Source organism: Desmodus rotundus, chromosome 8 (genome assembly GCF_022682495.2).
Source record: "Desmodus rotundus isolate HL8 chromosome 8, HLdesRot8A.1, whole genome shotgun sequence".
Classification (NCBI taxonomy): Eukaryota; Metazoa; Chordata; class Mammalia; order Chiroptera; family Phyllostomidae; genus Desmodus; species Desmodus rotundus.
The window spans coordinates 6,440,657-6,729,014 of NC_071394.1; the positions used below are offsets into that span (position 1 = coordinate 6,440,657).

At 46.1% G+C, this 288,358-nt stretch overlaps 1 protein-coding gene across 2 annotated transcripts; it reads left to right on the forward strand.

The window, feature by feature from the left end:
* Positions 1-41,796: 41,796 nt before the first annotated feature.
* Positions 41,797-201,401, forward strand: ADCY8 (adenylate cyclase 8). Of its 2 annotated transcripts, XM_024572213.3 has the most exons (18): positions 41,797-44,779; positions 70,627-70,776; positions 96,202-96,332; positions 102,583-102,694; positions 109,643-109,770; positions 121,700-121,858; positions 125,895-126,165; positions 142,446-142,643; positions 154,478-154,578; positions 163,537-163,738; positions 165,761-165,850; positions 170,309-170,481; positions 177,699-177,777; positions 183,234-183,392; positions 191,413-191,559; positions 196,245-196,337; positions 198,033-198,147; positions 200,824-201,401. In XM_024572213.3, the coding sequence occupies exons 1-18, from the start codon at positions 43,811-43,813 to the stop codon at positions 201,309-201,311; spliced, it is 3,765 nt and encodes a 1,254-aa protein (XP_024427981.2). In that variant the 5' UTR covers positions 41,797-43,810; the 3' UTR covers positions 201,312-201,401. The 2 variants fall into 2 exon arrangements, with proteins under 2 accessions (XP_024427981.2, XP_045037715.2); XM_045181780.2 differs by lacking the exon at positions 165,761-165,850 and having other exon boundaries at positions 43,263-44,779.
* The last annotated feature ends 86,957 nt before the right edge of the window (positions 201,402-288,358 follow it).

Below are 288,358 nucleotides of genomic sequence, written 5' to 3' on the forward strand. Positions count from 1 at the left end.
TGTCCAGGAGGAGGTCAGAGGCCCTCTCTCGAACTTGGAGAGCTGCCACGCAGCCCCTTTTTCTCCACAGGATTTCTGTAGTCCGTGTGTATTTGCATATTGCGGCCACAACAGCAGATCAATGCAAACTAATCAAAATCCCACATGTGTACCGAGATCCAGAGCTTTCGGTCAAAGTCATCTCCCTGGTCAACAAATCCTCCATCTCAACACCTTTAATTTTGCCCTCAAATATCATTTTTTATCTGTGGTTTAGGAATATCTGTTTTCACTAGAATGGCAGAATTTTTGTAGTAACACCCCACCCGGTTCTATTAAGGAGCACATGAGATATGGACTCAGGATTGGAGAGAGAGAGAAAAATGTCAGCTTCATTACTGATAAAAGTTATATTTATTGCCATGGTTTCTGTGCATGGCCAGTGGGCTTGCTAATACTCTGTGAATTAGACTTCCTCCCAAATCACTGTTCCTCTCCTTTGACGTATGAAGCCTGCCCTGTTCAAATCAGTGCATAATAGAGACAGTGGGCCAGATGCTTCCTCTTTACAGGCGGAAATATGACCAGAATAGAGCCAAGATGGACTGGGCAATCCACCAATCAATTACGTTGCTTTTTTTCCCCTGTGGCCGGAGATAGAGAGAGAGGCCAGGATGCCACTGTAATGGAGCACATTCTGCATGGAAACATGAAGCTGAGAAGGAAGATTTCATTCCCAAACAGGGTTAGCTTAATTTAGACAGTTTCTAAAGAAACTAAGTAATTCTATAGATAGAGATTTATTAATTATTGAATGTCTGATTTTCAAGTTTAGAATTATAAGGAACTAACAAACTATCTGTCTATACATTCAAGAAAGAAAGAAAAAAAAGAAAGAAAGAAAGAAAGAAAGAAAGAAAGAAAGAAAGAAAGAAAGAAAGAAAAGAAAGAAAGAATTGAATGCCAATAATGTAGAAGCCATTGTGCAGTCCTCTGTCTTTCAAAGAAAGAAATTCAAAGACTAGAGAAATAAAGCAGTGTGACCAGTGCCACACACCACATCGGGGATAAACCTTAGACTAAAATCCATCCTTCCATGCACCACAAAATGAGCAGACTAAGATGTGTGCTACTGAGAAAGTCACATCTGAAACGCGGTGCTCAGTGCTAGCTACCTCCAAGAAGTTATGGACCACAACGGTGGCCCAGAAGAAAGAAGCCAGAGTAGTGAGAGAAAGTGTGGAAAATAGGTGCTGTGAGAAGTGGAAGGGAGAAAGTGATGGTGGAAAGAGTTCTTCCACTGGTGTCAGATCACCTGCATTCAAGACATGGACTCAATCACGTTGAGTTGCTATGTCCTTGGGCAGGTCCCCTGATCCTCCTGAGCTTCTAGTCTCTCCTCCATAGAATGGAGATGATGAGAACACCACTGCCCTCTCACAGAATTGCAGAGAGAACTTTCTGTGGTCATGGGCCAGAACGATTCATGCAAAATGGGTACAATGTTTGGCATTTGTTGTTACTATTGTTATTATTTTTTAATTAAAGATAATGGAGTTAAGAATGTTTAGCAAAGAAATAGAGTTGGGCTCTGGGATATTTGAGGTTCTGTGTCTTCTGACAAAAAAAAAAAAAGGAAAAAGAAAACTAAAACTTGTTAGACACCTATCCATTCGTCATTTTCCTAAGTTCTCATTGCAAATTCACAGCTAAGTAATGCTGTGATTACTGTGGTCCCCACTATGCAGATTAGGAAAATGAGCCTTCAGAGAGGTTGAGAAATCTGCCGAAAGTGGCATGATAAGTGGAGGAGTCCCACCTGGAATGAAGTGAGAATCCATCCTGTTTCCCCTGCTCCTCAGCCTTAGTCAGTACCCTCCGGATCACGCAGCATGGAGATTGGAAAAAGGGGGTTAATAGATCATAAGCTGGGATCAAACTTGAGTCTGTCTGCCTGGATCAAAGTGCAGCTGATTTCCCCCATTATGGCCAAGAGCAAAGTGGTTGGAGGTGTGGGCTTTCCAGTGGAGCTCCTTGAGTTTGCCTCTGGGCTCTGCCACTTAGCAGCTGTTTGGACTTAGTCAAGAGAGTGTCTCTCTGTGTCTCGTTTTCCGCATTTGCAAAATGAGAGTGATAATCGGCCTCCGTCTGCCAATTTCTCTTGTGAAAACACATGAGATAGGGTGCTTGCCACTGCATGGCATAAATACAACTATTACTGCTCATGCGTTTGTCAGAGGGAGCAGACGGCACAGACATTGTTCTCAGGGGCGAAGTTGGCAGCGGGATGGGCCAGGTGACATTCAGGTTCCCTTCCAGTCCCCAGATTCTAAGGGCACTTTTCTTCCCCCCTTCTGTAGGGATCACCAGGCGGGCACCCCCAGGAGCATCCTGGAGCTCAGCCAGCTACTGTGCTCCACAGTGATTTTGAAAATGGCAAAAGGAATTTGGAAAATAACATCAAAGTGCTAGGGACAGAAACAGATTTTTAAAAATAGGCACACTAAAGCTGGTTCGAAAAATTTGCTGGCATAGTTCCTATATTTAGGGATTATTTGACCTCTTCTTTTAAACTGATCAAACATTTATTGCACTATCCAAACAAGCCTGGATTTTCAGGAAGCCCATGTTGAGGAAGAAATAAAAAGAAAAGGTTTTACCTGGACAGCATGCTGTCACATCTCGAGGGTGGAGATCACACCTCACTCAAAAGATGCGTGTTGACAGGCAGTTTTAACCATAGAATAAACACAGGCGAGGTGGCATTCTTCTCCAAGTTCATGGAGATCAGGTGAAGTGATGGGAAAAGTCACAGTGTTTCTCCTAAGCCCCACACTACTCAATGACAGCATAGCTTTAAGATGGTAATTATTTTTGGCTGGTTTTTAAAGGCAATAACCGCAGCAATAGAGGAAGGTAGGGCGGCCACTTGTACAGACTATTGATGAGGAAGTAAGGTGCATCTTTTTGGAAGGTAGTACGGTAATGCACATGACCCTCCCTCAAAATGTATTTTGACCCCCAAATCCTATTTCTAAGGAAATCCTTAAGGATATGTCAGATGACCTGTCTTCTGCTTTTAAAGTTCAGAACTATAAGAAATTTGGTATATGAACACAGAAATCCATAAAGCATTGTAAGTGACAGCCAGAGAACAATGGGAAAATAAATGTTCGAAAACGCAAGACCAGTGAAATAAACCACAGTAGATGAGTAAGAGAGAATGTCAGGTTGCTATTACACTGATGATTTAGGGAAAAGTAATGATACAGGAAATCATTATGAGCAAGTATTAAGCGAAATGAGCAGGTTAATTAAAGAGTCTCAGCTGTGATTGTGTGCATTCATTTACATGGGAAAAATGGAAGCCTCGAAGAATGAGTTTGCATGAGGTGAACACAGTGGTTATTGGGCTGATGGGATGCACATCGTCATGTCCTTATGCACGCTTTCATGTGCTCTCCAAATTATTTCCAGTAGGTTTCACAGTAAGTACCCCTTCACAATAAAAAAAAATCAGTAAACAATTTTTGTAAAGGATGACCTACTGATACTTTTATAGGCAAAGAGGAAACTGTCACCTTGCCGAAGATACATTTGGGTTGTCCCAGTAGTCTGCAAGGAGTTAAGGGAATCATCCGCATCCTTTAACTGCACCCCTACCCCTCCTATAGTAGAAGGAGACAGGGTTCGGAAGTTGGAGATGATAAAGGCAAGAAGCCTCCAATCAGCTGTGTCACTTACTGACCATGGGGCCTTACTCTCACAAAGTGTTCATTTCCTTACTTGTAAAATGAAGACCCATAGTTCCAATGTTTGCTGTGAGGGCTCCTCGAGAAACTAAATGTGAAAGCAATTGAACAGGGCCTGCTCAGAGCGGGGCCTCAATCAGTGTCAGGTGTTTTGCTTCACTCACCCACGTGGGTGAGTGACATGAAATAAGGTCTGAAATGCAACTGCGTGCTGGGGGACACAGAAAGTGAGCACCCGCTGAAGGTCGGTTCTCTTCCTCTCCTCTTTGGCTACACCTGAACTTCTCCCGGCTCAAGCCTCTGCTCCCCGCTTGTCCTTTTAGAACATAAGGCAGAGTCACCAAACAGCCTTCCAGGAGGGCTGCTACCTCTGCAGGAGGCAAAGAGGAGGGGTGGGGAGGCAGCAGCGATGCAGCCCCTGGACTCCAGAAAGATACACCCTGTCTAGGCTCCAGGCTGACACCACACCTGCTCACTCCACACAGGCCATTTCTGCACTCGAAAAAACCGGAGGCCTTACCATCGTAGGGAAACATCTTCTAATTGCATATACTTCTAATAGAGCTCTACTTACATTTTAATCTTGCAGACTATTTTTGTTAATAGAACAAACACCGATAACATGGCAAATTTCATTACTAAAGCACAAGAATTATTTTGCTGAAATAAAGTCAAGAAAAATAAGTTTTATGGAATAAACATATACCCACTTATGAATTCTGCCTCCAAACAGTGGTCATCCATCAACGGAATACCCAGACATGAGCAATAATAATTACATTTAGTTGCTGACTGATATTTTGCTGACTTCCTCTTTTTGTTCTACTTAGATTCCTTGGGGTCATTGAAAAGATGCCTAATCTTTATTTTACCTGACAGGACCTTCAATATTTGAAGAAAGTTATTGTGAATCCTTGAATCTTCTCTTTCCCAGGTCTAATTCAGGCTCAGCATATACCTTCCATCCATTGTCCACTCAGCCACTTCCTGTTCGGTAGAGTGAGAAGCCTTTGGAGAGCACCTACTATGTGTTGGACACTGTGCTAAGCACTCAGCATACAGAAATGCAAACAGGCTGACCCTGCTATAAAGACTCACATTCCAGCAAGGAAAATCTTGGGCAATCTATTTGATTTTTTGACAGCTATTTCTTTTGAATGCAGTGCCACGATTCAACAGCATCTCCTGGCATAAGAATACCCTTAGATATTACCCTTTTATTTATTCTATTTTAAGAAGCCTTTAGCAACAACAAAATATTGTCTGCTCACAGTGTCTGAGGGGACCGGGGATTCTAAGATGGACAAAACAGAGTCTCTGGTCATATTAGCTCATCTTTCAGAACGTGTCTAGAATGCCAGCTTCTGTTCTCTCCCAGTCTCTTCTGCCGCTGCCGGGTGGGGCTGGGAAAATTGCAAAGTTTCCTCAGAGAGGTAGACACTAACCCCTGCCCTCATCCACTCCACTCTCCAAAGAGTGGGCGTCATCTACTTCGAATCCCTTTCTCTGAGGTAATTCTTAAATGCCTGTCATTTCTTCTCCGGTCTTTCCAAATTATCCTCATTCAGTCACCTGATCTAATTGGCTTAGAAAGCAGGTAAAGTGTTATTAACCACGGTGCTGTACACCTGAAACTCATATAAAAAAATATTGACTGTTACTGTAGAAAAGAGAGATGTCTGTTTCCACATCAATTATTGGAATAAATTTAAATATATTTTAAAAAAATAAAGGAGTTAAAGTGGCATTTTCTTTGTTTATCTTTAAAAGCTGCAATTTTTCTTATAAATAAAAGGCAGAATTCCACATGTATAAGTTTATAATGACTCATAAAAATTTAGGCCCTTTACTACCAGCCCTCAAAGAAGTCAGCGATTGAAGTCTAGTGTCCTATAATATCAACATCAGATATTTAAAGATCAAGTTTAAATCATCTCAAATAAGAAAAAAATAAAACCCAGAAAGGATTTTTAAAAAATTTCCCCAAGGTCAGGCACTTTGTGGAATCAGAACTAATTTTGCCCCAAAACTAATGTTGAGGTTTCCTGTCTCCCAATTCGTTGTTCTTTCCACCACACCTTGCTGCTTCTCTAGCTCATGGAAACACAGGAACAAAACAATAAATAAATCCACTTCAAATCATGTGTAGATTAATTAACAAAATGCTTGTCACATTGTACCTCCTTAATCAGAGTTGTAGGAATACAAGTAGAAATGACGCATAATGGCTGTGACTGCAAGAAAAAAGACTTCTGATATTTCAACGGAACTCTTCAAATAACTAACATATTTGGGACCCACCCAACATCCCTGCAGGGAATGCCTTCTGACCATTGACTGGCCCTTTCTTGTTAAAAATACTCTTGGAGGAAGTGAGCAGTGGCCAATGTCCTGGGGGTTAGAATCACCTATTCTTTATTCCTCATCTCTCTGTATGGGTAGACGAAGACAGAGAAAGGGATGAAAAGGCACAAGAGGAAAGGTACCCGGTTTTCATGGATGGGCAGTAACAGAGGTGTTGCAAGAGACATTCGGTTACTGAGGGAAGCTTGGACTCCATCAACTGCAGAGAAACCAATGGGAAAATGCAGCTAAAGGTCATTTTGCCCACGGGATTTTGAGCTAGATTTTTTTAACGTTTTAAAAGTAGAGCTTCATTAAAAATGCAAAAGGATGCAAGACTGAGCAGAGATTAAAGTGATTTATTGTACGGTAGCAGCCCCAGAAGGTGTTTCTTTACAGACAATTACATACATGTCCAACAGGGACAGTAATAGCCTGTAAGAAAACATGGCCCACGGAGTTTCTCGGGTCTCATTAGTTCCTGTGTGTTCTCCAGAGGAATGCTCTCTCCTCGGCAAAGCCTGTTGGCACAAGTGGCAGGTGGGTCACTGAGGTTTCCAGGAGATTCCCTGACCCATGCTTCCTCCCCGCCCCGTAGCCTCTCTGACCCCTTGGGCTACTGCCAGCGCCCTGGAACCTCGGAAAGAGTTGTCTTACAGAGGTATGGCAATGTTTGACCCCTTTGCACCCAGGGGGTATGAACACAAGTCAGAACTCTGGGATGTGCAGCTGAAGAGATATCAGGCAGCAATTCCAATAATAGCTCGCTAGCGTGTACTGACCACTCATGTGGCAAACACTGTGTGCCTTTGGGGGATTCTAATATTTTTACTACCACAGGTCTTGGGCACCCCTTCTCCAGCCTGGACCACTAGATCTACCTTGTCTCACTGCTCTGTGTTCGCACCTCCTCCCTCTGACATCCACCTCCAAACAGCCATGACTAGGTTTTCACAGCATCAATCCCATTGTACGGCAACTTTGCTGAAAATTCTCAATGGCTTCTGAATGTACCTGGAATGACAACGACAAAACATCCTACTACTCACCTGATATCTTTTTTTTTACCTGCCACACCCATCCCCCATTTAGAACAGCTGTTACTGTGTCCTCTGAATGGAGGATGCTGCCCCTGGACCTTTCCATGGGGCATCTCCTTATCATTAAGTGTTTAGTTCAAATGCCACCCCTTGAAGAGGTCGCCCCTGAAGGCTAATGGAGCTGCCCCTCTCTCACCACTGCTTCTCCTCTCTTATTTCTCTGTATGTTGTTTCTTCACAGAGTTTGTAACTTTGTGTAATTCTCTTACTCATCTGCTTGTTTTCTTGTGCCTTGTCGCTCCACCCACCATGAGAATATAAGTTCCACGAAAGCCAGATCTCATCTGAGCCTCCAGAGGCCTAGAACCCTGCTCACAGCCCAAGTTAGTAGGTCACAGGGCCCGCACTGGGACCAGGCCTTCTGTTGCTCTGCTTTTGCTGTGGTCAGCTTCTCTCCACTGTCTTCTGTCCATAGAATCATTCTGAATCCCACCTCAGAGAGTCATCTCAATGGAGGCCCATTTCTGGGGAAGACAAGAGACTGCTCCGCCAGCCTAGCCAGGGGCTGTGTCTCTGGCAGTTGTTAGATCAAGTGAAGGAACAGTACTCCCTTGTGGAGACCCAGAGCTGGAGTTAGTCGCCCATTTCCTCTTTTTCCCTGCCCTGTGTTACCACTGAACATAACTATACACTGAACCACGGCAATAAAAGTGATCCAGGTCACTGAGGTCACCTGGAAAAGCTGAGAGGGGTAACTTAAAACTAATACTCATATGGCCAATGAGCATGATCCAACAAAGTGAGAAATAAAGAGAGAAGACACATTGGCCTGGGACACAGACTGCCTGCTCTGCGTCATCTAAAGTCTCTTTCCTAAAAGGTGCCAATTCTTACCGTCTGAGGATCTCTGAGGCTTGCAGGCTAGACCCCACATGCACCCTTGCCCCCAGCCCCAAACCAGCCGCTGAAATGTAATAAATGGTTTCCCGGTCTCATCTTCTAGGGAATCATCTGGACTATGGAACCTCATGCCTCCCAGGGGCTCCTCTGAGCTAGAATTCCTCTTTACAGACACTTCGCTCAGGAGGAGCAGATGAAGGACTCATGTCAGGGATCCGCACCTCGGACAGCTTCTTAAAGACACGGCTCTAGATGAGAAGGGTCCACATTTTTTAAATAATCCATGTCAACATCCTAAGCTCAGCTGTAAAAAGGTAGTAAAAATCCCCCAAATATTGGTTAGTAACCAAGAGCATTTCCTTAGGGTTCACCAGATAGGCCACTGCTGCTCTTGAAGTAGATCAATAAAATTTCCAATTTCCAAAATTTCAGAGTTGAAAAGAGCATTGGAAATTATCTCCACCCAGCATTGTCCACTGGGTGTTGGACTAAACACAGGGACTACAAGCTATTATTTGGTGGGAGGGGGGGGGGGGTTGGAAGATAAAATGCAGAGAACATTACATCGACAGAGTTTAACAGGCTTCTGTATGGAAGGATTCCCAGAGCCCCTAAGGTACTTTGGGACTTGTAAAGTAGAAAAATACTGCATCACATCTTCTCATCTTATTATCCAGGGGGACTTTTTCATGGAGCCTCTTGCTGATGGTGTGGGATAGCAATTGGGGGACATGCTGGTCTGCTCTTACTTTTCACAAAGGAGACACTTGGACTGGGGAATAGTTACAGGTGTCTGGTGTGCAAAACTTCCTGGCGATTCATTTAATTGAAATTTTGTGGAAAGCTAAATTAGAAGAGATGAGTAGCTGAAGACATGCTAGTTTAGTGGAATGCACATGGATTGGAATCCTGGCAAATGCTGCCCTTAGAGGTGTGGTGTAGGAGAGCTGCGATGCACTTTTGAGGAGGCTCAAGTGAGCCCCATGCAAAAGCACAGGCAAGCAGGACCTCCTGCTGGTGGGGATCCAGGGCCTGGAAGCACCCAGTGCACAGCGCTGCAGCTCACAGAGGAGCAGGTCTGGAGCTGGGGTTGTCTGCTGCCCTCTGCCTGCGACTTTTCCGGGTGTTTGGTTCTCTTAGCCCAAGTTTATCACCACTTGACTGTTTTTTTTTTTTTTTTCTGGAAAAGCCCATGTTCATCTTCATGTCAAATAGACTGCAACTGTGGGCCCTGATTCATTCCACAGCATTTGTTTCCTGCTAAATGTAAGCACTGAGCTAAAAACTGGCAACAGAAATATGAACAGACCAGACAGATGTTAGAGCCACCGTTCTGGGCTTTGGATGCTTTCAGCTAACACAGAATCTCGCCCTGATGCGTGCCCACATCCTCAGTCTTTCCTTCCACTGCCTTCGTAGGAAAAGAAAGTACCTGTCTGCATACCCCTCAGTCAGGACTTGACTCTCTGCCAGTGTGTTCATCCAGGCACTGGTACATCCATGCATGGGGCCAGGTGTTCTCAAAGGAACTGAGAGCACACAGGTGAACAAACAGGACACAGGCCCTGCCTTCCAAGAGCTCATCACTGAATAAACAGGTTTGGCTAACTTCCAGGCGGATAACAGATCGCGCCTCCGGATGTTGCAAAAAAAAAGAGAGAAAGAAACAGAGGCATCAACTTTAAACTGAGTTAGAACCCCACTCTGCCACTTAACAGCTGGGGAACTCTAGAAAAGTCCACCAGCACCTCAATACACAGCTGCCTGTTCAGGAGTGAGCGACTCAATCTTTCTTCCCAGGCTTTAATTAAACACTGAACATTTATTTAACATTTAACAGTATGTAAGTGTTTTTAACATCTATTGTTTAATCTTCACAATCACTTGGTGATATAAGTGTTTATGACTAGTATTACTATCATCAGTAGTAGTTGTTATTAGTATTAGCATTAGTACTGGAAGTGATAGAAGGATTACCATTAGCAAGTATTACCATTCATGCTAATACTACCATTAAATCATATATCTGACAGGCCCAAAGCAGAGTCAGTGTGTGCTTGTACCTCATACGATTATTAGAAGTACTCACTTCCAAACTCAAAACTATCTAGGTTTGGATGACACATTTTACAGTCACTCTATCATTAGCCCTAATTCAAAGAAGGCTCAGAGAAGCCACGTGGGACATCCAAGGTCACACAGCTAACAAGTGGGCCAGCTCCAACAGAAGGCCATCTCTTTCTAAACAACATGTCCTTTCAACCAACACCAGCAGGACCAGTCGCTTTGTGAGAGTGAGTGGAGTCCAGGGACAGGAAGGTGCTTTATAAACTGTGAGATGACGTGCGTTGTGTGGGCAACCTGCTGTTATGAAGACTCCACCTTACAGTCAGCCCTTGTCAAGACCTGGCGTCGGAAGGGGAAAGTCACAGAGCAGGCAGCCTGGGAGAGGCTGAGAAGCCACAACAATGGAACCAGGAAGGAAGAAACTCATCTCACACGTAGGCAAGAAAAATCCCTTCAACAAAGAAGGCTGTGGCACTCGGGGGCTGGAGGGCACAGCGTCTGCCCTGAGAAGAAAATCAGCACTTTTCCCGGTGAGGAGCACAATGCCTCTGTTCATGGGATGCGGTGGAATGTGGCATCCGGCGTAACCAGGAGGAAACATGGCGTCCGTCCAAAGAGAGATGAACCCACTCCAAGAACAACGACTGTCTCTCCAGATGGAAAGTGCCACCGTAGGGGCGTGGATAATCTCCCAGACTGAACAGAGTCCTGTCATGGCCAGGGCTCAGAGCAAAGGTGGCTGGCGGTCATTCCTTTGGCGTTCCTCACAAACATTCTGCAGCTTTTCACTTTTCTTTCCGGGTTTACTGAAAAGTCATTGACATACATCACTGTCAGTGTGGGAGGTGTATAGCATGATGCTTTGACCTGCCTATGTTGTGAAAGGATTTTCACAATAGGCTTAGTTAACATCCATCATCTCACAGAGGTACCATGAAAACAGAATTCCTAGGGCCTCCTCTCTGAACAACTTTTCTACCCATCATTCAGCAGTGTTAACTGTAGTCCTCAGGTGGTACATTGCATCCTAGAACTCACTTATTTACCACTGGATGTACCTTTTCATTGGCAATCGAGGCAGAAGAGCGAAAATTAATTACAACTGAGCACTTGCTTTATGCCAGGAGCCCCCACTCTGTTTCTGGACTCGGATTTAGGCATGTCAGCCTGCAAGACAGATAAAGACGCCTGTCCTAAGAGGAGCTTCCATTATGCGAAGGGAAATACAGGAGGTAACATCAAACACAATAAATCAGTACATGTCCTGGCTTGTTAGAAAGTGGCAGGTGTTCCCTAAAAAGAACAAAGAAAGCAGGGTGGGGAGGAGGCAGAGTCCTGGAGAGGGGATCGTAGTGTTAAATTCATGTTAGATTTCATTGAGAAGTTGACAGCTGAGCAAAGACTTGAAAAGATGGAAAATTAGCATGAAACGACATGGAAAAGAGGGTGCCAGGCAGAGGAAAGAGGCCCCACGGAGGCAGTATGTCTGGGATACTCGGGGGAGAGGGAGGAGGCCAGCACCACTGGATCCGAGGGGGCGGGGACAAGGAGGCAGTAGGGAGGTGAGGTCAGAGAGGAAGTGAGGGGCCATTCACACAAGGCCTTGTAGGTCATTGTAAAGGTTTTGGGTTTTACTGTGAGTGAAATGGAGAGCTGCTGTAAGGTTTTGAGAGGTGTCATGACCTGCTTATGATTTTAAAGGAACACATTGTCTTCTCTGTCGAGAACCCATTGTACGAGGGCACGCACGTTCTAACTGAGGGGACTTGTGTGGAGGTGGTGGCAGTAACTCAGGCAGAGAGTGTGGTGGCTTGGGCCCTTGTGGTAGCAGAGGAAGAAAGTAGTCGAAAGTAGATACAGCAAGGTTTCGTCATGCACCTAAGGTGGCGTGTGAAGGAGAGGAGTCAAAGGTGACTCCACTGTTTTGGCCTGAGTCAACTAAAAGGATAAGTCATCAACTGATTTAGGTAAGGGTGGGTGTGGAGCAGCTCAGGGGAGGAGATCTGAAGTCCAGTTCTAAACCTGTTTTGAGATTAATCTTGGATATTCAGGTAGTCAGGTGTTTCTGTGAGCTGGGAGATTGAGGGAAGGTTCTAGGGTGGAAATACAAATTTGCTTTGCTCATTGGTTTCATTCATTCCTCCTCAAAACCCCTCAAAGTAGCAAGCATTCCCTCTGGTTTGTTCCAAAGTGGTTGTGACTTACCCACAATCACATTCTTAAGAAGGGACTAAATGGAATTTTGATTCATGTCTGCCCTCCCAAAGCCCATGTTCTCTGAAGGGTAATCAATCCTTTGTGTGTTCATTTGTTTTTAGATTTTATTCCTGTAACCCAGTTTGCATTAAGCTCAATACAGAATCATTGAGGGAAAAACCCAGAAAGAACTGTACAAATCTCACCTCCCTTCTGACAACTTGGTTAGGATTGAAGACAATCAGGAGACACCTGAGGTGTTGAACCCAAAATGGGACTTAGAAAAAATGGGCTAGAGGCAATGAGAGAAGGGAACTCAAAGAAAAAGTGGGAGAGTTGACAAAGTAGGGTGCTGACAGTCTTGAGACCATCAGGGGACACAAAATGTATCAACAGAGTACCTCTCAGCCCCCTCAGACCCACCGTTTCTTATAAGAGAATTCAATGACGTGTATCCCAACGGTGCATCGTGAGGTCTGTGGACATGTTCTGTCTCCTGTGAGACTCTGAGCATCTTAGGACCCTCCTTCTGTGTCTTACTGACCTTTGCAACTGCAGCATCCTCTCTAATGCCTGGCTTGGAGTTCGTGGAAAATGGACACATGGATGAATACATCATTTAAATGCTAGATATGCAAGAATCTGGACCTAGAGTTTTCTGAGGAAACATTGTGGAAAGAAGAAAAATAATTTGAGTGAAAATTAAGCATCTTGTTATTCTACTTCAGCATGAAGGGTAGCAGATTTCTGTGGACATATATTTGCATATCTTTTTCTTAAATAGGCAGGCCAATTTACATACATTTTATGTTCCATTCAAAGAAACTTGCTGTCAGTATGTAAATTTCTCAGCACCCTGAGTTTTGCTTTTCCTCTTTAGATTTTTCTCATTCTTACTGTTTCCTTTTCACACTTAAATATCTATAGTTTATGTAAATTATCTCCATATTCCAATAGTGCCTTTCAATGGCCTATATTATTTTTAATGAAATTATATAATTATATATGCATTGTGTGTATGCATATGTATAATACATATTCAGAACTTGTATTATCAAAGAAGGCACAGCTTTATAATGCAGTATAAAAAAATTCTGACCTAGAAAAGTTTCCTAACCTTGTTACACATTATTTTCATTACTATTACTGCTACAATTGCTGCTTGTTTGAATGTAGAAGAGGTTGCAGGTGCAGGAACCAGACCCCCTGGGTTCCAATCCCAATTCTGCCACACGGTGACCTGAAACACCCATTTAGCCCATCTGAACACCCCCATTTCAAAGTGGGGACAGTAACAGAACCTGCCTCTTAAGGTTGCTGTGAGGATGAAATGAATCAATCTATGTTAAATCCTTAAAACAACTTCTGGAACATTCATTTTAAGAATTATTCAGAGTCAGGAAATGCGTGGATCCAAAAACTATGGTACATTTACACCATGGAATTCTACGCAGCAGAGAGAAAGAAGGAGCTTATACCCTTTGCAACAGCATGGAAGGAACTGGAGAGCATTATGCTAAGTGAAATAAGCTAGGCGGTGAGGGACAAATACCATATGATCTCACCTTTAACTGGAACATAATCAACAAAAGAAAAAAGCAAACAAAATATAACCAGAGACATTGAAGTTAAGAACAATCTAACAATAGCCAGAGGGGAGTGGGGAGGGGACAGTGGGGAGAGTGGTTTACAGGAACCACTATAAAGGACACATGAACAAAATCAAGGGGGAGGGTAGAGGTGGGGGAAGGAGGTGGGCTCGCTTGGGGTGGGGTGGGGTGGGGTGGAGGGATGGGGAGAAAATGCAGACAACCGTAATTGAATAACAATTAAAAAATAAAATAAAGAATTATTCAGAGTCAGAAAAATGAGCATTTCGTGACCTCAGACAGGTCACATAACATCTCCAATCTCCACCATTATCATCTACAAAATAGAGATATTTGAATCTACTTTGCAAGTTGTAGTAAGAATCAGTGTGAAAATATACATTAGTGTCAGGTCCTCACTAAGTTGTAACTTCCCTCCTAGTTTTAAAATTTAGTGTATTTATCTATAAAAAATTTTATCTACATTGAACCACAGAAATACTCTCTGACATCTTTTCAATAAGTTATTTTAATGGAATATGCAAATAATATCTCTAGCCTCTGATTTCCAACTAACCTTTGATTCTTGTTCTCTCTTTTTCTTTTGTATCTTCTCAAGCTGAAAAAATCAATCTGATTTTACTTACTTCCAGCCAAAGTTTGTGGGACTCAGAGAGGATGGTGGCATTTCCATCCTCATCTGATTTAAGGGGCACCATTAGATGCAAATGAGGCTTTTATGGTTTCTAGCCATTTATCTTTTCACAGAAGCATCCCTGGGAGCTCTGTCCTCCAGGGCAGACATTGAAGGGCAACGGATTGGAGCCCTGGCCCAGCTGTGCTTTTTCACCCTTATGTGATGTGCTGCTTATACTCTGTGCTGCAGTGGTCTTCTTACCTGTAAGTGGGGATGCTAACGGCTACCTCAGAGCATATAATGAGGATTAAACGTGATAATGCACTAACAGTGTTTAGCGTAGTGCTGGGCAAAATAATGTTTGGAATTCTTTTGATGATGATGATGATGATGATGATGATGATGATGGATTTTGCCTTGGGTTCATTACTATCAAATGTTTCTTTTACCTTTAAGATTATCTTCACAAACCCTTTCTATAATTCTGCCATTTTTTAAAATTCTGCCATTTTTAACATACACCTGCATGTTGGGGTGTAAAGTCTGACTCTTATGGAAAGTGAGAAAATTCCTCATGGTGAGTTTCACAAGCTAAAGTTAAAAATAACGTTGCCAGTCAGGTGTAGAAAAGGCTCCACAGAGAATCCACATCCTCTTGCCCCCCAAAGGCGCTTTATCTGGAGGACTGGGCTGACCCACATCAGCAGTCAGTGGGGTGCACAGTGGCTGTATTAATTTCCTAGGGCAGGCACAATGCAGCACCTCAAGTGAGGCTGCTTAAGATGACAGGCATTTAATTCCTCACAGTCCTGGAGGCCAAGTCCAAAACCGAGCTGTCCACAGGGCCGCACTCCCACTGAAGTCTCTAGGCAAGAGTCCTTCCTAGTTTCCGGTGGCTGCCAGCAATCCTTGGCATTCTCTGACTTGTCGAAGCATCACTCCAATATCCGCCTCCCTCTGTCTCTGGCCTTCTCCCCCTGCATAGGTCAGTGTCTCTGTTCTTCTTCTTATAAGGACCACAAGCCTCAGGGCTTAGAGCCCACCCTAATCCAGTATGATCTCATCTTAATCAACTACATCTGCAAAGAGCCTATTTCCAAATAAGGTCATATTCTGAGGTTCCAGGATTTTTTTAAATTTTATTTTATTGTGATAAGAACATTTAATACATGAGATCTACTTGCTTAATAAATTTTTAAGGGTTCAATATATGCTTGTTGACTTTGGGTACACTGTTGTACACATCTATCAGAGTTTATTCATCTTGTGTCACTGAAATTTTATGCCCATTGATTGGTAACCCCATTTTCCTCTCCCCAGCCCCTGAAAACCTTTTCATTCTGCTCTTTAATTCTGTGAATTTGACTATTTTAGGCACCTCTTATAAGTGAAATCATGTAGCATTTTTTTCTATGGCTGACTTATTTCACTTATTGTCCTCAAGGTTCACCCATGTTGTCGGTTATTGCAGAATTTTCTCCTATTTTAAAACTGAAATGTAGTCTGTTGTATGGATATACCACATTTTCTTTATCCCTCTTGGACATTTTGGTTGTTAGAATTTGGAGGGGATACTATTTAACCCAGTAGTGGCTCAGAATCTAGGGTCCAGTGTCAGACAGAGAGAGTCCTATACTAGCTTCATCACCTATCAGCCTCATAAACTTAGGCTCAGCTTCTGTAGGGGGAAACTGAGGACAGCGATGGTGCCCACTGACCTGTGGTGAGGATTAAATGAAATCAATCACATTGGCTGAGGACTCACCCTGTCGGGTTATCCTAAGCCCTTTACTTGCATTCACTCATTATACTCACAGCAGCTCTGTGAAGCTGTAGAATTATTATCCACATTTTTGAGATGGGGAAGCTGATATCTGGAAAAGTTAAATGATTTTCACAAAATCTCATGGCTGAGTTTAAAGTCAGAAGTCTTGCTTTTATGAAAAAGTTATTATTAGAGCCCCCATACCTCCAGGAACTGTCCAATAAGTGTGAGGCCCTGGAATTAGTAGCCAGAGTGCAGCCCACATCCTTCATAGCTCAGAGGTCAAATAAAATGGCCCCTTCTGTTCCCAGGATGCAATGCTTGAGCATTCCAACTATCCCACCTCCATCCCACAACCAGTAATCTAGCAAGTACAACACAAAAATAAATCAAGTGTTGAAGGGAGTTGTTCCCAGTAGCAATCTCAGAGTAGATGCATAGAAACCAAGAGACATTCCAGACTCACTTGGAAAGCTGGGGTACAGGGGTATCAACAGCTACATGAGGAGTTCTCTCAGTTGTGAAGCAGAGCCTCCCTCAACGTTGGATCCAAACATAGTAACCAGACTAAGCCCTCTACCCAGGCTACTACCCTAGGTCCTGGGCTCACCCACATCCCAGACTCCAAGCCAGACCTGAGACGTCTCATCAGGTTAGTGCAGGCTCCAAAATCATTATCCTCCTACCCTTCCTCAAACATTCCCCATCCTAGTTTGACAGCTTTCCTCAGGCCCTGGACATACAAAGAGTTTGGTAACAACTTCTTTCCTAATATATGCTGCCACTAGCCCCATACCTTCAGTAAGTTAAGCAACTCCTCCTTATGAGTCCCTGAAAATTTTACCCCTCCCCCCGCCACCAAGGGCAACACTACCATGGGCTGCAGGTGGTTTCCTGTCACCTTCCTTCCTGTGTCCCAGCAAATTTAACACTATTGGGTGCGCCATGCACATCATTAAACACATAGAGATTGTCTCAGACCCTCCCACACTCACTCTTAGGGTTCTGTTTACAACTCTTGTATCTGCCACCCCTCTTTCCTTGTGCACAATGGCCTCATTCATTCTTTCATGCATTCGGATATTTCCATCACACCAAGCATTTTCTGTTCATCCAATTGTTCGTAGGGTCCTGTGTCTGTCGCTTTCATATATTTACATGTTCATTATGCTGCTCAGAATCCATGAACTTACTACACCTGTTAAATCAGTGGGTATTAGGAAGAATAAGACGCCATCCTGACACAAAATCCTGACCACAAGATCTCACAGTCTGGTAGAGATGAGCACTGGGTGAAAGTAGACACCACAGTTCACCTGGGCACATGTTATATTGGAGGTAAGAACCAAATGATGTAGGAACACAATGAAGGTGGTGAATAATTCTACCATCCTCTTTCTGCATGTCCCACTCTTTTGCAGATCCTGGATCAGACCTTCTCTCAGCTAACTGTCACACTCAGGAGGTATGACGTAGACTGTGCTGCAATAACAAAATCTCAGTGGCTGAACATAAAAAAGATTATTGCTCCCACAGATGTTCCCCAGAGAATCTTGCTAATAGAGTGGCTAGAAACCCAGACTGATGAAGACTTTATCATCTCAAAAGGAATGATAGTTATTATTCATGGAAGAAAAAGAGAGAGAGATGGAGCATCACTCACACACTCTTCAGTCCGGAAGTGACTCTTGGAGTGGTCAAAAGGAGCCATATGTTTTATGTGTAAGAACGTGCAAAATGTGTGTGCAAATGTCAACATTCAGCAAGCAGCAGCAATGTTTCTGTTACAAAAATATTGTCTACTTTATAATTAGAATTTTAAAATTATCTGATCCTACCATTTAATTTGAATATAGGGCCAAAAGGAAAGGTTCTCCTCCCCCAAAACACTTCATTCCCAATTAATATCTTCTCTGTGTTCAATTTCTTCTATTATCCACAAAGATGTTAAGGAGAATTTACGAGATAAATATCAAATTTGGAAGGTACTATAGGATTAAAGTAGCAGACTACAGTAATAAGTTAATGTGGTAGGTATAGACCCAATTATATCAATAACTGCAATAAATATAAATTAACCAAATTCACCCATTAATAGACAAAGAATGACAGATTAGTTTTAAACAATGCAGATAAATGCTATTTATAAAAATACAGAAATACACAAAATAAAATGCATGTAAAATTTAAAGTGATGAAAGCTTATATATTTTATTCAGCCCCAGTGTTTCTTAACTTTTGCACTGTTGACATTTGAGACCAGATAATTCTTTATTACAGATGGCTGTACATTATAGGACTCTTAGCGACATCCACAAGTGCTGCCCAGGAGACGCCCATAGCATTTCCTGCCCCTGTTATGAAAACCAAAACCATTCTCAGATATTAACGAATGCCCCTGAACAGGGGACAAAATTGTTTGCAGTTGAGAACCAAGTTATTTAACTTCTCATTAAAACAAGTTATTTAATTTCATCATTAGTAAGAGGGTAGTAATGATAGTATCTTTCCTCCAAGATTGTGAGAGTTTTATGAATTCATACATTAGAAGTTTCTAGAAAAATCCCTGGATGAAAATAAACATTAAATATATTTAAGCAATTGATATGATATTTGTCATAATGATGACAGTGATGCTAATAGGAGTAGTATGATAGTAGGGGGGTCTTCTAGGTACTTACATTTTCAATTTAGATCCAAGGCAGCAAATTGCCTTGTCCATAAAGGAGGAAATGTATTATTTCAATCAATACATATGCATGAATTTTCACTCTGTGCCAAAGACTAAGCTAGACTCTAGGGATAAAATATTTGTAACAAGATCATAAAAAGTGGGAAAATGAAGCCAACAGAGGGAAATAATTCAAGCAGGAAAGATTGGGGAGAGACAGAGAATAATAGAAAGGCAATGAAATACAGAAAGATAGAGAGGTAGTAGGGAGATCAACAGACAGGAGAAAATAGAGACAAAAAAAAAAACCCCAAGAAAAAGGCACAACTACAAACATGCATGAAGTGGGCAGGTGTTCCTGTGCAGAGCACATCACAGGAGTCTTCAGCTTCCAATAACACAGGACATGGATTATCTACACTACTTCATTTCAAAATGCCTAAAAATGCTAGAGAAAATAACATAAATCTTCCTTTAAATGTATAGCTGAGCTTTCATTAAAGGAAAGGCATGGGATTGCTCAACTAGTAAACCCTTGACACGGATTTAACATCCATTCTTAGACAGATTCTAGGGTTTAAGGTGCAAAAGGCAGTAAGTCAAAACTGAGACCCCTGCAAAACAGAAGCCTTTGAAAGACTATACCCTAAATAAAAGTGTAGACTTGTAAAAACCACCTATTAGCCTAGGTAGCCATACACAGCATAGTACAACACACACACACACACACACACACACACAGCTAATTGTCCTGGAAGCCAGATGAATTTTTCATGGGGTGTTGGTTTGCAGGGTAGGTCATAATATGGTAGGGAAACCTTTTCCTTGGTTCCCTGTTTCTATGTAGAGGGGCTTCCTTTAGTGTAACCTGATTGTCCTCTCCTCATCCTTTGTCTTTCTGCGAAAGGCACAGCATCTTATCTAACTGGGAGTTTGGGCAATGAATTGGGCATGTTTTACTTCAGCATTTCCCATTTTTCCCTACCTTTTGGGGTCTGCCAAGCCACGGAAAGCATGTATCTCCCTTGGTTTGCCCATAGTCTAAATGTTGTAGAGGGCTTCTGTGTTTATGACTGGATGGTAAGCCTTTCTAATATATTTACTATTTTTATTAACTTACTATTTATTTGACCTCCTGAAACCCACATATGAGTCTGCTAATCCTAAGGTCTGGGCATTCAGTTTGCTCTGCCCCATGGATCAGCAACACGAAGCCCCGTACATTAAAATATGCCAAAGGGACGGGAAAGGGGGGAGTGGTGGAAAGAAGGGTAAGAGTTACATGTATGAATGACCTATGGACATGGACAATGGAGTGGGGATTGATTGTGGGAGTGAGGGGTGGGCTGGGTGGAGGAGGGCAAATGGGGAAAATTGGGGCAACTATGATAGAATAAATGAGAATAAAAAGAAAGAAAAAATAAAACAAAATAAAATAAAATATGACAAATTCCAACAGAAGATCTTTCTCAGCCTGAGAAAAATTAATAGAAAATGACCATGTACAGAAGGTCTACCACCCCAGGACTCACAGGATTGAGAAACATAAAGTCCTTCTGAAGATAAGTTCACACACCAAATAGATGATGATGATGATAATGATGATGATGTGATGCTGATGTGATGATAATGATGATGATGATGATGACGAGATGATTATAACAGAACATTATGAGCAATTTTTATGTGCCAGGTTCTTTCTGATTATTTTAAATATAAAATTACTACACAGTATCTCAATAAGATAAGTTCTATTAATATGCTCATTATATATTTGAGGAGAGTCAAGCATAAAGAATTTGTATAACTAGTTCAAGTTCATTCAGCTAACAAATAGCCACATTGAGAGTCAAACCCATGCACTCTGGCCCCAGAGTGCATTCTTAACCCTTTGCTGAACTTGTTCGTTCACATGACAGGCACACAAACCATGAGCAATGTCATAAGACAAAACAAATTGGTTTAGAACACCAAGCATTTCAAATAATAGAAACACAAAAGAGAGACTGTAAAATAAATGCGTTGAATGATCACAGACATAAAAGAAAAAATTGGAAACATAAGAAAAGAATGCTGTGAAAGAACAGACACATAGAACTTCTATAAATGAATAAAAGAGTCCTAAAATTGAACTCAGTGGACAAGTTGATCAGCAAATTAAAACACAACTGATTCTTTAGCAATTACTGGGTAATGAAAAGTAGATCTGAGGAAAATACCCATAATGCAGCAGAGAGAACAAAATGGATGAGAACTGGATAGATTGTAATGTTCTGGCATGTGACTAAGTTATTTCACAAGGAAGGAGCTTAGGGAGAGAAAAGATGTGATGATGTAGAAACTTTCCAGAATTGTAGAAATGCATAAATTTTTGCATTAAAAATACCAGTGAGTTATGTATAGGATAAATAAGAGTAAATGCAAATCTAGACATCTTAATGAAAAAATGCAAAGATAAAGGGAAAAGAAGAGATGAAGAGGTCTTGCAAGCAATCAGGGAGATAAAGATTAGCTAAGAAAAATATACATATCAAACTAGCAGTAAGTAGCTTCCCTAACAGAAATATCAGTAACAAATAAAATACAAAATTATGTCATCAACTGTTTTTTAAATTTTTTATTGAATTTATTGAGGCAATATTGGTTAATAAAATTACATAGGTTTCAAGTGTACACTTCTATAATGCAGCATCTGTATATCGCATTGTGTGGTCACTATCCAAAGTCAAGTCTCTTTCTGTCATCATTTGTCTCCCACTTTACCTTTTTCTACCTTCCCTCTACCACCCTTTTCCTCTTGCAATCACCATAGTGTTGTCCATGTTTATGAGTTTTTTGGTTTTTGTTTTTTTTGCGGAGAAATCATTGTCAGCCTGGACAAAAATGAAAGTGTACTAAAGAAGTTATAAGACAAGATGTGAGAGAGGTGACTCCTAAGAGACTCCTCCACTGAGAAAAACCACCAAAGGACACACTTCGGAAACAAGGAAACTAAGCCAGGGAGGATGATAGAAGCTGCAAAGGAGAACGGTGAGCATAAAAAGGGATAAACTTGTGGGTAGACTAAAACAATATAAATTCATTAGAAAACACGATTGTGGTCATTTTAGGGGTATAAACACAAGAGGAAGCTAAAACTCAAAAGAAACGTGTAAGATTAAAGATAACTTGTTGGAACAGTTAAAGAATTCTAGTGTATCCTTGTATAACCCCAAGGAGGGGATGAAAGCCACTGATGGCCATCACTGTGCTGGACTATCTTTGAAAAAAATAGAAACAGTATATTGGAAAAAAAAAATGAACCATGAAGACTTCACTTAAAATAAACTTTGTGTTTTTGCAGATTCAAAGTAATTTCCATTCAGGAACATGGCATGTTAACAAAGAAAGCCGTATCTTAAAAAGGACAAACAGGGGTCAAAGTATGTCTCACATCACTGGACGTCAAGGAGTGGTGGCTGAGAGTTGGACTATCCAGCCTCCAGGACAGTGTCTAGATCGTGCTGCTGTGAGAAAAACTCTAAAGTCTCAGAGACTTTACACAACAAAAGTTTACTTGTTACTCTAGCAATAAAGTAATTTTCACTTTGAGAACGAAAAGTGTGTTTGATCACTGGTATCAGAGTGATCCAGTGTTGGGAACCTCCCTGCCTGGTTTCAGAAGCTGTAAACCCCCCATGGCTAAGGCTGAGTCAGAGACCTTGCAACCATAAGCCACTAAGGAGACAAAGCTTATCTCCCTGGCAGGGGTGCTGCCCCTGCCCACTTTACCCTGCTTGGCCCTGAGCCTGACCAGTTAGCCAATGACAGGTAAGATTCCTCAAGGGAGGGATGATCTAAGACAGGCATGGTCACAAAGAGGCCCTCAGGGAAGGACTTGGGGGTTTATAGAAAAAGGTGGTGATGAACCCTCACCCCCTCGGCTTTGACATAGCCTGAGTCCTCATTCTGTCTGCAAGAAGTCTCCTAATCTCTTGGCTGCCTTACTTCCCCTGCCTGACTTAAGCCCAAAACAATGACAGAGGGCGGTGCAGTCCAGTGCTGGAAAGGGCAGGTTCCCTGGGGAGGTCAGGCCTAAGAAAGAATGCATAAAACCCTGTGAAACCTGCTTTGCTAATACCCTCAATTTAAATGATAAGGGTCCAAGCCTGAAATGAGTTTGTTTCCCAAAGTTTTATAACCCTTTAGCTAACTGACCCTGACTCAGAATAAGCCCTCAGAGTTCTTTGTTTGTTATCTATTGTTTGATCCTTACTGCCTGACAATGATTGATGAGCTTTACCTGTATTCCCGTGCAAAATGAACCCAATAAAAGCCCATTGAGGAAAAGGCTCTTGGTCCTTCTCCTTTGAGAGATCAGCCACCTTTCCTCCCCAAGCAGATCATGTCTTGATAGACTTATTCTCATCTGTGGCAGCCGGTGGGGGGGAGGGGGCTGTGGGCAGAGCCCCCCCCACATTTGAGCTGTCACACGTGGCTATGGGGACACCAGGAACCAGGTTGATCCATGAACGTGATACAGTGAAGGGTCCACTCTATTGGGAGCTTTCTAAGTTTGCACTGTCCCCAGTCTCACGAAGCAGACACTCTACCTCCAGCCCCTTGGCAAACAGCACGTGGTGGGTTCACTTGGCAAACCACACAAGGTCCATTGTGTGCTATCAGGCTTGAGCAGATAAAATCATTTTGATTTTGAACTTCGAGCCATCTGTGTGCTCAGGCAGGGCCCCGCTGGGGCCACTTCGAGCACAGAATAAAACCTGGAAGGTGAACAGAGGTGGTGGGCCATGTTTTATCTTTGAGAAGCATGATCTTAGATGCCAGCCTGAAATGGATTTTTTATGACCTTAAAATTAGAGTTTAAAAGGGTCAGAATTAAAAATATATATACAAAGAACAAAATACCCTTTTAAACTTGTGTTTCTGCCTGTAGTGTTCTGTGTATGATTTCTGGGGCAGGCCTCTTACTTCTGCTACGGTTTTTGGAGCTTCTGGTCAGATGTGATGCCCTAGTTCACTTTGCCTTCCTGGAGGTGCCAGATCACCACAGGACATCTGCAGAGAACAGGCAGGCCCAAGACTGAGCTTAGAATCTCAGTCAGGCTGCCCTGAGACTCCTGTTTTCTCCTTCATCCCCACCCCTGGGGTCATCCTAAAAGTTGTATAAGTGCCAGCATTTCTCTATCTTTCTCAGGGTAGTGTGACCTGGGCAAGTCACTCTTTTTTCACTTCTGGGAATGGCGGTGGATGTGCTCCAAACTGACTTTTCTCTGCCTCCATTCAACCATTATCTGGCATTTGCCTTCCCATCACGTAGGTCTATATTTTGTTTTTTACCAAGCAGCAATATTCTCTCTTGCCAGTAGCTGGAGGAACAGGACATGAATGGACATGAACAAGTAATTCCATGCCCTGTGCCTTGCATCTTCACCTGTAAAGTGAGTGGTGAGTTTCTCGGGATGACTTCCAGGAACCCCGCAGGCATCACCGCTGTGTGCTTCCAGATCTTTCAGAAACTCCCCATGCAATCAAGACTTGTTTTCCCAGCCCTTATTTCTGGAGGTCGGTTCCCACTTCCTCATTCCTTTCCCTGCTCCCTTACTAGATTGAAGAACCCCAAATAATAACAATAATTACCATCCATTTAGCACCTTCTCTGTGCTTTGAATTATATAAAACATATTAATATGCTAACTCCAAACTTTATAGCAACCCCACCATTTGTTCATATTACTAACTCAGCTCTACAGATGAGGAAACTAGGATTGGAGAGGTTCGGGGACACTCCCAAAGCCGCCCTGCTACTAAGTGGTGGAATCACAATTCAAACCCAGGTCCAGGGGCTCCTGGGCCCGCACCTGGTCAACTCTAACGACAGACTCATTTCAAAGACAAACTGTGGCCTCATGCATGTTGGCTTCTCCTGTTCCTAGCAGAGCTCCTGGGACAGAGTGTTGGTCAAATACATAATTCATTAATGAATGAAAATCAGAGTGACGTCATCCCAGGAATTACAGGAGGGAACGAATCCCTATGCTTTCTCCCCACTGAGCATTCCCCACCTTCACTCCTCTGTCTTTGGGAGTTCAGCTTCAGCCTGCAGCTTTCCAGGCTGAGACCAAGGCCACCTCCACCAAAAACCACTTCCCTGATGCCGCTCGTGTGTCTTTCTCCAGCCTCCAAAATCATTCAGTACGTGCTCCCCATACACTGTGCATTTACCATACAAGGGGACAAAAAGTAGGTTTACGGTTGTTTGCATGGAAATAATACAATAATTAATCAATAATAATGCAGGAATAAATTCTGTGTTTTGGGTACTTGCAACTGTAAACCTACTTTTGCCCACCCCTATATTTGGCATATGGGGAGTTAATCCCAGTACCCCGGAAAGACCACCTACAGAGAAGTGTGAAGTCCAACACAAGTGCAGGTTCTGTACCTTCCTGGCAGTGTGGACTAGGATATCCATTAGACTGTCAGTCTGGGTTCTTCCTCTCCAGAACACGAATTACTACACCCTGTCTGCCTCGCTAGTCTGATGGAGGACAAAATCAGATTGAAGTCAATGATATCCAACATTCTGCCAAAGGTGCCTGACATAGAGTCTGCTCTGAGAAAATACTGGTTTGGTGTCACACCTGTTCTTTTAAAGCACGGTGCCAATTTAAAGTACTGTTAATGGGATGGCCGTCACGTTTTGTGCCCCCATGAAATCCCCAGCAAGCCCTGAGAAAGCAGAGACTCTGGCTTCTTTTTTCACCACAGCCCATGTGCTGGCATTCATCTTTCACCTAGATTTCCAAAAGAGCTGCATAACCACTTTTTCCTTTTTGACTTCTTTTCTCAAATTTATCCTCCACAATCAACCAAATGTATCTATATCCATTTCCTGAAAAAAGTCATTAGGCTTCCAGATCGCAGGAGGAAGGAAAGACAAACTCTTTGGCATGTCTTATAAGATCCTCCCTGACCTTGAACTTACCTCCCAGCCTGATTTCCTGCCACTACCAACCTTCACATCCTATGGTCTGTCCACCTTAAGGTTCACCTTATATGATGCCCCTCGAACATGGAATTCTGGACTAACTGTAGACTGGCCTTGTCTTCCATAGCTCAGTATACCACCTTCTGCCTCTACCCCAGGAGACATAGGTGCCATCTATTCTGACAAAGCCAAATTTGCCTGCCAATCCCCAAGCACACAGAATGGCCTGGAGTGTTCTTCCCCTTCAACTTCTTCATTGTAAAAAGTGCGACCTCATCTTCCAGACCCTGTTCAAATACCACTTTCTCGGGAGTGTATTTCCAGACTCTCCCTGGCAGAATCAATTGAGCGCTGAGTGTTCCATCAATATTTGGAGCTCACTTTGACTAGAACACTTGTCACATTATATCGTGAATGTTTGATGCATGTTTTTACCACCCTGCATCTGTACTTTGAGCCCCTAGAAGGCACAAACTTCTCGTTCATCTTTACCAGCTCCTGTCACATAGAAAACATTACAAAAAAATTATGAAGTTCAGAGGCAAAGAAAGCAGACATCTTTAATCACAGAGCTCTCCCAACAACTGCAGTGTAAAATTATTTTGTTTAAAAGTATTGGGCGCTACCATTAAAAATCACCAGAAAGGTAAATAAACTTGGTGAGAAGAAATAAGGCTGGAAAAAAATTGAAATAATATGGGAATGATAAAAACAGTGGTGACTATGCATAGGAACTTTTAATGAAATGAGTAATCAGTATAAACTAGGAATTATTCCTAAGAAATGTGAGAGCAATTTGGCAAAGAGTTGAATAGGAGTTTACTTGGAAAGTAGATCCTGTCCGCTTTCATATTTAAGAACGATGGCTCTTAGAATATGAATGAAGACCTAAGAGGTCATGGCCTCGGAGCACAGGTCAGCATGGTGGACACTCAGTCCATGGTTGTTGACTGATAGAGAGAAGGCCACTCAAAACATATGGCATACGGATTTTTTTTTAGCTTGTGTTATTTTTGTGTGTGTTAACTGCTTTGCCCCCATCAACAACAAATATTCCAAGAATCACTCTGAAAATATTCATTCCTTAAATACTTTATAAAGTGGATTATCAGCCATTCATTTTTGTCTCCATGATCATATTAGTCAATATTGTTTAGACCTCAGGGAACTGAGTTAAAATCTGGCAGACGTGGGATGCAATCCTATCTCTGCTACCAGCTCATTTTCCTCCAGGGTCTCACTTTACTCTCTTGAACTAGATGAGATAAAAGTTAAAGTATATTAAGTGCTTATTATGCTCTGGGCACTCATCTGAGCACTTTGTGTATTAACTTATGCAACCTTCATAATAATGCGATGAGGTAGTGACTGCTGTGGCTGCGTTTTTCAGGTGAGGAGGCAGGGGCATTGAGTGATTAATCAAGTTGCTGAAAATTGCACAAACTAGGAAAGGAGGAAGCAGGATTTTAACTCCAGAATTCATGTGCATATTTCTAGTGGCACCCAGGGCGGGACGGTGGGGGATGGCTATAATGAAGTGCACTGCCTTAAAATTTTTAACTAATAATAAGCCTAGCTAGGCATCGCTCTGCTTTTATCATCACCATCCACTTGCAAAGTCAGGGGGAAAATACACATTCCCCCCAGATTACTGGTTGTTCCAAGTTCACAACAACAGCTGTTACTACTGTTGAGTTCTACGAATGTTTGTGTAAGTGTCCAATTGGCGCATTTATTGCCCATTAATGAAATGGAAGTGGGTCCGAAGGACTCCCCTGACACAGGCTGACCCAGCAACACACCCTGAGTTTGGAAGTAAGTTTGTAAGGATTGGGAAGCATTTGCGCTCAGCAAATGCTGGTGTAGTCTGTATCTGCAGCCCCTGTGGTGGTACATAGTCCTGTGTTTAACCAACAGGTGAAAAATAAACAGCCGCGGCCAGGGACAGTGGAGATGGGGAGTTGCGTTGGCTCAATTCTGTCATTCCCTGTGACCCCTCGGAGTGCTTACTTTTGCTTAAAAGTTTAAACACTGAAACGGAGTTTGAAATGCAAGGTGTGATATATTTATTTGACAACTGCAAGTTTTAGCTCATAAATAAAATATATTCATCCCATATCATTGTTATTACTAAAAATAGTTCTGCCCTATAATGCAGGAAGTACCAAAACCAGAGCTGCTTCAGCTGTCAATCAACCATCCTAGCTCTGCCACTTCCCTCCCAGGGTTTCTAAGGACAAGCAGCCTCTCTAATTGTTCCACCTCATCTAAAAAGGCCATGATTTATGATTCTATCCACTCTCATTCTTCATATTTATGAACTTAGGCAGCTCAAAGTGCCTGAAATCCTTGTACCAAATGAAGCAGGGAATAAGTAAACAGTCAGTTTACGCCAGGTCCCTCAGTGACCACCTTCATTTTATGCTGATGCTTCCTTCTCCACTGTGTTTCTCGGAAATGCTGTTGCCAGGCCACAATGCAAAGTTAGGGTTTCTTTGTTGCTTTGACCCCGCATCCTCCCCAGCTTCACTTCATCTCAGTGAACTCTTGTGGCTTTCCTTCACCGCGCATGTGCCTGCACCTCCCTCCGCCTGGAGCGACTTCTCCTACCTTCCTTTCTCTCTGATGCCCTTCGTTTGCTGGAAAAATCCCTCTCTTCCTGACGTGCATGGTTGTTTTCTTATTGAACACTTACTACAACCACCTGAAAGCCGGTTCACATGTCAGCCTTCCCTTCTCTGAGCTTAAAAGTGACCTCTGAAGCTCAGGAATAACTTTCTCAGTGTTTTTGTGCCTGTGAGACCCAAAACAAACCTGTCTCACTAATAAATGCGGCATTGAGGTCTCGTATTTTCTGATTGCTTTGATTCATGGCCCTAAAAAAGCATATGATATTTAAAATAATAGGGGAAATTATCTAAGCTGGGCTTCCTAGAAAAGAGTCTGAGGCCAATCTTGACTGCTCACATCTACTGGGGCTGTAATGCCAGGCACAAGCGAGAGGAACAAAAGGAAGAGAGAGAGGGAAGCAGGGAAAACCAGTACAAGGTGGGTGTTACTAAACTTGTCAAGATTCAGATGAACATAAAGGGAGAGGGTTGACTGGTTACAAAGACGTCCCTGGAAAAGCCCAACGGGTTCACTCCTCCTGCCTCCTGACTCCCACTGGTCCAAGTTTGCCCCGAGGCCATCAACTCCACCCTAGTGCTTGACTGTGTTGCCTGGCCCTTCCCACCAGCCACTTGGGAAGCCAGAGCCTCTTGGTCCGGGCAGGGTCAGACCTAGGCTCTGTTGTTGCCATACTCCTCCCCTCTGTGGACTCCTTGAGGCCATGCTGAAGCCGGACTCTGTCCCCAGAGGAGGCAGCAGTGGGACATAGTGATGGAATCAGTCTTTGCTGCTGCAGAAACGGGAGGTCAGGAAAGGGGCAAATGAATGAGAACACCAAGTGTATAGATAGGATCCACTAAGAAATTAAGGATAAATAGCAGCCGGAATGTACTAAGCATTTACGCTGCCTCAATACTGGGCTCTCAAGCCACAGGAATAAGCCAAAAAAGGAAAAAGAAAAAGACAGAGTCCTTCTTCAAGTGGCCTGGCAAGAAAAACAGACCTTAAGCAGATAACTGCCAAATAAATAAACAATATAAAAAACACAACCAAGAAAAAAGTGATGGCATCTTCTCGGAGCCTGTGATAGGAGTCGTTGACTGACTCAGGGCCTCGGAGAAAGCTTCCCTTGCATAGAATAATGAAGTAGAGGTGTTAAGGATGAACAGGAGTGATGGAGGTGATAAGAGAGAGGAGAAGGAAAACAGAGGCAGAGGCGCAGGGACCCAGGGGCAGTGAGGAGCAGGTGAGGAGATGACAGATGGCAGTTGGAGCCACGTGAAGAAGGAGGGACAGGCAGGCTCTGGGTCAAGTGTGGCCCTGGCACTAGTACTGGGGATTTTTCTCTTAACCATTAAGACCAATAGGCAGCTTCCTGCAGGGGTTAGCAGATTTGTTGTGTGTTACATTGTTGACCGGATTAGTATTGCCAAAAAAATCACACTGACAGTGGAGAAGAGGATAAACAAAAGAGAGAAGAGATACAGGGACACCAACTTAAAAGCTATTAACTTGGACTGAGGAAGTGATAGTGGAGTTTAAAGAAAAAGTAGAAAAAATGGAGAGAGTAGCGCCTATGATAAGACACCTTACAATAACAGAAGAGGCTGGAGAATTGTAGCTGTGTGTTACAATAACCCTGGTTTTCCACCTTCTCACATGTGTCTTGAAAACTGTGGGTCTCATATGGCTTGAATTATGTTTGTTCTGAGTGCATCACTTCACACTATCCCAGGTGATGTACATTTTCTTACCCTCTTCAGAGACCTGGTGAGGCTCTCTTTTCTACCAGTCGGGTATTCCACCACTCAAGAGCAAGACATCATCTACAAGTGGAAGGATTATTCTTCCATTTCTTCTCTTAATGTTTAGTAACCTATTAACACGAATGCCTTGAACAGACACTTTTCTCAAGAAGACCTACAAATGGCGGACAGATACATGAAAAGATGCTCGACTTCACTAGCTGTAAGGCAAATGCAAATCAAAAGCACAACGTGATGCCATCTCATACCTGTTAGAATGGCTATTATCAAAAAGTGAAGAAATAACAAGTGTTGGAGAGGATGTGGAGAAATGGAATCCTCATTCACTGCTGGTAGGGATACAAATTGTACAGCCACTATGGAAAACAGTATGTACCTCTGTGTTCATTGCACAATAGCTGAGACATGGAAACAATCTGTCTTCAGTGGATGATTGGATAAAGAAGATGTGGTACATGTATAAATGGAATGCTGCTCAGATATAAGAAAGAATGAAATACTGCCATTTGCTACAATGTGGATGGATCTTGAGAGTATCATGCCAAGCACAGTAAGTCAGATGGAAAAAGAGAAGAATCATATGATTTCACTCATAGGTGAGTTATAAAACAGAAAGCAGCAAATGAACAAACAAACAAACTCACAGACACAGACAACAGTATGGTGGTCACGAGAAGGAAAGGGGATGGGAAAGGTGAAGAGATTAGAAGGGGTAAATTTACGGTGACAGAGGGAGACTACGCATTGGATGGTGAGCACACAGTGCAATATACAGATGATGTACAATAGAATTAGACACTTGAAATTTATCTAATGGTATTAATCCATGTCACCCCAATAAATTTAATTTTTAAAATGAAAATAAAAATGGTAAGCATGTAAATAATTACCAACGCCATCATCAATAATATCATTTAATTTTCTAGTTTGGACAGCGTCATCTCTCTTCTTGAGGAACTTTGCCCTCCCTCTCCATGTGCAAAGCACAGGACAGGAGCAAGAGCGATGGACCACCCACAGTCTGCAGGAAGGAAGGCAGAACTCTTCACCTCACTGTCTCCCAGTCTCATCTCCACAAAGACAGAACACGCTCCACCTATTCACCGTGTCATTGTGTGAGCCAGTGAGAGTTTTCTCTTCAAATAATCTGTACGTCATGTGTAACAAGCAACCATTATTATTACTCAAATAGGAAATTGCAAAAGGACTACTGAGGGCAGGGCAATGCAGTGTAGTGTGGGATTTTTTTCTTTTACTGTAATAGGAAATATGATACTTAAATGCTGGTAGTAGAGAAAAATTCAGTAGTGCTGGTTGTAGAGAAAAGTTCATTAAATTTTCTTATAAAATATAATTATGACGAGAAAAGATAAAGTAGAAAGTATTGTGAAAGATATTAAATATTCAACTTGTATGACACATCCAAATAAAATCCCATCAAATTTCTAATAGGCAACTTGAATTTGCTTCTTAATAACATTTATTTTATAGTGGTTTTCATGCTTGAGTTGGCCACACACAATTTCTGATTGATACTTTTTAATGAGTCTTTTCAAAGTTTTAATAGTCACCACAACTAAAACCTGTCTTTGTATGAGGTGATAATAAAATGTAAAACCACTTTACAACCATTCAAAATTGGTAATAGCTGAAATTAAATTCACAGAATTGCAAGATCTTTCTCTTCTTTCATTGACAAAAATATTGAAGACGTTTCTTGCAACAAATGAATGGATTTCACATGCAATCAAACGTCTTCAAACACAGCGTTGCAGAACAATGCAGTTCTCATTTGACAACACGCATGAATTGTAAAGGTGAGTGTCCTTGCCACTCAGTGTGGACTAAAAGACTACAAGAGAACCATCATTAAAGAGCATGTCAACAGCAAATAGAACAGACTCACCCAATATTTGTGGAAACAGAGACTCATGCTGGCTCCTGCAGCTGTGGCTTGCAGACCTTGCAGAAGCCACCTCCTAACCGCAGCCACCCCCTAGGCTGTAGGCTGTGCTTCTAGAGCCCCTGGAATGAGCTTCTTCCTCAAATCCAGAGTTGTCTGTCCACAAAAGGCAGAAAAGTGCTCTGATGCTCAGTTTCCCCGGGTCCTGTTTCACATCCCACAGCAGAACAGGAAGAAACAAGTGTTGCTAATTCCCATCACCACCTGCACTGGCCCCACTTGGCCTCAGTCATCAGCCCGCACTCTGTGCTCAAAAGCTCCCATGAGTCCGTGAAAGCCAATGGTCACAGGATCCTGGCACCCACAGAAATCAGTATGACAAAGGACCCCAGTAATCCATTCCATTCAAACCACATTCTGGAAAATTCTAGCTAAAGAACCTCTTCCGTCCGCAGTAAGAAGGCAAGAATATATGTATATGAGGAACTCACAAACCCAGTGTTAGCACATGAGGTGTGCTGGCATTCCCCTATGAATAGGAAGGGTTCAGACAAACGAGCCCAAGTCATGGTGCTTCCACTGGTGTCTCCTCTGTTACACAGTGGAATAGAGCTCTAGCTTCGGAGCCCGTCTATGCAATATGGTCATTTTAACTAGCGAGGACAAAATTGACCTTTTAAATCTAAAGGTGAATACAAGTCAACAGAGCATTATACATGTAGGTTGAAAAGAATGGCCAAAGACACAGTTGTATCCCAGTACCACCCTAGAAACAGATTAGCAAACATAAAGCTCATTCACATGCCACAGCTCTCACTGGGCAGTAAAGAGTTCAACATAATTCATCCGGTGGCTTTCGTGCGGTTGAACAACCTAATTGAGTGGACATCATGAGTCATTACAAATCCGATTTGTAATGTCCTTTAAAAGTGGTAAAATATTTCTTTGAAGGAAAGAAATCTGCTCTATTTCCTTATTTTAAAATTTTTCTGCTCCAGGAAAAAACTTAAAAATATGAATCAGGAGAACTCAGTTTCTCAATGATCTTTCACGTGGCCTTAGACGTGTCACATAAAATCTCTGATTCAGTCATCCATCGATAAACCAAAGACTTGTGCAATAAGTATATATGTGGCCCCGTAACTCTAAAATTCTAGGATTTTATCTTTATTTCTTTATACTGCTCATTTGATTAGCACTGTTTTGCTCAAGAACTGTGTGTTTTCCCAGATATAAAATGTCATCATTGACAGTTAAGAAAATAAAATAATGGCATAAAAAGATGCAAGCTTTAGGTAACGTGGGCAGGGACATGCTGTGTTTATCTCTGCATCCCAGGGATGTCTGGCGTAGACAGATCCAGTGCTCAGCAGATAGCTGACAAATTCAAAGGACCTTGGCTAAACGCATAATCTTGCTTGATTGTTTTGGGACATTTTTTTCTTATGTTTATTTGTCTTGTTCTTGTCTTTGTAAAAGGACTTCTTTCCTTGAAGTTCTCAGTACTAATGCTGTGTGACATACAAGAATCAAGGGGGTTCCAAATGGGGGAAATCAGCAGAAAATTTTTTTCTCGATTCATGGTGGCTTCACCCCAAACCTTCAGTGTAGTGCACAGGGTGGTCTCCCCAGGCTATGCCCTTCAAACTGTCACTCACTGGATATTCCTTTTTTTTTTTTTCAGGAACATTGTTAGGCCTCTACCATGAGTCAAGTGCAAAGGATAGATTGCTAAATAAGACTGACAACAGCCCAGTGTTCATGAAGCTTATATTCTGAAGGAGAAAGAGAGAAAAAAAAATATATATATATGTAAAATTTTCAGATAGTAGTGCGTGCTATGAAGAAAAAATAGAACATAATTGGAAGGAAAAGGGATGAGGAAAATTGGGGTGAGGAGGCACTTCAGACAGGGTGGCTCTCGAGAGACAACATTTTGGGGGAGATAAATGGCAAAATAAAGACAGTCAATGGGAGACCTGGGTGACCAGAGACCAGCAGAAGGCAGGGAGGGCACAAAAGCCCCAACAACGGAGAGACCTGGGAGAGCTGAAGGAGAAATGTGGGTCGTTTTGGCCAATGGGTCCTGGGTGAGGGGGAAAGTGAAATGAGGAGCTGGAGAGGCCGGAGAACAGTATTCAAGTCTCAACTGGTTGCTCGCTAGCTGTGTGGAGTCAAAGCACCTCATTCAGTCTTTTTGACCCCTATACGTTAGGGGTGCTAACCCTTGCCTCACAGGATTGCTGTAGAGAACGATGTCCACACCATTGGGTAGATTTCAGTACCATCACATGGTAAGCCAGGAAACTCAAACTTCCTAACACAGCATCCCAGCTGGTCTCGACCTGGGCTCTAGCTTCCTCTCTAGCATCACTCTAGCAGGGTTTTTAGTGACTCAGTACATCAAGCACTTGCTGAACAAATGCAGTGGACTCTAATGAACACAGCTCTGATGGTGTGTGGCATTACAGTTTTAATTTGCAGCTTGCCTCATTCACCTCTGTCACCCTTTTCCTCTGGCGTGTCTGGAAGGATTTGGCTAGGAGATTCTCACATGTCCATTTACTGATTTCCCATAAAGTGCTCAGTTTCCAAATTGGCTAGAATTTCTTTAAATACATTTCAAGAGGTGACTGGGATGGAGAAAAATAAAAAAGACCTGCACGTGTACTCACACATATGCACGTGGGTGTGTGCACACAACATTGGACAACTGTTTTGAAATGTAGAGTCCTGTAGTCACCAGTGCTAACCACTGCATGTTTGGGGTGGTGATTGGCTGTCTGTGCTTCTATATTGCCTTAAAGTTAGGGTTTGGGGCCATTGCTATGTATGAGCTTCATCACCTCCACCTAAAACAAAATCCTACTAGTTCCACCAGTAGATAGTTAGTGATCTTAGTCAAGTCACTTAATTTTCCTGAACTTCAGGTTTGCAACTATGCTAATCAATAGCCTCAGGGCCATAGTAACAATACCAGCAACAGCCCCTTGACTCCAGGGCCAACTGCTTGCTCAGCGTTGCAGGGATGTTGACCAAGCTTCCCTTCATCAAGTCTTCGTCTTCAACCCCTCTTCCGCAGAGGAAATCAGCTAGTTACCCCAGCCAGACCAGATTTAACTTGACGTTATTACACAGATCCACCTGACCCTCTCGAACTCCCTATTCCAGAATAGGTACGAGTTTGCTTTCTTTTGCAGACAAAAAGAGAGAGAAGGGAAGGATTGGTTTTGTGCTTACCTGTGACAGAGACATCACAGTGTCCATTATACTTCTTGGATATCCTTTGGAATAGGTATTACTAGATTATTATTATTCCCAATTTGCAAATGAGGACATTGAAGGGGAAGGAAGTTGAGTTACATGGCCAAGGCACAGAACTTCCAGGAGGAAGTCGGGATTTGAAGCCAGATTCGTCTTCAGAACTGTGTGCATCCCATTACCAGTCCTGTGATGACAAGATGTGGGTCCTGGTCCCCGCAGGAAACCTCTCTGCCCCTCACACCTGTTAAATATCAGGTGGGAGTCTCTAACCCCTGCCTACTGTAAGTCCGTGGTTTAATCATCACCACAACACACTGTATTTGTTAGACTGTCAGACACCGTCGTTGCAGGACACTGCCTTATTTAATGCGTTACTACGAAAGGAAACAAATGCTACTAACTGAACTGCAAAGAATGTTTTTTTATCACTCAGAATTTTAATTATATGTTTATTGAAAGATCATTTTAAACACAGTTAAGTGTAGATTTTAACAGAATCACACTTAGAAATACATAAAAAGAAAATATAAGAACATAAGTTGGGGCATATTATTCCTGAAACTTCCAAAGTGGTACTCATCTGAGTAACTTTTCAACTCAGAGTTATCAGTGTCCGTATTTTCCAGAAAATACTGTCTTCTGCGCCATGAAGAGCGTTGGAGAGGTGCATCGTTTCATTTCTTCAACGTGTTCACTATTTCCTCCTGGGTGTTCTTCCAAGCCGCCCACTCTCATTCTTCAAGCTTTAATTCAGGCACTTTCTAGATCTTACCAGATAAAGTGAACAGAAGGTTTTGTAGATAATTTCATGCAGATACAATGTCAAAGGGTAGATTTGTGGTCCTTTGTCAATTGGGGGACCAGAGACGAATGGGCCTCCTATGTTGGGACCCCTACCCCAGGGCATCTCAGATAAATTTGGGTGGGGTCTTAGGCTCTGGGCACATGGAGAACTCACCACTGAATCCTGCCTTGAGGCCATCTGACCACCCAGGAACAGAAGCCAAAGAACAAAGCTTGATTTGTGACAACCTCCTTCCGGGTTCCATAGCTGCAACAGCTAGACACTATTTATGGGCACTCCCTCTGGGGGTTGTAGGGAGTACACTCACGTCTAATTAATCAACCTGACTAATAGTGTGCACAGTGGTTAGAGAGGAACCAGAGCTTTAATGAAGACAAAAGGGCACCAGATGGCCCCTTTGGGCATAACTGGGCTACTTGGTCTCGCCCTCCCTGATCTTCCCGTCTGAACTGACTCCTCCCAGTTTCCACTCATTTGCCATCATACCTCTGGGTGTCTTTTCTTCTGTGATTCAGTGGCAAGCACATGATCTTTAAGACTCTGCTGACACCGTGCTCCATTTTTGAATCACTCAGAAGAATTGCTGTGTGAACTTGATGAGGTCTCAGTTTCCTCATCTGTACTATGGGGGTAATGACGTCCACCTTGCTGGGCTGTGGATTCAATACAATAAAGTATGTGAACATGCCAGGTTCACACTGAATCTGTGCAGGTTACCCTTCTTCCTTCTCTTCCTCTTGCCTTTGGCAATCCTCCTTCTATTCTTCCTTCCTCTTCTCCTTCTGTGTTTTGTTCTTTTCGAAACCTTTGTCACTGTCTCTCCCTCTCCCTCTGTCCCTCCTTTTCCCCTCTTACAATTGCCTTTTTCCTTTCTCCTTCCTTTATTTCTTCCTTTCTTCTCCTCTTTCCCCTCATGCTTAAAAAAGAGAGTGACTTGATCATATTTTTAAATTCAGAATGATCTCAGCAGCTGGAGAAAGCAGGCAGACGACAAGTAGAGAGACATGTTCCATCTATCAAAAGCATCTGGGTGAGAGGAAGGAGCCAGAAATAGGAAACAGCAGCAAAGGCGGTAGGGGGGTGGGGAGGAGTAGAAGAAAGTTGTGATCTCTCTTGTCAGTAGTTCACAGGCCTTGTTTTGGGAGTGGATGGGGCATTTCTGTGCCCTCCCCAGGGCTTTATATGAATTATCTTCAGTCTTCACAAAGACCAACTGCTCAGTGGTGACCTGGAATGGTGGCCCTGGAGTGGAACCATTTGCCAATGGCTAGTCAAAGGCCAAAGGTCATGCATGGGCATGAATGTATGCTCCCCCCTCATACCTGGGCACCACATGACTATGGCATCTTTCTGGGATTAGAGGATACAGGTGAAAGAGTCAGGAAGGATTTGAGTTAAATGTCTCACCAACTGGGTGAAAACAAATACACTGATTTTTGAAAGATGAAGACTTATGTTTATGTCACACTCAATGAACTGAAATCCATATGTAACTATATAAATTTATATACATACATTTATATTACAATGTTACCTATGTAGTTTTATCCTAAATAGATTCAAAAAATTTCCTGGGGGGACAGTAATAGAGTGACATTTTTTTTTAAAACAATAAGAAGTTTTGTGTATTGAAATAGCAATAGGGTAGTTGTTTTTTTTTTTTTTTTAAGAGAATAAAGAGAAATGATCTGCTTTGTTTCCCACTTAGGGTGATCTTTTTTTCCCCCAAGACTTCATATGTGTGTCAAATTTCTAAAAACAGGTCTTAAACCATGGCCGAAAGATTTGGAGAGAGGGGGAACTAGCCGGCAACCCCGTTCTTTCTCCTTTCCTTACCTCTCATAGCTAGCTTCTCGATGGCTTCTGTAATGGGCTGTGTGTGTGTGTGTGTGTGCGCTCGTAGGGTTTCAGTAAGTGAGGTTTCATAGGTGATGTCAGAGTACGCTCATATTCTAGTTAGACCAGAGACAAGGGAGTCATCTTTGAAGAAGAAGAAAAATGCTTGCCTGTCTCTCTTGGAGATTTCTCCCTCTGACCTGTCTGACTGATGAATTCTGTGTATAAATACACCATCTCAGAATTGTTTTTCCCCTGATGAGACTGTTCTCCTTCCAGGCACTGGAATCTAATTTAAACTCGTTCCTGTGAAGATCCAAAATCTGTACAAAGTTTTTCTTTTTCCTCTTGCACTATACAAGGCAAAGAAAATACAAGATAGGAGTAAAACAGCCATATTTTTCCCCCTGGCATACATGGTACTGCATTTCAGATGGAACGTGAATCCGAAGTTCTGGATTCATAGGCCGTTTTCATGGATGAGCTCTGCTAACTTTAGACATCGACTTTTCCTGGATCTGTCAAAGCAATTAAGGCCCTTGATTTTTCCTGAAAGCAGTGCTCCAAACAAGACAGAAACGTCCTTCCCCCAGGTTTATTGAAACATAAGAGAAATTAAAATTGTATGTATTTAAAGTGCACGGGTTAGGTGCAACTTGATATTTGGGTAAACTTATGCAGGGTGAGTTAATTGCTGCAATCAAGCGAATTAACATACCCATCACCTCACAGAGCTATAATTTTCCTTGTGGTTTTTTTTTCCTCCTGTGCGCCTGTATGGCGAGAATATTTAAGATCTACCCTCTAAGCAAATTTCACCTGCTTTTCCTTTAAGGATTTCCAGCTTTGGACGCTGTCAGAAACACCCTCCTTCCCTTTGGAAACAGGATCTCTCCGGTTTCAGGTCCTCTTCCTGAACCGAGTCCACCTTTTCTTTGACATGTGAATATTTTATGTCTTCAGTGAGTGGCAGGGTTTCTACGGGTGTTTTTGCAAAAGGCACAGCTCTTACAAAATTTGAATTTGTATATTAATATTGTTGACCTAGAAAGTCAAAGATGGAGCTGACGGAAAACAAATTTCCTTTTTGTAAACATATGTGCCATGAATGCGGCCGATGGTATTCAGTAACATCATAAAACAAGTAAGTTATTTTCCAATGAAGCAGGAGGATGTTTCTCCAATAACCGCCACCCAAAGGAAGTAAAGTAGAACAAATCATTATTTTGGTTAAATCCAATATGTGAGAACCTGCTTTTCCCCAAACTATAGAAATAGTGCCTATGGCTTGAAGTGAGCAAAAATAGACTCTCTGTGCGAAGAATCAGCTCTGCTACCTCTCTCTGCCCTACAGAGCCACCCTGCCAGACTTCTCAAAGCCTGAGTACCTCACAGGTCTCTTGTTTAATTTGCGTTTGGAAACTCAAAATATATCTGACATTTTCCTTTCTATCAGCTCTATTTAAATTAGGTCAACATTTGCTGACTGCTTGTGATGGCATTTTCATTAAGCTTGTGGATGCCAGATTTATACGATCCGAATTTAGTCGATGGAATTATACTGTCTGTTAACCAGGTAATCTTGGGCAAGTTACTTAGACATTAGGGGCCTCGGTATCCTAGCCGGCACAATGGGAATGCTAAACAGTAGAGAAGGATCTAACTCAGAGAATTGCTGGGATGAATAAAGGAGATATTTGTAAAGATCTCAAAGGACAGGTGTTCAATGAAGTGTTGCTGATTTTATTATCTTCATGTTCACTCTAGTTGCTAGGAACTGGGAGATATGAGCTCAAGGAAAATCAGGCCTCTTCTTCAAAGAGAGATTCAAGGGGAGGGGTGAGACACAAATGGTTAAGTAAATGAGGTACAGACAGTCCCCATACTAAGGGCCATTCAAGAAGTACCCAGAACAGACTATTGACAATAGAAAAGGAAGTCGTTCTCACTGGGGATATCAGGAAAAGCCTCCTGCGGAGACTACATTGGTCAGGCTTTGAAGGATGAAGTGAGTAGTATTCTGAGGGAGGAAAATGAAGAAGGGGGTGGGGGTGAATGGAGGGAAATTCCAAGAGGAAGGGACCAGGCACAAAAAGGCGCTGAGATAGCAAAATACTGTCCGTGGAGCAGAGTGGCGTCCAGCCACAATAAATGCAGGAATAGGGAGCATGGTGAGAAGTCTCTTGTGGCCTCAAAGCAGTGTACTGGCATCTCTTGGAGCAGGTGATCATGAGGTAGTAGTTTGCGTATTCCAAAAAGCTCCTCAATATTTGTGCTGAGCCCATGATGTCATTCAAAACCAGAGAGCTTTGGGGGCTGAAAGGCACTGTGTCGTCCCAACAAGGAGAACATTTGAATCTAACGTGTGTCATCCATTGTAAAACAGCTTGTCCGGACACCCCGACAGCACAGGGAAGTTCAGAGACCTCGGCTGACCAGATGCAATGTTTTCTCCCTGAGACACTGGTTTCAGCCTCTGAGTTCATGAAATTCTTTGAGTTCCTTTCTGGAGCATGCTATGCTCATTCACCAGCCTGACTCATTTTATGTGATTGGGTCCAACCGCCCCCTCCTGGGCTCGCCTCCTTTTGCTGCTGAATAAATAAATCATCCTGGAATATGTCCAGAAGGAAGATTTTCATAGGAAAGTTCCATTTGCATTCAACCCCTCATTTATTCAGGCTGAGTTCTCAGGCTCCCAAGGAGAAACAATTGAGAAAATAAAGAGATGTTTTCCACTGCCAAGTTTACTAACATGGCCATCAGCACAGATGACTTGAGGCTGTGCCCACAGAGGGAACGCAGCTCCACACATGTCTTGTCTTAGGGTCTGTAGGAACTCCTCCCCGCCCCCACCCAGCCCTCTGCCCTATTTGGTCTCCCTCCTCAAGTCAAGATATTTCTTACCCATCTGAGAGTTTCAGGACAGCCTGTGAGGCTGATGAACCCAAGGAATTCAGGAAGGAAGGAAGCGAACAGCATTTCATTCTCGGGGATATAATTCCTGGGATTATTTCATTAAGATCTAGATAACTGAGAAATTAAGGGGGTTCTGGTGAGAGTTTTGACCCTACCTTCCAGTCTCACGGGACAGGCCGGCTACTCTGGGAGATTTTTACAGTTAAATTACTGCGTGTACAAAGTGGGTTAAAAATAGAATCAACCTTCTTTCTATTTAAAATTGAGCGTTTAATCTTGTTCTTTTTCTTGAGGGATGGCAGAATACAACTCGAAAGGACTGGGGGTAAAGGAGCCATTCCCAGGATGGTCAGACCCTGGAAATCTACTGTTCAGGGATCTGGAAAATGTTAAGAGGGTTCTTCCCTCTTCTGGGATTCTCTGTGCAAGGCCAGTTCTAGGGGTGAACCCAAACCGTGTGCGTGGAAAAGGACGAACTAGGAGAGCATTAAATCCCGTGTTTCCGGGACTCGGCGGACACCACTAACCCTGGAGACAGCCCAGGTGGTTCCGAAGGGCGGCCGGCCATCAGAGCTCCTCTTGCTCCGGGCAGGCAGAGGGAGCGCAGTTTCTCCTTGCCCGAGCCAGAGAAATCGCTCGCTCCACAGGGGCAGAGGGGCGGCGAGGAGGTCATTTAGGCTTTCCTGGGACGCCACCGGGAGCTGCGAAAGCGCCCAGGGCCTGACGTCATTGGCCATCAGCTGACTGTGCTCAGGGCCCTGGCTCCACCGGCGGCAGCAGCAGTCGCGGTGGCGGCGGAGGTGGCGGCCACCGCGGCCCACTACCTGCAGCCGGCCTCAGGAGTGTGGCGGCCGCCCTCGGGGACCCTGCTCTACCCCGCGTGGATGCGGACACCACGTGTCCACCGCGCTGAGCCCCGGTCTGTTCCGAGCGTCCCAGGGGCTTTGTCCTCATCCAAGCGCCGGGCCTCGGTGGGCGGGACAGCGAGGCTCCAGTAAGGGGCTGGAAATGCCTTCCCCAAGTCTTCCTCCTCGACCCCTCTTGTGAGCGGAGAGAAAGTTAGTGTGATAGGTGCTCGGGGGCGCGCCCTCCAGCCCTCATAATTAGTGTAGTAAGGACTCCGCAGGAAGCTGCCTGCCTCTAAATTTGGGCTTCTTGGAGTATTTTGGCTTTTTCGCCCGAAAGTTGGCTTTACCAAAGGCCCCCGTGGGAAGGGCGGAAAGGAGACCCTCAGTTCCGTGCGCTGGGCTCTCGGAGTCCGTGGGCGAAGCGGCCTACGAGTCCTGGCTGCGCACCTGCGGAGGACCAGAGCCAGTGCCTAAAAAAGATCAGCGGAGGAACCCGCCCGCACCGCCAGCTGGAGCTCGGGTTCCGCGAGCGGGCACAAGTCTGGGGGCGCCGCCGCCCGCCCCAGCCCGCAGCTGTCCTCTCCCCCGCCTCCCTGCTCTGGCTGCAGCCTTCAGGACCTGCGGTGTCCAGGCCAGATCTGGGCTCCAGGTCCTTGCCAACCACCCCCCAACCACCCGGCGCTCCGGGGGCGTGGCTTGGCGCAAGGGCGGGTTTAAGTCCCCGTGTCTGACCGATCTGACAGGTCTCCAAATTCCTCCTTGTCGCCTGGTGCCTGCAGCGCGCTTCAGAGCGCCAGGGTGGCACGCAGCGCTTCCCTGGATCCGGAGGCGTCTCGGTTGACTTCCCCGCGGCCTCGGGCCTCCCTTCTCGCTTTAACCTTACACCCTTCGCACCCAGTTTCGGTTCTTGTCTTGGATCCGCGCGGATGGCTTCTCTTCGTTCTCAAAGCTGTTGGCTTTGGAGCCCTCCCCACTTTTTTCTGCCCCCGCCTCCCGCGCTTCCCAGCTCCGGGCCAAATCGACTCCAAAGACTGAAGTGAAGGAAATGGGAACTGTGAGCTGCGACTCAGAAGCACAGCTGGAATGGTTGACCTCGTCTCCTTGCAGCGGCTGGGACCCTGAGGCCCTCCCCCGGCCCCGAGGGATGCGCCGAGTCGGAGCCAAAGCTGCGCTGTCAGTTCTGGCTCAGGAAGTGGGGACAGGCAGAAGTGATGAGCCCAGAAGGGAGCCTCAACACACCCCCTCTTCCAAATTAACTGTTTGATGACTTGTTAGCTCTAAGGCGACCACCTCCCCAACCCGCCCGCAGTGCACCCCACTCCTCCCCCTTCGCTGCCCCCGCCCCCAGCTCCGCCCCGCCTCCCTATCCCGGCGCAATGGAGTTCTCCGAAGGGCTCTGTTCCAGGCACAGCTGCTAACTTCGCGCCCAACGCCGCCGCCGGTCACCCTAGGCCAGCCCCCCTCAGCCGCCGAGTCGTGGGCGTCCCGAGCCAAGTGCCGCAGCCAGGACCCGCCCGGCGCGCAGCAGAAGCGCGGCGCCCAGGAGCCTCTTGGAGAGCAAAGGCTGCGCCAAGACGCTGAGCGGAGAACCAGCCAAGAAGCCTGAGCCCGGGAAGGGTGCTGCGTGGCTCAGAGCGCTGCAGTTTCTGCGGACAAATAGCCGCTGCTGCCGCGAACCCAAGCTTCGAGGGTTGGCTGGAGGGCGGTGCGCAAGGACGCAGGGGTCTGCGGTGATCTTCTAGGCGCCCTTTGCCCTGGGGCGCACTATGACCTGACTGCAGGGGGCCTCCTACCCTGGGCTCCTGCGACGCGGCGGCGGGGGACCGAAGGGCTCACTGCCAAGCTCCTACCAAAACGCCTTTGGGTCTTTAGGAGCCCCCTCCCCCAGCCGCCTCCCTCGGGTTCTGCGCCTCCTCCCTGCGGCCCGGCACCATGGAGCTCTCGGATGTGCGCTGCCTTAGCGGCAGCGAGGAACTCTACACCATCCACCCGACGCCCCCGGCCGGCGACGGCGGGAGCGGCTCTCGGCCACAGCGGCTGCTGTGGCAGACGGCGGTGCGGCACATTACCGAGCAGCGCTTCATTCACGGGCACCGGGGCAGCGGCGGCGGCGGCAGCGGAGGGAGTGGAGGCTCCGGCAAAGGCTCGGACCCTGCGGGCGGCGGCCCCAACCACCACGCGTCGCAGCTGTCCGGCGACTCGGCGCTGCCCCTCTACTCACTGGGGCCGGGGGAGAGAGCTCACGGTTCTGGGGGCACCAAAGTCTTCCCGGAACGCAGCGGGAGCGGCAGCGCCAGCGGCAGCGGGGGAGGGGGCGACCTGGGATTCCTGCACCTCGACTGCGCCCCGAGCAACTCGGATTTCTTCCTCAGTGGGGGCTATAGCTACCGAGGGGTCATTTTCCCCACCCTGCGCAACTCGTTCAAGTCCCGGGATCTGGAGCGCCTCTACCAGCGCTATTTCCTGGGCCAGAGGCGCAAATCCGAGGTGGTGATGAATGTGCTGGACGTGCTGACCAAACTCACCCTGTTGGTTCTCCACTTGAGCCTGGCCTCGGCCCCCATGGACCCGCTCAAGGGTATTCTGCTGGGCTTCTTCACCGGCATCGAGGTGGTGATCTGCGCCCTGGTGGTGGTCCGGAAGGACACCACCTCTCACACGTACCTGCAGTACAGCGGCGTGGTCACCTGGGTGGCCATGAGCACCCAGATCTTGGCCGCAGGCCTTGGCTATGGGCTCCTGGGAGACGGCATCGGCTACGTGCTCTTCACACTCTTCGCCACCTACAGCATGCTGCCTCTGCCCCTCACCTGGGCCATCCTGGCCGGCTTGGGCACCTCGCTGCTGCAGGTGATCCTCCAAGTGGTGATCCCCCGGCTGGCGGTCATTTCCATCAACCAGGTAACTCCTGCCTTCCTTGCTCTCCCCCGTCTCCGTCCCCCACTCCCCTCGGTGGTTTAGAAAGAGCTTTCTGAGAGGCAGGTCGCCTACTTGGCCGAGTCCCCTGCCCCAGCTCAGTACAGTGCCTTGCACCTAGGAGGTGCTGGATGTTAGTGGGTGGTATTTCTCTCTTCTTAGAGAAATTGGAACTAAAAGAGGTCTAAAGTTCCTACCAGCTCTGCCCTTATATTCTGCTTCTGTGAGTAATTCTTCTCTGACATCAGCTGAGAAGCCGTCTTGTTTCTGCTCCCCCAGGGTCTGTGGCCCCAGGAGCAGCAGACAGAAGGGGAGAAGAAGCACCCAATTTAGAAGGTGACCCATTTCTCAACAGCTTTACTCTTGGGAGCCACAGCAGGGAGTTGTGAGAGACTCTGGAATTCAGAGCTGGGTTTCTGAGTATCTTTGTGCCACAAACCCTCCGCTCTTGTAGGAACAGACCTTTGCTAAACATGTACTGATTGCAGGTGTCGGAACCCCACTTATGTTAGCTCACCCACTACCTCAGACAGTCCTGTGACATACTTTTATGTGGGAACTCTATTGCCTTGGGGACCTAAGATGACATCTTCTTTTCAGAAGCCAACCCCAATGCTTTGAGTAAGTCAACCTCGGGAATTGGGGTGGGGGGTTATCATTGACAAAGAAAGCAAGTTTTGCTCAATTGAAAAGGGGCATTTAGATGTAGATAGTTTGAAATATTTAGGTGGAACCTGACTCTTTAGGTCTCTTTCTCCTTTCTCCTCCTTTCTTCCTATCGTTCCCCATTAAATATGGATGTGTTTAGGTGAGCAAAGTTCCCATTGTCTGTGAATGAGAAGGTGGACAGTGCCTCTATTGTTTAAATTCATTAACATCAATTGATAATGAATGGTCTGGCGCTTTCTTTGCCAAATATCTGGTAGGTATTAGGAGATTAAATGTGGGTGCTTCTTGACAAGGCGGAGGGGGTCATGTCAGCTGAAGTGTTTTCCCATAGAAGGCTGCTGACAGGGAATGCAGGCTGGCTGTTCTGTGTGGTCTTGCTGAATGCAGCCTCAGGCTCTGGGCCGCTTTTGCTGTATCAGAAGCTTACGAAGCCTCCTGCTTGTGGTCAGCTTTGAATGGAAGGTTCTTAGAATGAACTGGTACAACACCTCTGAAAACTGCTCCTGAGTTTTGAGTGCTGGCACCGTGTGTGTTTGGGGGGGTGTTCACCACCGTGGGGGTCCTGGTCAACTTGGGAGGCTCCCTTCTCTGATGGCTCCGTCTGCACTCACTCAGGTGGACCCTTGCTGGTTGGCTGCTTTTCCAGTGCTTTTGGAACTCTCCTTGCGTAGAGCAAAGAGCATGCAAAGTACATGGCTGTGGTCATCAGGCGTGAGATGGGCAATGAAGCCTCAGTTAGTAGGGGGCTGACCAGCTGAACTTTTCCTAATTAAAGACAATAATGAATGTTTTTTATCAAAATTACCAGGAACTTTGAATACCCACATACGATAAAGATTGAACCTGGGATTGTATACGATTCTATTTTAACTGTGTTTCTCAGTTCTGTTTGTACATGGATCTGAACTGAGTCTTGTCTGGGCCTCTCACTTTCTTCCAAGCTCTCTCATGCCTCTTAGTGTTTTCGTTACTATTTGCCTGGACATTAGCAGGTCTCTCCTCCCTCCCTTGCTCCTCTTCCCTTTTCCCCTGACCATCCTCTTCTTTTTCCATCCCTTTCCCCGCCTCTGTTTTTCACTATGAGTTGTTTTCACAATACAGCATAGCTATCTGATTATTTGCAGAAAATTTCGTTTATTATAACCTACTGCTTTTCATACACTAGCCTTCCTTAGGACACATTACTCAAAGATTTCACCAAGTCAGTTTGCGGTAGTATTCGGAATAACACATCCTAAGTGGCAAAAGATGAATATTTTCTAAATTCTAAGTATAGAGACACTTTTCTTGCCAAACGAATCCAGAAAGTAAATTTTGGTTCCATATTTGTTTTATACTCTACTCAAATACTACCAGATGGCAGAAGATTAAAAATAACCCCAAAATGTCTTCCCACGCCCACCTCATCATAAACAATCCTTCGCTGTGAAAACCAAGGTCCTGGTACATGCACACCAAGCTCATTCAACTTGCTGTTTCATGAGGAATTGTAGATGAACTACAGTTTCTTAAGTTGAGTCACCTGTTTACCTGACTCCAAAGAACAGTCAGAGCGCTATCCTTCCCTTTAGGTGCTGAAAGAACCCTGCGGCTTTGGCTACAAAACGTTTTCCTTTGGCGCCCTCTACAGGTTCAAGCTTCTATCCTAGGTCCTGCAGAGAGAGGGATGATGACTGATGAAGAGAAATCGCTTAAAAAAAAAAAAAAATCTGTGATTTTTGAGTAGCTACTGTTTAGTTTTCCCTGTTTGGTAATATACAGAGTGGGGCAAAAGTAGGTTTACAGTTGCGAGTATGTGAAACACAGAGTTTATTCTTGTGTTATTATGTATTATTGTGTTGTTTTCCATACGAACAACTATAAACCTACTTTTGCCCCGCCCTATACAAGGTACACTTGAAACCTGCTAACGACCTCGCACAGCAGCTAAAATAAAATTCTAACTCCTTACCATGGCCTCCTCAAGCCTCTACAAACTGGTTGCTGCTTCTCTCTCTCTGATTATCTTTCTTGCTCTTCTTCTCCTCCGGCTCCAAATCCACTGCCCACTTTCTTTCAGAGATCCCAAGCTCTTTCCACTCCTTAGCCTTTGTGCCTGCCACCTAAAAATATTTTCCCCAGGTCTTCCCATGACTGACACATTCTCTTTATTTCAGACTCACTCCCCGGTGCGTGTCATGTCTTGTTTTCTCCGCAGCACATCCGCTGTCGGAAATTATCACATTTGTTTATCTTTACGGCGTTTCTCTCCCCCAAGCCCCACACCCTCAGAAGGTAAACACCACGTACGGGCAAAGACTTCTTTACTACATTACCCTCGGCACACGATGGACACCCAACAGTCACTGAGCCAACCAAACTGTTCATTGCAGAGACGATATTATAAAACGCCCAAGGCCCCTGACGTGTGGGTGACAGCTTTGTACACACACATGCAAGTCGTATCTGTGTGAGGCAGTCTTTTACACCTAAATACCTTTGGAGAAATCAAAGCACAATACTAATCCTTTACTTTTATACAAAATATAACATGGAGCTAAGTGCCTTTATGTACATAAGCACATCTAATGATGACAAAGAGGTGGGATCATCCTTCATTTTCACTTCGGAGAAGAAATGTCTGATTCTTAGAAAGGGAGGCCCCAGAGATGGCGAGCCGGACAAGTGCTGAGAGCAGAACCGAAATCCGAGCTCCAGCGCTGGTGTTTCTCCGAGACCTTCTAGGGGCTGTCCTGCGAGACACACGAGTACTTAAAATGGCTCGAGTGAGGAGCGTGGGTCTCGCTCCTCAAGAGAGTCCCGCCCCACACAGCCCATGAGTTAACACCTAATGGGAAAAAGGCAAAGCGCGATTATGAGAAAATGACTGAACTGCCGTGCAAAGGCTCTTTGTGGCAAGCTCATCATCAGAGCTCTCTCTCGGCTGGACGCAGACTTGCCAACTGAAGGCCATAAACACTGCAGTATCATCTTCCTCTGCATTGATGTTGATTCCCATCAGTAGGATGGCTCACGTGTCACTGGGCCTCTTCGGGAAGCAGGACAGGAGAACGAGTACACAGTCAGAATACCTGAGCAGCGGTTTCACGGCACTGAAAACGCCATTTCCAGCAGTAACCAATGAGCCGATGATGGCCGGCTTCCTTAATCCAAGCTATGAGAACCCATTCCCCCACTTCCCCTCCTGCGGGGGCTTGAGTCCGTGGCCAGCCAGGGTAACAGCCAAGCTGTGAACCTCTGCAGACAGCCTCTGCGGAGGAGACAGAGTTCTGTGTTTTCTTACACCGTCACGCGCTTTCCACCATGGGGCCACCCAGGAGATTCCTTGTCATCAGCAAAGGGATTGTTTATGTCTTCTCCACTCACCCAAGTCATGGACGTCCCAAACAAACACCGGGATTTTGTCCAGGGCAGATGCGATGGCCCATGTGAGTGTATTTACTAAGTCCCAAGTGGCATTGGAAATACTGAGGAAACATCAGGAGGTTCAAAGCTCCTTTAAAGGGCTTCTGTTGTGTTCACCATGTGCCCCCGCCCCCAACAAGGCTCACCACGACGACTGAAGGCTCATGCATTTCAAGTTAAATCAGCTCTGCGTATGTGACTGAAACCAAGGACACTAGTGAGTAGAGTGTCCCTTGAGGCACAGATTTTTCCCACCTCTTGGATAAGTTGTTCATCCTGCTCACTCAATGTGTCAATCTGAAAAGTCATTACAAAATGACATTATATGTACAACTAAAACATTAATGATGAGGTATTAGGTAGATGTTTTCATGGGGTAGATAAGTTCTAAGCACTGTTGCTATGAGCATTTTCCTCTATTTTAATTGCTGGTGACAATATTATGAGCTACCTAACATTTAAAATTCACTTCGTCCTCATTCTTCAGCTCATTAGTGATAAGATGGTGAAGATCATTTAGTTATTGGAAAACAGAGGCAGCAAGAAGAACCAGAAAGAGTGCTGCTTTATGCTTTCCTCTGGGGCACTCTGAATGTTCAAGCTTGCGGCTAATTAGTCTTCTGTAACCTCTTGGCGAGGTAGATGAGCAGAAGAGGCAGAGTGGGGGGGTTTCTCCAAGATAACTCTGGAAGCGAAGGCAGCCAGGCAGGCAAGTCCAAGTTTGTTAGTGCTCAAGGTCATGCTGTCAGGTTTTAGCTTCCCGTGCATCATTTTCTTTTCTGGCTTAAACCTATCCCATCAAACCGTGGGAACTAGAGCCAGAAAAGTGTTAATTAAATCGCGGTCATGACAGTTGACTAATAGCAAGAGACTTTTAGCTTATCATTTAGCCTTTTAAAAATCCTTTGGGGGGAAAAATGCATTTTTTTGTACTGGGTAAGATAGTAGTTTATGGTGTGAGCAGATGAGAGTCAGGAGAAGAGCAGGATTTATGTGTGCTTTTAAATTCATTTCTGATCATTATCTTTACTTCCCAGTAAAGATAAAGTAAGTATAATGGAATTCCTGACGTCTCCTCCCCATCTGTAAAATTTAACATAAGCGTATATTGTATGTTCTTTGTCTACGTCTGCGAACTCAGACTGATAAAGGGAATTGTATGGCAACTTAACATACAACAAATGACATAATTTCCATCATCCCAATTTGGTAATTGCTATCAAGGTAGAAACTCACTTCAAAACACACAAATATCCATTAAATAAGTGCACCTCACTAGTTACGGTGTGCACTTTTTAAAACCCCAACAGAGGTTCCTTTACATTTTCCTTTAGCCAATCATATAGGCCTTAAAAAACAAATAATTGCCTTATCCCAGCATGTCTGAGAAAATGACTCTCAAACACAGATTTGAGTGTCAACCTCCCAAGAGATTCCTCTGAATGCCAAGAAAGGGAAATATTCTCTCTTACTTCTGAAAAATACCCAGACACTGTCCTTTTTGGTTCTACCTTTCCCTTCCTTTCCTTTCCCCGCTCTGAGTTGGGAGTGGATAGAGAGGAGGCTTTCCCCAGGACAGTTCTAATAACTTTTCAAATGACCAGTTAAGTCCAGCCATCCTAGTCTGTAGGCACCTTTGCCCTGAAGTTGCAAAGAGAACTGACGGCTGACGCAGAGAGAGTTGTAAAATGATTGTAGGGTGCGTGCTTTGCAAGATTGAATTATGAATGTGCTTTCCCTCCTATCCGGTAACGGCATCTGACTGGTATCAGTGGGTCAGCGCATAATTGGATGAGAACTGGGAAGACTGGGAGGACTCTACTTCAGGAGCAGCTGCTGCGATGTCATGCAAAATCGTATTTATACCTTGATGATTGATGGCATTTTAGGAGCTCATCAAAAATAGGTGAAACCAAGCCAAAATGGGAAAGATTTTTAAGTTTATCCCCAATTCCATGCTGCTGGCAACATGTAATCAAAGGACACTGCAACAATCATGCTGATGTGACATTTCACTGTTGTCTAAATATTTCTTAGGATGCTAATTTATTCATTTCACAAGTGTGCCTATTCCGTTGGCCCTACATGTGCTTATTTTCAGAACATAAGAGACACGGCATTCATCTCAAACCTTTTCTCTCACCAACAAATAGACACAATATTGATTCCCTGAGGGTCCAGCAGGCCCAGAATAGGCAGCTGGACAGTGTATCAGTCCACTTGACATATCGACTTGGAAGCATGTTCTTTGCTTTCTCTGGGCTGGAATTCAAGGTAACAGAAACTGAAGGTTGGTGAATGTCTGTGATCTATCTGTTTGCACCTCAGTTAGCAAGAGGATGGGTTCTGAAAGTAATTTCTCCCCCGGCATTTTCTTGGGGTTTGAGTCTAGGAACAATGCTGCTTGACCCGGCCGGCCACAACAGAGCAGTGGATGCTGGAAGAATCTGCCCTATGCTTCCCCAGACAACGTAATTGGATTTACACACTCACATTATATCATGTGAGTTTTGTTTATGAAGGACTATTTTAAGAAGTCAGCTCACTTTAGCAGCACTTCAGAAGCCAGCTTTTCTCACTGCAAGATTTTTTCACAGTCGGCCCTGCAGGGTAGAGGAAGAATGCAGAGTGGATTGATTAACCATTGAGGTGCCAGACATTCCAAGGGAGGCCTGGCCACATCCTGGTAGGAATAAAAACCATTCTACCAGTAAATGCAACTGTGTGACTACCTTCTCAACCAATGAACTGGGATTATAACTCAGTGTGATATCAGATAAACCTGCAATGCATTATTCTGTTGATAGCTCTGTCTGGACTCTGATTGGGCATGTCTGTGACTTGACATTTGGATTTCATTTACCTAGATCATGTATGTAATATGTGCAATACCTTGCACATTCATTAGTGGGGGTTTCTATCCCTCCTGCCCCACTGCCCGAGTTTTTTGCCTAAACTCTTTGTTCCTACCCCCAAATGCTCCTAAGTCAGGAAACAATAAAATTATTCGTGGTGAAGACATGAGCTCGATGTGAATTTAAGTCATTTTAATATTTTGGGTTTCAGAAAAAATGACAATATCATTCCAACTACTGTCTCTGTATAAAGTGCTGACCAGCATATAATTTTCACGTGAACCAAGAACTATTTTTTGAACCAAGTTGTAAACAACACATCCTTGTCCTGTGTCAGCTGGTTTTCCAGTTGACTGGAGTAAACCATTTCAGAGTATTTCCCTCTGTGTGTGTGTGTGTGTGGATTGCATGCTGAATACACATGATTGCTTATAAACTAGAGATGACTAAGGATTAGGGAATGCATAAGCAAAATACATGTATTTGTTTAACTCAGAACGTGGGAAAAGAAATACAGCATAAGAAATTGAACGGAACAGGACCGACAAAAGGGAAGAACGCTGAGAGGCCTGGGGATAGAAGGGATGTTGGAAGAGACAGGGCATGTGTCCTCAAATCTATGGGGGTGCTGCCGTGAGGAAGACAGGCCAGTTGTTTTATGTGTGTCCCCTGGAACAGAATAAAAACCAATGGGTAGGAGCTACAGCACCAGAGATTTGGGTTCATCGAAAGCTGAGGCTTTGTAACAAACAGACCTGCCCGAGGGGTTGCTTCCTGAAAGGATGAGCTCCCTGACAAGGGTTCTTCAAGGAGACGCTGTAGCAGGGGTGTCCAACCTTTGGTGTCTTGGGCTATACATTAAATACATTGTGACGCATAATCACCAAAAAAAATCTCATAATGCTTTAGTAAATTCACAGTTTTGTGTTGGGCCGCATTCATAGCCATCCTGAGACACATGTGGTCAGAGGACTACAGGTTGGACACCCCTGCCAGCCATCCACGGGGACGGCCTAAAGGACATTTCATATAGGGAGGTCTTTTCCTCAAGTCCAGTTGAAAGCCACTGGCCGCATCTCCAAGCCTCCATGGCCACTTTGCAGGGAGGCAAATGCAGAGGGCAAAGAACAAGAGGCCAAGATGGCCAAAAGGCTTTGACAACTGGGTCAGCTGCCCTATTAGAGGCTTCCCCAGAATTCCTGTTCAACAATGCAGCTTATATTTTGGGAACCAGACTGCTGACACCAGGCCACTCCATCAGCAAGAGAGGATGGCAAAAATAGGTTGGATCTCACTGCCCACAAGAACTCAGGATGGCATTGGGAAGAAGGCGAGAACGAGACTGAGAAGGTCTATTCGTCAACAGATATTTGTTGGATGCTAGGTTCTGTGTACTGCACAGTCAAGGGCTGTTGCGGTAATGAGGCTGATACTTGATGGGCTGAAGGAGGGAGTTTGTGACTCTGGTGCAGAGGGGGCAGGTTTGTACCTGGCTCTTTGAATGCATCTGGAACACAGCATTCAGAAAATATTTTATGTCAAGGCAAGTCTTGGGCTGCTTTTAGCACACATCTCTAAAGCATGAAAACTCAAAGCTGCAGTAGATTTTTTTTTTTTTTTAAGAAAGATCAGACTCCAAAAGATACTGTAGACGGGTATGGACTTTCCTTTCCAGTGAAGAATGTAAAAGTACCCCAGAGAAGACCTAAGGTGTCAGTTATTTACCCATCACCTCATCACAAACTGAATGCACCCAAATCCTGATAAGTAGATCACATGGTATGCAGGGGCGCCTGCCTCGTGTTGAAGAAGGGCAGGCTGGTCTGCAGTTCCGGGCACTCCCCATCGCTCTGCATTCACAGGGGCCCCAGCTAAAAACTGAGTAGCTTGACTTGGAGCTCAGGCAACCCATCCCACACAAGGTGCCATGGTGCTTGGACAAGGCTCCAGTCCCTCTCTGTGACACACTGCTACCTGCATGCTGTGTCCTCCCCTATTCAGAGAAATGCCGTACGCTCCCACGTGTCCAGCAGGCTAAGAGCCCCTTGAGGTCAAGGATTTTGCTTTGCTCATCTCGTGTCCCTAGTGCCTGGTATAGCACCTGGCCCATGGGGAGCTCTGAACACCATACTTCTAAATGAGTGAATATCCCATGACCATCTCCTTCCCCCTTGAGATCCCCCAGTGCAGACAGTCACACAGTCATCAACAGGAAAGGAAACACAAGTGAGAGGACAGAAATCAGTTTCTCTGGTCAATACGGGCAGAAGCACACTGAAAGCTATCCCACGGAGAGCTTCGGGCTGAAAGCCACAAGCTGAGTTTTTGCTGCATGCATGTTAAAGAAGTTATAATGGATAATATGAAGAAAAAGTCAAGTGATTATTCGGATTGTTTAAGTCAAAAAAATTAGAAGACGAAACTAAAAAATAAAGGGAAAAAATATGGACCTAAATTATTCATAGGTATCTGTCTATTGCTGAAAATTTGAAATAGATCCAGCCCATCCATCCAAAATAGAGTCCAAGTACTAAGGCAGGGCTCACCCTCTCATTGGCTTCCCTTTTTGGTTCTTCAGCTCTCTGGCTTTGAATCCCAGCAACCCCTCACTCTGTCGTACTTCTTTGCTTTGTGGTATACCCAAAATTGCTTCTTTGACCTGGCCTCTCCATGGCGCCCCCTTCTGGTTGCCAGTGGATGTTCACTTTCTGGCTTCACACACGTACAGCTGTGGGCAAGAGTTGCCCCCACCTTCCTACTTAACTCCTGGCACTCCACAGTAGCCCTGCTGGTCTGCCTCACTCCTGAGAGGAAGACACTGAGCAAAATGCGCTGCCTTTGCTGAGCACATAACTGGATGATCGCTCAGTCCACCATTTCCCACAGCTTAAAACCAATCACAGAAAGGCCAGTTGGTATCCTAACAGGACCAGTCTGTCTGTAGACTGCCTAAAAGCAAAAGAAAGCCTGGTTTTCAATATGAGGACCTGATGCATTTAACTAAAGCAGACTCCATGAAGTCCAAAAAGATGTTATAAGTCTTCTGTTTTCAGTTTTGTGAATCATTATTCCACTTCGTTCATTTTTCTACCATCGGTTCAAGAAACAGAATCAAAATCAATAAGAACAAACTGTTTTCTTCTAAATTCAAAGTCAAACTCCCCCTATACCTGGGTGAGCCTTCCTAGTCTATTGGTGGTGGGCAGCTCACTTAAGAATAAGTTCATGGCCCAAGACAGTCGACATCAAATGAATATAGAGTCCCCCCTCCTCTCTTCATGAGAAACAGACAAATCGAATTAAGCGCTTTCGAGCCAAGTGACACAGAACCCTGAACTCCTACTGCCATGAGATGAAGTGCTTCCTGAAGCTGCACCCCTAGTTTGCCTCACCCTAGCCCTGGCTCTTGTTTACGTTGCGAAGGAAGTAGCTGGCTTGAACTCAGATGAGGATATATGTATTTCTTCATGAAGACCTGAGGGAGGAAGGGGGTTGTCAGGCAGGATTGGAATTAGGATTTCTTTACTTGTTTCTGTTACTAACCCATGTGCTCTTTGAGGACAGGCACTGTCCTCTCTGTGTGTCCCTGAAATGGACTCGGGCACATCACAGGGGACACTCGCAGAAGAGGCTTCTTGAGGAAATGCCTGCACAGTCATCTCAGCATCCATACTTCTGCTTCCCTTTTTAGAGTGAGGACACTGAGCTCAGAGTAGTTACATCATTTCCCTTTGGTCATACGGCTAATAAAGGATTCTAAGCCACATCTGTTTCATTTCAAAGCTGCCCCTCAATTTGATGGTCCTTGAAGGCCACTTTATGTCAATTAACTCGGCTAGTTTCAGAGGCAATGCGTTAAAAGTAATGAAGAAGGAGAAAAATGAAATTAGTATTCTGAACAGTAGCAATGCTTATGATTAAGTTATTGCTGCATGGAACCGGGGGCAGCACATTCTGCTGAAAACAGCACCTCATCATCACCGAAAGACCGACCTCGGGTTTTATATCCAGTACCATGCAACTCTGTGCAGTCCACTCAACCTGCGGTGGCTGCGAGCTGAATTCCTCACCGCCCGAAAATTCTATCACTGTGAAATCACTTTTGAGGTTCCTCAGGCTCTGAGACATTTACTCCCTTGAGTTATAATGAATGCGAACATGGGGATGTGTGTGTTTTCCTGGTTGATTTGTTTCCTTGCATTGGCTAATGACAAATCTCACAGCAAACATGGAGCTTGCTGAGGTCTGTGACCTCTGAAAAGGAAGAGAAATAGAAGTAATGATGTAGCGAATGCTGAGAGAATTCCGTATTCGATTGTATTTAATATTTAATTTCTCCTAGTGGTTTAATTACCTCGGACACCACGAGTTGTAAAATTGTGTGCCATTTCACTCAGCTGATTCGTTTGCAAGGAAATAGCGACTGAGATATTTAATTGACAGACAGTCTCTTTCTTTTGAATATTTAATTATGACTTTGTGGTGCTTGTCAGAGTTGCCTATTTGGCTTTTTCCTAATGTGCGTGTCAGCTGTGATCCACGAGCCACTTTCTGTCAGTATTACCCAGAAGTGCTTGAGCGGGGCACTGGTGCGGCCTGAGTGTCCCCGACTGGGAGGCTGGCTTTTGTGGTCTCCTCTGCGCTGTCTGCAGACCCCAGGACACAGACACTGGCCTTCAGGAACTCCCTTAGGCCTGCTGTACATTAGTCATTCTGTCTGTAACAAGATGCCGTCAGAACTTCACCATTTATAAATATTAAAGGAGTCGATGAATGTAAACGAGTTCTGAACCGATACTGGTAGCCAAGCCCTGGGCAGCAGTAGTGTTGCTTCTGAAACTCGTGTGGGTCTGATGTGGCCACACGGCAGGAGGCTGCCTTGCTCTGCCATTGGGGTGGAAGCCTGCCAGAGGCAGGTGGGCCGTCCACGGGCTGATCACCTGAGCGGTAGGTGGAATGGGAGGGGCCCCACCACTTCTGGGAGTAACAGCCATTGCACACTGCAAGCAGAGACTGTGCCTCAGGAGGAAAGGATGCCCCCCAACTTTCAGGCTACCCATTACTTCAGTGATCCTTTCATGCACAAAACGTCGGTCCTTAGGAATCACCCCTTAGTCATGCATCTAGAACACTCTCCTAAGGAAGAGAAACCATTTTGCACTTAATGCTGATACGCCCCCTACAGCTGGCCACAGCAGAGTCTTTCCTTAAGCAAAGTTCTTCCCGATTTGTGGACCGTAGGGACAAATTTTCATTTGCTGTCCTGAAAAAACAGACCTTGGTTCAAGGTACTTTGGATGTTAAAAACAAAAAGTTGAAAAGATCATTTTGAAAGCTAGTTAACAAGCTTCATTTTTTTCAGGCTGATTCATCGGGGAGGTCTGCCTTTTTTCACCCACCCGACCCCACTTAGCTTTCTTCCTGTCGGGTGAGCAGAGGCAAGGGCACCTGCACCAGCTGTCTGGGCCAGGGGCGGGCCTTGGGGGTGGAAGCCACACAGCGGGATGGTGAACCACAAAGAAATAAGAATCCTGGGACACTGATAATACGGTGAATTAGCCCTGGACTGCTCGATAATTTTTATGTGACATAAAATAGACTCCGAGTGTGTTTAGTCCACTGTTATTTCAGTTCTCCATTACCAACTTCCAAATGCAACTTCTGATCCATACTGGCTGCAAAATGTATTCGTGCTGCATTGCCCAATAAATTAACATTGACTGCTCCTTGAGATAACATTGCAACTCTTGTCTCGTACTTAATGATCTAATCATCTGAGGCAAACAAAGCCATTTTCATTTTGTGGTTTATTTATTTATTTGTCTTTGCTCTGTACTTGAGATTCGGGGACCAGGAAGACCCAGATCAGATGTTGCTTCGTCTGATGTATAATTTATAGCGCTAGAACAAATGCCAGGCAGCCGTTACGGCTGGAGAAGGTTTGTGGGACTCCTTCCCAAAGGAAGCGACAGACACCTTCCTATTTATAACTCTTTGAAATTGTACCACGCCCTATGGGACTAAAAAGTCATTCCTGGAGGTGCTCAGCAGAAGCCAGATGCTCTCATCAGGGATTTGGGGCAAAGGGGAAGGGGTTGAACTTAATGACTTTTAAAATTCCTTCTGATCTGAAGCTTACAGCTCTGTGCCTCTTGACGTTATGAATGATTGTTTACATGTAGAATAACTAAGTTCCAAAAAGGAGAGAAGTTCGAGAAACCTCCTAAATCTCAGAAAGGAGTGCTGGACGTGGTCCCCCTCGCCTTGTCCTCCTCCTTGATCTTGATCTCAGCAAACCCAGAAAGCGCTATTCCATCCTCGCCATTGCCCAAGCCAGAGAGCCCGGCAGCATGCCTGTCGCTTCTCCTTCTCTCAGTCCTCCTAGCCAATCGATTGCAAGTTCCCGACAAATTTGCCTCCTGAACATCCTCATAACTCTCATCTTTTGTCTCTGCTCCTTCCTCTTTGGTGCAGGAGACAAAAACTGTTCCTCGTCTGATCACAGTAGCCTTCCTGCGTCCCTTTTGCCCCTTTCCAGTCTGCTGTTCACAGTGTCGCCAGGGTGGTGTTTTTCTTACGATGAGGAATTAGAACCCACCAGTAAACATAGCTAACACTGCTCTTAAGACCAAGATGGAACTCCCTCCTGGGACCCACCTTTTGAATGATCTGACCTCTGTGGTGCCATTCTTCCTCTCTCTCTCTCTCAGTCCTAAAGTCACAGTGACCCACATTCAGATCCTTGAAAGACCCATGCCTTTTTCTGCCTCTGAGCTGTCTGACTTTCCCTCCCTCCTCTGCCTCAGGGGCTCTTCCCTCATTCTCAGCTCAAGGAAACCTTCTCGGGGAATCTTTCTCTGCCCTTTCTTTGGTCCTAACTTATTCACATTCTTAAATCTCCCCTACTTTTCATAGAAAATATATACCATTATGTGTGTCTGTATTACCTCCATGTTTTTCCTACCTGATAAGTGCAATAAAAATAGGGATTGGGTCTGATTTGCTTGCTCACCAGGATATTCTCAGCATCCCATATTTGATAAATATGTATTCACGATTGAGACACAGAAGGAAGGAAGGGGAAAGGATGGAGGGAAGGGGAGAGGGAGGGAGGGAGGGAATACCCAGGGCTCGTACTCAGGGCCAGTTGGTAGTTGTGGCTTCTTTAGAGGATGTATGACAGACAATAGACATTTGATGTCCAAGAAGGTGAGATAAACTTGGGTTGGACCAGGGTTCAGTTTACTGCTTCTACCAGACTCCTGGCCTGTTTCTCTCTGGCTCAAATCCTGGGTAAGGCTAAAAATTGCAGTGCCAGCTGCCGAACAGGAATTGTACCAACAGAAGACAACCTAATGGACCTGCCAATTTGTAACCCCAGTGATCCTACATGAAATCATTATGCCAGTGTGATGCTTGCCTTTTGTTCTGGTAAAAAAAAAATACTCATTCCACAGTATTTAATAAATGGTATCATTAAAGAGGAGAACACCAATTTTATTAAACATAGTTACTCTTACTGCTTCTTAGAATGGCTCTTGATAAGGCTGAGTTATCAAATAAACATATAGAATCTGTTGACCTCATAAAGAGGAAGTTGACACAAATATTGAATTAGATAGATAGATAGATAGATAGATAGATAGATAGATAGATATGCCATTGTCAGGGATTTGGCGCAAAGGGGAAGGGGTTGAACTTAATGACTTTTAAAATTCCTTCTGATCTGAAGCTTACAGCTCTGTGACTCTTGACGTTATGAATGATTGTAGAATAACTAACATAACTGACGTTATGTTAGATGTAGAATAACTGAATTGCAAAAAGGAGAGAAGTTCGAGAAACCTAAGTCTCAGAAAAGAGTGCTGGATGTGGTCCCCATAGATACATATTAATGAGTAGGATTTCAAGTCCTACCGTCATTCATTCGTCCACTCAGTGTTGGGACCGGTTCTGGGAGGAATAGTGAACAACTCAAAAAAGTAGGATATATTCAACAAATGAATAGGCTTAATCTACACATTCCCTATCAAATTTTAACCCTAATTTTGTTTGAATATCTCCATGTCAGGGAGCTCACTCCAGCCCAAGCAGTTCTTTGCCTTTTATGTGACAACTCTGCTTGTAGAAAGTGTGCTGTTGGCATGAGAGGCAGCTGCCATGTTTGCGGGTACAAAAGGCCACTACTGCCTAAGGTGCCCAGATCACCATTTTCGTTAATGTCAACATCACCATGATTTTCATCACCACCATCATCTCCTTTCTCCTCCCTCTGCAGCTTCCCCGCAAGACTTCCCAGCATTTCTGTAGTTTAGGGAGGTAGGAGGAAGATGTCATTAATTCTGACTGGAGACACTGAGGAAGACTTCACCGTGGAGGTGGCGGGCAAACTGGGAATTCCAGGTTGAGATTTAGAGATACCAATAGCAGGGCATGATTGTAAGGTTAGACCTCCACTGCTAGAAGATGAGATGCCCACATGCATGCCCTTCACTCTAACCTTCAGCAAACACACACTCTTACATTTCCTCTCCAAGAGAAGAAGGTGCTTTGGCAAAATGAATGAGGGTGGGTGCTCCGGAGCCAGAGTGTCTGGGTTTGGACCCAGATAGTGCCCCTCGTTAGCTTATGACCTGACAAGTTCCTTAACCTCTGTGAGCCTCAGGTCCCTCCTCTATAAAATGGGGACAGTTACAGGCCCCATGTATAAGCGGGGGATGAGCATTAACAGAGATGATTCACGTAAAGTCTTGGAACAGTGTTTAGCTCATAAGTGTTACCTATTATTATGCAGCTTGTAGCGGAAACTTCAAGGAGGCAGAGACCCCCATTCTCTCATTTTACTGCTGTCTCTCCAGCCCCTAGACTGGAGCCTGGCACATAAATAGTGCTCCTTGAATAATTACTGAGTGAATGAGCAGAGCTACAGGGGAGAGGAGCTTGGCCAAAGTGAAAAAGTTGGCAGCAGGCTCAAGCCAAGGCAGTGGCAAATAGCCTGATTAATGAAAATGCATGCCTTCAGTGTTTCCAAATCATCTGATGGAAAGCTAAAAGAACGTGTTTAATATAAACGTCATTTCTCCAAGGTGGTGTATTTTACCAAAAGAAAAGAAAAAGAACAACTTCTCTTTCTGTGAGTGTTCTCTTTGACCTTTAAAAGAAATAACAGCTAATGGAGACAATATTGGAACTCCATTGAGTCATTATTTTGATTAAGTGTTGGAGGAGAACATGTATTTCAAAGCCCACTTCTTTCCCTTGAACCAACACTTACCCTAAATGACCCACTCAGAAAGCACTCATACAAAAGAAAAAAATGCTTGGCGTTTGTAATGCAATTTATGTTTTTAGTTTTTTGGTATTTAATGTACCAAATAGTATCATTACCTGATTTTAGAGTGCAAATCACTAGCCGTGATGCCTGTCCAACTAGGAAGCATGGCCCTGAAAGGCCCCTTGCCCTCCACATACAGGGTAAGCTGTGATCCTGAGCTGTGCGTGTCCTAGTGGGATTCCTTTTCCTCTTACTTGGCAAACTTCTCTGTCACCATTTCTAAAACTCTGATGAGCAAAGGAGATTAACTATTATCAGGCCAAGACTGCTAATCGGCTCCTCCCCCTGCTCCTGGTGGAGAGTGGAAACAGACCCCCTGTTGGTGGTTTCCAGTAAGAACAGCGCCCCCTGGTGGCTGCCCCCCCCACAGTCCCCAGGAGAGGGGCCAGCTCTTCCAGCATACCCAGCACGGGCTCCCGGGCTTTCCAGCATTTCTTTTCCCAGATCATAAATGGAGTTATGCAAACAATATTTTCTGTATGTAAGTTCAGAAGCCGACATAACTGTCCACGGAAAAACTCCGCGTGGGAGCAAGGAATCCCCATCTGAGTGCCTCCTATCCTCTCACTTCACTTTATAGAATCACGACGAACATTCCAAGTTCTAAGGGATGCTCAAAGCCACCAAAGGCCCCTGTCTCCAGTGTCCTGGATGGGGGCAGGAGAGTGACTCTTAAGGCTAAAGAACTTTGAAGGAATCAGGAAGTAGCCTACATGCCATTTTGTGTCCTGCCAGTTCTGGCAGACAGGCCAATGACTTTTGGGAGGACAACTTCTGAGCTGAATATAAATCAGCAAGTCAGCCCCTCCTCTGCTCCAAACCTAGGATGACTCCCCTTTTCGTCAAGCTGGTGTCCCTCCCGTGGTCCACAAGCTCCACCTCTGGCCTCTGCCTTCCTCGGCCCTGGCTCCCGCTACTCTCTCCACCACTCATTCGGCTCCAGCACACTCTCTCCCAGAGATCCTCTGAGCATCCACTCCTGGCCTTAGCCCGAGCTGTTGCCTCCCTCCCCCTGGGATGCCCTTTACCCAGAGACCCACATTCTTCACCCTCTGAGCTGGCTGCCACCTTCTCCATGAAGCATCTACCCTGAAGCTCTGATTTCAATTTGTAGCCTCTCTCCCACATGGCATCACCCCTCACTCCTCCTCCCTTGACCTTGCTCTACTTTTTAAAAAATCACTTTTACCTCCTACCATCCCAAATAGCTAAGAACCTATAGCTAAGGTGCTTAGCTATACTGCCAGTGAGGCGGGCCCGCAGATAGAAAACTTGTGTCTGTTTTTCACCAGTGTATCCCCGGAATGGAGGGCAGGGCCTGGCATGTCATAGGTCCTCAGGAAAGAGTTGTGACTGATGACGGAAGGAAGGAATTTCCATCAGTAATTGGGTTGTGATGTTTATTCTCCTTCTCAGACGGACACAGGTTTTTTACCTAGGTATTGGGGTTAAAAGCAGAGGCTTCAGGAAGGAGGCCTCCCATTTGGAATTGGCTGACTCGGAGGAGGGTTTGGGGCCCAGGCCCCACCACCTGGCCATGTGTGGACACAAGTCTTCTCTCCTCTCGAGTCTCACGTTTCTCACCTGAAAGTGCGTGTCATCGCCCCATACTGACTGGTTACTATAAGGAATGAAATATTCTTTATAAAGCACCAGGAACCCAGGAGGAGATTAACTAATCTAACTATTTTCTCTGTAATGGCAATAGCTGGACAAAGCTATATGTTGTGAATTGTTTAAAGACCAAATAGCCAGCAGTATAGAAAGACACTACTCGTACCTGAAGTGAGTTTTTAAAGTCCCTGTAAAGTTGATTAGCTCATATCTTATCCATCGTCCGTTCGATTTTTACCTTTTCCCTCAACAGGCAATTGCCGTGAATGTTCCCTGATAATGGAGTATATACTTTCCCTTGTTTCTTCGGATATCTGCATGGCTTGCTCACCGTTCTGGGGCCTCTGCTCAAACAGAACCGTATCAGAGATGCCTTCCCCAGCTGCCTCTGAAGGAAGAGCCCCCCATCTCCTCTCATTGCTTTCTTCTCTTAACCAGCTAAATTTTCTCCGTAACACTTCAGCAATGCACAGGAGATGCTATAATGCTTTTACCTCTTTGTTTATGGTCTGTGTCTCCATAGGGCAGTGGAGGGGTTTAGTCTATTTGTCAGCTGGCATGTACTCAGAGCCTAGAGCTGTGCGCTCACTGATATGCAGCGACTGCTCTTTATTAAGCAGTTGCCCGGGAACGTAGTTTGAAGGCTTACACACACGGCCTGTGTCTCGCCCAGCAGTACGCGCTGCGGTAGGATGCCCATACGTCACGGTGTGTCCAGGACACCCCAGATGTATGCTGTCTCCTTTCACTCTCAAAAGTGGCCCACTTTTCAAAGTAATGGCATTCTCACAACAGCTGTGGAGTCCAAAAGAGTTAAGTACGACACAAAATTCCTCATTAAAGGACTATATCGTCTACATGAGAAAGGGAAAGAAATTGCTATTGATAGTAACAGCTAACATGTATTGGATGCTCGTCATATGCCAAGGGCTCCATGTAATTACCTCTCTCATGCACAGCCACCTAGGAAGTAGGTCCAGCTATTATCCCCACTTAACACAGGAGGAGTGTGAGACTTACAGAGGTGAAGTCAATGTCTCCCCTTCCCACAACTAGTTGCAGGCAGAGCTTTCTAAGTTTTTAAAATTATTTTAATCCTGCACATCTTCCTGAGAATAACATTTCCTTAAACATACTGTGGAATAAAATTAATCGTGATGAGTTGAAAAAAAGAATCCCAGAAGCAGACCTTTGCGCTTCTCGGTTAGAGTACCGGGGTGGGACTTTTCTGTTTGTGAACGTGTTTTGTCTTATGGCCACCCTGGAAGGTTAATTGTGCCGCTGTTTAAAACTGGTGAAGTAGACCGAGCTGTGCTCAGTGGTGGAATTAGGATATAAATCTAAAATAAGCAAATTTATGAAAAAAAAATTGTGCACAGGATGGTTTTAGGCATGAGTCACCATGGGCTAGAGACATTTTATGTTCCTGGCTTCTGTTATATTTTTATACCTAATGTGTCACGAAGTGTATATAGCTCAGCATTGCAGACCAAAACACACTGCGCTTACTCAGAACCACCATGTACTTACATTTTAGAAGAACACTTTATTTGATTCAAACATTAAATTAATACACTTGGAAAAGAAAGAATAAACTAAGCCCTTGCTAACAAATTAGCTCATGTTTATTCCCTACTACAACCAGGTGTAGGCCAACATTTGTTTCCTGGTGAATTGTCATTTTAAACCACTCTATTCTCTGTCCTCATCAGAGGAAAGAATGCTGGAGACAACTTTGTCCTCCAAACCTGAAAACAGTACAGTTGAGAAACTTCATAAAGTTATTCCATGTAAAGCTGACTTTATATCTTTACACGGACTGTTTGAATTGGACTACTCAATTCGGACCTAAGGAACTCTTTGTTTTTTTAAATCTTTCTTAGGTCCACATGCTATTCCTTTGTAACAATAAACACCTTTTTTTTTTTTTTTGTAAAGTGAAACGGAAGATAACATGGGCTTCCTTGGGAAAGTCAGGACTAAGAGTTCAGTGACTTGGGAAAACACTCGAATTTTACTGTACTTAGCCAACCCTGAACAGCTGCTTTCTAACAGAAAACAAGCTCTTAGGACGGTGCTATTTTCAGCTCCTAACTAATGATGAATCAAAATGTTTCTTCAAACCCAAAGACCCAATAAAATTCGCCATAGTAACCATGGCATTAAAGGACACCTCCTTCATGCTCCCACCAAAAACCTCCTTAGGAGCTGCCACCACCACCTCCCTGACACAGCCATCTGCTGTGTAGCAAGAAGGAGGAGATGGTGGGGGATGCCGGTGTGGAGAAGGTAATTCTGATTTGTGCAAATCACTGGGAGTATGGAGTCTCGGGGCAGAGATCTATGGGTAGAAAATCATTTCCTGTGGTTTTCACCATAATCTAGCAGTGGTTCAACCCAAGAGCACCAGGGTGGAGCAAGATTAGAGCTTTAACAAGGAGCCCTCTCCTGTTGCCCGCACTGTAGGGTCACCCTCCCTGGAAGAACTGTAGCCTGCCTCTTTTCTTGGCCAACTACTCTCCTTTCTTCAGGTTTCATTTAACTATTTCATACCCAGAGAGGTTTCCCTTGAACTACTTGATCTAAATTAAGGTCCCCACTGGCTGCCCCATCAATAAGGAAGGGGAGTGGGTTGTCCTATTTGCAACTGGAATCTAAATCAGTGCATAGGTCCTATTTGGAGCTCAGTAAGTATTTACAAAATGAATGAAGAAAGGATGAAACTACCTATGAGACAGTTATCATCGTCATCCATCTAAGGGTCTGGATGGTACAAACCAAATTCATTAATTAAAGCATTCGTTCAACAGATATTGGAGGCTGACTACATTAGTAAGGTTCGATTCTCTGAGAGTCTGAGAGGGAGACTGGTGTGCAGGAAGTCTGTTAGGAAATACTGTTGGGATCAGCGCCCATGGAAAGGGGAAAAAAGTGGACATAAACAAAGGGACAAGTTGAGCTGTGATGCAACTTCAACAGAGAGCTGTGAGTGCCGTGGGGAGTTCTGCAGCTGGGATGAACTTTCTGCAGTATCGGAGCTGGAGTCACGAGCATTTACGCTTCCACGTAGAATAGATCGTGACCTTCCATGACCTTCGGTGAGAAGGCTGTCTTCAGCTCCTCAGAGGCTGCTGAGAGCTGAGGGCTGTGTGTCAGCAGCACTCCTAGGAGAATATTCTGCATACATGTTTCCCAAAGAAAGATGTGGTGGCTCAGCCCAGGATCCAGCACAGTCCTCCCCTCGTGCCACTGGGACCTACTTCGCCCAGGTTCTAAGAGCGGTTCTACGCTCCAGGGGGCCTGTCTTCATTGTGGGCACTTAAAAGGGATAAATTAAAGTCCCCACTGCTGCAGCTGGTCCTACATCCCCAGCTGGTATGCACTGCCTTCCTTCTCTTTCTTCCAGATTCCCCTCACCCTCAGCCAGCATCTCTGCTGATCTTGGCGGTTTACCTGATGGCACGACCCAGAGTCTCACCTTTCTGGGGTCTCCACCTCTGGCTACCATGCCTTTCTCAGGCCAGGGTAGAACCCTACCTGGAGGGGAACCCTTCCTGTCTACTAGCTTTTTGGCATGAGGAGCCCAACATGCCATATTTTGTAGTAACCAGGACTCTCGCTCTGTTGCCTGGCCCAGGTATCCGGCCTGGGGAAAGCTGGAAGTCTAAAGCTGCAGGGCCCAGGGTTTCTGGCTCTGTAACCACAGGCTTTCCAAACAGCTCTTCAGGAGCAGACACCCCTGTGGCCTTGTTTCCCAGATTCCTGCACTCCACCTACCAGGGATACAAAGGCATAGGGAGGCCTTTGATTTAAAGTGCGCACTGAATTTTGGACGGCGGGCCCCCCATTCTTGGACAGCACCAGGGTGCTCCCTCATTCTGGGAGTGGGGTATGCGATACAGCCATGGAGCCTGCTGTCTCAGGCCCATCCCCACACCCCCTCCAACACAAAGGATCCCCCTGGGCCTGACACAGCACGGCGGGAGATGCCCACAGTATTCTCCCTAAGCCAGACCCTCCTACACACACCTTTCCCCCAAAGTAGAACAAAACTACCCTGGGCTCAGACCGTCACCTCCATTTTTAGACTTCTAAAGCTCAGCCTAGGAGCAGAAGCACCCTGAAAGGCAGCTAACCCAGAGCCCCAGCTCTTCTTTGCCCTCTGTGGCGGGGATGAGAACGTGGCTACAGGTGGCAGTTCCATCGGCGCCCTGCCTGTGACCCGACCAGCGGGCCCCTCCAGCAGGGGAGCCAGGCACTAGAGTCCCAGAGGCCCCGAAGACTTGCGGCCTCCTTCTTGCCACATCCATAACTTTAGATGCAGTGCCCGACAGGCCTGAGATAAAGAGGGAGGAGAATCGAATCAGTGTCCACTTTGGTCTCCAAAACATATCTGATTTGCCTGCCTGTGAATATTGATGACTTCATTCCCAGCACAGTGCTGCAAAACGCCCGATACTCTTTCCTGACTGCCGGCAAAGTATGAGACATTAATTCATTTTTTCATTCAACAAACATTTATCATGCACTTGCCATTGCTAACTGCATGACTCGGGGTGGGGGGGTTGTGTCATTAAGACTGTGGCTTTTCCAACGTCTACCTCTTTTGTTCACATCTGCGTTTTCTGTTACATGTGTCATAACAGGACACGTTGCTGCTTGGGTAAAACCTACACTAGGTTGGAATCACAGCTTACACTGGGGTTAGCCTTTAAAGCTAACAACTGAGTCCCAAACAATGCTCAAAAAAAAAAAGTTAGTGAATGGATGTATCATATCTCAGTAATCCAACAGGGCCAGATTTTCCCACAGTGTGGTCGAGCTGCAGATGAAGTAGCTGGCTTGTGTTTAGGGACCAGGACGTGTGAAGAGGATGAAACTTCAGTCCTGGCAGCACACCCAGGCCAGGGGGTGGGCTCACTACTGGAGGCCACACACCTGAAGCAGACTGCTCCTCATCTTGCGGTCGAGGCCAGCAGCGCTCCCTTGCAGATAGCATGGCTCAGAGAGCTTAAACTGCTTTATCTCCTCCTGCCTCCCCTTCATCTCCTCCTCCTCCTTTGCCCCTACCTCCTCCCCCCCATCCTCCCCCCCTTCCTTTCTTCCCCACCCAAACTTGTAATTAATTAAAATACACAATTAACTGAGTATAAGCATGAGAAAACTCTTCCTGGTTTTCCTGGCACCATCCAAGTTTTAAAATGAATTTCTGTGTCCTAGGCAAACCAGAGCGGTCAGCCACCTTAATACCACATGCTAGCTTGGTGATCTTGGGTGACTGCTTAACCTCTGGGAGCCTCGCTTTTCTTTTTTTGTGAAATGGAGCTAACAAGACCAAGCAGAGTCGCTACTGGGTTGTCCACAAAATAGCCCATGCAAAGGCTGGTCCACCGCATCTGGTGTGCAGTTGGGGTGGGTGAACTAGTCCAGTCCACTAGCAAGGAGCTTGGCAGATTCTAAGCCACTACTTCCTACTAGCAAGATTCCAAGCAGTAGTTGCCTCAGGCTGGAAACACTCTTGGAACAATTTTGGCTGCTGTGTTGTCCATCTCTGAACATAGTGGAATAAAAATAAATGTTTCCTGTCCTCAACTACTTGGCATTAACATCATTTATCTTTAAAGTTGGTGCCACCACCTGTTCTATTTCTCATATTTAAAAAAAGTTTTAACTTCATCATTTGTTGCCTTGCCTATTTTAAAAAGGTTTAATTACTTTATTTTTTCCTCATCTCCAGTCCTTCCCATTTTTAGCCTTTAACATTTTGGCTTCCTCCTTAATGCCTGAGGTTTTTTTCAGTCTGTTTTTATCTTATATCCCTGTACACTTGTTCTTTTAATTCTATTTTTCAGAATTCTCTTTTCTTGTTACCTTCTGAAAAGACTGCCTTTTCTTCTTGTTTACTTTGTCATTTTTCACGATATGATTGATTGAACATGGGGTTTTTGTGTAGGTTTTTCATCATTTAGTTTTACTTGTCACGGGGTGCCAGCTGAGTTCCACATGCCCGTGTCCTTTGCTCTTTACCTCTTTCTTAGATTTTCATTTAAGTATACTACTTTGCTTTATTGCCCTGCTATTTTCTAAACTTCCTTGTGAACTATTTATAATTCCTTTTTCTAATTCAGCATGTACTATTTATAAAGGGCAGGCAGGAAGCGCAGTCACAGGGCCGACAGCTGTGGGGAGAGCCCACAGCCCTGGCGAGGATGGCGGCGGACGGTTTGCTCCTCTGTCGGGCTGGACCGCTCCTGTGACCACGCTATCACTCTCCTCCCATTCTTCCCTGAGCCCTCCAAGGGCAAGTCTCCCAGGTCTTCACTGTTCCTGCTGCCACATCACAAAAAGGCTCCTCAAAACTTGCACCTGACAGTGTTGGGGACCTGCTCAGATGATCAGTGGGTCACTACTGAGATGTGAAAGACACCAAAAGCAGTAATAATGCCCATAACCACTACACAGCTGACACATAGTGAGCAATGATTGTGTGATGGGGCCTTTTGACAATTGCTTTCACTGATTATCCAACAACATTTTTGGAAAATACGTCTGTTTTGCAGGGGAAAAAATTTAAGGGCCAGAAAAATTGACTGGGCCAAATTCACATGGCAAGTAAATGGCCTTAATGGGGACCAAGCTCTTCAAGCATCAGGCTGGACTGCAAAGCGCTGTGTGTATCAGCAAACTGAGCTATTTGGTACCCGCGTTCAGTGAGGGAGAAGGTGTGCCTGGTTCCCCTGGGGCTAAACATTAGAGAGGGGATTCGAGGCCCACTTCTGTCGGATTCCAGAGTTGGCTCCCTCATGCCCCCTTCACTGTCTTCCCTGCTAGTGAATAATGAACATAAACGCTCTCTATAAAATAGCATACATACAAAAGATTTTAATACTTCATGGCCCTCTAGAATATTCCTTGACCTGGAGGAAGAAAACCTGTAATGCATCACTTATGAAATAAATAAAAGATGCATATTATGCCATAGACTATTAGCATTTGGAAATAAATGGCCTTACCTTGAAATGTGTATCAATTATTGGATATCTGTTACATGCTAGGCACATCCATATATATTCACGTGTGTACTGTATAAACATATAGATACACGTGCACATACATTACTTCTGTGAGCCTAAGGCTGATTCCCCTACAGGTTACAGAGAATATCACAGCCTCCCTCTATTTTCCCCATTCTCCAATGTTCAGGCTCCCCTCCTTTCACAGCCCCTCTCTCCTCCCAGTGTGCAGCCACTGAAGCTCAAGTGTGAGCCCCATGAAGACAGACTTGAGTCCAAAAGCCTAAGACAGGCCTAAGCACAGGCCCAGGACTCCAGTTGTAAGGGTGACTTTTGAAAACACACCAAAGCTTGCCAAGAGCATGGGCTTGGGGGTTAAGCGTCCAGCCAGGAGGTTTTGGTGTTTAGGAGCTGGGTGGCAGCAGTGGAGGTGAAAAGCAGTAGATGAATGCAATGTCTTTTCTTAAGTTGGAACAGTAGGACTTGGATGCTACTTAGGAGGACCTGAGAGTGCCAAGGTCAAACACAACAGTGCCATTCAACCGATACCTTTCCTCTTTCTTACTAGTGCTTTCCCCTTCTTCTCACCTGATTCCCGGCCTTTTAAGAGGCCCAAACCTTCAGCTGGTGAGGAGGAGAAAGGAGGTTGAGTGAGGAAGAGAGAAGAAGCCCCTTTGTCACATTTCCAAACCAAGTGCAAATCCAAACTTGGGGATGGAGAAGTTTTAAATTAGATGGAGTGGTCAAGGGAGGCCTCCCAGAGAGGATGGCATCGGGCCCAAGACCTCAAGAAAGAACATGGTTCTATTAACCTGCCCCTAAGCATTTGGATTATTACCTTAAGATTTACCTTGGAAATGTTTGTTTATTTTTTTTCTCTTTGCCTGCAAACAGCTCTTCTTTTAACCACCTGACCAGGCTGTGCTTACGATTCTGTTCCAGGTTGTGGCCCAGGCTGTGTTATTCATGTGCATGAACACAGCTGGGATCTTCATCAGTTACCTGTCAGACCGGGCCCAGCGCCAGGCCTTCCTGGAGACGCGGAGGTGTGTGGAGGCCAGGCTGCGGCTGGAGACGGAAAACCAAAGACAGGTAATGGCGGCAAATGCCCTGCGTCCTGGTTGTCTCCTAGCCAGTTTCTGAGCAACGCGCAGCTGTTATTCTCTCCAAACACAGCCTGACTTGCAAGTGTTCTCTCAAAGTTTGCGTCACGGGGTTCCAGAGTCTGAAATAGTTCCGTTAGATATACAAAGAGGGTCGGTCTTATTCTCCACACTCCAACAGCTGTTGCCCACAAGAAATAACATGATTCTAGGCACAAAAGTGATTTTCTGATGCTTTGGACTGAGATCTATGTTTGTGAATAAGGCTATGGTTCCTAAAAAAACATTAAAAAAATCTCATCTTTGACCCTCCTTTTTTTGAAACTGTAAATTTTCATTTCAAATAAATTTTTTCTAGTGTGTCTCCTAATACCTCATCCTGATTTTCAGAAGAGATGGTTGAACATAATAAATGTTATGGAACATGATAGGAATCCCAGAGTAGGGGGGACACAGTAGGGAAAGCTGGGTAGGTCAGGGTAGGAGCCCGAGCTCACGTTTGAAGAGATTAAAATAAAGGAGTTTCTTGGGTGGCTGTTAAAAGAATTATAAAAATAGCTCTAGTCTCTAATTATATGTTTCACCAAAATAAAATTAGCTTTCAAAGAATAAACATGTGCCCCTATTGCAATTGCTCATCTATTAAAAATGCATGCATGTTTTCACCTCTGTAAGCAGTTTTCAAAGAGGAATAACAAGAACGTGTTGAAAATTGTTTATAGAATCAACATATTTTACGTTCAACATGTTTATGTACTCTTGGGAATTCTATGCTCAATGGCTAGGAAACTATACCCAACATACTGGCCTCTTTTTTTTTTTAAGTAGTCTATGAATACACACTTGTTATTTTTAGCCTTGTGCAATAATGGTTTGAGAAATTATAAAGAAAGTAGCTGCAAAAAAATGCAGCATTTTCTTCACCTTAATTTGATCAAATCGTCAGTAAAACGTGGCTCTCTGGGATGAAGGAAGCCAGGTCTGTGTGAAAGTCGGTGAGGCAGACAGGCCAGGTGCAACTGGCCAGGACTCAGCTCCCAGCGCCATGTGTTATTGCCAGAGGCACTGAGCAAATGATGGAATAGCCAGATCCTACCTGGACTTTTCAGGATTTGGAATTAGGAAGCTTCTAAGTTAATGTCTAAAACAATTATGGAACCTCATAACAGGTTTATTGTGGTTGCCCTGAATAACCTATAAAATAATTTAGAAAAATAACTCCAAGAAAGAAATCACCTTGTACACCAAACATGAGTATCTCCAGCGACTATATATTGTGTTCCTCTGCAAAATGGAATAGTTGCCAGACGGACACGTCACTCTTTCCATGGGATCTATGCCAATTCAGAGAATGCGGCCGTATTAATAATTTATTCAACTCCTCTTGGTGCTCTGTCGCAACCCAGACTGCACCTGTGGGTGAGTTGTCTGGGCAGCTCAGCCTCTTACTTACTGTCTGTGAAATACTGGAGACAATGAAAACGATTGCCTTACTATACCCATAAGACTTCTTTTCCTGTCCTTCAAGTGGAGTGTCTTGAAGTTACTGTGGTTAGAAATCTAACATGGTAAAATTCTCGATTCTCTCTAATCTTTATTTTGTTTAAGTTGGTGAAAAGAAGAAGAAAACAGTAATATACAGAAGTAAGACCAAGTGTCAATGAGAATGCAGTGAAACGTTCACTAGAGTTCATGCCACAGCTATGTCACCTCCTAGATAGGCCACCTAAGCCACCGAACTTTCAGCCCTAGGTCCCTCACCCATAAATGGGGCAACGTCTCCATCTCCAACATTGGGTTTACCTCAAATGAGATCATGTGTATAAAGCAATACAAAAGTTTAAGGCAGCCCTATTATAAGAAAAGATTATCTTTTGGTGGAAGACTCCTTGTTCTGAGGATTAAGTAAAATGTGCTGTCCATTTGTTATAGTCCTGTGTTCACAATCATGCTAAAGTGTTTCTGGTATACTGACCACCTTTCTTCCCTTGGCAGTAGTATCTGAGAGAGTTGACTCGGTATCGTTCAATGCTGAAGTTACTTTCCGTTGACACTTGATCTCTGCTTCAGGTTCCCATTATCCCTCAGAACTTCCTCAGTGGAGATGGGCAGAGAAGTTGTTCAAATGCGAACTGCCCAGGATTTGAGTTCTTTGCTTAGTTGCTTACCATCTTAGTGAGCTTGAGCAAGGTCTGAGTCTTAGCTTCTCCATCTGTAACATGGGGATGATAATACCCTTCCTTAAGAGGTTCCTTATAGTTAGAAATATTGTGTGCAGGGCCCTTTCAAGTCAGTGAAAGGTTTCTATTAGTGTGATTATGCATCACGATTTTTATGAATCAACAGCATAGCATAGTCCCGGGAGGACTCATTTGAGAGCACATGGATTGATTGGCTTGTCTCAGCTGAAACCCCAACTGACAGTTACTCACATGAAGGGAAATCAGGATGTGGTCCTCAGATATACAGCGGTCAGAACTCAGTATTAGGCTCCCTATCTTTAAAAGTATAATGTGTCAGTAACAAATCCATCCCCACTAGCCTCTTACCAAAGCTAATTATAATGACATAACTGTTAAAAATTCTATACTGGGTGAAGGAGACACTGTCCCGAGGGCTTAAGTGACATCAGATCCTTTTTCCTTGCAAAATTATTCCAAAGGAGACTAAATGGCATTTTTAAAACACTTCTAAAAGCAGAATCAAAGGCCTTATTCCACAGAAATGTTCAAGTTTTGTGCGATTTTTCAAGCACTGGCTTTATCTCATGATGGAATACAAAGGAAATATTTAAATGACTTAATATGTTCAACCATGAATTAATTTATTTATTGAGAGTCTATTATGTGCCATGAGCTTTTCTGGACATTGGGAATGCAATGGTCACTAGCAACTGGTTTCCGGTCTGACAGAGTTTACCAGATATAGAAAGAGATGGATGACTATGCAGATACATGTGGGAATGATGGACGGGTCAAACCTAAACTAGAGGCAGAAAGAAGCTTACCTTAAAAAAATGATGCCTGAGTTGATATGTGAATAGGATTTAGCTCACTGAGAAGTGATGAAGAGTACTGCAGGAAGGTCAAACAATGCATACAAACATCCTGAAGGAAGGGAGAACATACAGTACTTTGTCGGGACAAATAACTCACTCCTGTGATTCATTTATCTATCCATCCACCCATCCACCCATCCACCCATCCATCCATCCATCCATCCATCCATCCACCCACCCATCCATCCATGTTGGAGTCATGACAGAGACAAGTAAGACTCCATCTTTACTCTGGATTGGGCCTGGAGGATGAGTAGAACTTTAATTATTAGAAGAAAAGAAAGAATTAGCAAAGGTATTGATGTTAAGAGATATGTGATGTGATGAAGCACAACATTGGGGATACCCTCTAGCAAACTTGTATATTTTATTCAATGGCATACCACCTCACTTTTCCATTCAATGAAAAATACATGTTTACGGAGGGTTAACTACTAGGCATTGTTCAATGTACTGTGTATCCTTTGGGTATATACAGAACATCTATTACAGATCTCTGTTACAGCATGCCATGCTGGATCTCAACCACTGCATGCCTTTTTGTTAGGGTAAGCTGTGAGCTCCCTAGAGCAACTCATAATCATTCTTGTGTACAGCCCACTCAGCAGTGCCTGGAAACCAGCATGGAATATATGGTTTTGAAAAGACAGTATTGTCAGTATTTAATAGTGGTTACTAATAATTTTACCAAAGAAACATCTCTCAGCCATAGCCAGAGGATACATGGCCCATGAGCCACGTTGCCTCTTGCTTGGCAGGTCCCATAGCATGATGAGATGCTTGAGGTCCTTCTGAATAGGCTTTTTTGGGGGGTAACTTGAGGTTGCATGCATGGTTCTTAAGGTCAAGAGCAAGCAAGCAGGGGAAACCAGCCTACGTTAAAACTTTTTGCTCCATGTCTCTGTTAGTAGGGTTTTAACAAAGCTCCTTGAAGATGGCTCTCCATTACATCTTCCCCTCCCATAGTAGTTGACACAATGCTGGGCAGAAACTACTGGAGGGTCCCAAAGGTTGTCATTTTTAATTTAGGTGATTGGCTTCAAGAAGTTGAGCACATATTGGCCCTTCACACAGATAAGGGCTTTGTTCTTTAAAAAACAACAACAACAATTTTATCACCCATTATAACCAGCACAGAGCACATTAAACATCTCTTGTCTGGTCTCTCAGCCCCCAGCTTCTCCTCCAATGTGTTCTCCAACCCAAAAGCCTGGTCTGGTTCAGAACCAGTATGTTGTATGGGGTTAAAAGCAACATCTTCAATGTCTAGAAGTCTTGGATTCCCATTGCACTTCTGTGCTTCCTGGCTGTGGGAACTTAGGCAAACTCTTCCCTCTAGACACCTTGCTTTTATAGGTGTGATATGAGCATAATGCTATTCCTTTCTCCAAGCGGTGAGAATTAAGGATTAAGGATGAACAGTTCTTAGCCCAAGGCAGAGGACGAGCTCACGGCATAGAAAGGATGCTGTGATAACCGTGACAATGACATCTCCTCTCAGCAGGAAAACCGTTCAATGGCCACATTCCCTCCAAGACAAAGTCCAAACCCCCATGCATGTCCCAACAGGCCCTCCAGGATCTAGCCTCTGCCCTCTGTCCTGGATTCTTATGTGCTACCTTGCTGCTCACACCAAACGACCTTCAGTTCTCCAGACTGCTGTTTCACTGGCCTGCGCTGGGAGTTCACTCAGCCTGAAAAGCCCACCTCCTTCCTCATGTCTCTACTCTGAACATTCTGCTTGCTTCTCCCAAAGTTGAGGATAAATTTTCTTGTGCTTCCAGAATGCCTTATAGTTTATTATAGAACCATTTCGGACACTGACTAGTCTGCATTTCTCTCTTTCCTTGGCCAATCAGACCTACATAAAGGCAGATCCTTCTATGCAATTTATCTGATTCCCTGGTATTTATTCAGCACAATGCCTGGAATATAAGATCTTCTGGTTAATATTTATTTAACTGAGTTTTACTGAATTAAAACTTTGTTTTGTGGTTCACTTCTGCCTACATGAGGGTCATGTTGAAATAATTCTCCTGTGCACAAAAGTATAGAGATTTGTGCCCATGGTGACCACCGTGAGAAACCTGATGGAGGAAGGACTCTTACCCAGTTCAGCAGAGAATGGGACAGGCTGAGCTCACGTCTGACGCAGACCTGCTAGGGGAATTTTCCATCTGCATGCCACATCTTGGAACATCTCTCTTTGGGGAGTTAGATTCTAATTATTGCAGTTCTTGTAATTCCACTGTTCCTCCCAAATGATCCAAACGGCCCATATTTATTTTAAATATTAAAATGAATTAATTGTTTTTCTTTTAGCTTTGAGAATTGCCAAAACCTACTTACGGTAATCATGGCATTTCAAAGTGTCTCAGAAGCTCTGGGGGTGCTGGAATAACGTTTCTGGTGATGCCATATGTTACAGCAGTAGGGAGATTTATTATTAAATGCAGCAGATGTTTTAGCTGTGTTAAAGCAATTCTGTTTAACATCTTTGTCAGACAACAATGACGTAAGCTAGAGTTTTGGACAATAGATTGGATGAGAAAGTTGGGTTTCCTACTAAGTTCTGCGCTGGTTGGTTTGATTCATGTTAGTGCCCTATAGCATCTAGGAAATTGTTTTTAAAGATACAGATAACTGTTAACTACTAGTAAGGCAGAGCCTTGTCATTCATTCATTCCTTTTTTCAAGGATCAATTCAACGTTGACTTACGAGTGGCAGAATCTCAGGAATTTTCTTTTTTTTCCTCTTTAAAGATTTTATTTATTTATTTATTTATTTACTTATTTATTTTTAGAGGGAGGGAAAAGGAGGGAGAAAGAGGGAGGGAAACATCAATGTGTGGTTGCCTCTCGAGTGCCCCCTACTGGGGACCTGGCCCACAACCCAGGCATGTGCCCTGACTAGGAATTGAACCAGTGACCCTTTGGCTCACAGGCCAATGTTCAATCCACTGAGCCACACAAGCCAGGGCTGAAAATTTCTATTTTCTGTTCCAGGTCAGTGGGTATTCTCATATTCCAAAATCTCTTAAGCTGCATTCCATCAAGCCATTTTTCTCCATCTCTTACATTCAAGACTACCCATGTACCATCAGTCATGTTCATCCTCATCTGTTATAAATATATTTTATGTAACTATTCTGTAGTTTCTACTGGCATTTCCTAAACATCCTTATCACTAGTACACACACGCCTTTGCTTAGGCTTGTCTCCTTACCTGGTATAACACGCCTTTCATTCCCTAAACCTTATCCACTCTTCAAAGCTCAGCTCAAATGTCACCTCCTCTGCAAAGACCCTCACTGTTTCCCCCAGCTGTGACCTCCATGAGCGTTTCATTCGTATGTTGCTTTAAGCAATTATCTCTTTCTCCATTTGGTGTGCTTTTTATTTTTTCTTCTCACTATAAACTCTTTGAAGATTGGATGTGTTTCATTTACATTCTTCACAATAGCTGTGAGTCCAGAAGGGGAGAAACCCAAGCTGGGAAGAAAAGCAGAGACAATGAATATACAATGAGTGCTATAATTGTGTTTTCCAAATAGTCTTTGGAATGAACAGATTTGGGAAATACTCTCCTCTCTGGGTATGCCTTCTGGGGTCTTTGTCCTCCTAAACCAGAAGTCTAATCTCTTCTTGTTGGTTAACAACCATATTGAACTTCCTCCATCTCCCAGTCCAACTTCACTTTTTATTGTTCCTTTACATGAGTGACCTTCAGTAGGTGGAGTTCTGCCTAAGCAAGTTATTTTTTAAAAATAATTTTCATCTAGAAGCATCGTCCCAATCAGCACATTGTAAACTTCTCTGTCTCTAGGCTTTATTTCTTTCACAGTTTCATTTCATTTCTTTCCATAGTTTTGCTTTCATTTCTTTCAGGTATTTGGGGAATGGAAGTCAAATGTTACTGCAGCCACCATCGTCCCCCAATACACAATGCTCTGCAACTGTGCCGTCCAGCAGAATTGCTGTGATGATGGAAATGTTCTATATTCGCATTATCCAAAACCCACTAACCACATGTGACTATTGAGCAGCACACGAACTGTGGTTAGTGTGATTGAGGAATTGACTTTTAATTTCAATTAATTTAAATTTAAATGGCCCTTAACCATCTTTTATCTCTTGTTGCTCTCTTGGTGATTTATCGTGACTCATCCTTTGCTTCTGGATTGTTCCCATGTCAATATTCTAACATCGTGTTCACTTCTGAGCTCCATGTGCCCATCACCAATCTCCTGCCACACAGCTACATCGGCATGTCCCACTGGCATCACTGGTTCAGCCTCTTGACGATCCTCTCGTCCCCCTAAAAATGCATTTCCCTCAACAGGACACATCCTTGTACCTGATCCACCCATTCCTACTGATGCTGTCTCCACTGTTTATGCACTGACCACCTCTACCTTCCTTTTTCTAATACTGCTTCAAGCTCTCCCACAAAATAGCTTTCTGCCTGGTGCTAACAGCTTTCTGCCTGGTGCTAACCAGTTTCTAACCAGTATAAACTGCTCGAACCACCTGGAGTCACTGAACGCTACAATTCTTCTTGAGAAAAGAAGCTGTATTTTGCTTTTTCCTGTTTTCTCTATGAAATAGGAGACTTTAAAGACATATCGAACCTCATGAGAACGTATGGAGCATGAGCCACTGTTTTGTCTCCGCCTGTCCTTGTCTCTTTTCCTGTGTAACGCAGTCATTGTCCCCGTAGCATTTTGTGGGTAAGAATGCGGATCCTTTCCTCCTGCAGGGAGCCCACTGATGCAGTGAGCCCCGCAGTGGCCCAGCTGTGCTCTCTCTAGCTGGAGAGCTGTAGCCAGAACAAAAAGAAGGCTAGGAAGCCCATGTTCACTCATTTTGCAGCCATAGTCCCCTGCCCTTTGCCTGCCGTGAAGTGGCTGGCCTTGAATCTCATCCGCCTCCTATGTCTCTTTCTCAGTTCACATCCCAAAACCCCAGCATGGAGTATAACACTGTTGGGACCATCTCTTTAGTGTCCAGTTCTGATTATATAAGACCTCACACTAAAGTTTTCCACGGATTGCTACTGACCATAGAATGCAAGCCAACTTCATTACCCTGCATTACAGCCCTCCCACTGCCTGGCTCCGGCCCCACTTTTCAGTCACAACACAGGCTCCCTCCATCCTGGCTGCTCCAACACACCACCCACACCAGCAAACATGACCTACTCTTCTGTGCCTTTGATTTTTTGCCGGTTGTTCCCTGCTTGCCCTCCAGATCCAGTCTTGATTCTTCTCTGCCTTTCTATGTGCCCCAGGAGACTAATTTCTGTGGATACATCAACAGGCCATTATCCTCTAGCTTCTGGTTGGATTTGGCCAAGGGCAGCACTGGATGGAAAGGCAAAGAGGTAAAATGGATCCATTTCCCCATTTCCTAGCCTGCCAGGCTGTGGGACACCAGTGGTTGCTTGTTCATAGCAAAGGCCATAGCCTCTATCAGGTAGCCCTCACCTGCAGCTCCAGGATTGCCAGGTGCCAGGAGTGTTTGTAGATCCACTCATCCTAGCATTTGGGTGCTTAACCATCCATCGTTGTGTTCCTTAACTCCTCATTAAACTCTTCCATTATCCCTTTTGAGGTACCTATTTTGTTCTGCTAGGACCCTGAATTACATGCTCCTATTGTCCCATTTGTATGAGAGGCCCTACTCCTAACTGTCTACATTGGGTTTGTGAGGCAGCTTGGTAAAGCAGAAACACTGGGAATCAGAAGAACTCCGCTTCGCTCAGTACAGCAGCCGTTAGCCGTGTGTGCATAGGCAGCACCGGAAATGTGCCTGGTCTCAGCGAGTTGTACTCTGAGCATAAAATTCACATCAGATTTTGAAGACAATACAATAAAAAAAGGAATACAAAATATCTTTTTACATATATTGGCTACATGTTGATTACTCATTGAGATGGCAATATTTGGGGTGTATTTGGCTAAACAAAATGTACTATGAACTTTAAAGGTTTCTTTTCAGCTTTTTTAAATGTGTGCACTAGGAAATTTCCGTCTCATGGGTGACTCACATCCCATCTCTGCTGGACAGTGAGGCTCTAGGGGCTCGCCCCATTTCACTCTGCAACTTGCTGGTGTGACTCTCAGCAAGTAGTTGAACCACTTTGGGCATGAGTTTCCTCATCTCTCAATTAGAAGTGATGATTCTTGTCCTAATCCATGGGGATGTTCTGAGAGACAAATAACATAATGCCTGAAAAATGTGTTATCTCAACTTTAAGGAACTCTACAAATGTTAGGGCTATTCCTGTGAAAATCTCACCAACGCCCCGATCTGATGTTCAGATGTCCCTCCTCCAGGAAGCCTCCTCTGCTGTTTCCAGTCAAGAGCTATTTCTTTCTCCTTGGCACTTAGGAATTTTTAGTTAATGCAGGTTTTTCACACTCTGTCTAGTATTGTGGTTGGCACTGTTATTCCCTCTACTTACTGATAAAATGTAGGGCAGTGGGCAGAAGCCCAGTGTTAATGGCTTGCGACCCTCCTGTAGCAGCTGACTTCACCCAAAGTATTGTGTTTACCCCGTGTGAGTGGACTGCCCACTCTTGCCTTCCATCTGGCTGCCTGGTTCTTTGCAATGTTTCCTGCCCACTGTGTATTTGCCTTTTCTGGCATGGTGGAAGGAGTGAAAGCTTGGAAGAGAACAAAGCTGGATTGAATTGTTAACTGCTAACGCTACACCTGGGTGACCTTGGGTATGTCACTTAAACTCTCTGCACTTTGGATCTTTCATTAAAATGATGACCCCCTGTAATCTCAAAGTTGCTCTGGGGAAATCAAGCAATACAGATGAGCATTCGGGATCACAGTTGGTCCTTGAACTTTTGAACCACCTTGGCCATATCTTGAGAACACATTCTGTTTCTAACAACTACAGGTTTTCTTCTTGATATTTGCTATTTTTGAAATTTGGCATCCTGAGTAGTACTAATTACACCCTGATTCAAAGAGAGGTCAGCACCCTGTGCTCATCTGCATACAATTAACATTTCCAGAGACAGTTTAGATAGAAGAAATCAATCACCATCACTGCCCTCAACACCTCTGCTCAAGCCTGGAGAAGCTGAGGAGCAACCAGAGTCACATGGGGACCTTTTAATCTCATAAATCTGCCCAAGGAATTTTGACCAAAGAAATTGGAATTGGAAACTAAACACAGCCCAAGTGCAAAATACTAAAGGCAAGGCATGCTCTGTTGCTCTGATGTAGCTGAAGGCACATTTCAAAAGTAGTAGTACATAGAGCAGGGGGAAAATAAATTATGTATTTTTAAAAAAGTGATCCATGACTAAAATAGTTTATTTCAGCTGGATTTGAGCACAGGTCCATTGACAGGAATTCCGTGTTCTCTATTTTGCATAAACCACACTCAAAATTTAAAAGGTACAAATAATTAAAAAAGACTTAAAACAATCTGAATAAGAACTATTCTAGAATTATCTGCTGTTTGTTTCTAATTTTTTGCAAATGTCTTGCCGACATGTAATTTGAAAACAACTATTTTAGAAGGAAACTGGGTATTTACAAAGTAATTTTAATTTTTCATAGAAATGAAAGCTTGCTTTCTTTTTACACTCACATTTTGTTGTTTATACCATACTCAATTAAATTTTGTTATAGTAGTAGCAAACACAACTAATATAAGCAGCTTTGGAAACAAACATTACTGCCTCCTGGTAAAGATAGAACCTAACTGGTGGAGCAGACATGAACAGAGAGGGGCCAGCTAACCATGAGTTTTTAGCATGCTGGAGTCTCCATCGGGAGGACAAGCTATTGAACCAGTTAAGTGGAGGTCTACTGTGATGCAATGCCATTCAAAAAATATTTATGCAAAATCAACAGAATCCAAAGTAATCTTTTAAAACACTGAAACTACTCTTGATTAGCAGTCAGAGTCTACAAACTTGAGACAGGCTGAGAACTCTGCTCTCAAGGCAAGAAGAAACACAGAGACACACACAGAGCAAACACCGTGGGGAGAAAGAGGCAGAGATTGGAATTGAGAGATCTACAACTCCAGCTAGAGTTGAGATTGGAGAGATCTACAAGCCAAGGACCACCAATGACTGCTGGCAGCCACCGGAGGCCAGGAGAGCTGGGCTGGGCCAAGGGTAGAGTAGGGTTTCCAGGAAGTTCCCATTGCTTTCTCACAGGGGCCGTTTGTGTCTTCCTGGCTCCTCCCAACTCTTCTAAAAAGACTCCAGCATTGTGCCTACCTGTCCACCATGCACAAGAAACTAATAACAACTCTAAAAGATCATTTTCCAAGGTGTCTACTCCTCCTCCCGAACCAGGTTTAGACTTGCTGAGTTCCATTCCAAACTGGCAATCCAGGACACTCATTTGATGTGTCTTCATTATTTAGGACTGAGCTGAGGCTTCAAAATCCAATAAAAATTCCACATTAACCAACTTTTTCTCTGAGCCTACTTCAGAGTTTTAATGGTGACAAATGTATTATCACTGTTCAGTCAGGTGATTTCTACATTCTGTAATGTAGACCAAGCCCTGAGTTAGGTGCCAGATATAAAAATAAGATCAGATTTTTCATAATAAACTGGAGTTTGGCAAGCTACAGTGATATGTGCCATGTCTTATATCTCTCTACTGGATTGCAAGTTTCTTGATCAATAGAGAACTCAACGTTTTTCTCCCATAATACCTAGCATGGTATGGGACATTCAGCAACATGTTATCAAATGAATAAAATAATGATTGAATGAAGGAGTCTTTCCCACAAGGCCCCTTCCCCAAATATGAGAGTATTATTGATAAGTATTGAAGAATAATTTCCCTTCCCTCCTTAGTCTGTGGGATGCTGGATTTTGTAGAGGTTTTTCTTTACAGCGAGGGTGTTTCTGTTGAACTCTGTACTCCATCTGTTACCGGTAGATGAAGGTTGGAGGTTCGAGTACTGAGGGGCATGGCATGCAGCTGGACAAAGAATGCCTCCACGAACCACCACAGGTCATGGTGAGGACACTGAGTTTTGCAGCTCAGCTTCAGTCTGCCCCACTCCACTCCTGGCCAAGATGGCAGTAGGGGGAGGTTCTCACACTGGACATGCATGCACAAGGCTAGCAAGATGCCTGGATAGAGGAAAAAGCCCTCCTACACCTTTCTGGTACCAGATTGGGGGTGGGACCAGGGGAAAGCAGGCATGTATGGAATCAAATCAAAATGGCTCAGGAGAAGTGATGCTTCTGGACCACAGAGGCCTGTCAGTCTAGCCTAGGGAAAGAAGAGATTGGTTGGGAGGTAGACCCACACAAAGTGCACAAAGTTTGGGGAGTTTGATCATTCTGAGAAAGTACCTGGCCCATCCCACTCCCAAAATGAATATAATCTCAGAGGAACAAAGAAACGTACTCTCTTGCTCGTGGCTTGCTGCTCGGGACCTGCACTCAGGGCACTGGCCTGTTCTGTCCGTGGTCCATGTGGCCTCAGCAGTCATGTGGCCCATGGCCTCCAGAAGGGATTCTATCTCTCTGTCTCTTGCCCACTTGGGTCATGTGACACTGTGGCCCTAGCAGCAGTATGGCCCATGGCTGCACAGGCCCCACATACAGATTCCAGGAGGGATCCTGAAGTGGACCACAGCCAGGAATAAGCTAAATATAGGGATGTCCACTTAGCAGCCACCTGAAGACTCCAAAGGACTGTATTTTATTTTATTATTTTTTATTATTTTTATTTTTTTATTCAGTTACAATTGTCTGCATTTTCTCCCCATCCCTCCACCCCACCCCAGCCAGTCCCACCTCCCTCCCCCACCTCTACCCTCCCCCTTGATTTTGTCCTTGTGTCCTTTATAGTAGCTCCTATAGACCCCTCTCTCCACTATCCCCTCCCCACTCCCCTCTGGCTATTGTTACATTGTTCTTAATTTCAATATCTCTGGTTATATTTTATTTGCTTTTTTCTTTTGTTGATTATGTTCCAGTTAAAGGTGAGATCATATGGTTTTTGTCCCTCACCGCCTGGCTTATTTCACTTAGCATAACGCTCTCCAGTTCCATCCATGCCATTGCAAAGGGTATAAGCTCCTTCTTTCTCTCTGCTGTGTAGAATTCCATTTTGTAAATGTACCATAGTTTTTGGATCCACTCATTTGCTGATGGGCACTTAGGTTGCTTCCAGTACTTGGCTATTGTAAATTGTGCTATGAACATTGGGGTGCATAGGTTCTTTTGGATTGGTGTTTCAGGGTTCTTATGGTATAATCCCAGCAGCAGAATTGCTGGGTCAAAGGGCAGTTCCATTTTTAGTTTTCTGAGGAAATTCCATACTGTTTTCCACAGTGGCTGCACCAGTCTGCATTCCCACCAACAATGTACTAGGGTTCCCTTTTCTCCGCATCCTCTCCAACATTTGTTTGTTGATTTATGTTGGACACTCTGACTGGTGTGAGATGGTACCTCATTGGGGTTTTAATTTGCATCTCTCTAATGGCTAGTGATGCTGAGCATCTTTTCATATGTCTCTGGGCCCTCTGCATATCTTCCTTGGAGAAGTGTCTGTTCAATTCCTTTGCCCATTTTTTAATTGGGTTGTTTGTCTTCCTGGAGTGGAGTCGTGTGAGTTCTTTATATATTTTGGAGATCAGGCCCTTGTCTAAGGTATCCTTGGCAAATATGTTTTCCCATACTGTTGGTTCTGTATTTTAAATGGGAACAGGATTCTGGGTGCTGCCTTTTGTTTTGGTCTTGCCGAGGATGGCAGGACTTCATCTAGGTTTTGCAGAAGAGATGGGCTTTGAGACAAGTGTCTGCCATTCTCCAAGATCATACCACATCTAAATAAAACCTCTTTCGTTTTGCATCAGCACTGGCCTCACAAGTTTGGCTTTTGTGGCAGCAGAGGGATAAACCCCCTTTTTTGTTCAATAACAATTTTCTTTCTCTCCTCGGTCAGTGGGATGCTGGATTTTGTGGATGTTTTCATTTACAACAGAGGGTGTTCCTCTTGCGCTCACTGCTCCATCAACCCCTCTTTCTTCATTCTCATTGTCCAGAAGAGTTTGCAGTTAGCTCTACAGGAGCCTCCTCTTTTATATGTGAATCACCAAGATGTAAATATTTCATCTTTACACCTCCTCACTCTCCAACAGTTCAAAGCATTTTATGTCTGACATCCATTGTCCTGGTGTCTCTTTGGAACATGCAAGAGACAGGTGGTGCCCTGAGCTGACGTCTATCATAATGCCGTTAATATTTTATCGCGGTCATTTTTCAGTGTCTCAGCCCACTAGACTGCATGCACGGTGAAGGCAGAAGTGAAGCTTGTCCTCTTTTCTGCCCAGGGCAGAGCACGATGCCTGCCACTCACTTATTCCTCAGTACATGTTTCTTTGCTAAAGAGCAGTTTACCCAATGGATGAATGGGTAGTGGATGATAATCCACCGTAGGTAACACAGACGTGGAAAGGACTGTGAAATGAGAGTCTTCCCATGTGATCCACTGCACCCACGGAAAGGATGAACCCCCAAATCAGCCTCCCCAACACGGAGGCTGGGGCACAGAACTCACTCACTAATGGATCCAGTTGTCTGGGTTCACGTCCAAGAGCCGCCTAACCCTGCTGTGCCTCAGTTTCCACATCTGTGAATTATCAGTAATGGACACATCTATCTCATGGACTGTTGTGAGAACTAAGTGAGAAGATTCATATACAGAGTTTGGCACATAGTAAGTGCCCGGTAAGAACTGTTGTTGGTAGGAGGGTTGTCAATGAAATTGCTACTCTTACTCAGACATTTGTTTTGATCATGAACTAATACTTTCCACAGGGAAAGTCATCTCCAGCCTCCCAGAAACTGAGTTGATTTTAAATACATACAGGGAGTCTGAAGTATGAAAAGATGGGACAATAAAAAGCAGTGAATTACAACTTATGATGTGGGGGGTGGATGGTATTTGTCAGTTGAAATAATAAAGAAAGAGCTAATGAATTAGTGACTATGACATGTATTTTCCTGCGAAGCAATACTTATTATGTGATTTTCTGCTTTTCAAATGTAAATGAGAAGTGTTTGATGATTGTTCTTCTCATAGGCAGAAAATTGGCATAATTAAACACTGGTGTGAAAAGTGATGATTCAACTCCATAGGCATTGTTTTGGTAGGCTGGGAGGAGGGGGCTGCAGACACCACGTGCCCACCCCGGACCTGTGTGACTTCTCCAGGCAGTTTGTGCAGGTGTAGCAGCAAAGGGACCATTGGCCATGCCACCTCTGCCATGTCCTCCAGCCTCTGACCGAGTTCCCATTTGGGAGCTCTGGCCTGGACAGTCATGCTTCTTGAGGTGCCGCAGAAGCAGGATATGTGGCTTGGTGTCCTGAGATAATACATAAGGTGGCCTTGAGAAAATTCTCTGAGACTCAGAATCTTCTCCTGTGAAATCACTGTACTAATTCCTACCTCCCAGGATTCTTCTGACCATTAAGTGGACTAGGACACATTAAGGTAATTTTTAACAGTACATACACTACAAATGTAAGTTATTACTTTTATTATTTTTATATGTTTTATTTGAAGAGGATACCCATCTCCCAATAATATTGCAAGCAAGGGAATTATTTGAATTTAAATCAATCTTTCCACCTCCCAATCAGAGCTGTTCTAATTGCTATTCCAATATCATGTTCTTGAACACATATGAGAAGCCCTGGTCCATAGCAAGATAAAATATAAATTCAGTGTTTTAAAATTTTCAATGGATGAGTGTTGTATGAAAGGAGAGAAGGTTAAAATTTTCAATGGATGAGTGTAAAAAGCATGTATAAATTAATTTTTAAAAGAGATACCAGAATAGCATTCTAAAACATGTGTTGAGGCATAATTATAATCAGGTTTCTATGGAAACAACTGCATGTTAGTACTTGAAGCAGGCGGTAATTTGTTTTCTCTGCCCACAGGCAGCCACAGGTCATGTGGTCCGCCAAGGTGTTGATCCAACATTTACAGTAATGAAGAGAGCCTGCCTGCTCCAAAGCAGACTAACTGTGAAGCTGGTGGAGGGTAAGCCTCAGGCCCGTCCCTCCAAGGCCTTCCAAGGGGCCCTAGCAACTATGTACTTACGATTTGCAATGTTTTTCTTAGAGGATCCCTCCAACTTCTTTGTGTCTCAGAACCACAAAACCTTATCAGGCCCTTACCCATGCCCCCTCGGAACAGACAGAATGTTCTCTCCCCACCCAATCTTCAGGGCCAAAGCCCTCACCTTGTAAATACCCAACTGGTCACCTGTTTTCAGGTCTGGATGACAGTTTGAAAGTGTATGTGTTCTGACACATCTGTCTAAATATTCTTGGGGAAAAAAACAAAAACACAAAAAAATTACAAAAACACACAGAAAAAGTGTAGAGGTCTTTTCCACACCAGGATTTGTAATTGTGCAAAATATGTGTGCTTTTTTTTCTTAGCACACCAAAGCGATACTTGGTAACTTTTATAACTTTGCTCCTGCCCCTCATCAGCAGTGACAATATTACTATAACAGATTTTGAAGTTACCATGGTATAAAGAGAATTTATCCGAATTGAGGGGAACGCAGCTGAGAACTGTGCCGACGCAAGTCTATCTGGGACTGCAGATTGTTCACTGTTAGAATTTCACTGGGAAATGTGTCTCTGAGGAAATCCCTACTGGGCTTACAGGCAGCTTCTCTGCTATGTTGGCAGTGAAGTCAGACAGACCTGGTTCTGAATCCCAGCTTTGCACATCACAGCTGCGTGAACTCAGCGAAGGGTGTAACTTGATAGGGTGTAACTTGATATGCCTCGTTTTTCTCGTCTGTTAAATCGGAATAATTCAGACTACCTGGTTGAGTCATTGTGAAACCTCTTTGAAGTTAACGCTGTGGTGTGACTGAGAGACAGGCCCCACTTCCCCACCCTCCCCTACATACCTCCTGGTGTCCCCAGAGTGCCAGGGTCTTGCCTCTATGACGGAGCTTATCGAATGGAACCATTGGGATGCCCCTGCATCCGCATTCCCCACAAGCTGGGTGTTCTTTGGGGCTGGAGTCTTAATCAGCACCAGGAACACCCTCAGAGCCTGGCACGCACTAGACACGCTTAGTGTTTACTGAAGGAAATTGAACTGAACAGCACCCAGTATGCATGCTGTATCGGTGTGTAATGGAAGAGCAGACAGAGGTGGGCTGTGACATTTGCAAATACGTAGTCAGAGGGACAGGCAGGGTGCATCGATTTCTGTGGGCCTAATGAATTTTAGGAAGGATATTTGAGTGTGGATGAAGTTATAAAATGCGTTCCTGGTCCCCTCACCCCTGCCACCAAGAGGACTTGTCTTGTCCATTGGCTTTGGAAGTGGATTAAATCCTCTCTTGGGACGTCAGTGTTCCTCTTATAGATGCTATGGGCCCACTCCAGCTGTGTCTTAGCACTGTCTAGTCCCTCTGGCCAGAGCCTTTGGCTTTGAGTAATTCTGGTTCTTCAGAATCCAGGACCCCATGAGGTGCATCCCAGGAGCAGGGCGTTTGTCCCTCCTCTGAGACAGTGGCCACCACTTCTGACTGTAAAGCATTGGTTGCGGGGCGGAGGAGCGCCCACCGAGGACAGAGAGCCGGATAAATGCACAGCACTCTGACGGACAGGGCACTGGCTTTACCTGCAGGCAGAGGGAGAGCTTTGGGAGTATTTGGAATACTTGTGTCTTCAAGAGTTTTCAAAGGGGCACTGGCTTTTGTGCCAGATCTACCGAGTTTCCAAGTTTAATTCTGCCACTGACAGTTGTTGGTCTCTTGGGCAAACTTTTCCACTTCTGAGCCAATATACTCGTCTGTAACAGAGGCTAATGACCAAATTCCTTGTCATTAGCCTTCAAGGGCCATTCCAAACGGTTTTCCATGGAATTCTCAAGTCCGACCAATCCCCCCCTTCACAGAGAACCTTCCACCATGGGGAACTCACCCACAGACTCGCCACCTGCTCGCTGTCCATCCTCTGCATGTTGGCCTGTTGCCTGAGGGTTCTGCCCTGGCTCTGTCTGCAAATTCCCGACTTTGTTAGGGCACCACAATATCCAGCTAGATTATCTCATCCCCAGCAGGGTGTGAAGTAGGCAGGATGACATTCAATGCCTAGCCTTGTACATGTCAGAAAACCCAGATTCAGAGATATAAAGTAACTTGCCCAAGATCACTTAGTAAGCACATACAAAAAAAACCCCCAAAAACCAAAAACAAAAAACCCTCTTAAATTCAGTTCTCTCAATTGTGATTTCTGACCTGTATATCAGTCTCTTCACGAAAACGGCACAACACTCAGTAGCGTTTTCCGTGTCTGAGAAAAGCAGGGAAGTTTGTGTGGATGGCCCTTTGAGCACTCTAAAACAGGCTTTCAAATCCTCAAGCCATAAGAAGTGTCTCAAGAAGGATTTTTCAAGAGGGCCCGCCTAGCAGCCGACTCGCTGCCTCACACCTTCTGGGCTCAGGAAAAGTGTTCTTCACTCCTCACATTTGACTAAATTCCTTTCAGGAGAGCTTAGCATTTCACCCAAGTGTCATACTGCCTTTGATTTATCATTTTATTACCAAAGGAAGGATGGGGACTTTCTTTTTATCTCTTCCTGCTAGCGTTGTTGATTTATCAGACGAGCCACTCAACTGACGGCACCGTGAGTGGGCTGAGCCTTCGTCAGCCTGAGACTGATGGCCCACGTGTGCGTTGCCGTGTCATGGATCCTTCCACATTCGAAGAGCCAGTAATGGCGGAGGGGGCGGACTCTATGCCAGGGTCTCTACTCAGCGATTTCTTAGGGAGTAGAGAAGAGTATTTATCACTGACATTGTTTAAAACTACCAGTGAACAGTGATAATCAAAGGCAGGACAAGTGTTTAGTCCTCATTATTATTTTAAGTTCTCCACAGGCAGGGGAACCCCTCGTTGCCTGCACCTGGGACAGACCACTCCCTACTTCTTCCCCGCACATCCACACTATGCCGCTGACACCGTGCGTGTGGACAGGACATACCTCAGTGGGTCCTGACCATAATCCATAAGGGAGCCCCCGTTACCCTTTCGCAAATGAGGAGACTGAGGTTTGGAGGCTGAGTAACTTGCCTACGGTCACATAGCTAAGTGACAGCGTGGAGCTGTGGTCTGGGAAAGAGCTGTGGCCTTGGTTCCCTTGTGCACTGGGGTCTCCTGGCCCACAGCAGGCATTAAGCAATGGCTGAGCAAACAAAAGAATGAGGAAACAGCTTTGTCTCAAGACTTCAAATTTGACATATCTGGGGGCTTACTAAGTGAAGAGACCTGAGAAAAATCTTTACTCCTTAAAAAGATAAAAAGAAATAAAAGTACTTGAAACCTGACTTGTGAGCCTCATCCTTGAAATTACACTCCATGTGATGGACTATAGATGCTAGAGTCACACAGGCCATGGCCTATGAGTTAATCCCTGGGATGAATTAAAGCATATCTGATGATGACTGCTATTTAATGAGCACCTACTGTGTGCCAGGATCTATAAATGCAGCTTTGTCTTTTACTGGGAAAAACAGTCCTGGGAGGCAGGTTTTATTATTCCCATTTTGTAGATGAGGAAGCTGAGGCCCAAGGGAGTCATATATCTTGGTCACAGAACAAATCAGCTGTGGAGCTCAGGCGGGATTCAATCCAGCTCAACCTGACTCCAAAACCTTTTAATCTTTGCATTTCTGAGAAGAACCAAATTCCTGGCATCTCAGACCACCAAGGAGACATGGATGTCAATCCAAACTTGCAACCTTCTTGCTGAATCAGCCTGAAAAGAACATGCCTTTAGGAGCCAATTAAACCACATCTTCTGCTTGGCTGTGCTCACATTTTGCTTTCAGAAACAATAACAGCCCTGGGTTAAAAAAAACCCATAAAAGCCTTTAAGATACAAACTCAAAATGCCAGGGTCAAGATTTTGATAATAAATTTTAAAATACTTAATTATTAAAAGGGTGCCTGGAAGTGTTACCCCGTATAGCTCAATTGCCTTTTTTACATCTTCTGTCTGCTCATCTTCCCCATAGATCCTGTGTAACATCCCTAGTCTAACAGATTGATGCCTCGGCACCAACATACAATTAGAGCTCTATAACAATGCTTAAAATAGAGCATGTTTGCCAGGGCATTTAACAAACACTTGGGCTGTGGTTCCGGTGCCCTAGACACTGTCTTCTTTTACATATATTAACTCATTAAACCCTACACCAGCCCTATGAAATGGATGCTATTATCATTATCTCCAGTTTACTGATGCAGAAATTGTGGTACAGAGAGGCTAAGTCACAGAGTCAGAAAGCATCCTTCTGAGAAACCTGATTTTTCTTCAGCTATGTTGAGTTGGATATACAACAGGTCGTCACCAGAGGAACCTGCATAACGTGGCCAGCCCTTCCTTACTGAGCCTATGTTGGGTTCTCGAGGTGGAGAAAGCCTGGTCTGGCTCTCAGGTGCTTCATGATCTAGGGAACATGACAGACACCCAAGTAAGAATTGTTACATTCCTTCAGCTGAAGCGATCGGGCTGGGTTGCTGCTTGATTAATTGGAAAACTAGGTTAAAAAGGGGAATTATGAAAAATTATACTTGAACATTTTATTTGTAACTTAAACATAAAAAAGTCAATTCATTATCTGCTCTTTTAAAATGAAGCCTAAGCATTTTTTTTAAAGGGTAGATAAATTGTTTCTTATAGGGACTATAGCCGATAGTGTATCAGCCAAGATTTCTAGTTTCTAAAAATGGAGCAAAAATTCAAAAGTACTTGCAAAAGAGTACTTACCAGAGTGACTTCTGGATTTTTCTTACTTATCCCACAAATTTTTATAGCTGTCCTGCTCACATCTAATTTGGTGGCAATGTTTTAGTTATTCAGTATTACTAAGTCTTCCCAAAGCATTCTATTCTATTTTCACGCAAGTAGTATCTCCCATTCCTATTTACTCACCACTTTTACTTAATATCTAATGAAATTGAGTGAGTGCACTAACAGGTAAGATTGACATGACTGGCTTTGGAACAAGCTCAGTGACCCCTGATGAGCAAAGGCCTGCAGATGGAATGGAAGTGTCAGCATTTAGAGAGCTCTCCGCCAGCTGGGGACCTTCAGCCCTGCAGTGGCCTGCTCAGCAGACCAGTGGGAGAGAGTCCTGGGAAAAGTGTATCCAGGGCCAGGCAGTCCAGAGTTGGTTATGTGGAGGTCAGCCAAGAGAGCTTCTATGGCACTCAAGTGGTACAGGTGCTGGTCCAGAGGTTGTGCAGACTCCAATCAGGGCAAAGGAAGCAGGTCTATATGGCATAGGAGGATTCAAGGGGGGTTCATGGAGGTGGAGTCACTTCAGCAGACCAGGTAAGAAGGCAGCCCAGGTGCAGGCTCAGCACAATCAAAGGAACGTATGGCTCATTGGAATAGCTGCCTGGTCGAACATCGGGTGGGAGCCCTTGCACTAGTGATGAGCATGTGCCTTATTTCTGAGACTAAATGCCCACTGTTTAGTCTCTACAGATGCAAGTTGAACCTCAATCTCTGTCTTGCTCTGAGTCTTGATGATAAAACATGCAGAGCCCGGCTTCTCCTTTCTCCTGCTGGTTCTAGCAAGGTGCCCACGACCTCATCTGCTCTGAGACAACAGCCCTCCCTACGTCACTGGGTTGCCTGCCCATATTTCTCGTGAGGGCTTGCTCTTGACTTGCTGTCACATGCTTGTCAAGCTCCTGCTACCACCTTCACTGGACCTCTCTGATACCCTGTCTATCCAGGACCACATCTGCCTTGTTCACCCCTATATCCATAGCATCTAACATTCTTATCCACACTAGCATCTCAGTAAAACTGTTGAATGAATGAATGAATGAATTCGATCACAGACAGTATACCATAGTCTCAATACTTGCTGTACCCCTTTTCTTAGCTCTCCACAGGACTGGTCACTTCTGCCATTCAGGTCCCAGCTTAAAAGTCACCTTGAGAAGTCCTTCACTGACCGTCCAGCTAAAGCAGCCCCAGGCCCCCTTCATCTCCACCATGGTCTGTGTATTACCTCTAGAACATTAGCTCTACAAAGGCAAGCACCATGTCGGTGTTCGTTTTCTGCTGCTCCTCCGTGCCCAGCACTGCACCTGTCACGTAGCGCCTACTCCTTGATGTGGTAAATAAATGCATGAATTATGATCCAAGTTCCAGAGGAAAGAAGAACATGGACTCAAGTCTCCACCGTGCACTAAGTGCCTGATTTCACCTGAACTCTTTAAATCTTAGTATCTCCCCATGCAAAATGGGATGAGAAGAGTAACTTCCCATCTCCTACGATGAAAATGAGGTTTGGTTTGATTAGATACTGGATGCAAAGCACTTGGCGTGCTACACAGCAAGTGATCAATTAAAAGAAGCTATTGCCTGTAACCCCAAACTGAGTCTCTCACCCGTACCTGGATCTTCTCTGCAGAGAGAGGTTAACCAGAGGCCTCTCAGTTTGCAAGAGCCTGAGAGGGGCCAGTTCTCCCGGAAGCCATTCGGAGGTCCTGCTGTGTGCAAGCCCAGAAGCAGCGCCGGCTGCATGGGGACTGCCCCATCCCTTTTGGCACAAAATGCAAATCCTGAATCTCTCCATGTTTTCGCCTTGCCTCCCCCGGGTTGTACAGTAGCAACTGGTGCCTGTGAAGCCATCCTGAACATGAACACAGCACATCACGTGAGATGAGGGGGAAATCCAGATGGGAGCCCCTGATGCATCAGCCAGGGTCCCTTTTCATGCAAACGGAAAAAACCCAGGGAGCAAAAGATGTGCGGAATGGAGCTGCCTGACCAAAGGCCACCCTGGGTCCCCATCTGGCTCCAGGAGAGATTCTGATACCTCAGATCTCCAAAGCTGGGAAACCATTTATTGTGCCTCAGAGGGAGTGAGGAATTGTATTAAAAGGCAAACGTTCCCATTTCCTTTTAAATTGTGTTTTCAGGGGATTTGAATGATGTTTCTCAAGCAGTCAACAAGTCTGAAGGAAACGAGTGTTGAAAGTGGCCTTTTATAAGCAGACTCCAGGCAAACTCCTGTGTCCTGCAGAAAACGCTGTGCAAAGGGAGGGACTGGGGCAGTTGCCAGGTAGTAGCGGGAGTAGCTGGAGGCTGGCAAGCCTGGAGCTGGAGAGTTTTGCTATTATAACTTTATTTAAAAAGTCCCCCTTAAAAGCATCCATGTCCTGCTGGAGGATCCAATGCGTACTGCCACGTAAAGAATGGATTTAACAAATAATTATCCCGCCCCAGGGATTCTGCTGGTGCCTGCAAGGGATGCACCCATGAGCTGGGAACAGTCTCTGAAGTCGATGTGTCCATGTGTTTGTCCAGGAAATATTTAGTTAGCACCCACTGTTTCCAGGCGCAGAGGCCCCTCAAAGCTGCAGTGATTGCGTGAACAGTCGACCGATCGCACTAATGAGCACAGAATGAACTTGAAACATGATGCTGGGCACTTGAAAGAAGTGTGGCTCTCGGTCTCAGGATGAAACAGCTTCCAAGGGAGGGAAAAGCTCATCACGGGAAGCGCAGTGGGCACTTCATTGGTGAAGCCCTTTGCATGAGAGCAGGGTTAGGTAGAGCAGAGAGAAGGAGGGGAATTAACGCCAGGCCCCTTACATTACAGGGGTGGGCAAAAGTAGGTTTACAGTTGTGAGTACATGAAACAATGTAGTCTGGTATTACTATTTATTATTTATTTGTGTTACAACTGTAAACCCACTTTTGCCCACCCCTGTATTGTATTTCATTGAATGCTCACAGCAGCCCCGTGAAGTGGATGATATCATGGCCATTTGCCAAATTAGGAACCAAAGGCACAGAGGTGACGTGGCCCACCGAATGCCACACTGCTGTTTAGTGTTGGAGGCAGAATCTAAACTCCCACCAGACTCAGAACCCAGGCTTTTCCTAACTCACCAGGAATCCCATCAAGCAGTAACAGGCAAAGAACTGCATCCTGGGGCCGCCATTTGGTAACTGTTCAGGGTGTACATGGAATTTAACCTCTCCCAGACCCAGTCCGTCCATTAAATGAAGAATATTTCTGCCTGCTTACTTCCCAGGTTTTGCGAGGAACAGACAAAGAATGAATGCTGAAAATGCTTCAAATCCATAAGTAACATGAAGACAGGGGAAACTGTGATGACTACAATGCACCTGCCTTAAACTCAGTTCCACACTACAGCATCTAATATGGCAAATAAGCCGGACTCTTGCCTAGTGTCCATAACACAAAGTCTTTTAAGGATTCAGTTCGTGTTGCTAGTGAAGCAGTTATTTTGTTGTTTTTATCAACCATGTTGATCACAGTGAAGAATATTATCCTGTCAAGTGTTAGGTCCCTACTTTCAGGCTGTGTAGGTCTCATTTCCTCTCCTCTAATAAAGAGTTGGTGCCTCCTAAGCCTGGTTTCTCTCTTAGGTTCCTGGTATCAATAAATGTAGCGCCCTCTCTCCATCAACCACACTCAAAAAAACCCCAGCCATCACCATGGTAATGCCCTCTTTCTCTCCTGCCATCTTGGTTGGTTTCCAACCTTATAGACAATCTCCCACATCACCTGTTACCTGGGCTACTGCAGGGTCTACCCCAATGGGCCTCTCAGCCTCAACTCTTGGCTCCCTCCCCACAATTCATTCTCTAAACCACAGCCAGGACGGTCTTTTAAAATGTAAAATTTTTGGTCACTCCTCTGCTGAGTACCACTTAGTGGCTTCCGGTTGTAGTTGGAATGAAATGCTTTCCATCTTACGGAGGCCTGCAAGATGTATCTCCACCTCCAACCTCCAACCACATCGCTTGTCACCACACCTTCTACCACCACCCTCCAGCCACACCATCCCTTTGTGCTTTTGGTATCAGAACATTTGCACACGCTGGTTCCTCTTCCTGGAGCTCTCTTTTCCTCGCACTGCACCTGACTGGCTCATGCTAAACTTATAGGTACCTATTGTCATCAACCATCATACTCTGTGATCGTGACCTCTTCTTGCATGGCACTTGTCACATTTTGTAAATGTGCTAAATTTAACATCTGTACCCTCATTAGAATGTAAGCTCCACAATGGTAGGGAGTCCATCCATTTAGTTCACCACTGTACACCCGACACCCAGCACAGTGCCAGGCAAGTAACAGGTAGTCAATAGATATTTGTCATGTTCACAGACATGGGAAGAAATTAACAATACCTCTGGAAATGCAGCCGACAGCCTCATGGCTTCCACACTGTCCACCCACCCCTCTGAGACTCAGTAATCAGTCTAACAAGACTGTCCCGTTTCATTGCTTTGTCCCAGGAACGGCTTGTGCTGTCCGTGCTCCCCCGATTTGTCGTCCTGGAAATGATCAACGACATGACCAACGTGGAAGACGAGCACCTGCAGCACCAGTTCCACCGGATCTACATCCATCGCTACGAGAATGTCAGGTGAGAAAGGCCTCGCCTGGCCCCGTTCTCCGTGTGACGCCTGCGCGCCTGGCTACTCTCATCTCATTGCCGGCACTTCTGGCTGCCTGGGTGTCAGGGACGTTTCTCATTGGTTGACTAATTCATTAACTAGTCATTATTCATGACATGGTTCTGCATTTCCAAATTGAGGCTCGAGAAGATTGGCAGAGAAAGGCAGTTATATTTACTTGTTGACTTTCTGCCTGACTCCCCTTCAGTAGGCTTTCCCACCTTTCCGTTTTTGCGTGGGAAAGCCAAAAGCCTCTCAATATGATTGGAAAACTAACCCCAGAATTCGAGGTGGAATCCTCAAGGGTGATCACATACGTTGCCTCATACCCCTCATAAATATGTGTGAAACAATACAAAAAAGGACTATAGCTATTTTTGCTCTTCACAAACATATTTTTGGCCAACCACCCATCCATTCATCCATCCACTTGTTCACCCATCTATCTAGCTGTCCATCCACCCTGTCATCCACCCATCCATCTACCTATCCATCCCCTTCTACATGTCTAACCATCCATCCATCCAGTCATCATCTGTCCACTCATCCATCCACTCATCCATCCACTCATCCATCCATTCATTAACTTATCCATCCATCCACCCACCCAGCCATCCATCCATTCACCCATCAGTGCCCTCTCTGTGCCCAGTACTGACTGCCCTAGACAGCATGCTGAGAGCTGAAAATAAGAGAGTGGGCTCTTCAGTGAGGCAGAGCAGCTTTAGAATCCCAATTCTACCTCTCCCTTGTGTGCCACCTTGGGAAATTTACATACCTGAATCTCAGGATCTTTTCTGTAAAACGGGTGTTTTTATAGCCACCTGCACTGAGCAAACATATATACAAAGCATAGTATGGGGTAAGCATGTAGTAGAGCATTAGGTATATTGTAGGTGTCTCAAACGTGGTTTCTTGAGGCTAGTGAAAAAGAAGCCAACCCTGGCTGATTTAAGAGAAATGTCCTGAAAGGCTATGTGATGGCTATAGAATCACTGGGGAAGGAGAGAGAGGTAGTCTCAGGAAACAAGCCGGAATAAAGCCAGAAGCACAGCCAAAATCGCAGCAGAGCACTAGGCCAGTGAGGACCCAGCTGCCACTGTTTCTGAAGAACTCATCGCTTGTGCTGCCAACCCTGTCCCCACACAGCTGTCACCTCTGCTGTCCCTCCAGGAGCCCAGGATCTGGATCCAGCTGCCTTTTCCCTGCCCCCACTCTCTGCTCCCCCTGCCTCTTTGCATCTCAAGTTAAAGCCTGGGGCTGCTGTGGCCCACTGGCTGAGCCGTCACTGGCAGGAAGTGACTGAAAAGCAAATATCTGACCTTTTCAGCTTGTACAGAACTATATCTCCCTCCCACCAAATATCAATTGTGGAATTTCCCCGATATGAGAGGGATGAAAGTCCATATGTTGAATAGCTCTTAAAAAGCCAATGTACCTTCTTAGTTCCTAGGCCCCCAACTGTCTAGGAAAGGAGGGACAATTTCCCACCTACCAGTATCTCTGACCATGCTGTGCCAGGCAGGCAGGGACACTCATTGGGAAGCAAGTCCAGAAAGGGAGGAACATTCTCACCTAGCCCTTTAGCAGGACAGTCAGCCTCGGTGGTCTCTGGGTCTCATTCAAGAGTTGGGCTGCACGGCTCTGGATACTGGGGTGCGCAAAGAGCCCTCAGTCAAATAGCCACTCTGGTGAAAGGCACACCCCAGATCTAGGAACTGGTCCTACAGATCACTGGACCTTATCAATACCAATTTTAGAACAACAGGTTCCAGGCAGCACCTATAATTATATCCAGGGCGGGATTCTATTAAAGTAAGCAACAGGTGCCAAGAGATCATGCAAAGAGAAAGACCTGTGGGGTGTGGAGGACAGTGAGTGGGGGTGCAGGTAAATAGAGAAACCTTTCGAAAGAGATGCTTCTTACTTGCATTTTTCAACATTGAGTCAGACAAGAGGAAAAGATAGCAGGAGACCTGGACAGAGTGACAAGCACAAGTGAAGGTAGGACAGTGGTCTATATATCTACAGCTAGATATAAAGTATCTGTATTATATATTAACGTAAAACATAAATATAAGTATGCAACAGCTTATAAGAGTGCCTGTTACCATGGAGAAAGAGGTGGGGCAGAAACTACCCTTAATTAAGACAAAATGGAGAAAATACACAAGCCAGCTCTCCCACGCCCACATACTTGGGACCCTTAAGATTAAGAAACAGCACGTGTGACTTTCTTTCTGCATGAATCAATTATTGGTGCTTCCTTTAGTCCAAAACAACTAAAGTTACTTCTTCTCCCTCGCCCTGCCCATTTATTTTACACCAATAAACTGAGTTCTGATGCTCAGAGACCCTTTCCTGGAAGTCCACAGCACACTAAGGTAGAATTGAGTTTGGTGCCTTTCCATCTTTCAATGGCCTCAGCTCACAGCAAAGGAGCCCTTTCTAAGGGCAAAAGAACCAACAGAGACACCCGCTGAGGCCTGGGCCTCTCCCTAGGTCTTCCTGCTGGTATTGGGAAGATGAACTCAGCTGGGGCGGAGGCCTCCGCAGCCCACTGCAAGGCTGCTGGGTGCTAAAATAAGACCAGAGATGAAAACAGCAGCAGAGGATGGTCCTTGGCCAGTGTCTGAGAACAAAGTCAGGCTGGCTGCTACACCCTGTTCCCCCGCCCCCAGAGCACGCCTGCTGTGGAGTAGGGAGCTTTTCTGAAGCTGTTTCGATCCTGCAGCCCTCTTCCTGGCTGGCGATGCACTGGGTTCATTCTTTCTTCTCTGTTGCTCTTCTGGTGTTCTGTTGTTTTGTGACCTTTCCCAAAAAACAGTCTGTTGTCAACATCTAACTCTTCATGCTATTTCATACAGTGCATCACCCCCTGTCAGTGTAGGGCATACAGGAGCCACCACACTTGGGGACATCAGTGTGCCCAGTGGACGGGGAGCCTGCGGACCAGGGTTCTCATCCAGAACACTTTCTAGGAGCCACAGCCTCTACAAGATGCTGGCTGCATCATTTCTTCTTTCTGGGTTTCAGTTTCCTAATCCAAAAACCAAGATGTCTGAAGTGGTCAACACATTGGGACTCCAGTAGATTTCATCCATATATGGCTGAGGTGTCTGTCACTAGATCCCGGGCCACTGGGCTTTATACTGGAAGCCTTTGAGGCTTCCTATCTCATCTGCCCAATTCTATTTCTCTTTCCTATCCCTTCCCCCATATATTTAAAACACTCCTTGTATTACTTAGGGTCGTGCTGTCTGCTCTAACAAATAACCTCCCAGTTTCAATAATTTAAACCCAATACACTCTAGTCACATAGCTGTTCACTGCTAATATTCCTGGTAGGTGGGTGATTCAGGGACAAAGGCCCCTGCATTTGATAGCTGTACCATCCCCCAGGCCTCAAAATTCTTGTCATTCAGCTCTTGGAGGGGAAAGAGTAGAAAATGCCCACCCGCTTCTTTACCACCTTGGCCCAGAAATGACGTGGATCACTTCTCCTCAGATGCCATTGATGAGATCTGATCGCCCAGCAACAAGAGGGAGCACAGAGTCCCTGGCTCAGTGGTCTTTGCTAGTGCCAGAGAGGCATGGATTTGGTGGACAGTCAGCTTCTCTAGCAGACCTCGCTCCCATCTTTCCTCCTGCCCCAACCCAGGCTGTGTGAATTTGCACGTTCTCGGTCCACCTACTTTGAACTGGCGGCTCATTTCCAACCAGCCCTGCCAACACGTGCACTCCCCACGTTCGCCCTGCAGACTAGAGTTTCAAGTGCAAGCAAGTGAAACTGAATAAGCCTAGAAAACCTGGTGCCTTTAGAGGCCTGTCTGTGTGGCAATCTATTAAACACTCTCTGATTCGCAAAACTTTCCACAAGGAGTTATATATCTTCTACTTACTGAGGACCGCGGTTTTTTATGTTACTGTCTTACAGTAACCCTGCAGAGCAGCATCTTTGCTTTATTATCAAGAAAATGGAAGCTTAGAGAGATTAAACAACTTTCCCAAGAACACACAGTTAGGAAGAAGAATCTACACAGAGCCCGTGTTCCTAATGATTCTAGTGGAGTCTCCTAAAGCCTCCTAGAAGACTCTATTTGCACAGTGACAGTTAGGTAACAACACTTATTTTTAGCCAAATAAACAGCTTATATAACAAAATTAGAGTTGGAAATGATCATGGTCTCTTCGGTATACTCTAAGATAAATATCTTGGAAAAGTTACAAGATTATACTTAGAATCAAAAGACCCGACCTTGAGCCCAGCACCCAGGGGCAACAGAATGCGCAGTGCAGTGAGAGCCAGGGCCCTGGTTTCTGGTTCTGATCTTTCATTCAACAGACTCCTATTGCATGAGTATGACTTAAACCAGTGCTTCTCTCACTTGAATGTGCACAAGAATCACCTGAGGCTCTCACTCAGATTCTGATCCAGTGGGGCTGGCACAGGGCTTGAGATTCTGCCCTTCTCATCAGCTTCTAGGAAATGCCAGTGGAGGCCATGACCACATGCTGAGGAAAGAGGACTTGATTCTGATCATTTCTGTTGATTCAACTCAGGAAACATGTCATGAGTCTTAACATATGATAGAATCTTGAAGGACAAGCAGGATTTTAACAGGTTGCAGCAGAAAATAGAAAGCTATGCCAGGGAGCAGATACATCATACAGAGGCCGGTGCATAAAGTATGATGGCTTCAGAACACCCGCGAGAGACTCGATGATATTGGGACACTGAGCACATGTGAAACTTTTATGGCCTTTGTTCTCAGGGAATCCATTTCTTCTTTCCATAGGCTGTCTGTTCCATAACAGTTGTGATGGCACTTCTTGCTCACCACTGTATCCCCAGTGCCTGGCACATAGTAGTCATCTGATTAATTAACTGATGAAAGAATGAATGAATGAATGAGCAGCTTTTGCAATGGACAGATGAATATGAATAGCTTTGGATGAATGGATCTATACAGTGAGTGGGTTGGGCCAGATGATCTACAGGCCCTTGCACTTTCCACCTTCAAAGATATCATAGTGATAAAGAACATAGATTCCAGAGCCAGGCTGCCTGGTTCACATCCTAGCTTTTCATGGTCATGGGCAAGTACTTGGGCTTTAGTTTCCCTAACTGTAAAATGGAGATGATCATAATAATAGGCCCTGTCCCATAGATTCTTATGCAGAATGAACGAGTGAATAGAGTAGAACTCTTAGATCAGATTCAAGTCCACAGTAAATACCCTCAGTGTTGCTGCTACTACTGTTTCAGGCTTGTGTTCACAGTTAGGGAATGCTTTTAGCTGCAAATAAATAACCCAGTTAATGGTTATATTCTTCTCCACCTCTCTGTTACCTGTCTCTCCTCTCCTCTCTTCTCTTCTCTCTACCATTCCATTACAGTGGACAATCCTAACTCTGCCACATGCTGCCAGTGGAATGTTGGACAAGTCTCCTGGCTCTCTGAGCCTCATTTGCTCATCTTCACAAAGGAGACAGGAATGCCTTCCCCACTGGATCACTGGGTGAATTAACAAAGACAGTGCTCATGCAGTGCCTTGCTTTTGGAAGGCTTTCCAGAATGACCCCTTCCCTTCCCTCCATTTTCCCTTATGCCAGACCATATGCATAGAATAAAACCTCACCTCACCAAAATCCTTAGTAAGTTGAAAAGTTTTAGGTAATTAATTATTCTGCCTGAGGTTACCCAGGTTTGCTACCTAGTCCCATTATTTGGGGGAAAAAAAATGCCTACCCCCATTTGCCTACAATCTGAAGTAGAATACATGTCATTAAGCTGGAGATAATGAGGTCTTGTGACTTTTTCCCCATGTCAATTTTGCTGTGTTCATGGCCTCTGTGTTGCTGTCCATTGTGAATATATAGAAATAATTCATAAAGCCTCATTTTGCTTTGCATAACAAATCGATCTGCTCCTAGTGACAAATTTCCTGTCTGGATTTGTTTGTCTTGCGCACACTGCACAGCTCTGCACAGGAGGAAGGACTTTCCGTTGCCCCCTTGTCCTTCCTGAACTCCCGGGTGCACTCTCTCTGCTGAGATGCCTGTTGAATATTGACACATTCCTTCTGACTCCCATGGCAGGGAGAGCAACCATCTCAGGCCACGGTTAATTTCTTTGGATGGTGTTGATGTGTGTCCTAGGATGGTTTAAAATATTAATTTCCTTTTCCCCCACCCCACCCCTTCCCTGTTGTCTAGTATTCTTTTTGCAGATGTTAAAGGATTTACCAACCTCTCCACCACCTTGTCTGCTCAGGAGCTGGTCAGGATGCTCAACGAGCTCTTTGCCAGATTTGATCGACTGGCCCATGTGAGTTGAATTTAATTCCTGACTCGTTTTTGGTAGGAGTGAGGGACTGCATGTAGAATTAGTGGAAAGGACTCAGCCTTATTTACCAATGTCATTACCGTTCTGCATCCTGTCCCCGGGCATGGACCTCTGATCCTCACACATTCTGAGGATCAATGTTAGTTATTTACAGGCCTTGGATGGGAGGTTTGACAGATTAATTTTCCCAGTAGAGAGACAGCTGGTTGAGTTACAATTAAACCAAAGTCCTTTGGATCTGCTTCCACTCTCGCATTGCTATTTCCCCCTGACATGGCCAGGTGCCATCCAGCTGCAGACTCCACTGTGGTTCATGCAGTGGTGATGGCTGCCTGCAGTGGCCCAGCCAACCCTGGCCATCTGGAATGAATTAGCCTGTTCTCAAGAACCAGTCATCTACTGGACCATCATTTTGTTTGACCTAACTTAAGAGCTTTGGCCAACATGACACCACTTTTATTTTCAGTTGGCTTGATCAGAGCTAAAATAGAAAACAGGTTAAAAGAGATGAACATTTATTATCAAAACACAGATTCCTAGTCCTCAAGCCACTCAAGTTATGAAGGAATATCATTGCCACACTGTACTTTAGAGTGGGTGTTGGGTTCAAAAAGGCCGCCTTAATTCCTGCTTTGTAAAGGGCATATATCACTCCCAACCCCACAGGCTGTTGTGAGAGTTCAATGAGCCCACATCAAGTGGGAGTTTATTTTTAGCATATCGAAATGTTGTTTTTAAGTCTGCCTCACTCCAACAGAGACCCGTTCGTACTTGAATCTGAGCACCTCTGGGTTTGTGCCTGGTGCTGTGGGTTGGGAGTGTGGGAATGACTAAAGCACGCGTCCCCCCTTCCTGGAGTCAAGCCTAGTCGGGGATACATAAGAAGTAGTCAGTGCAGACCATGACGTGTGCGCAGGTAAGTCTGCGTGTCATGGGAATGCAAAGACAACACGGACCCTCGAATCAGAGCAGACTTCCAGGAGAAAGTGACTCAGGCCGAGTCTTAAAAAGGAACTAACAAACATAGTAGAATACTACTCAGCAATAAAAAGGAGTAAGTCTCTGATACATACCACAATATCACTGCATCTCAAATGCAATATACCAAGTGAAAGAAGCCAGATGCAAAAGGCTAGGCATGTTATGATTCCTCATATAAGCCATTCTAGAAAAGGTAGAATTATAGGGACAGAAAAGAGATAAGTGGTTGCCAGGTGGAGGGAGTGGGTCAGTTGCACTGAAGCATGGGGCTGGGCTGATTTGGGAGTAATGTGGATGCTTTCAATGTGAGTGTGACTTCACACTTATCTAAAAGGTAAATTTTGTTGTATATAAATTATGCATCGATTAGCAAGGTAAAGAAGACAGGGAAGGTCATTTTAGGCAGACAGGGGAACAAAAGTAAAGATGGCAGCTACTCTTATCTGTACGGAGAAGCCAGAAGAGATTTGGCATTGCCGGAGGGGAAAGTGCAAGGTAGGGAGTGGTGGAGATGTGCTAGACAGATGGGCAAGGACCTGACAAAGAACCTGCTGAGTAACCTGTAGCTACCGGACAACTATTAAATGGGACACTGACAGGGGCAGAAGAGGAGGTGGAGACTGATGTTCTCCTAACACAAGAGCTGGGTTTACCTAGCGGGCTGGGAATCTGGAGGTGGGGAAGGTGTTCACCACTTTTTTTGAGGGTTGCATCAATGGTGGTCGGTGCCAGTTACATGTAGTTATTGCACTTCATATGGTTTTGAACACTTCTTCTCAAGGATGCTAAGATGAACAAAAATGGCCCTCCATTGAGAACTGACAAATGTGACCAAAGTTAATTTTTAGTGTCACAATAAACCGTACTGACTCAGGGAAAGGGTTGCTAAGTAAAATTTAATGCGCACTGTTCAACCAACATTTGTGGACTACGTAACACATGCTAGGTAACGTGCAAGACTCTGGGAAGGGAGAACCAGAGCCTGCCCTCAGGAAGCTCCGAGTCCAGTAAGGGAGAAAGACAAGCCCATAATAACAGCAGGACAGTGTGGTGCGAGCAATAATAGGCACAAGGGTCTTGGTGGATGGAAGAAAGAACAGCCAGATGCTTGGAGGAGTCAGGGAAGTGGTGGTTGTGTTCTGGCAGCATCCAGAGAAGAGGTCGCCTGCAACTGGGTGTTGGGAAAGGGCAGGAACTTTCCTGGCATCATATTAGACAAGGAAGTGCCTTCTAGGCTGAGCCATGGGGCAAAGGCAGGGAAGTATGAAAATTCAAAATCACGCTACTGGTTTGGGGAGCTATAAGAAGTTCAAGGTTGTTAGAGCGTGAAGGGCATGGGAGATTGCAGTGAGAAATGAACTTGCAGAGGAAGGCAGAAACAAATCATGGAGAGCATGGTGTGGCATTTTAAGGAATGTGGACTTTGTCCTGGAGCCTGGACTTCCCACCCTGGTTATCATCCACACGATGGTGGACGGGGAGTGAACAGGGGTATATAGCCCATTGATGCCCAGTAGGTACAAGATTTTGTAGTCCACCTTCTGGGGTAAGAGTCTTATTGAAAGACTTTAAAGAAAAAGTGAATATTAAATTAAGCAGAGATAGATAGACCATGGAGGCTATTAAATATTCATAAACTGCCTGGCATATGTTACGCGCTGTGATGAGTGTTTTCCCTGGCTTACCTAATTTAGTTCTCACAACAAACCTACGGGGCAGGTTCTTTACTGTTGTCATTTTACAGAGTGAGTGACTGAAATGAGGCTCAAAGAGATAAAATAATCTGCCCAGAAGCACTGGTAGGTGGTGCATCTATGGTCCAGGCCGAGGCCAGGTGCTCGGCCTTGACCTCTAGGCAATGCAGCAGGCATTTTAGGGGATAGAAGTGCTGCTGCCCCTGCAGGATGGCTTGAAGGGTTACACTGAGGGGCCTTCGAGCATGGGCCAGACTTGAATACACCTTGTGCAGATCCCTCTCTGCCCCTCAGTTTCCTACCAAAAGTGTAATGGAGGACAAGGGAAACAATACCTGTGAGGTGTTCCTCCACGCACAGGCTGGCTCCGGATCAGTACTCAGTACCATTAGTGCCCAGCAGTTCCCTAGTTCACCCCACCCTGGGTGCATCAGTGTTTGCTGCCCTAGGAGACCCTGGTAGAAAAGTTGAATAAACTCTGCCAGGGAAAACAATTCTACTCACCTTCAAAGGAGAAAACCCACTTTAAATGTTTTTGCCCCCAACAGTCACTTCACAAAGTCACACATTTTGCCTCTGTCTAAAAGGGAGTTGGACTTTCCCCTTTTAGCATCTTTCAGCACCAAAATTCCGTGCCTTTATAATGAGCTCCATCTCCTTGCCATGAGCCTTTGCTTTAGATGTTCATTATGTTGCACATCAGAGGGAACCCACCTCCCATGTAAATGTCACACACTGTACCCGTTTTCTCACTGCATTATTAAAATTCAGGGGCAACTTCAAAGCCTTCTGGTAAAGATCCTCCTAGTGTGATTGAGTTCCTCGTGCCCTGGTGGTTAGGGCTGCTCGGAATAGAGCGTTCTAACCCTTGTTAGTACCTTTGGCTAACTTCAGTAACTTCTGGTCTTTGATCTTTTTAAAAATAAAGTAGTTCCTACCTGCCCCTCCTCATCCACATTAGGAGTAAAGAACATGTACATTATTACAAAGGTTTTAAAATTGTAAAATGAAGAACAAATTTATTGTTAAACAGTTGACCTCATTACAGCTTAAACCTTCTTTAAAATTACCAACAAAACTAGAAGAACCTAAATTGTTGCTGTAAAGAAAAATCCAACGCAATGGAGAGCCAACCAACAGATTGAAAACAATGAGAAAGCTGTTTCTGTACTGACATAGAAAGAATTTCAAGATTGTTGTTGCAAGAAAAAAAGTATTCCTCAGGTCTGTAAACATGGTATGATAAATTTATGGCCAAAGAGCATGAAAATTAGTCATATATGACCATACAAATGATGTGTGACAGCACAGCAGCCTCAGGAGGGAAAGTAGCCCAGGTTCCCAGGTGTTGTGTGCCTGGGGGGATGGGGGAGAGCTGCTCAAGGGGACTTACCCCAGCTCCGTTTTTACGAGGACAATATAGTCATGTGTTATTTCTGCAATTACAATTAGATAAAAGCCCATAAAATTGTCATGTTTTCTAATACAACTATTCTTAGTGCATTAATGGTACTAATGCTTTTATTCCAAGAGTCTTCCCTCTTCTTATTTTTTATAGTTTTTCTTCATGATTACAAAAACAATGCTTGTTCATTATGTCAAAATCAAACATCAAAGATACAGACACTACAGAAAGTATAATCCCTGGACTCCTACCCCTACCCAATGTTATAACTATCCTTGAAAATTTGGTGCCTGCGTCTCCTCAGTTTTATCTACACAAATGGTTTCATAAATTCTCTGGACTTCCCAAGATTTTTTTCATCTTATCAAAACCATCAAGTGGGACGAAAAAGATTATATTAAGACTAACTCAATAAAATTTGCAAGAAGACCCTCACCCTACTTTATTTTTCCTCTTCAATATCTTTTTTTCAAAGCCACCTGGCTCCCCTAATCGGAATTTTACAAAGGAATTTCTGGTAAAAATAAGTTGGTTGGCTATTTCTATCAAAGTCATGTGACAGCTCACAGGAATTAACCAGAAAAATGCGTCTGCAAATCGACAGATAAGAAGTCAGGTCTTTAACGTATTATGTACATAACAGAATGCAAATGTGGAAGACTGACTGCTTTTATAAGGTACTTGAGCATTTTGGCCCTGGGTGGGGTCCTGGAACCAATCCCCTACAGTTACCGAGGGAAGACTGTAGCTAGTTAAGTTTCAGGGGGAGTCAAAGGTTATACATGGAGTTTCGACTGTGTGGGGGGTCATTGCTCCTAACCCCCATACATGTACACACACAGATATAAATACAGCGATACAGTGAAGGTTTTATACTGTTAATTTCATTTAGTGCAAAGAATTTTCCTTTATTCTAGGAATACATCGTTTTAGTTTTTTGGTGTTGAAAAGGCCTTTTCTTTTATAAAGTGAGGAGGGTAGTTAATGGTGGTTGGGTTGTTATTTGGTTTGTTGATGGACTTTTTATACTTCCTTGGAAAAATACAAAACTGAGCCCTACAGCTGGCCCTCTGGCCCTCTGGATTTTTAATAACTATGCCATGGACTCCACAAATCTGGAAACTGCCAGGACCAGTGGGCCAAGTGCTCCGTTCTGGCCCTAACACTGCAGGGGTCTAGAGGAAGTAGTTCAAGGTCTTGCTCATCCCTTCTTGACCAGACCCCTTGGGCAGCTCTCTTGCAAAATTGGCAGCATTGGAGCAGCCAATAGACAGGAACCACATGCTCCTAAAAATAACCCTGGGAAGGCTGTGCATGTCCTCAGAGTTCTGAAGATCGCTTCTGTGCCCATTGGGGAAGGTTGGCCAGACCCTGGAGATCTGACCCAGGCGGGAAGCCCCAGAGCCGGTCTGATTCTCTGGTCCTCGTCCGATGCTTGTTTTGTACTGGGAGAGTGGCCGCATTCATTCGTTAGCCAAATATAAATGAATGGCACAACTCCTGATGAAGCCCGCACAGTGCTTCACAGCTTGGCATCTCAGTGGGCCCTTTCTGTCTGCAACTCCCCTCCTCCTGCCCTTGGGCTCTGTTCTCCCAGGGAGGGATTCTCACACACAAAGCCGTAGACCCACAGACTCTTAGGGCTTCAGGTCTAGAACACACCTCAGAGGTCATTTAGTCCCACCCATCTATCCAAGGAAACCAAAACGGAGGGTCCTCTGCCAGTGATCACAGAGATGAAGGGCGAGAACAGGAGTCCAAGTCATCCTCACAGAGACAGACAATTTTAATTTAGTGTCCCGTGTGCTGGTCTCTGCCCTAAGTCTTCCCATGCATCATCTTAGTTAATCCTCACAGGCACAAGGAGACAGGTCCTATTCTCATCCCCATTTTACAGATGAGGCAACAGACGCTCAGAGATTAAGTAATTTAACTGAATACACACAGGAAAGATGTAGGGTGTCTCGGAGTTGATCCTATGCAGGGTGACTCCTCAGCCAGAGCTCTTAACCCTTAGGCTACAACTGCCTTAAGTTCTCTTGCTTCTAAACCCTGCAACATTCAGACTCTTCCCATTCAGTACTCAAGTGTGCACCTTTTCACTGGTGCTTGTGAACCCACCAAAAAACTGTGTCTTATTTTTCAAATGTGCAGGGAGGATAAAATCTGTACCTACCTATAAGGTGGGTGTAAGGGTTTACTCCATTTAATATATGGGGCACCGTATTGGTTGTTAATAATCATCTTCATATCAGGGACAATGCTTGCCTTATTGTAGATGCCCAATTGATGTTTCTTTTCAGTGAACACACATATCAATTAATTAATGAATAAAAGGAGGTGTAAGACATAGTTAGCCTCTCCTGAAGGTGCCAATAGCCTGCATGCGAAGGGACTTAACATAGAGTTGAAATAATATAGCGATCCCTAAATGATTTATGCTTTTAAGTTGAGCTGGAGACTGCTTAAAACCCTGAACTCAGAGGCATGTCCTGAGAAGAAAGACAGTGCTGGGGACAGGATTCCTAGGGGACACTGAGCATGCCGGTTGAATGCCCTCTCTTCACCACGTCTGTCCACATGCTGAGTATCAGCCAGAAAGCGAGTATGTGGCAGAGATGAGATATAGTCCCGTATCTATCATATCCAGTGTTTTTTCATGACTCTGCTCCACCTCTGAGCCCTTCAAACCCCTATTTAGGATGCCCTCTAATTCCCTTGGTAGAAAACAGGTGCTCCTGGCCCCAAGGTGCAGACCCCCTGACCTTGCTTCCCTCTTTCCCAAGCCTCGATGAAGCATGGACCCATCTGCTGACTCAGTCTTTTCCTTCCCCATCCTATGCCTTCCAGGAGCATCACTGTCTCCGCATCAAAATCCTAGGGGACTGCTACTACTGTGTTTCCGGACTTCCAGAGCCCCGCCAGGACCACGCCCACTGCTGCGTAGAAATGGGCCTCAGCATGATCAAAACCATCAGGTAATTTGGGATCTCCTTCATAATCCCAGGCCTCCGATGTGCATGACAGGGAAGACAAACCACCCCATCTGTCCTTGGTGGTAAATCACATGCACGTTGAAAGGTGAAGCCCTCTGACTTATTACATGAACACTGCATACCCATTAGTTCTCCCAGATGAACCTAATAGCTTCATTATGTTCTAGTTGTACCTCACTTTCAATAATCTGTGCAACAAATTTGTATTGCCAATGTCCTTGTGGGGATCCATCAAGGAACGGGGTGAGCATAACGCATGCCTTCAGGGAGGTTATGGTGCAGTGGGAGAGATGAATGGATAGGCAATTTCAAGATGGTACAATAAGCCCTGTGATGAGTCAAATCCAGGACACTTGTGGGGAATAAAGAAGGAACAGCTAATTCATGCCATGGTGCTGGAGAAGGCTTTCCAGAGCAGAGATGTCTAAGCTGTTTCCTAAAAAGTGAGTAGATAATAGCCAGGTCCTGGAGGTGGTTGAGAGCTTGGAAGACAGGATACATGTGTGCAGGAATCGGGACATGGAACCTGGGGAGGTGGTGACAGATGGGCTGCAGGCTGGGAGCAGCCAGGGCCTGCAGGACTTTCTCAGCCACTAAGGGGTTGCACCTTATCCTAAGGCCAATAGAAATCACGAAAGGGCCACCCCCAAGGTTGGCTTCATGAGTGTGCAACAGGTGCTATCTTGGGCTTTGGTCAGTGTATTTGATCAAGAGGGAGGGAGTTCCTGAAGCCAAGGACTAGGAACGAGACTGCTTATGGCTGTGGGACAGATGCTCAGTGTTGTCAGAGCTCCCCTTCAGGTGCCGAAATGCAAGCATCACATCCTCCCACAACCACAGCAAAGACAGTGGCTGGTGCCGTTATCTCACAGAGGAAGAGGAGTCTTACTAGAAACAGACAAGAAGATTCTCCCTGCTAGAAAATCTAAGGAATTGGAACCTCGCTTTCAAGGGCTTGGTGGTGGCCCAAACCCTGTTCCTGATCTTCTGCTTGCTGACAGATCCCTGACTTCATTCAGGGTTCAGGCACAGGTCTCTTGACAACGAGGAAGGTGATGTAGCCCCTAATCAAGAAGAGGACACCAAAGCCCTTTCCCTAAATATGATCCTGCTCCATTGATGTGACAGTGGTCATTTCAAGACTGAGCCTAAAACCACACTCCTGGTGGGCAGGCCCCCAGGGTCCCACCTTTGGAACCAACCCATGACCAGGGCCCAATCAAGGCAGTGTGGTGCTTGGCTAAGAGGTGTTTGATGAAAATCCAACTTTTCACCATCCCTAAGACCAAGCTGGCAGGTGGAGAAAGAGACAAGAAATCCCCACTCTCCTGCTGCCCCCTTCTACAGAAATGCAGAAATTCCCTCCTCCAGGGACTGTGAAGAGAGGAGCCCATAATCTCCAGCCCACGGTTCCCTTTGATCAGCCTTCGGTAGATGGAACACGCTGCAGATGCTTCTTCACTGTTAATTCGGACACTTGAGAGTTTTGCCCTGAAAATTCAATGACCTTTGCCAACATTTTGACTGGTTTCAAGGGAAACAATGTTCCCAGAGGACCCAATATTTTGTACCAGCTCTAAAACTAATTAGGTTTGCGAACCTTATTCTGTCAATCAATGAGTAGATCAACCAACAAATAATTTGTTGTCTCTACCACGTGCTGGGCACTGTGCTAAGCCCAGGAAATACAGTGAGGAACCATTACTCCGGGGGGACCATTAGGTGACCATGGATGTTCATTAGGGCGATCACTTGCATTTGCCGTCTGTGAAATGAGGAAACTGGCCAGACCAGCTCTGAAGTTTCTGACAGTTCTGAAAACTGATGATTTACCGACCATGTAAAAATCAGGCTTAAGCAGCAAAACTTTCCAGAGTTTCTTTTTAATTTTAGTTTTATTTGTTATCAGGTATAACTGACAAATAAAATTATGCATATTCAAAATGCACAATGTGATGGTTTGATATATGCATACATTGTGAAATGATTACCATAATGAACTTAATATATCCATGACTTCACAAAGTTATTTCTTCTTTTTCTTTTTTTGATGAAAATGCTAAGATCTACTCACCTACTCTCTTAGCAAATCTCAAGAATGCACTACAGTGTTATTAAATATAGTCACCATGCAGTACATTCGATCCCCAGAACTTAATTTGTATCTTATAACTAAAAGTTTGTACCTTTGACCAACCTCTCCCCAATTCCCTCATCACCCTGCCCCAGCAACCCCCCTCCTACTATCTGTTTCTATGAGTGCAACACTTTTTCTTAGATTCACATATGCAGTATCTACCTTTCCATCTCTGGCTTATTTCCCTTAGTATAATGCCTTCCAGGTTCATCCATATTGACCCAGATTACAGGATTCTCTTCTTTTTTAAGGCTGAGTCGTATTTCATCACGTGTATATATATTTTTATGACCTTCTTTATCTATTTATCCCCATCTTCTTTGTCTAGTCGGGCAGAAACTTTCCAGAGAGGTTTGTAGGCTAAGCCTAAACAAAAGCTATGCTGCAGAGATGGCGCTGTGGGAGAAACGAATGGTCATTACTGGAACGCTTTACGGTAATTAGAGTGGCATCGTTTATCTTTCTGGGGGGGAACCTGTCCCTCCTGGCCATTTTGTCTAATCTACGGTCTCCTTTCTGAGGTTCTGGAGTGGGACAGTGAGAATCAAGATTTCAATAGGTTGAAATGACTCAAGGCTTTCTCTTATTAGTTCACTAAGAGTTGCTTTTACTCCTTTAGAATAAGACAGTTCAGTAGGAAATTTTTTTAACTACGTGAGTCAGAGTCTATTAATACTCAAACATCTCCTTGATTATACTGTATGTGACTTGAGGTCCAGCATTAATTCTCCCAGTTAACAACACAGCGCGGTGCAGAGGAATAAATGAGAACTCTGGGTTTAGGCAAACCTTGGTTGCAAATGGCTCAGACTTCCAGAGCTGCCACTCTTCCTGTCAAGTCCTGTGCCCTCAGGAATGCCTGGCAGACGACATTTGCGCCTGGACGTGTGGGGAAGACAATTCCAGTTATATCACTCCATCCAAAAAGACTTAACGATCTTAACCAACTACCACTTACAGGGACAAAATTTTTTATTCAGCCCTAAAGGCACTTATTTCAGCCAGAAAACCCCACAGAAGCCATGAAGTCTGGAAGTATGCATTGCAGTATGCCGCAGGTGTTGTCATGGAATGCCAGGGTCAGTAAACCATTTACTGACTGGTTTCCCCAGACTAGATGGCCACCCTGTATATTTGTCATCACAGATGGATCCCTGTGGAGGTACAGTCCTCACCCTGTCAGGGTCTGTCCTTGTCCCTCTTTCTGGCATTTCCACAGAGTTACAGAGGCTGTAAGAGGCTGGTGCTTCGATTGTGAGACAGCATCGAAACCTTGGCTCTCTAGATCCCGGCAGCTCCAATACTTCCCTTGTTCGGGTGACAAAATTCTTGCACAAAAGGCAAAGCAACACTCAAAGGGACGCTGGTCCCCTATTCACAGATCAGTCCTAATATGTGATAGAGTTCCCTGTTGGTCACAGACACGGGGGGACAGGGAGCCCGCATCAGGAAAGGCTGGATTAGCTGCTGCGAGTTGGACCATCACAAGTCTCAGGAGTGAGTGAGAGTCCGGACAAGGGGACACACGGCGTGAGGAAAACCGTTTCTGTGTCCCTGTATTTTCCCAAGGTATAGCCACTATGGTCCTTTTGACGGAGAGCCATTCATTGCTTCTGATGCCTGAAATCTGACATCGGTACCCAAAGGTTGAGTGGACAGCTTAGGTCTCACATGCATCCCTGATAAATGAGCAGAACCAATACTGAGAGGGGAGAAAAATCAGTAAACCTCTGAGAATAAGAAGATAATAAGCCTTAGTCAAGCCTCAGATTAAATTTATTCCATAAAAAATACTTGATTTTAGAAACATGATATTAGCTAAATGAATGACCAAAAGTAATGGAATGTAACTTTACTTCTAATGAAGCATTTAATACCATCTCATGCATGCCTGTTCATAAAATTAAATTAATTAATATAGGCTTAGGTAATAGTTCCAGTAAGCAGGTTGAAAGTGGCTCCAGGTGGCTCCTCTTCACATGCCCTGGGCCTATTTTGGGGACACTTGATGGCTGAGAAGACACCAAATTTATGGTGGGCTCCATTAGAGGCGATATCTTTATTAAGGACCTATAAAAGTCTTCCTTGATGAATCTTAATGAAAATCGCAGGGCCTGGTCTTTTCAGTGCAGTTGCTAAAAAGTCATAGGATGACACCAGAATGCCAAGCAGGAGCTGGATTGTCCCCAAGTGGTTAATTGGAGCAAAGGTCTTAATCCTTGTGGCAGGGTGGCCGTGCCAGGCAATGTGGCAGGACAAGGGATGAAAGCCAGGAGTTACCGGCTTCCCTCGCTTGAGGCAGGAATGCCCAGGCTCTCTGCATGCCTCTTGGTGCCCTTCCTTTTCTTTGTCCTTCTCTGACTTACTACTTTTCCTCCCTTTCCACTTCTTCCTTCTCTCCATTGCTCCCTCCCTCCCCTCCATCGTTCGCTTCTTCTCCTCTCTCTTTCTTGTTCTGAAATGTCATTAAGTACAGCATTCCTAAGGCCACATTCCTCTAAAAAATGCAGCAGTTACAGTGGATGATGATTCATTTTTTTTTGCAAAATCATTTGTAATGGTGAAGATTGAATATATCTAGTAATCATAATTTATAAAGCTAATGTTGATTGAATGTTCACCTTGTACCAGGCAGACACTATACAAAATGATCTTCCTGATGCACCTCATCTAATTCTGACAATAACCCTGTGAGGAAACTACTATTACTTCCCCCAATTTTCAGAGGAGGCATCTGAGGCTCTGAGAGGATAAATGCCTTCTTAGGCAGATCTTGTAAGTGGCAGAACAAGACCCTGAGCCACATTCATCCGACTCCACAAACGTTCAGAGGAAGGCTTAGATAAATTTTGGCATATTACAAGATAGGAGAAGAGGTGGCCGCTAAGCATCGTGGCTTACGTAATATTTAACAGCATAATAAAATGCTTGTGAGCTTAAAGAAATATACGCATTATAGAGTGCACACACCCAGGTCATTCAGGGAAACCTCAGTTTTTAAAAATCTGTCTTTATGGAAAGAGAGAAGATCCTAAAGCTCTGCGGTGGAAAACGGGTGGCTGGATCTTCTCTCTCACGTTGCCTCACTAGGTCCACACTGTGTTTGAACAGGAATCTACATGTCTTCCTATTAGGTGTCCACTCCCCAAACAGGGGTGCAATGCTGAAGGGGGTATAACCAGCAAAGTGTCAGCTTGCAGTATGGCCTCATGAGGGCCGACTGGGGTCCACTTCTTCCTGACCTTGAGTGAGTGATATAACCTTTCTCTGTCCAGCTTCCTTAGCTGTAAAATGGGGATAATCCATCCTCATGTGTGCTCCATGAATACAGGAACTGGTTTTCTGATTTGTCTATTTGATTCACTGCTTATATCAGCAGGTGTCTTCAAGAGATGTTTGTGAATGAATGAATGAATAAATGAATGAACTGTATCTATAGTGTAGGGCGGTTATGAGGAAGAAATGAGATCATGAAGATAAACGACCCAGCACAGAAGAGGCAGCAGATGTAGCCCAATTCTCTTTGAGCCTCAGTTCACTCATCTGTAATTGGGACATTAATAATGCTTATAGCTATCTACCTGCAGAATTGCCATATGCATCAAAACGAAGCACTCTGGGAAACTTGAACTTCCATGCTGGGATACAACATGGTGGCTTTCAGACTCCCTGAGAAGGAGTGGGCCCCATGTTTTCGGAGGCAGACCGGCACTGACATCCAGTAGAGGCTGTTGCATGGATCACAGTTGAAGGTGACGTTGGGGCCCAAGGCCACCGTGCTGGCAGCCCCCTAGGCGACAGTGAGAGACCCGTGAGGTACCCTTTAGTGTGAACTCTGGATCTGTGGGAGGGAGCTCGCTACATTCTGCTGATTTGTGGAATTAACTGGTAGAGACTGTGTCGTCCACCTTTTGGGCTGAGCCAGCTCAAACTCCATTGGTCTATACACCCTTCTTTGGAAGCAGAACACATGCAGGAGAGCTGAAGTGGACAGCTGGGTTTAGGCTCACACAGCTCGGGAGAAACTCCAGCGACTCCACCTGTAGCTGTGCGCGCCCTAAAGACAGATACTTCTGGGAACTCAGTTTCCTCATCCTTCAAATGGCGCTGGGAATCATGCACAGAGTGTTGTGACAGTAAGGTTGATGCCGGCACAGGACCCCCTGCACGGTGACCACAGCCCCGTCCATCACTCACTCCCTCGCTTTTCCTGCTCCCGGCATGTTCACGGGCACTGTTGCTTCCAGGGCGCTGAGGACCAATCGCCCAGTTCTTACTACATTGCTTACTAGCTCATCCTTTTGAACCAATTTAAGTCTAGGAACTGCCCAGTTGGTGTATGAAGTGGGCTGGCTGAAGCTATTTCGATGTAACTGGAGCAAATACGAGCACTGTTTGAGCAAGAAGGGTAGAGTGACCAATTCATAATTTTAGAGTGATCGATTTACAATTTTTGGTCTGATTCAACCTGTGTAATTATTGTGTAATTACAAGTTGGTATTGCTAACAAAAGTAAGTAGTAGTCATTATTTTTGTGTGTTCAAATTGCACCAGGTAAAGCACTTTATATACATGATTTTTATAAACCATCCTGACAGCTCTGCAAAGGATTAGTGCTTTCTGCTGTCACACCTGAGAAAACTGGGACTTGGGCACTAATACTGCAATTAGCCCAGTGCCCACAGCTAGCACGTGGAGAAACCCAGCTTCATGCCAGGCCTGCTTTAACACAGACTATGCTCCTGGGATATGGTGAGAGTGATTTGCATTGAGAAGCTCTGTCCTGTGCTCCAGCTCCCACAACCAGCAAGTGGTGGGTCCCGCACTGGCACCCTGGTCTCTGCCCCCAGAGCTGGGGAGCTGGACATCCTTCATGCCACAGTGCTGAATGTCACGCTGCTGTAGCCTGTCCCCTGTTCGCCCATGTATTTCCCAGCAGAGAGTGTCTAGTTTACAGATCAATGAAGGCTACTAGGTTATTCCCCTTGGCATTCCTCCAGCCCCTTCTGTAGATGGATTAATTGGCCAAAAAGAACCATTTGAAGCACTTAAATTGAAAGAAAAATTCTAAGGTTCTTCATCTGCTCCCATATACCAAGCATTTGTACTTAATAGTTCAATTAAAAGCCATAACATCTTTGATCTTTGGCTGGTTCATCTTTGCAGGATTGGTTCCCCGCTTGATACAGAGGTGCAAAAAGGAACTATTACTAAGTGAATTCTTCATTTAAAAGAAATCTAGAAGCCCCCAATGGAAAACAGTAGAGCAAAGCTGCTTTATTTGAAGGGGACCATGCAGAGGGTCACCTCCATACCCCACTGGCAGGTCCAGAGGCACCTCTGTGGTTCCCCTGGGCCCTTAGAAGCATCTTGGGGCAACACAGGGTTATGAGCCAAGAAAGCCTTTGAGCTTCACCCATTAGTTCAGTGCCTACCTAGAGCTCTGACCATAGCTCTGTGCCAAGCGCAGCGCTAAGTGCCGGGCACGTGGAAACAAAAGGGCGTGGCCCTGCCCTCTGGAAGGTCAGAGGTCGTGGAGAAGAAAGGGAGGGGCAGATGCTTAAAGTGTGGCTGGTCTATAGTCATTTTTTCTTCACTTGTGGCTGAGGAGGCACAGATAACATCCCTGGGCTCTTTTTTGGGAGAATTGAACCCAATTTGTAACTCGGCAGAACTCCCTCTGCACTTGCACTTGAAGATGTTCCAAGTCCTCCCCTCGAGAGCTGATCTTGAAAGGTGCCGTGTGTGTCTGTGGCTGCGTGACCACCAGGGGGGCTTTCCAAAGAGGGTTGGTGTCTGTAAATTATTCATTGTTTTACGAGTTTCATTTCTGTCTTTTATTTAAGTCAAATCCCAGACATAACAAAAAGGAAGAAAAGAGCGCCATAAAGAAATTTTGTCTTCTTTTTAAAATTTTTCTTTTGTTGAAGAAAAAAACCCTAAGCATCTTTTCATTAAGATGTTCCAGTGCGTTCCCTGTGTGATGTTAATCACCTAATGGCATTAGCACGGTGTGCTGTGTGATCGTCCCTGACAATTAGTTAGCAAAGCACTTTAACATGCATTATCTCCTCTGGGGCTCACAAAAGCTCTGTAAGTGAAGCAATCAGCTAGACCTTTGTATTACAACTGTTGAAACTCAAGGTCATATTCGCTAAGGATCACACACCCCGTTGTAGTTGTAAAGGGCGTAAGGTTTAAAACCTCAGCAGCCCCAGGTTAGTCCTAGAATCCTGTTTACAAGCTATATGACCACAATAAAATCCTTTACTTTCCTGGGCTGCAGTTCTTTAATATATATAAAGCAACCAAGTAGTACTTAGGGTATAGACCAAGCATTATTCTCAACCACCCATGTATGTTTGTTTACTCACCTAATATGACAATGCTATTATTATTCCCATTTTATACACAGAAGTTAAGTAACTCCCCTGAGGTCATACAGCTAGTAAATGGCAGAGCAAGAGACACACTCAGGTAGTCTGGCACTAGAGTCCATATTAACCTCTAACGACAGTGACTCACATGTAATGAGAAGAATGTGGATTGAAACTGGTGATTGTGACAGTCAGGATAATCCTGGTTATACTGAAGTAACAAGCATCCCTCCAAATCTCAGTGCTTTAAAACAGCAAAGATTTATTTTCATTCTCATTTCCTGTCCACTATGGGAGGGTTGAGGGAGTGGCAGGGCACCAGCATCCATTGTCCTCCTTCAATGACCCTGGTTAAGAAGCCTTCATCATGAAGGTCATCAACTAATGGTGGACACAGAAGGACAAAGAAAAAAGGAGTGTGGTTGATTGCACTTTTAAAGTTTCTTCTCAGAAGTAACCCATATCACTGCTGCTCACATTTTGTTGGCCAAAAATAGCATGAAATATACAGGAAAGTGCAAACCTACCACATGCTTGGATACTGTAGCACAGGACACAGCTAGTGGATCTCTCCCCGTGACCTGCCTCACCAAACCTGAAATGCCTCCTGCAGTGCTGGACACTATTTCTCCTCTTGCTTTGTTAATTTTTTTTCAAATGCCCTTTAATCTTTTCGTCATCAGTGAATGAAGGGAACTATATGGATTTTAACTCAGAAGTTAAAATTAATACCAAGGCCTGGAAACTAGAATCTTCACCAAGGACAAGAATTGTCTCACCCTTTAGCTACAAGCATTCTTTCTAATCTCTGTGGCTGCCTTCCTAACGTCTAATTTATTTCGATATTTTGATGTTCTCAACTGACTTCAACTCTTTTGTTTAAGTAACTTTGTATGATCTTACAATGTATTAGCAACAGAAAAAACAGAGATCCAGTTTCGTACACGGAATCATTCATTCATGTATTCTTTCAAAAAAAGGGGAGTCATGTTTCTAAGCCCGGCTATATGTGAGGCATGATCCTTCAGGATGTGACAGACACAAGGATTACTCAGAAAACTGCCTTCTAGGAGCTTATTCTCTTTATCAAAGAACTTGGATAGGTGGGAACATGACACCATCCACTCACCCATCCATCCTTATTGAGCGTTGGCCAAGTACCAGATACAGTCTGTTGTTAAGAGGGATGCTCGACACGCAGCCACACCAAGCCTCCATCTTCAATTAGTTTCGAGTGCAGTGGTGGGGGGGTGGGTGGGCAGACGGTTACTATACTGCACCACAGGTACTGTTCACACGGGATGCAGTGGGAACACTGGGACAGGCCTGCAGTCCAGGCTTCAGGTAACAAGGAATGGACGTTTCAGGCCGAGGCAGCATCACTCAGGGAGAAGAAACACGGGGATCAGGCTTGTGTTTGGAAGGGGGGATTCTAAGAGACACAAGAGAAATGAGAAACAATTGGGGCCCAGGACAGATCAGGAAGGGCTTTGTGTTCCAGCCCAGGAATTTTCCACTCTGTCCTATTGGCCAGTGCTTTCTAAACATTTTGACCCTCCCTCTTTATCAAAAATGATTATAATTATTATTACAATTTATAAACTGTATTTATTTTCAATTCTATTATGGTCACACATTTTGAAACATACTACACAATGTGGGTTTTAAAGGGTAATGATGAACTAATTTAAATGTTTTAATTCAATTACTGTACTAAAATCTTTCTGCTCTCACTCTGGTTTAGTGAGAGCAATGGGTGTGAACACGATTGATTCTTTTTTAAAGAATCTTGACAGTTTGTGATACAGCGACTCAAAGGTCAGGTTCCAAATTCAGTTGACTTGTACACCTGTCTCTAATGGCTATCAGCTCTACATACGTATTTTATGAAGATGGGCAGGTCCCGGGGGAGCCCTGGGCCCCTTGCCTGCATCAGTTATGCACAAGTTCTGTGTGAATCTTGTCATGTCTTCCCCCTCTGGCATCTCTGAGTTTTTCTTACAAGCTCACTGGAAGGCAATGGCTTTCTAATATTTTTAACAAATGGGTACAAACCCCATCCAAGCGCTCCGTTTGGCAGATCCAAAAACAAACGAGTAAACATGCAGCTCTGAGAACTCTGACAGATGACAGAACCCATGTTCGACAAGCCAGTTCCTACAGATGGAAACACTTCCGAACTTCCATTTTCAAAACTCTCTCTTCGAACAGGGATTTATTATGAAAGGCAATTACTTTTGCCACCTAAAACGGTCATTTTCAAACAAAGGAAGCAAGTTTTGGGTTGTTTATTTTTAAAAATACTTGCTAGACAGAATATTATGGCAACCTACCTATCATCACGCAAAAGGCAGCAAGTATGGAATCCTTGTGCTTGTTTCTTTTTTTTTTTTTGTCAAAGAAAAATGGATAAATCATCTTTAATTTTGACAACTCTTTTAAGCATTCTGAAGTAAAATAACAAGCGAATTTCTATGTGGCATTGAAGACTTTTCTAGTTATATGTCAAAGTATTACATCCTGCCCGTTGAACTGACCTACACAACTGAGGTCATTAACTCATACACCACGACTGTTCGAAATGCTCTGAAAGCGAAGAAGGAAGTTGTGTGTGGAGAGGAAACACTCCGAGGGTAAAAATCTTTCCTTTCTCAAGACTCCTCCTCCTGCTCAGTCAGAGGACAGACCAACAGGGACCCAGTCTAGTCACTAAGATCAACCCATGTATCAAATTTCAGTGAAGCTTTCTTGAGACAAAAACAAAAGCTATGAATGGAAGCTGTAAGGGTGTCTTCCTGTGCCCCAGGGGATGACCCAGATCAGCCCTGGGAGGCCAGCGCCCAGCTCCTGCGACCACACCTCTAAGGAGGAGGCTGGGAAAGTTTTTTAACAAGGGAGTGATGGAGCGACAAGGCCACCTTGTGTCTGTGATCACCCTGTAGAGCGTGGGCTGGAAGGAGGTCAGGCTGAGGCCGGGACTCAGACTGAAGCACGAGGGGACCTGAACAAGAGTGTTGGTGGGAGGGTTGGAGAGAAGGAAACAGTAAAAATTAAGTAAGGAGAGACATGGAAGGTGGCATGAAGTGAGAGTCTGTCATTCATCTCAGGTTTATGCACTAGTGACGAGTGGTACAAGAAAGACCTTGGTGCTATCCTCTGAGACAGAGGTTATATAGGACCAGCAGGTTTGAGGAAAAGGGTAATGAGGCTCTTAAAAGTTTAGATAAAAGATAGAAGGAGTTTGGAGAAGGAAATCCAAGAAGGCTTCATGGAAGAGATGGCATATAAATGGTCAGGACTTGAACTTACGGAGTAGGAAAGACGAGGGCTGCTATCAGGACCAAGGGTGCCCACCTTACGCGTGTGTCTCTCCATTCACCTCTCCATACATTGACAGGTATGTGCGGTCAAGGACGAAGCATGACGTGGACATGCGAATCGGAATCCACTCGGGCTCAGTGCTGTGTGGTGTGTTGGGCCTGCGCAAGTGGCAGTTTGACGTCTGGTCTTGGGATGTGGACATTGCAAACAAACTCGAGTCTGGAGGAATTCCTGGGTAAGCCAGAGCAAAGCCCTCTTCTCCTTAACTGCTGTCGTCGGCTCACTTTATGAGAGTGGGTTTCCTGTGTGCAGAATTCGGGAGTATAGATCTAAGAAGCAGTTATTTGGGAGAAGATAGAACCCTCTGTGGACTGAGATGGTTTTGGTTTCTTTTTTCTGCTTTTTAAATGTCTGGTTATTTCCCATTCCTATCAATCAATATGCACAGGAATAAACTCGGCTTACTTATTTTTTTCAGTAGAGAGTTAGCCCCCCAATTCTAAACATGGGTCAAGTACCTACTGTGTACGAGACAGTCTGCTGAATATCATTAATACATGAGATCATTTCATCTTACAACACCCCACATAGGAAATATTAGCTTCCTTGCTTTAAAGGGGAAACTGAGGCTCAAAGAAATTACATGTCACATAAACAAAGCTATTAAGTACCTCACTATACATCACTGCCTCCCAGCGTTAAATCTATCAGTTCAGTTTGCTCAGGGACGTCCTTTTATTATGAATCTCCAGGCCCTCGATGTGTCCCCAAGAGCCTAGCACGATGCTTGGCACATGGGAGGAAGGAAAGGGGTGGAGAGGGAGGCACCCAACTCCACGGCACAGTGGTTGATAGTCTGGACCCTGCAGTCATGCAGAACTGAACTGAAATCCTCTCCCTGCCGCAGCACCAGCCATGCAGCCCCCCACACATACACAGTCTTTAACCCTCTGGGCCTTGGGACCCCAGGTCAGTGACTGTCAGCTCCAATGGGGATCTGAGGCACCTGGAGGGTCTGTTAAATCTCAGGTGGTTGTCCCCCACCCTCTGAACTTTTGATCAGTTTGTCTGGGGTGAGACAAAGACTGTGTCTTTGCAACAAGTGCCTAGGTGATGCTGATGCCATTGGCCTTGATACCACACTTTAGGGACCCCTGTGCTTGGGCTTTTGTTAAATGAGAAACGCATATAAAGTCCTTGGTCCTGTGCCCAGTAAATATTAACTGTGTTGGCGGTAGTTACTCTTTGAAAAAGATGTAGGATCTTAGAAGGACCTTGCACGTGAAGTCCTTGCCTCAGCCCAGCACTGCCACCTACCAGCAATATGACTCTGGGCCAGTTTTATCATCACAAAGTGAAGGGGTAAATGCCTATCACGTAGAGTTGTTGGAAGAAGGGAAATTATATGACAGGATCCATGGAGCCAGTCATATTGTAATAGCTTTGGCTACAAGATAACACTTACGCAAAATAGTTACCAACTTGTTAGATCTTACTTACTCTCATGACCACTATGGTTACATCCTGGCATTTTAAATGACCAGAAGATACCAGGTTTACCTGGCATGCAATATATGGGAATGTTGTCTGGCTCATTTCTGTAGACAAATGTAATTGCCAGCCTCTCATCTGCACATTCCTTACTCCAAAGCTCAAGGGAGCAGCCATGATAGAAGGAACACCTAAAACCTGTTTCTATCAAAACACTGAAGTGTAAAGATCAGAACTTGATCAGAACTTCCACAGAAGAATTAGTAATGAGAGAAGGTGAGGATGTCTTTCACTACAGAAAACACAATATTGATTTAGTGTATGCAAATATTATTCCCCCTGTGCCCCAATACAGGAAAGTAAAATGTAGAATCCAGAGAAAATACCAAACGGGGTTTGATATCTACCTTAATTACTTTAAATTACTTTAATTACTTTAAAAGAAGATCAGCCATCAGACTTTATAAAACCCTTCTAGGAGTTTCACTGTGGCTGAGAGAAAAAGACAGCCCTGTAGCCCCTACCTCTGAGACGGGTCAGCGAGAAGTCTGGGGCACTGATTTCACAGGTCAAACAGCCTTTCTGTTCTCCCAGGCCACCACTGCTCAGTTCGTTACGTATTGACAAATTCATCGAGAGAATATGTTGTGTTTGTTTAGCACATTTTTGAAGACAGCTCAAAACATCTTTACGTGTTTTTGTTTCTGTTATCTCACCCTAGAAATCAGTGACTGTACACAAGGATGCTAATTTGGAAAATGTGGACAGTGTGCCTTACATGATCACAAAGGGATCATTGGTAGTTTGGTGTTTGTTTTTTTTTTACACAACCTTTGCGGTGAATTATTCTCTCTATAAGCAGGAATTGAGCAGAATGGGTAAGAAGGGTAAGAGGGAAGTAGAGATAGAACTAAAAGTACAATGCATTTGGAAATGTCACTCAAAATATTCATTGTTTCCTCGGATATATTGTTTCTAGAATCACAAAAGCCAAGCAAAATATTAAGCATATGCCTGATTTATTTATTTATTCATTCATTTAAAGAAGCACTCAAGTTGGCTGAAGGAAATAAGTTTTGAGCTGCATCAAGGACTAGGAAATCGTCACACCGACAGCATGCAGGGAGCCTTCTGGGCATGGGGACAGGCTTGTTCTGAGTTCAGTAGACATAAAATGGCCCCTTGAACTTGAAGGAATACCGATTACTTGATGAGCCGGAGAGAGGACAGGGTACTACGCTGGAGGGATGTCAGAAAACGAGCTTTGAAGTGACGGCCCCGGGAGGGGAGGCCTTAGAGACCCTGCCCAGAACTCGGGCTGCATCCTGCGAGCCCGGAGCAGTAAACGACAGCAATGTGATCTCGGTGGCATTTTTTAGAACGCTCCTAATAATTTAAGCATTTGCTTTTATAGTATGGACAGTGCACCACGCACCATTTTGACTACTTCCACTAACCAACGCCTTTTTTATTAAGTTTGTTGGGGTGACTTTGGCTAATAACACAAGTTTCAGGTGTACGGTTCTACATCATCTGTATATAGCATCGTGTGCTCACCACCCAAAGCCTAATCTCCTCACATCGCCATCTATTTGACCTCCTTTAACCTCTTCATCCTTCTCCACCCCGCTTCCCGTCTGGTAACCACCATACTGTTGTCTGTGTCTATGAGTTTGTTATTTTGTTTGCTATTGTACTTTCTGTTTTATGTCCTACATATGAGTGAAATCATACAGTTCTTGTCCTCTTCCGTCTGACCAATCAACACTTGCAATGACCCTATGAAGTGGGTACTACTGGTTTTCCATTTTTATGGATAAGAAAATGGTCTCAGAAAGGTTAAGTAACTTGCCCAAGACCTATCAGCGAGCCAGTAAGTGGCAGAACCAGGATCTTGACCTCAGCAGTCTGGCCAGAGAGTCTGTGCTTGGAGCCACCCTGCTACTACACCACACAGTAGGTCATCCACACTACTACTACACACCACACTACTGCACACACAGTAGGTCGTCTGGTGGAGTGAGACAGGACAACAAAACCACACCTCCCCAGAACGATTTATCACGTGAAATTCTCCCAGTTCAAGTCTGATCCTTAGGGCCCTTCGTGTCATCTGTTGTTTTGCTAAAAAAGAAACTTGAGTCATGAGCTGCAGTGGCTGATGACTGAGCACAAATGAGTCACTCACCTTGTGAGTGAGACTGGCCAGCTGCCGGCCTGCAGGTGCCCATGGCTCTGTTCTCTGCCCCTTGCGATGGGCGCATTTCGGGGGAAATTGCATCTTGCAGAGGCTTTCCCAAAAGACCTTCCATGTAGCGCTGTGGACTTGTACGGCCTGCATTTGTTCTTAAGGAGATCTTAGACAAGTTGGAGAAATAGGCAAGACAGTAAGAGAACCGTCATCGTTGCATGGTGACTTTGGACAATAACTGCCATTGGGTTCAGAAACATTTATGGAACTTGTTTTCCCAAAGCAATGCACAGCCCTGAAAAAGAATCACTGAGATCGGGCTGAGAGCCACAGGAAAAGCCAAAAGGAGTGTTGACACGTGGCTCAGCGGGCAGCGTTTCATCAGAGGTTGAAGTGCAACACTGTGCTCGTTGACTTACACTTGGACTTCGGTTCTATTCTATTCCTCCTGATTTTCAGGGGAACATATATTGTCCCTGAGGACAGGTCCTCGCAGTACCTTGATGTTAGCTTTGCCTAGGACAAAAAGTAGCGTGTCCTTTGCCGGCCTCATCCAGAATGTATAATGCCCTATGCTTTATGTACACAGGAGGATTCACATCTCCAAGGCCACCCTCGACTGCCTCAATGGCGACTATAATGTGGAAGAGGGCCACGGGAAAGAGAGGAACGAGTTCTTGAGGAAGCACAACATAGAGACCTATTTAATTAAGCAGCCTGAGGAGAGTCTGCTGTCCTTGCCCGAAGACATTGTCAAGGAGTCAGTGAGCTCCTCGGACAGGAGAAACAGTGGGGTGACGTTCACGGAAGGGTCCTGGAGCCCCGAACTGCCCTTCGACAACATAGTGGGGAAACAGAACGTAAGTCCTGGCTTCCTTCTTCTGGTTAGCCAAATGCATGCTCCAGAGCATCCGCACCAGGGAAAACCGATTCTTCTTTAACCTTATCTCTGCCGAGTGACACAATTGCAGATGATCAAACGTATCTCCTCGGGACAGAATTAACCTTTGTGTGCCATGTCAGGAAATGTCAGAAATGCCAGTGTTCCCAACACCGTCTCCTTTTTTTATTTTCTGACCTCGCTAAAAATAAATGTCATGTGCAGCTGAATTATAATTTTACAAAAAGTAGTGACTCGTGCTGCAAAAGAGAAATCCGATGTTATTAAACTGGCAGCTCAAGCAGACAGTCAGGTCCATGAGAACGCCATTCTTCAGGCAGCTGGCAGGCCAGGAGTTCTGAGCTGCCCTCTGTAGTTTAAAGTCAGGAGGACACTGTTGATTTGGGAATTTAAAAGCAGCACCAAGTGATGCCCAAGGTGACGGTCAGAGAGTTCAGGAGTGGCATGAAATTTCAAAGCCACCCACATAATTCTATTTCTGTTGATTATGAATTTGCTTCTTACATGAGGGAGAGAGCTCCAAAGTCAGTACATAAGGTATAAATCACCAATCAACAAATTATTTTTTAAATTATTCTTAACGACCAGGATTCCACTAAACCCAATGAGATGCTAAGACTCTGAGAGGCACTGGAGGATGGAGGCTGATCAAGGGAGAGGACCAAAGTGGATTTGGGGATGCTCCAGTCCCCAGAGTGCTTGCTCAGAGCATGGGCAGATCACCTGCTCTACTAAGGGTTTTTTCTCTCATCATCTATGCCAAGCACACATAGTTAAATTCATATACGTTAAATGGTATAACTCCACTGTCCTTTTCTAAAGAAATACACACAAAAAAGCCAATATATAAGGCTTATAAACAGTTTCTGACAGGCTCCCGAGCCAAGCAAAAGCTGAGAGTATTAGGAAGGAAATCAACCAAACCAAGAGTGTGAGAAGCTTCCTGAAGACTTGTGTGGGTTAATTGTTTTAATCCATGGCCTGAACTTTTCTCATTAACTTTTAGATAAGAAAAAAAACCTGTCTGCTTGGAGACATTTAAAATGGAAAAGGTTAAAATGCTGAAAGCCTTCTGCATCTGACAGATGGCTGGGGCGCGCTGAGGCTCGCTTACCCTCTGTCTCCGTTCAGTTCTGTGTGAAGGAGCTAAGGGGCAATGTGTGTGCCAGATTCCACTGGGGAAGACCCAAGTTGAACCCAGTCTCCCTGCCTTGCAAGAGTCTCCCCTTAAGTTCTTACTCTTCTTTTATAGGTGTTCAGTTTTCCCCAAAATTAGGCCCACACAAGTCATCGCTGATTTCAGTGCCTACTTCTTTCCGTCCCTGAATTGGTGTGCATGGTTCAACTTGCTGTTATATACAAGGAGCTTCTCTGTCCTTCCTGACGGGGGTGCAGGGCCAGCTGACAGGGCCCTCTCCGCTCGTTACTGGAAGAGAAGACATGTGCCTCGCCTTCAATGCCTCCGTAACTGCATAAAATTCTCTCTCTCTCTCGTTTTTTAATGTTTCTGTTTGTTGTTGGTGTTTCCATTCGAAAAGCTCTTTTCTTTTTAAGCTGATTGTGGAAATTGGGGTAATTCCTAGTTGTTCTTCTCTCAGTTGTACCTCACCTTGCTGCTAATGATTGAGAATCAAGGAGAGAGGGTGGAGATGCTTGGTTTTATCCTCTGATTGATGGATCTGGTAAAATTGTACAGGAATATCTGAAATATTTCTTTGCTGATTTCCTAAGAATGCTTGCTGATCTCACCAAATAGTTATTACACAATATGTCATTGTCAGTCAATGTCCATACCGTGTATCTCACGAGGCCCGAGTTTTGCCTGGATACACCCCACGTGTGCCATCTTCAGTGTGAACAGTCTCCTCCGTTCATTTTGATGTCCTCAGACTTAGGAGCCAGTGAATGTGTACTGACGTCCATATTAACTAAACGGCACTGGCAAGATTTAGGAAGTGACTGAGTCGATGTAAACGGCCACAAGCTCTCAAGTGTGCGCTTGCGCTTCACTGTAGAAGTCAGGGTTCACCTGTGCCTGGAAGAGATTAAAGCTGCTCTGGCTGAGACTGTGCTCCGCCGAAACACCAGCCGGTTGCGTGGAGAGCCCAGCCCATCCGAGTGTTTGTCTGTCACACATAAAACATACTAATGCTTCCCTGGGGGGTTTCCAGCTGAACTGGCCGAATGTTTGGGCTTCTACGGATTCATAATGTGTGCTTAGGAATACTTCTAATAACATTGGGATTCTGTGCTATAATCTATGCTCTGTAGCCAGCAGATGTTCAGATAGTTACATTCTCATTCATTTGTACAATGGAGATTAATTGGGCGTCCTGTACATGCCAACTACTACTAGCAATGAAAGGAGGGACACCAAAAAGAAACACTGTAGAGGTAAAGTCAGCCAGTAGTTTATATGTTTCACTTCCACTGTTCAGCTCAAATTAGAACAATATGGCAAGTAACTGGGCTTGATGACATTCGTTGAATGAGTGAATGAAATGAGAGATGTGGGTAGCAACAGAGAAGAACCAGTCAAGTTCAACTTCTAGATTTTTTGCTTAGGCAACTGGGCGGATGGTGGAACTGCCCACTGAAATAAGCAATATTGGAATGGAAGGAGATTAGGTGGGAAACACTAGGAATTCAGTTTGGAACATGTGGAGCTTGAGATGCCTGGTAGAGGTCTAGGTGGAGATATCCAGAAGGCTCCTGAACACTCACTTCCGGAGCTCAGGCATAAAAGAATTGTGCAAGGGATGCGACTCTGGCAGTCATCAGAATTGGCGTGCTAGCCACAGCCACGGGAGTGAAGGAGATCACAATAGGGAATGTGTAAAATGAAACAATAAGATGACATGGGACAGACCTTGAGGGTGCCAGATGGGAGGTGAAAGAGAGTAATGATCCCATGACAGTGGCAAATAGGAAGTAAAGTGATGAGACGAGAATTGGGGTGTGTGGGGTTATGGAAGCCTAGACGGCAGAGCCTTTTGAGATGGAGGGAGCGATCAACAGTGTCCAGTGTAGCCAAGAGGCCTTGGAGGGAAGGACATCATTGGCAGGAGGCAGATTTGATGAGGTGGTGAAGTCAGAAGCCAGCTGGTCACAGTTGATAAGTGAGGACTCTGGATTTCCAAGTAGAACCTCAACTCCGCCCCTGTCTCCTCCCCACAGCCCATCTAAGGAGTCCATCAATGGTGTGGAGGAGCAACCATTGCACTAAGAATTACTCCAGTCCTGTCTATGCTTGAAGATTCTTTCCTTTTTTTGATGTCACGCATCTTCTCTGCCCCATCTGTGTCCACTTGGGTTAAAATTGCCGGCTACCCCAGTCTGAGTTGTGGTATCCAGGTTGCTCTTGGCAGCCCTCAGCACTCCTGCTTTGCATCCCTGACTCCTGACATGGCAGAATGTTAGGAATTACTTCATGTGCACCACGAAATGAGAAAGGTGGGAAATTGCTGGGCCAGAGCACAGTGAGCAAGGAGGAAGGGGTAAGAGGTGAAGCTAAAGGACAGGGGAGCTTGATCCTGCAAGCTTGGCTGACCGGGGACTCCATTCTAAGGGAAGGGATAGGAAGGTTTCCAGACAGGCTGTGCCATGGCCTGGTTTAGTTTTTAAGAGATCACTTTGGCTGCCTTGTGGAGAATGGATTGCAGGGGCAAGAATGGATAAACTGCATCTTAGACTTATTATGATCCCCAGGAGGATACAAAGGATAAAGCTGTATGTCTCTGTGAAGTGTATTGCGTGAGAATATGAATCCTCTACGTGATTTTTATGACAGGTGATATGCCAAGCATGTGGAGCCACCCTTTTAGAAGCGAAGCCCCTTTCGGAGCCCTGGGTCTGTCTCTCACATCCTATGACATCCTCGCCATCGTCCCATCCATCCCTTTCATATGTATCGTGCCATCAGAATCTGGGTTATTTTCTTCTACTCCTCCAGGCCTTTGAAAGGGGTCACCTGGAGAAAAGCACACATTGGTGCTTCCTTTGCATTTATCAGTCGTTTCTACAAAACCAACTGCCCTTGGTCGCTGTTGTCGTCATGAAATCAGTATGTGCACCGTAAATACCGAAAACGTAACTGGAATCTGTATATTCCACACAACAAAACAGAAAGCAGATGTGCTTCTTTGCCATGAGGATAGAGAAATATCCAGTGTCACTGACGTTAACAGAAGTAGAGAGTTCAGGGCCAGGTACCATGCTGGGCGTGTTGCTCACATCCTTTCCACTTAATTTTCAGACCAACCTTACAATGTAAGTGCGATGTGCCTGCTTTACAAATGAGAAAATTGTGATTCGTAGAGATTGATGAATTCCCTGAGGGTCAGGAAGCTTGTAAATAGCAGAGCTGGAGTGAGAACCCAATTATGTCTGACCCCCCAACACTTCCCATCTGGCCACACTGTCTCCCTTCTGTGGCTGAATATAAAGGTACATGCCGGATTTCTACCTTCTGCCCTGTTTACAGGTCAGTCTTAAAAGGTAGGGGGTATGTGTGTGTCCACCTTCGGAAGACAGGTCAGTTGCTCACCAGGGATGGTTAGTAATTTTCTGTGAAAGCTCCAGGAAGTGACCAGATTTTCCTCCAGCTTGTCATATCCTACCAGGTAGCATCTCCTCCCCCAGCTGGGCCGTCTCTCACGTCCACGTAGGTATAAAACATAAACAGCTACTTGTTTCGGTCCCACTTGGGCCGGAGAGTGTTGAGACCCAAAGGAAAGGAAACGCGGAGGCAGTGGAGCCTGCAGCTGGGTTGGGGAGCAGGACGCAGGGACGTGCTTTGGTTCCTCTAACTTCATCAGTCCCAGCTGGGGCTTTCCTCGGACGCTGTTTTCTGTATCCACTGGAATAAATGGAAGAATCCTCATCTGGTCGCCTCACGGGTACCCGATGCTGAGGGACCCAGATTCCTCATAGTGAACTAGTCGGTCCCACAGGCTGAATTGTGATCTTGGGGCAAATCTCTGCAGGACCAAGATTTGGAAAAGGCCTAAAAGGACACTCAAGGTAACTGAAGTCTAGCCTGGATTTCTCCACTTAACTACACCACAGCCTCGGGCAACCACTCCCGCCTGCCAAGCCTCAGTGTTCCCATCCATGCAGTGGCAGAGCTGAGCGAGGATCCTGACTCTTCCTTTCAGCTCTGACATTGTCCCATTCGCTTTCTCAGCCTCCGTCACAGGCTGGGCGTCTGCGACCACACTACTGAGTTACTCCCACTTCAGAATCCAAAGCCCAGAGAAGAAATAATTCTCCAGGAAGCAATGGGGATGCCTGCTGTTCACGTTTACCCTCATGTAGAATAACAGTTCAGCATAACTCTTATCCTAGTGAACTGTCTGAAAACATTGGCATCAAATTCAGCAACGAGAGTTTAAAAAAAAAGTATACCTCACCAAACTAGGGAGTGAAATTCTCCCTTTCTCTCAGCATTCTGGGTAACTGAGCTTTGACTGTGCGCAGCAGGCACTCAGACATCACTGCGAACATCAGCCCCTTTGCCGTCTCTCGTCTTTCAGCGCCCTGTTTCCACCGTGACCACTGTGTTCTTTTCTTGAGTAATATTGATCCCCGGGGTTTGGTTTCCTCCCTTCTGTTCCTGTCTCTAAGGGGTGGGACGCAAACTGAGTGCCTGGCCCCTTTCTTGTGCACAGAAATGCCCACGAGAAAAAGAACGCCTGGATTCCAACTCGTTCTGCTTCTGTCATTCAACTTAGGCAAGTCAGTGCCCCCCGCAAGACGTTCATTCACTCCCTCATTCATTCAGTCATTCATTTATCCACTACTTACTGAGTAACTACGATCTGCGGGCATTGTGCTGGGCGTCAGGGAAAAAGAGAGAGGAGGGAGGGGTCAAGCTGTCAAGGAGCTCACCGTGCGGAGGTATCACTAATAGGCCATCAGGACCAGTGTGAACTTGCTGTCATTCCAGCAGCAGAGTGTAGCAGAGGGTGCAAAACTGACCCAGGGTCATTGGGGAGGACCTTCCCAAGGAAGTGGCTGCTAAGCTGAGATCTACAGACAAGCAGGGAGATGGGACCAAAGATGAGAACATAAGACCCCAGGTGGAGGGGGGAAGCGAGGCAACCTTTCCCCATGGTTTCTATTCTTCGAGACACTGCCCTGGTTCTCCATACGGAGATGAGTGGTAGTTCTCTACAGGGATTTAATTCCAGCCCAGAGCAAAGGCACTTGACATTTCTGTTGGCCTGGCCAGCCTCATCTTTGACTATTTGTGTATGTGTTTATTTTTTACCTCACCTGGGGTCAAAAAGGAATCACGGTGGTAATTCCTTGGGTATCGATGGTACTTTTTGAAAGGTTCACCCACATCTCAAGGATCTCTAAACGACTGCTATGAATTCTAGGTGATGACCCTCCAGATTTGGTTTGCATCTCTCCCACTCGAGGACTTCTGTGTCACCTTTGGTGGCATAGAGAATCTCATCACACCATGAGATGATAAGAACTTCGCATACATCACAGGTGGCAGCACCCACTCAGGATTCACTATCTTGAGAGTACTTCACACATGACTGCTCTTAAATGCTAAACTCAGATGCAAACACTGGGAGTAATGAGAGCCCAGGAAAGCTAAATTAATGAGAAAATTCCAACAGGCAAGTGTGGGGCAGAGAAGTTAGGATAAGAGGGAGTAGAAGCCGTAAAGTCCCAAAGACGTAACAGTTTGACCCTAATCTGGGTAATTTCCTCTTTTCCTCTTATTTTGTCCTATCGTAACTGGTTACTAGTAAGAGACTGGCTTCTTGAAGACCAGTGATTTGTAGCTCATTGCAACAAAATTAAGGAAAGCATCAAAAACTAAATTTAATTATCAAGTTGTATAACAGGAGTCTGAAAAAAAACTCAGACCTATAGACTTAAAACAATAAACATGAGCAATTTATCAGCAACTCACGGTTTATACTACAGCAGGCCCTCGAATCAAGTCATTTTGTTATAACACGGATGAGACGCCCTAGGAACTTAACTCTGGTTTATATGATTTAGCCTTTAGTAAAGTCGGTTTTGTTATGTTGTTTTGCTGCAGGTCCAAGGACCTACTGGGAACATTAAATGAGGAGTTACTAGATTTCATAATCCTAAATATAAAGAGCTACTTTAGAATCTTTTAAAAGATGAAAGTGTAGGTAATTCTTATATTTCAATTTTCTCCAAATTTCTGTTCTGAAAACATACAAACACACACGTGCATTTTCCCCATGCCACTGACATTTCTGGAAAATCTACGTATTTGTTTTCTTGTGTTCTGTTCACAAGAAAACTGAGTAGCTTAGGTCCTGATATATGAGCTGAAATGATTCCAATTGTCAACCCAAGGCCATTGGTCATTGGGAAAGTGGTCACCTCTCCAGCCACAGCCAATGCCATTTCGGCCCAGCTGTTTCAGTGCTAGGAGAATGGACTTTGATTCCCACCCTATAGACCAACCATTCACGTGTCAGCTTCTCTGTCCCAGCTCACGAGTCACGTCCACAGCAGGAATCCCGCCTCCACCCCTGGGCTCACCCCATCCCTCCACTATCTCGTTGCACCTCAACCCCGAGACGACATCAGTGCTGGAGTTGGCGTGTCTGTTCCACACATTACTGTGGATGTGATATTTTAAAAGCTAAAAGTTCTATTGGCAGCTTGACTCCAGTCATGTGGCTTCAAAGTGGCCACATTTCAATGGAGGTGCCAAGTTCTGTTTTGGCCAATTTTAAAGAAGTTTAACAACTCTTTTTGATTAAAAATGGGCCAGGTGCATAATGACTCAGGCACAATCACATTCTCAAACTGAGATTAGCATCTTTCTGAGGAACTCAGAGGATAATTTCAAAGAAGGAGTCCTGAATTAGCTAACAGAGGATGTGTCAAACGAGCCAGACGAGCTTCTCAGGTGAGACAGAATCAGTGTCAGACACCACCTGTCCTGGATTAACCTGGCTCTGAGGTCCTTGGGCCAGAGGCTGAGGACAAAATCTGGAATGCTGGAGGTTGTCCCGTGGCTCTGAGTCCCCTACCCTGAGAACTCTGCCCCATCATTTGGAATCGTGGTGCCTGACGTTCAGCTACAACTGACCGCGGGCCCATACCTCGTCCAAAGAGAACCAAAACCAGAGTGTCTGTGGCCAAAGGCAGGAACCACCAGTATGATGAACAGAAGCAGGCAGAAAGGCCTTCGATGTCAGGGAAACATGCCGGGAAGACAACCTAGCACATCTGGGATTTAAATCCCAATGAATAAACTGTGCTAATGGTCTGGCTAATGAGTATTAGTCGAAAGGTTAAGAGTGAGGTTGTGGGGTTCAAGTGCGAGGCAAACTAATACATGCTGACGCTTATTGTGGGATCTACCAGAACTAGGGGCACCTCCCTACAATTGCTTTATTCTCTTAATCATTAGCGGACTCGAATTTCAGAACACAGAGTGACAAAGGCCAATCAAAGGATTTCACACATCCTTTGTTCCCTAGCAGAAGTAACATCCACACAACATTTGGCCAGACCTCAAGTTCTGCCCAAAGATGGGGAACAGTGACTGCGCAACGTGCCTGGGCCCCAGACTGACGTGGACCGCTCGCGACTGAAGACGGGGAGCCAGGCTGCAGAGCGGCCCTGGAATCCCGCAACGGGCCTGCTGGGAATGTCTGGCTGTTATTTCAGCAAACGGCGTGGACGTTCTGACCCTCGTTATTTCGTTTCCCAGAGCAGAAGCTATGAGCCTATTATGAAAATGACTGAACCTCTTCCCGTGGTGATATCCCATGGACCTCCCTCAGTAAGAGCTCATTAAACATTCTTTTGCTTTGTTCGGAAAGCAGATTACGGTGATATAAATATCAAAAAAAAAAAAAAAGAGAACCTAAGAAGGAACCCTAAAAAAGCAGCAGACATGTAATTTGAGCGTGATGTTTCACTGTCCCTGAGTACAGAGAGAAGGTTGGGACAGTCTTGACTAACACATCATGTTTACGGAGACTGGATGAATTCACTAGCACTTCCATTCCTAGGAGAAGGAGAAGTTGCTACATGGCAGGTTCTGAGAAGCCCTGTGGGAGTCTTTCCCCAAGGGTCCCCCAACTCAGTGTTCACCCCAATGGCACTTAGAGCTTTCTCTCCCAAAAGGCCCTCTCACATCCAAGCACATCTCTACTCCTCATCCCTGGAGTTGAGCAAAAAATACTTGTGCCTCCTTCAAACACAAAGATGTTTTCCTGAGGCCCTCAGTACAAACCATTATAGACTAGATCACCTCAAAGCTTTTACAAGAAGTGAGCCTTCTTTAAAACAAAAAAAAAAACACAAATAAAACTTTTTTCAAAAAAGAGGAGGAGCCTTCTCTTCTGGGGATTGGACTGGGGTTCTAACACAAAGAAGAAAGTAACTCTAGTGGTTCATCCAGCTGTTCTTATTCAGACCCAGAGCTGGTTCCCAGCAATGTCTTCTCATGTTTGCCTAGAACGGTAGGGCAGGGAGTGGGATAGGGCCTGACAGGTCAAGTCACTGCCTGCTTCACAACCCGGACCCTGCATGTGGCAAGTTTGAGGTGGAGCCCCAGAGGCCTCCCAGGCGGGTGCAGGGAAACGCTGCCCTACAGGCAACGGAAGGGGGGCCCAGGAGCTGGGTGAGGAAGCCATCGGCCCTTAGCTGCTGCTTCACGCAGAGGCCACCAGAGACTAGGACCAAACAAGAAGGTCTTTGGGAAAGAAAAGGCCATCTCAGCCTGCAGCGATGACCCCACAGCTAGGCGCTGAGGCTGCTGGAGGTGGCATCCTTCTAGGTCTTTCCCAAATCAGCTGCACACTGGCCGTCACTGTCGGACCTCCATCACAACTACCTACTGCTAAATCTCAAGACGGCTGTGTTCACATCCCAGAGGAGCTACAAGATGAAGCCATCCCACGGATGACTTCAACTTTCCACTTCAAGCTGGCCCACGGGGATGGACACTCAAGTGGACAGTAGTCTAGGCATTGGCCCCAGAAAGGGCTCTAGGTGAGCACTTGCCCGTCTGCCATCTCTGGCACACTAGCGGCCAGCACTGGGTGGTAGTAATGGAAGAAGAGTTCCTTGGTTCCAGGAACCTCAATAAATCGTCACATTGACAAGCATTATGAGGCTGCCTTTCAAGGCTCTTGCTTTTGGCTGGAAATATATTCAGCCATCATGGTGATGCCTTTACTTCCTGCTGATCAAAAACAAGGCATTTAATTGAATAATGGGAAAATAAACTACTTTTATTTAACGAATAGTTTGGTAAATAGGATCTGTTCAAATGTAGCATCCATTTGGGAGAGAACAGAAAAAAATACAGGGGTTTCTAGTACTAAGAGATGGGAAACTATGCCCTGGGAACTACCGCTCATCCGTCCATCCAACCATTCATTCCACACACACTTATTAAGAACCTACCAAATCTGCCAGATGCTAGAGATTCAGTTATGGATAAAACCACCTTCCTGACACTCAAAGAGATCAGAGTGTCAAGGAACAGACAAACTCACAATTATGCAATTATCGTACCTCACAGTAACTGCTGTGCTAAGGATAAGTGCAGGCTCGGGTAGGCTTCCTGGAGGAGGTGACATCTGAATTGTTTTTTTAAGTAGCAGCAGGACATGCAGTCAAATGCTACTTGTTCCAATGCATATACTACAATGGACTGAGTAAGTGTTTATATATCACACAGGGGCCGTTTCCAGGCTCCAGCACAAAGTCAGGCGCCATTTGCACTGGGTTTCCCCCTGTGCAGCGGTACGCTCTACAGGGCGCCAGATGCAGGAACCATGTCACCGTGCAGCAACTGGGGAGGTCAAAGCCACCAGCTTGAGGAACAAAACTATGGATACTAAAGAGGGGCACATGGAGAAAGACAAATACAAGGGGGGACCCAAAAAACTCTGGAATTATCATCTGGAGGGCGGGCCCCTTGCAGGAGAGTCTTCCCCAGCCAGGTGAGCGTCCAAGGAACCCATCTGGATCAGTGCATCTGCTGGCCTTGTTGTAAGAAGCTGCATTCAGCTTCAGTGAATTTTTTTAAAAAATTCTTTCAATGTGTTTGCCCATTTCATGATGGGCAATTTACAAGTGCACCTGCCCACACCACAGTGAGTGTTCAGCAGTTTTGACCAAACACCACATGACCCCCAGGCCCCACCCTCCCTATTCACCTGATCTCGCCCCCGAGCAACTTTTTTGTTTCCCAGGATGAAAAAAGTCCTCAAAGGGAAACATTTTGCCAATGTGGAAGAAGTGAAACAAAAAGTGGCAGAAGCACTAAAAGGCAACAGAATTGATGAGTGCAAAAACTGCTTTGAGCAGTGGGAAAAATGTCTCAATGGGTGCATTGCATCAAATGGAGAGTGCTTTGAAGGCGACTGAAGTTTAAACATGTAAGAATAAAGACACAATGTTTTCTAAATTCCGGGGTTTTTTGGGCCCCCCTCGTAGATGCCATTCAGCAAGCAGAAACAGGTCCACTGGGTGGAAGTTACGAACAAAAGCAGGAGAGAACTGTAGAGCACTGTTTCCCAGCTGGTATTCCACGGAACACGCAGAGGTTATTCGAGTAAACAGGGCTTCGTGGTCACAAAAGTTTGGAAAAAGCAGAGTTTACCAGTCTCACTTCTGAACTCATGGTGTCTTTATTTCCGTACTGTGTACTGTGAGGCTCTGGTGGAAGTATACAAAAATTTTTTCATTCAATAAACACATACGGAGTGGGTCCTTAGTGCCAGGCACTGCCGTAGACACTGAGGACAAAGACATCAACAAAAAAGACGAAATCTCTCCTCTCGAGGAGGGCGGTGAAGAGCCGAGGCAGTATACAAGTGATGAATCCGCACTTGCTACGCTGACTGGTCCACAGAACCATTATGCGAGCAAGCATCCCTTCATTCTTGTGTTCCTTGGAACACAGTTTGGGGGAAGGGATTAATTAGGAGGATCTAGTGATGAAACAGGGTGGTGACTTCCCCAGACCTCAGCACTGAAACCGTGTAGGTTGATTTATAATGTCTACAGAAATGCTTTAGAGGGTGTTTTGAGACAGGACTCTGTGATCCAGAATTTGACTCAGCAAGACTAGATGTTTCTAGAAAGTGCACCTTCAGCCTGAAATCTTACTGGGGAAAACATTATCTGCCGACACAAACTCATCAAGGAATCCCACAGGTTAGGGCCGTCCATGAAGCGATAGGACGAGTAGAAAAGTAGGTTTCCAGTGTATACACAGACAGGAGACGAGTCCCAGAGAAAAGTCTTCTGGTCATAAACCAAATGATGAGCTTTCAGAGGGCGCCTGACGTCCCCCACCCCATTCCAATGAAGTTCATAAAAGGATGCCTTACCCAGAACCTCTGATGATAATTTTCACGAGAACCCTCAGACTCTCGGGTAAACCCTAAGTTTGGAAACTTGGGTTCAGAAGGGACTCTGGTTCTCGTTTGGGCTTTAATCTGCCTTGAGCACCTGTGAGTGAAGAGGTGATTTCGGAAAAGCCCGAGGAGGGCACAGATCTGCGTTAGGGTCCATCTCGGGCTGCAGTGCCTTTCTGTGCAGAGCCTCCTATGTGAGGCCGGCTCAGCTGTACACTGATGGACCCCAGTGTTGGCCTATCTGACATCCCAACTACCTGAAAACGCCAGCTAGAGTAGTGCGTAAATAAGTGTACACATTTATTATTGTATGTAATATATATACTTCGATTATACATTGAAACATATTTACATATGTATGCAATTATATATAGTTATATGTGTGTGTATATACATATATACATATATATATATATAATTCAGTTATTCTCATGGCATTTCCCATTTCTTTCCATTTCATCCATTTGTTTTTCTCATTCTCTAGCCGACTGCTTTAAGTTGTTTATATGAAAGAACAGTCTCAACTTTTTGGAGGTCAATTCAGGATTGGAATCCTATTTGAAAGCTTATCCTGATGTTAACGGGATCCCAACTTGCTCACACTGGTGTTGCAGATCTTAAAAAGAAAGAGCCATAATCTAGCAAAACTAGCCCATTCCAGTCTAACTCTACACAGGCAAATGAGACACATTGCACGGCTTCCCAGACCGCCCACAAACGAGTCACTGAAGATACCAGCGTATGTAATTTTGGTGTCGGCAGCGTTACTCCACTGAAGGTGAACGCATGGTCAAATCTTAGCAGCCATTGCTAATAGACGAAGAGGAGGACCACAGTTGATTTCAAACCAAGGTCACCTCCAAGCCTTTCGTGCTTTGCAGTGATGCATGGGGGGTGGGGGTAGGGGCCAGGGAATAAAAGCCTATGGTTATCCTTCCTGATTCCGATTTACTTGACCTTGAGTTGAGACTGGTCTTCCCTTGATCATTCAGGGTGGGGCAAAAGTAGGTCTACAGTTGTTCATATGAAAATACTACAATAATTAATAAACAATAATACAAGAATAAATTCTGTGTTTCATGTACCTATAATGGCAAACCTCCTTTTCCTCACCTTGTGTACGTCCCGAGGGTACGAGGTGCCACAGAGATTGCTGGTCAAACCGCAGGTACAACTGTCATATGTAATTGAGAAAAGGGATCACTGGGTCTTCAGTGCATAAATACTAGGGACATAGGTGCAAGGAATAAAAATAATTGCTTGGATGAGAATTCTCCACCTCAGCATCGGTGACACGTTAGTGCAAGGGCTCCTCCCCAGCTCCTAACTATAACCTGGAGGCAATGATGAAAGGAAAAGAGTTTTCTCTCTTTTGAAAGAGCCACACAGACGGACGGTAGGGATTTGGGAGGGGTGGAGTTTGGCAAAGGGAGAGTCTGGGTTGGTCCCTGCCTTTCAAAAGTGGCCAATGGCACAGGTGCCCCGGAAGGGCCCACTAAGACGCCCCGGAAGGGGATCAGTGTCAGCCCCTGATGACATTTCACCAATGCCTATCAAGATGAGAAAGATGAGGACGAAGCTCATTAAATGAGTTATTCATTAAATTAAAAGCATTTAATGTAGGGGACCCATATTTTATTCTGAGACTACGCCATCTTTGTCATAAAAGTTACCTTTGTCGTATGAAATGCTGCTCACATTAGAGTTGTGATAACTGCTGCTGCTATAATGTATATAAGTCAGTCCTGAAAATGCTTCCTGAAACCCCCCTTTCTCTGTGAAACTCAAAGGTCCAAGAGCAATTGAAGACATGAGGGGCTGGTGGAGTCGACAAACCCAATTTAGTTCAAAGAAAGAAAATGCAGATTGCAGAGCGAGATGGACATGCAGAACAACGAATGTCCACAGATCTTTAGCTCTTGGACTCCAGCTCCAAGCACTCACTGGGGGGCACCTTGGCACCTCTAAACCAGAATGCATGCCCAGTCAAAGGCAGCCTAAGCGTCTTTTCCACCTCCTTCCCAAGACAGAGAACTAATGTCATTTTCTAAACTGTATATAGAGGATTCCACCCAGGATGCCCATGGGGGGTGCATGGAGCGGTGGGCAGCCTCCATCCTTTGCCTTCAGGGAGGCTGTTCTAATGCATTTAATCCCAGGGGCTGAGCCCTCTGGCCCTGCATGGATCCTGCTGGTTAATTTTCTGGAACATTGGTCCCTGCTTCCTTCTCTCCGCTCCAGCTCTTCTCCTTACCTCTCATCCTGCTGTACCTCCCCCTGACATCTATCTTTTTCCCTGTGGTAGCCTCCGGGGTAACTCAGAGTGGAAATTAACTGCTCCAGTGCCCTAAGAGCATGTACTTCACTTTCTCATGTTGGTACATACCACTCCACCCTGGGGCAGCAGATGAGGGATGCAGTAAACGCTAGCAGTGAGGAAGCCCTGCTATGGAATTCTTTAGAGGCCCAGCATTTAGGTTACCCAGACTGTCTCCATGAAGGTGAAAATGAAGAGTCCAACAGCATGATAGGAAGAATCCTTCTGGAATGAGCTAGAAGGCTCCAGTAGGTCAAAGCCCAGGCTCTGGCTCTGAAGTCAGAGGATCTGACCCGGCTGCAGATGAGCTGGTGACTCTTGTCTCCCAGAGGCTCACAGATATAGAAAGGGTCCGGGCAGAAGGGCCTCTGAGGGGCTGTCAGCTCTCACAGTTCAATGAGTACATTGCCTTCTCTCAGGCCAGCCTGTGCTCTGGGCATGGCCGAGCTGAGGGGCTGGCAGAGAAAAGCAGAAGCAGTGGGTGTGGACGGAGGTGGGGAGGCGGGGAGTTTTCACCGCCCCACTCTGCAGATGCACCCCATCCTCTGCATCCGCCCAAGGAAATATCTCGGGGGCAGACTTAAGCATTCCTGTGCCTATATCCCATCAGTTGCCATCCCCCTTTTGTCAAAGAAGTTGTCTTATGTTGGAGCTGTAAGTGAGCACTGCATTTGGCTAGATCCAGCCAGTTGGTCTTGTCACCTGCACTGAATTACCTAGAGGCAGGGGCCTCCCTGCCAAACCTGGTGTGACTGCATAAACTCAGGCTGCATAAAACGCTATTTCTGCATCCATGCAGCCATACCCAGTGACCGGCCACAGTGGTCACGCCTTCTCACACCTCCTGCTGGTCAATTAACCCTGTGAAATGGAGAGGCTGCAACTGCTTGCATTTTTTGCCTAAAGGAAATTAAACACATATATCTATATGAGGATATAGATATATAATGGTCTATGGGGAAAAAAATTTGTCAATTGTGAAAACCTAACAATATCAAGTTCAAGGAGATCTTGGCACACTTGGCTGTATGTCCATGAGGAATGCTTTAAAAAAAAAAATGCAAGTCACGTGTCCCCAAGTCTCTCCACCACCATTAAAGGAAAGACCACACGAAAATGTGGAATCTACTTGGCTGGAGATGATCATTTCTGTGGGCTTTTCGGATATACTTTACTTTCTGTTATTTCTATTGGTTCTCTTTCTCTTGCACCAGAGATGTGACTGGTTAGAGAAACGGTCCTGATGAACACTTCCAAGCTGACAACTCTCCAAATAATTGAAACCAAAAGAATTCAGTGCACCTACACAGAGGAAAGGGGCGTGTCCCTATCAATGTGCTAACTTGCCAGGTTGTGTTTCTCTAAACTAAATGCTAACTTACCAACTTCTGTAGGTTTCACTGAATACAACTGCATGGAATGCTATTACTGTTTGCAATGCAACCTAATCTAAAAACATTGCATTTCTTTTTAATCCAAAGGGGACTAGCAGTTTTATTGTGTTTGCATGTGCTTTCCCCCTAGACTCTGGCTGCCCTAACAAGAAATTCAATAAATCTACTTCCAAACCATCTTGCACAAGCTTTGCATGTCCAGTCTGGGCCTGAGGAAATTAACAAGCGAATAGAACATACCATCGACTTGCGGAGTGGCGATAAATTGAGAAGAGAGCATATCAAGCCATTCTCACTGATGTTTAAAGACTCCAGCCTGGAGCACAAGGTAGAGCTGGGTCTCTGTAGTGGCTCTTTTTCTGCAGTAAACTGTCGTAAATGTTGGCGGGACCACAGAGAGAACCCAGGGGCTGTGTGTTGGTTGGTGTGTTTGTGGTTTGTTTGTTTGTTTGGTTTGGTATTGTCTTTTGCTTTTCTGTTTGAAAATCATGAGTAGACTGAAGGCCATGAGAGGAGATGCCTTTTAGATAAAGAGCCTCAAAATAGCTCTTGAAGGAAAAGAGAACGGAAAGAGCAAGGAGCCCTTTACCCCAGTCAGCATGACAGGCGTTCCTTCCACTTTGACGTTATGAACCCAAGTGACATTAGCACCCACTTGCCTTTGCTTTTAGGTTAATTCTCATCAGCTGCAACCCTCGTAACATAATATATATGAAGGCATCCAATAACTTCACATAAGCATTAGCGATAAACACTGTCTTACTTAGCTCATGAAGGGCACGTGTTCTCCCATTTTCCTGGTTCCCTGCTGGCCCCTGATGTAGGCATAATAGGAAGAAGATGGGTTGTGGATCCAGAGTTGGGTTTGAAATCCGCCTCTGCTACTGCTTTGCTGTGTGACCTTTGAAAAGTGGAGTAGCCTCTCTGAGCGTGAGCCGTAGAGTGAGGATCGTGAACGTGCCTCCTTCATAGGGTAGCGTGGAAGGCTTCAAGCGGTGCCTTCATTAGGTGAAGTGTCCAAAAACGGCAGCCATCGCCATACTGATGACGACTTTTCCAGTGCCCCTTCCTCTCCCCAGCTCTACACTGTAAAGTGCTGTGGGAGGTGCTGTCCTTGCTGAACTGGGCTGCTCCTCTGCACTGACGGATGCCGACAGGCCTCCCCTGACTGAGCCCAGGTGCTTGGTACCTGCCAGAGCCTCGGCAAGAGCAGCAGGGTATTTGCAAGCGAATTTCAGGAGTTTGATCTGATACTCTGCAACTCTCCAGTAAGCAATTTTTTGTGTGAATTTGGTCAGCTTCCCGGGAGATTCTGTGTTCCTCAGTTTGGAGAATTCACATTGCTGTGCGCATGCACCATTCCCAATGAGGTCTGGTGACCCCCTAAAGGTGGCAGATTCCAAAATTGATACCTTCATCAGCAGTTCAGGTTAATGTATTGCATCTATGTGCCAACATAACAAAAGAAGAGGAAACATTTTGCTTCTCGCAACCTCCCCTCTCACCCCTCTGCCAAATGGCAGGTGGATGTCTCTGATTCGTAATATAATTGGGGGTTTGAGGTCCAAATTAAATGCATTTTCTTTACTGGTTGCTATGTTGAAGGAGCTAGGAAGAGCAGGCTGGTCTTGCAAAGAGTCTTCTCAATTAGCTGCTGTAAAGGCTGGTGTCTGCCAGTGTCTAGAGCTACACAAACCCTTTTATTCATTCTTCTTAAAGATATACTTGATTCACTAATGACCTGAACTCTGCAAACCTAATTTCTAATGTTTTTTTAATTAAATCTCATCGGCAGATACCTGGTATTGGGGCAGGATGGAGCTGAGGAAGTGCGGGGCGGCGAAGGGTGACCTCTGCGGCCAGGGGAGGCTCTTCTAGAAGAAGCAAAGGGCAGGATTTACCCACCTCAGTCCAGCCATTTAGCATGTGCTCTGCATGGCACGGGGTCCCCAAGGGGAAAGGCACTGGGGCACATCAGAAAATGTTCATCCCCTCCGTGTCACAGAGGCTCCCCGTAGTGACTCTTGCTCTGAGGCTCTCTCTAGGGGCTGCATTACTGCTGAGCAGAAGATACATTGAATGAAATAAGTAACAATCATTGGGTGTTTACCCAGCACCATGTGCTAGTCTAAGCTGCCTGCACAAATAGAGTAACAAGGAGAGCGAGAAGTAGCTGTTACCAGGAGCCTCATTTTCTACGTGATGAAATGGAATGACAGAGAAATCCAAACTCCAGCTGTCAGTAGAGGGGCTTCGATCTGATCCCCCCGTGACCCCCAAAGCCAGTGTCTTGTCTGTCCACCACACTCTCCCGGGACTTGTCCTCCCAGGCCCTTGTATAAGAAGACAAGACTGTGTTACTTCCATCCTCTCCTCTTTGAACCTTGAATGGGGTTCCAGGCACAGAGCAGGGGTTTGAGGGGGAGATGAAATAAGAAACGGTCCTAGGGCCTTCAAACCCACAGGCTGCCAGAATTAGAGAGCCGTCCTGCATGTATCCACTCCGAGCCTGGTGTTTATGTGTGTGTCAGTGTACTGCACCCTCGGAAAACACACTGCTACCACACTTATAAAAGAGAGGAGGAGCCTCAGAGAGGTGAAGTAGAGGTCACAGATCTAAAAATCCAGCTGCCATATTTCAGTGACTCTAAGCCACCATCAACTAGGGGCCGTGCCATTTCTGCACAGCACTAAGAAAACCAATCAGTATGGGGAGTTTAAGAGGACCGCTCCCCCACCCCACCCCCGGTAAACTGGGCTTACACCTCCAGGGTAAGAATGAACAGGAAAAAAAACCCAGCCAGCAGATGAGGATAGAGGAAACCCACATCCCTATACCCTGGTATTGGTCAGATGAAGAAAAATAAATAAATAAAAGAGCTCTCCAAGAATCTAATTGCTCTTCAAAAAGCAATCTGTGTAGGTTTGCTGCCTGAGTTCACAGTCTAACTGTACTAAATAAAACCTCAGAGAATTTCTATTTAAAGCAGTCCCTGGTTGATATTGCCCCCTGGTGACCAGTAGGAGCACTTGCAGGCCTCTCTGGAGGAACTCAAAGATTTTAAGACTCCATAGATATTAAGAACACTCTGATTTCAAGATGCTACAACATGGGGGGAGGGGGTAGAATTAAGTATCTTAGAATCGTTAAAAGATATACGGTATTTGTGACATCGAAGCCTTGGACAACTGCCCTACCCCGCTTTGGGGGAGCAAGTTTGCACTATAAAAGCATGTTTTCTAAAAGGAAAAGTGGAACTGGAAATAACGACCTTACCCTGGCAAATTTTGTGGGGAAGAAAAGGCTTCAGTCCATTTCAACAGCAAAAAGATATACAAATCAGGGAACCCATTCACTCTCCCCCTTTATTAGTGCATTGGAGAATATAAAAGCTCCTTTGAAATGTCATTCAGAGCTTTTTCAGTCACATTTGCTTGTAAAAGCTGGCATATCTGTCCACAGCATCACACCCCAGGACTTCTGTATGCCTCCTGGTGTTGCAGAAATACGTGTGGGACGAATGAAGACTCAGACCAGGGAGAATGTTCGAGGAGACTGCCTCACCCCTGTAGCTAGCTGGACTCAGAGTTTTGTGTTTGTTTTTTTTTGTTTGTTTGGTTTTTTAGTAAACTCCAAGAGCCAAAAGATATAGGTCTTTTTTTTTTTAAGATTTTATTTATTTATTCTGAGAGAGAAGGGAAGGGAGGACAAAGAATAGGAGAGAAACATCGATCAGTTGCCTCTCTCATGGGAGTGGAACCAGTGACCCTTTGCTTTGTGGGACAACCCCCAACCAGCTGGGCTACACTGGTCATCAGGGCACGCAGGTCAGCTTTGATCTGGCTCTTTGGCAGAGGTGTTTCAGGGGAGAAGACTGAAGTCCCACTTAACTCCCTGCCTTGGCATTTCAAAGTGGCATACACAGAATCTTTCCAGTTAGGCCTCAGAAAAGTGCGCTTAGGACTCAGGCGGCCTGGCCACGTCTGAGCAGCACATTTTCTCGCTCTGGGCCCCCCGCCCCCCACGTTTCCCCATGACCAAGGTGACCGCATGACCTGGTTTGCCGGAGATGGTGCTGGTTTACATCCATTTTCAATACAACTATTAGTAACACCTCCTTTTGTGCTCAGAAATCACCCCGTGTGAGTGGCAAGTCATGTGACCCAGCTCTTGGGCCTGGGCCAGGTCCGCATCGGTGGGTCTCAACAAGTTCGCCTCCCAGCAACCTCATAGGGACTTTCAGGGTGGACCCCGTCGTGCGGGTGGGGGCCCTAACCCAGTCATCAAAGGTCCCCTCCAAGTCCTCCCCGACTTCACAGAAGAAACCTCTGCCCTCCTTCAGTCTCGGGCTGAACATTTGCTAAGGGAGCTTGCAGATCTCAGGGGCAAACAAAAACAAGTTCTAGTCCCCAGAACTAAAGGGACTCAGGAAACAAGACATGTTGGTCAAATACTGTCAATCATATTGGACTTTTTCTCTTACTATACATGACTTTTCCTTATTAAAACAAAGGATGCATTTTCCAGAATAAAAGCTTATACCAAGCACCTACGGCAGAAAGAGGAGGATGGTATCTCGGTGATCTTCCAACCAGGAAAAGCTCCCGGTGCTAATAGCATGCAGGCATCGGTCACTCTCGTCTTTCACAAGTGCGATGCTACACACACATCTCTGCCACGCATTTTCTGAAACAGGACCACCTTATGCACAGTGCATTGAGCTTTTCCCCGCAGTATTAAGTGTGAAGTTACAAAGAAATTACTTTGTAACTGTGTGCTCTTCCATTGCATGTTTTAACCACCGTTGACTTTTTTCCCCTCACTTGTTCACTACTGTTAATTACACGCTACACGGTGATGGCCAGCATCCTATTCAATCACACATCCATGCTTAATTGTCTCCTTCGGATTGAGTCCTAAAAATGGGAGTGAAAGAATGCACGTTCTTAAATACTTGATGTGTATTCTGAAATTGCCCTTAAAAAATTGTGCCTATACTTTTTTAAAATTCCCAACTTGATAATAGACAAGCAGTATCTGCCTGTCATTTAAAAAAATTATTATTGATGTTGATGATTTCAGATACATGTGTTTGTGCTCTGGTCTTTATAGTCCTTTTGCGATTTGCACATTTGTCTTTACCACCGTCTTTTCTTGCGCTCACCTCTGTCTTGCTGATTTGGGAATATTCTCTGTACGGTGAAGAATTTTAACTTACAAGAAAGGGATGTTTCTCAGTCTCTGGTTCTTTCTTGTCTTCTAGGACAAGGCTCTGAATGAAGCTTAGGATGAGGAAGGCAATGAATCATAATTACTTAAAACCAACTTAAAAGCTTTAGTGCTTTGAGAAAGTTTATTTGCATAGAAACACTTATTTCGAGTGACTTCATTCAATTTAGTGTTGCAGAAATGGTGTGACCAGCCTCAGAATGAGGCAACTTTTCCATTTGGAATAGAGATGAAAATATGTTTAATACACACTTCAAAATTAACTGAGAATTTATGTTTTTGATGTGGGCAATTTAGAGGGGTAAGTGTTCAATCAAACCATATCAGTGATGACAGATTTCCTTCCTTCTTTCAATGCTAGTATCTTTCTGTTAAATTCTGAAACTTTTTTTAAAGAAAAGACCTCCTTTGTCACTGTTACGCATTTCAACAATAAAAGCCTCTTTGTCCTAGGCTAATAGTTTTCAAACTTGAGGTTCACCTGGGATCTTGTTTAAAATGCCCATTGCTCTGTCCCCCAAGATTCTGATTTTGCGGGGGTGGGGGCCCACATTTTGAGAAGACTCTTCTGAGATTCTCTTGTCCTGATTCTCCAGCCACCCTTCTCTGTCCTTGGCTGCATGTGAGGGCTTGGGCTAGTCACCTGTCTCATGCCTGAAGGTCCCAGGTCTATACTCAAGGTCAACATGGCTTCAGAGAGACCTAGAAGGCATGTCTACATAAGGCTCACAATGATCCTAGAAGCTCGGGCTCAGGCATCAAACAGGCCTTGTTCAAATCCCACTTTGATGGAGTATTGATTAATTTATGGATCATTATTGGATACTGACAGGTTGAGAGCTGCCTGTCACTCAGATGGACACTCCCACACACATACAAAAGCTCCATTCATCTTACAAGTTTGGTGTTCAGTCAGAGAGCAAAAAACATGGATTTGACTACTGAGTAGATGTGATAAACCCCATTCCTGCCCCTGACGGGCTGGGTGGAGGTGACGCAGGACACATGATCTCGCTGAGATGGTGATGATCATAATACCTGCCCCTCATTGGATTGGTGCAACAAAGAGAAGACAAAATGCTCATGTAACAGATGTTTGAATAAATGAAATAGTTCTTCCCTCTTCTTCTGATTAATCCTATGCCAGTCCAAATATGGGTGAGGCTAAACCCTCACTTAAATTAAATCCCACACTCCTAGAGCTTCTCTCAAAAACTGGCTTCATTAAAAACAGTGAGCAGGAACAATTGTAACATGTCTTATATCCCGGGGCACCAGGGCCACGACTTTCACAAACACCTAAGTACAAGTGTTAACACACAAAGGTGTCTACTGACCACACACACACTGCAGCCCGTAGACAGAGCCTGCTAGGAACTAAGTTCTGTGCTGAGTATTTTCAACACATTCATTTAATGTTGCCCTTTTTCTGTCGGCAACCACATAAACACAAGGATTTGTCACACAAGGAAGCCATTAGATAGTCTTTTAGTTGAGTTCAAGTGGTTCTTATCTCTGTTCAGAATTTCTCTGAGTTTTCTCTGTCCTTTATAAAGAAACTCAAAGTTAAGTGGAGGTTTAACAGATTTCAGAAAACAAAAATGCATTGCAACTTTAAAATGCTTCTTTCTTCTTCCTATCAACTCCTGTTGGAGTTACGAGTAGAATAGGATAATTAACAAAGAATCTGGCAAAGCAAAGGAGGCTAGGCAAATGAATGAATTAAAATGGATTCATTCCACCTTCCAGCTGATGGAATCATTCCATTTGATAGATTAAGATGTTGGACTCCAGAATCAGGTAATGAGGGGAAAAATGCATGTTTTTTCTTCCTGGAGACATTCAGAATTTGTTGAAACACTACACTTCTCATTCAGGTGTGGGGAGATAGGAACATGGAGCTTGAACCAAATGTCTTGGGTGTTCTCTCTCATTTTCTGAATCAGACACTATCCAATCATTTCATGACCTTATTTTTCAGAGGAATTATTCTGTTGCAAGCTTGGGTCACTGTCGTATTTTTGCTGCTCTAGTAAGACCCCAAATTGTGAGAATATTTAGGCCACCTCCTTCAGGTAGGAAGGACAGATTACAAGGGCTTTGGGCGGGGGGGAAATCACCCCTTATTCAAGCAGTGGTTTTGTCAGACTCCTTTATATTCTTGATAATTTCTTATAAAGTTATTGCTATTTCTACTTCCCTGTAGGTAGACAAGTGAAATGTAACCAAGGGCCATTTTACTTGTCTTTTTATCAGACCAATTAGCTGGCTCCAGTCCCACAAAGCCAGCATTTCCAGAGCCAGAAGCGCCAATGTCACCTATAATCGTGTAGTCTAGAATGCTAGAACTCTGAAGATTTCAATCCGAGGCTATTGGCGCAGTCCTTGAAGCAAGCTTCATGCTTCATGTGTAGGCATCACCATCATCTGCAACCAGGGGCTTCTGGCCAGGAGCACAGGAATAACCTGAATACAGAAGTCAGGTGGCTTGTGAAGAAGTATGCCGGTGAGAAATTTCCTTGGACTCACCTGTCCCCCAGTGAACTGCTCCTGATAATGGCTGTGGCTATCCACTAGACACCAAGCCAGGGAAGACGGTCTATTTCAAAATAGGAAATGACTACAAATTAGTCCCTCGCACTTTCATTGCAATTATGCCTTTTATCCCAGTGGTCTAATTTAAGGATGCTCTAGCTATTGCCATGATACATAACGAGGAATTTCACAAAAGAATGAGGTTAAATTCCCTCAGTCATGAAAATGAGCAGGTGGTCCCGGCTGAGATTCTTCTTTAATTTAACAAACATATTAATTTATACTAATGAAAGATATGCTAGAAAATTATCGCTCTGCAAACTAGATTTATCCAGAGATGAAATGGGTTCTCAAGTGAGCGGATGATTTCCCCCATCATTGGAAATATGCAGGCAGGAGTTAATGACTCATTTCTGAGAGATTTTACTGAGTGAAATTGGCATTAAGAAGAGTTAGACCAAGGCGAGAAATACAATCTATTCCACCTGTAAAATGTTGTAATGTCACATGCACACTTGGACAGAAGTATGGTTGTACTTTGGACCATTAGCTAGATAGATAATTACATCTTGTGGAGATGTAAAGATTTAGCTAGTACCTTGTATCTCATAGCCCCAGGGGAGAACCTAGGCACGAAGGGTGACTTCCCTCCCACATACCTGGAAGATTTTCCAGGCCTGTCTTAGACACAGAAACATAGGAGAGTGGAAACCCTCCATCACCTCTACAAGCTAGCTTCCCTGGTCATCCCTCTGTGGGTGAAGAATCCAGAAGGGGTGTTACCTTGTGTGATCAAATCTGTGTTCCAGGTTTCCTGTGACAGATCTAGGAACCCGTCGATCCTCAAGGCTCTGACTTCCTTCCTGAAGATGCCTTCCAAGAGAATCCAGGGCCAATGTCCCCAGACATGAACAAGATGGAACACCAGTTTCTCCTGTCCCACTTCCTAGGAAGGGAACCCTATTCTCATCCTGAGCAAATCAAGCAGGAAACTTTCATTTCTTTGTATCATAAACCACAGCATTGAAATATACCAGGACACACTATTGTGTGCCCAGTGAAGAAGATGACCTTACCTGGAAAATAGCAAAGTAGTGGAAGGTGGAACAGCCAGTGATACCTTGTGCTGGGGGAAGGAGGGGGCGTGGCCGTGTCAAACTCTTTGGATTCCCTCCTTATAATCTGGAAAGTCCTGGTTGAGTTACTCAATTATTCTAACCCTCGATTTCACTATATGCAAAATGGGGATATGATAAATAGGATCTCCCTCAACGTGTTGTCATAATTAAATGACGTCATCCATGCACACGGCAAGTAGCATAGCACTGACATTGTGGTAGGTACAGAATTTATGGATTTAACAATAGAACGGAGGTTAAATTCTCAAATTATTAGTCATTATCACTCAAACTTGTTACATTAGACTATGGCCATTCCCTGAATCAACCAAAACCCTACAGATTGAAAAATAACAACAATCAAATTCTAACCTATGCTCTCAAAGGAAGCCCTTGTAATTGACTCCAAGTGTCATGCCCCTTTAATTGGTGTGAACCCCATTACAGTTGGCTCAGGTACTGCCTCCCGGTGTTGGCTCTCAGTGAAACACTGACAGAGGAAGATCTGGAGGCAAAGTAAGTCTTCCCACTTGGTCTCCACCAGCTTGTCACCGGAAGAAAATGAAAAACGCTAGATCTTATGCAACTTTAGTCTGGACAAATGATGATTATGTAACATTTTTAAAGCCATCAGTAAGAAGCACACAGGAAAGGAGTCAGAGACTTGGGTGTAGGATCTATAGGAAAGGAACTCTCTTCACAGTATAGGAGACTGTTCTGCATGGCGTGGGCCCAGCTCCCACTTGGAAGGCCAGTGGAGAGCGAGTCTGGCACACAGGACCCACGCCCATGGACAGGTTCTCCCGTGGGGAATCAGGCCTTCATCGTACCTGGGCTGCTTTGAGATTTGCTTTTTGCTAAAACTCCCTCACCCTGAATTGAGGCAGCAAACGTTTACTGCATATCTTTAAAGTAACTTCCTAAAATCTATGCCAAACCTTCCAAGGACAAGTGTAACCAGTTCAACCACTTTTCCCTTTACATTTGCAAATAGCCTTCCTTTTTGATGTAATTAGCAACATCCTCTCCTTTGTTTTCTATAAAAGGTAGCCACCTAAAGTGAACCTGTGCATAGTAAATGAGGACCATCCTCAAAGTAATGTGTCCAGAAAAGCCTGTCAAGGCAAGGGCCGGAGCGCTCTCCTCTTGAGAAAGTGGCCATGCCGTCCCTTTTCCTCCACAGGACTCAGTAGTCTGTGTGAATTTGTTTTGTCTCAGCCACACGCCGCGGACACTGTGGGCCAGTGTCCACATCAGCAGTGTGAATGCACTGATAATGATGGAAGGAACACTCTGCAAAGAAGTGAGCTCTCAGGCACTAGGTGTGTTCAAGTGGAGGGTGTTCAAAACCTTGGGATGTCCTGCCCCAGTTCAGAGAAAAGAAACCCATACCCTCCAACAAGCAGAGAAGGTCACCTGGAGATAAGCGACAGGTGATAGCAGGGATGTTAGGAAAAGGATCCTGAAGGCAGTGGTCCCTTCCCACTCCAAGATGCTCTGATGATGAGAGTGATGAGGAGGTGATGACGATGATGACAATAGTGAAGATGAAGAAAAGGAGGGAGAGAGGGATCAAGGACACTACAAATTATTATTGTTGTTTCAAAAATATCATTACCAAATCTAGATAGCCAAGTCGGTTTGATACTAATCAGTCAGCCAACAAAGAATAATTTGAGCCATTGCAACTGGTTGTTAAGAGGAATTCAGACAGTTCTCCTTCAGAGTAACTGCTTTGTAGCTAACTATTTATTTTCAAGCTGGCGTGTGTGGATCTCTATGACTGCGCCTTTCTCATAGGCGGCGCCCTTGGCAGTTATTACCAGCGTGGATTTTCTATGGCATCCTCAGGAGTGAGGACGGCTTCAGCGATTCTTCAGAGCACATTCCTGGTTCCCCTCCAGATACCAGCAGCAGGTTGGCTGAACGTGGGCAGAGGCCTCCAACAGGAGAGTAGAAGGCGCCCTGTGGCCACAGCACTGAGTGTGAGTCTCTGAGCAGCATTGTGCTTCTTCATGGAGCTCACCAGCTGCAGACCACGGCCCTTCCCCCAAATCTCAGCCACACAATGAGCCGTGAGTTCGATCTGAAACCCAGATCACACCCAGAAGCAGGCCAGCAAAGAAAAGTCACGCACCTGTGGACCGTGGCTACCATGCCAACAAGAGGTTGGCTGATGTTACTGTTTCACTGACCTGACCATAACCTCCCCCTCCTGGTGTTGGGATAGGGAACCTGAGGCATTATCAGAGCTCTATGGACTGGCTTCCTTCTTAAAGTAACTCTGCAACATTCAAGTCAGGGATGACAAAGTTCCAAAGCCAGGTGTCACTTTCTGTCCCTCCCTCTAAAAATGATCTGTACGCCGTGCCATCTGTGGCAAGTTCCTAGGCCTCTCTGGCAAGCAGGTAAAAGGAGGAGCTTGGGTTCCTCCCAATTTTAAGGCTAATTTTAAGGTCTTTTTCAGTTTTAAGAATCCTTTCCTTCTTCTGAATGGATTATTCCTCAGTTTAATGACTCCTTAATGATTCAGAAAACTAGGCAGGACTAAGGCAAGTACACATTCAGTGCTGACCTTCCAGACGCTTTTAAGACTGGATAATGAAATCACTGAGTACTCTGGATAATCAAAATAAAGTTATCGCTGTCCCCCAGGGCTGCCTCGAGCAGGCCGCAGAATGCACCAGGCTTATTGGTCAATCAGTCTTGGTTTCCCTTGTATGAAATGAAAGGGCCACCCTTGCTGGGGATCTCCCAGGTTACTTTCTGCTCGAAGAGTCTATGAAGGTATTTTTCAATAGTTTTATGAAAAAGGAGGCCGAAAGACTCTCTCTGGCAAAAGATTTGCCTGTGTCCCCAAACCAAACAAGAAATGGAGCAAGATCCTCAAATGACTTAAGTTTACTCATGAAGAAAGTCAATGTGAATTTGATTTGCTACATATGTGGGTGTGTGCTCTTCTGTTTTGTCAAAATGATGCTATTTCGGTGGGAGAAGAAAGGGGTAAGCCCAGGCAAAGTCCCTCTCCCAGGTCCTCTGACTGAGAAGGGACATCTACTCCCTCCCAGGCTCCCACCAAAAGGGGAGAGGGAGGGATGGTGACCATACTCTGTGAAGGGTTTCTTAAGATATGGGTTCCTATTAATTTTTTTAAAAATCTTTATTTGCTTTGTCTCTTCCTGCTGTTTCCCTCCAACTCGAAACACTGGTAAAATGTAACTCTTCCAAATGCCCAACTGTGCTGGGAAGTAATTTATTCTCCTTCTTTTTTAATTACAGTATTCTCAAATGAGGGATGAAGTGTTCAAGTCAAACTTGGTCTGTGCATTTATCGTTCTTCTGTTTATCACGGCCATACAAAGTTTGCTTCCTTCTTCAAGGTAAATACGAAAGGACAAAGCTACCAGGTGAAATTTCTTTGTGAGCTGATGGTCCCTAACCTAGAGCCTGCCAGCTGACCTTTTCACGGGGTCAGAACTTAAAAGAATGGGATCCAGGATCCATACCAAAATGTGCGACAGTGTCAGAGTATAGGCAAAGCAACATGCTGGATCCCAAGAATGGTATGATTTTTCAAGAGGAGGTCCGCATCCTCTAAGACATCATTTAGTGGGAGGGAGAAATTAGCGCTGGCTCCCTGCTACTGAGCCCATATGCATGCCAGGAAAGTACTCCTCCATCTTTCGCATGAGGCTCAGTAAAGCCTCAGAAATAACCCATAAGTGAGGCAGCATTCTAATTCCCGTTTTGTAGGTGAGGATTCATTCAAGGTCATGTGTCTACATGGTGGCTGAGATGAGAATTGGACACAGAGACAGAGTTTTGTGCTTTTAACTATTTGGCTGCTTTGTGCCCAAATTGGTGATTCATTCCAACTGGGCGATTTAAGGCAAAGTTTGCAGAGAAGGTGATATCTTGAGCTGAGTACAAGAGGGAGACAATGAATGGAAGAGTACTCCCAGTTTAGAAAACAGCACTGGCAGAGGGAGAGATGGGAAAGGCCTTGTGTGCGCAGAACAGTGAGGAAATAGGAGAGTCTAGGATAAAGGGTTTGTGAACGAAGGTGGGGGGTGCCATGACTGAGGAAGGAGTGGGCTAGCAGAAGTTCAATGTCCACTGTGCTACTTTAAGGAACTTAGAATTGATCCTGGGGGCAGGAAGGAGGCCCTGAAGAGTTTTAAGGAAGATCATAGTGTGACCCTGTGACGGAAAGGTGTTCAGGCTAACTAACACGTGGGGAAAGGCGATGTCTGGCATTTTCTAGATTATTAGAAGAAGAAGGGAGGATTCCAGGGACAGTGGCTGCGGTGCCACGTTTCTGAATCTCTCTAAATGCCCAGGCATCTGAGCACTTAGCCAGCAAAACAAAAAACCTCATGGACTATATTTAGAATAAAAACAGGCGACGTGGTAGCCCTAGAAATTCCAAATGGAAATGGCTAGTGAGTCTCCCAAGAGCCCCAAGGTTGGTGTGATATCACTCAGGGGAGGAATCACAAAGAAGCAAGTAGGCGTCTGTCATAGCTGGAAACAAAAGAGCCCGCATTATGGCCAATAGAGAGTCCCTGGGAAGTGCCATGGGAGAAACTAGAAAAGCACCTGGAAGCAGGAGGGCATCGCCCAGTCCAGCGTCGGGTGAGCGCAAAGGTTCACGGGGAAGTCTGTGAAGTCAGGACACCCGTGTGCTGCTGAAACGGACCCGCCACCTCTCCCTCCCAGGCCAGGCTCCTGGCAGGACCTGTGTGAGTGGAGTCCCAACCACTCACAGTAAGGACAATGGAGAAGAGAGACAGTCCAAGAAAACATGGGAAGGGACTCCAGCCACCATGTTTTGAGCACAACATGAAAACAACTGAAAAAAGGGTTCTGTGAAGTTGAAACATAAACTCTCCTGCACCCCACCTCTCCTAAAAGTGCAGCAAAGTTAATTTTACACAAAAATTTGCAACACAGTGTAGGGTTGGCAATCCCATACTAAATTAGTCTTCCTAAAAGAGAATAAAAAGTTGACTTCAGCCTTATAATCAATAAAAGCACTCAAAAAGACATGCCTACGACATATATCAAAACCTGAACCTACTATTTTGAAAGGAACTAAGCCCTTAATGTGGTTCATGACATGAAATAATAATGTAAATCAGAATTAGGAAAACTTAGATACTTGGTAAGAGAGGTCAGGAAGGAAATAAAAATAAAAGAAAGATGCATTTCAGAAACGAAGACTTAAAAAGAGGAAAGTCAGAACACATGAACACCGTGATAACACCTTATGAGAAATAGAAGATGGCAGGAAGAACATTTTTAAAATCAGAAAGAAATCCAAAAAACTTCACAGCAAGAAAAGCCTAAGGAGACATAACACTAAAAGGAGACATAAATATGGAAAGTTCTAGAAAGAATGTCCAATCCAGTATACATGAGCATAGTTAGGGGCCAGATGGTGGTCTTGAGGTGACATATCACCATTTTTATGAAAAATTTTTTTTGAGAAATGTGTGACTCTAGAGCTGGGGCAGGAAAGGTACAAGATAAGCCCAGAACATCTTGCCCGACTGGAACGCAAGGTGGCCCTCGGCCCTACTGGGCATGTCCGAAGGACCCAGAAGCCACACTGAGGAAGCTCCCACTGCCCAAAGATGGGATAATTTGAGCTTCAGTATGGATAACTGTGAAAACATTTAATCAAAATCCAGCAACTGTTTTTAACTTTACAAGCTTATGGGTTGGTAACTTTTGGTGAATGATAGGGAACTAATTGGTTATCTTGGAAACTAGTAAAAAAAGGAAAGAAACAAGTATTTTTTTCTGTCTTCCCTGCATGAACTATGTCATAAGATCACCAGATAGCAGGTGAGTGGATATATCGTAAAATTATTCAAGCTATAAATTTAAAAGATACCATAGAGTTAAAATACCATTATTTCCCAACTCTCAATGAATTAATGGCTCCGGGAAGTGAGCAGGGAAGGGTGTATCAGCACAAAGAGGAAAGACAGCCGTCTGCGCTGGTGAGAGACCTCTGCATGCTTCTAGTCTTCTCATGGGGTCAAACCCAAGTCTGATCAGGCCTCAGATCCAGTTCCCAATTTGCAGGAATCCTGAAGGACCAGAGATGTTGAATGAGTGTGCGAAAGTAAAATCCAGACAGTGGGAAATGCTACAGGTCAAAGGGCACATAACCTTCAATAGCTAAATTACAAAGAAAATAAATAGATAAAGAGAGAACCTGTAGGTATTTTTAAAGACTTAAAAGACAAATCAAATATAACCAAAAAAATGTGCAAGACTAAATTACAGCGTCTAAAAATGGGTGATACCCTATAAAGACATGGAAAGCGACTAACTGGGGGTAGGAGGGAGGATGGGAGTGGCCCAGGGGACCCGGTGGGCTGGTGAGATGCCGTGCAGAGCTCTATTTCACGAGCCGGGCGGCTGTTACAAACGCAGACATCATACAATTAATAATAACTAATGAAGCTAAACTTTTTGTAATTTTTCTGTAGTTATGTTTTATTTTACAATTTTAAAAAAGATTTTAATAAGAGAGAGAGAAGGAAGATGCATGTACCTCTGCCATACGTGGGCTGAGAAAGCCTTACACCAATAGCCACTCGATGCCTAGCAGCCACGCCTGTTTAGATGCTGGGAACACATCACTGAACAAAAAAGACCAAAACAGTAACAACAACAGCAACAAATCCTACCCTCCTGGACCTTATAATCTAGTGGAAGGAGACATAACAATATAAAATACCTGCATATATCTAGGTTTATATGCTATAGGGTGTATGTAGCTACCTGTATGCTATGAATGTTAGGTAGATCCATATGTAGATATGCCCATGTTCTACAAATAGATATGTACAGACTATACACATAGTTATCTCTGTGCTATGCATGTAGATACATGTATGCTGTGTACATAGGTTTGTATATGCTATGCCAATGAATAAATCAGGACAGAATTCCAGGGACTGCCACAAGAGAATGGGTTTCCTGACTACCCAAGAGCCATGGGGACACTCGGGTCATTGGAAAGGTGTGGTCTCAGGGCGGTGAGCTGTAGGTGTTGGGATCTGGCCAGATTCCCCCAAACTACCTGGACTCCCCCCTTCAATCCCGCCAGTGGGGATGTGGGAGTCTCTGGCGCATACCCTTTGGACTCCTGGAGGGTGTTGACACTCCCAACAAACATCCTTTGAGCACCTACTATGTGCCCGTCTTCGCTGGGCACTGGATATATACAGGCATGGCTCCTGCCATTATCAAGCTTACATTCTAGTGGGAGACAGTTACAAAACAGTATTATAGTGCAATGACTCTTGTGATGGGGAGAGTGAAAGGTGGGATGGGACATGTGGTGAGGCAGGGGATCAGGGCAGGTGTCCCAGAGGGCGTGATCCTGACATCACAATCACCTCCTGAAGGTGCTCTCCAAGTCACGGGAGAGGACTGAGAAGGAGGCATTCTCCTGGAAAGGAGGACTGAGAAGGAAGGACTGGAAATGGAGCATTCTGGAGGAGAGTGGTTCTTACGTCTGGAGGAATTGTGACTGGTTGGAAGAGAAGACTATCGAAACATTTAACCAAAGAAGTGATGTGACCAGATTTGTGTTTACAAGGATCACACTGGACATGGAAAATGGATAGGAGGGGTGAGGTGTGGGCAGAGGAAGACCAGTTAGAAGGCTGTCACAAACCTGCAGGTAAGAAGTAACAAGGACAAGAGAGTGGCAGTGCAGTGGACTTGAGAGGAAGAATTTGCCAGAAATGTAGGAGAGCTGACAGTGCTGAGGACCAGCTGGATGTGGGAGGTGGGAGAGGGAGAGGAGCCTGGGACGGGGTGAAAGTCTGGATGTGGCACTGGGACAGAAGGGGCCACTGTGCCCCATAGGAAGGGAACATGGCACTCCCCAGCTGGCCTGGGCAGGGTCTCTTTCCAGGTGGAATGACCCTAGCCTTGTTGCCCAATTCTAGTTTCAGGGAGAACAGACCTGGAACCTCGCCCAGCAGCTGGCCAGATGGAGTCTCTGACTCTGGGGTTCAGCTGAAGCTGGTAACGGAAATACCAGCCAGTGCCCCACCCTCACTGGCTCAGTGAAGAGAAAAACCCGACAATGAAGAAAGTTCAAAGCTGAGCTCTGACCAGACAGTCCACATGTTGTGGGAATTGCATGGCCCATCTGCCCGGGACAGCACAGCTTCCTTTAGTGCACGCTTGTTTCCTCTCCAACTCATTTTGCTTCCGATTGAGGCTTTGCAACTAAACAGATGGTGGGTGCCTTTCACACGTATCTCTTCCGTCACGGCTTGTTAGCGGATGAGCCAGGCTGCTCACATGACCACAGCTAATTCCTCGCCCCCCACAAAAGATGATTAGACCCTGGCAGAGAGAGACGGTGCTTGCTCGGCTCTGTCCTCTCATTTCCACGTGCATGCAGGCACTCCTCTCCCAGAGGGTAAACTGAGGAAAAACCAGAAAATACCTCTTGTGGTTATAGCAATGTTTCTAAGCCTGCATCAATGGTGACAGGGAGAAAGGGAGGGAGGGAGAGAGAGAGAAGGAAGAAGGGAAAGAGAGAGGGAGAGGGGAACCAAGAAAAAGAGAAAGTATTGAAAAGGAAGGAAGGAATAATTGAGGGAAGGGAAAGAGGGAAAAAGACTGAAAGGAAAAGGCACTGGATCTTATTTTCTGTGCATCCCACTAGCTCTATATATGTACTTGACTTCTCTGGAGCCTCAGTTTCCTCATCTATAAAACGAGAATAATGGTGCCAGCTCCCCAGGGTGGATGTCAGCATTAAATGAGCCATATCCATTGTTATAAATTCGGGTCCCATTCCCCTTTCTGAGCCACAGCCTTTTTTGTCCGTTGAAGTGGCTAAGAATGCCTTCCTCTCAGGGTTGCTAAAAGGATCACGTGCTCTCTTGGCCCCCCAGGCTCTGCAGATTCTAAAGGGTGGTACAAATGCCATATCAGTGTGACCCCAGCCTCTGTTTCCTGTTGCACCACAAGCCGCTGTCCAATGTCCACTCATCCCCACTGCTCCCTGCCTCCCCCGCACACACTAGATCCTGACACTAACCCAGCCCCTGCTTCAAGACAGACGGCAGAGAGTAATCAGAACTTAATGTCCAGAAAGGATTTGGATGGAGCTGTTTGCAAATCCCTCGTCATTCTTTTTCAGCCTTGATTTCAGAAATGAAAGGTTTCCCTGCCTCTTGTGCACACCAACAATGCAAAGTGAACGCAGTACCCTGGACTCGGGAGGTGCTCTATAATTAGAGAAAAATAACAATCCGATGCTATAACGTCTGTGTGTGTAGAAATAAATGGACGCTGAGGAGCTGCAGCACAGATTTCCAGAGGAACTGTGCATGCGATGCCAGTACCTTGCTTAGAAAGCCCGTCTTGTAATTAACCCTCCTCCCATAGATCTTGAAAACACCTTTGGTTCCTGAATTTCACCATGAATAGAGAAAGAGAGTAACATTTCTTTGAGTTCTTATTACATGCTACACATTTCACTGCCTTATTACTTTAACATCTGAACCTCCCTTTAAGAGATGAGCATTGAAATCCCAGTTTTGCACATTAAAAGAAGATACTCAGAAAAGTGAGTTCCCTTGCCCAAGGCTTTGCTCTTGTCTTGGGACCATATGCCTGCCTTTCACCTCCTGTCTTAGTTGGTTCAGGCTGCTGTTACAAAAATACCCTAGACTGGGTGGCTTATAAATACTAAAATTTATGTCTTAAAGTTCTGGAGGCTGGAAGCCCAAGATCAAGGTGCTGGCTGATTCAGTGTTTGGTGAGGTCTCTCTTTCTTGTTCATACACACCTGTCTGCACCTTTCACACCTGCAGAAGAGAGAGCTCTCAGGGACCTCTTTGATAATGGCACTAACCCCATTCAGGAGGGTGCCACCCTCATGACCTAATACCTCCCAAAGGTCTCACCTCTAAACACTGTCACATTAGGCAATAGGATTCAACACACAAATCTGAGGGAACATATTCAGCCCACAGCACTCCCTTTCTTTTTTTTTTCAGCAAACCCAGAAGGAAGTGCTGATCACTTAAAACTATGGTAGGGTCCCACTCGGGTGGTTCTGCATGCAAATCACCCCACACAGCCCTCCCGTACACCCTGACACCCCACCGAAAGTATACACAAAATAGTTAAGTGGGCAACAAAGCATCCATTTTATAAAATTCCAAGGAAATGCTCACTTTGCTTAAGCAAAACTCTGACAAACGCTGGAATACGAAATGCGGTTAAGGTCAGAAGAGTGTGTGGTGTTCATCCTGAATCTCTTGGCTCTCTGCCTGCCGCCCCATGCTGCACTCTGACTCCGGTGCCAGGTCTTAGCGCTCTGAGGATCAGAAAGAGCAACACACTATCCCCTCCCCCAGTGCCAAAGAATGAGGGAGATCTGGGCAGGTGTGATGGGGACTTCTTGGGGACACTTGAGCCTCCTTTCAGGAAAAGATGGCCTGGCCAAAGTAAAGAGTTGCCCATGGCCAGGCTGCTTCCACAGGGAAGGTCAAGGTTGTGGCTTCCTGACCACCCCAGTGAGTGTAGGAGGAGGAGAGGACAAGCATCTGAATTTCACATAAACACTGGTACTTAACAGTGACCTTGCCCTTCGTGAAGAACGAGAAGGCAGCAAAAGGGTGGACAGAGGGACTGGGAGGATGGGTGGGAATTCTCTTCCCCTGGAAGGCTGCTGAGGGGAGGAACAGTCTCCTGTCCCCACAAAAAGTGAAGTCAGTATTTATTGAGCACTTTCCATGTTTTCAGCCCTTTGCCAGGTGTCATGGAAGAATCCAGAGAACAGCCAAACCCCGGAGGATGAGCAGGGTGTTCCCCCAGGAGAGTGAGGTGCATCAGCATTCCACGAGAAAGCAAAGGCAGACGTAGTAGAGCACTGAGGGCATGTGCCTGACTGTTGCCCATGGACTAGAGAGATGAGAAGGACAGGGAGAAAAGTCAGCAGAGTCAAGGGCAGCCACTCAAGGTCCTGCACCATGTAGCCTTCATCTGGGTGGCAGTGGTGGCCACGGAACCAGGCAGCTTTCTAATCGGCCTTTGCCTGGTTGGCTTCTGCCAAAGCTTAAAACAAAACATTCATATTCTCCAGGGCTGCCTCACATCATTGAGACACAATAGCCTTGGAATTGGCCTCCTTTCTCCCTGGACAGCTACACAAAGCCATCCACCTGCATTCTCCTTCATTTGCCTCCCCTGAGGGCCCAGGAATAGTGAATGGCGTGTTGTCAGGGAGTTTTTCTAGCCTATTTTTGGGGAAGTTTCCCATCTGCCTGGACTCCTCTGGGAACCCACTGCCACACAGAACTTCTCTGTTCTTATCTAGAACTCCTGCAGGGATTTCCTGTCAAGGTGATCCATGAAATCAAAACTGTGCAAGTATTTTTTTAAAAAAGGAAATAATAAAACCCCCAATAGTGAAAGCTGGGGCTGGGGGAGGAGTCACTCCTAGCCTTCAGGACACCTGCCTGTGCAGAGGGACTTGGAGGCTGGGCTAATCCCTCCTTGTAAAGGTCTTACCACCTGGCTGTCACAGTGCCGTGCACTCCCGCCACCCTGTCTTTTTGACCATATTTCCTAAATTACCTTGGCAAGGGAGGAAGCAGTCAAAGACACCTCCAGAGATGGGGTTTTAGATAAACTGAGTTGCTAGAAACAGCCGGTCATGCTTTGGTGAGTGAGAGCTTGACGCTAGAGAGGGACAGTTGGGAGTGACAGCGAAGCTGTGGGCAAGGATGCATCCTCCTTCCTCAGGTCTCAACTGCACCCTCACCCGTGTCCCAAATGGCACATAGTCCATTCCCTGCAAACCCTGGTGATCACTCCCCAAACTGAGCAACTCAGAACAGGTGTCAGGTTTGGCTCTTGGTATCAGAATAACACCTAGAAGGAATCTGTCTCATAAAACCCACCTTGAAGGGGAAAGGGCATATGGACCCCCAACAGCCAGAGTTTCAACATAAAATTCCAGTGTTATGTTGCTTTGGCAGCACTTGGCCTAGTGAGAAAGATGAATGGCAAAGAAGTGAAGAAATTGGGTAGGAGTGATACATCCAGCCAAATATTTGGTGTTCACGGAAAAGTTTCTCAATCAAGAGAATATTCTAGAAATGGATGCAATAAAAAATGTCTCTGAATAGCCCTTTTCTTAAACAAATAGAGATTTATAGGAATTACTGGAAGCTAGGGATAGGGGAGGGTGGTCATAGATGTGACTGACAGCGTCGCTCAGTGAGTGGGGAATCAGACGATCAAAGCCGCGTGAGCCAACGTTCTTTGTCTCCTTGCAGGGTGATGCCAATGGCCATACAGTTTTCCATCCTGATCATGCTGCACTCAGCACTGGTCCTCATCACCACGGCAGAGGATTATAAGTGTTTGCCCCTCATCCTCCGGAAAACTTGCTGTTGGATCAATGAAACCTATTTGGCTCGGAACGTCATCATCTTCGCATCTATCCTGATTAATTTCCTGGGCGCCATCCTAAATATCGTAAGCATTCCCAGCTCACCCACCCTCTGGTATCCGGGGTGTTCTCAGGAGTCCAGAAGTTAGTTGCAGCTTCTTGATTGCCTTCCTTGGTACCAGTTACCTTCGTGTGCCTGGTCCAGCCCCAAGTTTAGGGACAGAGCACAGAGATGTGGCTACTGTCAGAACTGTGCATTTTGCTGGTGGCAAGTTGTCTCTTTCCCAGTGGGAGAGGTTATTTGCTGCAAAGTAGCTCTAAACTCCCTTGAGTCCCTATCACTGGCTGACCAGCTGCAACGGTAAAAAAGAGTTACCTCTTATTAAGTACCCACCTGCTATGTGCCATGCACTGAAGGAGGAGCTGTACATGTTTTTCATGTTTAATCCTCACACAAACCCCGTGAGGTAAGTCTCATTATCCCCACTTTATGGCTGAGGAAACTGAGGCTCAGAGACATGAAATAACTTGCTAAGAAGGTCTGTCTGACTCCATGACTCGTGCTCATTCTCATCTGCTAAATTGTACCTCTGGGAATGGGAGTGGGGGAGTGGAAACAAGTAGCTGTCATTTATTGAGCATCTACTATGGGCTACAGGTAGGTATTACTGTTCCCATGTAATGGATGAGGAAACTGCATTTGAGGAAGGTTGAGCATCTTGCCTATGACTTTCTAAAAGTTCCTATTGGATGTGACACGTTGAACTGCGATGACTCTCCAACTGCCATATTTATCATTGTTTTTAATTTGGTGGTCCATATTTTAACGATTTCATTTTTTCTCTAGAATGGTAACATGGTAGCTACAGGCGTTTTCCGTATACATACAAATAGTCGGTGTTGTTTGTGACTTAAGGACCTAGTGAAGTTTAGGAGTGGTTTATCTGATTCCAGGTTTTGAACTTGGCACCTTGAGAGAGGCTAGTTGAGGTGTTGTCTGGTGATGGAAATCATCACCATGACCCTCAGGTCCAAAGGAGGGTCTCCAAGTGTTCGGGGACCCAACGTGTGGACTCCCACAGTTCTCAGGCTTGCTTTGCAGGATTATACTGCCTGAAATATATGACCCCAATTGGCCCAGTAATTACTTAGAGTCTATGTTGCTCAAGTTCTATATAGTTGGCATTGAAGTGAACGACTCTATGGGACAATGAAAAAGGGAAATCACAGTCTAATTAAATTCATCATCAGATAAATATTTTACAGATCATGGCACTTGAACATGGAAGTATGCAGGATCATTGATCACAGTGTCCAGAGTTGGAGCCAGGATCTTATCTTGATGAATCAGATCCCTCTGGGGTGCAGAATTTGGCAATAAGCCCAACAGCTCTAGATCAGGGTCACCTCTGGGGCTGGCCACGCCACAGCGGCGTGGGAGGAGGTCCGGAGGTGTTGGAGTCAGATAGACCTGCGTTCAAACCTCAGCTCCACCACTTACCAGCTCGGTGACCCTGGACAAGTTACTTTACTTCTCAGAGTTTCATCTTCTTTGGTTGTAAAATGGGGATAAAAATAGCAGCAACATCACAAGGTGATGGTGAGGTTTTTTTATACAAAGTGTCTGGCACAGAGGAGGCATCCAGCCAATGGCAGCTGTTCTTTTCTGAGCTCCACAAACATCTCCTGTAGCAATGTCTGGGCTCAGAGCTGCCCGCTGCCCTCAGGGCCCTCAAACCCTCCCAGCTGTTGAGGTGGAGACAGGCTGTGAGCACACCCAGGCCTTTCCTCCTGCCATCTGTCTGCTCTTCTCTTCTGGGCCCACACTCCAATGACCCTCCATGATGGGCCTGCAGAGCAGTCTTCACCTGGTTTCTCACTGCCCTGCCTACGCTTTTTCTGAACCAGGACTTTCTTTAAGTTCAAAGAGGAGATCCCCGCTGGCACGTCCCTTCTGAAATGAACCCCCTCAGTGCCTGGCCTGCCCCAGGCTCTCACTGAAGCCCAGCGCTGAGAGCACATGACTCCTATCCCAGCAGCACTCACACTGACTTTTGTTCCTGTGTTTTTTTGTTTTTTTGTTGTTCTTTTTTTTTTTTAATCCGCAGCTGTGGTGTGATTTTGACAAGTCGATACCCTTGAAGAACCTGACTTTCAATTCCTCAGCTGTGTTTACAGATATCTGCTCCTACCCAGAGGTATTTATTCATAAGCTCCCTTTGGCCAGGCTTGGGCTCAGATCTCACTATCAGCTCCAAATGAGCAGCACTGGCTGAGGGGCCTCAGAAAGGACTCAGGCCTGTTTCCTCCTTCCGCCTCTTCCTCCTTCTTTCTCCTTCTTCCCCTTATCTGCTTTTCCCTCTCTTTGTATATTCTGCTTTTCCTCTTTCTATTTCCTGCTCCCTCCTCTGCCTCTCTTTCCCATTGTTGCTTTCTCCCCTTTTCTTTCTCCTCCATATCTTCCTTCTTCACTTTCCCCTCCACCCATTTTCCTCTTTCCCTTTGTCTCCTCCTCCCCTATTCATTTCCACAACTCACCTTAAAATCCTAAAGCTGAATGTGCCCTTGTTGTGAATAGAGAACAGTGCAGAGTTATTTCTCAAAACGTGTTTGCTGCATTGGAAAAGGAAAGCTGGAAAGAAATAAGGAAGGAAAGATGGATAATGGAAGGATGGAGAGATGCAAAGAAAGGAACAGAGAAGGAGGGGTAGAGGGAGGAAGGGTAGTAGGAAGAAAGGGAGAGAGAAAGGAAGCCAGTGACTCACAATTGCAGAAAACAATTAAACTGAAACCAAAGTGGTACAGAGAGTGTGTGGAGCACTACAGGGTCAGGACATGTCGCAATAGGACACCCACCATCATGATGTAAGTCTGATCTTCTTGTGGCAACACAGCCATTGGTCTGGCCCTGGGCCTTAGGGTCAGCCTACAGGGCCAGGTAAAGGACAATCTTAGGCTCTACTGGTCATAGCCAAGACCTTTACGCATTGGGACAGAAGTTCTGGGTTGTAAGGGAGGACAGCTTGGATGTCCCAGCAAACCCCCGCCAATGCCATACCCTGAGGACGCTGAGTGGACTCTTGTTCTCTAAGACCTTCTCCAACACATGGATGGAGGAAAGGCTCTTTGTTGTCTCACCTAGGCCCCAGAATTGGTCTAGAAATATCTAAAAAGGAGAGAAACCCTCTCTCCCCACCCAAGGCACAGAGCACCTATCTAGTTCATTAAGTCCTAACATCATTAAGTCCTCAAAATGTCTGGAGTAGAGGCTGTGACCATCTCCACTCTACAGATAATGAAACGAAGGCTTAGAAAATAACCTGCCCAGGGCCACTCAGTGCCATTCCTGCATGACTCCCATTCTTCTTCACTCCTTTCCATTCTTCCTTCTTTCCATCTTTCTCTTCCTACTTTAGTTATCAAGACTTGGCACTGCACTACAAACCAGATCTGGCTTATTCTTGACCCCATCCGTCTGAACCCAGGCTCAGGCCCTAGGTAAGAACTAGGCTCCTCTTAAGGAAATCCAGGGCTGCACTGGATAGACCCAAATGCTGCTGGATTTCCTCCCACCAAGGAATGAGTGAGCTCCGATTTTGTGGCCTCTGTGGGACACCAGATCCCCAAGACTTTCTCAGTTTGGAGGGCAGGAGGAGGGACCCAAGAGTCAATGGACCCAAGCTGGCCAAGACTCAGGTGTTGAGAGCTAAGGCAAAAGCTGGATTTCACTCCCAACTGAGCTCCTTCACTTGCTAGCAGTGGAAATCTTGAATCAGTTCTTACTCTGAACCTCAGCTTCCTCATCTGTAAAGTGGGAAAGGTAATATCAACACCTTTTTCCCATGGCTATTACAGAGCCAACAACTATCGTGTTCTCATGCTGACTACCTAGATGAGCCAGCAAATGTTGAGTTTCTAACATGATGTCTGGTGCAAAGTAGACGTTCACAAACTATTTCATCCGGGCCCCTCCATCATTCTAAATCAACCCTGTGTGCCCTGGGCCCCAAACCTGAACTCCCAAACCCAGGAAGACAGCGCTCATGGATCCACCAGTCCTGTGAGCGTGGTGGGTGAGCTTTTCAATCACGTAGCTTCATCTCTATGCCTCAGTTTCCTTATCTGTAAAATGAAGGTGAACACAGTAGCTTCCTCATGGGTAGCAGTTGTGAGGATTAAGTGAGTTCATGCCTGTCAAGTGTTTACAGCATCACCTGGCACAAGGCACCTGCTCATTAAATGTCAGCTGTGATTTATGTATTATTTTTAGTAAACAGCTTTTGAGCCTGCACTGCCAATATATGTTTATTATAAGTTACAAACCTGTACCAGTGTGCCAACCTATCGTGTGCATTATGAGACATACTCAAAAAAGGGAATATTAAAAAGTGAGATAAAAATAAACGAATCAGGGTTTTACATTTTCCTCCTACAAGCACAGGGTCATCTGGATCACAGCTCAGCAGATGCTGCCCACAGGTCAAACTCTGCCAGCCACCTGTTTCATAAATAAAATTTTATTGGGGCACAGTCACACCCATTTCTTACTAATTTCCTATGGCTGCTTTTACGGTGCACTGGCACAGTTGAGTAGTTACAACAGAAATGCTGTGGCGCACTAAGCCCAAAATACAGGGTCCGGCAGCAGTAAGGCTTGCTTGAGTGTGGGTGGTGGGGTACGTGAGTGGCACTCATGGACAGCAATTTGAACATTTCACCTAAGATGTCACATGGTGTGCTTGAGGGTGACATTGTCATATTATAGAATTATATGCTTATGCTTTTGTAATAAAACAGGGGCGTTATTTGTATTTACCGTCTGGCTCTTAACAGACAAAATTTGCCAGCAACCCACACCCCTCTGGTGCAGGAATCCCACTGGCCTAAAAGATGGGGAGCTGGACCATTCCCATCACCAGCTATCACAACAACCCACTTTGCCCCACCATCTGCCATCCTGATATTGTGACCGTGTTTCCCTGCCTGAGGATTTGTCTGGCAGACTAGAAGGAATCAGACATCAGACCTTCTAATGGCTTAATCTGCACACCCCTTCCCACTCCTCACAGGTGTGTGTCCCCAGGCCAGTCACCGCGTCTCTCTGAGCACTGGTTTCCTCATCTGCGTCTCTGACCTCTCTGCTTCACCCCGTGAGAAATGATATTCAGTTCAACAGCATGCTATTAAACTGGATGATGCAATGTAAACATGAGAGGTTGCTAGAATATGGGATGTAAAGTAGAATCTATTTCTGAACTGGAGCTTGCCAATGACTAAAAAAAGAGTGAAGATATAGGAAATGACAGTATAGAAAGCCATATCCCAACTATGATTTGAGAAGAAGCCTAGGGGAGGGAAGAGACATAGGTTTGCAAAATGATTGCAAATCACAGGCACAAACCCACAATGTCATTGTCTCAAACCCGGTGGCTCCTGGGAGGTTTGAGGGGAAGACCTTCACTTTAGAATCAAGGCCCTTTACTATATATGCTCTGGCACATTTGGATAAATAGTGACCTATATTTTCAGGAGCATTCAGAGCTGTCTATGGTTTTCAAGGATTCCTGAGGGCCAGTTTTCCATGGAGGTATAATTACCTCGGTCTTTGCATCCTGGTGCTTCCTCCCATTTCTTTCCCATGTTTTCAGGTCTGACCCAGCCTTCAAGCCTCCCTCCTTCAAAATGCATTCTTTGCAGGACCTAGTCCCTTCAGATTACTTCCTGCCACTTCACATACCCTGTGGCATCATCTCAGTACTCACATTCCATCCTTTCTACAACGTATTAATCTAACTGGAACATTCTTCTCAGCTCTTCAAATTTATAGATTGTTTTAAGGACAAATGACAATATTGTATAGTTTTTCAAGATTACTCAAGGGACAGAGCCCACAATAAGTGTTTAGTAATTTTTCTTTTAAAAAAAAAAGGAAAAGGTATATTTCCAATGAAGCAGCAGAGAAATTATTTACCCTCCCACCAGAAACTACTAAAGGAAGACAAACCGAATATATGTGACAATCATTTTTGAAGACACTGGGCATCAGGCAATGAAGGACAGTGGCCACAGGAGAGCAGAAAGCAAATGCAGTGAGCCCTGTGACTGTCTGAACTTTGTGGTGGCTGTAGGCAAGCTTTCAGGCTGTGGCTCGGGCTGGGGGAACCCAGGTGGAGCCCAGTGGACCCCCTGCTGTGAGAAGACAGAGCTGAGAGTCTGGGGAGACCAATGAGGCTAGATTTGGCAGAACAGAGAGAAGACGGTGGCACAGAGAGAAATCCAGAGATCGGCAGAGGTTTCCCTAAGTGCAGTGAGGAGACAACCTGGTGCCCGGAGAAGAGCCGTCTGGAAGGACTCGTGCCTGGTGCTCACACCACGCTGGGAAGAGTGTGACTTCCCACGAGCCAGACTGAAAAACATCATAATTCGGAGGGCACTGGGTAGAATAATCAGAAGGGTCTTGCTTCAGTAGTGTGCAGCAATCTCCCCTAGATTATCTACTGCTTCTCACCAATGCAGTGATGCGTTCACTTTGGGACCTGTTGAGTTTGAGGATGGCTGAAACCTCCCTATGGGGAGGCCTACTGGCATCCGTGAAGGGGAGAGTGAAACCCCCACCTTCCGGTCAGGTCTGACCACCCTGCATTCTCTGTTTCTAGTACTTCGTCTTCACGGGCGTGCTGGCCATGGTGACCTGTGCGGTTTTCCTCCGACTTAACTCTGTCCTGAAGCTGGCCGTGCTTCTGATCATGATCGCCATCTATGCCCTGCTGACCGAGACCATCTACGCGGGCCTCTTTCTGCGCTATGACAAGCTGAACCACAGTGGAGAGTAAGTGCCCACCACTGCATGTGCAGCAAGCACTCCACCTCCAGTGGGAATTAGAGCCATTGGGGAGATGATGGAGTTATGGAAACCTGGGGCCCAACTAAATTCCTCAACTTAGGCACTTGCTAGCTTACAAGTCTAGGCAGAATCTCTAGTTTTCACATTTATAGTTAGATTAGTTACAGATTAATTAATGAGTTAAACTTCAGACTGAATCACAGCTCAGGTCCCCTTCACCTTTAACAGATCCAGGACTTGTAGGGTGTGATTATAACTTGGCTGTAACAATATTAGTGACAGTGAGCATTGTTCACTGAGCACCTGCTATGATCCTTTCATTTTATTATTTTTGTAATATGGAATAATACAAGAAAAGTAACACTATCTTAGCCGAGAGTCCCTAGAGAACAGAGCCTGGGGCAAGCCTGAAGTTCTCATGAAACCCTGGGGCAGCAAAAGCAAGGGAAGAGGAAGTGAAGAAGAGAATTATGGGGCAACTACAAACGAATGCCATATTGTGCTGGTTACGTGAACTGTGAAGAGACTCAGCTGGTGCCTTAGGACAGCCATTCACTTGGTCAACTGAAATGCCTCTGGGTAGGTGGTGAGTCGGGGAAAGGATCTCAAACAGAGCAGGGGAGAGAAATGTGCTGCCTCCTCTCTCCCTTCTTTCATTAGTCATTTCCCCTCCTTCATTGTCCCTCTGGATGAACCTCCTGGTGACATCACTTAGCCTCTTTCACAGCCCCTGGAGAAACCAGACCCCATACCTGGCTTCAGGTGTAGAAAGCACATGGGGCATGTGAGAGTCTGGTATGCCTGGCATATGGTAGATGATCAATACTGTTCATTCCTATCCCCTCCCTCCTTCACAGGAGAGAAGTTGAGTTCTGAATTCTGTGTAAGGTCTTAAAAGAAGAGCTTGTTCAGTAGGGTTGTGAAAGTAACCAGAATCCCAAACTCACTGCTGCTTCTTCCTGACTCAAGGTCAATTCCTGGCTAGTCTTTTATTGACTCACACTTTGCTATTAACAGAATTAAACAAGTAAGAAACAGCAGAGCCCCGCCTCTCGGTGGCATTATGTGTCAACAAGCCAAAGGTCACTGTGCATCCAGCTGGCAGTCACAGGCAGTGCTTGCTGTTGGGGATTTAACCATCACTTTAGGAGCTCATAGTGGTTCAGGAGCATTTCCACTCGTTCCTGGGGTCAAGTACTTGGGAAAATACAGAGAACCTTGCATAGGACAGCCTGGCTTGCATCTCCATGGACACAGTCCCAAATATTTTAGACTGGCATCTCCCTTCCAACTCATGAAGCCCCCTCCACAACAACCCCCTGTCTCCGTGAATGACACTGAGTCCAAAACAGATGAAGCACCCTCACCCCCAATACCTCCCAAGTCCCTAGAGATTCATCTTCCTCAGCACCCTTTGCAGGGAAGGACTATGTTATGACATTTCTGAGTACAAGTTTAGGAGTTAAACCACCTAAGTTCAAATCCCAGCTGAGTTCATCATCCTGCTGTGTGATCTTGAGCAAATTAACCAGAAATGAGTTAACCTCTCTAAGCCCTGCTTTTCTCATCTGTGCAGTGGGGATAATATTCCCATATTGTTAGAATATAAAAGAGATCAAATGTGATCAGAAAAACCTAGCACAAGGCCTGGCATAGACTAAGCATTTGGTTAATACTGACAATTACTATTGGACACGCCAATAATAATTCGTGTACCACAACTGCTGCTGTCCTAAAAAGGCCCTGTTCTCATCTCTGGACTGCCCTCGCCTAGCTGGCTCCCCGCCTCCACTCTCCATCTACTCTTCTCAAAGCCATCGGGTCAACTCATTGTCCTTTCTTAAAACCCTAAGGGGCTCCCTATTGCCTCAAAGCAGTTGAAAGTTCAACCTGCCCATCAGGGACCTCAGAGCTCTCCCCAGTCTGACCCCCACAGACTCCACCAGTGTCATCATCATTGATAGCCTGTATTCTGGCCATGGGAAACCATGTACTATTTCCAGATGGGCTTCTGCACATACTTCCCCCTGTCTGACAGCTCCACCTCCCTGCCTGTTTTCAACCCGTCATTCTCAAGGTCCAACCCAAGGACAATCTCCTCATTGATTATTACTCATTTTCTAATGCATGCATATTATTTTTTGTATCATTGCACTCATCTCTCCATGTTGTAAATATTAATTTTCATGTCTTTCTCTTTCATTGGAATACGAGCTTTTGAGGGCCAGGACTGCTGCTCATGTTCATGTTTTTGGCACTTAGGAGTATATCTGGCAATTCAATATTTGTTGAATGAAACATGAAATGAATGAGTGACTGAAAGAAGTATTAGCTCATTGGGACTATCTCACCACTCACTCACAGCAAGATAAGTGCAGTCTATCTACAACCCCTGTGAGTTTTGCTCACCATTGCTCATGTGTTCCCCATCCTGTTCGATTTGCTTTTGGACTTAAGTGTCATACCATTCCTATGGGCTCTGCTAGGCCCTACAGATTTGAAGAAGAGTAAGGTGTTATTTCCACCTTCAAGGAGCTTTGAGGCAAGTAAGTGCATGTAGGAGGGCATATTGGCTACTGGAAAAGCATCACTGAGATCTGGGCCAATAGCCAGCCTGTACCATTCACTAGACCTGTCAGCTGGAACCTATCTTTCAGCATTGGAGTCTCAGTTTCTTCTTTACTACCATAGGGTTAATAGTATCTTAATTGTTGATGTGACAGTTCGAGCAGGCAACATATGTAAAGTGTTCTTGGAGGTATGGCATCAAATCAGCACTTAGCAAATGCAGTCATTAGCATGGCCGCAGAATAAAAGATAAATTCGGATCGGCTGGTTTATTCTGGATTTCGGGGGGGAGTGGGAGGGGGGGCTAATAGCTAAGCTAAAAAGTTTGGCATCAGATGCACAATGAACTTGGTGCCTGAGGTGTGAATTCTCATCCTGGCTCTGACATAAATCAGCTGTGTGACCCTGAGCAAGTGACTTCCTCCCTCTGGGCCTGGAATTCTCTCTATAAAACTAAAGCCTTGCAAGGAATAGTATATTATGTATGGTCCACATAACACAGACTAGAATGGATCCATTTAACTCACATTATAAAGTATTTAATTGCATGAAATTATTACAGTATGAACCATACAATCCTAAATTTGTAAACATAAACACATTTTTGCAAAAAGGAAAAGGAAATGACATTTAATTGACCCCCAAATATTAATCATTGTTTTCCCTGGGTGGTGGGCTTACTGACAATTTTTATTTTTTATTTGTGACTTTTTATTAGCTGTGTAACTTACTACAATTAGCATAAATATGTCTATAATGAGTTACACTCAAATACTACTGTAATTTTTATGAGACATCTGATAAGAGCATCTCTAAAGACTGTTATAGCCCCCAAAATTACATTATCCTACATGTGTTTTCACTTAACTATATTCTTTTCTATTAACATAGGGGGATGGTAGTATTAATTCAATTATTTTATTAATACAAATAAATTAGTTCAAACAGCCTTGGTTTTAAGTCTCTGCCACCCAATATCAAGCAAAGCATTACAATTTTCTACAGATTTCAGCCACTTGACTCTTTTTAAGTTCTTTAAGTTATCATGGAAGGTACAAAAACTCCCTTGTAAATTCAAGTCACAGTTTTTTCTGGATGTTTCTTGACCTGGCTGACTTACTATGCATATTCTGCCCTCTCTACTCAGGCTATATTTTTTCCATCTGAAATACATCAGAAAGACATAGACCATTCATAATTTTCTTTTACTTTTCTTCTGAATTTGACCTAGTCATCTCTCATTTTTTGCTCAACTGCTGCTTTCAGACAGATTCAAGAGAAATTTATGTTTCCTCTTGAAAGTATGTATGTGATAAATTACCAGGCTTAAAAAAAGTCCACTGCATCGCAAGGAAAAAGCAGTTAGAAGTACCAGTCAGAGCAGGACTTTGGACTGCATTCAGCAGGAACTAAACAAATGGCATTTCCCATTCAAACTGAGCCATGTGAACCAGTGTTCTTGTTTTCGCTTTGTTTTTCAAAAGCACTACCACCAGGAACGAGATCATGAACCGGGAGCTCTATGGGGTGGAGAGAGGGAGACATGGGCCATGCACCATGCTGAGTGCATTACCAAGATGTGCTCATTTTATCCTCCAGTTGTGGAGGTAAATGCTTTTAGAGTCTTTCATAGTGGGCGATAATCTGAAGCTCAGAGATTCAGAGTGGCTTGTCCAAGGTCAAACACCTGGTCGGTAAACAGAGCTGAGACTGGAACCTGGGTCAGCATGATTACAAAGCTCATGTCTTTAATCATTTTTTCAGGAGTCCCCAAACTTTAGGGTCAGAGAATTAAGTGACATGGAGAAAGGGTGATACTAAAATATGCCTATACACACCCAAAATAAGCCCTGTCGTGACTGTGAGTTACAGAGAGAAAGAAGGAAGGAAAGAGGAAGGAAGGAAGGGAGAAAAAAAAAAAGAAATAATACTAGTCCTAAATGCAGGATGGCAATATGGAGCTCATCATCCAACCCTCTGAACTTCAGCACTGGAAGTAGTGGACAGCTCCAATAGAGCTGAGCGCTTTGTCCTGCTGCCTGTGACCTCAAACTTGACATATGACATTTACCAACCCTATGCTAGAGGCTTGTCAATCATTAGCTAAGCAAGATATATGTCCCGTACCTATAGAGGCCATCCCATCTTTACCTCCCAAGACTCACCATCCTTAAAGACTAAGCTTTTGAGCCTTCCAGCCCAGGCTCCATTCTCTTCCTATGTATTCCCATGGCAACAAGGATGTGTCCCTACTATGGAGTGTATCATGTTACAAAATTATCTGTCTGTTTGATTCTCTCTTTTTTTAGTGGACTCTTTTTAGGGCAAAGACAATGTGCCTTATTCATTTCTGTATCCCAGCATGTGCTTGGCACACAGTAAATGCTCAACAATTATGTGCTTTGCTGGGGCTATAGAAGAGAAACACAATAATCAGTATCATCTATTAATAGCATCTGATCTCCAAGGGAAAGCAGATGGAGCTGGAAATTAATAAATCTGAATAACTCCCCAAGAGAAAGCACATTTCCATTCCTAAGTCCCCATTGTACCTGGTGAGCTGAACTGGGCCTGGCCCTATATAAGCTGGGAGGGCCTTTTAGCATCAAGCTTGATGAGAAGCTGGATTTAGAAGCTGGGTTCATGCCCCCATTTCCCTGAGCCCCATGCCACTCCAGCTAGCCTCCAGAACGAACAGAAGAGGGAAAGCTGGGGACTGCCTGGATGCAGCCACATTAACGCTCACTCCTCCCCCCTCTAAATACTGCATCTCATCTACGATGGCCCACTGTATCCTTAAGCTACCCCAGAGTTCAGTTATTTTGAGTAAGTTCTGAGTTTCTGTGTGCTTGTGATCAGGAGGCAATAAAACAAGGGTGAGGTGACCTGGCTTTAGTGATAAAAAATATTCCGACAGCCATCTGAAAACCAGGGTGTAGACAGTGACATCCGAGGCCTGTAGGGAACCATGGCAGTGAAAGGAGAGGTGGACAGAAGTGGCTGGAATGAGGATATAGTTTGGTGGAAGAGTGGACAGGATTAAGGATTTTGGAGGGGTGAGGCCTGGCTTCTAGTTTGGCTTTTGTCTTTGGCTCAAGCACCTGGATGAATGGATGAGGGGGCAATTGCCTGCAATGGAGAAACCTGAGGGATAGAACAGGAAGTGATGGGAAGCAAGAGAGATGCTCTGTCTTGAGCAGTAGTATTTGGGGTTTTCTTATCTGGGCAGGGGAAGCCTGTCAGGGGAACTGCTTATTTCCATACTCAAAGCCTGATGTTGCTTCCACCAAGCCCTTTGCCTCTGGGCCTCGGCTGTCCTGAGAAAGGCTCCATGCAGGGCCACAGTGACAGTGAGGAAGCAGACAGAATCAAACATGGCCTTCCTCTGAATTTCTTTGATAGGTGTAAGTGGTGTTCAAATATATACTGGCCACTGACCATCTTCAGCTGCCCTCCAGCTTGGTCTTCTAGAGAGCCCAGGACAGGCCAGGCCAGCGGCACAGCGGCTTGTGCCCCCGTAAGGACTGTGATGGAGTGCTGCAGGTTCACTCCAGCTGATGCCTCAGTGGGAACAAAGCCTTTACTAGAAGACACGAGAATGGAAGTGGGGTAACCACAATGCTCCGTCCACAGCACGGATGTAAGAACTTAGGAAGTGACAGAGGTGAAAGTGTCCAGTTGATGGAATTGATGTAAGAATCTAAGCCTGATTCTTCCAGCACTCGGGATAGGGGCTGGCACATAGGGACTGGCAAGAATTACATACCTGTCTCTTAAACAGGACAACTTCTAAGAAAAAAGAGGGGATCCCTGTCTTCACACAGATTTTTGTGCCAAGAAAGTATAAGAGCCCTTTGAAATCTAGAAAAAGTATCTTGCAAATAGAAGACTTTTTAAAGATTTTATTTATTTATTTTTAGAAAGAGAGGAATGGAGGGAGAAAGAGAAGCATCAATGTGTGGTTGCCTCTCATGTGCCCCCTACTGGGGACCTGGCCTGTAACCCAGGCATGTGCCCTGACTAGGAATCAAACCACTGACCTTTTAGTTTGCAGGCTGGCACTCAATCCACTGAGCCACACCAGCCAGGGCAAGAGATTTTTTAAATAGTATTTTCTATGAGCTTCACATGTGTGGCATAGCGGTTAGACAATCACATACTTTACGAGGAGATCCCCCAATATTTCCAGCACCCTCCTGGCACCGTACATAGTTATTAAGCATTATCGACTACATTCCCTATGCTGTGCTTCACATCCCTGTGACTGTCCTGTAACTACCACTCTGTGCTTCTCAATCCCTTCACCTCATCCCCCAGCCCCAACCCCCTGCCCTCTGGCAACCATCAGTCTGTTCTCTGTGTCTTTGAGAGAAGACATCATTATTTATGTGAGTGCACTAAGTGCTAGACTCCAGGGTCTTCCACCAGGTATGACCTAAGTGACCTCGTGCCCTTGAGGGTCAATTGATTTCCAAAGTAGCCTAAGTGAAAACCCCCAGAGCCACCCCTATCGCCTAGTGGCTGCTCAGAAAACAGCTGCTGCTTTCTTTTTATCCCACTCCTTTCTGAACCTGTTTCTAGTGAGTGTCCTTAAGTCCCTGCATGGCTGCCATTTGCATTTTTTCTTCCCACAGAGACTTCCTGGGGACCAAGGAGGCATCACTGCTGCTGATGGCCATGTTCCTCCTTGCTGTGTTCTACCATGGACAGCAGGTAATCTAACTGTTCGCTCTAACTGCCTTTGGTTACCTGGCATTTTCCATTGCCATAAAACTGGCTCTTCTTTGCAGCAAATGACTATTAGCTGCTTGCAGCAAGTTGTGATTCTTACTTGATCAATTCTCAATGTAGACACCTTAATAAAAAACTAAGCTGGAGAAGATGATTTGGTAAACAATGTGGTTTTAATTCCCCTTAGGTATATGTCTTTCAAAGAGATTATCCAAAAAGAAAAGAGCTTTCAATTTCTGCTCGAGGGAAATTAGGATCTCCCCCAATCCCGAGGCCTGGATAAAATATTACTGTTGAGGTTGCATGTGTAAACATTCAGATGTCAGGAACAGGTGAGCCAGGGTTCTAATCCTGCCTCTACCTATCAGCAGCTTGTAGGCTTGAGCAAGTAACTTATCTCCCCGAGCCTCAGTTTCCTCACTTCTAGAGTAAGACAGGAGCACCTAAGGAGAGCTATTTTAGAGTCATTGTTTCATTTTTGTGTACAGCATTTTGCTCACTGCCTTCCCTAAGATAGGAAGTGCTTCATTACAGATGTGTCCTATCTAGATAAAGCACCTACCCCTGTGCCGCTGTGCTGCCAGGACCAGGGTGGGCACTGTGGATAGCACTGGACAAAATCCCACCCCTGGTCCCAAGTGTTCCAGCTTCCTGGAGGAGAGCAGAACCCCAAATGACACCATAGGGGAATGTGTTGTGTGGATCAGCCTGCCCTCTGCATGGGAGCATCACGCCAGGCTTCCCCCAGGAGGTGCTGCCTGCTGTCCCCAGTAGGACTTCTCCGTGTGAAACGAGACCATGAATGCCATAATGTTCATCACAGGGGGAGCTTTCTCTCCTTGGTAGAGCTGGACCTACGAGCTTCACCACTCTGTTCGGGATCCCTGTCCTTCCTTCTTGGTCTGTGCACACTTCAAAAAAAAAAAGTAGCCAGAAAAGGAGAAAAGCAAAACAAGAAGACCGTCAGCCAGAGCAGAAATAGAAACAGATCACTGAGGAATCACCATGGAAACAGGGAGGTAACAAACCCTGAGAAGCCAGGGATGAAAGAGTCCCAAACCCCAAGAACCTAGAGATGCATATACAGAGTTATTTGTAACAAAGGCGGATGGTAAAATGTAGTCAAGGGGAAAGGGAGTAATAAAAAACTTGGCAAGCAAAGACCAGAGGGAAGGAGTTCATATATATCAAGTCCCTAGAAAGTGCCTCGCAATTGACCTCTGCTATCTCATTTAACCAAACTCCCACAACCCAGAATGTAGTTATAATCCATACTGTTTTACAGAGAGTAAGAAAGTAAGGCTACTCAGCTAGTGAGAGAACTAGAGCCCACACCCAGCCCTGTGCCCCGAGCCCACCGTGTGCCCTCCCTTAACTGGAGAAAAACAAAAAGGACGCGTCTGCACAGCCACGCCATGGCCAGGACTCTCCCTCCTGCAGTGTGACGCCAACTCGTTCTTCACTCTTCACTGAACTCGTGATGAAACGATGAGCCAAAGGTCCAAGTGTAGCCACTTCCAGCCTTCCTATATTTGGGTGTCTGGGGCTCGATGGGAGAGCTGGGGTCATGTCTTCCGCATCTTGATGGCTTCTAGTTACGGGGGGCAACTCCTGAGGCTGACACGCCAATGACAAGCCGTTTGAGGGCTGTGCATGCGCACACTCCATCAGCCAGGTCTTGAACTGAGAAGTGAGAAATCCTCAGGGAAAGCTGAGACAGAGCAAGTTCAAAGTGAGGGTCCTCGTTCCACAGGAAGAAGGATGTTCCTGTCTCCTCCGCCACCTTGCGGAATAACTGCCTGACCTGTCAGCCCCCTGTCCTCGGGACCTTTCCTACATTTTGGTTTAATTTATTCCATTCTCCTTGGGTCCTGGGAAAGCAGGTCACCTGACCGTGTAAAGAGGATGTAAAAATAAGAGTAGAGCAGTGCAGTGAGGGTCTGAATGCCTAAGTGACACCTGACATTTTACTCTTTTACTTTTAACGTTCAGAAGACTTTGAAAGCACATAACCACATCCCAAAACTGCAGCAGTGCAGGTATAGGCTTGGAGTAGGGTGGATAATATTCGAACCCCAACTGTGCCCCTTAGTAGATATGTGACTTTCAGTAACTTACTGAAATATAAGTTTGTTTTCTTACCTATAAATAGGTATGATAAGAACAGTTTCCATGGGGTTGTTATAGTATTAAATGAGACTGTAATTATAACATACGTATCCCAGTGCTTTGCACACAGAGTACGTGAAAACAAGCCCCAGAGACAAACAGGGAAAGTATTGTTATTATCCATGTGGTCCCAAGGCAGGAGCAGAGACTCCAGTCACTTGCAGTCACAAAGCCAGTAAGGCAAGCCAGACAAAAACAGGTCCATTCTCCTCCCACCATGTGCCACTCGTGGCCTCTGCGTTCGAAGAGGCTTTCTGCAGAATCACAGCAGTTCGGGTGCCATCTAGTCTCAGCATCTGTCATCTGGATCAAGCCTGTCCATTCCTGGGTGAGCCCTGTGCATCCACAGGTTCCCCTGGGTGACTCAGAGGCCCTTGGTGTTTATTAATAATGCCCGTTGGTGCCTAGCACACAGCAGCCTCCCAGTGGAAGCATCATAACGATGCATCTCCAGAGCAACGGAGGCGGTTATATAATAACTGACTAGTCAGGGAATTCATCTCACACATACGTGGAAGTGACAGGCCCAACACTTCCTGCCCCTCCAGGCAGGTCAAAATTCTGGAGGTTGCACAGGAGCACGGTCACACACCTCCCACCTTGGGCCTCGCGTACTCGCAGCCCTGAGGTTCGGGCTTTGCCTCGGCATCTCCATTTATGGCAGAGGAAGCCACAGAGATTATTGAGGTCAGGCCTCCAGTCACTGACTCCTGGGTTGGATAAAGACAGGCACCAGGACTGTGCAGCTTGGAAAGCAAGACTCATGTCTTGGAACCATACCTTCTTAAGACCAAGTCCCAGCAATACCCCTGGAAGAACGTGGGACCTTGAGAGACCCAAGCTCCCAGAACTGTCATTATTTTTACTTATAAAATGGAAAGGAAATAGTTATCTATCCAGAGTTGGACAACAGTTGAATGAGGTCACATATAGAGCGTGGGGGTTAAGAGTCACAGCTTGGAGTCAGATGCTCTGAGTCGAGAGCCAGCCCTATGGGTGAGAACTTGGGCAGTTGGCTTCTGAGTCTTTCAACATTACGCTGGCAGGTTCTGGTAATCTCTTTGCTTTCTGGTGGGAAAAGATGTTCCAGGATTGTGCATATTCTTCCCTAAATTTCAGTCTTCTCTGCAAAGAGCATGAGGTGATTTCAGCAGGGAACTGGAATTTCGAAACCCCACTCTGAACACAGGGAGTGCTCATTGCTATGAGGTTTTCATTGCTTCTCAGCCTTGACTTCAGTGGGCAGAGCTGGGAAATCTACACACAGGTCCTGAGTTCACAGGGACACTTCATGTCCTAGTCAGGACCACATGCCTTTGACTCAGCCTCATCAGGCTCACATCTGCATCTCCTTCATCTCTCCCCCAGGTTCCAGTTCTCAGTGACACCAACACGAATGCTCATTGGTTTTACCCTATATTCACACACAACAGTCTAAGAATAAAAATGCAAACACTACCACCTGCAGGAGGACTGTTGGAAACAGTTTTAAGATTCCTTGTGAGCTGTTTTCCTCCTCAGAGAATTTCCCTCTATGAATGTGTCATCAAATCACTGGTCAGAAGAAATCCGGAATAGTTCCTCCCCGTGTGGTTATCCACATAGGTCCATTTGTTTATTGGTGTGTGTTTGTACAGAGTCCTGAAAATCTATTTAGTTTTATAATTAAGTGAAATATTTCCACAATTCCAAAGTCAAGTCTGTAAATCAACATGTAATTTTAAAAGTTTGAATTCTATCCCTTTTCCTCCACCTTATGCCCTTCCTTCTTCAACTAACTGGTAAAGATTTTTAATGGTTTTCTACTTTTTTTTTATACTTCAACCTTCCAATGGATAAAATTATCTGTGTGTGTGTGGAGAGAGAGAGAATGAATTTTATACACACACACACGTATGGAGAGAGAGAGAGGCAGAGACAGAGAGCGATGTAGGTGTCTCCCTTCCTTAGATCAACGGGGACACGCTACACATGCTTTTGTGCACCTTGGAGACAGTCCCTCAAAGTGTAGAGAAATATTCTTCACTTCTTTTTATAACTGCACACAATAGTTCATTCAACCAAGAAAATGAACACTTGGGTTGTTCCCAGCTTTTACTATTACAAATCCTGATGAATAGGTAACCTTCTGCCCCTGTCTTTTCACATTTTTGCCATCCACTGAGACTTTCAAGTAAGACAAAGAAAAGAAACAAGCTGGATTTTTTAAGCCCTTGAACTCAGGGCATCCAACCATGTATTTAACAGCAGGGCATATTGTTCGTTTCAACAGTTAGTGACATCCTCAAAGCTGTGGTGAATATGTGAGATTCTTCAGAAAGGGAGCTGTCCACTTGCCAACGCAAAGAGAAGCTAGGACAAGGGGGAACGAATGTGCACGAGGACCTACTGCGAGCCTTGTGCTTTATCTATAACATCCTATGTAATTCCTATTCCCATCTTGCATGGTCAGTGGTGTCCATTCCAGCTTTGGAGATGAGGGACCTGAGATGAAGTCACTAACCCAGGTTACAGTGTTTGAAGTGGGGCCAGGGAGCTAAGCCATATTTGTCTCACAACTAAATCCACAACCCTTCCATCTTTAGCTCATTCATTCACTTCACTTCCACCTAGTGATTAAGAGTTCACACTCTAGAGCTGGACTCTGGGATTACACCCAAATCCTGACTTCCCCACTAACTAGTACGTGACTTTGGCCAACTTACTTAACCAGGTTGGCTTTCATTTTCTCATCTGTAAAATAAAGATTGAGCATAATAATTCCTATTAGGGTTTTATATGAATGAAAGGAGTGAAATATGTGTATTGTTTAGAACAATGTCTGGAATGATAATAAGCACCATCTAAGCACTAGCTGGCTGGATTAGCATAACTTCTTTGTTGAGGCAATAAATGTTGATTGAACACCTGCCCTGTGCCAAGCATGCAGCCACATGGTAAGGATGTAACGTTGAGCTGGGGAAAGGACGCCCGACCTCACAGCACCTGCAAACTAGTAAAAGACATGACCATTATCTGAAAATCACACAAACTATTATAAATTACAGGTGCCATAATGCTAGGAGGGGGAGGTACGAACCTTTGTGAAGTCTGATCACCCTCTGCTCTCTCCGAGTCAGGCAGAATGCCTCCCGGAAATGCTCAGATGAGGCTGTTTTGTTTGTGAAGTGTTCCCGAGAAGCTTTCCCCACCTGCCACACAGGTGCCTGAGGCCTGTACCCTGAAAGTCTGTCTACCTGTTTCTTCTCTTTCTCTCACCTGAACTGCAGCTGGAGTACACAGCCCGCCTGGACTTCCTTTGGCGAGTTCAGGCCAAAGAGGAAATCAACGAGATGAAGGAGCTGAGGGAGCACAATGAGAACATGCTCCGGAACATCTTACCCAGCCACGTGGCCCGCCATTTCCTGGAGAAGGACCGAGACAACGAGGTGAGCCCAGGCTTGTTTGGGGCAGTGAAAATAAGGGGCAGTGGGCGTGGTGAGCTGACCGCATTGATCCCAAGCTCCCAGAGAACTCCTCTGTCCTCCTGTGAGCACACGACAGTGGAAGCCACGCTGGCCACTTGATGCCAGGCCACCAGACTGCCCAGCACTGTGAAACTAACACACAGCCTCCCCAGCCTCGGGTCCCACATCTGCAAGATGGACATAAGATGTCCATTGCAAGACCAAATTGGAATTGTGGAGTTTTATATATGTGTGTGCACATATTTTTTATTTACATGTACATATAATTTAAAAGAATTTATATATAGCTTAAAAGAATTTAAAGCAGAGTTCTGAAGAGACACTTGAACACCCATATTCACAGCATTATTCACAACAGCTAAAAGATGGAAGCAAACCAGTGCCCATCGACTGATGAATGTACAAACAACATGTGTACATGCAAACAATGGCATATGTCCGTCCTTTCTAAGGAAGGAAATTCTCACACATGCTACAACATGGATGAATCGTGAAGACATTGTGCTAAGTGAAGAAAGCCACACACCAAAGGACAAATGCTGTATGATCCCACTCACATGAGTACATACCTACAGAAGTCAAATTCATAGAGACAGAGAGTAAAATGGTGGGCGCCAGGGGCTGGGGGAAAGAGGGTGGGGGAGTTAGTGTTTGAAAGGGACAGGTCCAGGTTTTCAAGATGAAGAGTTCTGGGGATAAATGCTTGTGATGGGTGTACAACATTGTGAATGCACCTAATACCACTGAAGTGTACACTTAAAATGACTATGGTGGTCAATTATGTTATATGTACTTTATCACAATTTTTAAAAATAATTTAAATGTTATAAAAATATACGTGTGTGTGTAGAGATACATGTGTATGTATATATGTATATGTGTGTATATATGCAAATATATATATATATATATATATATATATTCTTAGCACATTGCCTACCATGTAGTAGGTACTCAAAAATGCTCCTCTTACTTAAAACTGTTTTTCTTATATTATGCCTGAGGGGTCACTCAGGAAGTCCATCCAGCTGCAGCATGATTTCCTTGTTCTCTGCTCAGCAGTGAGCATCTCAAAGAGACCCAAGTGGTCTGGCATCTGCTACATCTCAGGCATTGCCCTGGACACCGCAGTAAATAAGAAGACAGTCGCATGCCTGGACAGCTTCACAATCAGATGTGGGAGGGACAGGGGTTCTGATCAATGTACTAATGTAACATTCCTCCTCACTTCACGAATGGAGTCAATTAGAGCCAGAGAAGTTCAGTAATCTGTCTAAAGTTGCTAGCTGGAGGCACAGAATGACTCCTCGGGAAACCCCATGGAGGGGAGCCCCAAGTGCAGAACAGCCTGAGGGTACAGGGGTTGGAGGACAGGGGCTGAAGCAGCATCAGTCACTCAGCCTTTGGAGTTGCTTTGTCATTTGACAAAGTCAAGTGTTAAAAGAGATGGCCCACTGTCCCTCGGTAGTCTGTAGTATTTTTTCAGTGGCCCCCATGGCGTTGGGAACAGCAGTGGACAACTGATGAGTTGCTGGAAGTACCTGGTGGGTCCCTGGACCCAATGTGACAGGTAAGAAGTGAGCCGTAGATAGAAGCATGTTGGAAATCAGCTTGATGATGTTCTGAGACCCTCCAACCAATGGGAACCATGGAAACTGTCCACTAATCACATCTCTTTTCCCCAAAGTTGACTTTGGTGGCAGGGAACTGCCATCCTGAGGAAGGAGAAGGCACTTCCATTTCAGCAAATGCCCCCTCTGGGCCAGGTACTTGGCACACATTTGCTTATTTCGTTCTGCCAGTGATCCAGAAAGGCTGGCGTTTTGCTCCCTTTCACAGAGGAGACAGAGGATCTCAGAGGACACAGATCGACTCCTCCATAGGATAAGGAGATGGCCATTTGTTCAATAACCCTCAGTGAAATACTGACACATACCTACCTTGTGCTACAAACTGGACACACAAGGCGAGAACCACTCCCAGCAGAAGGGACAGGTGTGCTGAAGCAGAGAACAGAGGATGCCTGGTGTGAGCTGGCAGCGCTGTGTGGCTAGGACACAGTGAGAAAGCTGGGGGTGATGGGGATGCAGCTACAGAAGTGGGCAGGGGCCAGGTCAGAAAGAGACCCCAGTGCCCTACCCACAGGCAGGTGCCAATGTGGTGATATGGAGTCAGCCTTGAAGGGAAGTTTAGTTGTGTGTGGCTGGCTGGTGTACTGAGGCCTGGCCAAGTCCAACCTTTAGCCTTTGGCCACAAAAGGACAACTCTGTCTGAGCAAAGTAGACTAAATTTTTCAGGGATCTGAGTCACAACAAATATTTATAAGGCGCAGGCGACATATGATGCAATAGGCGTCATAGTAGAACCATGTGAGGTCCCAGGATACTCCTGGTGAACCAAACTGACAAAGACTTCCCATCACCCAACTGACATTCCAATGGGGGCAGAGAGACAACAACTGGGCACAGAAGGTGCTTCACGTCATGACTGGTGCTCCGATGGGCAGACCAAGTTCACCTGCGCGTCAGTGACTGGCAAGGGCAGTGTGGTGGGGGAAGTGCTCAGTGGTTGGTTGGTTGGTGTGCTTATTTGTTTTACTGTGTGGATCTGATGCCTTTAGGCATGGAATAGGCTCTCCAATGTGTCCCTCTAATGTGGGACAATAGGGGTCTATCCCGCCACTTGTGTTATATACAGACATTTGGATCTGTGACCCCTGCCTAAGCATAGAACTGGATGAGACCCACAGCGTCCCTTTCCCATCCAAGCTGCCACAGAAAGACCATGGACAGAAGCCAAGCATGTGCGTAATGTGCTGCTTGAACTGTCAGCTCCTGATGAACTTGGGCCCTTGAGGGTCTCTTGGATGACGATCATCCAAGAACCTCATCTGTTGAGTAGGGAAGATGAGGTTCTTGGGAATTAGGTTCAAGCCTGGTTTCCTCAAGGCTCCCTAAGGTCAGGGGCTTTGTGGCAAGAGCTTCTTGATGAAGCCAAGAAAGCAGAGAGAATATTGATGTGCATCAACCATGGCCACCAGAAGGAGCAGATGAAACACTGGCACCTTCAGAGGGAAAACCCAGGGAGAAGGGAAAGGAAAGCTACTTTTCCATCAACACAACAAAACAGCCGGGACCTGGGACCAGTGGGGAGGAGCGTGAGCAGGCTGGCCTCATTGGGGAAGGATGGACACCAACCAGGGATGCTGAGACTCCAGGCCACTGGCCGCCTCCAGGCCAAACGCCCACTGAGCAAAATAAATGGCAGGTTCAGCTGTAATCATATGTGTAAGACATTTTCCATAAAATGTCTTGGCCTGTTTACTTGAGGCTTTATAAATATTTAAGGAGTTCACACTCAACTAGAAAGTTTTTACCTTGCTTACAGAATCTTCACGTTAGGATGAAAGGCCATTTATGGAACACCTACAGCATGCCAAGTACAGAGATAGGCAATCGAGGAAAATGACCTTTCATTCGGGTCACAACCTTAAGAGGAGACTTCTGTCAAACCCAGGTTACTGGTGAAGACACCGGGGCTCAGAGAGGTCTTGGCATGGCTGGCTTCATTTCAGCCAAGCTCTGCCTCAAATCCAGTCTCTCCGAGTTCTTGCATCTGGGCCACACGGCCTGTGGACCATGCTGCTACCATGCTGACCCTGGGAACATGGCAAGTTTAGGGAGTGTATGTGTGTGTGTGTGTGTGTGTGTGTGTGGCTTATACTGTGTAGGTATTTGCAAGAGTTTCAGATATCTGCATGTAAAGGTGAATCGGCATGTACAAGAATTTGGTGTTGGTGTGTGTGCATGTACAAATATAGGAGAGAGACAGGAAGCAAGACAGAGGAGTGTCATATATGCAGGGGTAACGGGCAGAGGCAGGGCTGCTGGAACCTATAAAAACTCCCACTTTCCTGCTCTGTTACTGTAAGAGGCATTTTTAGCTTCACATCTTGCTATAGATCTGAACTCTGATACAAACCCCTGAAAATCTGATAGGGGGATGTCAGTGAGTTTGGGTCCCAGCCTTCCTGGGGCCACACCGGTGATCACAGATGTCAGCAATAGGAGGTAAGAATGATTATCCTCATTTCATAGATGAAGGAACTGAGGCTCAGAGAAGTAAAGGAACTTGCCCAAGGTCACAAAGCTAGTGAGTAGTGAGCTTGAATTTAAACCCAAGTGTAACTTCGAGGCCAATTTTTGTCCCTGTACGCCTCAACTTTATTAGGACACAAGTGGACAAGAAGGCAGAGCAGTGACTCCAACCATCCAAACACAGGGTAGTGGACAGAGCCTCACCCTCTGGAATGTCCCGTTCACATCTGTTCCAGCTGTGTCTCCACACAAAGGTTCCGCAGCTCCCACCTGCTGGACTTCTGGCTTAGGGAAGTGCTCACCATGCCTGGGAAGGGACCTTCCTGCAGACAAGGCCAGCGGGGCTCGGTCCTCAGTGTCAGGCAGGCCATCTCTGAGTGCTGGGAAACCTGCTCACTTACCATGGCTTTACTCGGAGCTGCTGAAAGGCCACTACCAAGGACAGCCGTCTCAGGGGCTAACCAGCCTGTGCCACACAAATTCCACCTCTGCCACTAACACTGTGTGACCCAGGGCAGCTTACCCAGCCTCTCTGAGACCGTCTCCTCATCCAATCACTGAGAAAATAATACCGCCCTTTGCTGAGTTGGTGTGAGAATTAAGCTGGGTAAGAACACACGTGGTGCCTGACACAGCCGGGCGCGGCAGGTCCAGTAGAGAAAGGCCCTCTGGTGCGCCTGAAAGCCTGATGCTCGGTTCTGTCCTGCCTCCCCCTCTCACTCTGTTTTCCTCATCTACCAAGTAACCGAGCAACCCTACTTTCCCCGCGTGTCGCAACATTTACATGGGGAGTTACGCATACAGCACTTACACGGTGCTTAGCACGTTCTGAGAGCGCATAGATTGTTAGCTGCAGTTATTTCTGATTAATGAGAGCCATCACTACTTTTTCTGCCCCTTCCCAATCACAGCCGCATGTCCTGCCCACTTATTCACTCATTTGTCCAGCAGATACTGACTGGGCCAACCATGGGTCAGGTGTGGTTCTAGACCCTGGCATTCCAACAGTGAACAAAGAAGACAGAGTCCTTGCTGATAGGAAGCTTGAGTTTTCATGGGAAGGCAGACACTAAAGTGAATAAATATACAGTGTAGTGCCCACTAGTGATAAGTTCCATGAGAGCAGAAGAAACCAAATAAGGGCCTACAGTCTGTGAAAAGGGGTGGCATTTACATGAAGTGGGGTGGGAGCTCTCTCCTAAGAGGTGACATTTGAGCAGAGACCTGAAGGTCATGAAAGGATCCTAATAAGGTCAACAGGTCTCAGACCCTGTTTCTGCCTGCAGAGAGGGCTTATCTTCATATAAGAAACACAGGACTTGGAAGCAGACAGGCCTGGGCAGGGGAAGGGCCAGACAGAGCTCCCTGAGCAAGGAGGGGTGGGTGAGCTCATATGCTCCAAATCCTCTCCAAAGCCCAAGCGTGTACACCCAACCAGAAAAGGATGACAATAAGACAATAATAGCTTTTCTATATTCATTGGCCCCTCCCCAGTTCACAGTATTTTTGTCTTCTTTGAGCCCCAAATAGCAAGAAACAGATGGCACACTCAAAGCAGTTGGTTAGAGCCAGTTGAATGACGGGCTATCTCTGATGGTGCAGGCAGGTGGCTGGAGCTCTTTGGCATGCGCCTCCAAACCCCTCACACACTTCTCGCTTGCTTGGGTGGTGGGGGCTGACCTGCCTGAGCTACATCATTGAATCTGAATGCCCTTTGGCACCCAGTTCATATTTTGATGTTCTAACCCCAGTACTGCAGAATGCAACTGTATTTGGAGATAGTATCCTTGAAGAGAAAACTGAGCAAAATTAGACTACTAGGGTGGGTCTTAATCCAATATGGTTGGTGTCCCTATAAGGAGAGGAAATTGGGATGCAGACACACACAGAGAAGAAAACCATGTGAAGACACAGGGAGAAGGTGGCCGTCTACAAGCCAAGAAGAGAGACCTCAGAAGGAGCCAACCCTGCCAACACCTTGATCTTGGACTTCTAGTGTCCAGAATTATGAGAAAATAAATTTCTGTTGTTTAAACCACCCAGTTTGTGGCACTTTGTTACAGAAGTCTGAGAAAACTAATATAGAAATTAATAAACAGAGATTTTCTTTTTGCTCAATCATTGCCATTTGGAGGATGCAGTTCTGTGAGTTGGCTTATAGGGGTTCTCTGACCCATAAAGCAGAGTCAAGTTCCTCCTGTGGTATCACCCCATTGTTCAAGGCCAAGGTGAATGGCCACACCTTAGAGCAGCGTCTTGGCTGCAATCTGTGTGCCTCACCTCCAACCAAACCCAATCCAGCCAGTCACCAGCTGCCTGTGCTCTTTTGGACAAAAGCTAGCGAAGGCATCCATTCAAGTCAGTCTTGCCATTGGAGGGTATTAAGAATGAGAAAAGTGTGGCCGATCTTGTACCTTTCGAAGCTCACTCGGGCCACCACATGGACCATGACTTTTGGTAAGACAAGACTAGAGCCAGGGAACCTATTACTGGTGAAGGAGGAAAACGGGAAGGGCCTGATAAAAAACAGTGGTGGGAGGGTTAGAAAAAATATTTAGGAAACAAAAAGAACCCCAGCAGGAGCTGGCAATTTCTTGAATGTGGACATGATGGGGAAGAAGAAATAAAGAATGACCTGGAGCATCTCTAATGTCAACGATTTGGCAACATGGATGCCACACACTGAGTTGGAGAATGAAGGAGCAGGAGCTGGTTTAGGTGGAGAGAAGATGCATTCAGGTGCAGCACTGAAAAATTGAGGGACTATGAGGGCAACCCAGCACGAGACACAGAAGTCTGAAGCCCAAGGACAACTGACCCAGAGACGAGGATTTAGAGACTGTCACACATGAATGTTGGTGAAAGGCTGGGGACAAGCAAGATGGCCCAAGAAAGGGTGTAACATTGAACCATACAGCGAGCAAAGGACAGAACCACAGCGATCACTGATGTTGAAGGTGAAGATAAGCATAAAAGAAGAAATCATGGAAGGGGCCAGACACAAGGAAACAAGTGTAATGTCACTAAAGCACAGAAAGTCAAGAGACCAGGATCTTGGGAGAGATCCCTGCACCAGCCGGTCTGCACAGGGAAGGTGTGGACTGATTCTTGTGTGGTGACCTTTCCACTTTGGCTGGTCATCAGACCTGTTCCAGAGTCATTTTGCCTCCTCCTGACATGTGACTAAGCATTGGCAGAATGGGGCCAGGCCATGGAGGAACCAGTTTGAGAAATTTGGACAAAGTTGGAGAGAGACTGGTTGGTGGCCACAAGTGTCTTCAGGAGCCAGGGCATACTGTTCTTTTTACTCTAGGAGGCAATTAGAGGAGGGGGGATGATGGAGGAGGAGGAGGGGGAAAGAAGTAAGAAAGAAAAGGATCACTGGGAAAAAAATTACAAGGGGTCAAGAGGTCAGGCACAAGTGTTGGCCTTCCGCAGAAGGAAAAATACATTGTCTGGAGTTGAAGCAGAAGGGATAAAAATAAGTATGAATGTAGACAAATTTCTGAGTGTTGGAACGCCAAGAGCCTCAGCTGTCTCAGTGAAGTAAGAGACTAGATCACCTACCAAGAGGAATCAAGCAAGGGTGACGTTCAGGAGCACGGTAGGGTTTGGCCGTTAAGGACAACAGGAAAGGCGGCTGAGGACAAAAGGATGGGTGGTCAGGACTCTGAGCCCAGCTGAGGCTGAGGCCGTAAATCTTCATGGTCCCGGTCTGACACTGTGGTTATGGCATTGATACGATGGGGTTGGAGCCCCTGCTCTCTGCCCTGTCTGTGGGCACCTGTGCTGGGGTGCAGGTGCCTGTTTGCACAGCGAGCATCCACGCAGAACCTCCCCTCTGATGGCTGTTCCTGGCTCCCTGTGTGTGTCCCTCTGTCCAGGAGCTGTATTCTCAATCCTACGATGCCGTTGGCGTGATGTTCGCCTCCATCCCGGGGTTTGCGGACTTCTACTCTCAGACTGAAATGAATAACCAAGGGGTGGAATGCCTGCGCCTGCTGAATGAGATCATTGCTGACTTCGATGAGGTAGGTCAAAGCCTCGGACGCTGGCAGTCACAAATGGCCATCGTCGTTGTCATAGCATTATGTTATTCATTGTGGCAGTGACCGTTTTTTGCACTTAACAGGATTCCAGGCTGCATTATAAATGCAAACGTGTGATATCTAATCTAATTATCACAATTACCTCAGGAGATAAATGGTATTATTTCTCCCTTGGGGGGATAAAGCACATAAGCCACAGGGGCTAGGCGACTTAACACAACTAGCACATGGCAAAACCAAGACTTGATGAGGGGCCACTGCTACTCAGGCAATAGCATCACAGAGACTGGGCACTGACGGGGGCATGTGCACATCTGCGCGAAGTGCCAAAGACAAAGCTATCGATCAGCCTTTGGCCAGACACCTGAACACAGGATAAACATGCTCTAGACAGTACTGCCTTCTTCCAGCCTGCATGAATCTAACGAACACATAACATGGGGGCGGGGGGTTCTCACGCTGCACCTTATTACTTCTCCAGCCTCACCTGCCACTACATGCCACCAGCCCGCCGTCCAGCCCACCTAGCTATTCCACACACAGCTCTTTCTGCCCAGAAATTACTCCATCCTCACCATACCATCCTTTCTCCTAGACTCCACGGCAGTGGAAACCCTAATAGTCATTTAACTGTCCATCCAAACACCATCAGCACTGGTGACGCCTCTTCTAGTCCCCCTTCTAGCCAGGTAAATACTGTCACTCCTTTTTCAATGAAAAACTTATACTCCACAAAACCTCCCACCATAGAGCCTGAAACCCTCCAGTGTACAGATCTTCTGCCCCCACTAACCACTTAGGTCTGGGGCACAGACGTATCATATTAACCCCTACAGGTGTTGACCACATGTTGCCATTTTCAACACCCCACATTTGCTTGTTATTTATCCCTCACACCAAACACACAGGATAGGGATGATTAGCCTTCATTCTAGAAACAAGAAAAACTGAGGCTCAGAAGCACCAAGAGTGTCCAGAGTCACGGGCCACTAGGATGGGACGGCCGAGACTGGCCTGCAGGCCCGCGGTGCCGTTGGGTTGTTGATCATCGTGTTGCACTGTTTCTCACTGAAGTGGCATTTCATGGTTCTGCTTTTGTGGTCATAAACTCAACAACGGCCCTTTCAGTTGTCCTTGGGATAGGGGGCGGGGGGCCAAGACAAGTGACAATACAATCACTTCCTGCCTTCCGTGGCTCACACACCAGAGAGAGACAGGGTGACTCGGAGTTGTCTGCCCACAAGGATGCAGTGGCCCGTGTTTTCTCTGCACATTTCCCTGCGATGTGGGGCGTGGAGAGCGATTCCATGGCAGCAGCACCTTCAGTCCCATCCTCCACGCCAGGCCATAAGCTCACAAAGAAACTACATTCTTGTGGACCCTGGAACGTCCCCAGGGCCTAGCACTGTGCCTGGAACATAAGACGGGCTTATAACAGATGCTTTATTAATCAATTACATAATGGGAGACAGAAAGCAGCTGGTGAATCATGAGGTGGTGATGCACTAGCACAGTCTAAAACATACTCTCAAACTTAAAAAAAAGCTCCGTTAAAAATAATCTGACTGAAGGTTGAAATAGTAAGCTCTTGTTTATTTTAAACTCTATAGCACCCCATCTCCTGAAAGTGCCCACTAGCCTGTTTTTAAATGGCTATAAATATATTTGAACTAAATGTGCATCTTGTGCCCCAAATTGTAAATACCCTGGAGGCTTCCCAAAAACTGAGACAAAGGACAGTGCCCCTAGCAGTAGAGATGGGTGTTTGCGGAAGGAAGTTGGCAAGGCTGAGAGAGGGAATTGGTCCAGGATGCTGTTGTCTTCAGAACAGATGCTTTGGAAGAGGAGCAGAGGAACAGGGGAGGAAGTAAAAGGGAAAGGACAGAGGAGGAGGAAGAGGGAAGAGAATGTCATCAACAAGGAAAAATACTCCCTGGCTTGCCAACCCCAAGTACCAGCTCTCCTTGGGTCAATCAGACATGCCTTCATTCCTTAGCTCAAGAGTGGCCCCCTAGGTTCTGCCTGGCTAAGCTCCAGCCAGACGCCCTGGTGCTCACTTTAATAGCAACGCTGCTCTTCTTGCTGACACAATTACCGCAGGACCTGAGAGCGAGCATGCAAAATCCCGTCTTGGCTGGGAGGAAAGCGGGACACTGCATGGAGCACATGCTCCAAGGCTGGGTTTGCAATAATGCCGGGTCACTCGCCCCACAGGCCCTGCCCCTGCAAAGGCTGCAGAGTCCTCTCACATCCCCCTGCTCCCTGCAGACGAATGAATGAATAAAGGGGTGGGTCAGGAATGCATTTGAGACGCTTTTAGCTGTGTGGTACGTAAATTGTTGCATGGATATTAAATGAAATAACGAAGATACTTGCTGCCTCCTAATCGATTTCAGAGGAGAAGGCAGGTTTGCCTGGGCCTGAAATGGGCCCTCAGCCAAGAAGTTCTGACAGGAAGAGAAGACTGAAGAGACTCCTCCCCACAGGAAGCTGGGAAAATACACTTGTAAGGACGCAGAGGGAAGGAGGTGGGCAGGTGAAGGTGAGCCCAGAGCTCCGAGCTGAGATATTAACGGCCAGAGCACTGCTCAGAAACCTGCTCGGAGAGGTCTGAGGGTACCTGGCGGTATGATCGCAGGCTGAGGTCGGGCAGGCTGCTCCAGCCACTTCCTGCCCTGGCTGCACCCTGCAGACTCTCAGCCAGGGCAGAGCACAGAGCAGCAGCTTCTCACAGCTCAGGAAACACAACGAATGAACAAAGCCTGCCTCAGCTGTGAACCAAGCTGCGTGCTTGCACACACAGACACACAATTCCACGAACACACACCCAACAAGGCAAATCACAAAAGCACCTGCTTGTGTTTTCCATGTTTCCCAGCACATTTTCCTGAAGCTGGACTCTTCCGAGTTTCTTAGCACCTGCTTAATTTTGAGAGGATGCCTGTAGCAAAATGGTCTATAGCTGGGGTCCCCAACCCCTGGGCCGCAGGCCACAACCAAATCTCGCTTGGGCTCTGCTGCCACCCACCCCTCTACAGTCTTCCACAAAACTGGCCCCGGGTGCCAAAAAGGCTGGGGACGCTGGTCTAGAGACTACCTGAGGCATCCTCCCCATCAGTCTGCCCACCCCCCCCCCCCCCGAATGGCATGCGCCCCCAAGGATGTTACAATGTTAAAGAGAGGCAAAGAGTTAGAGAACCAGATGTTACATCTAAATAGCTGCCGACAACAGGAAATAAAAGGCCAGAATTTAGACTTGGGGGCAGGAAGTCTGTTTTGAATGTGGCTCCTGCACTCAGGGCAGGCTCGCGGATGTGTGACCTATGCAGTGGAGACAGTGGGACAGGCAGCATCTGGCTATCTCTGAGGGTGGAGCTGAGGAGCTTCAGACAGAGTAGATGTGCACTGTGAGGTTTTATCCAGAACAACTGGGAAAATGGAGACACCATTAATGGAGTCGGCAGGTGGGTAAACAAGGCCAAGGGTGTAGTTTGGGAATGGCCAATTAGAGACGCCTGGTAGACTTGTGGCGGGGGTGTGGCTTAGCAACTGCCTCGATGAGTCTGAAGGTCAAGGAGGACACACACATTTGGGAGTCTTCAGAGAAGAGATTTGGTGGAAACGCACGAGACGTGATGAGATCTCCAGGGAGGGAGCCAAAGTGGATCCTGAGCCCCTCAGCAGTGTCTGACCCAGGTGACTGCACCTCCCTCTTGGGATGCCATTTTCCTCCTCCCTTGGCTTCTGCCAACTCGTGTGTTTATTTCCACTTCACTGGAAATTCTCCACCCTTCTCCTTTGCTAGTTTATTCTTGCCTTCCTTATCTTACAATGTAGGTGGCCCCACAGATGGGGTGTTATATTCAGATTTGGATGAAGTGGTCAGTGAGACCCCACTGGGGTGACAGTTGAGGAAAGACTTGGGGGAGGTGAGAGATGAGCAGTCTTCCTCTGAGGGAAGACCATCCCAAAAGGAGCTGCAGGTGCAAAGGTCCTGAGACAGAAGCAGTCCTGGATGGCTAGGATCAGCAAGGAGGTCAGTGTGGCTGGAGCAGGGTGAGCAGAGGAGATGGGGTACGGGAGATGGGGAGGCCCGGCTGGTCACAGAGGAGACTCTCGCTTTGACCCTGAGTGGAATGGGAAACCACAGGAGGGTTTGCACAGATCAGGGACATGGCCCGACTTACACTTGACTGGGACCTCTCTGGCTGCCGTGCTGGGCATGTGGGGTAAGGGCAGCAGCTGGTACGTTATCACGACACAGTAACAAGGTATATGCTAACAGTGGCTTAGACCAGGGTGCTAGCAGGGAGGGATTCCAAATACTTGTTAAAAATAAAGCCAGAAAAGATGTGTTGATGGATTGCAGAACACTCGTGACTTCTTTAAATGAATAAGGTAGCTTGTTTATTTCAAAGATTCATGGAGATAGAGCTTTCCTTAAAGAGTATGTGGTCACACCCATCCTGGCCTCTGGCACTTAGTTGGTGCTCAGTAAACACATGTTGACTCTCTGAACACATGGTTTTCAGAGAGAAACGCAACTACCCCAAGGATGTTGAACCAGCCAGAGGTCATCTTTAATGTGAGCCTGGGGCTCTTTCCAGGAGCCCCGGCCGCCAGGAGAACATACACCAGGACTAACGCCACTGCCTGGTCTGTTTCAGCTGCTCGGTGAAGACCGGTTTCAAGACATCGAAAAGATCAAGACCATTGGCAGCACCTACATGGCGGTCTCAGGCCTGTCGCCTGAAAAACAGGTAAAGGAACTCTTTGGACACAACCTACACCAGGGGCCTCAGCCTTGTCCCATTGCTGAGGGTAGTAAGGCCGTCATCACCAGGAGGCTTGGGGATGGTTAGGGAGAAAATCTGGGGAACTGGATATTCTAGTTGTGTGGTGTCCACTGCTCTTGGGGTGGGTAGAAGCTGCTGGGTGAGCCGATGCTTCTTTACAATTAAGAAGCCTCTAGGCTCCATTCTGAACCTCACTGCCCACCTGATGAACAAAGCCAGGGCCAAGAAGCACCCTATTTTGATTCAGTGGTGGGTGTCACTAAACCCCTGACCCTAACCTGTTTTCTTACTCTTGCTTTTGTGTTCTCCTCCAAAATTACTATGCAATAATAATAATAACAGCTCCTGCTCTGTTGAGAGCTGCCTGTGTGCCAGGCACGAACGTTAGGTGGGAATGATAACATCCACCTTCCGGGGTTAGTGGGTGAATCTCCCAAGATGAGGCCATGCTCCCCACGCAGAGCCGTGACCCTCTGTAGGTCCTCAGTCAGTGTTACATGGATATGAGTCCAAGTTACTGGGGAGAAGGAATCCTCGTTCCTTCTCCTCATCCCTTCTCCTCATCCCTCCATTTACTTTCTTTCCAATTAAAAGCCTAGAAATATTATAAGAGTAACTCTGGTGAGAAACCCATGCTAGGAACTGGGTGCCTATGCATGGCCCCCCATGGCGGGGGTCCCCAAAGGACAGCCTGCAAGCCAAACCCGCCAGCCACCTGGTTTCGTAAATCAAATTTTATTGGAACACAGCCACACTCATTGCATGTACTTTGTCTGCGTCTCCTTTCAAGCCACAATACAAGGGCAGCATTGAGTAGTCGTGCCTGAAATGTGGCCCACAAAGTCTAAAACATGTGCTCTCTGGCCCTTCGCCGCACCGGTTTGCCAGCCTCCGCCCTATGAGGGCAGAGTCTTTCACACATGATCCCATCCACTCCCTGTCGGCAGGGCAAGTGTGCTCATCCCCATTTTATAGACGAGAAAACTGAGGTTCAGAGAGGCACAGAGGCTACTCTGCCCTTCCCTCAGGAGTTCGCTGAGCAAAGCACTTCAAAGGAAAATACATGCTTCCTAGATTGGAAACACTACACACATGCACGTAGGAGCATGTGTATACACACCATACACACACACATAGGAGCATGTATACACACTGCGCACCTATAAATAGGAGCACGTGTACATGCTACATGTGTGTACACGGGAGCACATGTACATGTATCAACACTACACGAGCGCACACCAGAGCGCATGCATGCACGTGCAATGCGCACATGTAAACGGGTGTGTGCCTGTGCGTGCTATGCATGTGTACGTAGGGACATGCATATGTGTCGTGTGTGCCACACATGCGTAAGAGTGTGTGTGCGCACACATGCACGCATACCAGTGAGCATGGTGAGGAATCATGTCCATCACCTGGACGGACAGGGTAGGTGTGAGAAAGGATTGTGATGATCCACATGTATTTTACTCTCTTAAGCCAACCCCTGTTGTCTCATGTTTCTGCACACTGATGGCTTGGATGTACAGGGAGTCACACACCTGGCTATTTCCTTCTAAGGGATGTGCGGGTGGGCTTAGGACATAGAGCAGGCCCTGCTACCAAAATGTCGCCGTGTGCCATGGAGAATGAGCTCCTCTCCCATGTCTGCCGCAGCAATGTGAAGATAAGTGGGGACATCTGTGTGCACTGGCTGACTTCTCCCTCGCCCTGACTGAAAGCATACAGGAGATCAACAAGCACTCATTCAACAACTTCGAACTCCGGATCGGTGAGTAGCTGCTGGAGGGGAGGCAGGCAGGGACCCCTGGGGGTTGCCTGGCTTTGTTCCGCCAGGCCCCCCTACCCCTGAGCATTAAGCCAGGGAAGCTTTTTCCTGCAGAAGGCGGCAGGCTGAGTGTGACCTTGCCAAGGACAGGGACAGGGTCAGCTCAGACCTCTATGGCTTCCTCACACTGAAGGCCAGGGAAGGGTACTGGCCTATGTGCAGAAATATAAAGCCAAAACTTGACCACAGCGACCCCTCTTCCCACCTCTGTGTCCAGCACCCACCGACACCAGGCCCTGCTGAGAGAGGTGGTTGACTCACCAGTCATTTCATCCTGACTCCTGTGTCCCCCAAGCTGGCAGTCGGATAGGGACGGGCAGAGAGCCTGCAGCACTTCTCGGGGCCACACAGTGTGCCCTCCCTTTGCCTTGAGAGACACCCTTGTGCAAAAGGACGAAATGGCGATAGTCATAGCAACTGAATAGCCATCCTTTATAACTTGTAGAACGTGCCAATTTCTTCGGCATCTCTGCTGAGCCTTGAGGGGCCCCCTAAGGCACTAGGAAGCCCCTGCTCTAGTCCACATTCTCGTTTTACAAATGCTCAAACTCACACCCATAGAAGGGGAGGACCTGACTTAACATCATACAGCCAGGAAGTCGCCCCAGCAGAAGCTCCTGGATTTCCTGAGACTGATGACCTTCTGGCTGCCAGGGTGCAATATAGCGTAATCTGTGCTACATCCTCATGTTAGGTGCCCTCTGGCTGGTGTTCCATTTTACTGTATTTGGTTCTCCCTTATTGGCTTTCAAGAAAAAAAGGTCAAAAATACCAACATCTGACTTGTCAGATCTGAGGAACGCCATGTGCCTTTGTTCACTGGACTAAAAGAAGTATTTTAAGTTTTGATCTATGGATGGGATATTCTGGACTCATTCCTTCATCTGCCATTTACTTTGCATGTCCTTTTTGAAATCACTGATGACAGAATGGAAGCAGGAATACAAAGCAGAACCCTAGCCCCGAACAAAAGGATGTTCTACATAAATCCAGGACACGTTGCTGGGGTCAGGGCCACCCCCTGGTGTGATCTGTCACACCGCTGGCATCGTTCGGGGGTTAGAAAATCATTTCCCCCACTGGATCGGGCATCTCGGTTGGTGCCGCGGGTCTGCCGTGATCAGCTCTGAGGGCGAATCGTTGACACGCTGCGCGTCGGTTTCCTCAGTGTAAACCTGGCATTATCATCAGCTTCCCCTGCTTGCCTCCTCGCAGTCACGTGACAAGCAAATGGCTAACGGCTATAAAAGCACTCTGCAAACTGTTGATTCCTGTGCACTCTGCACGGTCTGTCTCTCAAATTTCACAGCTGGTTGCATCTTATATATGCACACGTTTGGGGGAGGAGGTGTCTTGCTCTTCATTCTGCTTGGAATGATCGAACCCAGACACCTGCAAGGACTGTGCTGTCGCTTTCCTCAGATCCCTGCTCAGGAAGGCCTTTCCTAACCACCCCCTGCAAAATGCCCCCATATTTCTCTATCCCTTTAACCTGATGGGTTTCTCTTTAGAGACTTCAACATTCATTGATAGTATAGTATTTTTTATTACTTCTCATCTCTCCCCCACAGAAGGTAAGCTCCAGGAGAGCCAGGGCTGTCTTCTTCTTCCCCATCAGACCCCCAGTGTCCGGAACAGCACCGTACACAGCAGGGGCCTAGTCACTGTCTGCCGAATGAGGGAGATGTCCTATTTGAAGGACACATACATGCCCACTAATATGTTTAGTGAAATGCCGTCATTCCTGGAAGAGAAGCCTATGTTTGTTCCTCAAGCAGGAGGCATTGAAACAGTCTTAAAAAGCATGTGCCACATAAACTATGGGATTGGGAGAAAATAAGCAGAGAGAGAGGCGGGGACAAAGGCACAAGGGGGGAATGGCCAGCGGGTAGGGGGCTCTCACAGCTCAGTATGGACTCAGAGTGAAGGTAAGGGTGAGGGTGTTGGAGGGTGAGGCTGGCTGCAACAGCTGGACCTGAGAAGCCCTCGGCTGCGACGCTGAGGACCGTTCGTTATCCCATGGGCAAGAGGCACCGTGCCAGGTGTTGGAGTGGGTGGCAACTTGATCAGATGGGCATCAAAGAGTCCCCCCCGCTCCGGCAGCGGTGTGGAGGGGACAATTACTGGAGGTCATGGCGGGAGGCAGGGAGGCCCGTCAGGAGGCTGTCACTGTGGATCGAGGGCGTGACCCTCAGGACCTGGACTAAGCCAGAGAAGGAAGAGGTCTGCCCCAGCTCTCAGCCGGGTCCCAGCAGAGGCAGGAGGAGACCCCAGTGTCCCATGGGCTGAGCTGCGTTAGCGTCCATGTGAGAATGCTCATTCTTTTCCCTCGAGCACCCACTGGTGGTCAGGCATCACACCCATGGCTTTGCCTATATTATCTCTATTATCTCATTCCTCTTCCTTTTACCATTTCCACTTTGCCAATGTAAAGGTGAGATCCAAATCGGTGAAGTAAGTGACCCAGGTCACATAGCTAACAAGTGATGGAGGCAGGATCAAGACCCTGGGGTTTCTCCCCAGAAATCACACCCTCCATGATCACCTCCCCAGGCAGGGTGCAGCCACCTCGGGGATGTCCCCCTTCCCTCATCTCTTGTTTCTTTGGTTCCCTCCCAGGCATCAGCCATGGCTCAGTGGTGGCCGGCGTCATCGGCGCTAAGAAACCACAGTATGACATCTGGGGCAAAACCGTGAACCTGGCCAGTCGAATGGACAGCACAGGTGTCAGTGGCAGGATCCAGGTCCCAGAGGAGACCTATCTCATCCTGAAGGACCAGGGCTTTGCCTTTGACTACCGAGGGGAGATCTACGTGAAGGGCATCAGTGAACAGGAAGGGAAAATCAAAACGTACTTTCTCCTGGGCAGAGTCCAACCCAACCCATTCATCTTGCCCCCAAGAAGGCTGCCGGGGCAGTACTCCCTGGCCGCCGTCGTCCTGGGCCTTGTCCAGTCCCTCAACAGGCAAAGGCAGAAGCAGCTCCTCAATGAGAACAGCAACACAGGGATCATCAAGGGCCATTACAACCGGCGGACTTTGCTGACACCCAGCGGGTCAGAGCCTGGAACCCAAGCCGAGGGCGCCGACAAGCCTGATTTGCCATAAAAGCATTTTCTTTGTGTTCCTTTTTTTTGTATTTCTTTTATATATAAAATAAATATACTAATAAAAAATGTTTAATTTTTTTTAAAACAAGGATGGTTTCATTGGTCTTTAGAAACTCACTTCCTTCCCTGGCATTTTTGTTCCAGAACCACAGGGTTTTCTGACTCTGGCTCCTGGGCCAAATGGCATTTCCAAGTGAGAATGCTGCTCCCAGATTAGCTGTGAGCTCCGAACAACTGAACCCAATATTTTATTGATGAGCTACCAGGGGGCTGGGTGCCCTGCGCCTGTTTGAATTATTAATGGCCTACCAGCCACACACTTCCCGCCACTCCCGTCCCTCCAGCCCCAGGAATGTAATGGTGCCATTTTCAGAGGGGGCTTTCAAAGCCTTTTGAGCAGAGTCCATGTGCCTGTCTTTACCTTTTAGAAAACAGACAGCGCGACGCAAACGCCGTCAGCTTCTGTTTGGAAATAATTTCGAATGTAGTCTTTTCATAACACACTGGCCCCTCAATTGACGTTGTCATAACAATAGTGGTAATAAGAACTAACTTTTTCAGAGTGCTGTGCGGACTGCCATGTCCATTTCCAAACATGGTTTCCACCGAACTTTATGACAGCTCTCGGGGGAGGTGTCATTCTCCCAGTTCTCCAGCAAATGGAGGCGCAGAAAAATTAATAAAAATAAATGTTTGAAAAACTCCATCTAAAAATAAAGTGTTAAAGCTGCAAAGAGCTCAAAAATCCTACGTGGTCCAAAGTCTTGGTTTTGTATATAAGAAAACAAAGGCCCAAATGGGGGAAACATTTGGCCACGAAGCACCAACCAGCAGGAGAGTTGGAGCCAGACAGAGAGACCCTGATCACTCCTCCTGTGCCCTTGGACTCCATCCGGGTGCTCTGACCTTCCTCCTTTGCTCACTGCACACAGGCCACACTACAACCAGAGGGTCACCTAGGTCCTCCTGGTCCCATGAGCCTTCATGAGTGTGGCTGGAACCCCCATGTAAGCCCTACAACGCCTGCCAACCCCAGGTCCCCTGCTTCTGGACCCAACACAAAACTCAGCCTCTTCCTAATTTGCACAAACCCACAAACACTCAAACACACACAGATCCTCCCACACCCACACCCACACACACCCACTTTGTACAGAGCATCCATGCATACAGTAGGCTCTACTGAAATTTTAGACAGAGGAGTTGGAGGAGTGGTTAAATGGACATAACAAAACACCTTCAGATTAAATGGTAGGCCTGTCCCCTCTTAAAGGGCCATTCAGCCCTCCCTCCAAGTGCATGCCCATCAGCCCCACCCTATCACCCCACTTGTTCCACCCACTCCCCTCTCTGCCTCCCCTCTCCCTTTCAAGAGCAAAATCATATTCCTTGCCTTTTCTCACGCCAAGGAGCACAAACTTTTCCTCATTTGTTCAACAAACAATCACTGTCTAGTCCACCAAAACCTCCCGTGTGGTAGGGCTGTGCTATTTTCTTGAGGCAAGTTAGGGAAGATCTCCAAATAAGGTGACATTTAGGCCAAAACTGGAAGGAAGGAAGGAAGGAAGGAAGGAAGGAAGGAAGGAAGGAAGGAAGGAAGGAAGGAAGGAAGGAAGGAAGGAAGGAAGGAAGGAAAGGAGGGGACGTCATATTGAAGAGCCTTCCAGACAAGGCAAACCGCAGGAACTAAGGCCCTGTGGTGAGCATGTGTGGCCTGCAACTGGACTGGAATGAGGAGGAGTGAGCATGGTGGAGATGAGCTCAGGAAGGTTGCCCAGAGCCAGCCCCGATGAAGCATTTTTCTGTCTCTTTGCTTGAGCTCCAGCCAATATCTCACCTTCAGCTCCAAAGTTCTTGACCAGGTATTTTCCCAAACAAAGACAGGTTCCCTCAAAGGGAGAATGCTGATCCCAGCTAGAAGTATGATAAAATAGTCAACTCATTACACTCTATCCTAGACCCCCCTTATTATCCAAAGAACTGTGAACTCACAAGCTATCATGTTAAGAACATGTCTATCTTTTTTGCACAGAGGATTTTTTTAAAAGAACCTAAGAAAGTGAACTAACCCAAAACAAAGAAACTATTGAAGTCACCCAAGTATGGACCCCTGGGCAGCAGCCTCTGAGGGAAGTGCCCCCGTTTGGTGGCACCCGGGGGCTGCAAGACAGCCTTTGATGAATTTAGACACAACAAGGGGCCCCCCAACTATCCGTAGAAGACACTGAAAGCTGGGACATTTGTCTCCCTGGACATTTATCAATTTCTTGCTGAAATAACCATCTTCTTAGCCAAAAGTAACAAACCTCCTTTTGTTCAGATGACCTGTATTGGGGTTTGTTAAATTATTTTTCAAAAAGGCCTGGGTACGGAGAGTGAACTGGGCAAACACTGAGGTGTGAAACAAATTCCTCAGCAGCAAGGCCACACAGAGACTGGCTCCCCGCAGCGCACCCACTAGCCATTGACTGCCCGCCTCTGCGGGCGTCCCCTGAATGAGATGGGCACAGAGGAGCCACGTGTTTGATTTCCCTTTTTTACAGCAACTGTCTGTCTGCCATGTAACCCGGTGACAGACGAATGTGCTTGGCCCAGCCTGGTGACTGTAGGGGTGGCGAGAAGTGGCCAGATTCTGGATGCATCTGGATCTGTAAACACTGAGCTCACAATATTTGGTGATGGATTACATGCAACGTGTGGATGGGAAGAGGCCAGGATGGCTCCAAGGTTTGAGCCCGAGGAACTGAGATACAGAAGACAACAGGAAGAACAGGACTGGGGGTGAGCACAGGTGTGCTCTTGGACAGGTACAGGGGTGCCTACTGCACACCTGGGTGTGTGTGTCTGGAGTTCAGGACCAAGATCCACCAAGCTGGAGACACAGTCGCAATGCTCGCCCATGCTGGGGCATGTAGCCAGCCCACCGTGCGCTCCTTCATGGAGCGCTTGCCCCGCTCTGGGGTCACTTAGACCTCTGGACCTCAGTCAGGCATCTTGGTGCAGTTCCTGACTCCTCCACCCTCGGCTGCCTTTGTTCTCTGGCACCCCCGATCCCTCGCACTTCCTCCAGAGACATCCACTGCCCCCTCGGCAGATGGTTCTCCAATCTACACAGTGAGCCCAGACCTCTCTCCTGAACCGGCAAGTCAACTATCTAACTGGGTCCGAGGCAATGCCACCTGGCTGTCCCATGAGCGTCTAGGCCAACACTCTGTAAAGAAGCTCCCCTCCTCTTCCTCAGGCCTGCTGTTGCCCCATCAGGGAGAGAGCAACTCCTTCACTCCCAGCTTGGCCGAGGTCCATGCAGCTGGATCCCCAACCACTGCTTCCCCCCACTCCTCCCTCCTGCTGCTCTCGACCACACTACACATGCAATCAGGGTTACCCTGACAAAGATCCTGCAGGGAACAGACTCCTTCCCCCTCCCATAACCACTCTCTGACTCTAAGCCCCCTGCCTGAACTCCAACAAGCCTATGCCATCTCGTGGTGAAGCGTGTGGGCTCTGAAGTCCCGTGATCTGGATTGCACACCCATCATGTTGCCTAAACCAAGCTTGTGCATGCTACTGCCATGTCACGGCCACATTTCTCCTCAATCAGATCCCAAATCCCTTTAATACCCCGCACTTTGGAAATGTTCTGTAGCCCAGAACTCCATGCGGAAGAGAATTCTGGGATGCCGTTCAGTGATGAAGAGGAGGGCAGTGCTGCCAAGCCGACAAATACCAACCCACAGCCCAGCTCGGTCTTCCTCATTTTCCTACTGCACACAGAGATCTCAGGCTGGGAGGAGGGGAGGGAGGGTTCCGGCTCAGTTGACAGACGCCACCGCAGAGACGGAACAGAGAGTCTGAGGCAGGAGCAGAGAATGGGCCCCTGCTCTGTGGTACAGTGACTGCACCCACAGCTGTCCTTCGCCCACTGGCCATCCTGAACTCTGACTTACGGGGCCTGGAGAGCTGCAGAGGGACAGGCAGGAGGGGCAGAGCACCCCACGCCATCCTCTACAGTCTTCCAGTGGTAAGGACGACAAGTGGGTCCAGAGAGTCTTCCAAGGGGGCGTCCTGGGCAAGAGGGAGGGATGGCTGTGAAGGGTATGGGAAACTACACACCCACCCTGGGCTCAGAGTCCTCACTCCACGTTTTCCATGAGAATCCAGAGCCGACAGCCCCTCCAGAGAAAAGTCTAGATGGTCCACATGCACCTGGCCAGCCCAGGGCCTCTGGACTCCATTCCACTTTGCTGTGCTGCTCCCAGGTCCCACAGCCCCATTTAGCTCCAGCCTCAGTCTCGGATTCCAGTCTTTCTCCTGCTCATTAGATTCCCTCTCTGCTCGCCTCATTTTAATTTATTTCCTCCGTCTGCTGTGGTGAGGGCTGGGCAGGGAGGCTGCTGAGAGCAGCACGGGGGCCTGGCCCAGGTCCAGGACTGGCAGAGGAGATGCCGTTAGCTTCAAACCCACAGTGCGGGAAAGGGGGCCGGGTATTTCACCCACGGCCAAGCTTCTGGAGGGAAAGAGGGTGGGGGCCAGCAGGGAACAGGAAAGCCTGGGCAGGGCCTGGCGTTCTTAGAGCAGAGCCGAGCCCTGAGGACGGCTGAGAGCTAGCGCTGGAGAGGCACTTGCATGGGGCGCGGGGCGCAGAGCGCAGAGCACAGAGACCGAGAGAGTGGCAGCCAAAGAAGGCTATTTCAGGCACCATATAACTACCTACCAATTACAGGGCGTGCCAGGAGCCTGATGAAAATGCCTGCAGGACAAGATGATTGGAGTCATCTTTGCAGGCCGAAATGGCAGATCACAGGATTGAGCGGGGTTAAGAGACACAGTCAAGTGAATCCAGAAAGGAGACAGCGCTGAAGTCGGAATTCCTCTGCTTATCTCCTTCGTCTCAGGCCGCATCTGCCTTCAGAGGCGGCAGAGCCCCAGGTAGAAGGGCTGCCTCCCCCTCCTCTAAACTGCAATACCCAGGGCACTGATTTAATCTCACCGAGCCTCCGTGGGCCACATAGGTAGGAAGGGACTAGCCATCCCTCCCTCGTGAAGCTGGTGTGTCACATGAATGTGAACCTGTGTAGAAAGCCACAGGGTGAGAGCAGGCTTGTTCAGAGGTCAGGTCTCCACAGGGGTGGGTGGGTGGGCGCTCCCCTGGTCCCCAACACTCTGCCATGGGTGGGGAAACAGCCCTGGACAGAAAGAAAAGGGCAGGCTGGTCGCACACTGACTTCCACGGTGTGTGCCTTAACATCTCTGTGTCCCATTCAGTCCCCAAACCTCTTCCAGTCACTCAGGTACCAGGGGCTCTCTGAAAGGAACCTGGGACAGGGCTCCAAGGACACAGGCCTATTCCTTCCTGCTCTGAGCTTGCAGACCCATGGGGGGCAGAACCACAGACAAACCCCTAGCATCTGTGTGACCCATGCATCGCAGGGAAAGCTCAAGGTGACGTGAGCAGGGAGAGTTGATAGCTACGCAGTGGGGACGGCTGGGTCCACCTCCGTCCATTCTTGTCCGAGCGCTCACCTTCATGCCTGGCAAGTACCATGAGGACTGCAACCGGCCCTGCCCGGAACATCCGAGCAGGTGGAGAAACACAAGCACACAAATGCAACTTAGGACACGAAGACATAACATTACCTCTGGTCTGGTAAGTGCTTTCAAGAAGTGTGATAGAGAGTGGGGACTGGTTAAGGAGGGGGGGTCGTTGCTAAGGAGGAAATATTTGGGCTGGAACCTGAAGGAGCCAGCAGCCAAAATCACGCCTGTCTCAAAATGTGGTGATGAGTGTCGAGGTGGCTAATTGACATAAATACTTGATGATACCTTTAGACATTTCTTATCCCAGCACTAACCCACACCCAACCCTGACTGCCCATACCCACCCCCACTGCCCCCATTGAGGGCATTTAAGACACAAGATCCCAGGGTCTTCCTTGGGCCAGCTGACACAGCTCCACTAGACCAAGGCCACAAAGCATCCATGAAAGCTGCTGTCCCTTCACATGGGGCAGCACCAGGCCACTTCGAAGAGGATCAGAACTGAGTCTCTGCATGGGCCACAGGCCGGGGAAGCTCAGAGAGCAGAGGAAGCCTCCACTCCTAGTGCAGGGAGGCCAGCAATCCGGGAAACTCTCAGAACCACAAATGTCTTGTCATTGGAACTCGCTTTCTTTTGCTGCCATCTCGTGGTCAAATTTGGAGACAACAGCCTGAAGTGTGGGACACTGCTTCCTACGGCCCACAAAGGTTGTTGACTCCTGGTAACCAGGTGCTGGTCTGGGTGCTGGCGCTGGACGGAGAGCAGTGGACAAGGCCGACAAAGGTCCCTGCCCTCACGGAGCTTACGCTGTAGCTGGCTGCGTCACATACAGCTACGTAAAGCCTGAATCATTCCCATTTGACAGAGGAGATGATGAAGTTTCAGAGGTAAAGTAATTGCCCAGAGCACCCAGCACACAAGTGGAAAAAGCTGAACAGAGAACCCCTCACACAGCACCCTCTCACCTTCGCAGGAGTCAGGCAGGACAACGCTAGGCTGGCTCTGAGTCGAGGGCCAGATGGGGGCAACTCCTAAGAGAGCAGCCGTGTGCTTCAAGGAACAAGGCCCGGCCAGCACCCTGGACACTCGAGTGTGAGTCTTGGCTCCACCACTTTCTGGCTGTGCGACCTTTCACAAAACACAAAGTGTCTCTGATCATCTGCAAACAGGAGTAACAAGATCTAACTAGCCCATCTACGGCTTGTTCACGCCACCGCCAACTCTTCCTGAACACCTCGCAAGGGTGGACACTCTGCTAAGAGCTGGCCAAAAGCTGGTGGAGCCTACTTTCTTTTTTTAAAAAGAAAGTCCCCTTTCTTTTAATCTTTTTTTTAACTTTTATTTTTGAATTTAGAAAGAGTGGAAAGTAGGGAGAAAGAGTGAGAAGCATCGATTGGCTGCCTTATGTGTGTGCCCCAACTGGGGACTGAACCTGCAACCCAGGCATGTGTTTGGACTGGGAATCAAACCAGCGGCCCTTCAATTTATGGAAGGACACCCAACCCACTGAGCCACACTAGATGGGCCCACCAGTCCACTTTCTGTACAGAGACAGCCTCAGGCTCCCCAACTCTCTAAACTGTACCCTGTCTCCTGCTCCTTATGGTTGCTGGCCCACTCTGGCTGCCTCCTCCGTCCTCACATCCTTGCACTTCTAGGGTCTCCATGACCAGTCAGTATAAGGACTCCTACTTCCCCCACCCACCCAGGTATTTACCAGCAGCAACACCCGGCTGACAAGGAGAACTCCTTTTCCAAATGCCTCACACCCTCCTGTTACCTACTAACTCTATCCCAAGTCTATCCTTTCTCCATCCCTGTTGCCACCTCCCCTTAAGCCAGACCTCTGCATCCTTCCTCACCCAGATACACCTCTAGCAGGAGCTGTGTGCCCTCATGGGCTCACTGCTGGCCCTGCAGCCTGACTTGTCCTTCCCTGCCCCTCCCAGCCACAAGCCCTGTCCACGTTCCCGCTTCACACTGCACAGCCCAGCACGTCTATAAAGGACACACGGACAAAACCAAGGGGGAGGGTGGAAGCAGGGGAGGGAGGTGAGTTTGGCTGGGCTGGGGTAGAGGGGTAGGGAGAAAATGCAGACAACTGTAATTGAAAAACAATTAAAAATTTTTAAATTTTTTTTTTAAAGAAAATAAAAGAAAAGTTGGGGCCATGGCCAAGCTTTATTTTTGAAAGTTTGGTGTCCACCCAAGTGTTCCTGTTGAGCAAACATCAGAGGGGCCCACACACGGGGTGGGAAAGGACAGTCCGGGGTGGGAAAGGACAGTCCCGAGCACTTTGCTTGAGGGTCTTTAGTCCGCGAGTGTTTAGTTTGCGCTCCTCTCCCCGCCGTTCCACTGGCTGAGGTTTCGATGCTCCCTGTGCTTCTTCATACGTCGCCGGAGTTGTGTCACGGCACCACTGGACAAATAATTGACTCTGTGCTAAGTTTTAACAATACAGAGGGGAGAAAAAAACATCCACACAACTTTTACCCTCTGCAAACCCCTACACGTTATCAGAAAAAACAAGTAATGACAATAAAACGGGATGGCGACCACAGGAAGAAAAGTTCAAGATGCTAAGTTCTTTTCTTTTTGGTTTTTTGTTTGTTTGTTTTAAGCAGCAAACTAGCCTCCTCCATGCTTGGGCTACTGCTGGATGGAGCTGGGATTAGTCATTCCTCCCACATCTGCCAGGGCACTAAGCAATGAGAAGCACTCCGGTCCAGCAGTCAAGCACTGACAGTTCAAGTTCATTGGAAACCACCAGTTGTACCCCTGGGGGCAAATTCCTCTTGATCTTGTGGAATAGACTATGCTAGTTTGTTTCTCTGGTCTCTCCTGGGAAGGTCTCATCGGCCTGCAGTGAGAGGGGCTTGTTTTGGTGACGTTGGCAGGAAGGGGAGGGGAGGGAAGACTGTCATCTGAAGGGGGACTCAGTCTCTGAGAGATTGTGTGAAAGTCAGTTCAGTGGAGAGCAGTTGAGCCTGCCTGGAGCCTGGAGACACGCTGCCTCTGGGCGTTGTGAAGTCGGGAAAATCTCCCAAGACTCTGAAAGGCTGGCTGGTTTCTGACCTGAATTACCCTGGGAAGCCCAGGTAAGACAGCAGGTATGGGAAGGTTGTGGAGAGCAACTCTGGGGTCCAGGACTCTCCCATCTAACAGCGATCCATGCTAGGTCATAGGATTTAAACTACTGGCCTGATGGGCTTGTAAACAAAGTAACCAGTTCTAAGGAAATTGAACGGAAATGTAAAGGCAGTGCACATAGGAAGGACAGGTATGATTCTGTGAAATTTTCACTTGAGTCGCACATACTCAATGTGAGCATCACTGGGACACAATGGATCGTCTATTTCTACCTGTGAAGAGCAGTTTAAAATTTTGAGAACCAGCGCTTTAGGCAGCTGGATTATATGTTTATATTCTTCATGTTTCTTCATATTTCTGAACACTCTGCAATAAAGTGTTGTTACCTTTGTGATAAATGTAAAAATGGACATCTCTTCAATCTGAAAAAATTTCAGCTGTACAAGAAAATTGAAAGAATAACACAGTGAATGTCTCTCTACCCTTCAGCCAGGTTCACCAACTAACACTCGATCTCATTTGGTATCACAGCCCTGTAACCGTGCATTCCTCTGACTCGCAAGATCACACTCATGGCCACGTACAACTAACACACTCAGGACATCGCACACAGCGATTACATTTCCCTGGTTGTCTTAGTAATGCTCTATGACTATGGTTTTCTTTTCTGTCTTGTTTTTGCTTTTTAAAATCTAACATTTAAGTCAATTACTGCACCTTGCATTTTGTTGTTTTTAAAAGTGCATGTTTTTTCATCATCAAAAATAGGAAAGAGACTGTGGGAGTGGGGCAGGGGAGAGCAACAGGGGGAAATGGGGACAACTGTAACAGAACAACAACAATAAAAAAATAGTTAATGATATAAAAAAATAGGAAAGAAAGCAGGAGAGGGCAGAGCAGGTGATACGTCCCTAAACACCACATTCCGTTTCTGGGGCATATGTTTGTTTTACACACATGTTCCAGGTGACCATTTTATAGGAGGAACCGGATGCTGGGGTTGCTCACTCTTCCCTTCAGCTCCTGATTGGGCACCAGTAGTAATGGAAGCCCAGGTATGACCCAGTGATGACAGGGCAGAAGTCACATCCCAGCTCCAATATTTATTTACCCAGGGAGTGACCATGCACCTCAGTTTCTCACCTGTGGACAGGATCATCACACAGCTCAGCTCACACAACTGTGACGGACCAGTAAAGGGTACAACTGACAGACGGCTGGTTCATAATCAGCTCTCCCACAATAGCAGCTGTCAAGGGATCTTAATTAGGACATGCCAACAGACCATGGCTCACACCCATGGAAAGGAAGCTTCGGCGCACCAACCATGTGGTATGAGTGCGAAAAGAGCAGGGACAGGACAGGCAGGGTGGAGGTTGGGCCGTCACCCTTTCCTGTCAGCTCATCACTGCTAGTCCCATTCTAGGTGCTGGGAAGGGTAGATAGGAGGTCCATTGCCCAGATGACAAGATTAAGCCAGAGTCCTATTCTGAGTCCCAGTTCCTTGGCTAACCCACCCATAAGATTTGGGCCACCAACTAACCTCTTTGGGCCTCAAGTTCCTTATCTGTAAAATTAGAAGCAGTACTGGCCACGATACTCTCTTCTAACCCTAGTATCCCCTGATCCTATAGGATGGATTAAAGAACAATAGTCCAATGCGAGCACCTATTCTGGCAATGACCAACACAAACTTAGCCCCACAAAGCTGCCGGTGCAGAGGCAAGGTCAAAGGGGACCGACGTGGCTGGAGCTTGGTAAAGGGACAAGAGATGCATCTGCAGACACAAGCAGGCCATGCTCTGAAGTCCTAAGGAAAGAATGGGAAGATGTAATAGAAATTTGCTTTTGATGAGAAAGTGTCAACATCTGATCGTAACAAGATCACTCAGGCAACCAGATGGAGAACAGATTGGAGGCCAATAAGGTGGAAGCCCCAGACCACGAGGAGGCTACTGCAGTGGTCCACGCAACTATGAAGTTCATCCTCGTTACTTCCCCTCATTCCTCTCTCGCACTAGAGCGCACCCAACACCTACACAACCTGGAGAGGCCCGGCTGTTTCCACGCACAAGGAAGGGCATTCAAAAGCAAACTCTCATAACCCGTCTCAGTTAGCTACTGCCTTTAACGTGAAAACTTTTGCTCTTCCCAATTCCTTGAGAAGTGACTAATAAAATGAACGGCCCCCTTCCAAATGCTCTAAATTAAGAACTTAACATTCCATGTATAGCAGCCTTTACCTGCAACAATTAACACCAGATGCAAAAGAATGGCAGCGATTAGTAATTTTCTCCCATGAGAGGCATTTTTAGGAAGAACACAGATTGTTTCTCACGCCACCCCCTCTGTGCCACCCCCTCCCAGCTGTTTCCTCAAGCTGGGACTCACTCACCTGACCGGCAGTGGCTCTACTGGGGCTGGAGCACCTTGGTGAGGAGAGGGGTGGAGACCCAAAGCATCCGCTACGCAGAAGTGTGGCTGAACTAAAAAGAGTGATAATAACATAATGGCTCTTGTTCGTTAAGAGCTTACTGTGGGTCAGACACTATGTTAAGAACTTACTACACCTTTTAAAACAACTGAAATGTCTCCCCAATTCATTGCCAAATGACTGCCCAGGACCCCACTGGAGCCCCATCCGGTGTCACCAGCACAGCAAAATGCTACATGCCACACAGACGAAAAACAAGATGGCAGATGCTTGGTATTTACAGAAATCCAGACTCTGACCTACTCAAATGCCATCTTACCTAACCTCCCATGTCCCAACCCTGAGTTTGAAAGTCTCCATGGTCTCCTGCTCGGCTGTTCCAACTTGCTGACCACTTGGAAAGACTTTCCCGCCACCCTGCCACTGGCACTAGTTCTGGGCCCTGATGAGCACCCACATCCTGGAGGTTAACCCCCTCAGTGCAGGCTTCCCATAAGGACCGAAACGCCAGCACGGGTGGGTGAAGCCTGCCCTTGCGCCTCACGGCCCTTCCCAGGTTGGTCCCAGGGATTCAGAGGGAACGGTAGGGGAAGTATGATAACACTCCGGCAAATTAACCTGTATTTCATAAGGGGTTGTGTAACCGTAACATTTTTCAGTTATCCACCTTTCTCTTCTGTCCCAGGATCCTTACAGTCAGTCCTCCTCAACCACAAACGCCAGGTCCAGCACAAATAACGCCCCTCTTTTATTACAAAATCACAGGCATGCAATTCTGTAACAGAACAATATCACACTCAAGCACACCCTAGGACATTCCAGGTGAAATGTTCCAATTAAAACTATAAATTATTACACCCATGTAGCTACCCTACCAACCACCCTCACGCAGGCGTTCCTTCTGACAGACCCTGTATATACTGGGGTCCCCGGAGTCAACTCCAAAAGCAGCTGCCACGGGCACCAGTGGCCACCTTGTCCTTCAGCTGATTGCAGACAAACGAGGAGGAAGCCTGCTGAAACGGGAAGAACCATCGAGCCGAAGCCCAGATGCACGAGCAGTGCACGGGAAGCTCTTTTGTGTCGATGGATACCTCAGGCAGTCAGGAACCCAAACAGGCACATGAGAAAATTGTCCAAATCACCATCCCCTTCTGCCTGCCACCAATCTCAGCTCTTACCTGTTCTGAACTCCTCTCTGTATCACTTCTACCTGGACAGCTACATGGCCCCTCAGAAATGAAAACAGGTTAACTCTGGTGTTTGAAATTTGGCTCTACCCAACAGACTGTTTGGGGATATAATACACAAAGTCTTTCCTGTTGAAAAGTTAAAATCTTGATCATGTATCCATGTGGTGGATACACATGAAGGTGACCTTCATGTCACTCTGTCCTTGTATAAGCCCCTCCCCTTGAGTGCAGGTGAGTCTGGCACAGGTGGTGGGACAGCCACTCCTGTGGTTACATTTTGTTACGCAGCACTGCATCTTAGCAGACTGGAGCGAGAGTTTCACCTGCCGGCCTTGAAGAAGTGAGCTGCCATGTGGGAGGGGATCATATGGCAAGGAACTATGGTGGCTTCTGGGACCTGACATCAGCTCCAGGCTGGCAGCCCGCAAGAAAGCAGAGACCTCAGTCCCACATCCACAAGGAACCGTGTTCAGCCAACAACCACATGACCTCAGAAGGGGCCTCTGCAACGGACTGAACATTTGTGTCCTACAAAACTCCTATGCTGGAATGTTAATCTCCAACGGTATGGTATTTGGAGATGAAGCCTTTAGGTGGTAATTAGGTTATGAGGGCGGGGCCCTCATAAATAAGATTGGTGCCCTTATAAAAGTGACTCCAGTGAGCTTCTGCCAGGTGAGGAGACAGCAGGAAGACGGCCGTCTCTGAACCAGGAAGAGAGCCCTCACCAGACCCTGAATCTGCGACACCTTAATCTTGGACTTTCCAGCCTCCAGAACTACAAGAAGTAAATTTCTGTTGTTTGTGGGCAACCCAGTCTATGGGACCTTGTTATAGTAGCTGAACAGACCAAAATAAACCCCAAGCTCCAGAAAGGAAGGCAGCCAAGCTGACACGGATGCAGCCTTGAGGGAGCCTGATCAGACGGCCTGGTTAAGCTGCGGAATGAGCAAGAAGTTTCCATATCTGGAAGCTTCCAATCAGCTGGCAACTCCCTGGCCTGCTTCCTTCATGAAATGGGGGTCTGAACCAAGAGCCCCCACAGGTCCCATTCACCCCCAGGAGTCTAAGATTCTTGCATTTCTACCTTTCTGGACAGCACAGCACTGTGCTCCCGAGAGCATCAAAGAAAGAGACTCTCAAACATTGCCCCCACTGGCCTGGACGTCGGCACTGAGTCAGTGAAACCACCCAGCTTCTCTTTCTGGTGCGTGGATGTGGCTGAGAGACGTGAGGGATCTGTCGAGGTCCAGAGTGCACAGAGGGTTTCAGTGTGGGGATATTTCACTAGGACCACATCCTGCCTCCAACCCATGGCAGGTACCTCCACGCAGAGACAGAAATCTCTGGCCTACCTGAGAGGACCCAGAACAGCAAGGAGCACGGCACATGGGGAGGTCGCAGAAGAAACATTTACTGGGGCTCAAACCTGACATCCTGCCTGCTCCTCCCATCCTTCCTCACAGTGGGTCTCTGGGGTCCTGAACTCCCGGAGCAGCTGTCCAGGGAGGGATTCAAAGGGTGGTCACCCAGAGGGGGCTGCCCGGGCCACCCTGCAGCATGCCGAAGTGCCTGGGCTTGTTTCTGAAGTTAGAAGAGGCCACAGAGAGGACGTGTGTGTCTCCGTCCCCACACTGTCTGGGGAGAGTGGTCTGCTTCTAGTGTCCTTGGTCTCTAGAGTCACCAAAGCACACATGTAAATGGTCGCCCTGTGGCATGTATGGCCCCTAGTGGAAATGGGGGTACTCTCCTGGGGTGGGATCCCCACACATCCTCCGTTACAGGGTTCATGCTTCCATCTCAGCCCGTGTCACGTCCTGTGGTAAGAACCCCACGTCCTCATTCTGAGATGCATGTTCTCTTCCACATTGAAACACTTCTGAAACTGCGATCCATCTTAAAGGCACATGTACACTTAACATGGTGTTTCTTTTGCTCTCATAAACTCTGACTAGATGAGCAGGACATCTGAAGTTTGATACCCACCGAGGATCAAGGCAATCCAAACGTACTATTTTTTTCTCTGCCCATTTTCTCCACTAACCTGAAACCTTAAGAACAGAGATGAAAACATTTTCATGCTGATATTCCCAGTCCTCAGCACAGGGCAGTTTCAAGAGATACGGAACGAATAAATAAATGGATGAAAGTATATCCAAAGCAGAAGGGAAACATATTTTCCAGTGCCCCAATGTACACACCTTTATAAATATCTACGTTCAATTTTGCGCTCCCCAAACATCGTCTCTGTGCGTGACGTTTCTGCCAGGAGGAAGTGTTCCGTGGGCACTTGCTGCCACAGCGCTCAGTCACGTAAATGTCACAGAGGAAATCATGCGTGTGGCATGCTGGCCCATCCATCAGGCTCTGCCTCCACCCGGATGAACAGACAGAATTGAGTTCCCGGGCCTATAAAGAGGCCACGCTGAGCCTGGACAGTCAAGAAAAACAGCCTCTGCCATTTCTCACCGTCCTCACCTCCCCACCTGACCACTCAACGGGCCTCAGTCAAGTCCTCTGACAGAGGTCTTTGGACATGAGTGGAGTTCAGAAAAACAACAATATCCCAAGACGAGTGAAGAAGTCCATTTCTGGACCCCCCTCCCCTCTGCAATGTGAAGGAGTCTACCTGCATCCTTTCATACTAGTTCATCAAACATTGCCGAGCCCCTACAGCGTGCCAGGGGCTGTGATGGGTGCTTTGAACTGGGCTTCAGAGAGCTATGGTGCAGAAGGCATTTCAAAGCGACCAAGATCCAGTAGTTACGATTCTGTAACATCTTTGTATTCGCTGCCTAACAGTGAAAATAATTAGTAGAGAGAGCTTTAGAGTTTGAAATGCACTTGATTCAAAAATCAAAACAACTCATGGGGAAAGATGCTCAACATCACTAATGTCAGGGAAATACAAATCAAAGGCACGATGAGGTTACCACCATAGCTGTTAGAACTGCCCTCATCAAAAAGACAAGAGAAGTTTTGGCGAGGATGTAGAGAAAAAGAAGCCATCATACACTGCTGGTGGCATTGTAAATTGGTTTGGCCACCATGGAAAATAGTATGCAGGTTCCTCAAAAAATTAAAAACAGAACTATTATATGATTCAGCAACCCCACTTCTGGGGATATCCAAAGGACATGGTAATAGGATATTGAAAAAATGTCTGACTCCCATGTTTATTGCAGCATTTCACACAACAGTCAAAATATGAAAACCTACATGGAGATATATACACACAGAGAGGAATATTACTCAGCCATGGAAAAGAAGGAAATCCTGCCACTTGTGACAACATGGATGGACCTCGAGGGCATTATGACAAATGAGATAAATCAGGCAGAGAAAAACAAATACTCCATGGTATCACCTGCACATGGAATCGGAAAAAGGCAAACTTGCAGAAACAGAGAGCAGGATGGTGGTTACCAGGGGCTATGGGTTAGGGAAATGGAGAGATGCTGGTCCAAGGGTCCACACTCAGAGCTGGAAAGCGAATACATTCTGAGTACCTGACATACCACATAGTGGTTGTAGTCAACAATACTGTGTTATATACTTGAAAGATGCTAAGAGACCAGACCTTAAATGTTCTCACTACAAAAAAAAAAATGGTAATTATGTGACAGGTGTTAGCCAACATGAAGGTGGTAATCACATATATATGTGCATGAAATCAACACACTGTTCACCTTAAACGTACACAATGTTATATGTCAAGTATACCTCAATAAAATAAAAAGTATTATACAACAAAACAATTCAACAAGGTATGCGTTGCTGACTCTTGCTGCCTGCTCTCCCTGCTCACTGCACTCGCGCCTGCACTTCCGGGAGCCACTGCCACTGGTCTCTTGTGAATTCTCACCACGCCCCTGTGGGGTGTGCGGGACATGAGTTATCACTGACACTATCTGGGCAAAGGGGAGGAGAGCAAGGGAAGTTAAGGAAGTTGCCCAGGGTCACGCTGCTGGTAAGTGGCAGAGTCTGGAACCAAAGTCAAACCTTATGCCTGACAACCCACCCTTCAAGCAGCTTGCCTCACTGCCCCTAGCCAGTGCTCACAGACAACTGTTGAGCAGAACTGAAGAAAGCAGTTAGCCCAAAGGAACAACCTTCCATTGCTGATACAGTCTCACCTTTGGTATGTATCTATGTGCAAGGGACCTCTCCAAAGTCCCTCACGTGAAAATACAAAGGCTGTCCCTTCCAAGGGACTGCCCAGGTCAGCCCAGCTCCATCTCCAGGCCCTTGTACACTTAGAATATGCGTTCTGCATGAATGTCAGAAACTTTGACATTCACTAAAAAAAGAAGACAACATCCCACAAGAGATGGGGTGGAGAAAAGCCAGAAATCCAGAAAGTCAGCCAAGATTTATAAGCTCAGCCAGGGTCCAGATCCCAGGTGGGACTCAGCCAGCACTGTGGCCCCACTATCTTGGAGAAGGCAAGTCCTGGGGTCGGTCTGGGGAGTGACACCAACGGAGGTTACACGATTGTCCATATAGCCCCAGCAACTGAGTGGGACACTGGCATTAGCGTCTGAGGGGTCCCAGTGTATCTGAACCCAAGTCTGCTGGCCCTGCAGCCTGGCGTGCTTCCCCTCCTCGCCCCCCACCATGCAGTGATTAAGAGCCCGCTTTCCAAAGTCAGGCAGGCCTGGATTAGAAAGCCTCACTTGTTAGCTCTATGACCTTGGGCAGGTTGTTAACTTCTCCAAGCTTCAGTGTTCTTCTCTAAAAATGTGGATAATAATGATACCTACCACATAGACTTATTCCACAGATTAGAAGAGAGAATATATCTAAAATGCTTCTTGGAACACGAGATAGCTCAAATACTGTTAGCTAGTACTACATAGCAGTGTCCTCCATTAACATTTAAGAAGGTTTGTAATTATTCAGAGAGTCAGCTCTAAGTTAAAACGTGAGTAGACCTTACAGGGAGTCTTATACAATTAACCTCCCAATTACAAACATTGCATTTGAGCCTTTAAATTATTTTGAAATTATCCTTCAATAGGATCTCATAGGCAAGAGCATTTCTTCCTTCCTGATGCTTTCTTGTACCACCAAACATATTGATTTCAGACTCCCCGGACTGATCGGACTGGGAAATTACCACGCTGCTGTTTATTCTCCAACACTGTCGGAGACCGCCTGCCTGGCTCACTGTGCCAGTTCCAGCCCAGGACTGGGAATAGCAGCCCTTAGTTAACAGCAGGAGCCCAAAATATCACATTCCCACAGTGGAATAATTTAGTCACTTTAAACCAGACCCTTCTCTTACTGTCCTAATTTTCAAAAGTAATGTTGAATGTAGGTTGCTTTATTCCTTATATCCTGATGAAACATCCACATAAAGATAAAGAAAGCATAATCCCTAGTACTCTTTTTTTTTTCCATTCATGTATTCAAATAATAGGTATTGAGTGCCTACATATCAGCGACAATCATATAGTAGGTGAACAAGGCAGGGACATGGTCCCTGCCCCCATAGACCTCTGGTCCAGCAGGGAGATAATAAGTCAATATTTGTTTAAAAAAAAATGTATAATTGCAATTGTAAAAAGAGCTAAGTGAACAAATCAGGGGGGGCTCTCAGTGTGTTGATCAGGTCACTGATGTGGCCCCTGAAAAAGGACAGTCTCTTCCTCATTAACTGAGCTGTACATGGAGAAGAACCCGGTGGTAAGCAGGGATGGCTTTAAGCAAGAACACTGTCTGACCAAAATCACAAAGCAGGGAGTTAGAAGAGAGGCGTCATCAGGTCAGATTTGTGTGGCCAATACAGGAAATCCAGCTGGCTCACTATCTGCCCCAACCTTTTTCTAAAGTCTCTTCTAGTGCTGCAGAGATCACAAATCTGAAAAACCACATTGTCCTGACTCCCTTGCAGCTAGAGTTCTGGATGTGATTCAGGGTTCCCTACTGGTCTTGCTCATTCAACACGTGAGTTCAGAACTGGGTTAATTTGGAAGAGAGAAGTCAATGGACAAGGCATATTTTTGCTGGAGCAGATCTAGAGGGATGGCATAGGTCTGAACCAACAGTTGAAATGGGCATGAGTAAGAAACACTTGTTTTATTACATTAGACCACCATCTCTTATTTTATGTCTAACCCCAAGAGGGCCTACCCAGCCTTTATTAACTAGCACATTCTCTGAATCCAAAACTTATTTTACAGCATTTGCTTTTAAATTTGTAAAATGCTGGGGTTTTATTTTTATGGAAAAGGTAAGTGTAGTAGTGAATTGATTTTAAATAATTGATTAAAGGAAAATAATAAGGTCAATGTTGTGTATATATAATTGGAAAAACTGAAGTATGAGAAATACCTCCTCAGCCATCCTAAGTTCCCTTCCCCAGTCCCATGCCCACAGCAGCCAATTGTCCCTACAAAGCCCCATGGCTAAGCTAGATGGTCTCTAAATGACAAATCAGTAAAACATAAAATTTAGAACTTCTCTTTCTAAAGTCTTTTCTAGAATTCCCTGATATTTTGCAAAAATGCTACCTTTATCACTTTCAGTTTAGAGAAGCAGTAAATGCAGGGTTCATTTTGGAAGGAAGAAACTAGAAATAGCTGATTATTGAGGCATGAAGAAACATTTGAGATGTCTTTTAATCCCTAAGAAGAGAATCCCCAGGGACAATTTGACCACTGCTCTGCCGATCTAGGTTTCTAGAGCTTCCTTCCTCACCCTCCCATCTGTTCTCCCGGTGAGCAGACCGTTCAGGTGCAACTCACAAGCCCCCCTCTGAATGCCATTACGTGCAGCAGCCAGTGCAAATTTAATGCTGCATCTCCCCCACGGCATTACGTGGAACTCAACACTGCGACTCACCCATTTCCTGTCAAACGTCCATGTGCGCCCATCCCCAGGCTGCACTTGTCAGAGGGGAGGCAACTAATGCTCAGAAAATTATCCTGGGTCAATGCTCAGTGGAAGCTCCACTCTCCTGGGCTTATTCTTCATCTGTTAAGGCAGAAAGGAGGGGGAATCTATCTTCCAGTTCTCAGGCCTCAGGACTCCAGAAGGACGGCAACTTTCCTGTCGGCCTCATCAGCAAATGACAGGAGGCTGGAAAACATTTTCACCAACTAGAACATCCTTCTTAGTTGTGACAGAGGAAAACAGACACAGTCAGGCACTGCTGATGGGGGGATAGATTCTCTTTCTGGACAACAGTCTGGCAGTATCTATTTAAACAGGCTTCCCCCCGCGTTCGCATTATTTTGAGAGAATTTGGCACACAAGTACGATTTATAGAAGGACATTTACTGCACGGTTATTTGTGATGGCAAAACCCTGGGAACAGCTTCCATGTTCATCAACAGGAAATTAGTTGAAGAACTATGGTGTCTGTGCTACGAACTACTATGCAGCTCTTAAAAATAAAGAGGGGTGTGTGTGTGTGTGTGTGTGTGTGTGTGTGTTCAACTGGAGGAAGGCCCATGGTATGCTATTAAGTAGAAAAAAAATAGTAAGTGGAAAAAAGCAAGTTACAGGGTAATGTGTAAAATATCATCCCATTTTTCAGTTAAAGAAGTAAAACTGCATATTCAAATCTATACATCTACACACACACACACATACAAAAGGAAAATCACATACATATACATGTGAAATTCTAAAATACTACCCACACACACACAAACTATTGACACCGGCGAAGAGATGGGGACGGATGGTAGGGAGGGCAGGGAAAATTAATTGTTCCCATATCTTCTTGTTTCCTCTAACTTTCTGCAGCGATTATACATTATTATCATAATGTGAAGAATATAAAATTTTTAATTGAGTACAAAATATTCTGATCCCGTACTATCAATAGCTTAAATAATACTATCAACACCATCATACTTTTGTTTTAAATTGAGATATAAGCAACATATAACGTATTCGTTTCAGGTGTACGACTCAATGATCTGATATTGACTATATTGCAAACTGATCACCACAGTAAGTCTAGTTAACATCCATCACCACACACAGGTACAATTGTTTTCTTTTGAACACCATAATTCCTAAGTTGAGATACATCGTCAGTTTATTCATTCACTCATTCACCCCTTGGGCAACTCATCCAGTCAATCTATATTTGGTGACGCCTGACTTGCACCAGGCACTATGCTACCTTCCAGGGTACAGCAGGAAATAAAGCAGACCCAGACGCTGCCTTCATGGAACTTCTGGTCTACACGGTAGAGCAGGTATTAAACTAGTAAAGTGCATAAACAGGTGGCGACAAGGCGACAAAATGAAAGCGTGGGATACTGTGAGAAAGTCATAGGGCGGGCACGAAGCTGCTTGGACTGCCACTCCGAGGAGAGCGGGCACAGACTGAGACCCAAAGGTTAAGATGCAAACCGAGAGTTTGCCGAGAGCTGGGAGGAGCACCTACCAGCTGCACAGGGGAGACTGAATTTGAGAAGCATCTGTTTGATGTGTACAAGGAATTAGAAGGTCTGAGTGTACGGAGCCCCCCGAGCCAGGGAAGGTGGAAGAAGATGAGGTCGGAGGGAAGGGCCAGATACCACTGGCTACAAATGCCATGGGAAGGAGGAGCTTGGCTTTGGCTATGAAGTACACAGAAGAACATGTAGCTCCAGGGAACTGCCATGATGGGATTTATGTTATGAGTCAGACACCGTATCAACGCCAGCAATACAATCCCCAGCTCTGAGGGTCCCGATCAAGTGGTGGAAACATTTGAAAAAGTAACCACGGTGCAGTGCTGACCGAGGTCTACAGAAGCTCAGTGGGGAAGAACTATCTGTGCCTGGAAGAATCCTGGGAGGTTCCACCAAAGATACGACGTTTCACACGGGTTTGAAAGAATTACTAAGAGTTCACCAGCGTGGGCCAAGATGGGTGTGGATGGGAGGCAGACAGAACGCTGCCGCACGGCACGTGGAACAGTGTGCAAAGAGATGGATGCTTAAGCAGAGGAGCTACGGGAAATGACCTGCATTTCCTTAGAACTCAAGAACACGGTACACAGAAAAGGGAAACAGGAGTGGGGAGCCGGGCTGGCCACAGATGCTGGGGCCTTTGTATATAACCCTACTTTTTGAAACTCATCCCACAAGACACATGGTTTTTTAAACACGTCTGTGTAATGATTCACTTTAATAATCATTAACTACACTTCAATCCATCACTCCATAAACCTTTGTGCCATAAAAGAAGAACATGTGATTATAATTTTTGAATTGGATTTGCTACCATCTGGTAAATGTATGATTAACTCTATGAGAAACTGCCAAACATTTTTTTCAGTGTATTTGTACCGTTTTTAACTCCCACCAGCAATGTATTAAGAGTTCCACTCACTGTACTTCCTCACTAACACCTTTGTAATATCGCCACGCTTTGTAATTTCATCCATTCTGAGAGTGCACAGCGGTATCTAATTATCATTGACAATAAGCATCTTTTCATAGTTATTGCCCGTTCAGATATCTTCCTTTATAAAATGCCTGTTCAAGACTTTTGCCCATTTCTTAACTGGAGTGTTTGCCTTTTCATTATTGATGTGTAGGAGTTCTTAGTATATTCTAGATTCTTTTGTTTCTCATCCAGTCTATTCTAGGTCGGGGAAGAGAAAGAAAAAACAAAACCTGACAGAAAATGAAAGGTGGAGGAGAATGGACGTGTGTGGGCTGTTAGTACACGCCAGCCAGTTTGCTGGGTGGACTCCATTTGGTATTGAGCCCTGTGCCCACAGCAGCCCTTGTAAATCAGTGTGCCAACCCCATTGAGTAAACGGGGAGACTGACCTCAGAGGGCTTGAGAGACTGGGCCTAGACCACCCAGCAGAATGTGGCAGAATCCGAGCTGACTAGAATCCAGACTGTGCCCCCTCGGGTGCTAAGAGGCTGCCTGTCCAGATGGGCTTTAGTTCACTTAAGTTCCCGGGGTCAGTGGGTTAGCATAACCTCTCTGGGCCCCTCCCTAATGAAAGTTACTTATTCCCTAGCCCCAGCTTTAACTGCAGGATGTTAATCTGCTAATGGCCCTTTCAGCTGGGGTCTACGTCCAGAACCTTTTACCGAGGGACCACGTCTCTGTCTGTACAGGCTTTCCAGGAGCTGCGGATCAATGCTGGTCACTGCATCTGCAAACTCTCTGCCCCGTGGCAGCCGCCTCCAGTCAGTCAGCCAGCCCCTCACCTTGCCATTAGCAGCAACGGGTGCTGACAATCATATCACGGAGGGAGTCGGTGCATCTTGTCCAGCACAGGAGCTTCCGCGAGCTATGCGGGAAGGCAAAGGCTGCTGCCAGATGAAACCAGTGCCGAGATTTCACAGACACGGAGACTCTTGGTGGAAGAAGGTGCCTCAGAGAATCCAGTCCAATGCCTTCACATCACACAGGCGGAGCTGGGAACAAAGTCTGTTCTTAACCACAACTCTGACCGTGTCACCCCCCTACTTACTGGCCCCCCATTGGCTACAGGATGATAATCGCAACAACAGCAACACCGGCAACCCTGCAGTGCGTCTAACACAACCTGCCGTCAGTGAGAAGGTGCACTTTTACACGTCTGCCTCTAAGGAAAAAGTGCGCCTGCCACTGAAACTGCGACACAGCGTCCCGTGGGATGTGTGGATCGGTCACCCCTGCCTCTTGTCGCTTTGAAACTCTTTTCCTCTGTTCTGAGGAACTTGACAACTCTGCCACCATCAGCGTCGCTGCTTCGTATTTGACGGGCAATCCTTTCTGCGTACATCGTGGTAGCAAAATGTAGCGGCATCACCTCACGTCAGTGTCACCCTTCTTAAAGCCTGTAAGGCACCTGGGTTTTGCTTTGCAGGTGAATATAGAACTGTTGTTATCCTGCCAATAGATATTTGCTTCACTGACTTCTAATCTACCCCCTGCTGCTCTGCTTCCCTGCCTTTCAGCAGATATAATAACTTCTTAACCCAATACCAAATTATAGTGTGTTCTCTTAGATACATTTTACGTAGCAACTAAATGCAACACCCATCGTGTGAATAATGTGTATCGTGCACTGAAATCAGAACAACACGGACAGCTACGCCCAGGCTCACATGGGCACCAAGAGGACCCTGCCACATCTGCTGTGTGGTTGGCAGTGGTGACAACGTACCACCCACCGCAAGCCACATCGAGGTTGACAGATGTGGTAACACAGAAGGAGAGAAATGTGCATCTTGAAATCAATGAAATGAACGGAGAAGAGCCAGCAGTCACTGAGCACTCACCACATGCCAGGCACGTTTCGACGTCCTTTTCAAGGCTAATAAATGTAATTTGCAGCACAGCACTAGAAGAAAAGCACTCTGCACCCATTTTATAGATGAGCAACTGATGCCCAGGGAGGCTGACAAGTGTCCCCAAGGCCACAGGGACTCCTCCCCTTTTAGTACTTCCTCTGGCCGATTCTCCCTCGTTTTCGAAGACTCCAATCAGTTGTTCCTTCCCCTGCAAAGCTTGCCACTGTGGCTCCTCCCACAGCTTGAGTTAGGACCCTGCTTTGTGCTTCCCTTGTATGTGAACTTCCCTCCAAGCGGGCATCTGTCACCTTACATTTCATCTCCCTTCACAGAGCTGGTGGTAGGTCAACATCCACTGGTCCGGGTCCTGGCCAGCAACTGTCCTGACTGATGAAACCTCCCTGCTGGTGGGTCAGGGCCCTGATTTTAGATGGTGTTGATGGCACATGGCACGTCTGTCTCTCCCACTGAACACTCTCCCCATCCTCACCAAGGAGCCCTGCATCTGGCACATATTGGGCACTTAATAAATGTTCATGGAAGTGAGTCCAGGGTGTGTTCATCCAGCCTTGGGTGTTCAAGGAAAAATCTTTGGAGGACCTGTCCCATCGCGTTAGGAAGATCTGCGTGAGGCCTGGCAGAGAGCTAGAAAGAGCCATGTCTGAGAAACAAGCTGCTTCGTGACGTCAGCCGCAGAGGGAGCCGCGCATTGGGAGCCAGGCAGACTTGACCTACCAGTTCTAGGAGGGAGGAAACTGAGGCTCCAAGGGTTAGTTCCTGGGCTAGGGCCCTGGGACAGCCTCCGGGCCCACCACCAGGCCCATCCACTCCGCTCCCCAAGCCAAGAGAGCTGGTTGCTGAGCTCTTCAAATTCAAAGGCAAGAATCACAGCAGGTGGGTTCCTATAAGTAGACTAGGAGTTATAAATAGACCACTTTCCACTTGGAAGACTTTTCCTTTGGCCAGGAGCTTACTTGCTACATTTAGGGACAAGACAAATTTATCAGACAGAGTTAAAAATGACTTTGAGAGATGTGCATAAGGAGACGGCTGATGGACTCTCTCAGGACAACTTCATCAGCTAATGATCATAAAAATCCTGGCAAAACCCAATTATCCTTGGCGTAAAAGACAGGTGATGAATCTGGGCCAAAAAAGCAGAGCACTGGAACCGGAGGCAGTGCCAAATCCAATCAAGACTGGCGGACAGCAGGAGCTCGCCCCAAGGCATGGACAGGCGTTCCGGATTTCTATTCATTTAAGGGCAGCTGGAGAGAAAGGAAGAATTCTGGACCTGAAAGAGGGCCGTCAAGAAGTCCCCACGCGCAGGAGGGGTGGCGGAGACTGTGAAAACAAAATTCTAACATTACTGAGCCCCCAGTTTGGGTTGGAAACCTTACAGGCATTATCTGTCTATCCTCGCAGGGGTTCTGTGCGCCATTATCCCCATGTCACAGATGAGAAAACGTGATAGCAGTTAAGGGCTGGTCGGGCAAACTAAAAACTCCAGGTGCTGTAAACTGGAAAGGACTAAGTGTATTAATCCTAACTAGGCATTGGGAGCTTACAAAACCCCTAGAGAAACCCAAGCAGTAAAAGTAAGGGGGTGAGGGGCGGGGTCTGCCCCTCACCTGCAGTCAGGTTTGCCACCGCAGCCGGGATGCCAGGACTGCCACCCACAGATGAAGATTTATAAGACGGGTCTTCCTTCCTCCAGTGCCCCAAAATGGAAACAATTGTTACAGAAATACAGAAGCTGTTGCCAAGAAGGTCACACCTAACCCAAACTAGTCCTGGCATAAATAAACAAACAAATAAACAAGCAAACAAAGCTTCTAGGCTTCTCTTCCTTCTTCCTTCTGTCTCATGCAGTGCGTTTCACTGGATAAACTGATACCACTTCTGTAACCATGCCAAGAAGGCAAATAAGCAAAATGTAGTTCCCTGTCTTCCAACCCCTGCAGCCAATGCAGGGGAGAGCAGGGAAAGGGGGCACAGTGCCGGGGCCTAGCAGACAAGATCCAGGCAACTGCGCAGGTCTGCCCGGTAACAAAAGCTGTGCTTTGCCCCCCAACCACCTTTCTGGCCGGAGGAGGGCACAAATGCTGTCACAGACTAATAAAAAGGGGTAAAGGGTTAGTTTCGTCAATATTTAAATTGAGTAATAGTGGAACTACTTATCACCAGGGAAGTCGGTCTACACTCAGATTAGCTGAAAAGAGTTTATGGGTCATAAGGATTTACTGACATATGTGCCAAAGCTAGCCAAGCATGAAGAACATGCATGATCTGACCAAGGGTTGGAGGTGGGGGGTGGGGCGGCAAGAGAACAGAGCTGAGGAGGAGCAAAGCGTGCCTGGGCTTGGCTGAGGACTGGAGAAGTTATATGGCGGTCCTGGTAAGGAGCCCTAACGTTAGCCGTTGTCCATGGTGCCTCCCCACACATGAGCGCACTCTGGAAATGATCCACTCCCTCACCCTTCAGAGATGAGAGGCTTTCGGCACAGCCCCCCCCCAGCACATTAGCAACCCACCTCGTCTCCTGAACCTCAGTTCCTCGCCCTCCACCATTTGGAGCCCACCTATTGCCAATTATTCATGACCCTCCGCCCTCATTCCTGTGGCTCACACGACACAATGACCTACAGTCACGGAAACTATCTATACAAAACCTTCATAGATTTTATTGAAGAGCGGACCTTTCTTTCACTTTTATACCGCAGCCTACCATCTCTCTAGTCCTTTAGCATCCAGTCCTTGTTACGGCCAAAGACCAAAGGGCCAGAACAAACCATCAGATGCCTGAGCCTGGGCTCTGTTTACCTTTCTTCTGTGAGGGGTAATCATGGGTTCATTGAAGTGAGACCTCATAAGACAATCATGTGTTTGCTGAGCAAAACCACCATTAGGAAAATCAGAAGCGACAGCTGAAACCTGCGTAGAACTTCACACATGCTATCATTCACTCCAGAGCCTAACGGTTACTACAGGGACAATCGTTTCCTACCCAGGAAATCACCCTCTTACCTTCCGCAATAAATACAGATTGTGTACACAGAGGTGACCCCTGTCCTGGTTTCCAAGGACAGAGACAGTCCCTGCACATGGACGTTCAGTGCCAAAACTCAAGGTCCCAGGGAAGTGGGACAAGCTGGTCACCCCACGTGAGCACCTGCTACGTGCTAGGCACTGTGAGGAAGGACAGAAAGGGTAACGTGACCCTTTCTTTAAAAAAGACATCACCAGAATGGCAGTGGTATTTTTGAGGCTAGTGTGCCTTTATCTTTGCGTTTCTGTGCATATATACGACTTTCTTTCATCGTCCAAAGGCACCCATCTGCCTTGGCAAGGAAGTACACGATTTTTCACCTGGGCAGAGGAGTGTGTATGGTTAGGACTCTTACAGCAGAAATGCAAAGAGGAAGAAAGCACATTTGGTAGTCAGCTTTTGACTACTAAAATAGAGTTTTCAAGACCATATTTTGAAAGTCATACTTTATTAAGATATATAGTAGATATTCCTTACGCATCAAATCACATATCAAAAACCAGCCCTGCGTGACTTGGACACTGAGTTTTTTCTAAGCAGGGCACAGAGAGTGCTTAGGATATGACACAGTGGAATTCCCACCTGCAAGGCAGCACAATCGGTAGCCTTTCCCACCCAGCAGAGAAAGGAGAATGAGGTAGGGGAGCAAGCAACCCAACACAGGTGCAGTACTTGCTACCTCTAGAATTTCAAAATAGAGAATGAGATAGTTAAAAAGACCCTCCAGACATCCCAAGGGTCCTGGCCACCCCCTGCATGGGACAGCCACACAGATTAGAGAGTCAGATAGAGAAACAGCCTACATTGGCACTCTTTAGCCTCCCTTAGCCCCACCCCACCCCCAACATGGAAAGGACCCAGAAGTCTCTGCATTCCTGGCAAAGAAGTTGGATGGCAACTGTACTGAGATCCCCAGCTGGCCCCCAATGTTGAGGCAAAATGGCAGAGCCACATGGACCATGCGGTAGGCAGCCAGACTGGAGCCAAGATAGAGGGCATGAAGCATGAATGAGAGAGAGAGAGAGACAGAGAGAGAGAGAGAGATCACACAGCTGTTGCTTAACCGATCATCCACGAAGGGGAATGGAATGAACATAATTGGCTTAGACTACTCATGACTCATTTCCTGGGCTGGACACTGGACCCTCTTTTCCCAACCTGCTGCCAATATCCAGACCCAACCAGGCTTCTGCCACACAGGAGGAAGGGCCATGGCTGTGGCTAAGGAAGCATCAGTGTCTGCCGCACCCCACACCACAGCTGCTGCTGCAGAGATTCCGTGAGGACAAGGATGCTGTACCAATGCACTTTGCCTCATAACACTGAACTCCAATCACTTCTTGAGGACTTCTGCCACCACCAGGCACCTCTCCTCCATCAGCATGGACACCAACTTACACTACAGGCATCCTGGGCTACCACACTAAAGCCCCAACCCCTCAAGGTGCCAGGCTCCTCCAAGCATCTAACACAAATTTCTTCTTCCTAATGTCCCTGGTACTGTGGCGATGTATTAACCAGTATAATAGCATGACCAGAAACTCTGATTACCCACAGTTTATAGGAGAGAAAACAGAGGCCGTGAGAGGTTAAGTAAATTACCTAGGATCATGCACTAAAAAATGGGAGCACATGGATTTGAAGCCAAGTCCACTGAACTCCGGCTCTTGCTCTTAACTCCATCCACCCTCCCAGGGCCACTGCACATGGATGCAGAGCACAGAAGAGCAAACTCTCCTTTTGCATTTCTCTGGGAATGGAACGACAAACACAGCATTCCCTAGGGCTTCCACGTCTCTGGGTTTTAATGAGAATAACTCCCCCAGTCTTTAACTTACAGCCTGCATGTCTCCCCTGCATCCTCCCCCAAGAGTCCTCAGACAGAGGCAATGATGGAAAGCCTGAGACTGAAACCTAGATGCGGGCGCCATATTGGTTTCCAGGTCAGCCCTCCCTTTCGCTGGCTGGAGCTTGGTTACAAGTCCAAGATTACAGTTTCCTCCTCCGTTCTGTTTCTGCTTCCTTTAGGTCGTGTTCTCTTCCAGGGGGCTCCTCAGCCCCTTGTGCAATCCCCCTGCCCCACCCCCATCAGCCAGAGCTGCCCGAAGGTGCTGGGATTTCCCAGAGCAGACAGGGCTTGGGCTCAAGCTGGCACTCCCTTTATTCTTGTTGATTATTGTTCCACTTGGTAGTAGTCACTCAAACGCCTTACACTGTTATTCTTCTAAAGTACCATGGAAGCTGCATCATGCCCAGAAGGAAAAAAGCTGCATTAAAAACAACATTCTAGAAGATGCTTTTATAATTTTTCTCCTCTGAACACAAAAACCTGAACTGAAATTTCCAGATAGGGTGTACCCAGTTGTAAGTTGGAGGGGATCTGTAACTTAAGATGCTACTAGTAACCCAGGTAATGGTTGTGTGCTCACAGATGCCTGTAAAATTAACTCGGACCCACTCACTACGGTCTGCAGAAGCCCAGAGCCCTCTTTGTGGTTTCAGTGATGCTCCAGAGCTGTCCTTCTGAGCAATTCTAGTCGGGGTCTATGTCCAAACTCGATGTCACCCTACTGACTGCTGTCATTCAGACTCAACCCCTCAGCTGGTTTCTTTCCACAAGACATGAGCTCCCAGCAGGCATTTGTAAGTTTATTTAAATCACATTAAATATTTCTGATCTTTAAACACCTATAACAAATGTTATCTAAATCTACTGGATATTTGTGAGTCACGGGATAAAATCAGATCAGAATATACCTGCATTCTTCTGTATTGGTCTCCTCAGGCTGCCATACAAAGACTGGGGGGCTGATAAACAACAAAAGTATTTATCACAGTTCTTGAGGCTGGGAAGTCCAAGATCAGGTGCCCACATGGTCAGTTTCTAGTGAGGTCTCTCTTCCCAGCTTGTAGGAGGCCACCTTTTGATGCGCCCTCAGATGGCCTTTCCTCTGTGCGCACATGGAAGGGAGGGAGATCTCTTCCTCTCATAAATAATAACCTACTTTCCCTAAAGAACTGGCCATCATTCCAAATCACCACGAGGTGGCAGTATCAGAGACTGTTGGAACTTCCTTCCCACAGCAAAAGCAGTAATGGGAAAATAGCACAATGTTAAAACACAGCTAGTGAATGACAACTGGCGCCCAGAACTCTAACATACTAACCATTTTCTCCTAAAGCAGAACCTCCTGGGAGTATTCCATTTGCCTTATAGCCAGGTATTACGTTATAACACAACTGAGCTAAGGCCAAGGGGGATGCGAGGTGGTCATTCCACCCTCAAGGGCAGAATGGGGCAACGCGGTTGTAGAAGGCTGTAGAATGTTCTTCCTTTACAGAGAGCCTCAGGGCAGAAAGGAGACCTGGAGTTGGGGGTAAGGGAGTGAGAGGCCGTGACGGCTAACTGCAGGAGCCCGGACAGGGGTGTCACATGCTAAGCTCAGTGAGCCTGCCCGCACTCACACATCACCGCGCCAAAGCGCCCACGTGGACTGCAATGGTGTTTCCGCCACCTCGACCTAACAGACGCCTGAAACCAAAACTGGATCTCACTGCAGAAACACAAAGGAAGTACCCTTCTGGCACACCTGAGGTCTGGAACCTACACCCATGCCTGCTGCCGCGGGGCCAACATGCACAAGCAGTCGGTTTCAGCTCAGACATGGTCAACGCCCCGCACGGTGCCACCTGAAACTCTCCGTGGCTCAGTGAAAGGGGGTGGTTTCCCTGGGGGTGATAGCGCTGGCAACGCTCTTCATTTAGTGTGCCAGGGCCCCAAGAGTGTTCATTTCTGCTTCCTCAGCAGACTGCAGGGACCGATGGCTCTGGTGGGACATCTAGGGAGTGGCCCCGGGCCCCAACTGTGATGGTGGCATTCACACTCAGAATGGATGGAGACAGCACCCGGAGGGGGACCCTGGAGGTTTCAGAAGAGCCCAGACTCGAGGTCAGAAGGCCTGGGGCTCCCATCCCAGCTCGGCCTAATCAGCAGTGACCTTGGGCAAGCAAGTCAACCTCTCTCAGCTTCAGTTTCCTGCCCCAAAATAGAGGCGGTGTCCTCACTGCTTAGTCACAGGAGCACAGTAAGGAGGAAATGAGGTCGGAACCGAGAAACTGAAATCAGGACCAGGCGCAGTTTGACAGGCTGTCCCCACCCTCTTTCTCCTCAGCTCCTTCCCTCTTACCTTTCAGGGCTGGGTCGTGGAGTAGGGCTGTTTGCTAATACCGGCTGGGGGAGGATGTAGTAAGCACAGTCCCTGCCCTAAAAGAACCCTCCATTTCCCGACTCCCAGCACAATACCCTCCACACATGCTTCCCACTAGACTCTGAGAAAGTCCCAAACTCCCGCGTGGTCCACGCCACCTGCCACGGGACCTGACCCCGGGCCTCTCTCCAACCTCACCACCTGCGATGTCTCTCAGCTCACTCGGCTCCCCCACACCCCATTCTCACTGCTCTCCAACGCTCCACGTCTGCTCCTGCCTCAAGGCCTTGCTGTTCCCTCAGCCCAGAGTGGCCTTCCCTCAGGTCTTTCCACACTCACACACTCACTTTCTTCTGAGCAAGTCAGTGTCCAAAGACCCCTGAATTCTATTTCCTCCATCGGCAAATGAACATCAGTCATGTCCTGTTAGACCATCTGGCTCCCCTCCACTCAGGGGCCCCTTGTGCATGCACACACACACACACACACACAGAGGTCTCCCCTCCACTCAGGGGCCCCTCACACACACACACACACACACACACACACCACCCACGCCCACCTTCAAGCCACGCAGGCTGCAGAGTGACTTGAATTTTAGAAAACGTCCGCAGACCCTCTCCTGTCTGCCATTGTCTCTCTTTCCCTTAGCCCTCCTTCAATTGTTTCCTGCTCAAAGCCTTCCTCGGTGATTGAAGTTCTTGTAAAGGCAGCTTTTCAAAGAGCAATAGCAAGGAGGCTGCCTGCAGCTCAGAAAAGGGCCTGGCTTCCTCCGTTCCCTTCCCAGCTCCGTCCCCAGCTCCATAAATCACATTGGTGCCCAGCCTCCTCCCTGTGTGTCACCTGTGGTACCAAAGGGCTCTGACTATAGGACCCCGGAAAGCTCTTCCAGTTCTGGCAGTTCCTTTACAATTTGAGCACAGCAAACATTCAGCTTCTTTGCTTACAACATTGCCTTGTCCCTCCATGCCCCATAGGAGCCAGGAAATCTGAAGTCACATGGACATTTTATACAGTCAAGACCTAGACGGGAAGATGGGCAAGATATTGAGGGGAAACTGCCCTGGTTTATTCAATAATCCCGGCCCGATATTGCTTTTCCAACCGTGGGACCAGAGCTCATTTCTCTAGCCCAGCAATTTGCTTTGCCTCCAGGTTCAATGAAAGGAAAAAAATGTTCCTTAGGCCAACTAAGTTAGGGAAGAATTTGGATTCCAGACAGGTCTGCACACACACGGCTCCATGTGAAAGAGTTGCCTATTGTTTTTGGAAGCCCGAAGAAAATTAAGCATATGCTCAACTTTTTCTTAATAGTCTCATGAAAATGAGTCAGTTTATGGTGTGTTTTGAACTGAGTTTTACATTCCTGTGGGCTTGTAGCTCTTGAAATTGGTTAAGAGCTACCTCCAGAGGAGTTGAGTAACAACAACAACAACAAAACCCACCTCTGATACCGATGCTGATGTCTTCAAACCAGAAGCCGGGTCTCAGGGTCCTGAGGTGGTCACACCCTGGCTTAGTGCAGTGAGGGCAAGTACACCCGGCTCCCCCAGCACCCCGCTGAGCATTTCTCCCCACTTCTCCCGCTTTGTCAACGCTCTCTCCCCACCAGGAGCCATGGCTGCATAACCAGCCAATCCGAAAGCACTGGCCTCAGACAAAACCATCAATCTGCTGCAGAATTTGTCGTGCAGAGCACAGTTTAACAGAAACACTCATCACTGCTCCATTCAGCGTCTCCCGCACAACCTGAAGGCTGAGGCCGGAATCAGCTCAAAGCCCCTTCACTCCTCAGCCCTCCTTTACCTTAGCCCTCCTTCAACTGTTTCCTGGTCAAAGCCTTCCTTGGTGATTTAAAAAGGCAGCTTTACAGAGAGCAATAGCAAGGAGGCTGCCTGTGGCTCGGAAGAGAGTCCTGCTTCCTCAGGTCCTCAAGTTCACTCCTGAGCTGGGGGGACTTGAACAAGGGGGAATGGAATACTGGGGCTGTTTGCACATTCTCTCTCTCTCTCTCTCTCTCTCTCTCTCTGTCTGTCTGTCTCTCTTTCTCTGTCTCTGTCTCTGTCTCTGTCTCTCTCTCTCTCTGTCTCTCTCTCTCTCTCTCTCTCTCTCTCTCTCAGTGCTTCCTACAGGTTATCTCAGGGCTCACAAGGTACACGTCCCAACGTACACATCCCAGGAGAGAATGCCACGCAGAAGTTGTATCGCCTTTTATGACCTGGCCTCAGACACCATGAGGACTCAGTTCTGCCACAGTCTGTTGGTCAAGGCAGTCTCAAAGGTCCAACGAGGTTCAAGGGAAGGTAACCCAGACCTCCCCTCTGGATGGAGGAATGTCAAGTGCCCCTTGCCGGAAGAACACGAGGGATGGGACGGGCATTGGTGTTGCCATCTTTGAAGATCACAACCTGCACCCCCATCCCTGTCAGGTAGACACCAGCGCCCCACACAGGTGAAGGCACCTGACAGAAGTGCCTCATCCCGGGGCCACGCGGCCAATCAGTGACAGGGCCAGGGGCCCAGATTTAGGGGAAAGGGGGCCTGCAGGATGGCAGGCTTGGGGGTTAGAGGTGAGAAGCCCTCCTGAACCACTGCAAAGGGAAGGACAGGACAGGCTGCGCCAGGAGGCAGGGGCCCCAGCTCAGGTCCCAGCCAGACGATAGGGTCTGCAGCAACGAGAATGACCTTGCCCATCTTGGTACCCCAGCAGAGTGCAGCCCAGAGAGGACAGAGTGCTAAGGTGGAAAAAGCTTAGGTACTGGAATTTGTTCTAGGTTGAAGCTGTGGGGTTTTAGTCAAAACAGAGCCTTCAGCACACATAATTATTGTGTTATAACAGACTCTTTTTCTAGAAGATTGTATTTATTTATTTTTAGAGAGAGGGGAAGGGAGGAAGAAAGAGAGGGAGAGAAACATCATTGTGAGGTTGCCTATCATGCTCCCCTACTGGGGACCTGGCCTGCAACCCAGGCATGTGCCACCAGCGACCCTTCGGTTTGCCGGCAGGCGCTCAATCCACTGAGCCGCACCAAGCAAGGGCTCTCACAGGCTCTTGGTAACACAATTTTCATTGCTGTGAATGTTCCAGTGAGTGGATTTGTCAGAACCAATTTACTGGTGGTAAGTAATACATCCACCTGTATTTATGCAGAGAGAACTCTTGGTGAATTAGGGCTCTTTTTCATTTTGGATCATTCCTTTAGGAGACATTTTCAGAAGAGAAATCATTGTTCCAAAGAGTAAAAATAATTTAAAGTCTTCAATACATATTGCCAAATTCCTTTCCAATATTTCATTTTTATATATGAGCTGGCTTCACCATTAAGTTTTGACCTGTTGCTCCTTATAAACTGTGGGCTGCCTGAGGACAGAAGTCACATGTTTTCATCCTGGAATCTCATTCTCGGGCACAGTGCCTGACTGCAGGGCATATTTCAATACATATTTATTGAATGGATAAAAATGGTTGTGTCTGTTCACATCCCCATCAGCGTGAGAATGCCCATTTCATTTCATCCTTATTATAACTGAATATACCAAGACCAGGGAGATAGGGAGTGGCGGATCCAGAGGACAAATTCCTAACTATGTCTTCCATGATCTTTCTAGAAATTTCTGGGCTATTTCAAAACCTAAAAACACTGACAGAACCCAAGTTTCTGGCTTCTCATTCAATACCCATCCTTCCTAACTTGTCTTCACTCTTGGCCAAAGTACACATGTAGAAGCAGTCTTTGACTACTAACAGAAAGCAATGAGCTTTCTGCAAAATGTTTATATCAGTCAGTCTCTATTGCTGTGCAACAAACCACCTCAAAACTTAGTAACTTAAAAAAGCAACCAATCACTTAGTTTACAACTCTGCAAGTCCATAATGTTTAGTCTGGGTTCAGCTGGGCAGCTCAGCTGGTCTTGACCCAAGCTTCCTCATGTTACCCAGTTCCTGTCTCGGCTGGAGGTCAGCTGATGGTGGATGGCTTGTCTCACCCCCACCCCTGACCCCGTAGTCTGGCCCACGCCTGCCTCCACCTGGAAAGGTCCCGGGAAATAGCGAGTGCAAGCGAGCACATACTGCCTCTGGGGCCTCTGCTCAGAACCAGCACACCACTCCTCCCACTGCATTCCATCAGCCAAACCATATCCCAAGCCCAGGTTCCAGGGCTCAGGGAACAGACTCCATCTCTTAGGCAAAGGAGCTACAAAGCTCCACTGTACGGATGTGGGTGCAGGAAAGGAAGGAACAAAGAGTTTAGCCACTCTGCAACTGACCACTGTTTCCCTGAATGGGGAACGGAGTCAGTCTACCAGGTGGGTGGACTTCCTGATGTTTAATTGAAACTTGAAGATTATTTACCCCCAATAATTCATACAGTGTCTCAGAGATACATAACATTTAAAGGGTTACCTTGGCTAACATTTTGTGTAACCAGCACTTCAGGCACATTGAGCCAGGGTTCCCACCCCCAATCTTTAGTTGGAAGATGAGCCTCAGGGAAGCTTCCCGATGGAGAAGCTGGTAGATCCAACCATCCCCTAAGCCTCTCCTGCTATGTGTCATGAGCACAGAGAACATTGCTCATCTCCTTGCTTTCAGTGAGTAGGAGCCACAATTCATTCACTTCTAAGTCGTGCTGCATGGTTCAGAAATACGCTGTAAGAGCTGGGGCAGGAACGAAATGAAAGCAGAAGCTGTGCCCATCCATTTCCACCTGCCCTGGTTCAGGACTGTTTCTCCTGCTCTGAGTCAGGCGCTGGGGCAGCATCAATAGCCTGGGTTTGTGCCGAGGGCCCGCAGATCCTCCAACCAGCTCAGCTGTGCTCACCACCACTTGAGATCTCTGCGGAGGGACTTCAGGAGGCAGCACCGCACCCCACAAACCCTGCTTGCTTGAAATCCCCCTAACGGAATACCAAGCCATTCCTTTCACAGCGAGGAATATGTGAAAGCACGTTAATTATTATTATAACAATTATATAACACAGTATAGAATTATGCATCTCTATATAATATCTATGTTCGCTGAATGGGAGACCAAGCCATTCCTTCACAGTAAGAAGTCTGTGTGAAAATATAAAGCACCAGGACTTGAAGTATTGTTAATTTATTATGATTTGTATAATAAATATTCTTAATTTTTACTTATAATTAAATATAATTAGCATAATACTAATTATGTAATGCATTATGGAATTATGTATTTCTGTATGTAAGAATTATATATTCCTTTAGTGGGATATTGTTGATGATATCCAACAATATCCCACTAAAGAGACCAAGTCATTTCTTTCACAGTGAGAAATCTCTTTTAAAATATAACCACCAGAACTTTAATTATTGTTCATTTATTTTAACTATAACACTAAGTATACAATTCATTATAGAATTATATATTTCTGTATATTATATATGTATATGTATAAAACATTATATTATGTTGCCTAATTATGAGACATCATAATTCTGATATAATAATTTAATAATAATTAACTTTTTAATGGATAGAACATATGAAGCATTGGCCATCAGGCAAGGAAGGACAGCGATCCCTTACAGATGAGAAACAATGAGCTGAGCCCCACGACTGCCCCAGGATATTGATGTGGCTATGAGGAGGGTTCTGTGCTTGATTAGTGATATCTGGCCTGGGGGGGGGGGGTGCAGTCCCCGGAGGGGGGGGGCGGGCAGGGGTGGTGCAGACCACAACAGCTCTCAACCAGGTCCCACATGACTGTTAATACATTTGCCCTTTCCTCACTCAGTTCTCCCGTAGTAACTTAATCTTGGATAATGCACAATACATTTTATAGACACTGTATCCTTTGCTCTTCATAAGTATCTAGCACATCAGCTAACACACCTTCAACTCCAGGTAACAGAATCCCCAGTTCAAAGCAGCTTCCAGGAGTGTCCAACCTTCTAGTGTCTCAGTGCCACACTGGAAGAAGAGCTGTCTTGGGCCACGCATTAAATACATTGTGACACATAATCACAACAAAATCTCATGATGTTTTTTTTTAATTTTTATTCATAATCAATTACAGTCATATGCCTTTTCTCCCCATCCCTCCACCTCACCCCAGCCAATCCCACCTCCTTCCTCTACCTCCACCCTCCCCCTTGATTTTGTCCATGTGTCCTTTATAGTAGTTCCTGTAATCCCCTCTCCTCACTGTCCCCTCCCCACTCCCCCCTGGCTATTGTTAGATTGTTCTTAACTTCAATGTCTCAAAAATCTCATGATGTTTTAAGTAAATGTACGATTTCGTGTTGGGCTGCAGGTTGGACACCTGGGGCTTGTTTTCTCAGATACGAAGACATCTGGAAGTCAGGCCCCTCCACAGTCCAACAGCATCAGCGAGGACTAGAATCTTCCCATCTTTCTTTTCTGTCACCCTCTGCTTGTCAACCTTGTACCTCATGGTCCAAGCTGGCTGCCACATGTCCAGCCACTACATGGGGACCCACACTGTTCCCCCCAAAAGTCACCATTCCCGGGGCCTTTTCTAGACCCTGGGACTACAAGGAGCGAGCACTCCTGCCAACCCACACCAGACTCTAGAGCTGGTGCTGGTTTCTATTCCCAGCAGAGTTTTGGATGACCCTGCCTCGGTTACGGCTAACGACCAAAGTGGTCTGTTGACTCATTCTCAGCAGGGAACTGAAAGTACTCATTACTGTACCTGGTCTGACTTCTCCCGAAGAGGAAGTTTAAATTTAGTGTCTACCCACAGGTAGGTCTTCTCTGTGACTTTGGAGCAAATCCACTAAACATCACAGAGAAAACACTAATCATCCCACATAGTTTGGAGATAAACTAATTATCATTATTGCTGTTGAAAATTATAGAACCGTAGCTAATTATAGGGCCTGAGGAATACATACTTTGTTTATGAATGGGACAGAGAGCCCAGAATGGCAAGCAGGGTTTCAAGCTAGCTGCCCAGGGCAAAGAAGATACAGCCCACCTTGTTCAAGCTGGCAGGTGGTTCTGATGATGACAAAGTAGTTAGTGTTCTTGTGCCCTGACATAACATAAAACTGAGCAAAGCATAAGCAAAGAAACACGTTAAATAACTGAATGTCTGCAGGGTCCGAGCGCAGCAGCCCGCACTTAAAATATGCCGTCAGGGACACAGCGCAGGGGTCAAGCACACAGACTCTGGCCCTCTCTGGCTGGCGTGTGAGCTATGTGATCCTGGCCAGCTTGTTCAACTCCCATAGGCCTCACTTTCCTCACCTGTGAAATGGGGAGAGCAGTAACAACAATAGCTGTCTGACGGAGTGCATAAAGCACTTAGAACTGTCTGCGGCACACAGTGAGTGCTAGATACTATTATTTCATCGGATTATCTCCTTTATTGGACTGTTTCTAACACTCCGTCAGAGGGATGGAATTGGAGACCAGTAGGTACTCCTCTCCGGAGCTACTACAAGGGTGGAAGATGATGTGGGAAGAACTCAGTGGTTGCAAAGACCAGTCCCCCGCAAGGAGACAGAGGCCAAGTGAGTAAGTGATTTAACAGGTCACCCAGAGCAGAAGGCCTGGTGAAGACAGAAGCAAAGACTGAAATTGTGTAGCCCCAAGCCACAGAATGCCTGGAGCCACCAGAAGCTGCAGGAGGCCAGGCAGGTTCCTCCCCTGGGCCCTTCAGAGGGAGCGTGACCCCGCTCACACCTTGACTTCAATACTGCCGGCCTCCAGAGCTGTGAGAATAAATTGCTCTTGTTTTAAGCTGCATGTTTGGGGTAATTTGTTACAACATCCTTAGGGAAGTAATAAAGGACTTAATAAATGTATAGCACTCCTATCATCTGGTGCTTTTCTTTGCCCCACCAGAACTGGAAAGCTGTGTAAGGAGAGCAAGCTTCCACGGGGAGCCCAGGCTGGGACCCAAGGAAAAGCCATCTGGAGGAACAGAGGCCCCGCTCCTGCCGGCCGCTGGCCCACCCACCCTCTTGGGGAGGCTCCGTCGCTGGGCGTCTTTGTGCCAGGGCCTCAGAGGCCCGCAGCGCACTCTGCCGAGCCCAGAGATTCCGCACCGTGGCATGAAGGGAATAATTGTCGGCAAGATCCCAGATTGTTTTGTCACATACACTTTGCAATATGACAAGTAGGCGTCCGAAATATGCTCCAGGAGGGGGAGCAAGACATTTTCCAAAAGCCTACTTGGCAGCCAGAGGCCCTCTGCCGAGTCAAGTGCCAGTCTAGTTCCTGGCTTCACTCTTCCTGCTGTGTGATGCCGTGTCACTCAGGGCGGGGCGTGCCAACTGAGAGCCACCACGGGAAGCCAAGCCTGCTTTCCGTGGGGCGGGGGCGGGGGTGGGGGGGGGAGCATCAGCTCGACTGTATTGGCTGCTTCGGGATTTTTCCAGATGACATCATAACAACAGCTCCATTCCTATCATCATAAAAGTAACAACGATCAAGAGTAGGAGGTGCGTCCCCTGCGTGAGACGTTTATGTGCAATCCCTTTTTTAATCTCCCACCATAATTGTATGAGGTGGGGATTATTATAATTATCTCTCTGTCACAGAGAAGCAAGTTGAGGAAGAAGGAAGTTAAACCATTTGCCTGAGATTCCATCTCTAGGAAGTGGCGGAGGTACCCGCCCATTCTCACCAGCCCACCTGGAAAGCTGGAGCAGTGAGTGCTCTACAGCCTCATCATCCCATATCCTGCACTTCGCTGAAAGAAGGACCACAGGGCCCTCCCTCCCACAGAGAGGGATCGCCTGCATGCAGGCACACCCCCTCGGACTGGCTATTCCAGCAGGAGGTGTGTGGGTAAGACTGTCAAAATGTGGAAAACATACGTGGCTTAAACAGGATTATTAAAGCAAGGCGGACTGCGTTTTCTCCCATTCCCACCTCTTCTCCGAGAGCCTGACAAGCACAGGGGCTCAGGTCAGAGAAAGCCTTTTGTCATGTAACTCAGGGAGCTGCACTGACATTAAGGAAGGAGACTGACAGTCTTTTAATAGAACACAGTGCAAAAGAAACATTAGCAGTCAGTTAATATTTGTTGTTTAAAAAGCTTCATTGTGGCCACAGCCATTTATAATCCTACCAACAGTTCAGTGCAGCATTACTTACAACAGCCAAGACATGGAAGCAACCTCGGCGTCATCGACAAGCGGTGAATGACGAAAATGTGGCACGTGTACAATGGAATATGACTCAGCCATAAAAAAGGGTGAATCTTACCGCTCGTAACGACATAGGTGGACCCAGAGGGGGTTATGCTAAGTGAAGTAAGTCAGAGAAAGAGGAATGCCATAAGATTTCACTTAAATGTGGAATCTAAAAAAGAAAATAAGTGAACGAAACAGGAACAAACTCATAGATACAGAGAACAAACTGACAGTCACCAGATGGGGGGAGAATCGGCGGGAATGGGTGGAAAAGGTGAAGGGATTAAGAAGTACAAGTAGCCAGTTATGAAAATAGCCCCAGGGATGTAAAGCACAGCATAGAAAATATAATCGCTAATATTGTGATATCTGTGTACGGTGCCAGGTGGGTGCTACACTTAACAGGGGACCACTTCATGAGGTATATAAATGTCCAATCACTATGTTGTACACCTGAAACTAATTAATATTGTATGCCAACTGTATGGAAAAATAAATTTTTAAAGTATTCTTTAAAAGGGTTAGTTGAAGCCAGATAATTCCAAGGGCCTCTTCCCTTCTCCTTTCTACCCGTAAGATCTCACTACAGATTGTCCACCCCACATCCACTCGTCTGTCCTTCCTTCCGAACCAAACTCGGGCTTTGTTCTACCACTGCTGCATCTGACTGCGTGGTAGTGGACCTCACTCTCAGCTCCAGGGATGGGCTTGCTTGACCAAAGGGGAATCCTGTTCTCTCTGCCCGCGACTGCTTTAGGAAGGGTTGTCCCCCAAATCTAGCCAGGGAAACATGAGAGGAAGTCTTCTGGGGCGAGTGGCAGCCTGATGGCATCTGGGGAAAATGTCTTTGTGTCTAAGAAAGAGCCACAGAAAGAAATGGACCCCTTCTTCCTCTAAGTCTTGTCACATATGGACTGATGCTCAGAACTGCTGCCACCCTCTTGTCACCGGCCCGAGGAAGAAGCCCACTGATGGGGGCAGAGCAGAGAGATAGAATCAGCTCCTAAATGCCATTGTTAAATGGGCGATTCAGCCACTCTGGATCCGCCCTGCTCCTGGAATTCCTGATATGTGAGATAATAAATTCCCTATTGTTTAACCAGCTTGAGTCAGGGTTTTGTTTCTGCCACCAAAAGCATCCTGACTAATACAGGATTCAGAGCAGACTCTCCTCCCCCTCCTCCCCCACCCTGCAGCTGAACTGAATGCCACTGAGAGTCACCAACAACCCATTTCAGGGGCTGCACACAGAGGAGGCAGGACCTGGGGGGCAGGTGATGGAATACAAGAGGAGTCTAGGACTAAGGCTCCATATCCATGGGCAGGTTGAATACACAAGCGCATCACCACTGCATCTCCACCATCCTCTCTATTCTGAGTGTGCTGGACCCCAACGTTTGAACCTGAGAGAACTGACTGCATATTTTCCAGAGTTCCATATGGTGTTTCCCTGGCCCACACTTCGCCATCTCTTGAAGGTCGAATCACCATTTCTTCTGTGAAATACAGTGTACTGCTGGATTTTCAGGTTGTTGGCCTCAGTACAGTCTTAAAAGGCCCAGTAATCCCACCCCTCTATTTGTGGATGGGGATCCAAGGTCTGGGAAAAGAAAGCAATTCCCTGAAACAGTATAGAGCAAGTTTGTGGAACAGCCAAGACTGAAATACAAGTCTCCTACTTCCCAAGTCAGTGGTCTACCCAGTGCACCACCATGCCCCATGAGTATATACCAAGAAATTGTCTGTGGATTTTATTAGCCAGGACAGTTTTTGATGGTCAAATAAACTTAGAAAGTGCTGCATTAAATAAGTCATGTTACAGATTTTTACAAACTAGAGGAACTTTTCATTGTTTTGGGTTTTGTTTTCTATGTTTATTGTTTGTTTGCCAGGGATGTTGTGAATGTCTAAAGCTGAAATGTAGTACATGCTCTTTCTCAAATCTGTTGGACCATGGAAACTTTCTCTCTCCCAGAGCATCTCTAGGAACTGTATTCTGCAAATTCCATTTTAGCAAATGCACCACATGGGCCTGCCCTCATAAGAAGGGAATTAGGTCAAACACAAAGAGAAGCTGAAACAGGTGGGGTAAGGGAGAGTGGATACATGAATAAATGGATGGATGGATGGATTGAATGATGGATGGATGGATGGATGGATGGAAGGATTGAAGGATGGATGGATGGATGGATGGGTAGATTGAATGATGGATGGATGGATGGATGGATGGATGGATGGAGAAAGGCAATATAATCTGAGTCTCTGACCTAAAGCAGGCTTGGTACATGAACCAATACATGTTTTTCTCTTAGGCTAGTTTGAACAGGACATTAGTGAAGTTTTTGTTGTGATTGTTGTTGTTGTTATAACAATGCATAACAAACAATCCTTGGATTTCAGTAACTTACCACAACTGATGTTTACATGGCACTCTGCGATCAGCCAGGCCAGGACCCCAGGCTTCCGGTTACGTTCAGGTCTTCATTTTTTTTCATTCCCAGACTGATGGGACAAAGGCTCCCTGGTGCATGTTTTCCTCATGGTGGTAAGAGGAAGTCCAGAGGGCTCCCTGCCCCTTCCTTCATGCGAGGACACAGGGAGGAAGAGGACATTATGAACCAGAAAGAGGGTCCTCACCAGACACTGAACCTGCTGGCACCTTGACCTTAGATTTCCCAGCCCCCAAAACTATGAGAAATGAATGTACGCTGTTGTGTTGTTGAAGCTCCCCAGTCCATGGTATTTTGTCACAGCCGCCCAAACTGACAAAGCCACACTGTGCGCTATCATGCCTCTCAAACAAGGTAAGTGTATAAAGTTCGACACAACACAGATCCTTGGGAAGCATGCACTCCCCTTCCTTCGCCTCGATGAGGGCCACTGAGACAATCACACCAGTGCTGAGACTCTCAGGGGTGTGCCTTGCAGGTTTCCTGTGTGCCCTCGATGACACCCAAGTGCAGGGGGCCTGACACGGCCTCCTACTACCTTTGGGACCTTGGACAAATCATCGAGCACCCTCACCTGTAGGACGGGGCTGAAAATATTTTACAGAAGTATTGTGAGGTCTAAAATGATGACAAGTATAAAAGTCCCTTGAAATGTTAAGTCCTCTGCAAATTTGCTAGAAATGCTATATTTGTTTCTTCAGATAATGAGGCTGATCTTTTAAGGCGACATGTCAGACCTTACCCTGCAGATGAGAGCTGGCCCTTCCAGTGCATTCTCCTCCTCGCCTACCAAGCCGCAGGCTTAGTCTAATGATGCCAGTTTTGCTCAAAATGTATTTGAAATGTTTCTTTGGAAATTACCTTTACAGCTGCTTTACAAGCCAAATGAGAAAATCAGTTTTATTACCTCACAGGCCTCTATTTCATTCGGGGAGCCAAAAAGAGTGTTTCTGAGCATTATTTCCATCTTATTTATAAGAAGTAGTTCTGAATGACTTATGTCTATTAAAAAGAATCCAATCCACCTGAGAGGGGGAAGCCCCGTCTCCGGGAGACTCCCCGGGGGGCTTGCCGTGGGGCCTGACAGCAGCATCATTAGTTCACAGTCACATTTACACTCATCGAACCACCACGGCCTGTGGCACCAGCCAGGCCTGTGAGCTGGGGCTTGGCCTGCCACAGTATCAGGAAACCCATCCCTAGATCTTCTCTGGGCTGCAAGATGAAGAACTGTGAGAAATAAACACTGGTTGTTTAAGCTGCCAGTCTATGGCTTCCCTTAGAAGCCATGTTATCCAAATCCACGCCTTCCTTCAAAAAGCCTTCACTAAGCGTGTTCCCAGCAGAGATGAAGCTGTAAAAGGGACGAGGGAGGAGGCATCCCACAAGAGCATTCGCAGTCCAATAAGAAAAGCACACAGGTCAACACACTAGTGCAAGCAGGGTGTGATGTACGCTCTGATAGCAGCCCACAGTTGCTGCGAGCAGGAGGGGCCTGGGCAGAAGACACACAGAGACTCAGGCCTCTAGAGGGGAAACCACATGGCCTACAGACAGAAGCAGCTCTGGGGAGCTGTGCAACCCTGAGGTGGCCCAGTGATGGAGCTGGCCCAAACAAGCGGGTTCAACCCACTGTGTAGACCTCACACCCACCGTTACACCTCTTGGCAATATTTCAGACTCAGAGAGGGGAGACGGGGGCTTCTTACCAACATTTTTAAACATCTGACTTCCCCTAGAAGAGACGGGCAAAATGCATGTGCATTTCTCTGGGAAGTGTTCTGCGGGCTGAGGAGTACCTGCCCAGCCTCTGTGACTGTACTTTTCCTTACAGCCACCCACTGTCCTCGTCCTATTGCCTTCCTGGCTCCTGTTGGTACTGACTTGGCCATCCTTGCTTCTTAGCTGGTTGATACCATTCACTTTGCCTAGTCCAGACATTCTTAAATCCGGATCCACGGTCTCCTTAAAGTATTCAAGAATTCAAGAGGATCCATGAACTTGAAGGGGAACAAAATTTACTTCTTTTTTTTACTATCCTCCAACTGAAATTTGCATCTTCCTTCAGTCATCACCGCAGGCAACAAATGGCAGCAGTGGTAGCAGTCCCTGCCCCTGCGGCTTCAGCGCCGACAGGAACACCTGATGTGCCCGTTTCACAGGAGGGCTGCTGCAGAAGGTCACGATGTGAGTGCGTTCAGAGCTGCTTTGAAATTGCTGTACATATCAGACCTGCCACTGGATACTGTTGTCTAACACTTCAAAAAGTATGTACCTTTCACACATCATAAATGGGTTTTTTTACATTTGATCATCATATTCAATAGGAATTGTTTCCTTTACAATCCTGAATATTTCATTTTATGCACTTAATCCAATACTTCAAGAAGGGGTCAATGGCACACACAGAAAACTCTGAATAATCTCCAACTTAGGCGCTGTTCTATGTGCTTGTAGACACAGATTAGCACGTATCATTTTTGTGAACACTGACATAATTCGTGATGTGGCTGTTACAGGCATAGAAAGAGTAAGTGAACTACTGAATGCCACACAGTGAGTAACGGCAGCGTGGGGGTGGAGGGGGCATCTGAACAGCCTGGCTCCTGAGGCGATGTCCTCAAGAACCTGCTGTCCTGCCATCCAGGAGAGACTGGGAGGCGCTGCAGGGCCAGAATCCTGAGGCTTCCATTTGGTTCTGGCAGTGATGAGAAACCACATGAGGATTTTCAGCAGAAAAGGAAATAGAGGACTTCTGGTCAAGAGGGAGGTATGGATAGACATGCTTTGCCTCCTTGAGCAACCACAAAAAGAATTATAACTAAATCTCAAAACAAATAACACCCAAAACCATCAGAAAATAAAACTGTATGGAGGTCTGACAGCCAAGGATTTAAAGAAGCCACATTCGTCCACACAAGTAGGAGGGGTGAAGGCTCGGGGATGGGCAGAAAGGCGAGGAGATGCGGTGGGGCACGGAGAGGTTGCAGCAGTGGGACAGGCACGGGCAGTCCCTCATTCACGGGTGGTAGACAGAAATCAGGAGGGATACCTTGGGAGCGGGCAATCCCAGTCCCAGGGCAGACCGCAGAGCCCAGAGTTCCGGCACCAGGAAGATAAAACCCCATAACTTCTGGCTATAAAAACAAGTGGGGGTTGGGGCAGTGAAAAAAAACTGCCAGATTTTCAGGAAACTCTACTTAAAAGGCCCACATGGTCTTAGAATGTATGCCAACTCACCCACTCTGGGATTCAGCACCAGGGCAACAGCTGGAAGGTCTCCAGTCACTTATAGGGAGTGAGTGAAGTGACTAGAAATGGGGCGAGTACCAGGCAAACCTCCAGAAGCCAGGCAGCAGCACAGTCTCCTCTCCAACCTCTCCCCCACACAGAGCCACAAAGCAGAGAAGCAGGTTGCCCCACCCTGGTGATTACCTAAGGCTCTGCCCCACACAATTAACAGGTGCCTTTTCTACAACAGACCACACTACTAAGACAGGGAGTCAAAGAAGCTCTACCTAATGCACAGAAACAAACATGGGGAGGCTGCCAAATTGAGGATACAAAGAAATATGGCCCAAATGAAAGAACAGAAAAAAAAAAAAACCAGAAAGAGAACTAAACAAAATGGATATAACCAACCTATCAGACGGAGAGTTCAAAATACTGGTGATCAGGATACTCGGAGAACTTACTGAGAATGGCAAAAGCATAAAGGAAGAAATGAAGGTTAACCTAAGTGAAATAAAGAAAAATCTATAGGGAACCAACAGTGAAGGGAAGGAAGCTGGGATTCAAATAAAGATTTGGAACATAAGGAAAAAATACACATTCAACCAGAACAGAAATAAGAAACAAGAATTCAAAAAATATGAGGATAGTATAAGAAGACTCTGGGAAATCTCCAAATGTGCCAACATCCGAATCATAGGGATGCCAGAAGGAGAAGAGGAAGAGCAAGAAATTGAAAACTTATTTGAAAAAACAGTGAAAGAAAACTTCCCCAATTTGGCAAAGGAAATAGACATACTAGTCTAGGAAGCACAGAGAGTCCCAAACAAGTTGGACTCAAAGAGGACCACACCAAGACATATCATAGTTAAAATGCCAAAGGTTGAAGATAAAGAGAGAATCTTAAAAGCAGTAAGAGAAAAGCAGAGAGTTACCTACAAAGGAGTTCCCATAAGATGTCAGCTGATCTCTCAAAAGAAACTTTGCAGGCAAGAAGGCACAGGCAAAAAGTATTCAAAGTGATGAAAAGCAAGGACCTACAACACAGGTGGCAAACACAAGGCCAAATCCAGTCCTCCACCTTGTTTTATCCAGCCCGTCACCTTGTTTCTACCCAGCAGCAGTGCTGAGCTCCTTGCCTCTAGTTAAGGAGTAGTTACATTTATACAGTCCTAAAATTACATTCGGCCCTTTGAAGGCAATTGTGAGGCCGATGTGGCCCCCAGTGAAAATGAGTTTGATATCCATGACCTACACCTAGATTACTCTATCCAGCAAAGCTATCAGAATGGAAGGACAGATAAAGGCTGCCCAGGCCAGGTAAAGCTAAAGAAGTTCATCATCACCAAGCCATTATTACATGAAATGTTAAAGGGACTTATTCAAGAAAAAGAAGATCAAAACTATAAACATTAAAAAGGCAACAAATCCAATATTGCAATTGAATCTAAAAAAACAAAAACAAAACAAAACAAAAAAACTAAGCAAACAACCAGACCAGGAACAAAAATCATAGGTATGTAGAGAATTTGGAGGGTTATCAACTGGGAGGAGGAAGGGCGAGAATGGGGGAAAAGGTGCAGGGATTAAGAAGCATAATTGGTAGGCACAAAGTAGACAGGGGGATGTTAAGAATAGTTTAGAAAATGGAGAAGCCAAAGAACTTATATGCACAATCCATGGACATGAATTAAGGGTGGGGGGGGTTGGGGATTGCTGGAGAGAATGTCGGTACTGGGCAGAGAGGGGCAAAGGGAGAAAAACTGGGACAACTGTAATAGCATAACCAATAAAATATACTTAAAAAGAAAGAAAAGGAAACAGTCACATTTGCTCTGGGCAAAGACAACTTCTCTGGCAACAGAGAGGAGAAGTGAAAGGATTAAAAGAGCTAAGAGTGAGGGAGGCAGTGAGAAAGCCAGAAGGCATGGAAAAGGCCCAAGTCAGTGCCGTGAGCAGATAGCGGTGCTCAGCTCCTCCAGTATTTAGACTGTAGAATCAACCTCTTTGGCGCCCATGTAACGAAATGGCTTCATCCAGGTTTGAGCCCTGAAACCTAATAAGGTTATTTTTTCACCAACTCTGCTACCTGAAACCAAGAATAGGAAAGTTACATTCTGAAGCCAAGAATAATCCATGGGGGTGGTGGCGGAGTGCAGGGAGAATGCCAATTTCTAGAATGTTTTACTGGTTTGGGTGGTCTGTGGATTTCCATCACCACAAAAGCGTGGCCCAGAGAAGGTGCCCAGCATTGCAGGCCCGCCAAGTCCTCATCACGTGGGACCATCCTGTGCATTCACTGCCGGGTGTTTAACACCCTTGTGCTCTTGGTGTTAAATGCTCCCCCACATTTTCAGATGTAACCTTGGGAAGAGCTACCAACCTGCTGGAGAGCCACAAGACTAACGGCAAAAGTGAGAATAAGAGGCACCACAAGACCCACCTGCGTCACAGTCATTCCCGCGATCCTGCGGCAATGTTCTCTTATTAACAACCTAGTACTAACCAGATTCTTCCCTGACGGTGCTCTCTTCACTGCCTCTGTGCCTTCACCTGTGGTGTGTCTTCCTTGGACACACTCTCTCCAGCGCTCACTTGCCTGGCCAGCTCAGGGTCCCACACACGGTCAGAACTCAGTGAACATTAGCCAGGACGTGTGTCTGCCCTGCAAAGACCGCCCCGTTTCCTGGGGAGAATGGCACACTTTCCACGTCCACTCTGCTGTGTGCTTACCTCCATTCAAACAGCGACCAACGTGCTCAACCGTCATTTGTTTCCAAATAGAACATTTCAGGGAGACACTCAAAAATGTGTGTTGAACAAATAAATAAATAGTATCTGAGTTTCCCAGTGATCTGCAGCAACTCTCAACAACCCCCAGAAGAGAAGACTTCAGGTCAAATTTTTATTTTGTTGAAAAGAAAACTATAAGCTCCCCTTACCCCCCAAACTACCACGGATTTAGTGCCTCCTCAGTGTTCAGCACTGTCCTTCAAATGCACTGTATCATTTAACAGTAAGTCTAAACAGTTAACTGACTTTCCCAAGGCCAAGGGCAAACAGTGAGTGAGCTACACCCAGAGGTCTTCTGCCTCCTCATCTGGGGGCGGGGAGTGGGGTGGGGCTCAAGAGGGCACAGCAAGAAAGTGGCACACAAAGCAAATCCACAACGCAGACGGCAGGATTTATAAAGGGGGCCTATTAGGACTAGATTTTCTTTACAAAAGAATTTCTGGGTGACCTTAAAAAGCATAAACTCTCCTAATTAAACTTGTTTTTGAGTTGCAAGAATCCATTTTCTCACCCAGTTCTGCAGAAAGGCACTCATTGCATGGGAAGCTGGACACCCCAGGCAGTGCTGGGACAGTGGTGGGGACCCTCCGTCCCCTGAAGTTCCTCCCCTGGCCCGTGTGACTGTGTTCTCAGTTCTACTTGCTTGGAGCGCACCTGGGAGGGACCCTGGCACCAGAGACCACAGGCCATGCTTGGCTCCAAGAGGCACCCGCTCTGGGCTGAGGTCGGGGCTGCACTGGGTATTTGCCTCAATGCCTGGGTGGTCTTCAGGGCTGGTGCCAGGAGGCACATACTGCAGCAATTTACTGGGAGACCACAGAGGCGGGTAAAGCAGCAAGGACTGGAGTGGACTTGGAGGTGAGCACCACACTCCCACCCCCACCAAACGCCTTTTGCCACCCACAGGATGAAAAGAGGCTTCTGGCACAGCCATGGTGCTTTTTCCAGAGCCTTGTTCTGGTGCTGGACAACCAACTACCCGTCACTCCTTTCGCTGAGCCTCTGTTTACTCAGACAGAACAGTAGGGGGTGAAGATGTCCACCCGAAGGTCTGACTCGAGGACACCACGGTGTCCCATTTAAGTGCTCATGGCGGTGGAGGGAGTGGTGGTAGGGGGTGGGGGGGCAGCCTTATGGCCCACGAGGCAAAAAGGGTGCACAATTTAGTTCCACAGCTATTTATATTGAACTCATGCACCATTCCAGAACCTTCTGGAGAAACAGATGGATAAGAGACAGCCCCAGCGGTCACAGCCCTGACATAAGGCCTGGTTTTCATTTTCTTCCAACTCGGAAGGACCACAGGGAAGGCACTGGGGTGTGAGAGGAGAATGAGCACCGTGGAGGGGGGACTGAGGCAGAAGGAGCCGGACCCCCTGGGGCCTTCCCCTCTGAGGCCTGGGGCCCGGTCCGATTAAACTTGGAGCAACATTCCAGAAGAACACCCTGCACTGAGGGCCTGCTGTGTGCCGCCCCGGGCTGAACACACCCCAGACTTGGTCAGATCACCTCAGCTCTACAGAGGAGGCGCCATTACCCCTAGCTTAGAGACGAGGAGGTGGTCCTGGGCACAGACAAAGGGTGAACTTCAGAGTGGAGCCACCGGGTGACTTCAGCAAGTCATTAACCTGAGCCTCAGTTTCTTCATCTGCACAATGGAAAATGACCAGTTGTCTCCCGGGTTCGTTTACGTGGGTTTGTTTAGGAAGGCCAAAGGTAATATACATTTCATTGCTCAGCACAGAATCTGGCACATCAATTGTGATTACTACAAAGTGACAACATCTAGACATTCTAGAGATTCTAGGTATTCTAGGTACTCTAGATAATTCTAGACATTTGAGATAATATCAGTTGAGTGTCCAAAACACTGTAGATATTAGACAAAGGTTGGCTTTTTTTGCCATTACCCCCAGCCAGCCCAGCCATACCTGAGCTCCACATTTCCAGAACGTAGCACAAAGCAAGCCCTCTAAACATATTGGCTGAACACATGAAATGCAGAATGGGGCCCTCGAGCTATTAGGTTTCCTCTCGATCTGTGATCTGTCATCATCGTGTGCTGTAGCATCCTTCTGGGAACACATGCATGCCTCTCCCCCGACACACACAACACACAGTCACACTCACCCCACTCGGCATTAACATCTCAGTGATCTGTGAGTTCCAGGAGAGGCTCAGTTGTCAGGTGCACTCCAGCCCGCGACCTTTCAGCAACAGAGCAATGACTTGCCAAGGCCATACTTGGGACAGAGCTGGGCCCCGACAGCGGGCAGGAAAGCTCTCCCAGCCCCACGCCTCCATCTCCTTCACCCGACGGTGACCCGTGATCTGGGCCCTGAGGTCCAGCCAGGCTTTGCAGCCTCCCAGCCAGAGCAGCCCCACTCCAGGAGTGGAAAGGATAACAGGAAGAACTCCAACCTGAGCAGGAAAGTCTCCAAGAACCTCTTTCATGGACTTACGCTTTCACATGGCAGCTGCCCAAAGGCACAGGCAGACCTCGCTCCTGCAAACCCTTTCCCTCTGAGCTCTCCCTTCCGGGGAGATGTTTATCTTCACCAAGACTGTGTTTGTTTCAGAAGAGCTGATATCAGCGCAGGGACAGACAAAGCAAGAAAGGGGGTTCCTGGGGGGCAGGGCCATGTGCATCCACTACCAACAGCTGTCACAGCTAGAGTGTGACTCTATCTCAGAGCCACCTCTGTCTGCACACACTTTCCCCAAACAGGGGCTAAACTTGTCCCTCCGAAATGGGACTCGGGCCACTTCCCTTCTTCGTATTTCCCAGTTTCAGAGATAGATTTGCAACCTTGAGGGCCTGGAACTGAGAGGCCAATGTCGTTGCCAGGCAATGGAGTTGTTTTCCCTCACTGCTTGAAATCAGGGCCTTGTTTTCACATTGAGTTTTAATTACATTAAATTCAACAACCATGTGCTGCAGGCCAGCCACAGGCCAGGTCCCTTTGCTAGGTGCTTGGGCAGCAGGACGTGACCCTACTTAGCCTGCATCCTTCCCAGCCCACCTGGCCCAGCGCCTTGCCCTGCAGAAGGCCCTGCCTCTAACTCATGATCTTCCCACGCTCCTTCCCCAGGATCTGGGTTTCATTAAAGGCACCATTTACCCAGTTGCCTTCTCTCACATCTGGGCAATCATCCTAGATGCCTCGGTTTCCTTCAGCCACAGGTTCAGCCCATTCTACGTGCAAAACTGATGCAAAAATTCATCCTTCTCCATGGGGTCCTTGCTGCTACCACCCGGTTCCCTTTTATGACACCTGCCCAGACTCATGCTAAACCTCCTTACTGGACTCCTCAGTCTCTCCACTCCCAAACACCCTCACTCTGCATCCAGAACCATCTGTGCTTAACGCAGTCTGAAGGCTTAAGCCCACTTCCTCCACATAAATCCTTCCTCTTTATTTCACAGGGCCCTTCGCAAACTGAGTTCAGCTTGACTGTCCTGGTGTCTCCAATTACTCCTCTGCCCCAGCCGCATGCCTGCCGCGCCTCCACCACAAGGAACCGCTGGAAGCTGCCCTAACACAGCATCTGCCTCATCCTCTGGCATCTGCTCTCGGGTGACAGAAGTGAGCTGGGCACCACTGTCCTGCCTCAGTGAGTCACCTTGACCACATTACCCTTCCAGCATCTCTGCTCAAGGTGACCATGTACCCTCTGCTGGGTTTGAGGTGGGGTGTTGTGTGTCCAGGGATGTTGGAGGGGGGTGAGGGAACTGGTGGACTGGGGGTTGAGCTGCTGGAAGGAGGCTGAGTTGAGTCATAGAGCCCAGGGGAACGTTGCTGCATGCTGGCAGAGGGATGATCACGACCTATGGGGGTCCTCACAGGATGGCTCCGCCTGTCCAGCTCCCACAGACCCTGACTCCGGGGTCAGTGCGGCTTGCTTGGGTAGAGACTTGTTGACTTCTCCATCTCGTGTTCTCTGTCTGAATTCACCAGAGCCTTCCTCGTGTGGCAGACTACTGCGCCCGCTCCCCAACTCCTACCACCACTAACTAGATATTGTCTACCAAATCTGGAATGAGAAACAGAAGTGCAAAGCCTTGCTCTCAGAACCATAAGTCCACATGGAAGGAAAAGACTTGGATACTTAGGCAAGTTTTCTATTGAAAGGGTTTAAATACAAAGACACCATGGGCTGGGCAGCAAGCATGCAGGCTAAGCTGACATAATAATAGAGGCTACAAAACACAGGGACTTAGCTGAGATACATGCTTATTTCTCTCCAATATGCCACTGCAGAGTAGGAAGTCCAGCGCACAGGGCAGCTTTGCCATCCTCCAAAGTAATTTCCATCTCCACTTCCAAAGTCTCCCCTCTGGGCACCACCAACTCCAGCCACAGCCAAGGCCCAGAGGACCAGACCAATCCACACATATTCTTTTTAAGGACATACTACTTGGGATCACCTCTCATGGGCCAGAAGTAAGTCACATGGCTTCACTTTGCTGCAAGGGAAGCTGGGAAATGTCGACCATCTTGGCAGTCACTGTCCAGCTGAAACACTGCCACTGTGGGAGAAGGAGGAAGAGAGCCCTGGGGGCATCGGGCAATCTGGCTTCACCTCCGGGTGCAGCGCATGCTCGACAGCTCAGGTCTGGGGTGGAGAACAACTCACCAGTTAGCCCTGAAGTGTTATCTGCTACACAAATCTGCTTCTTCTACCTGGTCGGCTGCTACTGCTTTCCTTAGCTGGTCAAGTCCTTCATGGTTCAAGATCAAGTTCACACGCCACCTCCTGTGTAAATCTTTCCATGATACCCCAGAGAGAGTTCATGGCAACCTCAGCTCTGCTCCCAGGACCTTTTTCACACCACTGTTCTAAAGTGACAGTTGTTTATTTACCTGTCTTTCTTGTCCAGAAGACGATGAATTCTGAAGGGTACAGTGTGGCATCCTTTTATCTTTGGGTCCCTATGCTGAGCACAATGCCTGGCACAAAATAGGCATTCGGTACATATTTGTGTGAACTCTGCAATTATTTCTCTAATTCCTACTATGTGCCAGCCCCCGGACAAGGCCTTGTGGATACAAAGACATGGAGGTCCCTAGGAGCGGGGGGCATTTGGTGGCCTCCCTCTGTCCTCTGTTCAGGAAGCATTGCTCTCTTTCGTTCCTGCTGGGTAGGGATGGAAAGTCATCCTTTCACGTGTAAGCCATATCATGGATCAAAATACACTCTGCTTTATGGCCTAAATAATCTATTTTCCTGAAGGTTCTTATGGGACCATTGAAGAATGCCTCCTAGACAAAAATCTATTTTTGAGTGAAAAAGAGAAGCAGGTCATTTCATCTTTGCCATAATTGTTTCTATCCAGCCACCAGATTCCCCGAAGTCTGGACCGCCAATGCTACATCATCATGTGCCTTTGTTCCCAACTTGTGACTGTGTCACAGGAATGAGCCAGACATTTCCCAGGGCTGGGGAGCTTATATTTTTATTGCCAGTCTGTTGCAATATTTGGCACGGAGAGAAAGAAGTTATTGTATTATGTGATTTTACTATTCCAACAATAACTAATAGTAGCTGCCTTGCATGGAGTGCTTAGATGGGCGAGATAAGCCTTTGAGTACTGTCCTTTGCATACATTTGGCCAACTGCTTTCCAAATAGCCCCATGAAATGCATAATCTTGTTATCCCCATATTACAGACAAAGAAACGGTAGTGCATAAAGATTAAACAACTTGCCCAAGGTTAGCCAGATGCAGAACCTGTGTCAGATTTGCAGGTCTTCCAAGCCTGGACCCGCAGCCCACACTGTGCAGTGGTGGCTTGAGCCAGCTCATTCTGGCTTGAGAGAGCAGACTGTACATTGTGTCCCAACTCCATGCTCAGTGACATCATATTGGTAGTTCGAAATGGGCCATGGTGGGGATATTTACACCACAGGAATTGGCAAAGCACTACCACTCAGGGCTTCTTATCTTCTGAAGATAAAATTGTTAAACATTAACCAGTCCATCATTATATGGGTGGCTTCCTGACTGGGAAGAAGAAAAAGAGAGAGAGGGAAGGAGGAGGAATTCCTGTTATTCTTGAGGCTTAATTCTATGAACTCGCTTAATAGAGAGACAATTCTAAAATAGTCAGCTCAGAAGGAGAGCTTAACAAGAAGTTGATAAAGAGTCTCTCTAAATTTCATCCATTCATTCTAACATTCTATGACTCCAAAACCTGAGGTTTCTCCCCTCACCCTAATCGCAAGCCTACTATATGTCAGGCCCTGTTCTTGTGATCTTACATCAAGAGGCTGAAATCTTTATGCCAGAGCTCTGTTCTCCCAAGTGGAGCTCCCAATGGGGGACTTGAAATTCCGTGAGTGGGGCTCCTAGGCAGTGTCTGGGGAGGGAGAACACACAGGAGGAGATCTGGGGAGCAACCAGTCGAGAGGCCTCCTCCCCACACAGGTTCTCTACCTGGGCAGCCAGTTTAGGTGGGGCTCCAGGTACACCTGTGGGGTGTGGCTTCAGTGGCTGCCTGCCAGAGTCTGCATCTGGCCCTGCTCTCTGTCACCAGCTGCATAGACAAGAAGTGGGCTGGGCTCCAAGGGTGGGCAGTCCTTGTCACATCACCATATATTCACTGGGTGACACTTTAGAAGAAAAGGAGTGGGCATCATCTTTTTTCGTTGTCAGCCTTCCCTGTGTTAAGTTTCTTAATAGTATGCAATATGTAATTAGCATGATTTTAATATAATACTAAATAATATTAGCAGTATTGAGCTTTGAAAAATATACCAATGGCAAAGCTATCGAGCCACTGCCGTCCTTGCTGGGACTAACCCCCGTGAAAGCTGCGGTGAAGAAATGTCGAAACAGGCAGCAGGGAGGCTGAAATAAAGCCCTGGCCAATGCACTTAAACACAGAGGGACAAAACCTTAGCAGTACAGTCCAAACCAGAAACTAATTTGCAAGACAAGCTAAGCCCTACGGGGTTTCATCTTATACATAATAGATTGATACTCAGCCAAAGACTGAAGGAAACTCTTGGGCAAGTTTCTGGAACTCTCTCTCTGCACAGGCTCCTCCTCTCCAGAAATCTATCCCACACATTCTAGCTGACCTGGCACCCTCAAAGGCCAACCTGGGTCTTCCCAGCTCAGCAAGATCGGCAGCCTCTCTGTGGACTCCCTTGTCCTGTACTGTGTCCTGGAAACTGTCTCTAGCCAGTTACCTGGACTGATTGCAGGGCTCACTTTGATTGTTCTCCGTCTCTCAGAGATCACATTACTGTACTGCCTAAATATAATGTCTGAAAACAGTTCTTTTATATATTTTAACTTATTTTCTAGTTGTTCACAGTGAGAGGAAAATTCCTATACAAATTAATCCTTTATGATTTGAAAGAAAACATCAACATATACATTGTTGAATGAATGACTGAATGAATGAATGGCTATGACTGGATCATTACTCATCACTGAAGTAATCAGTGTGGCAAGGGAAATGCAAGACTTTGATGGGATAGGCCTAAGTCATGTGACCACTGCAGGGGCTGGGATAGATTCAACTCCACCTAAACTTCACCTGAAACACATTGCCTGAGAGTGAGGAAGAGAGTACTTCCCAAGGAAAATTTTTATAGAATTATCAGGAGACAGGTAAAGGGATTTGGGGAGCAAAAGCAGCATATTCATTACATATATCTAGCTCACTTCTCAGGAATAACCCAACTGTCATCCAGAATCTTCTTGGATTCCTGCAGTAATAGGGAACTCAGTGCTTCCGACGGCAACCCATTCCATCTATGGTCAGTCATAATGCTTAAAAAGTTCTTCCTTATACTGAACCAGAATCTGCCTCTGCCCCATATCTTCCTCCTATTACTTCTGATTTGCCATCTTGACCCACAAGTCCAAATCTTCTTTCCACATAATAGCTCTTCAAATATTTGGATCATTGAGAACGACAGGTAATGGTGTGTAGGAATGAAATTAAGTTAAGCCTTCTAAAACTCTGTAGTGGAGTCCACAGATGAACTATTTGAGAGAGTTCTTTGGTTACGTCAATGTTGAATGGATATAAGTGGCTATTTTTACTAACTCACTCTCCAAATCAGAACACATTGGTTATGAACATAGACTTTGGACTTAGGTTTGAATCCTGGTTCTGCCATTTACAGGTAGTGTGGCACAGGAAAATTTACTATGATCTTAGTTTCTACATTTGTATAGTTGACAAAATAACAGCTTCCTATTTGCGTGGCTTCAATAGGATAATATTTGTAAGATGCATATTGTAGGGCCTATTAAACAGTAAACATTTATGAAGTGGTAGCTGTTATGATAATAACAGTTGGTCTGGAAAATTAGTCAATTAATTCAGCACAGGTCCAATGCTAGGAACTGGAGTAGGGGATGTCTCACTGCCCTCTCAGACAACCAACATTAATATGATGTGTTAAATATATGACTAGCAATAAAAACAACATGCTAAGGAAGTGAAAACAAGAACATTTTTACAGGGCAAGTGATACTGGAGCTGGACTTGAAGAATCAGCAGTTTTCCAGGTGGCAAGTAGGGGTAGAGGTGAGGGAACATTTAAGACAGAAGGGATTTTAAGAGCAAATTCACAGAGCTGTTATACCCATTTTTTAAACATAATCTCCAAATCCTTTGTCACACTTCCCTTCTAGAGGCAGAGCCTATGTCATCTGCCCTGGAATCTAAGTCCTGTGACTGCTTGAGCAATAGAATACAGTGGAAATGAAACTGAGCTGTTTGCAAACCCAGGCCTTAAGAAACCTAGGCTTCCTTCCACTTCCTGCGTCTTTGAACACTCACTCTTGGAACCCACCTGCCATGCTGGGAAGAAACCAGGCAACCACAGGGCGAGGTCATGTTTGAGTGTACCAAAAGACAGTTCAGCCACTAGCCAGCACGGACCGCCAGCCACGTGCATAGTCCCCCCGGAAGCAGATCCTCCAGCCCCAGGAGAGAGCCCCAGTAGAGGCTGCATGTAACAGAAAGGAGCCTTCCCTGCTGAACCCTGCCTGAGTGGCAGATCCAAGGGCTAAAGAAATGGTTGCTGTTTTAAACCATCAAGGTTTTGCGATGGTTTGTTACACAGCGATATAAAACCAGAACAACTGAGAAAGTTGGCAGAATGTTTATGGACTGGTGGATACTTTGCTTTTGGACAGAGCATAAGATACAAAGGAAAGAGTGGTGGAATAGGCTCTTGAGCTATTCCACACAGAAGAAGATGAGGACTTTTTGCAGGTTGGAAGCATATGGGGGCACAGCTGTGAAGAGCAAGAGTGAAGTAGCAATTCCAGACCAGCTCAAGGGCAGTGCTACCCATGTGACAGTCCATTAAGAGAATATTCTATGATCATGTAAGTTCCACGGTCACGAACAAAATATAGTAACATATTAAAGATTCTTCCTCAATGTATTTTTCAACCCATATTTGTTTTTGTTTCTGTGGAAGCCCATTAACATCCTGTAATAGTGGTGTTCTGCATGACCCACCTTGAGAATTTCTGCTCTAGTCCCTCTAAGTGGGTAGAAGATTTCAGAACTCATCTTATTGTCACTACTTTGGAGAGGTCCTAATTGCCCCAAAGGGCTAATGTACAACCCACAAAACAAAAAAATTTCTCTCATGGTGTAACTGTTGCCTTGAGAGAATCTGATTCAGAGGCACCAGGCACAGTCATGCAGAAGGACTCAGGGAAAAGAGGGGTTTTTGTCAGGCACAATCTGTTTTCTGGCTGCTACGTCCCAGGCTAAACAGTCCCTATAAATACATGTGCCTCATCTGTTTTCCTTTTTCAGGTCAGATGTGTTTTCTAATACTTCTGTATAGCAGACCTCTATTAATTTCTTATAGGCCCTGGACATACAAGACCATATTTGCAACTTGAGCAGAGGGCAGGCTTGATGGACACGATGGGGGAGGGGGAATGCGGTCCATTCCTTCCACAAACTGTCCCTGAGCACTGGGTTTGACGCGGAGTACAAGGAAGCAAGACAGAGGAGGTCCTTGACCTGACAGAACAAAACCTGGGGTGAAGAACAAAACCTAAGGGAGGCACCCTTCCATGCAATAATTAGAGGCCATGGTTAGTTAGTGCCCCAAAGGAAACAAGATGCTAAAAAGGACATAATGAGCAACTGGGGTCTATTTTAGACCTGGTGGTCAGGGAAGATGAACCCGAGGAGGTGATGACTGGAGATGAGGAGGGAAGAGCATTTGGGGTAGCAGTAGCTTGAGTCACATCTGCAGATTTGTCGGGCAGCTATACAAACCTTACCAGGTCCCACTCAGGGCCCACTTGATTCAGTGCTCATGGTGGCGGACTCATGACCAATTTTTAAGGACCATGTTTCCAGTTCTATGTGTGTTGTCCTAGGTTGGACTCCCCAGAAGCAGAGCCTGACACGAAGGCTCGTGTGAAAGTGATTTATTAAGAAGAGTTTCCTGGAAAAAATTTTAGGGCATTGGAAGTGTGGAAAGAGAAGACAAGGAAGCTAAGCAAGACTCAATGTCAAGAAGTCTCATAGAGAGGAACTTGGGGCCAATTCCACGGGGAAGCTTCGGAGAGAGTGTAGGTTGCACCTGAGTCGTCCCAATCAGAGGACAAGGAAGCTGGAGTACCTACAATCCTCTATCCTTCGGCACTGGTCAAAAGCTGCTCCCAGGTTATATAAATTCCCAGATACTCTGGTCTTCACAGGGAACAAACCAAGGGGGCTCCAGCAGCCAGAAGCCACCTCGGGGACAAAGAGACATAGGAGCTGGCTGATGGCACCGGTTACCCCAGTCTTCAGTATGTCACAGACACCTTCTGCTACAACAGTGTTTACCTGTTTGCTTCACCTGAGCTCTCCAGCATCCACTGCGGTCATTACTGCCTGTTAAGAGGCCATCGATACCTGGTTGAACCTCCAGGTATTGCGCTCCTGATCTTAGTCAATATTGTCGCAGAATCAGAGTCATTACGAAAGCATCAAGCTTGAGCTAAGAAGTGGTCATCCTTTTCAGAGCTGTAAACAGACTCTGAGCAATATGACGTGTCTAATGCAGGAGAAGATAGTTTATCAGGGAGTTCCCATTCAAGAAGAATCCAAACGATATAACTAGACTGTATAGAATTTCTGATTTGTCATCCGTTTTAAACATTGTGCTACTGAGATCATTAAAGAACAATTTGCTACAGTGCGTGACACTGGGCTGCAAAGGGCGGGACGTACCCAGAAGCTGATCAGACCAACTGGAGGACTGCAGGGAGGATAGAAAAGTACGATCGTGGAGATACCACCACACTGGTCTCTCTGACGACGGTTCTTGGCATTGTTTTCAGTCATTATCTATTTATCTGTTTGGGCAACTTTGGCATCTACCATTAAGCTTTGGAGGCTATGATACCTAAACTCTGGAATTACTATTTGTCTAGAAATAAATCAGGTAAATTCCCTTCTACAGAACTTAATCCTGGTGGCTAATCTCAACCTGAACATTACGAAGTTATGTTCGAACATAACGAAGGGAGTGAATGCTTTACTGTAGCCAGTGCTTCCGGAGGCCTTGCGCCAGGGCAGAGGTGGAGGATTAGAAGCACAGACAAGCTACCGCGCCCTGAGTGAGGCCAGTGAGAACAAATGGGAAGAAAACTTGGCAAGAACGCTACACCACAGAACTGAGCCTATGAAGGAGAGAAATGGCTAAATAAGTAATAACAACAAAATGCATTATATTTTGCATGAAATAAACGATGTTGTTGGGATACCTTTCTATTTCTAAAGGGAAGGGACAAGGGAAAAATTCTTCACATGAGTAAGAGTTGGCCAAGGGAGAAGAATGGGATCAGTGTTTCTGGCAGTGGGAACAGCACAATGAAGGCTGAGCATCAAGAGCCCGAGACCGTGGGGGTAGAGGAGGGCACTCTGAAGAACTCCAACAGTCCTGTGGCTGGAGAGGAGGCGCAGGTGGTGGAAGGAGGTGGAAAGGGGCAGCACCGAAAGGCAGGCAGAGACCAGCCAGCTTTTGAAGGCCCCTGGTGGGATCTGGATCATATTCCAAGGGTAACAAGAAGCCTTTGAAAAGTTAAATTTAGACGAATATTTTGGGAAGAAGCCTCCTCATCTTTATATTTAAACAAACATAGATATAATATAGAGGAGGAAAAATATCACTTCTTTTTTAAGACAAAAACAGACTGAAAATTTGCAGCAGTGATGTGGCTCCGGCCCTTTGGGGCATTTCCACGGTTTTAGAAGCACCAAGTGAGCACCAATTAGCCCTCCTAAAAGGGAAGAAAAAAGGAAACTAAGGACTCCGGAAGTCCGATTCCTGAAGGACAGAGGCCAGCTGCCGAATGCTTCTCTGAGGCTTTCCATGGTGATCTCGGCTGTTTCCTGGACAAGCGCGGAGGGAGCCTGGTGTCTGAGGCTGGCTGTCAAGTCCTGTAAAATCCTCACGTGCGATTGTGCAAGGCAAGCGCACTTTTAGCTACTAACACCCACAATACACTTGAAAGAGAAGTCTAACGACTTTGCATATTAAAAATGAAAATGAGAGGGCACTTTTTAATTCAGTATTTATTAAGCTCCTTCTGTGTGCCTAGCACTATTCGGAGCACTTGGACTAGATCAGTGAGCAAAACTGACTAAACCCCAGCCTTGATGTTGAGTCGATATTCATGAGATTGATTTTTCCCTCCCCTGATGCCAGGACAGGAACCAGAGAGGATAACACACATCCACCCACCCTTCCATATATTTGTCTTTGGGATATTATTGTCTCGGATAAAAATGGGTTTTAGAGCCTGTTAAACTATGCAGGATCTCTAAAAATATGAATAAAGTGGATTTTATTCTCAGCATCATTTTTATCCTTCTAATTGGTTTCTAAAATCTCACTTCATACTCATCATGAAGTGTGAACAAATCCAGTCACAGCATTTGAAAAGCAATTAACAAGGTACCATCAGCACCTAACAAGGAAGAGCACTGCAGCCCCTGACACCTCCCCTGACCCGCCCCCCTTGCCCCCGCCCAGCCCCCAGGCCCACGCAGCCTGGGACCTCTCCCTGGCCTGGGGCCTGGTCTGCTTTGCTGAGTGAGTGAAAGCCTTGGGATATTATCCTCTCAACTAGATTTTCAGTTACCGCAGAGAAGTGCCTTTCCACCTGCTTCTCCCGGGCTTCCAAACAGCCAAGGAGAGGCTGGCATTTTCTCCTCTGAATTTCGAAAAGGGGGACCAATAGAAAGAATGAAAATCGATACTGGTTATAGCAGTAACAACAGCAACATCAGCAGTGACCTCGGTGACATCCGGCTTTTGCACAGCAGCTTAGAGATGACAGCGGATGCCGCACTATCGTTTCTTTCACTCTCGCTGCATAATCACTACCCAGCGGCGGGTGGTGAGATGGTGGGGATTCGGTACAAGTTTATGGATGGGTCGATGTCGGCTTCCAGGCAACATATTGGGTTTTCGGTCTTGGAACTGTTTTTGGTCTTCTTAAAAAAATTATACAATAGATGTTCGTTGTTGAACTGAGAGTAAGCAAGAAGAAAAATAAAAGAATATAGCATAACAGTCTAAAAGTCCACAACCTAGAGAAAACACGATGTTTGAATGGCCTTTGAGTTTCTTCCCCATGAAGAATTATAAATATGTGCATGTGTTTTTGAAGGGAATGCATGGTATGTATGTACTCTTTCTAACTTGAGTTTTCATTTAGCAATAAATTATAGACATTTTCTGTGACAAAAAGCATAAATATATGCATGTTTTATCTACTACATTATATTGATGAACCACATTTATTAAACATTTTATTTTCAGTTTTTGCTGTTATGTATAATGCTGTAACAACTACTGATGTTTATTACGTTTGTCTAGTTATCTGTTCATCTAGGATAATTTCTTGGAAGTAAAATCTCTAGGTCAAAGAGCATGATTATGTAGGTGTGTGCATCTTATCAGCTGTATTGTATATTAAAAAATTGAGCATTGTATTTAAGACAGAAACATGGAACAAATATATTCTTGTCTACATATGAACATGCCTATATCCCCATGTCCAGAACTAAACTGGACATTATTAAAAATATTTATATTTCATTGTCTTCCCTTCTCCCTTCCTTCCTTCCTTAATGATTCAGCCCAAAACCCATTTGGCAGGAAGGTGGCCTATGGAGAAGGGGACGCATGTGAGGAAAGGAACCAGGTAGGGCATCAGCCCAGCAAGACGGGGATTGATTGGTTGGATATGGGAGCAGGTGAACAAATGTAAATTTTGGAGGATAATGGGAGCCAAGCTTCTCAGTATTACAGAGGGAATTACAAATATAGAAAAGGGGAAAGCTAGAAGAAACCATGGGTGCTATTGAATTAGAGGCCAAGAGAGCCTGAAAGCAGTGACACCTAAGTAGCAATGTGCACACCTAGTGCCAGATCTTGGCTCCCAAATAACATTCCATTAAATGGAGCTGAGGCTCCTTAGAGATACAGCTCATTCCAGGACTGGGTCAGGAAAAATACATGGTGAGCCTGGAGTATCTTATCGTACAAAAAATACTCAAAGTGCTCCAAGAGTGATGGGTACACTTTAAAAGGACACAGGATCCAGCTGGAAGGGGCACCCTTTGGCCAAATCTAAGACAATTTAAGTATCAAAATAAGTAAGAATAATAATGGATCAGGTGGCACTGATAAATTAAGAATCTACTCCCCTATGTTGATAGAAAAAAGGAAGGAAGGAAGGAAAAGAACAAAGAAAGAAACTTCCTCTCAATAGTATGTCAACTATTAAACACAGAAGGAATTATAAAATTTTTAAAAATCATTATTTGGCAACTGTTATCATAAAAATTAATCCAGGCAAGAACCATCAGTAAGCTAATACTAGGGGAGATGACATTGAAAGATAAAGAGGATATTTACATAGATTCAAAGTGTCTCCCACAAAAATACTTATTAAATACAAGGGGAAGCAGAGTAGCATCACAGTGGAGAAGCCTGGCACCTTGATGGAGTGATCAGTTAACAGTGTCAGTAAAAGTTAAGAGCAGCATCAGGTGAGACTTGTTAAGATCCAGTGACAAGATCATAGGGTCACTTCTGTGAAATTACTGCCAAAAACTCAAATTGAAGGACATCTACAGAATAAGTTCTATGGTGCTTTAAAAGTGCTTTATTTTCTAAATTTTATCATCCAGAAAGCATCAATGAATTATAAGAAAACACCACTGTCAAAACTTTACAATAAACCTTGAACTTGGCCAGCAGCCATCCTTATTACTAACAACCTTCACTACCATTAGAATAATCACTCTGTGAATTGAAATAAAAGAATGTCATTCTTAATGGGGGAAAAAACAGATGGTGAAGTCATGAATGTCATGGCAACCTGAGGAACTGTTCCACCTTGAAGGAGACTGACGTTACGTGACAGCTAAAGGTGACTGTGATTCTGAACCCAATTCTTTTTGCTACCCAGGGTGCTATTGGGACATTTACCAAAACATGGATGTATTCCTAGGAGCAGGGAATGTTGAGAGTTCTTTATACTGTTCTTGCTACTGTTCTGTAAGTTTGAAAGTACTTCGATATTTTTAAATGAAAAATAAACTATTCCTTTGAAAAGCATTGAGATCATACACTCTGGAGGAGAGATGACAATTTATGCATGTCTCCTTAAGTCTTCCCTACTATATTAGTCCAAGCTAAAGTCTTTTTTCTTGCTATTCCCCTGAAACTCTCAACATATCTGCATTTAGTATTTCCTCTGCCTTAGGTGGGTCCCTTGCAAGATGTCCATAAATGCCTTTCACCTTGGGCTTGACCTGCCTGGTAGACTCACGAGATCAGACACCGTCTACAGGTAACGTGGGCCACACCAGCTCCCACCAAAGCAGCCTGCCTGCCCCTCCATTTTCCGTGAGCCAGAGAGCTGCCAGCAGACACTCCTATTGCTACCCAGAGAAATGAGGCGGAGACAAAGGCCACTCCCAGGGGACACACACATGTATATGACTGCCTCACAGAAGCAATCTGCAGGGCACCAGAGCCTGATGGTCTCATTGGACCCTCACAAGCCTGTGATGGAGATACAGCCTCACTTCCACTTTACACATGGGGGAACAATGGGCCTGGAGAGATGAAAAATACCTTTTGTCCAGAGGAGCAGGTGGGGTGGGGGTCACATGGACCTGATACAATCAGCACGTGTATTTCCTCCACGTGCTCCAGTACGTGCCTTCTATTTGAAATCCAGCTCAGGAAATACTCCAAGAAATAGCTACTCTCTTTGTACAAGTCGATGTCTATCTATAAGCCATCTGGTGCTGATTAATCACGGTTCCTTGGTGAGCCATTAGAGCTACCATTGCTTGCGCACCTACTGTGTGTCAAGCACTGTTCATGGAATGTTAATAAATTATCTCATGTATAAAATGTCACTTTCGGCATCTACTAATATGATCAGTATTTTCCTCCTCTAGTGAATTAACTTTGTGTGTGTGTGAGAGGGGAAAGCGTGGGGGAAGGAAGGAGAGAACAGGAGAGGAGAGGTTTATAAAGGAAGATAACTGGTCTAAAGGGCTTAATTCCTTTTTACAAAAATCTGCCATGTGTCTCTTCTATTCTCAGCCTTTCCTACAACATATTTCTAAACACATATAAAAACCCAGTCTCAGAAAGAAGTTTCTGTTACTGATAAAATTGGGCTGCTGCCTTCTGGTCACCGGGATATCATCGGCCCTAACCTCACCGACCTGACCCAAACTTCAAGGCGCCTAGATCACAGCATCCTTCAACCCTTCTGGAATGTGTTCCTTGGTCTTTGCCCTTAATGGACTCCTCAGAAGGATAATTTTCCCTACCTGGGAAAGAGCGAAGCACCGAGAAGTAAGGTTTCACAGCTGAGTATACGACTTTAACTAGGGTTTCAGTTCCAACTAGTAAACAATGTGCTTGCGTGCCTCCTTCCTGCGGATGCTGGTCTAGAAATACCCTGGGCTCCAAGCACCTAGGAGAATTTAATTTTTTTCCCCATAAAGCAAATGTCACCTTGGAAAGGATTTACTTATTCTGATTAGCTAAGGCTTTTTGAGACTCTTCTGCCCTTCCCTTGATGTATGTGTTGATGTTGTCTTCTACCAATATACAGATTGATGATGAATTCCCAGTGCATCAGGAGCCTTTGGCTTGTGCATGCTTTGTCAGATGTCTAGCTGTCCCATTATTCTGAGTGCTACATTTTCCACCGACCACTGATTTATATTTATTTTAAAAACAGCACATCTTCAGTTTCCCCAGTCAACGCTTCTGGAAGTCTCCTTGGCAGTCAATCTTGTCTTTAGGTGGGTGCAGGAGGTCTCGGCGGCTTCTGAGTAGGACAGATGGTGTGTTTGCAAAGCAGAACGAAGGAAGGAAGGCCCTGCACGTCAGTGAGTATCAGGACATGGGCTCATTTCATCCAACCTTGGCCATGACACAGTGACTGACAGGTTACAGACTCCCAGAGAGTCTGCAAGATAGAGCCAACTCGAGCAAAGGGAATAGACTTCTGTATTTGGTGGGCATGTGGCCCTCAGCTGAGTTAGTGTCAAACACCAAGGACCTTATGCAGGAGCAAAGCAGGGTTTGCTGGGTGCCGTGGTGGAAACATCAGGACTCTGGGAGCCCAAAGATCACCCACATTAGCAAGCGTAATCTCCCTTTCTTAAAGTCACCGATTTGGACATGTTAACCCATCTACAAAATACCTTCACAGCAACATCTAGATTAGGTTTGGTTAAATAACTAGTCCCTATCCCCTAGCCAGGTGGACATCTAACCATCACATTTTTCTCTGTTTCTTTAGAGCCATGAGGTGTGTGTGTCCTTTTGTGTCAATAGACACAGACATGAAGAGCACCAGAACTCAGCATCCGCTCGTTCTTCTTTACTCGAGCAGTGCTTTCCAGTCTGGGGACCATAAAGAAAGAAATACGCTTCTCGAGCTACCTTTAAAATTTCAAAAAGACTGTCAAGGATACCCTTGATTTACTGATTAAAATAGCCATTTTTTGCTTTGGCCTGGATTTATATACCTGCTCTACTTAGCAAGCTAGTTATTTGATATAAAAACAAAAAGTGATAATTTAATGAATTCATTGTATTGGAAGACCTTCTCAAAGTATTCAGTTTACTGTGGGAAAATATTTATAGGTGTCTTTAGTGGGGAAAATATGAGCATTAAACCAACACCTAGTGAATTGAAAGCACTTTCTGCTTTGGGTAGCACCATACCGAAGCCTTGGAGGAAACTCAGAATTTGAACTCATTAAGCAATTCCACACACAGCACCTGTCAGGTCCTGTCTGCAAGAAGGAATCCATGGTTTTCTCAACGAAATGTGAACAGGGCTGCTCCCATGCGGTGAGCAGCTAGGTATAGGGGGACTCACGGCTTCCTTACCTCTGACGTGTTCTGAATCCCAACCTCCCCGTCTGTGGACTCCCCACTTGTCAGCCCAGTATCTACTCTAATTGCACCCCTAACCCCAAAACCGGGACTAACATCTCGATTCCACTCAACACCATCTCTCAATGTTGTGAAGAAACCTGAAGGGCAAAGGCTCATCCAGCTTCTCCATAAGACCTTCTCCAGCCCATTGCTGACTCCAGGTAACCCCCTCTCAGTCTCCTCACCTGGTCTGTGTGATCCACAAACTGGGCACCAGGGTCTACTTAGAGCACATGGTTATACATTTACATTCGCCTCTGCTGCCCCTCGTCCTGGAATGCGCAGCCATCAGAGTAAGAAGCATGACACATCGGCACCTGCAGTTCAAGGGTCTGCCCCCAAGCCCTGGACTTGGGGCTCCTGTTGGAAATCTCTCTCGTATTTGGCATTTCCTTCGTTGTCCAAGCCCATATTACAGGTATGCTGTCCTATTCCTCACCAGGAGCCAAGTCAGCCTCTTACTGTACCACAGTTTCTGCACGCTCTTTGGGGTGTTCATTCTCAGAGACCCCAAAAGTGAATTCCAAGGATGTTACATAGCCAGTATTTAAGTCACACCTTCTCAAACTCTACAAATTTAATGAAAAATTTTCCAGTCATTCGTGAGTGATGTGAATAGGCAGGAAATTAGTGTGTATATATACATATACATACATCTGGAGAGACTAATATATAACTATATATACATAAATATAACATATATATGTAAATACACTGATATATAACTATATGTTATGTTTAAGCAGATATGTATAAAATAATGACGAATCTTTAGCACTTTTTCTCTGCCAGGCACTGTGATATGAACACTGTTTTCTCTTCACCTAATTAAATCTGCTTACTAACCTAATAAGGCTGAAGATGTTCCGAGTAAATGCCCTAGTGGCTGCTCCAGCAGTGGTCCTGTCGCCCAAGATGGCCCCTTCCAAGCTAAGGCTTTTTCGAGTATGGAAAAGGAACTGCAGACAGGTATCTTACTATATGAAGAAAGCCAGCCTGGCCATGAAGCCGACACACAGATCCGATGGAGGTGGAGCTAAGGTTATAGCAGAGAAGTAGAGCCAGATCCCTGACCAAACTATGCCCGAAGTCCTAGCTCTGGACTTTTCCATTATGGAACACAACGCCTCCTTTATTATTAGGTCATTTGGAGTTGGAGCTTCTCTTCCTGTCACCTAAGTCTTCTTTGAAAGAAGTAAATATAGTCATCCTCAGTTTGTAGGCGAGGAAACAGGCTCAGAGAGCCAGGTAACTCGCCAGAGGCGTATCAGGGCATCATGGAAGATTCAACCCAGGCCTGGGTGACTCCATAGTCAGTACTGATTTCCCAACTAGTACTGTGTGTGACTGAAGGTCTTCAGCACACCCCCCGCCACCCCTCCCCACCTGGTCTGACACTACTGGGAACTGACAGACAGGTACCAACAGAAAGTCAGATGTCCCACGGAAGGCAGGAACCACACAGAGGCAGAAGACCATGCAGCAGCTGAAAGCAACACCATCTGCCACCTTGTAGCCCACACCCCACACTATGGACACAGGAGCAGTAAGTGACCCCAGAGGCCATGTCACCTGGAATATGTGAAACGTCCTCCTTCCCAGGTTGACCCTCCTTCAGAGACAACTACTCCCCATGAAAGCAATCTCAGCTACACTTTAATTCTCTCCAAGTAAGATGCTCTAATAAAAGCTCAGGGGAAGTGGGAAGTTAACAAACTATTTTTGAGGGATATACTAAGTGCCATGAATTACTCGAAGCACGCTACATAGGTTATTCCATTTAATCACTACAACTCTGGGGGTAGCACAATTATGCTCTTTGGGCTCATAGGGAAACAGAGGCACTGTGGGGGAGGGCACTTGCCCAGCTAGTAAATGGCAGAGCACGGTTCTGAATCCCAGGGCGAGAACACTGAACACTGCATGCTATTTCCACAACATCACATGGCCTCCTCTAAAAATATTGATGACCGTCGCTTCTGGGATCTTGCTTAATGCAATGACATCAACACCATGAGTCAAGCAGCCTAGCCCAGGAGATAATGAGAGAGAAAAAGTCAAAGACACAGAAAGGGCAATGAGCAGACAGCCTATGGGATGCTCAGGTGAACTCACAAGGCAATGGCAAAGGCCTGCTAGGTGCAAAGGTAACCTAGGAACATCTTGGGGACCAGATGGCTCGAGTGAACACCCATGATCTCAACCATGATCTCAAACTCAGTTAATTACCAAGTCCCCCAAAGAGATCCTGAGGCAGTGATAAAAGGACCAATGACTCATGCCTGGAAAGGCACAGATAAGATTTTGCCGACCCCACAGAGGAAGCTAGGTGTGATGTGGGCACAGGAGCTAATGTTGAAAGAAGGATGAAAAAGGCATCAGGGCATTGGGTCCTTTCCTGGCTGCAGCAATGAGCTAGAAGCCCAGGTTTGAAAATTATTCTGTAAATCAGCTTACAGACTTACCTCCCACCCCTTGGCCCAAGTGAGTTACAATTCATGGTGTGGGAACCCAAAAGAATGCTTGGTCATCTCATCGCTTGCATGCCTCCTGGGGTGGGGAAGGGGCTGGCGTGGTTTCTATGTGTAATTTTCAAAGGGGCTATCAATTTTCAACTCAACCAGGGAAGGCTGTTGTTGGGAAGGAATAATGTTAACAACCCAAGGGCACCAGGAGGTGTTTTAAGCCCTCGACTCCAGGGGAATATCCAAGTTTCTTTCCAGGGTTGAAAGGGAAGCTCCACAGTTGAGAATGCAGACAGAGCCAGGCAGGGAAGAGCTGAAGAGGATCAGTTTCCAGGGCCTCAGGTTTGAAATAAAGGAGCGGGCAGTGCTTCTGGGACTTGGAAGGGGGAGACTGAGTTGGGACTAAAAAGTATCTGAGATTTGCATATAAGCATGTAAGTGGCAGGGCTGGTTCCTTCCAAGGGCTGTGAGGGAAGGATCCATTCTGGGTCTCCCATCTTGGTGTGCCAAAGGCTGTCCTCTCCTCCCCAGCTCTGCCCATGCTCTTCCCTCCATGCATGCCTGTGTCCAAGATAAGTTTCCACAGTTTGCATATGAACTTAGGGTTCACTCCAATGACCTCTAATTTAATTACCTCTTAAAGACCTTATTTCCAAATATAGTTAGTCTAGGGTACTGAGGGTTAGGACTTCAACATACAAATTTGGGTAAGGAGGCACCATTCAGCCCACAGCAGACTCTAATTTGTTCAGGGACTTCAAGTGAGTGCTATAGGAGAAGTGTCTTCCTGCAGTCTTGGGAGCCCCCAGAAAATAGTCATTCACCCATAAGCCAGAGGGAGATTAAGAAGACTTCACAGAGCAAGTACACAGCAACTGGGCTTCGAGGCTGAAAAGGTTTCACAAGTTGGAGAAGAATTTACTGGAATTCTAAGTAGATATAAGCACTTGTGCAAGAGCTTAACTGCATAAAAGAATAAGCCACGTTGAAGAGAGGTGGGTGGGATGATAGGGGTGGGGGAAGGGATGGTTGGAGATGAAGGTGGAGAGACAATTGAGATGAAAATGCAAGTCAATGGTGTTAGTAAAATTGATCCCCTGATTTGGTTCCATGAACACCTCTTATCATAAATCCTCAAGACCCTTAATGTTCTGTCTGGAGCAGGCCACAGAGAACCACCAGTTCAAACTCCTCCTGTTACAGATGAGAAAAACGTGGCTCAGAAAATACACAGGATTAGCCCAAGGTCACACAGAACTTACACCAGAACCAAGAGGGTTCATCCTCTCTGTTCTCTGCAAAATCACAAGTGATCCCTGAGACTCGGAAAGCACTAAGATTTACATATCCAATCATCTCAGGCTTCCTGGGAATGAGAAAGGGGGAAAAAATCCCTTCTCCATCACCCTTCCAATCACAATAACATTATACTAGATCACAAGAGGGGCCAGGAAAAATAGTTACCTCCAATGATTTATGATCTGAGAACCAAGACCACCTACCATGCCCCAGCCTGGAGCAGATTCCATTGCAGTTTTGAAAACAACACACTGAGTGCAGCCAACCAGCTGGCCATGTGCCTGTGAGGGCCCCTGCCCCGGCATCAGGACCCAGGAGCCTCTATAGCCCTATATCCACTTGACCTTGCTGAGTTTTATGAGGAACAGCAGGTACAGGCTAATCCAGGGAGCAGGGCACGATTTATTTTTGGCCCTTATCTCTGGAGGAAAATTAACCCAGCGATGCTGCCAGGACGAAGGAGTGGTGGCTGAGATCTTTCCTGGGGAACAGAGGGCAGCTGCTGGCCCTGGAGGGGGGCTATACAGTGGGGAGACTGAAGAACCATCCAGGGACCTCACTTGGTGTGGAACCTCAGCTTACAGATGGTGTTGATTCACTGAGCCTGGCTCTGCCAAAGTCACAGAAAGTCACACACAGCAGGAACTCTAGGGAACATCTTGGCCATCTCTCCTTTAAGATGACTCCCTCTCCTTTGAGGCAGAGGAGACAAATGACTTGCCCAAGGTCACAGCTGGGTAAATGACAGAGCCAAGGCTACAACCCAAGTCAATCCACCCTCAGCTTAGTGCTTTTCCCACTATAGCCCCATCACATCTATCAGGCAAGACTGGATAGCAAAGGCTGGGGATTCATCAGCTTCTTACCGGAGGGGAAATGCAAGGTCCTATCTCCCCTGTACACTATCCACCACCATCCTTCCAACGGCTGCACCCTCCCTTCTGCCTGGGATGACGTTTTCAGCTAAATGTCATGACTGAATAACTGGGTCAATGCTGGTGCTGGATTTCTTCAATTTGGATAAGTTAACTAGCTTGACAAGTCATAACCTTGGACCCTGGGAGCCCATGAGGCCTGGGAGGGAAGGGAGTGGGAGTATGGGTGGCAGTCAAGGGCTTCAGGTCAGGTAAGACTGGGGTAAGTTCCTAAGGTTGGCAGAGAAGGGTCGGAAAGTGGGAGAGGAACTGGGACAGGTGGCACAGTCAGCCTTTGAACTTGATGAAGGCTGTTTGAACTTGATGGAGAACATGGGGAGCAGACTAGGTGGGCAGAGTCTGGGAATCATCAGAGGTAGGTGGCTGGGTGGCCCTTAAGTGCTGAGCACTCAACCTCACTGTGCCCCCATTTACTCAACCATCCAAGCAGAATTCTAACAGTGACTCGATCTTCCACCAGGAGGTCGTGGACAAAAAGCTGGGAACCATGACCTGCAGAAGTCAGAAAGACAATTTCCCCCAGGTTGGACTCCCTGGCTATGGGAACCATTGCTCGGAAGTGGCAGGATGGCAAGTGTACTTTAGGGAGATTTGCCTCACAGCAGGTATGAAATTGGCAGAGACAGGAAGATGACTTAGAGGACAGAAGGGCTTGAGGCAGAAAACAGTTAGCGAACCGTTGAAAGTGTCTTGGGGAGAAGTAATTCATTCCATTCAGCTGTTATCTGGCGTTCTTATCCTATACTTGGAATGATGGCACTTGGCAGGCCTGGTGCAGCTTCACAGAATAAAGGTAAAATCAGTCAATTCACAGAAAAACCAAAATAGAATTTATTCATCTAGTTGATCCCTGAGCTCTGACATTTGCCTCCACCCCCAGCACTGCTGCCCTTGAACTACGCCCCGCCCCACCCCTCCCCTGACTGTTCCCTCTTAGGGAAAATAGCACCTGGTTGTTATCAGTTGACTGTGATCCCCGATGCACACCCACATGCACAGACACGCATTCAAACACCTCCTTAGATTCTCTGGCTCCTCTGCCATCGATCAGATTGATCCGATACCGTATCTGATCAAACATAAGCAGAAGGAGTAACCATCTTCGAGCACCAGAGTTGAGCCTATGGTAGCACCAGCACAAGAACCAGTCCTCAGATGTCTCACCCCATTCTCTCATGGGAACTCTGAGATCTTCCGTCCAAGAGTCACAAGAACTGGTTTAGAGCCTCAGACACATGACCTTGGCTAAAGCACTTCCACTCTCTGGGTCTCAGTGCCCTGCTCTGCAAAGTAGAATGTGATTTAAGATGACCTCAGGGGCATCTTCCTTTTCTGACAATCCTTTCTCTAAATCGTAAAGCCTTCCCCTGTATCCCCAGCAGAGGGTTGAGTCATGTGGCTGATGAAGGCCAATGGGCAATGACAGCATCCTTCCGGCTTCCACAGGCTTTGGAGCCTCCCACAGCACCCGCCAGTGCATTTCTGGACTCCACCAAGACCCCAGGGGACCCACCAAGATCACTCAGCTGACGGATATTGTAATGAATTGAGAACTACTTGGGGTCTGGGGGTGGTGGGGATAGGAGGGCTAGTAAACTGCAGGGAACTTCACGTGGTAGAGTTTCCCCCACCCCAACCGGGCCTTTGGAGCTAAAAATGTATCAATAGTCTTGCTGCCTGTCCCTACCTCCAGCCTGCACGAGCTTGGGGCCTGGGCGCAAGACTGAGAGCTCGAAGAAAAGGTGTCATCCGCTGCCAGGAGTGAATTTCCCTTTTTTTTTTTTTAACAGGGGCACTCAAAAGTTGTTTGGCCACTGTCACCCCTGAGCTTTCCCAAAGTAAAAAAGGAGGTGGGGCACAGGGGCCCTGGCAGTCAGTCTCTGAAACCCTTGTGTTTCCTCAAGGGTGGCACAGGAGTCCACGCGGCCTTGGGTGTGACAGTGGAATGCCAGGGCAGAGCGGAATGCTGGTGCACGTGGCCCAGATGTTTCTGAGGGATTTATTTTTGTTAATGGAAAACGGTTGCACTAATAATCCCTGGATGGCATTCCTGTAGGGAGAGCTGACGTCTGCTTTGCTTCTCTGCTCCTTGTATTTGCTTGTGGTTTTCTTTGGGGGAAAAACAGCAATTGGATGTAGGAAAAATCTCAAGGAATGACTTCACCCATTTGACAGCAGATGCCAGAATCCCAAGCCTAGATTTGTTGACCTGATTTACATCAATTATCTAACATTCACTGCAGTTCAAGCACTGCTTCTCATTATCTCATTTACTCCCTATCAGCAGGAGGAGACAGAGGCTCAGAGAGATGGGGTGTCCTGCCCAGGGTCACACAGCCAGTTAAGGCTGGGCTGGGAATGAAACGCCAAGCGTCAGACCGCAGATAAAAACATTGCTACTACGGTACCCTGTGGGGAAATGACAGGAATACCCAAGGATTAAACCGCTCCATCTGCTTTTCATTAGCCCCTCCATTTTATGGTCTAAACTTAGCCAGGGGGTCCTTAAAGGAAGAGCACAGTCTCTTCACATCCCCACTCCCCAACATCTCCTGGGTCCAGTACTCCCTTCACGAAAAAGTGGGAAGGGCTCTGACACAGACAGAACTGGGTCCCAAGCTAAGCTTCACCCTTTACGAGCTCAGGGACTTGGAGCACGTCACTTAAGTTCTCTGGGTTTCGTTTCTTCATGATCAGCCAGGAAGCTCACTCTGTCCCTAGCTCTGGAGCTATAGTTGCAGCGCATCAAAGGGGTGCTGTGAGGACGGCTTTCTGCCCAGCACTTGGCACGGAATTGGCTCTCAGTGGATGGTGGTTGGGCAGGCATGGAATTAACCTGGATCTCTTGCATCCAACTCTATTTCTGTTCGGAGGTACAATAAATATTCACTGAGCACTTAATTATGCCCATGGAATGGGAGAAAACATGGCGCTTCTAGAAGACCAAGCATCCCAAGGGACTCACATCCTACGTATTTGCCAAATAAAGGGCAGTTCACCCACATTGTACTTTTGGAAATATGGTAGATGGAGGAAATGCAACAGCGGACATGGCAGGCATGGCTTTGTCCTCGTGGAGGGCACAGGTCTGGGGACAGACACTATACACACATTAAAATTAAATGTGCTCGGTGCTGTAGCAGGGAGACTCCTACAACACAGGGACTCGCCAAGGAAGCGACACTCTAGTAATGATGAGGCTTCTGAATGGAGCAAAGCTGGACAGGGAGGAGGGAGGTTCTGAGAGTGGTCTGAAAGGGAGACACCCAGGAGCCTTTGAAGAACTGAAGTTCAGAGAGCTGGAGTAATAGGTGGGAGGCGGCGGTGGGCTCAGGTGAGACTGAAGAAGTAGGGAGGGCTGTGGAGAGCCTCATAAGACAGGTTCGGTCGTCTGGATGTCTACACAAGGCCCGTGTAAGCCTTCAAAGTAGTTTAAGCAGTGGAGTAGGATTTTACATCTTAGAAGGATTACTTGGCTGCATTTTGGAAAAAGGATTTGGGGTGAGGGGGGGCACCGAAACAGTTACCAGTAAAGCAGGGCAACTGATGTGACGAAGGCGAGAGCATATTCTGAAGGGTTAACAATTTGTGTCCAATGGCCGTGAGCCGCAGGCTGGAAGGCTGCTGAGGAAAGCCCTGCAGGCCCTCTGCCCCCCCAAGGGAACAAGCAAAGGGCTGGGCTACTGGCCGGCAGGCAGGGGGCATTCACAGGAGGGGTGCTGGTGGTGCGGGCAAAGGCTCATGACCAGATAGCATGGCCTTATTTCAATATTTCAGCTATTGGTAAGGTCATGCTGGGACATTCCCTGGGCAATGTCAGCTGGGTGAAGGTAAAAGCCAAGTGGAGCCCAGAGGAAGACTCAGCAGGTCCTCTGCACTTCTCCTGTGAGCCAGTAACCAAGGAAAGAACACTCACATGTTCATGGTCTGAACAGCCGGAATCCTGGAACTCCTGGTGAGACCATTATGACTTTGGAGAAGGATGTGTCACAGGGAAGAATGGGGACACTGGCAATTTAAAAGGAATGTGGTCTCTGTGTGAACTGGTCACCATAGCTGGTGAGAACATCCAAAACCACTCGCCATGGCCCAACGGACTTTTTCTTGGATTCATCCCGACAACTCCCACTCTTGAGATTCTTAATGCCCTTCCCATAGTCCTGACCCTGACCATGTTCTTGGTGGATAAGTCCATTCTGCTCATGTTTCTGATTCTTCTCAATTCTGTTGGTTTGGTTGTGCATTCTCTGCAAACACCAGACCTTCCCAGCTTTGCTTTACTCTCTGTGGCTTGCAGTTGCTTCCGCATAACCATCCGTCTCAGTGCATGAGCCACACCCCTTGCTGGTGCCCCAGCACTTCTCCAGGGAGACTGCAGGGTGGAGTGTGGGGTGTGCTGCTTTGCAAACTACGGTGGCCAGTTTAGCAACACAGTTCACTCACTCACTCACTCAAGGTTCCCTGCTGGGGGCACAGTAAAGGTATCTGGGGTTCGTCAGTGTTTTCAGAGCTCTACGCTCTTGCCTGGAGCCTGTTATGAGGGGGACCCCCAAAAAAAAGAAATTTACTTATTTAAAAAATGTGCATTTATTCTGACATGTTTAAACTTCAGTCACCTTCAAAGTATTTTCCGTTTGATGCAATACACCCGTCGAGATGTTTTTCCACTGCTCAAAACAGTTTTTGAACTTGTTGATTTTGATGCCTTTTAGTGCTTCTGCCATTTTTTGTTTCACCTCTTCCATATTGGCAAAATGTGTCCCTTTGAGGACTTTTTTCATCCGGGCAAACAAAAAACGTCGCTCGGGGTGAGATTGGGTAAATAGGGAGAATAGGGCATGGGGGTTATGTGGTTTTTGGTCAAAAACTGCTGAACACTCATTGTGGTGTGGGCAGGTGTCCTTGTAAATCACTCATCATGAAATGGGCAAAAGCATTGTAAGAGTCTTCAAAAAAATTCACTGAAGCCAGACACAGCCTCTCACAGCAACACCAGCTGGTGCACTGATCCAGATGGGTTCCTAGAACACTCACCTGGTGGGGGAAGCCTGTCCTCCAAGGGGCCCACCCTCCAGATGGTAATTCTGGGTCTTTTGGGGCCCCTCCTCGTATGCCCTCAGGAATGACTGACAAATGTCTGACTTTCTGAATTCTTTGAGCATCTACTAAGCTATGGCTGCTAAAGATGCAGGATGAGAAAAACATGGCCCTGTCCTTAGTGAACTTTAATCTATGAATCGGTTCATCCCTTGAGTCATTCACGCAGCCAATTAGGGCTAAGTGTGCACTTTGAGCCAGGCACTCTGGAGCCTGTTTCTGCATAAGGAGCAGTTTCTGAACTCAAGCAGACCATGGTTAAAAAGGGGTGATGGATAGAGGAATAACTACAGCGAGAGAGGTGTCTTTCACTGAAAGATGGTGTCACTCACAAAAAATGAAAACAGGAATTAAAACCAAAGTTTGTAAAGCTCTTTCAGTGTTAGGTCTTGATTTTGGCAAGGGGGTGGAGAGTGGGTGGTCCCCCTTGAGCAATGAGGCCTTAAACCCTATGCAAGGGTTTTCCAAATCCATTTCACTTCAAAGGTTTAGGTCTAATGGGGGGATGATGCACTTGGACTTGGGCGGCTATCTGTGAGCCAGAGCTTCAGTTTATATGCAAGACTCAACGCTCCATAAAGAACTTGCTTAGACCCTCGCGGTTCGTGAAGGCAAAGCCTTGCAAGGCTCCTCGCATCGGCTCTTTCCTCTGGCAAGATGCAAAGCTTAGAAGAGCGTTCCCTCAACACGGACGTAGCCGGACAGATGAAAGTGTGAGGTGTTAAATCTCGGGAAGCACTTATGAGACTCAAGCCTCTGCCTTCCTCTTTCATTCAAAAATATTTACTGAGCACCTGTGAGTACCAGGTACTGTATTGGGAGCTCGGTGCACCGCTGAGATGTAGCCCCTGCTGTCTTCGACTTCCTGGACAGATGGGGCTCTCAGTGTTCTGATAAGCCACGTATGGATGTGCAGACTGAGGCACCGAGAAGTGAACTAACTTGCTGTGAGATAACAGGGAACAGCCATCGTTCTCTGTCCCTGGTTCCTGGCGCAGAGCTCCAAAAACCCTTGTAACTTCCCCAGTGATAAGAGCACTAGGAGCATCTTTTGTTGTACTGAGGCACCTTGGGTGGGTTCCTGAATGGCTCCAAGACAAGGGCTGGTCACTAGAAAAACCAAGCCATGGTTAAAAGCCTGGAATTTTCAGCCACACACCCCCACACTCCAGAGAGGGGAGAGGGGCTGCAAATGGAGTTAATCATTGATCATACCTACGTGATAAAGCCTCCATAAAATCCCAAGAGTACAGGGTCCGCAGAGCTTCCAGCTTGTCAAACACATCTGCATGCTAGGAGGGTGGCTCACCCCAATTCCACAGGGACAGAAGCTCCCAAGCTCGGGACCCTCCAAGACCTCACCCTGTATATCTCTTCATCTGTACCCTTTATCACGTCCTTTTGTAAATTGGTTAGTGTGTTTCACCAAGTTCTGTGAGTCACTCTAGCAAATCCAACCCAAGGAGGGGGCCCTTGGAAGCCCCCATGTATAGAGGTGCGTCAGAAGCACAGGAGATACCCTGAGCTTGCTATGGGAGTCCAAAGTCGGGAGGGCAGGCTGGCTTGTGGGACCAAGCCCTTAACCCGTGGGGTCCAATGCTATCTCAGGTACAGAGTGTCAAAGTTGAGTTGGCGTCACAGAGACTTGCTTGGCGTGGGGGAGAACCCCACCTATGTGGTGACCTGAAGTGTCCTAAGTAAGTGTTGGGTGTGAGCCATGAAGGGGATACACCGGGAGGAAGGATACGGAAGGTGGGAGATTGAGCTTTTCCTTGTCACTTGCCCAGAGGTGCAGGGTCAAGAAAAGAAGAGCTGGGTGTGAGCGTCCACGTCCACGATGGTGCATCTCCACTCAGACAAACGCAGGGGAGTCTCCACCCATTGCCAAGAGGCACCACCCCACAGAACTGGGCATCAGAGGTTGATTGTGGCTGGAGAGGGAAGAAGAGAACAGAGACACCCACAGTGGCTGGGAGGATATCACCAAGAGGGGACAGAGACACTGGAACCCCACAGGGGATGAAGTCAGTCATACACTGAGCTGCGGAAGACCATCCTCGGTGATGGGGCAAAGCAGGGGCAGGGCTCCAAGGATGGAAAATGGTAGCAGGGCGAAGTGACAGGAGTGCAGAGGGTGGCAGAAGTGGCATGAGGGGGCATTGTGCATGGAGGCAGGGGCAGGTCACACAGAGTTTTGTAAGTGACACGAGGGCCTTAGGGTTTGGACAAAGAGGAGCCACTTGAGACTGACTTACCAAGGAAGGTAGGAGCAGACCTCATTTGTGTCTGAGGACAAGGTGGAAGGACGAACACTGAGAGGGTTAGAGCCCAGGCTCCGAGGACAAGGACGGACAGCCTGGATGCACACCCTGACTCCTCTACCATGGGCAAGTTCTTAATCCCTTATGTTTGAGGCAGAGATAATAATACCTCCATATGAGACTGAGCGGAGGATGTAAGGAGAAATTAAATGTGAAGTGCTTAAAGCAGCGCCAGCCATGGAGTTAGCAGTCTGTAAATGTTAGCTCTTCCGTGCCTGTCCCCACCCTCACTTCCTGCTAAATATGGCTGGTGACAAACAGCGTTCTTGGCAGACTCTGTCATGAAAAGTAATAAATGCTCAACGCAGGAAGCTCGGAATCCCAGAAAGGCGCAAAGGAAAAGAAAAACAATTATTCATGTTTACACCACCCAAAGAAAACCATCCCTCATACTCAGTGGGTTTGATGTGTCTCTTTCTCAATGTAGCCTCCTCTAAAGCACAAAGAGTTTATCACGTCTGGATATGGTTCTATTATAGACGGCTTTTCAACCTGGCAACTGTTACTGGCTGGGTTCTCCAGCAGCAAACACTGAGCAGTTTGGGAGGTGGGCAGGGTGTCTGTTAGGGACCAACACCTGTCCTGGGGAGGCGGGGCAGGGAGAGGAGGCAGACTGGGCACAGGAGAAGTTCAACTTCAATGCAAGTGTTGAGTTTATATATATGAACTATACATAACATACATATGTAGATAGATAGATATAGGCAGGCAGACAGAGAGAGAGAGAGAAAGAGAGAGAGAGAGGGAAATTCTGACAGGAAACATGGAATCTCTGGTTGAGGGAACAGTGTTTTTTACTCTCAGGGCACATTACCACTAGTTCCCCACACCCTAAACCTGCAGGACAACAAAATGGGGGGCAGACATTACGCTGTGCATTCATTGGGTTGCACCATAGGTTGCTACCCCAAAATTATGAAATGCAGAGGGTGGCTGGTACATCTGCCCATCCTCTCTCCTCTTGAAAAAGAGAAATCTTTACTCTGGAATGTAAATATATGTTTCTGCAGGAGGAGGCTGGCCATCAGCAGGCGTTTTACCCTAGAATGTGAGCACATGTTTTGGGGAAAGAGCTAAGTCTCTAAATCACTTTGGAAAAATATGCTATTTCTAACTTCCAAGGCATGCTAGCAATTCTTGTTCAAGAGTCATTTGCTAACCCGGTTTGTCAGTGCTCTTTGCCAGAAGCTCCCAGACCATGCAGAATGGATGGAACTGTTCCTGGAGAATTCTCTCCCAAGAGCAGCCTTGGCACAACCTGGGCCAAACTCCCAGGAGCTCTGGAGCATCAGCGGTGCCCTGGTGGAAACGATCGGGCTTTTACATGCTGCCTTAAGCAGCACTGGATGTGGGCTGCTCAGAAGGATGTGCCTTTGGCCAAGTCTGCTTTCCTCAGTGCAAACCCTGAAGGAGCTAATAAACATGCAAGCGAGTGCTCCCTTGGACTTGGACCTGACCGGTACATGTCCATGTCTGCCCCAGCAATACACGTGACTCCGAATGGGTGCATGGCATTTCACTGCTCTGATTACCCTAACTGATAATCACCCCATTAATGAGCGTGAAGATGTTACGAACTTTCTCCTGTTCTGAGTCATGCTACCAAGACTACCCTAGTAGATTACATTTTTGTACTTTTCCCTGACTTTTCTCCCTAGGACAAATTCCTGAAAGTGGAATTCTGGGCAAGGTGTTTGGGTATTTTTCAGGCTTTTGATACATGCTGCCAAACCGGCCTCCATTTAAGGCTGTGCTGATTCATGCTCCCCTGCAGTGGCTTCTCCTGAGTCCTGCCCACGCTGAGAACCACGACCCCTTGAAGTCACTGTCAGCCGGCTTGGGGAGGAAAAGTACTCTGCTGTTGTTGTTATTCTCACTTTTTAAAGACTGTGGGTAAACATTTTTCCACATGCTGTTTGACCATTTTGATTTCTTGTTTTCTGAACTGCTTGTTTACATTGATTCTTTATTTTTCTAATGGAGCATTTTTCTTTTCCTTATTGATTGGAAAGACCTCTTAAACATATCGACTCACTCTCCCTGTCATCTATGTTGCCGTTATTTTTCCCAGTTTACTGTTCGCCTTTCCATCGTGTTGATAGCATTTTTGACATGCACATGTTTTACAGTTTGTTAGAGCCAATCCATCAGTCTTCACCACCTTAGCGTCTGCCCTTGTCATTACAGTTGCAATGCTGGATTCATTTTATTTTCTGAATGCAGGACCTCGGTTTTTCCCCTATGAAATCTGACCCAGTTAATTTCAACCCGTCGTTGCAGGCTGCTCGATCTTTCAGAATCTTGTGTCACCCGGCCTTTCAGCTCTCCCTCCCAGCTTTGAGTCAAATGCAAATTGGATCGGCGTTCTTTCTGTGACTCCATCCAAGTCGACTATCACCCCTTGTACATTTCTCTAATGATGTTCATTCAGCGTGTCTGAAATGGAGCCAAATGGAGCCTTCTACATCACCAACACGGCAGCCAACTGGCACCGGGTACCGCCAGGGGGGAGGAGACAGTCCCTGCCAAGTGGACGCCTGGCCAGGTCCGCGATGTCTCTTCGGGTCCGTGTTTTTGCAGCACCTGCCACCCTTAGAACCATCGCTTCACGGCTCTAATCATTTATTTATGTTTTCTCCTCCCTTTGGCATATCTATTTTCCCCTTCTTAGCCAACTGAGCACTTTGTGGAATGACAAGGGACATAAATATATAGAAAATAATCATGTGTTAGATGACAACGATGAGGCGGGAATGACAGTACAAATAGTCCAGGGTCACACTGGAAATCCAACTCGTTTCCTTGGAATATTGGACAAGAAATTAAAGATTATTGGGTCCTCACCTGATGCTAACGTCCATTTTGCATCATGAGGGTTAATTATAGTGACCATTTATAGAAACTATCTGGGAACCATAGTGTTTTCTTACATAATCCTTAAAAACACCGCTTTGCAAGACAGGTGTTATCTTCCTTCAAACACAAGGAAATAGAGGCTCAGAGAACTCAAGCTATTTGTCCAAACTCACACAGTTTGGAATTGTTGGAGCCTGGATTTGAACTTCTATCTCTCTGGATCCAAATCCCAAACCAAGTTGCCTCCCCAGCTGATGCCAATTGTCCTGCACTCCTTAAATGCCACCAGGGATAGGTCACTCCGACAATGATTCCAGGAGTGCCGTGAGGGGAAGGATTCTGGGTATTGGCCTAAATTTCCTTTTCTGTATCTTGTCCCCCTTGAAGACATACAAACTGATCTTCTCATCCCTCCTCGAGACAGGTCTTCTAAGGATCATGTCCTCCTTGTCGCCTCTCCTCACATCAGTCCACAGTTCCTCATATGATAGAGTTGAGAGACCCTTCATCTGACCTTGCTCCAAGTTACCCCTGTCACCCACATAGTCTAAAACTGAATGCCATGCTCCAGATGGGCTGTGAAGACAGCAGGACTTCACCCCAGTGACCCACCAGGTCCTCTCCTTCCCCTTCAGAAAGTCATGGAAACAGGAAGAGCCTCTTTACTTCACAGCCTACCCCTGACTTCCTTTTACTCCATTCTCAGGTGGAGGGTCTTGGGAGCATATGTTTTCCCCTTGTATTCATGCTAGCCTGGCACTGAACCCCCTTTTCTACTATATGGCTTTTTTGAATCAAACTCCCATCTTGCTTGACTGCTTTTTCTCATCTTCCTGTCTTACCCTGGGGTTCTTTCCTGACTTCATTAAACATTCATTTATGGAGATTCAGTCCCTGGCCTCTTGATTGGCTCAGAGAGTGAGAGAGGGAGAAACAGGTGGATGAGGAAAGCTCAGAGCTCCCACCTGGGGCTTCTACGGTGGGAAACCATCTAGCATAGAGCCAGGAGGGCTCTTTCAAGAATGGCCGGTCAGGTGGCTGGCCTCTCTGCTATGGCTGCACCTTGGAAGGAATTGGAAATTGGGAGATGCAAAGGTGACATCCAAACACAAGGAGGTGGGATAGGCAGAGACACTTCAAGACCCTGCCGTGGTTCTGTCTCATGTCCAAGTTACTGGCCCTAGTTCTGTCTTGTCTCTGTGTTCTGAGCCCCACATGCTCATTTCCCTCATTCCTCACATGAGGATAATAGTATTACTGACCTCATAGGTTGTGCTGAGAATTAAATCATATGATGACTGTAAAGTGCTTAGAACAGTAAGTGCCCCACAAATGGTGGCTATTACCATTCTCGGCCTAGCCCTAGATTTAATTATCTCAGTCAACAGAGCAGCAGGCAGCGTACAAGAACAATGACCTTACTTTTTTACCTCTTGCTGTAGAGCTTTCTCACACACCTCTCAACGGAGCCTCACACCACCCTGGACAAGGGAGCGCAGCAGGTGCTCACTGGCCTTCATGTAATGAGGATGCAGCGAAGACGTGGATGAACGAAAGAGGAGTGCCGGGATTTGTCCACGAGTCTGTCACCACTTGCCCCTCCACCATCCTGTTTTGATTTTAGTGTAGATTCATGCCATGCCATAAGGATCAACTGAGTTGAGTTTTAACTTCTGACAGCTCCTACCTCCATTTCACTTTTCCTTTGCCTCCCTCGCCCCCCATAGGAGACTCAGCAGTGGCCTTTAGTTTGAGACTGAGGTTTATCCCAATGCCTGAGCTAATTATGAAAACAGCAGGAAGTGACTCAGCCCTGTATGTTTCTTCATAGTTTTGACCTTCACTACCAACCCTGGACTCAGCCCAGCTCTCAGCTCTGGAATCCCACTCTGCATTAAGAACTGTGATTCTACCTGACCTGAGATCTAACAAGTCAACCTAATGCAATTCACGAATGCTGGCAGAAGATGCGAAACTCCTGGGTCAGAAACAAAAGACAGCTTATTACTCACAGTAACATTAGTAGCTGGACACCATCACTGATGCTGGCTCCCTGAACCTCGGTTCCCACAGGGCTAAGCCGTGAGGGCCAGAAACTCCTGCATACAAAGCAGGTTTTGTTATAGGCTAGGAACCCAAAGCTTAAGAAACTACAATCTTTCAAAGAGCTGTAAGCAAAACCGCCCAACCTTTGCCCTGGAGAAAGGCATTACTGGTCAGCAAACTGGTCAGCAAACAAACTGGCAGCCCTCTGGCCCAGAGGGAGGCACTATCGCCATGTTCCAGGGCTATTTGTTATTCACTATCCTTGGAAAGATAGGTGGCAACACACTGCAGAAACCTGAAAGACCCAGGGAAAACTGACTCCCAATGCCTCGTCCCCCCACCTCTGCAGTCTGACCAGGTATCTGGGACACAGTAGGTTCTGGGACACTCAATAGCCATGGCCTTCCTGGGCTCATCACAGCAACATTATGAAGCCAAAATCCAGGAGATTTTTAGGTTATTAGGCCTTGTGCTGCAAGCTGGTATGGACACAGGTAATGTGTCTGGCTTCCCAAGGAAAGGTGAAATGTGATCCAGGGTTTTGAAACCAGCAGGGAAATGAGTAAGAACTCTAAGACAGATGAGAGGAGACACTGGCATGATTTGTTTAGCGATGTCCTAACGCATTTCTCTAATGAGGAAAGTCAGTGTGTCTCTAATAATGAATGTTAATTAACTGCAAGGTATAAGCCATTAACCAGTGTGGATTCTGTTGATGTCTGTGTTTTTAGTCTGAAGTTCATGAATACAGATGAATAGACACAGGGCTCACATAGACATTCCTTTACCCTCTTCCCCATGAGATAAAGATGTATTGTAGTGCTTCCTGTGGGCTGGGATTTTTAAGCTGAAGTACTGGTCACCACGGTGCAGACTGTGCAACACTGTGAGTCTGGCCGCACTGAAGTCACCTGGCGTGAGGTTTCTACCCCTCTGCCAGGGCTTTGTGAACAGGCACAGACTTTTCCCCAGCAATTCAGCATCTAGGGGTTTATCCTTGGGAGGGAATCCGAGATTAGCAAAATGTATTTTCTGAGGATTAAATAAACTAATACAAACAAAGTGCTAAGAACAGTATCTGGCTCAACGTATTTCATTTAAATGCTCAGCTCAGTTTTACTTATAAGCAAAAAGAATTTAAATAACCCAGCCCTGGCTGGTGTGACTCAGTGGACTGAGCGCCAGCCTGCAAACCAAAGGTTTGCCAGTTCAATTCCCAGTCAGGGCACATGCCAGGGTTGTGGGCCAGGTCCCTAGCAGGGGGTACGTGAGAGGCAACCACACCTTGATGCTTCTCTCCCACTCTTTCTCCCTCCCTTCCCCTCTCTCTAAAAATAAATAAATAAAATCCTTAAAAAAAAGAATTTAAATAACCCAAACCTCCAACATTAAAGGACTCTTTAGGTAAATTATGAAATGTACCGAAAATGAATTTTAAAATGGATATTAAAACCATACTAAAGCTTGCTTCCGTTTACGTTTAGGATGTAAAAAGTAGTACAGACCATTGCACTAGCCATAACAACAGGAAGCACTGGTAAACTAAAGCCCGTCACACATGTCTAGGAATAAATGAACAACAGATGTGAAGACCTCTACACTGAAACATCGCTGGAATAAGTGAAGGATTTAAAGAGAGATAAAAAGAAAGACATACTAGATTAATGCACTCAACTATTTCATTTTAAGATGTAAATTCTTCCCAAGTTGACCTGTAGATTCAATGGTGTTCCAGTCAAAATCTCAAGAGGCCTTTTCGGTAAATATTAATCAGCTGGTTCTGAAATATAGATGGAAATGGAAAGACCTTAGAACAGCCAAGATAATCTTAAGCAGAAGAAAGTTGGTGGGCTTACATTAACATATTTCAAGAAATACCATATTTTTTGGACTATAAGATGCACCTAGGTTTTAGAGGCGGAAAATAGGAAAAAGAAAACCGTTCCACCACTGCCCCCCACCCTCCCTAGCGAGCCAGGTAAGCTACATTCAGACTATAAGACGCACCCCCTTTTCCCTCCCAAATTGGGGGGGTGCGTCTTATAGTCCGAAAAATACAGTTGTTTCTTGGGCCAAAGTAACTCCACAGTGAGATGATCCTATGGAAACCACGCCACTGGTCACCTGGTGCTCACCAGGATAGCCGTGCTGGTTGTTTATGGCTAGCATCTGTTCCAGTTAGTAAGAATCTGAGTCACACGGGTTTTGTTCATTCATTAAACAAATATTTACTGAGGTCGTATGTGCCAGCCAAGCACAGATTTGCTATGAAGCTGATCAGTTATAACTGTCAGGGCCTCTCTGGCCCCTTCCGAGGATTCACAGGATCACAGGTGTATATAAAGTTTACCAAGAAAGATATTTTATCCATGTTGGTTAAGACCACTGTCTCCACTGTGGCCTTGCCTCCTTCCTACTTCCCCGCGCATTGGCTGATGTGTCATTGGGAAACTTCAGTGTAAGTTGAGATGTGGACTCATTCAGTGTGACTGTAGTAGGATGTACTTATGTGGTGGCAGCCACTTCCACGTATGGGCACATTATTGTTAGCTGCCCGGAAAGGGAGGACTTTCAGAAATACTCTTACTGCCACTACACCAGCCCACCCAGAGTCATGACACAAACAGTGTCGAGGGCCAGAAATTGTTTACGGAGACATAAATGGTTACCATGGTACCTGGCATCCAAAACATGGGACAACAGAGAAAAACTGAGGTATTAAGGCAGGTCTGCGGAAAATCCTTCCTCATTTTACGGCTCACATAGGAAAGGAATTTGATAGAGATCTTCCCAACTTAGACATTACCAATAGCAGATTGTGAAGCCAAAAGGAACTTTCCTGAAATATCATCAAGTTTAAAAAAGCAAATTTTAATCAACCATACTAGAGAAAATAACTCAATTGTCTTTATATTCTCTCTATAAAAATATTATAAATTTTCTGCTTATCCTATTAGTCACTGAGAAACTTCTCACTCTGGTAGCAAATTTGTGTATTTTTACTTGTAGTTCCACCAAATGTGACTTTACATATATTTAAGACTATGTTATTAAGTGTACACAAATTTAGAACTACTGCATCTTCCTGGCAAAGTGAACCTGTTGTTATTACACAATGTCCTGTTTTATATCTTGCACTTCTTTGCCTTGAAGCCTGTTTGGCTTGTTA

Bases quoted from the DNA above. Each gene is read 5' to 3' on its own strand.
- ADCY8 (XM_024572213.3), top strand. From the start codon at position 43,811: ATGGAGCTCTCGGATGTGCGCTGCCTTAGCGGCAGCGAGGAACTCTAC. The intron at 126,166-142,445 runs GTAAGTCCTGGC...CTTTCCCCCTAG, and splicing joins ACATAGTGGGGAAACAGAAC to ACTCTGGCTGCCCTAACAAG. The intron at 170,482-177,698 runs GTAAGTGCCCAC...TTCTTCCCACAG, and splicing joins AAGCTGAACCACAGTGGAGA to AGACTTCCTGGGGACCAAGG.